Raw genomic sequence first — 286,829 nt, forward strand, 5'->3', positions numbered from 1 at the left:
AAGGAAAAAGAAGAACAATCTCTGCAGCTAGACTTCTTCCTGGGTTCAAATCCCAGCTTCACCACTAACCAGCTAGGTGACCCTTTGGCAAGAGACTTTACCTACCCGTGCCTCAGTTTCCTAATCTAACTGACTGGAATAATATTAGTAGCTACCTCTTAGAATTGTGAGGATTAAAAGTAAAATCTTTAGAACATATCAAGCCTTTTGAATAGTGCTTGGTGCATAACAAGTGCTCTGTAAATGTTAGTCATTACTACTGCAGAGGCAGGACAGCCTGCTGGTTAGGGATATAGCTTCCTCCTAACTGTGTGACCTTGGACCAATTACCTGACCTCTCTGAATCCCATGGGTGCAGGGGTTAAATGTAGTCATGCCTTGCATAAAACAACTACTCAATAAAAAATTGTTATTTTTCCATGCCAGGCACTATGATGATCTCATTGAATACTCACAACACCTCATGGGGTAGGTAATACCATTGAACCCATTTTATAGATGAGAAAACTGAGGCTTAGAAAAAAAAGGTCTAATACAGGGCAGAATTCGAATTCAGTTTCAGGCCATCTGGGTCCATGCCCTTAACAGCTATACTACATCACCAGCCTAACATGCTCTGAGCTTTGAAAAACCTGTATCCAAGGTGGTTAGAACTCGGTGAACATATTGAACAAATTGGCACCGAGAGAGGACTTAAAACACGTCTCACCTACATCATGCATGAGGACCTGTGGAGTTCCGAGGCCGTGATCCGTGGCCCGAGCCAAAGTCTAGAAGCCTGAGGTTGCGGTAATTGTGAGCTCCTGATGAGTGAGGAGTTTCTGGTTGGGCTGTGATTGCTGCACGGAGAATCTAGGGGCCGAAGCACAGGGCCATCCCCTCACCACCAACTTCTGCGTGAAGGGAGGGGTCTGCGGGGGGGACGTTGATCGGGACAGAGAACAAAGCCAACGGGAAGGCCTGGGAATGCCCAGGGAGGGCGCATACCCTTGGAGCCATGGCTGGGCCACTGTCAGAGGACCAAGCTGTGGGGCAATGGCTGTGTTCCTTGACATCAAGTGCAGAGCCACCTGGGGACAGGGGATACACCGAAGGCACATCAGGCACAGCAGGGGCTTCGGACCCCCCATCCCCCACTCGCCTCTAGCCTGAGCCCTGCACCATGGCCCATGAAAATGGACCATCCAGCCAGGATGCCCTGGACAGTGTCCGGGATGCCCAGGTGCCCAGGGGCACCAGCACTAAGGGCAAGAGTGGGTGGGAAGGGCAGGGAGGGACGAGTCACAAGCCCATCCCACAGCTGGACCCCCAGGGCCTCTCCTTAGACACCACTTAGCGGGCAAGGCCCAGAGAAAAGCAGGCAGGATATGCCCCACCACAGTCACAGCAACCGTCTGGCCGACCATTCTGGTTTGCCCAGGACTCGGGGGTGTCCAGGATGTGGGACCTTACGTTTGAAAACCAGGACAGTTCCAAGCAAACCAGGACAAGCTGGTCACCATCTACAACAGGAAATAAGGGCTAGTGACACAAGTAGGCTGACTGGTTTCCTGGTTTTGATGTGGTTTAAAGAAAAAGTACGAAAACCCCTTATCAGGCTGTAGCTCACCTAACTTCCAACCAGTCAGCAGCCAAAGACACAGGAAGCTATTAACCACGAGTCTCTGCTTTAGCCGGCTAGGGACTTCCCTGGGGCTCCGCATGTGCAGTTAGACTTAACTTCTTCATTTAATGCTGCAAATCATACACAAGGGTGGAGATTAAAAATGCTGATGTTACATGCAATGTTTGAAAAAACGTGTTGAGCCACTGTGCAAATGCTAGAGAAACCCCTCCTCCTGTCCATGCCCTGGCGAAACCCTTCCCTATAGAAAGGCCCTAGAAATCTAACTCACACACTCCCCTGGGGAGCAGCCCGCCCTTTTCCTTTCACGTTGCTGACTTCCCTCGTGCACAAGCTAAACAAAGCTCTTTCTCTTTGCTGCTATGTCTGGTGATTGCTCTTGATTTCTATCCTGGCAGATTACAAGAACCCAGGGCGCCGATAACACTAGAACCTTGGGATGCCTGAGAGGAGAGAGAATAAGGGTGAGAAGCAGCGCCTGAGAGAGCAGAGAGGTGGAGACAGAGAAAACACAAGGCCAAAGACAGGAGGCAGTGAGACTGAAGCAGAAGGAGAATGGACGGAGAAACAGGAAGACACAGTCACAGCTAGAGACACAGAGACGGGGGAAAGAGAGGCAGGAAGTGGAATGGGACAGGGAGATGGCGTTCATGGTGGAGGGTGTCCAGGTTCTTGGCATCTTGAACAAAGAATTGGACAAAACACACAAACAAAGCAAGGAAGGAATGAAGAGATTTATTGAAAATCAAAGTACCCTTCACAGTGTGGGAGGAGCCCGAGCATAGGGGCTCAAGGGCCCCGTTACAGAATTTTTGGGAGTTTAAATACCCTCTAGAGCATTCCATTGGTTACCTGAGGTACACCCTATGTAAACGGAGAGGATGAAGTAAAATTACAAAGCTATTTACTTGGCCTACACCCCATGGAGAGGATATTTCCTGTCCTAGCTGAAGTGGAAATTGGCCTTATGTTCTCTGCCTCCAGACCCTATTTTCCTGCTCACTGGGGGCAATCCAAAGACCCTGTGACTGCCTCCCTGTCCCAGCTGAACCCTCAGCCCCCCACCTCCCGCCCTGGGCCCCCCACCTTGCCTCCCACCCCCACCCCATGCTCATGTTGGTTCACGGTTGAGCACAGAGGCCCCGCCTGCCGGTACCCCATCTAGGGAGACAGGTTCAGGGAGGGAAGAGCCTCACAGGGGTCCCACAGCACCTCAAAGCGGGAGCTGGAGCCCACAGCTGGGCCCACTCCGTGCTGCCCATGGCACTGGGAGGAAGGGAAAGCACCTCACAGCCCTTCCCCAGCAGCTGCTGTGTGCCAGGTGGCATGCCCGGGCATAATGGCCTCTCCCCAGCAGCTGCTGTGTGCCAGGCAGCGTGCCCAGGCATAACAGGCATGAGACAGGCAGTATTGTCACCCTGGTTTTGCAGATGAGGCTCAGCAAGGAGCTATCTCTGACCTGAGGTCACACAACCAGGACTGGAACCCAGCCTTTCTAGCCCCAGATCCCAAGCTCTTTCCCCAAGACTGACAAGAAAACCAGAGAGTGGAAAGGGGCTTGGTGTCCCCTGGACCCTGCGGCTCAGCACTTTAGCCCCACCCAGACCAAGACAAGCCCACTGTGGAAGAGGAATCCCACCCCTAAGCCTCCCCAACCCAGCCTCAAGCCAGGGGCTCAGGAGGCCGGAGACAGGGCTGGGGTCTGAAGGAGGGAGCCAGGATGGGGCTGAGACCCGGACCCGGCCCTGCAATTGATTCGTTGTGTGGCCCCTGCCTGGTCCCATTCCATCTCTGGGCCACTGCCCTGACCTGCAGTGTTGCTGTGAACTCTGAGGAAACGGGGTTAGGGTGCTAGGCCACGCCACCAACACAAAGCGCAGCTCTCTTCCCACCTGAGAATCGGGCAAGTGAGCAAGAGTTGTGCCTACGTCCCTGGGCCCCTGGGTCTGCTCAGCTTCCCTACTTTCCAAAATATCCATGTCCCAAGACCACCTGGTCCTCATCACCTCCTGAGCCTCAGTTTCCTCATCTGAATAATAGGTGCAGCTCAGCCTATTGCATTATTCTCCTCCTTCCTTGCAGTATTCTGGGGGACTGAGCACAGCCTCTGGGTGCCTTGAGCAGTTTCTGGGTCCTGGGATGTTTCTCTTCCCACAAGCGGCACCACCAGCCGGGGCAAAGTAGGAGTGTGTCCCTGGTCATGGTGGCCTGCTGGACACTCTCCAGTGTGCTCTATGACTCCTGGCCATGGCTCAGCCTTTCCGGGCTCAAGGGGAATGAGTGGAATTGCAAGGGCCCCAGGGCTCACCAGGCAGGATCGCGGCTCCCGCATGCTTTTGGAGACCAGGATTTGGACATGTGTGGCCAGGAAACTGCCGTGAGACGGCATAGGCTGAGTCAGCCGGCCGCCCCCTGCCTTGCCACTGCTTTCTGTGGGTTACAGGCAATGCCAGGCTTCTAGCTGACCTATCCCATGGACTGTCGGCAACTGGTGAGAACTTCCTGTGTGCCCAGGCACCTTCATGAGCCACCTTCCCTCCCCCACCCCCATCCTCCCTAAAGTCAGGGCTTATCAGAGGATAAAGTAGGCCAGGGGTGACAGGGTATCTGAGGGGTATCCAAGCAGAGCCTGAGGGAGAGGCCATTCCATCTGGGGGAAGGCCTTTTCAGGCAGAGAATAGGGTCCTGTTCTCCAAACACAAAGGTCCTGATTGGCCCTGGGCTTATAGACCCCCTCCTCCAGGAAGCCGTCTTGGATTGCTTCTCCCACGTCTGTCCACTCTCCCGTGAGATTTGCCCGGCCGGCACAGAAGACTGGGCTTGCGTTCAGGACAGATAATCTGCTGGATAAGCTAACAAGAAGCTGCATCCATGCTGTAGAGGAATAATCCGTGTCCCAACAGGAAAGGGCGGGGTCTTCCTCACTCTGGTGTCCCCAGTGCCCCGCACACAGTAGATGCTTAACAAGAGTTGAGCACATGTGAAATTTGGAAGTGGTACCAGAAAATGAGGTCAAGGGTGGCTTCTTTCTGAGGACAAAGCTGTCCTCACACACTTCTCAGTGCCCTCATGTCCCATGTCCTGATGGAGGGACTCCCGTCCTTGGGCTTCCAGCCTGTGGTCATGACCCCTCAGCCCAGCTGGGCCCGGGGAAACAGTTCTGCTCCAGTGCAGGGAGATGGCTGCGCATTCCTTTGTCTGGTGGCAGAAGTACATTGTTAGGGGCAGGCAGGATGCCCTCATGCATGTCTTCCTGCTCCTTTCAAGAGTAGCTGGGCAGTGGCTCTAGATCCTGGAGAAGGTTCAGCCCCCAAGGAGCAGCCATCGTGGGCGAGGCCTCCAGGAATTGCAGCACTGAGGCATTTACTCATCACATGAAGAATGATGTGTTTGAAGATTATGAGTCGTGCATGTGTGTATCTTAGTGAGTGAATGAGTGTGTGTGAGTCTGAGTGTGCGTGTGTGTGAGTGTAAGGGTATGCATGGGTGTGTATGTGGGTGTGTGCACAAATTCACATAAAAACAGAAAAGTCTCTGTACACAGACAGGGAGAGTTCCAGGGACAATAGGAATTTCATGATCAACTTGGCCTTCAACCTGTTGGACAGCCTCCCCACTCCGCAGCCTATGTCCTCCTAAACCCTCTGTGGGACCGGGTGTGGTGGCTCATTCCTGTCATCTCAGCACTTTGGGAGGCCGAGGTGGGTGGATCACCCAAGATCAGGAGTTCGAGACCAACGTGGCCAACATGGTGAAACCCCATCTCTAACAAAAATTAGCCAGGCGTGGTGACTTACGCCTGTAGTCCCAGCTACTCAGGAGGCTGAGGCAGGAGAATCGCTTGGACCCAGGAGGCAGAGGTTGCAGTGAGCCGAGATCATGCCATTGCACTTCAGCCTGGGTGACAAGAGCGAGACTCTATCTCTAAAAAAAAAAAAAAAAAAAAAAAACCCTATGTGGGATGCAGTCGCCTAGGTGCTTAAAACGGACACCACACAGACACCGGCAACTTACAGATGGACCCCAGTGAACTTTCTCACGACCGTGCTGAAGGCTCCTGCCCGGAAGGAGCTGTAGCCTCATCACCAGCATGTGAGACCTGTGTGCCGCATGATGACTCACTGTGTCTGTGCCACTGGGACCGCTCCTCTATGTGCTGTGGCGCACCCTCTCCCCTCTCCATCACCCAGAATCCCCCCGTCACTTTCCCTCGGGGAGACCATGCTTTGGAGAATACACCCAGCACCCTCCTTACTTGTGCCAAGGAATGAAGCCCTACTGACCAAAGCCCGAGCGCTCGCAGAGAGCTGTTTATGGCTCGCCAGGCAAATGAACCCTGGTTTTTTTTTTGCGGGGGTAAGAAATCTGGAAGAAAATTGCACCAAAATGATCTCTGGGTGATAGAGTCCAGACGGTTTTTATTGACGTTGATGCTTTTCTCTGTTTTTCTAAAGTTCTATACCCAGTCTGTGCTACTTTTAGAATCAGAAAAGAGCTAAATCCAAGTGGGGTTTACGCCATTGGTCCAAAAAGCAGAGAGCAGGCGAGGAGGGCTAGGGCACTCGAGGAGGCACCGGGGTGACCAGCGACCAGGAGGCAGGGCCTCAATCCAGCTTCCTCGTGCCGGCTCCTGGAGGACGTTGGCTTCGTTTCCCCATCTGGGTTCTAAGCTCCTTCTGACTCTAGCGTTCTGGAATGATCTAACTGGCATCCCAGGTAGGGCCTGGGTGGCAGAGGCTGGGTGTGGGCAGCAGGGCAGACACGGCTGCTCACTGGCTATTGGAGCTCAACCCTGCCTGTGATGCCCGGCCTGTGACGGCTGCATCTTGGACACCTGCTGCAGGGAGGGACGGTCTGTGGGCTCTGGTACCTGAGGCAAATCTCCAGGGTTGGCTGAAGTCAGGGTAGGAGATGAGACTCAGACCTTATAATTATTTAAGTGCCTACAACTCACGAGATCTAGAGTGTGTGAGAAACATAGTGAAAGTGTCACAGCAGCATGGTCTTAATTCCTTCAGAAAGCCCCACAGCCCGCAAAATTAACCTGTGCTCGCAGCTGTGCTTGCAGAAGCGAAGGCTGGAAGCCAGTAACCACAAACCAGCCACAGGATGAGCTGAACCGAGCAGTGCTGCCTTGACTGAATCTTGCCTCGTTACCCTGCGAAAATCTCCACCCAGGGGGAGCAATGCACCTTGCTAGGCACAAAAAGTGCTGGGTGCAAAAGACAAGACTGTGCAGGGTCCAGCCCCCGCTGGAAGAACCCACCTTTCTCCAGGAATCCCTGGCCCAGTCTCCACTTACCTGCCCTAAAAGGCCTTAAAATCCCCCTTTTCCCTATGCCTTAGGGAGAAGGTGCTTTGAGCAGGAGCTCCCCTTCCCCATTCCTTGATCAACAAATAAAGTTTGACTCTGCTTTGCCCAACCTGGTTTTGTCCTCATGGCGCAAATAGCACCGGGCAGGGATAGGATGTATTAGGGTCAACTGACCCCTTCAAGGGTGGGTCACAGAATGTTATTGTAATGGGCCTGGGTGCACTGAGGGGAGGTTTGAGGAGTCCCAGAATCGGGGGACTGGGGACAGGTTGGCCTATCCTGGTCCAAGCTGTCCAGCCAGGTGGCTCCATGTCAGGATCATGGGTCTCTGAAGGAAACCCTGAATCACCCTCCAGGTCAGGGTTATGCAGAGGCCTCTAAGAAAATTCCCCGAAGCCTGGTAGCTATCACCCCTGTCTCCCCGACTCCCCAGCCCCAGTGTCCTTCCCCCGTGTCCTTCCTCTGGGCAGAGGAGGGGCCAGCCCTAGGCCTGGTCTCAGGCCTTTTCACCAGTTTATCCACACACCTCCCCACTTCCTGAGTTCTCCACCTGAGATGCTGTGCAGAGCACGATGTAATGGAAGGATCGAGGGCTTTAGCTCAGAAAACCCTGGGTTCGAATCCTAGCTCTACCAGTTTCTAGTTGTGAAACCTTACTGCTCATTGAGCCTCAGTTTGCCCTGTTGTCAAATGGGGCAAACGCCTAAGAAGACTGTTGTCCAGCTCAAGTGAGCTCATGGGCAGGAGAGGGTTTTGGAAATAGAGTCTGGACTGGTGAGAAGCATCTCACTTATCCCCCTCGAGAGAGCCCACGGCCACCCCAGGCCCTGCCTGTCCTGCCTTTCCTTTCCAATCCCAGCTGCACCCCTGCCCGGGCCCACAACTCACTTTCCAAACCTGCACAGACTACACCAGGGCTCTGCAACGGAGGGGCAGGACCCTGAGGCGCTGGCAACTAGGCCTGGGCACATCAGCTGGGCACCTTGGTAAAATGAGGCTGATTTCTGGGATCAGCCAATGAGACTTTGGCAGGGACACTCCCCTCCCACCTCGAGTGGTGGTGAAGGTCACCAAGCCCTTCGCAGGCTGGGCTAAACTGGACAGACACCAGGACAGGACAGTCAGGAGGGACCAGGGGTCCTTCCTTCCCAGGGAGCAAGGCCAGAGCCTAGGACAGGCCCCAAAGCCAACTCCACTGGACATAGCTTTTTGGGGGCTGAGTTATCTGGGACAGCCCAGCAGTTACACTCAAAGCAGCTGAGCCTGGCCAGCGTTCAAACACCGATTCCCCCACTTCCTGGCGTGATCGTGGGCAAGCGACTTCACCTCTCTGAGCCTCTGTTTCTTTCTCTGCAAAATGAGGTAATATCAGCACCCACCTCATGGAATGCTGTGAGGATTAAATGCACTTTTAGTATCTGATTCGGGGCCTGACACTTGGAACGTGTCTAATAAAGGTTATCTCTCACTTCCTTCAACTTTGGGAAAGAAGGAATGCTGGAAATTCCATCCTTTTGCAGAAGGGAAAAAGAGTTCAAGCCCACTCCTTCTGGGATAAGTCAACGAGGGAAATCCGGTGAGGGTGGAAGAGAGGGATCGAGCACAGCCACCCCATTCCGTGCCTGGCTCGGAAACGCCAGTCCCTGGGTCAGTGTGGAGGTGGCAGGTAACTTAGAGTTCATCATTGGTTTGCGGGACTCTAGCTGAAATTTTCTGGGAGAACAACTGGGATTTAAGAGGACAGCATCAGTTACAAAGCTGAAAGAAAGTTCTAGAAACTAGGAAAATCGTCCGGGCCTGGTGGCTCATGCCTATAATCCCAGCCCCTTGGGAGGCCAAGGTGGGTGGGTCACCAGAGGTCAGGGGTTCAACACCAGCCTGGCCCACATGGTGAAACCCCATCTCTACTAAAAATACAAAAATTAGCCTGGCATGGTGCTGCATGCCTGTAATCCCAGTTACTTGGGAGGCTGAAGCAGGAGAATCACTTGAACATGGGAGGCGGAGGTTGCAGTGAGCCGAGATCGCACCACTGCCCTCCAGCCTGGGCAAGAGTGAGACTCTATCTCAAAAGTAAAAAAAAGAAAAAAGAAACTGGGAAAATCTTCAGTGTAGCCACACTCTCTTCCGCTCCCCAACCTCGGGGGCTGTTATGGGTTGACCTATGTCCTCCAAAAAGATACGTTGAAGCCCTCAGGCCCAGTAACCCAGAATGTGGCCTGATTTGGAAATAGGGTCGTTGCAGAAGTCATCAGTTAAGATGAAGTCATACTAGAGTAGGGCAGGCCCTTAATCCTATATGCCTGGTGTCCTTATGAGACGACATTGTGGTCGGGCGCAGTGGCTCATGCCTGTAATCCCAGCACTTTGGGAGTCTGAGGCAGGAGGATCCCTTGAGCCCAGGAGTTTGAGACCAGCCGGGGCAACACAGCAAGATCTAGTATCTACAAAAATATTCATTTATTTTTTTTATTTTTTTGAGACAGAGTCTTGCTCTGTTGCCCAGGCTGGAGTGCAGTGGCACAACCTAGGCTCACTGCAACCTCTGCCTCCCAGATTCAAGCAATTCTCCTGTCTCAGCCTTCCGAGTGACTGGGATTACAGGCGTGCACTACCACGCCCAACTAATTATTGTATTTTTAGTAGAGACGGGGTTTCGCCATGTTGGCCAGGCTGGTCTCAAACTCCTGACCTCAGGTGATCCACCCACCTCGGCCTCCCAAAGTGCTGGGATTACAGGCATGAGCCACTGCGCTCGGCCTCTACAAAAAATTCTAGAAAGTAGCCAGGCATAGTGGTGTGCACCTGTGATCTCAGCTATTTGGGAGGCTGAGGTGGAAGGATCTCTAGAGCCTGGGGGGTTGAGGCTGCAGTAAGCTATGATCATCATACCACTCTACTCCACCTTGGTGACAGAGTGAGACCCTGGCTCAAAGGAAAAAGAGAAGAAGAGGAGGGAGGAAAGAAGAAGAAGAAAGAAGAAAGAAGAAGGGGAGGAGGAGGGGAAGGGGGAGGAGGAGGAAAAGGGGGAGGAGCAGGGGAAGGGGAAGAAGGAGGGGGTAGGAGGGGGGAGAAGAAGGAGAAGAGGAAGAAGAGGAAGAAGAAGAAGAAGGAGGAGGAGAAGGGGGGGAGAAGGAAGGAAGGGAAGAAGGGAGGGAGGGAGGGAGGGTGGGAGGAAGGGAGGGAGGGCGGGAAAGAGAGAAAGAGGGAGGGAGGGATCATGGAGACCCATGACAGAGATGGCCGTGTGACAATGGAGGCAGAGTGAGGAGGGGGATGGGGAATGCATCTCTAAGCCAAGTAACACCAAGCAGGGATTACCAGCAAACACCAGAAGCTGGAAGAGGCAAGGAAGGGTCCTCCCCCACCAGGTTTAAGGTGCCCTGTTGACACCTTGATTTTGGGCTTCTGGCCTCCAGAACTGTGAAAAAATTAATGTCTGGTGCTTGAAGGCCCCTGTGTGTGGTGCTCTGTTACCAACTTCCAGGGGCATCCAGGAGCCCTAGGATGCAAAGGCAGAGGTCTAAAATGAGAAGCCCCTTCCCAGGGGAGGTGGTATGAGGGGAAGGCCACGGCAGGCACTGCGTGGGGTCTGCGTGGCCTGGGTAGGGCCCCTTAACCTGTGCTCCCAACCCTGAGTGCAAAGGTGTCTGATCCCCAGCACCTCCTCCTAGGGACACAGGCCATGATCCTCTGTGGCCCAGACAGCAGCCTCTCCTCAGCCCCAGACAGACGCCTTTTTCAGCTCTGCCGTAAGGAAGAGTTTTCTAGATTAGAAGGCACTTAATAGGTGTTTGCTGTGAAAATGAAAATCAACAAGGGCTGCTGGGCGGGTTTACTGGGAAGCTACTGACACGTAAGCTGCAGCCTCTTCCAAGCCGGCACCTTGACCTCCAGCCTCCAGAGCTGAGACAATAAGTTTCTGTTGTTTTAAGACATCAAGTATGGTACTTTTGTTCCAGCAGCACTAGGAAATGGATAGACAGTAATTGGGATACAACCTGCAGATGGATTTTGGCCTCAAAAATGCCTGGCTCCTGGGTGCCCCTGACTCCTTAATGCAAGAAACAAGCGGGGAGGGCTCAGATCATAGTTTCTTCACACAGGAGAGGATGCAGTGATCCCAGGAAGGAGGCACAGGTGACCCAGAAACTCTCAGCAGACAGGGCGCGGTGGCTCACGCCTGTAATTCCAGCACTTTGGGAGGCCAAAGTGGGCGGATGATTTGGGATCAGGAGTTCAAGACCAGCCTGGCCAACATGGCCAAACCCTGTCTCTACTGAAAATACAAAAATCAGCTGGGTGTGGTGGCGCATGCCTGTAATCCCAGCTACTCGAGAGGCTGAGACAGGAGAATCACTCGAACCTGGGAGGCAGAGGTTGCAGTGAGCCGAGATCGCGCCACTGCACTCCAGCCTGGGTGACAGAGTGAGACTCCTTCTCAGAAACAACGAAAAGAACCAAAACACCTCCCAGCAGAGTGGCGGCGGGCAGCCCGTGTTTCCACCGCTGTGAAGTGTAAAGGGAGATGGAAGGAGAAAGAGAGAGATGAGAAAGGACACAGGTGCCCCTCAGGGCTGAGCCTCGGACTGGGCAGGAGGGTCTGTGGGGACACTGGGACAGACAGATCCCCCAAGAACCCCAAGCCTATAGCCCACCTCCTCCTTGCTCAGCAGCAGCGGGCAGCCCCGGCTCCCTTCAGGCCGCAGGTGACGTGTCCAGAAGACCCCACATGCCCCAGAATGGGGTCTCCAGCTGCCGAGAGGGCTGACGGCCCAGCAGAGGTCTGGACAGGTGACTCTGGGCCAGAGGGGAAGGACATATGGGACTCCACAGCCAGACAGCGGCAGAGCCACGAGGGGTGCTGCCCACCGTGCTTCCAGCCCTCTCTGCACACAGGACAGAAAAGGGTGCTTGGGATGGAGTGTTTGATGATGAGGGAAGACTGACAGACAGCAGGGGCAGAAGACAAACAGCCATGACCCTCACCAGATGGCTGCCAGGGCTCACTCTTGCAATGAGGCTGAACCAAGTTTCCAAGGCAACCAGCCACGCCCAGGTGTCCTTGGAGAGGGACTCTCCTCTCTGCCTCTGCCAGGGCCAGGGGATGTGAACGGTCTCAGATAAGGAGGGACCTAAGGGGGTAAGGAACACACAGCCCGACGTCATCGCCTGTGGACGCCCACAGCTGAGAACATTTATTTTCTGCCCCAGGGCTCTGTGCGGGGCCAGAGAGAAGATAAGATTAGGAGACAGGTGGACTTCCCCAGAGAGGCAAGTGGGGCGGCCGGGGGAAGGGCCACATCCTCTGGGTCTGGTAGGGAATAAGCCAGGGACATGCAGGCCCGCCATGGGCCTGGTGGCCCTGCTGCTGGACTAGAGAAGATGGCAGAGCACCTCAGAACCTGACGTGGGAGCCCTCCTTCACAGAGGACATGAAGGTGGCCTTCAGAGGCCTTGGGGACCGCTCGAGGGAGGAGACAATGTGCTTGGGGGTTGCTGACCTCTGCAGGGTGGACTTGGACACCGGGGATGGGACTGAGGGGGTGGAATGGGCTGTGGAGGCCGACTGGGGCCGCAGCAAGAAAGAGAACTGGGGCCTCAGGAAGGCAGGCAAGCTGGAGTCCAGCAGCCTGGAGGCTGAGGCGGTGACAGATAACAAGGAAGATGGGGAGGAGGTGGCTGCAGGCGTGCTGTCCATGGTATCCAGCACAGCCTGCTCCCTGCTGGGCACCAGGTCCTTCTGGACATCGTGGGCTACCAGGCGGATGTGCTGGTCCTGCTGGTCTGGGCCCCTGCTGGTCAGGAAGTCGGGCTGCTGGGTGGGCATCAGATCATTGAAGTGCAGGCTTTGGTAGACCTGAGGCGAGATCTGCAGGGAACAGAGTGGGGAGCGGGAACGGGGCACCAGGTGGAGCCAGGGACACCCAGGATCAGGTGCCCTGAGGTCTTCCCATGCCAAGAAGGCATGTCCAGAGGACCGTGGTTGCCACTAACCACCATTGTCTGCAGACCTATGCATCCATCCTGCACCAGGCCAGGCACCCAGCCCTGCTCTCCACCCAATTATAGTGCTTCTGACGACCCTGTGAGCTGGCGAGGAGACTGTCCGCTTCTGCGAATGAGGCCTCGAGCTGGACGCTGGGTGAGGCCCAGGTGCAAAGAGCTCCTTGGAACAATCCATCTCACACCAGCCTCTCCCCAGCCCGGGACAGGGGGGCCCTGCAGAGACATGGCCTTCAGTGTTATCTCCCATGGCAGATAAGGACAGGGAGGCTGGGAGAGGCTGGGATCTCAAATCTGGAGCTCTAATCTGCTCTTTCGAACATCCCCTGCTCCTTTCTGTCCCCAATGGAGAGCCACTCCTTCCATTTACCCTGTCTCTTACTACGGGCCTGGCACGACACCCTGGTCTGCTGTTTGAGCACCACGGTAGTGGGGACACAGGTGGGAAATATGCTAACCAGCAAATGGACAGCCACAGACCATAGGAAATGCTTGGAGGCTATAGACAGGGGCCCTGCCCAAGGGGGACCTTGTCCCACAGGCCCTTGAGGCTTGTTCTCAAGGACAAAAGCTGCGCCAGTGACCTCAGCCAGGGCATTGGCAAACAAACCAGACACATCAGTCTCATCCCAGAACTGTCTATGGCCCAGAATCCTGTTAAAGGACAAATGCTCCCGTCTACCCCCACTGAAGGGCTGTGTGGGCACAAGGGTGGCTGCCGGTGGACATGGGATTCCCTGGCCCCTGACCCAGCCTCCTGGGGAGCCGCCCCATCCCGCCTCACCTGCTGCTTCATCCAGCCGTACGGCACCCTCATGGACAGGAACCTGGTATTCCGCAAGCGTTCCTTGGGCTTATACGCCGCTCCCAAGACTTTGCTCACCTGCAGGAGCCACGCCCAAGAGTGAAGCCTGAGAGTTGGGGGTCCCCGCACCCCTCCCTGTGCTCCCCTCCCAGCCTTACCTGCTTGTCCCTGGACTCCCACTTGCTCCAGCTGTCCTCAATGTCTTCCAGGGGGCGCTCTCCGGCCCATGGGGACATCAGGGCCATCTTCTGCAGCCTGGCCCAAGCTTCTGTCTCCTTATCTGCCTTCCCATGCAGGAGGGCCATCAGCGCCGCCTGCTCTCGCCGCTGGTATATCAGGGCCTCAGCCAGATCCCGCTGCTCCCTAGTGTGGGAGGCTTTTCTTCACAAGATGTCCCCCCACCACAAGGCAGGGTGACCCTTCCAGAAACCCTGAAAGGCTCTCCCTTCCTGGGCCTGATCCTTTCCAAACTTCCATCCCTCCCCCAGGGCAAATTCCCAGAGCCCACCACTGAGCAAGTATGGAATTTGCAAATCCTGGATCGATGCAGCTGGCCCAGCAAGTCCTGCCACTCTCCCACCACTCTGTCCTCTCCACCATGCAGACCTGACACCCCGTCTGGCTTTATCTGGACCTCCCCTTGTGGACTATTCAAACATGTCTGCCCCCTGCCCCAGGGAAACCCTGCCTTTGCCTTGTTTGATGTCCCTCCACAGCACTGTGAAGATGTATGCCTTGATGGCAGCACTGGAGCCACAAAGATTCTGTGGGTACCTGACAGACTCCTACTTAAATGTCAAAACCCAACTCCAAAATCACCTCTCCTATGCAGCCTTCCTTACTTGATCCACTCAATCACGTAGATTGTCCTCCGAGCCATCCCTGTTCCTAATACTCTCATTACTTATCACATAAAACTGCAGCCATGAGTCTGCATGTCCACCTCCCCGAGTAAACTGTGAGTTCTCTGAAGCAGGACTGTGTCTGGTGTCTTGTATCTCTAGAACCTAGCACAAGGTCTGGCAGTCAGTAGGATCTCAATACACATTTTCTTGAATGAACCAGAATTACTGAAGACTTGGTCAGGAATAAGGATGGAGTGGATGGAGTGGGTTGGAGATGAAACTGCAGGGGGAGGAACAAGTAGCCAGCAGCCTGATGTTCCCTGCAAATCAGGGAAATAACACAAATGTCCACTCAGGATCAGAGCCTTGGGCCTGAGCACTCCTCTGCCAGGGACCTCTGGCCATGCAGCAATGACCTCTGCAGGGAAGTCAGCTCTAGCAAATCTGGGCCTGGCTGGGGGACAGGGCCCCATCCAAGCACTTGGGTTTTTGTATTTTCCCCTTTCACCGCTCAACCTTTCAGCTGAGCTGGGCTAAAACAGGGCCTGGGCTCTCCAGCCATAGCTGCCACTGTGGACTAGAGTTGCCTGCAACTCTCAAACCTCTGGCCTTCTGAGGGTCCTCCTCACCCATGTCTAGCTCTACCCAACCCAGGCAGAGGCTTCCTGGGACCTGGGAAGACTCACAGCCTCTCCCTCCTCAGGCCAGAGAAGATCAAGCAGGCTGTGCTCACTCACTGCAGTTCCAGATGGAAGGCCTTCTGGGTGGTGCCAGTGGAGCTGCCCTCTTCCTCTAAGCTTGCTCTGTTTTCATGAGGACCATCACGGGCATCCTGTAGTCTTTTCCACACACTCAGGCCAAATGTTCCTGTGATTTGATCAGACACTGCTCAGAACCACAACTGGCATACTCCCCTCCTCCAAGCCCTCTGCCCCTTATCCTCTACCTTCAGGGGTCAGCTAGTAACCCCTACCCTCAGCCCCCACACCCACTCAAATGTTGAGTGCCCACCATACGCCAAGCATATGTACTCCACAAATATGTGGATGAGCCAGACAGAAGCCCTAGGACACACTCGGAGCTCAGGCCTAAAGCATCCTGCCCCACATGTGAACTGAGATGGGGAGAGTACTATGGCAGTGACTGAATGATCCTCAGTTGGGCTTCAGGTAGCTTGTGTGTAAAATGGCAATGGCATAAAATGGTCAGACACCCATCAGATATGAGATTGGGGATGGTGGGGGAAGGAATGGGGCTGGAGTAAAAAGTAGATAGTGAAAACAGAATTAAGTCCTGCTCCTGGGCAGAGAATAGTGAGTAGCAGGCCATTCTCCTGCTGCAGGATTTTTAAAGTTAAGAAAAATAAAACAGATAGGTACAAAATCATTAAAAACAAAAAAAAAAAAAATCACTGGAGAGCAATAGAAGCAGAGGGCCAGGTGAACTAAAATGACAGAAAGGGACAAGTTTTTCCAAGAAAAGCTCGGAGTGGGAGCTGCTTTCTTGTCTCGGGGGCGCTCCTGAGTCTACACACAGGCTTAATGAGAATCAGACTTGGCTTAGAGAGACAGAGACCAGCAGAGCTTCTGACATCCACTGTGGCTGGCATGATTAATAAATCTCGCCTGAATGCACAGCTGTTTTTCTTGTTAGGACATTTGCCGAGCACCAGGGAGGCTGGGGTTGTAGGTGCTGGTATAGAAAAGCAGAATGAGATCATTGGGAAACAGAGTCCCACTGAAGGAGGAGCCTGAAACAGACACAGATTTCATCTTTGAGACAACTGAACACAGAGGCAAACTGAGTCCTCCTAAAGCTGCTACTCAGCCCCAACCCAGTTCAATCCCCAACTTGATGGAGATGCTCAGCCCTATACAGAGGAAAGAGCAAATGCTCTGGGGGAAATAATATCAACTAAAGTCTTTACAGTCCATTTATACAAGCCCAGAAAAGTTTTGGATTTTTTTTATTTTATTTTATTTTGTATATATGACATTTGAAAAGGCAAATAAAACCAATAATCAAGAGAAGAAATAGGCATTAGAAGTGGACCCTCCAGAAGATTCAGACATTGGAGTTAGCAGATTAAAACTTTAAATAACTGTTACAAATAATGTTAAATAAAATTAAAGAAAATTGAATAAAATGGTGGAAAAGAAGAATTGCAATCTATAGAAAAGAATCAAACGGACATTCTAAAACTAAAAAAAAAATCTAGCCAGGTGCGGTGGCTCAAGCCTGTAATCCTAGCACTTTGGGAGGCCGAGACGGGCGGATCACGAGGTCAGGAGATTGAGACCATCCTGGCTAACACGGTGAAACCCCGTCTCTACTAAAAAATACAAAAAACTAGCCAGGCGAGGTGGCGGGCGCCTGTAGTCCCAGCTACTCGGGAGGCTGAGGCAGGAGAATGGCGTAAACCCGGGAGGCGGAGCTTGCAGTGAGCTGAGATCCAGCCACTGCACTCCAGCCTCGGCGACAGAGCGAGACTCTGTCTCAAAAAACAAAACAAAACAAAACAAAACCAAAAAAATCTAAAATTAAGAACTAATTCAATAGATTTAATAGCAAGCTGCATACAGAAGAGGATAGGGTTCGTGAACTGGAAGGCAGGTCAGCAAAAAAACAGTGTGGAATTCAGAGCTTGAAAAAAAAATGAAAAAAAAAAAAAAAAGGCATGAGAGACCTACGAGACAAAGTCAAATAGTCTAGCACACATATAGTTAGTACCCCCACAATGAGAGGAGAGAGAATAATGCAGAAGTAATAGTGAAGAGATAATATCTGAATGCTTTTCAAAACTGATGAAAGACATCAACCTCTAGATTTAAAAGATCAGTGAACTCCAAGCAGAATAAATACAAACACTACCACACTTAGGCATATCATAGTCAAACTGCTGAAAACCAAAAGCAGCCAGAGGAAAAAAAGACAAATTACCTTCAAAGAAGCAACTTGCAACTGACTTTTCAACAGAAAATATGAACACCAGAAGACCATTGAATGAGTATGTTAAATGCTGAAAGAAAAGAAACTGCCAGCTGAGAATTCTATACCCAGTAAAATAGTCTTAAATTTTATGGCAAAATAAAGATATTTTCATTGATTGGAAAATTTGATCTGAAAATTATCAATCTGAGAATTTATTAGTGGCCGATAACACTATAAGAAATAGGAAGTTCTTCAGACTAAAGGAAAACAATTGCAGACAGAATCCTAGAATTTCAAGATTGAAGAGCACCAGAAATGGTAAATATGTCAGTAACCATAAAAGGAAATTGACTGCTGAAAGAAATAATAATAACAATGTCTTATAGGAAGACACAACATATGTAGAAATAAAATATATAATAATAACATAAACATGGGGGGGATGTAAGATTCTTGCACAGGGAGTAGCACTAGGTCAAGAATACATATAATGTCTAAGGTAATCACTAAAAGAACAGTACAAAAGATACCATTTAAAGAGCAAACAGAGCACACAAAACAACAATTTTTAAAATATTTGATTAACCCAAAAGAAATAAGAAAAGGAAGAAAAAAGAAACCAAGGATAGGATAAACAGAAAAAATAAATAGCAAGATGATACACTTCAAACCAACTATGTAAGTAATTGCTGATATTTAAATGAACTAAATATTCAATTAAAAGGTAAAGATTTTCAGGATGAAAAAAATAAGACTCAATTATACACTGTTTAAAAGAGGCACACAAATATAAGAACAGAGATGGGCTGAAAGGGTTCTTTTTAACGAAAAACAGAGAAACAGCATTTTCTCTCCCTTACATGGGCAGGCAGCATTTGCACATGTGAGGCAGGGCCTTTATTCCAGTTGGGTTGGAGGCCACCTATACCTTCGCTCAGGACATGGAACAGAAGATATATGCTTGCTGTTTGGAGGTGGGGAAGGCTCCCAGCCCCCTTCTCAAGCCCTTCTTGGGGTTTCCTCAAGAATAGAACATTTGCAGCCGGGCGCGGTGGCTCAAGCCTGTAATCCCAGCACTTTGGGAGGCCGAGGCGGGCGGATCACGAGGTCAGGAGATCGAGACCATCCTGGCTAACACAATGAAACCCCGTCTCCACTAAAAATACAAAAAAAATTAGCCGGGCGTGGTGGCGGCGCCTGTAGTCCCAGCTACTCGGGAGGCTGAGGCAGGAGAATGGCGGGAACCCGGGAGGCGGAGCTTGAAGTGAGCCGAGATCGCGCCACTGCACTCCAGCCTGGGCGACAGAGCGAGACTCCGCCTCAAAAAAAAAAAAAAAAAAAAAAGAATAGAACATTTGCTAATCCAAACAGGATGGACTCTCGAATACTGAGAGAGCATGTTTTTTACATCATTTGTTTTATTTTATTTTTTTTATTTTTATTTTTTGAGACAGGGTCTTGTTCTATTCCCCAGGCTGGAGTACAGCAGCACAGTCATAACTCACTGCAGCCTCGAACTCCTGGGCTCTGGCGATCCTCCTGCCTCAGCCTCCTGAGTCACCGGGACTACAGGTGCGCACTTCCATGCCCAGCTAAGTTTTAAATTTTTTGTAGAGACAGGGTCTCACGTTGTTGCCCATGCTGGTCTCAAACTCCTGTGCTTATGTGATCTTCCCACCTTGGTCTCCCAGAGTACTGGGATTACAGGTGTGAGCCACTGAGCCCAGCAGGGATCACTTGTTATAAATGCATTTGGAGGAGCCATTCTGTTTTTCACTTGTGTTCTTGTCTCTAATGGCCCGCTAGGGTAAGATCCGGGTTTGGCTTTAGGGAAAGGGAGGGGCCTGCCTTAGGCAAAATCATATGGCTCTATCTCCACTTACCAGAAAAATGCTGCATTTTTGAGGCAAAACCAAGAAAACCAAAGTAAAATGGTATTTTGAATTCCCATTGGCCACTCTACTCATGGGAGGATAGATGTCCAGGACCAAGAAGGTTTTAGGCACTCAAGGGTTCCTGGCCATAACACAATAAAGTTCCATTAAGGAGTAAAATAGAATTCAACAATATATTAAAAGAATAATACATCTTGACTAAGTGGGGTTTACTCCAGGAATGCAGGTTTGAATTCAAAATTCAAAAAATGTAATTTACCACATCAACAGGATAAAGGACAAAAGCTATATGATTATCACAGTAGAAGCAGAAAAAGCATTTGACAGAATTCAACACCTATTTATGATTTTTTTTTTAACTCTCTTGGCTAACTGGAAATAGACAAAACATCCTCTCTATACAACAATCAATTGAAGATAGATCATAGACCTAAATTAAAAGCCAAAATCTCTAGTTTCTAGAGGGAAATCTAAGAGAATATCTTTGTAATTTTAATGTAAGCAAAAATTTCTTAGAGAACAAAAACATCTACTTTCTGATTTTAAAATATATTACAAAGCTACAGTAATCAAGACAGTGTGGTACCGGCATAAAAACAGACATATAAACCAATGGAATAGAATACAAAGCCTCGGCCAGGTGCAGTGGCTCAAGCCTCTAATCCCAGCACTTTGGGAGGCCAAGGCAGGCAGATCATGAGGTCAGGAGATCGAGACCATCCTGGCTAACACGGTGAAACCTTGTCTCTACTACAAATAAAAATAAAAAAAATAGCCAGGTGTGGTGGCAGGCACCTGTAGTCCCAGCTACTCGGGAGGCTGAGGCAGGAGAATGGTGTGAACCTGTGAGACGGAGCTTGCAGTGAACCAAGATCGCCACTGCACTCTAGCCTGGATGACAGAGCAAGACTCTGTCTCAAAAAAAATAAAATTAAATTAAAAAATAAAGCCTCACATATGTAGCCAAATGATATTCAACAAAAGTGCCAAGACCACTCAATTGGGAAAGACAGTCTCTACAACAAATGGTGCTGGGAAAACCAAATTGCCACATGCAAAAGAGTAAAACTGGACCCTTTTTACACCATATACAAAAATGAACTCAAAATGAATTAAATACCTAAACATAATACCCAAAATTGTAAAAACTCCTAGAAAAAAATATGGAAGGAAAGCTTCATAACATTGGATTAGGCCAATGATATGACACTAAAAAACAGGCAATGAAAGCAAAAATAGACATTAAACGTGAAAACTTCTGTGTTTCAAAAAACATAATCAGGCTGGGTGTGGTGGCTCACACCTATAATCCCAGCACTTTGAAAGGTCAAGGCAGGTCGATCACCTAAGGTCAGCAGTTCGAGACCAGCCTGGACAAAATGATGAAACCCCGTCTCTACTAAAAATATAAAATTAGATGGGTGTGGTGGTGGGTGCCTGTAATCCCAGCTACTCGGGAGGCTGAGGCAGGAGAATCGCTTGAACCAGGGAAGTGAAGGTTGCAGTGAGCTGAGATCGCACCATTGCACTCCAGCCTGGGTAACAACAGCGAACCTCCATTTCAAAACAAACAAACAAACAAATAAAAACCACAATCAACAACGAACCCAATGAAAAAGAAGCTTACAGGATGGGAGAAAGTATTTGAAAATCATATCCCTGATAAGAGGTTAATATCCATAATATATAAATAACTCCTACAACTTAAAAACAACACCCAATTTTAAAATGGGCAAAAACTTTAATAAGTGCAAGAAAATATTTCAACATCATTAGTCACTAGAGGAATGCAAATTAAAATCATTAATAAGATACCACTATAAACCTAGTAGGATGACTATTTTTAACAGTTTCATTGAAGTATAACTGACATGCAATAACCGGTTTCTATTTAATGTGTACATATCCATCACCTGCAAAAGTTTCTTCCTGCTTCTTTGAGCTCTCACCCTTCCAACCCTCATCAGCCCCTAATCCCCAAACAACCAGTTATCTGCTGTCACACTATAAATTTGTTCGCATTTCCTAAAATTTTATATAAATAGATGCAGATGTAAATGGTTGGGAAAAAATAAATCATACAATATGTACAGGTTTTTGTTTGGCTTCTCTCACTAAGCATAATTATTTTGAAATCCAACCACATTATATAACATATCAATTCTTCATTCTGTTTTATTGCTGAGTGATATTCCATAAACCATAGTTTATAACTCAACTATTGATGGACATTTGAATTGTTTCTAGTTTGGGGCTGTTACAAAAAAATACTGCTGGCCGGGCGCGGTGGCTCACACCTGTAATCCCAGCACTGTGGGAGGCCGAGACGGGCAGATCATCAGGTCAGGAGATCGAGACCATCCTGGCTAACACAGTGAAATCCCGTCTCTACTAAAAAATACAAAAAACTAGCCGGGCGAGGTGGCGGGCGCCTGTAGCCCAGCTACTTGGGAGGCTGAGGCAGGAGAATGGTGTAAACTCAGGAGGCGGAGCTTGCAGTGAGCTGAGATCCGGCCACTGTACTCCAGCCTGGGCGACAGAGCGAGACTCCGTCTCAAAAATAAATAAATAAATAAAATAAAAAATACTGCTGTGAACATTTATGTATGTAGTCTTTACCCGGGCATATGCTTTCATAGAAGTGGAACAGCTGACTCATATCATAGGGGCACATTTAACTTTATTAAGAAACTGCCAAAACGCTTTCCAAAGCAGTTGTACCATTATACGTTCCCATTAGCCATGCAGGAGAGTTTCAGCTCCTTCATATACCATCTTAGTATGATCAATATTGTTTAATTTCAGCCATTCTAATAAGATAAATGGTATCTTTAGCGGTTTTAATTAGTATGTCTCTTCTAATGAATAAATATTGAGCATTGCTTTCCATGCTTCTATATATTTTCTTTGGTGAATGACAGAGCAGGAGCACCGTCATCGCGGACAAACACCACCACTTTAAGTTCCAGCTCCCTTTCTAGCCTCATGCATTTCAAGGAAATCACTTCTAACTACAAGCAGACAGAAAGAGCAGACAGTAAAACACTGATAAGACAGCTCTGGCACAGAGAGAGGTCAGGGGAAAGTCTCTTGGGTAACTGCTAAACTTCACCCTCATACAATGGGCCCCAGTAAAACAGTAGGCCTTAATAAGCACATTCCTTTCCCTTCAGGTGCACTAAGATAGGGAAGCTAAAAGCAGAGGGGATATGCCTGCAGCTGCAGAAAGATGTATGGGAACAGACACACAACTCTCCCTCCCAGATAAGCACAACAAAAAGACACAGAAGCAGTCCAAGCCTCTGATAAACTCTCCCACCCTGAATCCTTAAAAACTCTTAGTCTGTAAGAGAGTGTGGCTCTAACCTAACTCAGCCAGCTGCCCCTCTCAGGTTTATTTAAAATAAACCTGTCCCTGCTGACTGTCGAGCTGTCCTTCGTGTTTCCTCTTTAATTATTACAGTGAAGTTTCTTCAAATTTGTGGTCTATCCAAACCTTTTTCTAATGTTTTTATTGTATTATTTGTTTCCTTATTGAGTTCTGAGAGTTCATATATTCTAAATAGGAGCTTTATCAGATATAGGATTTGCAAATATCTTCTCCCAGTCTGTGGTTTATCTTTCTGTTCTCTTAACAATGTCTTTTGAAGAGCAGAAGTTTTTAAGTTTGATAAACTGTTACTAACTTGATATTTTATTAATTGTGCTCTACTGGTGTTGCATCCAAACAATCTCTGCCTAAACCAAGGTCACAAAGGTTTTCTCCCATGATTTCTTCTAGAAGTTTTAGTTTTAACTTTTGCCTTTAGTTCTATGATCCATTTTGAATTGTTTTTGTTTGTTTTGTTTTTTTGAGATAGAGTCTTGCTTTGTCGCCCAGGCTGTAGTGCAGTGGTGTGATCTTGGCTCACTGCAGCCTCCACCTCCCAGGTTCAAGCAATTCTCATGCTTCAGCCTCCTGGGTAGCTGGGATTGCAGGCCGGCACCACCATGCCTGGCTAATTTTTTGTATGTTTAGCAGATGGGGTCTTCCCATGTTGGTCAGGCTGGTCTCGAACTCCTGGCCTCAAGTGATCTTCCCACCTCAGCCTCCCAAAGTGCTTGGATTACAGGCATGAACCACCATGCACAGCCCATTTTGAGCTGCTTTTTGTATGTGGTGTGAAGTGTGGATCCAAGTTCGTTGCTTTAAGTCTGTCTTTTCTCCACTGAATTGCCTTTGCACCTTTGTTGGAAACAGATGTCCGTATATGTATGGGTGTATCTCTGGACTTTCTGTGCCATTCCATTGATCTATTTGTCTGTCTCTATGCCATTACCACACTGTCTTGATTACCATGGCTTCACAATAAGTCTTGAAATCAGGCAATGTTAGCGCTTCATCTTAGTTTCCTTTGCCAAAGCTATTTTGACTGGTTTATATAAATTTTAGAATCACTGTGTCAATTTCTACAAAAATTCTTCTGGGATATTGATTGGTATTTCAGTTAACCTACAAATTAATTTGGAGATAATTTTATTCTTAATCAGAGAGTCTTCTACCCATTAACAGTAAATCTTCTACACTTTGTCTCAGCAATGTTTTGTAGTACTTTTCTGTGTACTTACATATCTTGGTATTTCATGTTTTATGTTATCGTAAATGTATCTTTTACTTCCATTTCTGACTGTTCATTGCTAGTATATAGAAATACAATTGATTTTTTATACTGATTTTGTATCCTGCAACCTTGTTAAACTCCTTACTAACTCTTTTTAGTAAAATCCACTGGATTTTCTACATAGACAATTAGTCAACTACAAATAAAAAGTTTTATTTCTTCCTTTCCAATCTGAATGCCTTTTTTTTTTCCTTCTCTAACTGCCCTCTACACTTCTAGTCTAACTTTGAATCGAAGTGGCGTGTCTTATTCCTGGTCAGGGCAAAGTACTCAGCCTTTCACCATTAGGTGTGAAGTTAGTTTTAGGTTTTTTCACAGATGCACTTCCTCAGGTTGAGGAAGTTTTTTTCTATTTTGCTAAATGTTTTTATCAGAAATGGATGTTGAATTTTGTCAAATGACTTTATTATAACAAGATAATCACATAGTTTTTCACTTTAAGTTTATTAATATAATAAATTATATTGATTTTCAAATATTAAACCAACCTTGTATATCTGGGGTAAACCCTATTTGATTATGATATATTACCCTTCTTATATATTGCTGGATTTTATCTGCAAAAGTTTTGTTAAGATATTTTGCATTTATGCTTATGAGGGATATTAATCAATTGTTTGTTTGTTTCTTTCTTTCTTTCCTTTTCTTTTTCACTCTCTTCTTATAATGTCTTAGTCAGGTTTTGGTACCAAGTTGCCTCATGAGTTGGGAAGTATTGTATCCTTTTCAACTTTCTGGAACAGTTTCTGTAGAACTTATATTATTTCTCCTTCAAATATTTGGTAAAATTCACCAGGGAAGCCATTTAGGCCTGGAGATATCTTTGTGAAGAGCGTTTTAAACTACAAATTTAATTTCTTTGATATAAGGATATTTGGGTTATCTGCTTCTTCTTGTGTAAGCTTTAGTAGTTTGTGTCTTTCAAGGAGTTTATTTCATGTAAGTTGCCAAATTTATTGTATAAAGTTGTTTATAGTATTTCATTGTTATCCTTTTAACATCTGTAGAATCAGCAGTGATGTCATCCCACTTATTCCTGATATTGGTAATTTGTGTCTTCTGTCTCTTTTTCCTGCGCAGTCTAGCTGGAGGTTTATCAATTTAATTGATCTTTTCAAAGAACCAGCTTCTGGCTTCATTGATTTTCCCTATTATTTTTTACTTTTCTGTTTCATCGATTTCCATTCTAATCTTTATTATTTCCTTTCTTCTATTTACTTTGGGTTCGACTTGCTCTTTCTTTCTTTCCTTCTTCTTTCCTTCTTTCTTTCTTTCTTTTCTTTCTTTCATTGAGATGGGGTCTCGTTATGTTGCCCAGGCTGGTCTCGAACTCCTGGGTTCAAATGATCCCCCCACCTGCCTCCCAAAGTCGTGAGCCACTGCACCAGGCCTCTTTCTAGTTTCTTAATGTGGAAGTTGAGGCTAGTGATTTGAACTTTTTTCCTTCTAGTATAGGAATTTAGTGTTATAAATTTCCCCCTTACTACTGTTTTTTGTGGCATCTCATAAATTTTGAAATGTTATATTTTCATTTTCATTCAGTTCAAAATGTTTTCTAATTTCCCTCTGGATTTCTTTTTTGGCCCATGGGTTATTTAGAAGTGTGTCATTTATCTTCCAAATATTTAGGGATATTTCAAAGATATTTCTGTTTTTGATTTATAATTCAGTTTCATTGGGATCAGAGAACATACTCTGTATGGCATAAATCCTTTTGAAATTATTGAGATTTGTTTTGTGGCCCAGAATATGGTCTGTTTGAATTAATGTTCTGTGTGCACTTAAAAATAATGTTGGCCAGGCGCGGTGGCTCACACCTGTAATCCCAGCACTTTGGGAGGCCGAGGCGGGCGGATCATGAGGTCAAGAGATCAAGACCATTCTGGCCAACATGGTGAAATCCTATCTCTACTAAAATTCCAAAAAAAAAATTTATCTGGGTGTGGTGGCGCTCACCTGTAGTCCTAGCAACTCAGGCGGCTGAGGCAAGAGAATGGCGTGAACCTGGGAGGCGGAGGTTGCAGTGAGCCGAGATTGCGCCACTGCACTCCAGCCTGGCGACAGAGCGAGACTCCACCTCAAAATAATAATAATAATAATAATAATGTTTATTTTGTTTATGAATGGAGTGATCTATAAATGTCAATTAAGTAAAATTGTTTGATAGTGTTATTCAAGTATTCTATATCATTAATGATTTTCTGTAGAGTTGTCTTATAAATTATTGAGAGAAGAGTATTGAAATATCATGCTATAAGTATAGATTATTAAAATTTAAAATAATAACAGATCAAACACCAAATGTTGATGAAGACGCAGAGGTAGAAATGCAAAACAGTTTGGTCGTTTCTCATAAAGTTTCAATACACTTAACCATACAACCCAGTCGTTCTGCTTCTAAATACTTACCCAACAGAAATGAAAACAATGTTTAAAACAGCTTCATTCATAATCACCCAAAACTGACAATGACCCAAATGTCCTATAACTGGTGAATGGGTTAACAAACTATGACAGAGCCATACAGTGGAATAATACTCAGCAATAAAAAGAACAAACTACTGAAACATTCAACGACACAGATGAATCTAAAATTGATTATGCTAAGTGAAAGTTAGAATTTCACTCAGCTACATGTGTATGTTTCCATTTATGATAATCTGGAAAAGGCAAAACTATAGAGACAAAACAGATCAATGGCTGCCAGGGGTTAGGAGAAGGAAATAGAGTTTATTATGAGGAGACATGAGGTCGCTTTTTGGGGTAATGTCTATATCTTGATTGTGATACCAATTACACAATTCTATGCATTCATGAAACCTCATAGAACTATATACTTTTAAAACGTGCTTTTATTGGATGTAAATTACACTTCAAAAATCTGATTTTTAAAACAATCAAGCTTCTAAAAAAAACACTAGATATTATATTTAGGGGATAGTCAAAGACGTCTTTGAAAGATACAAAAAATGGGTGACATCAGCAAGATGGTAGAATAGGAAGATCCAGCACCTCCTTCCCCTTATGGAGACACTGACTGAACAACAGTACATGGACCAGAAACCAGGACCATTCATCCCAGATGAATGCAAAACAAACAAACAAACACACACACACACACACCAGCTGCACTGAAGCCAGTAGGAAAATTCATGGTGCTCACTTGTAATCCCTCCTCCTGGCTCAGTGAAGCAGATTGGGAAGGAACCCCCAGCTTCCAGCTTCTCCCTGGGAGGGAAAGACTGAGAGGTACATCTAACATGCAGACTTTTCAGAGGGCTGCATGATGAACCAGTTTCTGTCTTGCCTGAATCTAAGCACTGACAGGAAGGGGCACCAGACTGGGCTACTAAGAACAAAGGTGACAATTTAGACTAGCATACACTCACTATCAGAGTCCCTCCTGCCGCTCTGAGGAATGAGTAGGGAAAATAACCCAACTTCCAGCTTCTCCCTGAGGAAGCAGATTTGGAGCATATATATCCAGTGTTAGCCTTTGTTAGCCTTTGAGGGGTACCCAAGAGACTGGTTTCTGTCTTGCCTCTCTCAGACTATTGAAAGACCTAGCATATTCGAGAGGCCTGGGGGAAGCTTGTAGCAGCTCTAGAGAACTTGCAGTACTCCAAACAGACACCAGAGGGAGCAAGAGATAATGGACTCCTAAAAAAAACTTATGCACGTAAATTGCAAATTTACTGCCGCTAAAGAAATTGAGGTATATGAATTATTTGACAAAGAATTCTAAGTAACCATGATAAAAATGCTCAACAAGCTCAGAAACAATATATGAACAAAATGAGAATACTAGTGAGGACCCAGAAAATATAGAAAAGAACCAAACAGAGGCCAGCCATGGTGGCCCACAACTATAATCCCAACACTTTGGGAAGCTTAGGCGGGCGGATCACTTGAGCTCAGGAATTCAAGGCCAGCCTGGGCAACATGGTGAAACCCTGTCTCTACAAACAATAAAAAAAATTAGCCAGGCGTGATGGCATGCACCTGTAGTCCCAGCTACTCAGGAGGCTGAGGTGGGAAGATCACTTGAGGCTGGGAGGTCAAGGCTTCAGTGAGCTGAATTCGTGCCACTGCACTCAAGCCTGGGTGGCAGAGCAAGACCCCATCTCGAAGAAAGAAAAAAAAAAATTCCAGAGCCAAAGATGAAAAATAAAATAATTGAATTCAAAGGTCATCTACAGTAGACTTGATCAAGCAGAAGGAAAAATCAGCAGACTTGAAGATATCCAGTCAAAGAAGCAAAAAGAAAAAAGAATTTTAAAGAGTAAAGAAAGCCTAAGGGATTTATGAGACATCGTCAAATGGACAATATATGCATTATGTAGTACCAGAAGGAGGAGAGAGAGAGAGAGAAAGGGACAAAAAGCTTATTTTAGTAAATAATGGCTGAAAATGTTTCAAATCTTAAAAAGGAAAAGAAACCTATATTTAAGAAGCTCAAGGGATTCCAACTAGGATAAAGTCAAAGTAATCCACAAGGAGACACATTATAAAAAGAACAAAAACTCGGCCAGGTGCAGTGCTGTAATCCCAGCACTTTGGGAGGCTGAGGCAGGCAGATCACGAGATCAGGAGAGCGAGACCATCCTGGCGAACACGGTGAAACCCCATCTCTACTACAAATACAAAAAATTAGCCGGGCGTGGTGGTGGGCGCCTGTAGGCCCAGCTAGTCAGGAGGCTGAGGCAGGAGAATGGCATGAATCCAGGGGGTAGAGCTTGCAGTAAGCCGAGATCACACCACTGCATTCCAGCCTAGGTGACACAGTGAGACTCTGTCACAAAAAAATAAATAAATAAATAATAAAAATAAAAAATAACAAAAACAAAAAAATCTCATCCAAAAATACTATATCCAGGAAAGTTGTCCTTTAAAAATGAAGGAAATATAAAACTTTTCCCAGATAAATAAAAACAAGAGGAGTTCATCACCATTAGACCTGCCTTTAAATAAATGCTAAAGGGACCCCTTCAAGTTGAAACAAAAGAATGCTAGGCAGGAACACGAAAGCATATGAAAATACAAAACTTTCTGATAAATGTACTTAGAAAAATACAGAATGCTGTAATACTATAATGGTGGTACATAAGTCACCTTTAATTCTTTTTTTTTTTTTCTTTTTTTAGACGGAGTCTCACTCTGTTGCCCAAGCTGGAGTGCAGTGGCATGATCTCGGCTCACTGCAACCTCTGCCTACCAGGTTCAAATGATTCTCCTGCCTCAGCCTCTCAAGTAGCTGGGATTACAGGAATGCACCACCATGCCCGGCTAATTTTTGTATTTTTAGTAGAGACAGGGCACTACAAAAAAAAAAAAAAAGGAAGACAGCACAGGAGGAAAAGGGGACAAAAAAGTGTTGGGATTAGAGGAGTGAGTCATCACACCTGGCCCTAATTGTTTCTTGACATGAACGGTGGCTATGTGGGGATGTGTTTACTTTGTCAAAATTCACCAAGCTGAACCCTTTGGGTTTGTATGGTGTTTTTTTTATATATACAATGCAACAATTAAGTTTATTTTTTAAAAGAGAAAGGAATATGCCTTATCAGATATATGATTTGCAAAATATACATAGGTGAATAATATTGGGTGAATGGGTGAATAGATGGAAGGACCATTTGCTGAACGGACAATTGGGCAGACTGTAATATTATTTAAGCAAAGGCATTTGCTGTGGCCTGAGAGTCCCTCCCCACAGAGTACAAAGTTCATACCAGCTTATGTTCAGACAGGGACAGAGAAAAGAAGGGCCATGGGCATGGCTGAGCTTCAGCAGGACCCATACCAATGTCATCACCGGAGAGTTTCCAAGCCTTGACGTCCCGGTCCTGGCCAGCGCTGATAACCAACTGGAAGTTGTCCACATACAGGATGTCTGCCACACTATCCAAATGGCCCTTCCAGGTAATCAGGAGCGTGGGGGGAACCAGGGAAATGGTATGGCCAGCCACAACCTATAGGGGACAGTACAGGAGAAACACTTACACCAAGACCACTACACAGGCTAATCAGAAGGCACCTAAGACTGCAGGCTGCAGAGCCCAGCTGGAAGGGCCCTGGGACACTGGCTAGGGTTCTAGTTTTAGATGTGTTCCACATGAACTTACTTGTGACCTTACATAGGTCCCAACACTTCTCTGGCCCTCAGTGGCCCCTTAGGTAAAACCATAAAAAGCACTTGCATATGACCACATTGTTTACCAAGTGCCTGTATACATATTATTCCATTTGAACCTCACAACCTTATAGGAAATATATAATTCTCACTGACTTACAGAGGAGAAAAGTGAGAGTCAGACATGTTCAATGACTAGACCAAGCCCACATAGCTAGAAAGTGATGGGGCCAGGGCAAGAGCCTCAGTCTTCTGAAGCTTTTTAGTTGGGCATTGGGAGATGAATAGAATGAGCAATGGGGTGATAAATCACATTACACTGAGTGAATAAAACTACTGAACTGGAAAATTAGTGAAAATGACCATTTTTAAATAAAACAAGATTAATAAAGGGGGACTTATTCGACCATATTCAAGTATGGAAAGTCAGAAAAATAACTTTAAATTTTAAACAAAGCAATGGAAGACAATAGAAAGCTCAGAAACCAACCTGAATGTACGTAAAACTTTGGTATATAGTAAGAGTGGTAACAGAAAACATGACTCAATAAACAGTAGTGGGATACCTGATGAACTATAAGAGAAACCTATGTTGTTATCTTTTATCCTACAACAAAATAAATACTAGATGCATTGAAGATTTTATTTTCAATGAAATCATAAAACACCTACAAAAGAATGAATCAATGTTTATCTTTTCTCTAAGAAAGTGACAGGCAAATGAAAATATCACAATGGGAACAAAAACAGACTTGAACACCAAAAAATATATTGTAATTTTTAAATCATCATAAATAAAATTAACAAGCAAGTGACAAATTTGGGGGGATATTTATAATCCATATAATAGACAATGAGTTAATCTTTTCAAATATTTTTATTGCTTTTTTTTTTTTAGAGATGGGGTCTCACTATGTTGCCCAGGCTGGTCTCGAACTCTTAGGCTCAAGCGATCCGTCCACCTTGGCCTCCCAGAGAGCTGGGATTACAGGCATGATCCACCATGCCCAGCCTAATATATTTTTAACTAATTATACAACATTTATAAAAGATAGTTACCACAATGGAAAAGTAGGCAAAGGACATGAAGAGACAATTCACAAAGTTATACAAAGCCGATAGAATAAGAAAAGATGTCAATATCACTAATAAACAAAGGCATCTTAATTAAAATCAAAAGAAACCATTTGCACCTAAAAATCAACTAAAAATGTTTTGCTCACTTAGGACATTTATTTATTGAATGTCTTCTATAAGAAAGACACTCTGATAGATCTAGAGGATCCTCAGACGAATACTACTAATAAATTCTTTAGGTTGTCAAAGATAAAACAAAACAGGCTAATGAAATGCAAAACTGTATAAACCTTCTGGAGTGCAATTTTGTAGCATACATGAAAGGCCTTAAAATGGCTTATGTTCTTTTACATACTCTTTCCTTGGGACAAATTACTAGATGTGCAAATAAACTATAAACAACAACAAAAAAGGTTTGTGAAAAAGAATATTTGCACCATCATTTTTACAGATATCTAAACACAACTATATTGAATATAATTCACATATAATTTACCAATTTAAAGTGCTCATTCAATGGTTTTTGGTATATTCAGAGTTGTGCAACCACCACCACATTCTATTTTAGACCATTTCATCACCCCATTAAAGAAATTCTTTACCCAGTAGTCACCAGCCAATTCCCCCAACTCCCTCCCCCAGCCTCAGGAAACCACTAATCTACTTTCTAACTCTATAGAAAGTATAATGTGGACATTCTGGACATGTCATTTAAGCGGAATCACACAATATGTGGTATTTTGTGGTTGGCTTCTTTCACTTAGCATAGTATTTTCAAGGTTCATCCATGTTGTTGCATGCATCAGTACTTTATTCTTTATTATTAAATAACATTCCATTGTATCACTATACCACACTTTATCCATTTGGAAGTTGACATTTGGGTTGTTTCCACTTCTGTATTATTATAAATAATGCTACTATAAACATTCAAGTACAAGATTTTATGTGAACATGTTTTCATCTCTCTTGGATATACACTTGGGAGTGGAACTATTTGATCATATGGTAACTCTACACTTAATTTTTGAGGAACTGCCAGACTGTTCTCCAAAGTGACTGCAGCGTTCTACTTTTTTTTTTTTTTTTAATGGAATTTGGAGTTTTGCTCTTGTTGCCCAGACTGGAGTGCAATGGTGTGATCTCTGCTCACTGCAACCTCCACCTCCCAGGTTCAAGCGATTCTCCTGCCTCAGCCTCCCAAGTAGCTGGGATTACAGGCACCTGTCACCATGCCCTACTAATTTTTGTATTGTTAGTAGAGACGGGGTTCCACCATGTTGGCTAGGCTGGTCTCAAACTCCTGACCTCATGATCCACCCGCCTCAGCCTCCCAAAGTGCTGGGATTACAGGCGTGAGCCACCGTGCCTGGCCAGCTTTCTACATTCTATCCAGCAATGTGTAAGAGTCCCAGTTTGTCCACATCCCAGCCAACCATTGCTATTATCTATAGTTATCCTGGCAAGTGTAAAGTGGGATCCCATTATAGTTTTGATATGCATTTCCCTGATAGCTAATGATGTTTAGCACCATTTAATATACTTATTAGCCATTTGTACATCTTCTTTGAAGAAATGTTTATTTAGATCCTTTACCCATATTTTAATTCGGTTATTTATCTTTTTTATCAAGTTGCAAGAGTTCTTTATATATTCTGGACACTAGTCCCTTATCAGATACATGATTTGCAAGTATTTTCTCTAAGGTTATCTTTTCACTTTCTTGATGGTATCCTTTGCACTCCAAAAGTTTTTAATTTTGACAAAGTCCAATTTATCTATTTTTGTCTTTTGTAGCTTGTTTTTGCTGTCATATCTAAGATACACTGTCTAAGGTCACAAATACTTTGCACTTATTTTTTATTTTCTTCTAAAAGTCTTACAATTTCAGCTCTTACATTTAGGTCTATGATCCATTTGGAGTTATTTTTTTTGTGTGTTATGAAGTAGGAGTCTAACTTCATTCTTCTAATACAGATAAAGTTATCCCTATTGTCCCAGCAGGACATTTTTTAAAAAATATATTATTTCTCCCCATTTGATTGTCTCAGCATTCTTGTCAAAAATCAATTGATCATAAACGTGAGAATTTATTTTTTAACTCTAAATTCTATTCCATTTATTTATACGTCTTTCTTTATGCCAGTATCACATTGTCTTCATTACTTAACTTCATATTCAGTTTTGAACTTGGGAATTGTGAATCCTTCAACTCTGTTCTTTCTTAAGATTTTTTTTATTACTAACTAGATCCTACTATCTCCAAAAAAGAAGGAAGGAAGGAAGGAAGGAAGGAAGGAAGGAAGGAAGGAAGGAAGGAAGGAAGGAAGGAAGGAAGGAAGGAAGGGAGGGAGGGAGGAAGGAAGGGAGGGAAGGAGGAAGGCAGGCAGGCACAGTGGCTCATACCTGTAATCCTAGCACTTTGGGAGGCTGAGGCGAGTGGATCACCTGAGGTCAGGAGTTCAAGACCAGCCTGGCCAACATGGCAAAACCCCATCTCTACTGAAAATACAAAAATTAGCCAGGCATGGTGGCAGGCACCTGTAATCCCAGCTACTCGGGAGGTTGAGGCAGGAGAATCGCTTGAATCTGGGAGGTGGAGGTTGCAGTGAACCAAGATGGTGCCACTGCACTCCAGCCTGGGTACCACAGCAAGACTTTGTCAAAGAAAAGAAAGAGAGAGAGAGAAGGAAAGAAGGAAGGAGAGAAAGAAAAAGAGAGAGAGAGAGAGAAGGAAGGGAGGGAGGAAAGGAAGGGGGTAAGGAGGGAGGGAGGGAGAGAGGGAAGGAAGGAAGAAAAAAAGAAAAGAAAGCCAGCCGGCCGGGCGAGGTGGCTCATGCCTGCAATTCAAGCACTTTGAGAGGCCAAGGTGGGTGGACCACGAGGTCAGGAGTTCCAGAGCAGCCTGATCAATACAGTGAAACCCATCTCTACTAAAAATACAAAAAAATTAGTCAGGCACGGTGGCACACGCCTGTAGTCCCAGCTACTCCGGAGGCTGAGGCAGAAGAATCATTTGAACCTGGGAGGCGGAGGTTGCAGTGAGCTGAGATTGCGCCACTGCACTCCAGCTTGGGCAACAGAGTGAGACTGTCAAAAAGAAAGGAAGAGAGAGAGAGAGGAAGGAAGGAAGGAAGGAAGGAAGGAAGGAAGGAAGGAAGGAAGGAAGGAAGGAAGGAAGGAAGGAAGGAAGGAAGGGAGGGAGGGAGGGAGGGAGGGAGGGAGGGAGGGAGGGAGGGAGGGAGGGAGGGAAGAGAGAGAAAGAAAAAAGAAAAGAAAGGAAAAGAAGGAAGGGAGAGAGAGAAAAGAAAGAAGGGAGAGAGAGAAAGAAGAAAAGAAAGAAAGAGAAAGAAAGAGAAAGAAAGAAAAGAAAGAAAAGAAAGAAAGAAAGAAAGAAAGAAAGAAAGAAAGAAAGAAAGAAAGAAAGAAAGAAAGAGAAAGAGAAAGAAAGAGAGGAAGAGGAAAAGGAAAAGAAAAGAAGAGAAAGTAGCTGGGATTTTGATATAAATTGCATTAAATCAATTTGGGGAATATGCTATGTTAACAACATCCAGTCTTCCAATCAATGAACATGAGATATATTTCCATTTATTTGGGTATTCTTTCATGTCTTTCAATAATGTTATACAATTTTTAGGGATCAAGTTTTGCACTACTTTTCCAAATTTATTCCTAAATTTTTTTGATGCGATTATAAGTGAAATTTTTATTCATTTTCAGATTGTTTATTGCTAGTGTATATAAATATATTGATTTTGTATATTTACCATATCAAGCAACCCTACTGAATTTATTAGTTTTAATAGTTTTTAATAAATTCTTTAGGATTTCTAGATAAAAGATCATATCATCTGCAGATAGAGATAGTTAATTTCTTCCTCCCCAATATAGATATCTTTTATTTCATTTCCTTGCCTAATTGACTTCCCAGTAAAATGTTAAATTGGGGTGGCAAGAGTAAGCATTCTTGTTTTATTTCCGATTTTACAGGAAAGTATTTAATATTTCAATATGAAGTTTTATGCTACCTGTGAGTTTTCATAGATGGCTTTTATCAGGTTGAAGGAGTTTCTATTTCTAGTTTATTGGGTGTTTTAATCAGAAAACGGTGTTCAATTTTGTTAAATGCTCTTTCTGCATCTATTGGCATAATCATATGGCTTTTGTTTTTTATTCAGTAAATATGGTGTATTACATTAATTTGTTTCAGATATTAAGCCAACTTTGCATTCCTGGGATAAATCTTACTTGGTCATGGTGTATAATCATTTTCATATGTTGCTGGCTTCAATTTGCTAGTATTTTGAAGATTTTTGTATCTATATTCATAAAAATATTAGGTCTGTAGTTTTATTTTCCTGTGATACCTTTATCTGGTTTTGGTGTCAAGGTAATACTGGCCTCATAGAGAACTCTTTTGGAAGAGTTTGTGAGCAATTGACATTAATTCTTTAGCCAGGCACAGTGGCTCACGCCTGTAATCCCAGCACTTTGGGAGGCCGAGGTGGACAGATCACGAGGTTGGGAGTTCAAGACCAGGCTAGCCAACATAGTGAAACGCTGTCTCTACTAAAAATACAAAAATTAGCCAGGCATGGTGGTGCATGCCTGTAATCCCAGCTACTCAGGAGGCCGAGGCAGGAGAATCACTTGAACCTGGGAGGCAGAGGTTGCAGTGAGCCGAGATCACACCATTGTACTCCAACCTGGGCAATAGAGTGAGACTCTGTCTCAAAAAAAAAAAAAAAAAAAAAAAAAAATTATTTAAATATTTGGTAGAATTTACCAGTGAAACCATCTGAATGTGGACTTCTCTTCGTGGGAAATTTTATTACTAATCCAATCTCCTTACTTATTACATTCAGATTTTTTATATCTTCAGATTTTCTATTTCTTCTTAAGTCAACTTTAGTAGTTTGTGTCTTTCTATGGTTTTGTCCATTTTCTTTTTTGATAATGAAAAGTTAGAAACCATATTAATGTACAAAAATAAGATAACAAGCTAAATAAGTGATAACCTCATAAAATGAAAATTTGTAATTCCATGAGATGAAATATTATTTAATCAATAGAAAGTGTGGTTTTCAGCTGGGTGCAGTGGCTCATGCCTACAATACCAGCAGTTTGGGAGTCCAAGGTAGGCGGATCACCTGAGGTCTGGAGTTCGAGACCAGCCTGACTAACATGGAGAAACCCTGTCTCTACTAAAAATACAAAATTAGCCAGGCATGTGGTAGTAACTAAAATAAAATAAAATACTTAAGGGTAAATTTAACCAAGGAGTTAAAAGATCTGTACACAGGAAACTAAAACATTTTTAAAAACTAAGAAAACACAAATAAATGGAAAGCTATCTTGTGTTGATAAATTAGAAGAATATTATTAAAATATTCATAGTACCCAAAGCAATCTGCAGATTCAGTGCCATCCCTATCAAAATTCCAATGTCATTTCTTATAGAAATAAAATAATCCTTAAATTCACATGCAACCATAAAAGGCCCTGGCTAGCCAATACAATTTTGAGCAAAAAGAACAAAGCTAAAGACATCCAGGCCGGGCGCGGTGGCTCAAGCCTGTAATCCCAGCACTTTGGGAGGCCGAGACGGGCGGATCACAAGGTCAGGAGATTGAGACCATCCTGGCTAACACGGTGAAACCCTGTCTCTACTTAAAAAAATACAAAAAACTAGCCGGGCGAGGTGGCGGGCGCCTGTAGTCCCAGCTACTCGGGAGGCTGAGGCAGGAGAATGGCGTGAACCCGGGAGGCGGAGCTTGCAGTGAGCTGAGATCCGGCCACTGCACTCCAGCCTGGGTGACAGAGCGAGACTCCGTCTCAAAAAAAAAAAAAAAAAAAAAAATGATTTCAAAATATATTATAAAGCTAATATAATCAGAACAATATGGTGCTGACATAAAAATAGACACATCAACTAATGTAACAGGATAGAAAACCCAGAAATAAACCCATGCATTAATAGTCAATTGATTTTTGACAGAGTTGTTAATAATACATAATGAGGAAAAGACAGTCTTTTCAATAAACTGTACTAGGAAAATTGGATCCTTATCTCACACAGTATAAAAAATCAACTTAAAATGGATTAAAGTCTTAAATATAAGATCTGAGACTGTAAAACAACTACAAGAATACCTAGAGGAAAAGCTCCATGACATTGATCTAAGCAATGGTTATTTAGCTATGACCCCAAAAGCACAGGTAATAAAAGCAAAAATAGGGGCGACGGCTCACACCTGTAATCCCAGCACTTTGGGAGGCTGAGGCAGGTGGATTGCCTGAGGTCAAGAGTTCAACACCAGCCTGGTCAACATGGTGAAATCCTGTCTCTAGCAAAAAAATACAAAAATAGCTAGGCATGGTGGCACACGCCTATAATCCCAGCTACTTAGGTGGTTGAGGTAGGAGACTTGCTTGAACTTGGGAGACAGAGATTGCAGTGAGCTGAGATTGCACCACTGCACTCCAGCCTGAGTGACAGAGCAAGACTCCATCTCACAAAAATAAAAAATAAAAATATAAATAAATAAATAAATGCAAAAATAGACAAATGGGATTTTAGACAAAATACAAAGCTTTTGGACAGAAAGGAAACAATGAACAAAGTGAAGACATAACCCATAGAGTGACAGAAAATGTATGTAAATCATACATCTGATAAGGGAGTAACATCTACAATAAATAAGAAACTCAAACAACTCAATAGCCAGAAAATGAATAACCCAATTAGGAAATGGACAAAGTGGGCCGGGCACACTCACTCTTGTAATCCCAGCACTTTGGGAGGCCAAGGTGGGCAGATCATCTGAGGTCAGGAGTTCAAGACCAGCCTGACCAACATGGAGAAACCCCATCTCTACTAAAAATACAAAATTAGCTGGGAGTGGTGGCACATGCCTGTAATTCCAGCTACTTGGGAAGGCTAAGATAGGAGAATCGCTTGAACCTGGGAGGCGGAGGTTGTGATGAGCCAAGATCGCGCCATTGCACTCCAGTCTGGGCAATAAGAGCAAAACTCCATCTCAAAATAAAATAACATAAAATAGGCAAAGTGGCCAGGCGCAGTGGCTCACGCCTGTAATCCCAGCAGTTTGGGAGGCCGAGGCAGGCGGATCACTTGAGGTCAGGAGTTCGGGACCAGCCTGACCAACAAGGTGACACCTCATCTCTATCGAAAAATACAAAATTAGCCGGGTGTGGTAGCTTGTGCCTGTAAAGGAAAAAGGAAAGGAAAAGAAAGGCAAGTAAAGGAAGGAAAGGGGCAAAGCATCCGAAGAGACATTTCTCAAAAGAAGACATTCAAATGGCCAACAGGTTCAAGAAAAAAAATGCTGAGTACCACTAATCATTAGGAAAAACAAATTAAACCACAATGAGATATCATCTTACATCTGTTAGATTAGATGTTATCAAAAAGACAAGAAATAAGTGTTGGTGAGGATGCAGAAAGAAGAAAACCCTTGTACAATGCTGGAGGGAATGTAAATTAGTACAACCACTGTATTGGTCTGTTCTCATGCTGCTAATAAAGACATACCTGAGACTAGGTAATTTATAAAGTAAAGAGGTTTAATGGACTCACAGTTCCACATGGCTGGAGAGGCCTCACAATCATGGCAGAAGGTGAAAGAGGAGCAAAGGCACCTCTTACATGGCAGTAGGCAAGAGAGCATGAGCAGGGGAACTGCCCTTTATAAAACCATCTTTTCTTATGAGACTTATTCACTACCATGAGAATGGCATAGGGTGGCCCACAATTCAATTACCTCCCACCAGGTCCCTCCCACAAAACATGGGGATTATGAGAGCTGCAATTCAAGATGAGATTTGTGTGGGGATACAACAAAGCCAAATCAACCACTATGATAAATAGTATGGGGTTTCCTTAAAAAACTAAAATTAGAACTAAACGACTATATCATCTAGCAATTCCACTTCTGGGTATATATCCAAAAGAGATCAATATGTCATATCAGTATGTCAAAAAAATGCCTGCACTCCCGTGTTCATTGCAGCACTTTTCACAATAGCCAAGATATGGAATCAACCTAAGGGGCCATCAATGGATGAACGGATAATGAAAATGTGGTGTATATATTTAACGGAATACTATTCAGCCTTAAAAGAGAAAAAAATCCTGCCATTTGGAACAACATAGATAAATCTGGAAGATATTATACTAAGTGAAATAAGCCAGGCATGAAAGAAAAATACTGCATGATCGTATTTATATATGGAATCATAAAAAGTCAAACTCATGGAAGTAGAAAGGGCCGGGCGTGGTGGCTCACACCTGTAATCCCAGCACTTTGGGACGCCAAGGCAGGAGGATTCCTTGAGCCCAGGAGTTCAAGACCAGCCTGGGCAACATAGTGAGACCTCATCTCTACCAAAAAAAAAAAAAAAAAAAGTTTTTTATTTGATTTGGTTTGATTGATTTTTTGAGACAGACTCACTTTGTTGCCCAGGCTGGAGTGCAGTGGCACAACCTCAGCTCACTGCAACCTCCGCCTGTCAGGTTCAAGAGATTTCATGCCTCAGCCTCTGGAGTAGCTGGGATTATAGGCACGCACCACCACGCCCGGCTAATTTTGTATTTTCAGTAGAGACAGGATTTCACCATGTGGGCCAGGGTGGTCTTGAACTCCTGACCTTAGATGATCCTCCCGCCTCGGCCTCCCAAAGTACTGGGATTACAGGCATGAGCCACTGCGTCTGGCCAAAAAGAGGTCTTTAAAAAGAAGTAGAAAGGAGAATGATGGTTACCAGAGGCTTAGAGGGTGGGGTGGGGAATGAGGGAGAGAGAAGGGGAAGTTATTGGTCAAAGGGGTTCCAAGTTTCAGTCAGACAAGAGGAGTAAGTTTTGAGATCTACTGCACAGCACAGTGACTATAGCCAATAATATATTGCATACTTCAACATAACTAAAAGGGTAAATTTTAAATCTCTCACCATAAAAATTGTAAGTGAGGTGGTAGATATGTTAACTGGCTTGATTTAATCATTCCACATGTGTACACAGATCAAAACAGCACACTGCACCTCAGAAATGTACACAATTATGATGTATCTATTTGAAACAATATTAATAAAATTTTCAAAGAAAAAAGATTATTTGATGGCATAGGAAATTCCAGTTACATACAACATAATCCCAATTGTTTAAAATATATCATTATAAAGCTAAGAGCAGATGATAAGGAACACAGATTCTGCAGTCAGACAGACTTAGGTTTAGTCTCAGGTCTACACTGGTTGCTACTGGAGCTTAGATGAGCCTCTCAGCTCTTCAGTTTCATTACTTCCTCATCTGAAAAATATCATCTTCCTCATGAGTCATTATGGAGATTAATGAATGCATACATAACCTACCTATCACCATCCCTGGAACATTGCAAGCAGTAAATAAGTATTATTATTATAATGATTGTATCCACATTATAAATTCTTCACATACTGATGCTGTGGGTAATCAGTTCCCAAGAGATCTGAATATAATGACATTCTCTTCATACTAAAATGAACTGGCCATAACACACTCATGCAAAGATTCAGGTAAGAATAGTCTTACCTGCCTTTAAGAGGGCTACCAAAATTGCAAATGCATGTAACCCTTTTACTTAGCAATCCCACTTGCAAGAACATCTCTTACAGAAATGCCTTCACATATGTGAAATAACATTCACTATTCACTTTTGTGTAAGATTTTTTTAAAGACAAATGTACCTTAAAATGGGATAGTGTGCTGCTATGCAAAGATCTCCAAGATACATCATACAGCAAGAAAAGCAAGATGAGTACCAGTATAAGTGAGATGATACCTTCAGTGGAAAATAACTTTACACATTGTGTTTGCATAAGTAAATACTGGAGGAATAACAAAAATCAACACGTGGTTACTTCAGGGAGCATGAACTGTTTGGGGGAACAGGAATGGGACTTAGACTCTTCGCTGTAAGTCTTTTTATGTTACCTGACTTTTTAAAACTTTCATTGATGTATAATATACACATAGAAAATTGTATATAAGTATAGCACTGAATTTTTTTTTTTTGAAACAGATTCTCACTCTGTCGCCCAGGCTGGAAGGCAATAGAACAATCTTGGCTCACTGCAACTTCTGCCTCCCGGGTTCAAGCAATTCTTGTGCCTCAGCCTCCCAAGTAGCTGGGATTACAGGCATGCACCACTACACCCAGTTGATTTTTGTATTTTTAGTAGAGATGGGGTTTCAACATGTTAGCCAGGCTGGTCTTGAACTCCTGACCTCAGATGATCCACCAGCCTTGGCCTCCCAAAGTGCTGGGATTACAGGAGCAAGCCACCGCGCCTGGCCCACCACTGAATAAATTTTTAGAAACTGAACACAACTGCATGATCAGGCCTGTTAATGAAGCAGAACATTGCCAACCTCCCCAGAAGTCCCCTTCATGATTACTTCCAGCCTCTCCACTTCCCCAACAAAAACAATCATTTCTAATACGTATTCTTCTGTGTCTGACTTCTTTTGCCTAAATCGTTTGAAGAGTTCTCCATTTTGTAGTGAGTAAATTCATTTCTGGTGCCAGATATTACACTGTAATTTATTTGTAATTTACTTTCCAGTCTACGGTGATGGGCATTTGGGTTGTTTCTAATGTGGCACTATTACAAATACTAACCCTTTTTTTTTTTTTTGAGATGAAGTCTTGCTGTGTTGCCGAGGCCGGAGTGCAATGGTGCAATCTCAGCTCACTACAACCTCTGCCTTCTGGGTTCAAGCGATTCTCCTGCCTCAGCCTCCTGACAAGCTGGGATTAAGGCGCGCACCACCACACCTGGCTAATTTTTATATTTTCACCATGTTGGTCAGGCTGGTCTCAAATTCCTGACCTGGTGATCCACCTGCCTTGGCCTCCCAAAGTGCTGGGGTTACAGGTGTGGGCCACTGTTCCTGGCCACGAATACTAATTCTATCAATATTTTTGCTCTTATCTTTTAGTAAGCGTATTTTTCTTGGGTTTGAGTTAGTCTATGGTCCTAGCTCATTTGTGGGGCTCAAAGGCACTTTCCTGAGCAACCCTCCAGTAATAATCCTCCTACCTCTTTATCCTCCAAGGGAATGTAGTGCGGGAAGCTGGTCCCAAGCTGCTGAGGAATTAATAACCGGAACTTGTTGTATGCTTCAGAGACAACCTTGGCCACATTGGATTGGAATGGCTGTTTATCAATCAACATGCAGTAATCTTTGATGTCCCAGATCTAGACACAACATGTGGGTTAGTGGCCTCACACCCCTTGACCCAGAACCCAACTCACTCTGTGGGCTCCTCCCAGAACATTCCTCTTCATTTGGTGGGGGTGGGGGGTAGTTCTTACATCTCTGAGATGCCTCACCACTAGGGCCAGAAAGGGCCTTAGGGATCTTCTAGGCCAGACTCATGGATTAGCAGGCAGGAAGGGTGTGATCAGCTCAAGGACAGCACACCCCTGCCTCATGTCTTGCCACAAGGCACAAAATCAGCTCCTGAGACAGCTGATCCTAGATTAGCCACATGACTGGGGGATGAGGGAGTTGGAGAAGACAGTGATGGAGCATGGAATTCTCCGGGGAAGGCTTTTTGAACCAAGTCCCTGTCACTGAGCTTAGCAGAGCAGGAGAGGACTCCTAAGGTAACCCACCCTCCTCCCTGCATTGTTTTACAAATGGAACCAGTACCCAGAGGGAGTAGGAACTAGGCAAGGGCCACGTGCAGCGAAGAGGTGGTTGGACACTTGGCTGGCACCAGCTCCTCAATCTTCCTGCCAGTTCTTCCTCACCTTGATGTATCCTTTACAATCCCCCGTGATGAGGATCCAGTCATTTTTATCAGTGGCCATGGCACCCACAACAACATTTTCATTGTCTAGGTCCACAGGGAACTTCCCCAGCAGGCCTCCGCTCCCGTGGAGGGACCAGGCATAGATGTAGCCGTCCATGCAGCTGCTCAGCAGGGCAGCCGTGTATGGCAGGCGAGGCCTGGTCTGCAGGAAGATTATCTGAGGAAGACAGGAGGGCCCAGCTCAGCAGGGCTGTAAGCAAGTGTCACATGGTGCTGAGGGATCCCAGCGAGTCACCACACCCACCTGGTCCCCCCAATTTCCTAGATGCCCAGTGAAAGTGGTGATGATGGTCCCACCCTTCCTACCCGGCTGGTGACAAGGAACATCATACTGGACTATGAACTACTAGAGGGCAGGGATTTTGTGTCTTTTTTGTTCACTACTTTGTCCTTAGTAACCACAATGGTGCCTGACACATAATACATGATCAATAAATGTTTATCAAATGAAGGCTTACAAGTTTGATTCAACATAGGCTCAGACAAGATTTTCACAACCTGTAACTCAATTCAAAGTGATTTGGGGAAGGAACTCATTCCCCTTCATGTACATCTATAGTGAAATACCCATATTTTCCAGCCAATCATCAAGAAAGCATTTTAAACAAATTCTTGTTCAAGACTTGTTTTGATCATATGCCTTTTGCTAATTCCCCACTCTGCTCACTTTTCCCTTACATGTCACTCCTGTGGCTCATGTGGGGGCCACAGTGGGAAGTTAGTCTGCATGGCAACCATGAGAAGAAAGTTTCTTGCCTGGCACCCAGTAGGAGGCTGAGAGCATAGCCAGGGTGGTAGAGTGAATCAGGCCAGAAAGGGGAAATTGGAAGCTTCCTCACTCCTGCTAACTCAGAACTTTACAGTGTAATAGCTTATGTGTCCCCAAAGCATGTCACCACCAACAACAAAAATCTGGATTATCAAAAATCTCATTGTGGCTCATGCCTGTAATCCTAGCACTGCAGGAGGCTGAGGCGGTTGAATCACTTGAGCACAGGAGATCGAGACAGCCCGGGCAATATAGTGAGACCCTGTCTCTATTTAAAAAAAAAAAAAAAAGAAGAAGAAGGGGAGGGGTGGGGAGGGAGAAAAAAAAAAGAAAAGAAAAAAATCTCAATTATCCTTATTGTCATAGAAATCCGAAACTAGCTGTTCAAACTGCTTCCCACTAGCCCCGATGCCAGGGTCAAAAACCAGAAGTCACTTGTACCCAAAGCTTGATGGCTTCACTGGTGAATTCTACCAAACATTTAAGGAAGAATGAATACCAATCCTTCTCAAACTTTTCCAGAATACTAAAGAGGAGATAACACTTCCTAACTCATTCTATGAGGCCAGCATTACCCTGATATCAAAGTCAGACAAAGACACTATAAGAAAAAAAAAAAAGGCCGGGCGCGGTGGCTCACGCCTGTAATCCCAGCACTTTGGGAGGCCGAGACGGGCGGATCACAAGGTCAGGAGATCGAGACCACGGTGAAACCCTGTCTCTACTAAAAATACAAAAAATTAGCCGGGCGCGGTGGCGGGCGCCGGTAGTCCCAGCTACTCAGGAGGCTGAGGCAGGAGAATGGCGTAAACCCAGGAGGCGGAGCTTGCAGTGAGCCGAGATCGCGCCACTGCACTCCAGCCTGGGCGACAGAGCGAGACTCCGTCTCAAAAAAAAAAAAAAAAAAAAAAAAGAAAAAAAAAAAACTACAGAGAAATATCCCTTATGAACACTGATATTTAAAAATTCTCAAAAAAAAATTAGCAAACTGAATTCAGTAGCATATTAAAAGGATTATATACCATAATCAAGTGATATTTATTCCTGGAATGCAAGGATGATTCAACATACAAAACTCAATAAATATAATATACCACTTCACAGAAAAAAGAAAAAACCCACACGATCTTAATTAATGCAGAAAACGATTTGACAAAATTAAAAAAATATATGAATAGAAGGAAATTACCTCAACATAATAAAAGCCATATATGAAAAACCCACAATGAACATCATACTCAGTAGTGAAAGACTGAAAGCTCTTCCTCTGGAATTAGGAACACGGCAAGAATGTCCACTTTTGCCGCTTTTATTCAGCAGAGTACTGGAAGCTCTGCCAGAGCAATTAGGTAAAAAAAGAAATAAAAGGCACCCAAACTGGAAAGAAAGAAGTAAAATTATAAGTTTGCAGATGATATTATATGTAGAAAACGCTAAAGCTCCCACACCAAAAAAAAGGGGGCTAATAAATGAATTCAGCAAAATGGCAGGATACAAAGTCAACACATAAAAATCAGTTGCATTGGCCGGGCATGGTGGCTCACGCCTGTAATCTCAGCACTTTGGGAGGCTGAGGTGGGTGGATCACTTGAAGTCAGGAGTTCGAGACCAGCCTGGCCAACATGGTGAAAGCCCATCTCTACCAAAAAATACAAATATTAGCCAGGTGTGGTGGCAGGCGCCTGTAATCCCAGCTACTTGGGAGGCTGAGGCAGGAGAATCGTTTGAACCTGGGAGGCGGAGGTTGCAGTGAGCCGAGATCGTGCCATTGTACTCCAGCCTGGGCGACAGAGCAAGACTATCTAAAAAAAAAAAAAAAAAAAAATCTGTTGCATTTCCGTATACTAACAATGAACAATCTGAAAAGGAAATTACAAAAACAATTCCATTTACAATAGTGTCAAAAAAGAGTAAAATACTTGGAAATTAACCAAAAAGGACATTATGCTAAGTGACATAAGCCAGACAAACATATGATTCCACTTACATGAGGTAGTCAAAATCATAAAGACAGAAAGTAGAAAGGGGGTTTCCAGGGGTTGGAGGGAGAGGGGAGTGGAAGTTACTGTTTAATGGGTATAGTTTCAATTTTACAAGATGAAATGAGTTCTGAGAATGGATGGTGGTGATGGTTGCACATTATGAATATATTTACTACCACTGAACCATACACTTAAAAATGGCTTCGATGGTAAATTTTATGTTATGTGCATTTTACTACAAGAAAAATTTTTCGAAAAAAAGAAAAATAGGAATCCCTGAACCAAAAACAAAGGGCAAGTATTTCCCCCATTTTACGCAAGTGCTCACTGTACAAAATGTGGGCAGCAAAGACATATGAAAGGAAATTAAAATCACCCACAAAATCCCAGTACCCAGAAATAATCACCATTAAGATTTTAATGTATTTTGGCCAGGCATGGTGGCTCTCGCCTCTAATCCCATCACTTTCGGAGGCCAAGGTGGGTGGATCACCTGAAGTCAGGAGTTCGAGACTAGCCTGGCCAACATGGTGAAACCCTGTCTCTGCTAAAAATACAAACATCAGCTGGGCATGGTGGCGGGTGCCTGTAATCCCAGCTACTCGGGAGGCCGAGGAAGGAGAATCGCTGGAACTTGGGAGGTGGAGGTTGCAGTGAACCAAGATCGCGTCACTGCCCTCCAGCCTGGGCGATGGAGCGAGACTGTCTCCAAAAAAATTTAAATTACATAAATAAAAAAATATATCTTGGTGAATCCAAAGAAATACACTGCAGCCAGTGGCAGATTTACTGGTGAAGTTCATGAAGCTCAAGGCTAAGTTCAAGTTTAAGTTCAAGGTTCTAGGAAGAATAGAAAGTTCTAGTGACTTTTGTAATTGTCAGATTTGTAAGTTTTGAAATTTGTTTTCACTTTTTTCTCATTCTAAATAAATATTCACTTTTGTACCTAATTTTTTATAATTTTGTGCATTTTTCTTGCAAAAGTTTCAGGCTCCAAAAAACCTAGATAGGCCCCCATATAAAACTATTAAACAGAATGAAGTGGATAGATTATTACATGCTGAGAGGAAACGTTGTCCACCATGAATTGTGAGGTCTGAAAAAAAAAAAGCAAACAGCTAAACAATAGTTTCAAATGTTCTGTTTTGTTTGAAAAATCAAAACCATAAAAAAAAAAATTTAAGGTGCACACAACTTTCACAGTAGTCATTAACTGTCATTTTAAAGGATATGTTTTACATTTTGTCATAAGCACATTCCAATGATTAAGTATTTTTCTAAAATGTGGTTCCTCATAACTGCACAGAATTCACCAAAGTGAAGCACCACAAAGGCTTCCCATGTCTGAACTGGGGAAGAGCTGAGGCATCCTTCCTAGCCATTCCTTTGCCAGCCCTGGGACGGTGAGAGCAGGTAGGGTGAAGGTGAATGAGTGCCCAAGACTTCGGCAGGAATAGAGAGGGGCGGCCTGCCGAGAGCACAGGGTCAACTGCATGGCCAGCATCCAGCGCTCACAGTGAGGAAAAGTGCAGTCAGAATGGTGGCCCTAGGCAGGACAGAGCCGTGTGGCTGCAAGGGACAGGTAACCAACACTATTCCTTTTGCATTCTGCATCCAGCTCCCTCCAATACATTGCGCTGCTCATTTTGGAAAGAGCTGCTGGACTAAAGGTGAGCATTTCAGTCTCACTCAGCCCAGGAATCCCAGATAGTTTCTCGACCACAGGGGGTTAACAGCCTCCCTGAGGTTCCCTTCAGAAGAAGCCATGGCAGCTACTCACGGGCTAAACTTCATATAACTTGGAGCAATCTTCTGCTGCCTGCCATCTGGTCCTTCCCTACTAGGGAGATGGCCAGGGGCAAGTGCTTCATCTAAAGACTGTCAGGGGCTGGTCGCCATCACTCACGCCTGTAATCCCAACACTTTGGGAGGCCGAGGCAGGAGGATCACTTGAGGCCAGGAGTTCGAGACCAGCCTGGACAACATGGCAAAACCCCGTCTCCACTACAAACACAAAATTAGCTAGGTGCGGTGGCTCACGCCTGTAATCCCAGCACTTTGGAAGGCTGAGGCAGGAGGATCACTTAAGGTCAGGAGTTCAAGACCAGCCTGGACAACATGGTGAAACCCTGTCTCCATTAAAAACACAAAATTAGAGGCTGGGCGCGGTGGCTCAAGCCTGTAATCCCAGCACTTTGGGAGGCCGAGACGGGCGGATCACGAGGTCAGGAGATTGAGACCATCCTGGCTGACACGGTGAAACCCCGTCTCTACTAAAAAATACAAAAAACTAGCCGGGTGAGGTGGCGGGCGCCTGTAATCCCAGCTACTCGGGAGGCTGAGGCAGGAGAATGGCGTGAACCCGGGAGGCGGAGCTTGCAGTGAGCTGAGATCCGGCCACTGCACTCCAGCCTGGGCGGCAGAGCGAGACTCCGTCTCAAAAAAAAAAAAAAAAAAAAAAACGGCCGGGCGCGGTGGCTCAAGCCTGTAATCCTAGCACTTTGGGAGGCCGAGACGGGTGGATCACGAGGTCAGGAGATCGAGACTATCCTGGCTAACATGGTGAAACCCCGTCTCTACTAAAAATACAAAAAACTAGCCGGGCGTGGTGGCGGGCGCCTGTAGTCTCAGCTACTTGGGAGGCTGAGGCGGGAGAATGGCGTGAACCCGGGAGGCAGAGCTTGCAGTGAGCCGAGATCACGCCACTGCACTCCAGCCTGGGAGACACAGCGAGACTCCGTCTCAAAAAAAATAAAAATAAAAAATAAAAAATAAAACAAAACAAACAAACAAAAAAACCCCACAAAATTAGCCAGGTGTGGTGGCACACGCCTGTAATGCCAGCTACTCAGGAGGTTGAGGCACAAGAATCACTTGAACCCAGGAGATGGAGGTGGCAGTGAGCTGAGATCACACCACTGCACTCCAGCCTGGGCAACAGAGTGAGACTCCATCTCAAAAATAAATAAATAAGTAAAATTAAAAATAAAAACTGTCAGGGACACAGCTGGGCCTGGATCTGCATCCTGGACTCCTTCCTAGTGCTCTTTCTGCCATGCCTCACAGTCTTCCAGGATGGCCAGACAGAAAAAATGGGAAGGAAGACCCAACAGGTAAGATCCCCGCCCACTCCCCGTCAGGTGTCCTTACCCCAGCCCACCCAAGCCTCTCTTCCACTAAGGAAAGGCTGAGATCAGAGGTGACCCAAGCACTCTGGACCCTCTCCAGGGCACCACGCTAAAATGCTTCACTCTGCCCACAAGTGCCCCAGACAGAAGGGACCCTGCTGCTCAAGGAGTGGTGCGGGTGGAAGACTGTACACCTTGAAGCCAGGGGTGAGGGTCAGCGTCCAGAGGGGGCACACACACCACACACACACACACACACACAGCCCTGCCAGCCACAGTGCCTCAAATTTCACCAACAGACGTTCGATCCTTTGCATGTAATTATCTGGCCAAAAATTCAATCAAGATTCATGATACAAATCCTTATTACATGCAGATCACCAAGCCACATAAAAAAACCCAAGGAATTCCCAACAGTGGCAGCACAAAGAGTTAAAAGAACTTGAACTTCAAAAACAAATAGACCTAGAATCAGGCCCTGGCTCTGTCATTTTCTGGCCACAAGAATCTTGGGCAAGTCACTTCACCTCACTGGGCCTATTTCTTCAGCCATAAAATGGGAATAATAATAATAGTACATTCTTTTCAGATGTATTAAACATTCCTTTCACATTCATTCTTTTCAGATGTATTAAACAAACAAAAATCCCTCATAAATAAATAAATAATAATAGTACATACTTCCCAAGGCTGTTTGATGGACAAAATAAAAACAACACATATAGCTGGGCATGGTGGCTTACGACTGTAATCCCAGCACTTTGGGAGGCCAAGGCAGGAGGACTGCTTGAGCCCAGAAGGTCAAGACCAGCCTGGGCAACATAAGGAGACTCCATCTCTGTGAATAATTTTTTTTTTAACCAGTCAGGCACAGTAGCACACACCTGTGGTCCCAGCTATTAATACTCAAAAGGTTCAGATGGGAGAATTGCTTGAGCCTGGGAAGTGGAGGCCACAGTGAGCCGTGATTGTGCCACCGCACTCCAGCCTTGGCAAGAGAGCTGAGACTCTGTCTCGAAAAACAAAAATAACACATGTAAACCGTTAAGTTCATTGTCTGACAGATATTGAGCGCTCAATAAATACTAGTTATCACTGAAACATAATGCAACACAGCAAAAGCTTTCCAGGACTGTGTTTCTAATCCTAGGGCTTTATATCTGGAAATAGACAAGAGGTCCAAAATTTATGTACAAGGATGTTCATTGCAATGATTTCTATAGAGGCAAAACCCGGTCACCTAGCCATCCACCAGTGGCAGCGGATGGCTAGACAGACTCTGTGCAGTGTACCCAGAACATGATGTGACTAGTAAAAGGAATGCCATGGCTCTGTAAACCCCATCATGAAGAGATGCCCATGAGGAGTCAGGTGAAAAACAGCAAGTCCTGGAATAATATATGCAATATGATATTATTTGGTGAAGAATATCTATATTTACATATATACATTCATACATGTATGTACTTGTATATGCACAGAAAAATTCTAGAAGGCTACAACACGTCTTAACGCAATTACCTCTGAAGGCTAAGAAGGGAGCAGCCATTCTTTTACTTTATACACTCGTATAAAGTTTGAATTTTTTTCGTAGGTGGTGGTGGTGGTGGTGGTGGTTGTGGTGGTGGTGGTGGTGTTTTGGAGTCAAGTCTCACTGTGTCACCCAGGCTGGAGTGCAGTGGCACAATATCAGCTCACTGCAACCTCCGCCTCCTGGGTTCAATCAATTCTCCTGCCTCTGCCTCCTGACTAGCTGGGGCTACAGGAGCATGCCGCCACCCCTGGCTAATTTTTTGTATTTTAGTAGAGATGGGGCTTCACTGTGTTGCCCAGGCTGGTTTTGAACTCCTGAGCTCAGGCAATCCGCCCACCTCTGCCTTCCAAAGGGCTAGAATTGCAGGCGTGAGCCATCGCACCCGGTCAGGTTTGTTTGTTTAAGAGACAAGGTCTAGCTGTGTTGCCCAGGCTGGAGTGCAGTGGCACAATTACGGCTCACTGCAGTCTTGACCTCGCAGGCTCAAGTGATTCTCCCAACTCAGCCTCCCAAGGAGCTGGGAGCACTGTGCACACTATCAAACCTGGCTCATTTTTTAAATTTTTTGTAGAGATGAGTTCTCATGTTGCCCAGGCTGGTCTAGAACTCCTGGGCTCAAGCAATCCTCCCACCTTGGCCTCCCAAAGGGCTGGGATTACAGGTGTGAGCCACTGCTCTCTGCCTGAATTTTTTTAGTTTTAATTAAGGACATGTATCACTTTCTAATTAGAGGAAGAAAGTATGAGAGACAGACAGACACAGAGAGAGAGAGAAGTGCTCATTCTCGAACATTCCATGCCAGCTCTCCCATAAGGGCCTTTGCACCTGCTACCTTCTCTGCCTGCATCACCCTCCTTCCAGATAACTGCAGGCCATGTTTCCTCACTTCCTTCAGGCTCTTTGCAGATGCCACCTCCTCTGTGAAGCCCTCCCTGACTAGCCTATTCATAAAACAGCAATGCCATCTCCTCCCATGTCCGTTCTCCCTGCCCTCTTCCCGGCTTTCTTGCCCTCCATTGTCCTCACTCACTCTGTGACATGCCCTTTATTCTATTTGCTGGTTAATTGTCTATCTCGCCCCAACTATAATGACAGCTCCAGAGGTCAGGGGCTTGATGTCTTTCATTCACTGCTCCTTCCCCAGTGCCTGGCATGTAGCGAATGCTAGTGTCCAGACAGCACTAGGTCACCAGCCTGAAAGATCAAGCTTTGAGCCATCTATCTTGACTTCGCAGATTTAAAGGGATGGGACTGTTGGCAATTCTGCTTCCAAGAATCCATCCTCTCGATATACTCACACTAGTGCCCAGAAATGTACATGCAAGAATGTTCAGTGCAGTCCTGCTCCTAAAAGCTAAAAACTGGAACTAACCCACAGACCTATTCATAGAGGACCAGCTTCATAGTTCCTGATACATCCAAGTTATGCAGCAGCGGGCAGTTGTTAAAAAGAATAAGATGGCCGGGTGCAGTGGCTCAAGCCTGTAATCCCAGCACTTTGGGAAACGGAGGCGGGTGGATCACCTGAGGTCAGGAGTTTGAGACCAGCCTGGCCAACATGGTGAAACCCCGTCTCTACTAAAAATACAAAAAGTAGCTGGCATGGTGGCATGTGCCTGTGGTCCCAGCTACTCCGGAGGCTGAGGCAGGAGAATCACTTGAACTCAGGACACGGAGATGCAGTGAGCTGATATTGCACTCCAGCCTGGGTGACAGAGCAAAACTCCATCTTAAAAAAAGAGTAAGGTAACAAAAGAATAAGATGAATCTAAATCCCTCTCATGAAAGTATATCCATGCTATAGACTTATAGAAAAAAACAAATGGCAGGACGTAGCTATCATTTTATATTACTAGTCAAAAAAAAAAAAAAAAAAAAAAAGAACAAAGCTAAAGCCAATCTGCTAGCAGCGACTGCTGCTGTTGAGAGTGAGATGGGATAGGGTGAGTGAGACACAGGAGACTTTTATTTTTATTTTTTCATTTACACACACTTCTTTTTTTATTATAAACTAGTATTATTACTTTTAAAAGTTATTTAAAGTATTTTTTTTTAAAGAGAAGGAAGAGGCGGGGTATAATGGTTCACATCTGTAATCCCAACACTTTGGGAGGCTGAGCCAGGAGGATCACTTGAGCCCAGGAGTTCAAGACCAGCATGGGTAGCATAGTGAGACCCCATCTCTACAAAAAAATACAAAAAAAAAATAGCTTGGCATAATGGTGCATGCCTATAGTCCCAGCTACTCACAAGGCTGAGGTGGGAGGATCACTTCAGCCCAGGAGGTTGAGGCTGTAATGAGCTGTGATCACACCATGGCACTCCAGCCTGGGTGACAGTGAGACCCTGTCTCAAGAAAACAAAAAAAAAAAGGAGGAGAGAGAAATAATCAGAACCTGGAGGAGAGTGTGTAGCCACTCCTGCTCTCCCTGCCAACACTGCAAAACCCAGCTCTCAGGGCACTGCCCCCTTGTTCTCAAGTCCTGGTCCCTGGAGCTAGATGATGGGGCAGGCCTCCCACACCCTAGCTCAACTATGATTTGTGTCTTCAGGACGGGGAGTCAGTATCACAGTGAGGGGTGTCCAGGGTCAGAAAGGGGAAGGTACAAGAGGAAGAACAAAGATGAATCCATACCCAACTCTTGTTAGGTATAAAACACTCTCCCAGTTAACAGGAGGGCATTCTAACTAGAGTCTGGAGATGTCACTTCTCCTACCTCTCTTCCCTGCCCAGAGAGGACACTGCTACCCCCAGTCCAGAGGGAACACTGCTCACCTCCCTAGGTACCCCAACTCCACCTCCTGGGGAACTGATATGGTTTGGCTGTGTCTGCACTCAAATCTCAACTTGAACTGTGTCTCCCAGAATTCCCCCGTGTTGTGGGAGGGAACAAGAGGGAGGGAACTGAATCATGGGGGCTGGTCTTTCCCATGCCATTCTCATGAGAGTGAGTAAGTCTCACGAGATCTGATGGGTTTATCAGGGGTTTCTGCTTTTGCGTCTTCTCGTTTTCTCTTGCTTCTGCCATCTAAGAAGCACCTTTCGCCTCCCGCCATCATTGTGAGGTCTCCCTAGCCATGTGGAACTGTAAGTCCAGTTAAACCTCTTTTTCTTCCCAGTCTTGGGTATGTCTTTATCAGCTGCATGAAAACAAATTAATACAGGAGCTCTCCCCAGACACTGCAGCCCTGGCTCCAGTATCCCAAGCGGCTCCATCCTCTCCAAGACGCCTTCTGGGCACTGGGGAGAATCAGGCCAGGCCCAGAGCCCAGGCCCCCGAGCCCCATCTTAATGGCCCACTCCCCGGCTCATATCCCACTCCCTGGCTGATCACGGCCAACCTTCTCCACCGAGGCACTGGATTGAAACAACATATTCTTCTGCAATTCTGCTTTTCTTGTTTCATCCTCTTTGTAAATGGACTGTTTGCTGTGGATCTTGCCTGGCTGCATGGATGTGCCAGCAGCACTGGAAGGTTTCTGGAAAGAAAGATGGGCACCCAAGTCACCATGAGGGCGTTTCCCTTCCCCATGGGGGACCAGAGACCAGAGGAAGATGACAAAAGAGCGGCCCTCCCGAGGCCCCGCAGTAGGCACACTGCCCTGGAAAAAGCAGCACTCAGTGGATCCCGGGAAACCTCCACTTTAAGTTCCCAGCAGTTCTGCTAGAGCAAAATTGGGGCAGAGACTTGAGTTTGCCTTTGGGGAAGACCCTTCCTTTGTCCTGGAAGAGACCATCCTGGTTAAAAATGAGGATAAAGGTCGGGCATGGTGGTTCACACCTGTAATCCCACCACTTTGGGAGGCCGAGGCGGGCAGATAATTTCAGGCCAGGAGTTTGAGACCAGCCTGGCCAACATGGCGAACCCTGTCTCCAATCAAAATACAAAAAATTTAGCCAGGCATGGTTGTGCACACCTGTAATCCCAGCTACTAGGGAGACTGAGGCAGGATAATCGCTTGAACCTGGGAGACAGAGGTTGCGCTGAGCAAAGATCACACCACTGTACTCCAGCCTGGGCGACAGGGTGAGACTCCATCTCAAAAATAAAAAATAAAAATAAAAATAAGGATAGAGGGGCAAATATACCTATACACCCATTTCCCTAGAAGATTTGAAAGCAGTGGTCTAACCTCTGATAACTCAAAGATGGTATGAGTATCTTATGGTCAAGTGTACACATCTTACGGCAAAATTATATCCCAGCAGACCATGTTGGATCTAGGTCTAGACTGCCTTATGCCTAGCAATTATTGTGTGTTTGGGGAAGGTGGTGTTTCTCACTCAAGCCTCAGCTCCTAGGAATGGAAATCAGACTTTGACTGCAAGAACAATCTCACTGGTTCCTCCTGCCCCATACAAGAGATTATTGCACTGATTGTTGGAATGCTGTACTCACTGCTGAAAGTTCAAAGGCGAGCCATCCCCTACAAGTAGGGAAAGAGTAACTCCTCCTTCTCTTTCTCCCTATTCGCCGCAAAATAGAACTGTCAGTCATTCTTGGAAGGGCTGGTCCTGGGGCAGAGATGAGGCTCAGAGGAGGAGGAAAGTGGTTTGTCTGTATCTGGGTCTCAGACTCTTGCAGCCTGGTCTCCGAGCAGGTGAGGCCCCCATGGCTCCCTCTGCACCTGGGCCAAGGTCAGGTGACTTGCGCTTGAGGACTGAGAATGCAGTCCAGGATCTAACTTCCAATTTTAGGTTTCCAGGGTTGCGTTCTCTTTGGGTTCTGCCTTTCAGCTTTCAGACTTTTAGGCCTGGTATTAGCCATGCCCTGGAAAGGGACCTAGCCCCAGCTCCGGGTTAGACACAGTGGGACTAAAACCAGAGGGTGCCCTGCCCAGGCCCACAATGTTCGAAACAAGTGAGTTTAGGGACCTAAAGGCACTCTGGAAAAAGTACATCCCAATAAGAAAATACACACACAGCAGGTGTGTGAATGCCAGCAGCTGGAAAGTGAGGGTAGCCTTCTGGTTGGGCTCTTGCTCCCACCTTCTGGGACTCAGGCCTGACTGGCTCCTTGTCTCTCCAGCGCCTCATCACTGGGGGAGCCGACACCAGGCTCCGCCTCAGGTTGGTATTGGCCGCAGACTTGGGGCTGAGACTGGAGAGCTTCCTGGGGGTCTTGTATGCCCACTTCTCCCGCTCCACACAGGGTCTGATGGGCCCGTGGCTCTCAGGCAGGCAGTTGTTCACATCTTTCACCTGTACCAAGGAGAAAGCAGCCCCTAAGGCATTGCAATGTCCTAGAGGTAAATTCTGGGCTGCCCCAGATCAATGCCAACACCACAGGGCCCTCCAGTCCCCCAGGGCTTGCTTCCCAGAAACCTAGCCCCCTTAAAAGCATCAGACCAGAGCTTCTAACCCCATTCCTGGCCAGCTGCAATGCCCTGAGTACCCACAGGCAAGACACTGCTCCCATGAGGAACTCAGTCTCCTCATCTGTAAAATGGACAGTAGTTTCCAAATATTTTTGAGGCTTTCTTTAATCTCAAGGGAAGCTCCTCCGAAGCATAAAATAGACAAAAAGCTGACCTATTCTGGGGGAAACCCCAACAACCAGAGCCCCCCTGCAGTAGCTCCGAAGCATCTCTCTCCAACACATTTGGAAAACCACTGGATGAGGCGGCCCCTAAGGTCCCTTCCTGCTTTGATCTGCTGAGATATGGGAATTTGGAGACTGTATAGGTTTCCTAAGTCCCTACTGGGGAGCCCAGAGTGGTAATGTGTAGTAGCAATGGGAAAGGAGTGAGTAATCTACTAAAGATGGCAGGACCAGCACTGCCAGCCTCTGAAGTCAGACTGCCTGGGTTTGGATCTACTCCTTGGCTGTGTGACCTTAGGCAAGGTGCTTAACCTCCCTGTGCCTCCACTTTCTCATCTGTCCAATGAGGATAATTACAGAAACTAACCACCTACGTAACCAAGCTCCCCACCCCCTCCAGAACAAGTTGCCGTTATTCCTCCTGCTTCCCAGGGTGCTCCCCACCTTCCCTGCCCCACAGGATTCTGGTTCACAGCTGAGAGAAGGGTGGGAGGAGAGTGTGCTTCTGTTAACATACCCTCTTGGGCTGCAAGGGCAAGGGACTCCTAGAGGCATTGAAGTTGAAGATGGGCTTGAGTGTGCCGGTGTTCCAGAAGAGGATGTCCCCACTGTAGGAGGAGGTCCCGAGGAACTGGTTCTGGTACTTGGCCATGCTCAGGATGTCCTCCGTGTGGTAGGTCTGCCAGTGGTAGCATAAGAGCACCGGCTTGGTCTTGTGGAACCTGTGCACATGGCCAGAGGCAGGAGGGCTGAGAGCTCAGCCTTTAATGCTCCATCCACTGGGGAAGCACTGGAGCCTTGAGGATTCTGGGAGCCGACTCAGAGGAGGATACTCCTAGGTGTCAGGGCTAGGCTGAGGCCATGCCCCATTGACCTCATTTACTAAGCGCTTACTACGTGCCTTCTGCAAAGGCCCTGTCGTAGGGGCTTTACATAAACTAATCCTACGGATAATGAATGCGTAACACACCCCCAGTCAGACAACTAGGTAAGGATTAAGGTTTAAAGGGGGGGGAACAGTGGCCTTACAGAGGTCTCTAAAAAGAAAGGGATCTTGAACATAGTGTTCCTTCTGCCTGGAATACTCATCCTATCCTAAAGACTTCACAGAGACCCTTCCTTCTCACGCTTCAGATTGCACTCCAGCCACCACACCTTCACCGAGACTTTCCTGACCACCGCCCCCAAGAAGAAATCAGGTTTCCACTCATTCAACCCTCATAGAAACTCCTACTTTTCCATGGCACTTAATATACTTTATAATTATAAATGAAAGTATTAATATTTGATTAGTACCTGCCTTCTTGATATAGACTGAACATTCATATTCTCCAAAAATTTATGTTAAAACCTAATCCTCAATGTGAGAATATTCACAGGTGTGGCCTTTGGAAGGTTATTAGGATAGATGGGCAAAACCCTCACAAATGGAATCAGTGCCTTTATAAAAGAGGTCCTAAGCTAGGCATGGCGGCTCATGCCTATAATCCCAGCACTTTGAGGGGCCAAGGAAGGAGAATTGTTTGAGGCCAGGAGTTCAAGACCAGCCTGGGCAACAGAGCAAGACCACATCTCTACAAAAAAAAATTTTAATTAGCCAGGCATAGTGACACACACTTGTAGTCCTAGCTATTCAGGAGGCTGAGGCAGAAGGATCACTTGAGCCCAGGAGTTCAAGGCTGCAGTGAGCTGTAATTATGCCACTGCACTCCAGCCTGGGCAATAGAGCAAGATCCTGTCTCTCAAAAAAATAAAGCAAAAATAAGAGGCTCAAAGAGATCCCTTGTCCTCTTTACCATGTAAGAAAATGGCCTTCTATGAACCAGGAAGTGGCCCTCAGCAGTCACTGAATTTGCCAGTGCTTTGATCTAAGAATTTCCTTCAGAACTGTAAGAAATAATTTTCTGTTGTTATACGCCACCTACTCTATGGTATTCTGTTAAAACAGCCTGAGTGAATGAAGACAGAAATTGGTACCAGGGGTGGGGTGCTATGGTAACAAATACCTAAAAATGTCAGAAGTGGTTTTAGAACCAGGTAATGTCAGCTAGGCAGGGTGGCTCACGCCTGTAATACCAGCACTTTGGGAACTGAGACAGGTGGATCACTTGAGGCCAGGAGTTCAAGACCAGCTTGGCCAACATGACGAAACCCTGTCTCTACTAAAAATACAAAAAATTAGCCAGCTGTGGTGGCACACACTTATAATCCCAGCTACCTGGGAGGCTGAAGCACGAGAATCACTTGAACCTGGGAGGTGGAGGTTGTAATGAGCCAAGACTGCACTACTGCACTCCAGCCTGGGCCATAAAGCAAGACTCTGTCTTAAAAAAAAAAAAAAAAAAAAAAAGTAGGTAATAGGTAGAGGATGGAAGGTCCATGCTAGAAAAAGCCTGCATTGCTATGCATAGACCATTAAGGGTGATTTCAGTGAGGGCCTAGAAAGAAAAGAGGACAGATGCAGAGAAAGCCTCAGTATTCTTAAGAGAATACCTAAGTAATCCTGAACAGAATTTTGGTAGAAATATGGATGTTAAAGACCATTCTGGTGAAGTCTTGACAGAAATGAGAAACATGTTATTGGAAACTAGAGGAAAGGTCCTACTTGTTACAAAATGGCAAAGAACTTGGCTGAATCATATTTGTGTTCTAGTGTTTTGAGGCAGGTAGAACTTGCAAGATAAGAAATTGGATATTTCACTGAGGAAATTTCTATGTAACATAATGAAGGAGTTGCCTGGTTCCTCCTGACAACTTATAATAAAATGCAACAAGACAGAAATGGTTTAAAAACCAAACTGTTAATCAAAAAGGAAGCAGAATCCAGGAGCACATGCCTGTAACCCAGTACTTTGGGAGGCCAAGACAGGAGGATTGCTTGAAGCCAGGAGTTTAAGACCAGCTTGGGTAACATAGCAAGACCCCATATCTATAAAAATTTTTTTTTTAATTAGCCAGGCATGGTGGTATGTGCCTGTAGTCCTAGCTACCCTGGAGGCTGGGGTGGGAGGAGCTGAGGCTGCTGTGAGCTATAACTGCATGACTACACTCCAGCCTGGGTGACAGGGTGAGACCCCGTGTCTTTAAAAAAAAAAAAAAAAAAAAAAAAGGAAGCAGAACTTAAAAGATTCATCCTATCCATATAGAAAGGAATGAGAAAGCCTGTTCAGGATAGAACATTGATATGGTTTGGCTCTGTGTCCCCACCCAAACCTCATCTTGAATTGTAATCCCTGTATGTCGAGGGAGGGACCTGGTAGGAGGTGAATGGATCATGGGGGCAGTTTCCCTCATGCTGTTCTCATGATAGTGAGTGAGTTCTCACAAGATCTGATGGTTTAAAAGTGGCAGTTTCCCTTGCAGTCTCTCCTGCCACCATGTAAGATGTGTCTTGCTTCCCCTTCACTATGATTGTAAGTCTCCTGAGGCCCCCTCCTAGCCATGCAGAACTGTGAGTCGATTAAACCTTTTTTCTTCATAAATTACCCAGTCTCAGGCATTCTTTATAGCAGTGTGAAAACAAACTAATACAATCATTAAAGACATAGCCAAGCACTGTTTGATGAGATTAGTATGGATCAGCCAACCCAACAGAAGCCAGTGCTGTTCTCCAAGACAATGAAAGAATGACCCTGAAGGCAATTCAGAAATCGTTAGGACTGTCCCTCCCATCACCAGAGAGTACAAGGGCCCTGGGGGCAGAATGGTTTCAAGGGAATGGCCACCAGTGCCCATGGGACCACAGTACACTTTACCATCATCGCCTAACTTCACAGGCTCCATTCTTCATGCTCCTTGACCACTCTAGGTGTGGCTCCTGTGGACCATGGTACAGCATGGGTTGCACTCAGCAGAGCTGGGAGGACATGGCTGCCTCCACTACCTAGATTTCAAAGGACAGGGCCTCCCAGCAGAGCCACAGCCTTGGAATTGCAGCCCCACAGAGCCAGGGGGCTCAGGCGGGGAAGTGCCACAGGGGCAGGGCCCAGGCATAGAGCCACCAGGGGGGCAAGGCTCCCCAAATCTGTAGGTGTAGGGCTGCCCAGAGTCTTAGGGTTCTGATCACCTGCCTGGCAAAGCTGCAGTGGCAGAACTGCCACCCCAGCAGTCCTGAAGGGCAGGGCAGCAAGCCGAAGAGGATTATCTTTGAGATTTAAGGTCTACTAGTATTTGCCCCGATGGATTTTTGACTTGCTCAGGACCTGTCCCTCCTTTCTCCTTTCCTATCTCTCCCTTGTATCTATCCTATGCCTGTCCCACCATTCTATTTTGGAAGTACGTAACATGTTAGTATCACAGGTTCACAGCTAGAGGGGAATCCGCTTCAGAATGAATTGTACCTTGAGACTCACCCATATTTTATTTAGGTGATATTTAGATGATATTTTGGACTTAGACGTTAAAGTTGATACTGGAACAAGTTAAGACTTTGGGGCTACTGGGATGAAATGAATATATTTTGCATGAGAGAAGGACATGAATTTTGGGAAGTCAGGGATGGAATGCCAGAGATTGAATTTTGGTCCCAAAATTCATATATTGAAACCTAATCCCCAAGGCGAGCATATTTGGAGGTGGGGCCTTGGGAGGTGATGAGGTCATGAAAATGGAGCCCTCATGAATGGGATTAGTGCCCTTATAAAGGGCGCCCCAGAGAGATTTCTTACCCCTTCCACCATGTAAGCTTACAGTAAGAAGACAGCTGTCTATGAATCAGGAAGTGGGCCCTCACCAGGCAGCAAATCTGCTGGCACCTTGTCTGGAACTTCCCCATCTCCAGAACTCTGATAAATAAATTTATGTTGTTTATAAGCAACTCAGTCTATGATATTCTGTTACAGCAGCCCGAATGGACTAAGACATTCCCGCACTGAACTAGATACTCCAAGAGGATAAAGACTCCAACATTCTTGTTTATACCCATCCCAGGCACCTAGCAAAAGGCCAAGAATATATTAGCCTCAATGAATAATGAATGAATGGATGGATGAGCAGATGAAGCAACAGTCATTAACCACCACTAACTTCCTGCATGGTGTTCCAACCACCAGGAAAGCTCGGAATGGAGGAACCCATCTGAAGAGAGAACACGCAGCTACTGGGACCTACTCACCATGCATGCTTTCTACTCACAGAAAATGCGTGATTCTCTTACTCCATCCTGTCACATAGAACACTTTGTTCATATGGATAATCCCACTAATCTGTTGAAAATGAAAGAAAACAGAATTAGAAAACTTCTCAGAGAAAATGGCTCTGGGCCCTAAATGCCTTCCTAAAGGTGCCAGCAAGAAGTCAAACCTCTCAACGATGATGAGAATCGCCTACAGTTGATACCACCATGTATTTTTCATCATGCGCTCACATCCTATTCCCTCATTTGATGGACTTAGGGTAGGCAGATAGGATAGGCATCCACGTCCATTTTTCAGAGAGAATAGCTGGGAAATGGGCAAGTGACCTGGCTAAGGTCAAGTCATTACTGAGTGATAGGATCTGGAGCAGTACTCAACCCCTGGCGTCTTGGCTAAGTACACTTTCTTTTCTTTTCTTTTCTTTTCTTTTTTTTTAAGATGGAGTTTCACTCTTGCAGCCCAGGCTGGAGTGCAATGGCGCGATCTCGGCTCACTGCAGCCTCCACCTCCCAGTTTGTCCTGCCGCAGCTTCCTGAGTAGCTGGGATTACAGGCAGCCACCACCACGCCTGGCTAATTTTTTTTTTTTTTGTATTTTTAGTAGAGATGGGGGTTTCACCATATTAGCCAGGCTGGTCTCGAACTCCTGGCTTCAGGTGATCCCCCTGCCTCGACCTCCCAAAGTGCTGAGATTACAGGCATGAGCCACTGCCTGGCCAGCTAAGTACACATTCTGAGTTGGTTAAAGGTCTGTGTCACAAAAGTTAGGGTGGAACTGCTGGCTTTGTCCTATGCCACTCCCATGGACTGGCCCTATAATAATACTGTCAGGCATTCCCAAATAGGGGTGACCATGGGTGGCTGTGAATTAACTGATGCCACTGCTAGAAATGCAATCCAAAGCTCCAGTATGAGGAATGAGAAGTGCTAGCAAATTTAAAGAGCAACAGTAGCTAACCTTAGTGGAAACCCATTAGTACAGGCACTGTTAGCTGTCTTCATTTCATGCCTGAGACACAGAGGCTCCGGGAGGTTTGAAGCCAGGCCACCTGACTATGATGAACACCCTTTCAGAGAGGTCCAAAAATAGTGCATCCCAGGGTCACAAGAGCTGTGCTTTGCTTCCCAAGAGGCTGTCCCTGGCTCTAGTTAACAAGCAAGACTGACCTCCAGCTGGTCCGGATTGGGAAAGGTCAACAGGCATTTGCCAATGTTGTAGTTCCACATCTTCATTGTGCCATCCCGCAAACCTGTGAGCAGGCACCGCTCTGACTCATCCAGGGCCATGGCGGTCAGCTCCACGTGCTGGCCCCCAGACACAGAGAACTCCATCGTCTTCCTGCCCGTCACGACCTCCCACACACTCACGATGCCGCGCAGGCAGCCACTCACCACCTGTGGAGAGCACACAGCTGGGGGCTGCTGGAGAGGCCGGGGACTCCACTCCCAAGGGTGGTCTCTAGCCTGCCTTGGCCCCTCCCCTCCACCCACTGAAAAAACGGACGTTCAGGGCCCCCTGCTATAGCATAAGCCACTCTTGACAACAGGACCTCCTCTGCCCTGTATCACAGGGCAGTGCAAACTGGAACATTTGGTGAAGACCTGTTAACTCAGAAATGGCACTTACCAGGATCTAGCCAAAGAAAATAATCCCTATGTGGAAAAGACATTACTGAAGCAACATTAATCGTGACCACCCCGTCAAAAAAATAAGAAATAAACTAACTGCTCCTAAGTAGGGAAATGTTGAGAATAAGGATGGTCATGCCACTCAATGAAACATTTTGCCACCATGACCATTGTTATAATGCAAGAATAGCAGGTGAGGCCGGGTGCAGTGGCTCATGCCTGTAATCCTAAAACTTTGGGAGGCCGAGGTGGGTGGATCACTTGAGGTCAGAAGTTTGAGACCAGCCTGGCCAACATGCTGAAACCCTGTCTCTACTAAAAATACAAAAATTAGCCGGGGGTGGTGGTGCATGCCTGTAAGCCCAGCTACTTGGGGGGCTGAGGCAGGAGAATCACTTGAACCCAGGAGGCAGAGGTTGCAGTGAGCCGAGATCCCACTGCACTCCAGCCTGGGCAACAGAGCAAGACCCTGGCAAAATAAAAAATAAAAAAGTAGCCGGTGAGGTGGTTTTGGACCAACCCTCCCTAATGAGAACATCTAGAAAAGCTGAGAAATTTTTTTTTTTTTTTTGAGACGGAGTCTCGCTCTGTCGCCCAGGCTGGAGTGCAGTGGCCGGATCTCAGCTCACTGCAAGCTCCGCCTCCCGGGTTTACGCCATTCTCCTGCCTCAGCCTCCCAAGTAGCTGGGACTACAGGCGCCCGCCACCTCGTCCGGCTAGTTTTTTGTATTTTTTTTTAGTAGAGATAGGGTTTCACCGTGTTAGCCAGGGTGGGTTTCACCATGTTAGCCAGGGTGGTCTTGATCCCCTGACCTTGTGATCTGCCCGTCTTGGCCTCCCAAAGTGCTGGGATTACAGGCTTGAGCCACCGTGCCTGGCCTTTTTTTTTAATTCTAAAGAAACTTTTTTAAGGTACTGAAGAGCCTAAGCCCTAAGGCAGTGAGAGATGGTGGTGGCAGGAGCCAGGATGGGAGAGAAGCCCAGAATGGGGGGCTCCAAGCTTGTACACCCAATGCAGCGCCCCTGTCCAGAGCCTGGGCCAGACAAGAGGCCCCAGTGGGTGGGAGTGAGCAGAGGGCCTCAGGCAGCAGCCCCTCCTGTCCTCACACCTCAGAAGCAACTCCTCATGCCCAGCTGCCCTGTCCAACCCAGAGACTCCACGCAGGACCAAGGTGCTGCCTGCGCCTGGGCCTCCCTCCCTTCCTACAATGAACAAAGCCAAGTTATGGCTTCCCTGGAAAGAGATGCCCAAGAACAGCACCCACTCTGGGAACCTAGGAAAGCGCCCCACAACTAGCCCTCCGTCTCACACTCCATGGAAAGAAGGCCCGGTCCAGAGCCGACCCAAGGCGCTCTGCCAAGGGCATGAGGCTCAGGAGAGTTAGGCGAGCCCATGGCTAATGGATGGAGCTCCGAGCTGATCCCACGCCAGCCCATCTGCAGAGCTGCTTTCTGTGTCTATCCCACCGCCACAGCACCACCATCAAGGCTGTAAGAGTTCCCAGTGTGCCATGCGAGCTGACTACAGACCCAGGCACACAGGGAGGTCTGGTCCTCTCCTGTGTCACCTGGTGTTCCTACCAGCCTCAGAGGTGAGCCCTGGGCCACTCACCTGCTTAAAGATCTTGCTGTAGAGGACAGCACACAGGGGTGAGCAATGAGTGGTCCTCTTCCTTGCTTTGATAGGCCCCTGGGCCTCTAAGTACCCTTTTAGGATCCCAATCTGTAGGTGAGGAAAGGGCAGAGAGCTCGTCTGTCAGAAGGGCCCTGCTCACAATGATGGGCCACCGGGAAAACCTTCCAATAAATCACAACATCAAGACATCCTGACCACACGCAGGCCTGATTCCAGCAGACTCCAGGTTCCTCAGCAGGCCTGCGGATACCCCCACCCTACTCCGTGGCTCCCGCTCCCCGGGACTGAGCCTCCCAAACCCTAGTGTTCCTAGAACCCCAAATTCCAAGTCCAAGGTCCCTTTCACCTTATAACTTCTGAGAAGCTGAAGCCTCGATCAGATGTTCCCTCCGGGAAGCCCTCCCTGCCTCCCCGTTGCTAAGGATTCCTCTGTGTTCCAGAAAGCACTTAGCACACAACTCTACCATAACACACAGCACTTTCTACTGAAATTATCTGTTTTTTTTCTACCCTGTGGGTTCCTAGAGAGATGGGACAGTATCTTTGTCATATATTCTCAGTTCACGACAAAAGGCAGGGGGTTGATAAGGTTTGGTGATCTGAAATGAACTTCAAAGGCCTATTTAATTCAACAAATGCTGACCACCTGTCTGGCACTCAGCAAGGAGATAAAGGAACCCATGACCTTCCTTCTCAAGAAAACTGCCGTCTACGGGAGAGCTAGCCAGGTGCATAAGGATGACAAATGTATCACCAGCCAGGGTGGTTCAGCCCACAGAGCATGGGAGGCCTTCGTGGAGCTCAAGCACCGTGGCCCCCACGTCTCCTTTCTGGACTTCTGCTCCCATTTATGGGCTGTGGCTCAGCCTTGCAGCTCCCCAAGCCTCCATCTTATTGTGGGCGCCCTTACCCCCATCCTCCACAGGAAGCCCCTCGTGCTTGTCCCAATCTTTCCTGTCCTCCAGGGTCAGTACAGACCTCGCAGGGGTTCCAGCTGAGTCCTGAGTCACAGATGGCCTGCCTCTCTGTGACTCAGTTTCCCCCAGGGTCTCTCCTGCAGAGACACTGCTCAGATGCGGCCCCTGTTTCCCAGAGTTCATGACTTAGCAGGAAAAACAGTCACGTAATAGTGACAGGACAGAGTTATGAGGCTCGTGACTGAGAGAAGGAACGGGGCCAAGAAAACATGGAAGAAGGGCTCCTAACAGGCCTGAGGTTCAGGGTGGCTCCCAGAGGAAGAAGCTGAGTGGGGACAGAGCAGACAGCAGCAGCAGCTGCAGAGACAGTGACAGGCTGGAGGCCTAGAAACAGGATTTCAGGAAATCCCAAGACACGGCCCCTCACAGGCCAGGCCACAGAGTCCAGCCACTTCAGCAGTCCCAGGAGGGACAGGACGCGGCCACCCCTTGGGTGTCCCATGGGATTCAGACCCTGGCCCTCTACCTGCGGCCTCGACCCCACTCCCTCCTGGGACAGCACTCACTGAGTAGGTGCTGCAGATGAGGGTATTGTCCTTCTCGAAGAAGTAGGCACTGGTGATGGGGCAGTTTCCCAGGGCAAAAAACTTCCCGCAGAAGGACTGGAGGCATATGTAGTCCAGCATGTCCCACACGCGAATATTCTGGGGGATGGGAAATAGGCAAGAGGCTGAGCATGGGTGCTCGGGGATGTAGCTGGCTCCTGAAGCCTTGGGGGTGCCTCCGGCGGACAAGCCCAGGGCACATCGTCCGTCCAAGCACTTCCAACACACACACATGGTGTTGGCACCGTCACACCCAGCAGCAGAGAGGCTACTCTTGTGCTCAGATAACCCAAGCACACAGTGAGTGAGGGCCGGGCACAGCTCCACCCCCCAGCCTGCCCCCAGGCCTCCACCCTGCTGGAGCAGCTGAATTCACTGGCTGGGCACAAAAGCCAAGCCAGGCAGCACATGCTGGCCCCAGGCCCTCCCTTGCTGCCACTCCAGCCTGGGACACAGTCCGACAGTGGCTACCAACATAGTTGCCACAGTGACCTGCCTGTCCCCAGAGGAGCCCCTCCCATTCCTCCCAGGTGAAGGAACCTTCCCTAGAGGGCCCCACAGAAGTCCTTCCAAGACCCTCACTTCTTGGAGGCATCCTCTGCCCGTGGCTGACTGGGGACCTCAGGGAGCCCGTCCCTGTCCCCATGCCCCCAGACTCAGACCCTTCATCGGAGGCGATGATCCCAGCTCCCAGGGCTTCTGGGAAAATTCCAGACAGGAGGGTGTGTGGATATGTTGGAGAGGGTGGTCTGGGTGACCCTGAGGGCCCTGACAATTCATCTCCAGAGTCCCAGAAAACATAACCTGTCCCCTAAAGGAGGGCCCCAAGCACTGCAGGACCACAGCCCAGCAGACTGGGCAGTATCCTGAGCCTACAGCTGCAGAGGAGCACAGTGGCAGGTCCCGAGTGGGAGCCCTGGCATGTGGGAAAGGCCAAGCCCTGCCCTGATGACCAGGCAGCTGAGGAGGGGTCACTAGAGCAGCTGAGAGGTGAAGATCGAGGGCAGGGCAGCACAGGCAAACGGCTGCCATGCATTGCACAACTCCCCTGCGCCGGATGCTGCACTGCTGTTTTGCTGCTGGTTCTCTAAACTACTCAACAGCCCATTCTTTGGATGGGGAGACTGAGGCTCAGAAAAGGGAAGGACTTGCCAGGGTCACAAAGTAAGAAGCCAGGCTGTGCTACCTGGGAACCCAGCTCTGGGGACATGCTCAGAGGCTCATGGCCACCCTCGTCTTCCTTCCACCTGAGGCCCCCTCCTAGGCCTTTGGCCAGATGTGGGGCCGTGGGCAGGGAGGTCATGCCATTCCTCTGGCTAATGTGTTTCCCTGAGGAACAGAAGGAGTCGGGCGGACTGTCGGGGCAGACCTTGTCCTTGGAGACACTGATGAGGATGCTGCTGTTCCTGCTGTCCACGAGGATGTGTGTCACTGAGGTCTGGTGTCCCTTCATCAGCCACACGGGCCTCTTTGAGACAAAGGGGTTCCACAGGCGGATGAAGGCATCGTAGCCACCAGTCACTGGGGTCAAGACGTGGGTGTCAATCCCAGGGGCCTCCACTGGGGACCTTCACCCACTGGTGAAGGTGGTGCCCAGAAGTGGGGACAAGAGCAGCAGGACCAGAAGCTGTGCAGCCCTCTCCTGAGCTCTGGTGGTCCCCCCATCCCCAGCAGCCCTCCCTCCAGCAGCTTCTGGGTGACATGAAGATGACTTACCCAGGAAGTTCCTCTCTGGGCAGTAATCAAAGCAAAGAATCCCTTTCCTTACATGCAGCACTGACAACCTACAATATCAAAGGAGTGAGGGCTGCAGGGCCGGGAGCAGTGGCCCTAAGAGAGCCTCTGAGACTGACCCTGGGGTGGGAGGAGCTGGAGGCAGAGCCTCCCAGGAGGTCTAGGGAGGAGTCACTACCTCTCCATTCTAGGAGAGGAGCAGCCCCAGAGACCACCCAGCATTCCCTCTGCCGCCAAGTCAGGGCTCAGCACCACAGGAAAAGCAGCAGCCTGGTCCCGACCCCAAACCAACAGCCCACAGGGCAGATGCCACTTTCCAGGTATAGACGGCTCCCAGGCAGGAGCTACTCCTGACATTTGTGAAGCATCTGGCATCATGCCAAGGGCAAGTTTGATTTTCACATCAACTGTACTGGGACAGGCATCTTCCCATCCATGATACAAATCAAGAAAAAAGCCGGGGAGGGCCACACTTGCCTTCCCCTAGCCTTCTCTCTGAAGCAGGCCATAGAACACTGATTCCACTGGTGCCCACTCTATACCTATACCTGGGGGAAAGGAATGTCCCTTTTTTTTTTTTTTTTTTGAGACAGAGTCTCATTCTGTCGCCCAGGCTGGAGTGCAGTGGTGCAATCTTGGCTCACTGCAACCTCCGCCTCCCAGGTTCAAGTGATTCTCCTGCCTCAGCCTCCCGAGTGGCTGGGATTACAGGTATCTGCCAGCACGCCTGGCTAATTTTTGTATTTTTAGTAGAGACGGGCTTTCACCATGTTGGCCAGGCGGGTCTGGAACTCCTGATCTCAGGTGAGCCGCCCACCATGGCCTCCCAAAGTGCTGGGATTACAGGCGCGAGCCACTGAACCCAGCCAGAATGTCCTTATTTCTGAAGACACAGGGACACAGAGAGGGATCTGGACAAAGAGTTTACTGCCATCAGATGGTACTAGTCCAATCATCCTGCATGACTGTCCATTCTTCACCAAACTTCGCATAAAAATACACAGGCGTCCCTGTCTCTTTGTTTTTTTTCCCGGAAGGCTCCCATGTCACATGAAACATAAATGTGCATGCTTTTCTCTTGTTCATCTGCCTTTTGTTATCAGGGTCTCAGCCATAAACCTTGCAATGGGTGAAGAAAAAATATTACTCCACCCACACAGGGGTCAGGATTCAGACCTAGGGTGGACACGGCAGGAGGTGACAGGAAGTTCAGTAAGCAGTGATCCAGGAGAGGAGAGGCTCATCAGGGCCAGGTGAGGCTCAGAGGGCCAGAGAGGCCCAGACAGGAGTTCCAGGAAGCCCAGGGCCCCGCAGCCCTCACAGGCCTGAGAGCCCCAGATGCTCTGTGCCTACGCCCATGCCCATGCCTCTCATCCACAACATCCTGCCCCGCCCCCTCCTTCTTCTACACTCTTCAAAACCCCATTCTGGCCGGGCACAGTGGCTCACACCTATAATCCCAGCACTTTGGGAGGCCAAGGCGGCCGGATCACCTGAGGTCAGAAGTTCCAGACCAGCCTGACCAACATGGTAAAACCTCATCTCTACTAAAAATACAAAAATTAGCCAGGCATGCTGGTATGTGCCTGTAATCCCAGCTACTCGGGAGGCTGAGGCAGGAGAATCACTTGGACCTGGGAGGTGGAGATTGCAGTGAGCCAAGATTGCACCACTGCACTCCAGCCTGGGCGACAGAGAAAGACTCAGTACCCCCTGCCCCCACCCCGCAAAAAAAAACAAAAACAAAAAACAAAACAAAACAAAACAAAACTCTATTCAGGTGTGGTGGCTCACACCTGTAATTCCAGCACTTTAGGAGGCCGAGGGAGGAGGACTGCTTGAGCCCAGGAGTTCAAGACCAGCCTGAGCAACATAGTAAGCGCACGCCTCTACAAAAAATAAATTAGCTGGGCTTGGTGGCACACACCTGTAGTCCCAAACACTTGCAAGGCTGAGGTGGGAGGATTGCTAGAACCCAGGAGGTTGAGGCTGCAGTAAGCTGTGATCATGCCACTGCACTCCAACCTGGGGGACAGGGCAAGAACCTGTCCACGAAAAATACAAAAAGACTCCATTCAGGCCAGACACGGTGGCTCATGCCTGTAATCCCAGCACTTTGGCAGGCCGAGGCAGGAGCATCCCTTGAGGTCAGGAGTTCAAGACCAGCCTGGGCAACACAGCCAGATCCCAACTATACAAAAAAATTAAAAATTAGCTGGGCGTGATGGTACACCTGCAGTCCCAGCTACTTATGAAGGTGAGGCAGGAGGATCGCTTGAGCCTGGGAGTTTGAGGTTACAGTGAGCTCCAGCCTGGGTGACAAAACAAGACCCTGCCTCAGGGAAAAAAAAAAACCCAAAAACTCCATTCAAAGGCATCTGTAATAGGGCCCCCGGCCCCCCGACACAGCATGCCCTCCACTGAACTGACCCCTCACCCGGCTCCTCCACCACTCCCGGGGGACCTAAGCCAGGTGCCTGGGCGTCAACCTGGACATCATGGCTCCCATTATCCAGCCTGGCCCCAAGTCCTCCTTACCCATTTCCCTCCGCTCCCATGACCGCTGCTAGCCCAGGCCCCTGACTTTGCCGTATCAGCCTCCCAGCCAGTTCCTTCATCTCCAGCCTTGCTCCCCTTTAAATCATCTCTCCAGAGCCACAAGGATTCCTCTAAAAATCAAAGCTTCAAAGAGAACAGATGGCAGTACACACATTTCATTTATTGCCAAACAAGATATTCCTCCCTCCACAAGTAAATGTGCTGCCGAAAAATGTTCTGGAAGAATGGTCACTAGAATGTTAGTAGAAATTATTTCAGGCCGGGCGCGGTGGCTCAAGCCTGTAATCCCAGCACTTTGGGAGGCCGAGGCGGGCGGATCACGAGGTCAGGAGATCGAGACCATCCTGGCTGACACGGTGAAACCCCGTCTCTACTAAAAAATACAAAAAAAACTAGCCGGGCGAGGTGGCGGGCGCCTGTAGTCCCAGCTACTGGGGAGGCTGAGGCAGGAGAATTGCGTGAACCTGGGAGGCGGAGCCTGCAGTGAGCTGAGATCCGGCCACTGCACTCCAGCCTGGGCGGCAGAGCGAGACTCCGTCTCAAAAAAAAAAAAAAAAAAAAAAAAAAGAAATTATTTCAGGCCGATTCACATATTCATCAACAAAGATTTCCTGGCTCCTACTCCCGCCAGGATTACCAGGGGCACAGACATGAGGCTTCTGCCACAGGGGGTTTTCCTTCTAGAGGGAAACAGCAGGAGTAAGTGGACACACCAAAGGGAGACGGACATTTACAAATCATGGCAAGTCCTGCAAGGGACATAAGCACATGGCTTTGACGGAGGACAACAGAAGGAGGCTCACTTCTGCCGGCCTCTCTGAGTAGGGTCCAGGGCTGCGGAGACCTGAAGGGTGAGAAGGAGTCAGCCCCAGGGAGCCCAGGGGAGGGGTGAGGCTTCAGTTGGAGGGAGCAGCCTGTGCAAGGCTGGTGTGGTGGGCACCAGGTGGGCCAGGAGGAGAGGGCATGAGAGGACATGGGAGAGGCGGGCAGGGCTGGATCCACAGCCCTGGCCAGGAGCCACTGAAGGCTCCATACAGGGCCCTGGCTGGATCAGATCTGTCGATGGCTGCGGGTCAGGGAACGTGGCCTGAGGGGACGCAGCGAGGCTGCTAAGAGGGCCACGGCAAGCAGTTCAGGTGGGATATGATGGTGGCTTCAACTAGGTGGTGGTGGCAGAAGTGAAGGAAGAGGGGACAGTGGGGGAGACTTCGGGGGTCAGTCCACACACTCAGCACCAGCTCCTGCCACCACACCCACTCCATCAGATTTGCTCCTGGCTTGAACCATCTGAGAACTTAGGTGAGGCTGGCTGCAGGGAAGCCAGACCCTCAGGCCCACGCTGCCTTGGAGGCTGAGGCTGACTCCATAGGCAGAGGTTGGGGTGCCAATGCCAGGCCCCACCCGCAGAGGCTATGCCCTAAGATGGCATTGCCAAAACGGGAGACCAGCAAGTGGTCAATGGTGCCACCTGCCAGCCTGTACATTGCACTGCATGCAGCCAAGAATGCATGGGTGTGCCACCACTCTCAGCTAATTTTTAAATTTTTTGTATAGATGGGACCTTGCTGTGTTGCCCAGGCCGGTCTTGAACTCCTGGCCTCAAGGGATCCTCCTGCCTTGGCCTCCCTAAGTGCTAGGATTACAGGCGTGAGCCACCGTGTCTGGCCCAAATGGAGTCTTTTGTCTTTTCTGAAGACAGGGTCTTAAGAGCTCTATCACCCAGGCTGAAGGAAGGGAGCATGTGTCTCTGTGTTTGTGTAAATATATTCTCTACCCTACCCCAAAAATACATCCCCAATCCCTTCATCCTATAACACAGCCCAGCTCCAGACCACCATCCTATACAGCCTCAACTATTGCAGTGGCCTCTTCACTGGCGTCCCCACTGCCACCTCTGCCCATGGACACTCTACCTGCAACATACAAGTCAGACCACACTAGTTCTCTGCCCAAAACCATCCCAGAACCGCGCTTATATCTACTTCTGAATATTGTAAGAAGATACTCTGAGGTACTTAGGGAAATATTAATGTGGACTAACTACTAAGTGATATGAAAGAATTAATACTATTTTATCTCTTTTTGTGTGTGTTTGAAACTTTTTATAATGAAAATATTAATTTAAAATTAATTAATTTAAAAAACAAGGCTGGGCGCAGTGGCTCACGCCTGTAATCCCAGCACTTTGGGAGGCCAAGGCGGGTGAATCACAAGATCAAGAGATCAAGACCACCCCAAATGGTGAAACCCCGTCTCTACTAAATATACAAATATTAGCCGGGCATGATGGCATGTGCTTGTAATCCCAGCTACTCAGGAGGCTGAGGCAGGAGAATCTCTTGAACCCGGGAGGTGGAGATTGCAGTGAGCTGAGATCACACCACCGCACTGCAGCCTGGGTGTCGCAGCAAGACTCTGTCTCAATCTGTCAATCAATTACAAGAGCATACCACAGACAGCAGAGCTGTGCAAAGGCCCTGGGGCAGGAGCATGCCTGAGCCTGAAGGAGGCCAGTGGAGCTGAGTGGGCAGGTGGAGGCAGTGAGGTCAGGAAGGCAGCAGGCCCAGCCCACGGAAGCTCTCCTGGCCCTGGTGAGGTGACCCCCTGATATCCTCCTGCCACTGGGACTCAATAAAACAAGATCTGAATGAAACACATATCCACCAAGCTTGTCCAGCTCACGGCCCACGGGCCTCATGCAACCCAGGACAGCTCTGAATGTGGCCCAACACAAATTCATACACTTTCTTATAACATTATGAGATTTTTTTGTGATTTTTATTTAGCTCATCAGCTATTGTTAGTGTTAGTGTATTTTATGTGTGACTCAAGACAATTCTTCTTCCAGTGTGACCCAGGGAAGCCAAAAGATTGGCCACCCCTGCTATACACTAAGTGATATCACCACCAGTGCAGACAGATAGCCTCAGCAAACAACTCCAAGCAAACTCCCACCACAAGGCCCCATTCAAAGCACTGAACCCAAGACTGAAACTTCCCCTTCACATCAGACATTCCCGGAGGCCCCCTTTTCCGGCCTGCAGGGAGGTCCAGGACTTGTCTAGAAATGCACGCAGTGCACTATTTGGTTAAAAAGGCCAGGCGCGGTGGCTCACGCCTGTAATCCCAGCACTTTGGGAAGCCGAGGTGGGCAAATCACAAAGTCAAGAGATTGAGACCATCCTGGCCAACATGGTGAAACCCCGTATCTACCAAAAATACAAAAATTAGCTGGGCATGGGGGCACACGCCTGTAGTCCCAGCTACTAAGGAGGCTGAGGCAGGAGAATCGCTTGAACCCAGGAGGCGGAGGTTACAGTGAGCTGAGATTGTGCCACTGCACTCCAGCCTGGTGACAGAGCAAGACTCCGTCTCAAAAACAAAAGAAAAAAAGGCACTGGACATATAATGAGGCCCAAGATAAAACTCCAGCTCAAGTGTCTGCTCTAAGACAGTCACTTCCCCTCCCTAAGCTTCGGGTTTCCCATCTGTAAAATGAGGAGTTGGACTAAATTAGCTTTATCATCTCAGGATTGAAATTTCCCCTGAAAAACAACCAGGACAGAAAGGGACAGACAGGGGTCTAAATGGCCCTCGGTCTCTGCCCCAACCCAACCCTGGCCTCACCCAGTCTTTCCCCAATACAGGCCTCAAATCTCCTGCTGTTCCCCAAAAAAGACTCTCCTGGGGCTCATTCTTCAGACTGTGCAGGAGCAAAATGTCACAGCCCCAAAGGCTCAAGGAAAAATCTAGGGGCTGGAGGAAAACTATAGGGGCAAGAGCAACCCAGCAGGAAGACTCCACCAGAGAACATACCTGCCAGTTGATCTACCATAAACTGCACAGTAGAAGCCACACAGTAAAAGAACAGAAGTAGGCCAGGCGCAGTGGCTCACGCCTGTAATCCCAGCACTTTGGGAGGCCGAGGTAGGCCTATCACCTGAGGTCAGGAGTTCGAGACCAGCCTGACCAACATAGAGAAACCCTGTCTCAGGCCGGGTGCAGTGGCTCAAGCCTGTAATCCCAGCACTTTGGGAGGCCGAGACGGGTGGATCACGAGGTCAGGAGATCGAGACCATCCTGCCTAACACGGTGAAACCCCGTCTCTACTAAAAAAATACAAAAAAGTAGCCGGGCGAGGTGGCGGGCGTCTGTAGTCCCAGCTACTTAAGAGGCTGAGGCAGGAGAATGGCGTAAACCCGGGAGGCAGAGCTTGCAGTGAGCTGAGATCCGGCCACTGCACTCCAGCCTGGGCGACAGAGCGGACTCCGTCTCAAAAAAAAAAAAAAAAAAAAAGAGAAACCCATCTCTACTAAAAATGCAAAATTAGCCAGGCATGGTGGTGCATGCCTGTAATCCCAGCTACTTGGGAGGCTGAGGCAGGAGAATCGCTTGAACCCGGGAGGCGGAGGTTGTGGCAAGCCGAGATCGCACCATTGCACTCTAGCCTGGGCAACAAGAGCGAAACTCCATCACAAACAAACAAACAAACAAAACAAAACAGAAGTGGTAGCTTCTGATAACTGTGTCAAGGAATGGGGATTGAATAAAGAGGGGGCCCCTCAGGACTCCAACCTTCTTTATAATGTTTTCATTTTTTACATGGACAATGCATTTAATACATTCTTGTGTGATTAACCGGTTTTTCTTTTGTTTTTTTTTTTGAGACGGAGTCTTGCTCTGTCGCCCAAGCTGGAGTGCAGTGGCGTAATCTCGGCTCACTGCAAGCTCCGCCTCCTGGGTTCGCGCCATTCTCCTGCCTCAGCCTCCAGAGTCGCTGGGACTACAGGTGCCCACCACCACGCCCAGCTAAATTTTTTTTTTTTTTTTTTTTTTTGTATTTTTAGTAGAGATGGGGTTTCACCATGTTAGCCAGGATGGTCTCCATCTCCTGACCTTGTGATCCGCCCGCCTCAGCCTCCCAAAGTGCTGGGATTACAGGCGTGAGCCATCACACCTGGTGATTAACTGGTTTTTCAAAAGAAAAGAAAAAACCGCACTCTGGGGTAGAGGAATCTAGACTGAAGGAAACAGATTGGAACCATCTGCAAAGAACCAACGCTGCCAGTTACTGAACACATACCACAGAGGATTCCCTCACACAACCCTTGAAGAAGTGAGGTACACGCTTTCATACCCTTTCACAGATGAGGGAACTGAGGGTCACAGAGGAGGAAGTAACTCACAGTCATCCCTTCATTCAGAAAACATTTCACTGACTGCCACTCACTCTGTGCTGGCTTCTATGTTGAGCTTTGCATATAGATCGAGAGATAAAAGAGACTACTGTGTTCTCACTGTGCTGCTGGTGGCGATGCTGGAAAAACTAAACTCCAGAGTCCATACACCAACCACCATCTGCCACTGTCAGCCCCCACAGTCCACTCACCACCCCCCTTCCTTCCAACCCCACTGCCTTAGCCAGGAGAGAAGCACTTCTTACTTGGGTTTCTCAGAGGCTTTGGCTGGCAATACTGTCAGCACCAGAGAGGACTTCTCGACAGCTGAACAGGAGACCACCAGGTTCATCTGGGGGATGAACTTGACCTGCTGACACCAGTTGGGATGGAGAGCCTGGGAAGACAGTAGCAATGGTGAGAGACTCCACCCAAGGACAACTTTCCAGGCCCAGCCCCCAGAACACGACCAGGTGTTGGGACTGGAGGCGCCCAGATATCACGGAGTCTAATGCCCTTCTCCTCGCGATCACAAAGTGATGTGGCCCCGCAGTCCTGGCCCAGTTCCTAGGACCAGCACTGGCCATCACTTGTCACTGAAAATGTTTAAGAGCACACAAGCGTAGCTTCATTTTAAATCCTGTCAGTTAGAGGATGGGGAGGGTCAGGCCCATACTAATCATCTCCCGCGAGGGGAGAAAGGATGAATTCGAGTCTGTCCAGGCCACAGTCGAGTTATCCACATGGAGCCACCTCTACAGATGGGCTGTGCTCCTGGCCCACTGCCACCCTCCATGTTTGTCATACAGTGGACTGCTCACGGAAGCACAGAAGGCAGGAGAATGTTCATTTCACTGCAACTTGAGCCACAAAAGATGACACGCAGTCGAAGGGGCTGGCTGGGCTCTGAATTCTCTGGCCCCAGCTCTGTGACTTGGACCAGCGCTTGGCCTCCCAATCTAGAGATTTTCCTCTCCGGGACAAGATTGGAAAAGGCAGGTTGGAGACATTGGTTCATCAAATATTTCTTCAGTGCTTTCTACATGCAAGACCCTGAGCTGGGTTTTACACACACTGTCACCAAGCGTCTGTCACAATGAAGGCACTGAATTTAAGACACTTTGGGAGGCCAAGGTAGCTAGACCAGCCTGGGCAACATAGTGAGGCCCCGTCTCAAAAAAAGAATAAAAAGATTAGCTGAGTGTGGTACTTGTATTCCCAGCTACTCGGGGGCTGAGGTGGGAGGATCAGCCCGGGAGGTCAAGGCAGCAGTGAGCCATGATCGCACCACTGCATGCCAGCCAGGGCAACAGAGTAAGGCCCTGACTCAAAAAAAAAAAAAAAAAAAAATAGTGCAGGCCTGTTGGACCACCCAGACCGCCCGGAGTGCGTCATTCATTCATTCATTTGTGCAGCAAACGTATTAGGAGCCCACCAAGTGCAGGGTACTATTTTAGGCACTGGAGACAACCGAGAGCACAAAGTCCCTGCCCTCGAGGAGCCATCAATCTCGTGAAGGTGACAGCATGAGGAATCAATGGTCGGACCACACAAAGCTGGGAGCTGGGAAACACTGCGGTGAAGGGATGAAAGCAGAGGCGGGCACAGGGCTGTCCTAGGATGGCTGGTTGGGACCACAAGAAGTAGATAGGGGGAATACAGGTACCTTCGGGGAGAGCCCTGCAGCCTGAAGGCGCAGCACATGCCGAGGCACAGAGGCGGGAAGGGGCTGAGCGCATTCAGGGAACAGCAGAGGAGCCTGTGCCTCTGCAGGAGAGCAAATGGGGAGAAAGAAGGTTGAAAACAAGCCCAGAGCTTGCAAGCAGGGGCCAGATCACCTCATGTCCTGACAGCCGTGGTAAGGACTTGAGATTATGTTCCAAATGTGATGAGAAGCTACCAGGGTGACTCAACTGTATTTCTAACTCATCATTCCTCTGGCCCTGAATGGAGACAGTGCTGCATGAAGAAAGGAAGTGGGGAACCCAGCTAGAGGCCACTGCAGCCATCCAGGAGCGAGGCAGTGTTGGCCAGGACCAGGGCTTAGCCATGGCGGTGGTGAGAGGGGCATGGCCACACTGAGATGTGGTCTGCAGATGCAGCTGGCAGGATCCAACAGCTGCCACAATCTGTTTCCAGAGACCAAACCCCAAGGGCTAAGACTGAACCCAGGGAGTAAATCTACTTTTTGTATTTATTTTGAGTGGTGTGTGTGTACAGATAATTACCATTGTAACAGGCCAAGGAAAGAAACAACTCACCTTCAGCCGGTAGCTTCTATACAAAGAAGACTTCTCATTTAAGAGTTTCCGCATGGAAACTTTGATCCAGTGATCTGACAGGGGAAAAAATCAAGGTCCAAATCAGCAGCTTTCCCCCTTTGCTCGGCAAGCAAAGCCTCAAAAACGTCTTAAGTTGGCTTGCAACTCCAGTGCTTCTCAAAAGGCTTTTCCACCCAAACCCTCACTGGCGCCTCACTGTGTCCTGGTGAGCTCAGCGGAGTGCCCCCGCCCCAGGAAAAAGACTCAGGCAGATCAATGCTGCCTCCTAGAGTACCCCTGCCAGTGCATGGCAGAACTAGAACCAGACTTCAGGGCACCTCATGCTTCCTAGGTGCTGCAATCTAAACAAGCTGATTCTTTATTAAGGAGCTCCATCTTTGCTGGAGTGGAAAAGGAATTGAGACTCTAGGCTTTTTTTATTCTGACAAGTCATCACTTGGGAGTTCGCCATCATGCCTCAAACTACATGCACTCCTTGTCCAGAAAGCACAGGTTCCAAAAAGTAGAAGTTCCAGGTATGCATCATAAAATAAGCATGTCTGGGCCAAGCGCAGTGGCTCACACTTGTAATCCCAGCCCTTTAGGAGGCCAAGGTGGGAAGGTCACTTGAGGCCAGGAGTTAAGACACCAGCCTGGCCAGCATAGTGAAACCCTGTCTCTACAAAAATACAAAAATTAGCTGGGCATGGTGGCATGCACCTGTAATCCCAGCTACTTAGGAGGCTGAGGTGGGAGAATCACTTGAACTCGAAAGGCGAAGGTGGCAGTGAGCCGAGATCGCATCATTGCACTCCAGCCTGGGCGACAGAGCAAGACTCTGCAAAAAAACAAAACAAAACAAAACAAAAACCAGCCTGGACAACACAGTGAGAACCCATCTCTACAAAAAAATCAAAAAAAATAAAAATTAGCCAGAAGTGGTGGTGGCGTGCTTGTGGTCCCAGCTACTTGGGAGGCTGAGGTGGGAGGATCACTTGAGCCCAAGAGATTAAAGCTGTAGTGAGCTATGATCATATCACTACACTCCAGCAACAGAGTATGACCTTGTCTCAAAATTTAAAAAAAACAAAAACAAAACACACACACACACTTAAATAAAACAAGCCTGTCTAGAGGAATTCAGACATGTCAGGTGCACCCCTCATGGAGCTTAGCACCTCCCGGCCGCTGAAACCATTCAAGGCCAGCAGTTGATGGATCCTCAGGGAAAGCAAAGCCAATCTGACACAGACGAGTGGAGCCAGCACTGTTAGGGACAAACATGGGTCCTCTGTCAGAGTAGTTTAAGGAGGCAGGTCGCAAATGCTGGAGCAGTCTAGGCTCAGGTTCCCTCCCAGGGATGGAGGAGGGAAGAGGCAGCAAGGATGGATCTGGGGGCTCATGCCAAGCATTGTACTGCTGCAAAGTCACCAGCCCTATCTTGCAAGGGCAGGAGGAAGCTTGCAAAGTAAGTCCCAGGGAGGGGTAGAAAGTTGCCCAAGACTGCCAGAGTGGGGCTGGTCGTGCATGGGCACAGGCAGGAGTCAGCTTTATGATGCGCTGTGGTTTAATCATCAGTTTACCTGCCTGTCTCTCCTACTAGGGCTGTGAAGGAGGGCAGGGAAGAAGTCATAGTCACTGTGCACTTACTAGGTGCCTAACGTTCCACGTTTCTTATACCAAAGCTATCAATGAAGTAGGGCCATCCCTATTTGAATAAGGGAACTGAGGCCAGAGAGGTTAAGCAATTGGCTCCAGGTCACACAGAGCTGGGGTGCATACCTGGGTCTGTCCATCTCCTCCCAAGTTCACATACTGGGCCCACCTCATCTTCATGTTTGTCCCCAGCCTTCAATCAGAACTTGGCATGGAAGGACTCCTGCCTAACATTCCAGTGTCATCTGCCTCCCTCGATATCCCATTCACCATGTGGCTCAAAGACCACCACAACCTCCCATGCCAGTTCCCAGGGTAGTACAGAGTGACTAGGCTCAAGCAGCTAAGTGGGCGGCTCAGGGCAGGGCAGGCCCCCGAGGCTGATGAGGCAAGCAGGGTGCCAGCCCACTGCTGTGTCCAGGACAGGATCTGGACACTGCCCCAACAAGCCTGCCAGGGGCCTGTTACCAAGGCCTGGGAACCCCTGGAGTGTCCTGCTTAGTAACTCTGGCTGGAAGAGGGGTCAGTGTCCCTGTATGGGGTCCCTGGTGGCCTGGGCCTCCTGGTGGATGTGAGGCAACCTGGAGAGGCAGCACTGTGCGTGCAAGGCTGGATTCTAGAGGCGCTCCAGTTCAGATGAGTTTCCTAGGCAGCCCTGAGCCGTGTCCTCTGAGGATCTAGCGACCTGGGCAGAACAGCTCCAGTGACTTCCTCCTGCGTTTAATCAGTGTGGGATGCAGCCCAGCAAAAGGCTAAAAGCACAGACTCCAAGGCAGGCGGCCGGACTTCAGATCTCAGCCCCCGCTCACCGGGCAGGGGTGTGTGCAGGTGACCTCACCCTTTCTGCCTCTTATTATGGGCTGCAGCAGCGGCTCCTCCCTCCTGACAGTAGGGGCAGCTATGGGAGATGATGCACGCAAAGCGCTCAGCAAGGGGTGCTCTAGACTCTAGCAGCTGTGCCCACTCACCCACGCCAGCCAGCCAGTGCCCAGGCTCCACAGAGCCCACATCCAGGACAGCCCCTGCCCACCAAAGGCAGCACTAGAGCCAAGGAGAGCACATGCCTCCTCACCACCATCCGAGGAAGTTAGCATCAGCGCTGTCAACCAGGATCAGAGTGGATGAGGGACTTCCCCAGGGTCCCACCACTGGCATTGTGCTGGAGTGAGAAGCGTCCTGCACCCCCAGACCACACCCGCACAGCCTCCCATCCTCAGAGAGGCCGACCCCTCCCCAGCCCCCGTGGTCTTCTGCTGTCCGCCATCGCCTCTTCCTTTGTGCTGAGCTGCATGCATCCTGCGCTCAGAAGCAGATGCCTTCCCAGAGGCTCCAGAGCAGAGGCAGGGAGTGGGGGGCTCAGGGACCAGGATGGGCTCAGCACCCACGTCTAGGCCATGCCCAGGCCTCCGCCCCCTTCCCCAGCATCTTAGCTACCCCACTTGGAGGCCCTGGGGAGAATACGGGGGTTGAACAGCCCACTGGTCACGTTTTCGGAGGTGAAGACAATGACATTGCCTTTGGCGTCCCCATAGCAGAATACACCTCTGTGATAGTCAGACCTGCAGAAAGATGGAGAGAAGAGGCTGTGTGGGCCGGGCGCGGTGGCTCACACCTGTAATCCCAGCACTCTGGGAGGCCAAGGCAGCTTAATCACCTGAGGTCAGAAGTTCGAGACCAGCCTGGCCAACATAGTGAAACCTCATCTCTACTAAAAATACAAAAATTAGCCAAACATGGTGGCAGGCACCTGCAATCCCAGCTACTCGGGAGGTAGAGGCTGTAGTGAGCTGAGATGGTGCCACTGCACTCCAGCCTGGGAGACAGAGCAAGACTCTGAGTCAAAAAAAAAAAAAGAAAAAAAAAAAAAGAGGCTGTGGAGCCTCCACTCCCTCCCTTGCCCCCCAGTAGCCTCCCTTCTCCTTGGAAGCAAGGGCAGTTCCAACAAGACTTTCTGGCCTTGCCCAGACACCTGAGGAGCCAACAAACACAGGCAGACCAGGTCCAGCCCATCACTGAACCAGAATTCAATTTTTTTTTTCAACCAAAATAAATGAATCCCTAGTCCTCCAGCTGCCCTTTGTTAAGTCACCCCTCCCGATAGACTGTGATGTCCCCGGACTCCTCAGCCACAGCCAGACAAGCCTCTGCTGGGATTTGATGGCTGTCTTGAGTGGAGAAGTGACAATGACTCCAAGCTCTGAGTGACCATGAGAGTTGACTCTGAGAGAGAAGCAGCCTGGAGGGAGGAAGACACAGGGGCCTTGGAGCCAGAGGGGAGATCTTTCCAGATCTTTCCAAGGAGGCTTTCTGGGGGCCCCAACCCTAGTCAGTGATGTGGCTGCTGCAGGAGGCCTGGGCCTCCTGGTTCATGTGGGGAACACCCAGTGGAGACTCACCAGTAGTCCATGACCAGGGCACAGCTGTCCAGATCAATAAAAGTGAAGGCCGGGACACATTTGCGGTCACTAATATCAAAGAAATCTGGGGGAAAGACAGAAGGCCACATGAAGCCCACAGCCGTGCCTGAGAGGTCTTCAGTCACGGTGAGCAGCCTCATTGCTCTCCCAAGGAATCTCTGGCCCCTTCAGCCCTTTTTCCCCCATGGTAACCACAGACAGCTATTTACAGAGTAAACCCACCCACTGGGAACCCCACTGAAAACCCCTAAAGGCTTCCAACTGCAGCTGGAATAAAATCCCAGGCTGGGTATGGTGGCTCACACCTGTGATCCCAGCACTCAGGGAGGCTAAGGCAAGAGAATTGCTTGAGCCCAGGAGTTTGAAACTGCAGTGAGCAGTGATTGTACCACTGCACTAAAGCCTGGGTGACAGAGCAAGACCCTGTCTCAATTTAAAAAAAAAAAAAAAAAATCTGACTCCTTCCAACAGATCAAGCCTCATTTTCAGCCTCTGATGAGCAACAGCCTCGCCATCGTGCTGTCTCCTGCATCTGAATGGCAGCCTGTCGCCCTCCTCTGCCTCTCTATATGGCCGGCCACCCCAGAGGGCTGTGGGTCACAAGAGGAGCGCTGGCTGGACTGGGCTGGGGCCACAAAGGCCAGGGATCACACTGGTGGCACTTCCACCCCTGCTTCTGGCCTTGTCTGAGTGCCTCCGAGCAGGTGACAGCTGCTCCATCAGGACAGCAGTGATGACATAATTATCTCTAAAATGGGGTTCTAGGCTGGGTGCAATGGCTTACACCTGTAATGCCAGCACTGTGGGAGGCTGAGGCGGGTGAACCACCTGAGGTCAGGAGACGGAGACCAGCCTGGCCAACATGGTGAAACCCTGTCTCTACTAAAAATACAAAAATCAGCCAGGTGTGGTGGTGTGCGCCTGTATACCCAGACACCTGATGAGCCCACAAACACAGGCCCAGCAGACCAGGTCCAGCCCATCATCAAACCAGAATTCAATATTTTTTTTTCAACCAAAATAAATGAATCCCTAGTCCAGCTACTCAGGAGGCTGAGGCAGGAGAATCACTTGAACCCAGCAGGCAGAGGTTGCAGTGAGCCGAGATTGCACCACTGCACTCCAGCCTGGGCGACAGAGTGAGACCGTCTCAAAAAAATAAAAAATAAATGGGGTTCTAATGCCAAATTCTCAGGGTTGTCTGAGGATAAAGGGTGAGAATGTCTGGGACAGCACCGGGTCCCCAGGAAACAGGTGTTGCAATGGAAAGCCCAGGCAGGTCACAGATAGATTAATCTAGCCCTTGCTGATGGCTGACCACTTTCTCTGTATCACACAATTTAGCCTCATAATGATGTCAGTGTTAATTAACTGCCCACTATGTGCCAGGCACTATGCCCACAGCTTCACACACCTAACTACTAAGCCACACTCACCCTCGAGTCATGTATCATTGGCCCCATTTTACCTCTGGGTAAAGTGAGGCACTGGGAGGTCAAGTAATTGCTCAAAGGCAGACATCTACAGAGCAGTGGGACCAGGCTCTGAACCCAGGTCCTTTTTATTCCAAAGTCCCTGTTTATTCCAGAACAGCCACGCTCTCTCCTCCCATTCAGCCTCGCATTGCCAGCTGTCATTTCATGTATTAATTTCTCTTCCTGACCACCTTACGGGTCTGCTCAGTCAGAGGCCTCATTCGTCATCCATCCATTCAATAGTCATCGAGCATCCAGAAGGTACCAGGCACTGAGACACTGAGTTGAGCAGAACAGATGCAGTCCCTGACCTCATGGAGCTTCCAGTTTGGAGGAGGAGACATGCACTAAACAGAAGCACACTAATACATGTGAGATGACACTGAAAGGAGGACCTTGAAGGGAAGAGGTACAATCTCACGCAGTCTTTTTAAGACGATCTTGGAATAGAGAGTCAGGGAGGGATTCCTGGAGGAAGTAACTTCTAAGATGAGAACCAAAAGAAAAGCAGAGGCTGTCGGGGCAGAGAGAGGGGCAGGAGGGATGGCAGGGCACAGAGACCGAGGATCCCGCCTCCATCCTAAGAACACTGGGGTAGGGTGAAGACTTTCTGCAGAGGGTACTGTAAATGCACATCCTGCCTTTGGGGGCATGAGGGAAGCACGGCATGCAGTAGAGGCTTTTTTTTTTTTTTTAACTGAGTCTCTCTCTGTCGCCCACACTGGAGTGCAGTGGTGTGATCTCAGCTTACTGCAACCTCCACCTCCCAGGTTCAAGCGATTCTCCTGCCTCAGCCTCCCGAGTAGCTGGGATTACAGGCGTGTGCCACCACACCCAGGTAACTTTTGTATTTTCTGTTTTGTTTTCTTCTGTTTTTGAGACAGAGTCTCACTCTGTCACCCAGGCTGGAGTGCAGTGGCAGGATCTCAGCACACTGCAAGCTCCGCCTCCTGGTTTCACGCCATTCTCCTACCTCAGCCTCCCGAGTAGCTGGGACTATAGGTGCCCACCACCAAGCCCGGCTAATTTTTTGTACTTTTGGTAGGGACAGGGTTTCACCACGTTGGCCAGGCTGGTCTTGAACTCCTGACCTCAGGTGATCCGCCTCCCAAAGTGCTGGTATTACAGGAGTGAACCACCACACCTAACCAGGAGAGGCTATTTAAGTGAGAGTGAAGGGGGCCTGGACTAGGAGTGGCAAGAGGCAGGAGGTAGAATCAGGACCGGAGCTAGACCAGTTATGGCCTCTGGCTTGTAAATTTCGGTCTGTTCAACATCACTGTATTCATTCGAGCATTCACAGACCACCCCCTGCCTACTTGGCACTAAGGCCTCTCCACCTGGCAATCCTCCTATGGGGCTCTGATTCATGTTCACAGTTGCTCAGCTAACAGACTTCTCCCAGGCACAAATGCATGGCTCCCAGTGGCTGAGAGCAGGGCTGGGGAGCCCCCAGGGGGACTCACCTATCTTTTGCTTGGTAGACGCCACTGCAATGAGGTTCATATTGTGCAGACATACCATGTCGACGACCCACATCGGCTGGTTGTAGAGCTGCTGGGTCTGGTTAAGCTGGCCAGAGGAAGAGCAGAGGAGATGGGCTGGGAAGCATACTCAGTCCAGCACAGCTCCCCGTGAACCTCTCCTGCTACACGAGGCCCTGGAGCCACCACAGACCTAGCAGGGAGCCCAGCACTACCACTAAGACTAGTGGTGGGGGCCTTGGATAAACAGATAAACTCCCTGGCCTCCCTGGGTCTCAGTTTCCATATCTGTAAAACGGGCTTGAAGAACACCTTCTTTACAACCCCTTTCTGGAGCAGTCTCACAGTTCTATAAAAGTCTTGGCAGCAGTGAGCCGTGAACACACCACTGCACTCAAGCCTAGGCAAGAGTGAGACCTTGTCCCCCCACCCCAAAAAAAACCAAAGTCTTGAATATGCATAGAACATGATCCACGGATCTGTTTCCAAGATATTTCTATGAGTGTGTTTGCATCTACTCAAAGGGGACGCTGCAGCTGCTGTTAGAGCAACAGGCCAGAAGCCACTTGGAAAGCACAGCTGATATCAACCCATACCATGGACACCACCCAGACATTAAGAACAAGGGAGCTGTGCACATGCCAATAAAGAGCTGCCAAGAGATATGATTAAGTAATAAATCAAGGTAAAAAGCAACATTATAATATGCCTCCATTATCACATTTAAAAAGAAAAGGGCACAGTGGCTCATGCCTGTAATCTCAGTACTTTCAGAGGCCAAGGCGGGAGGATCACTTGAGCCCAGGAGTTCAAGACCAGCCTGGGCAACATAGGAAGACCCCATCTCTACAAAATTAACAAAAAAGGCTGGGCGCAGTGGCTCACACCTGTAATCTCAGCACTTTGGGAGGCCGGGGTGGGCAGATCACTAGGTCAGGAGTTCGAGACCAGCCTGGCCAATGTTGAAACCCTGTCTCTACTAAAAATACAAAAATTAGTTGGCCGTGGTGGTGCTCGCCTGTAATCCCAGCTACTTGGGAGGCTGAGGCAGAAGAATCACTTGAACCTGGGAGGCAGAGGCTGCAGTGAGCCGAGATCACGCCACTGCACTCCAGTCTGGGTGACAGAGCAAAACTCCGTCTCAAAAAAAAAAAAAAAGAAAGAAAGAACAAGAAAAAATTAGCTGGGCATGGTGGTGCATGCCTGTAGTCCCAGCTACTTGGGAGGCTGAGGTGGGAAGATCCCTTGACCCCAGGAGGTTAAGGTTGCAGTGAGCCATGATTGCACCACTACACTCCAGCCTGGGTGACAGAGCAAGACCCAGTCTCAAAAAAAAAAAAAAAGAAAAGAAAGAAAAGAAAAGGCGGGTATGCAGAGAGGATAGCCATGGAAGAGCACTCCAAAACTGGTCATAGCATTTGCCTGCAGGGAGAGGAAGTAGGAACTGAGGGAAGGAAGACTGACTTCCCCTGTCTGCCCCTCCATAGGTATGAATCCTGTTTTCCATCTGCAGGTGTCACCTGGTCAAAGTGGCTTATGAACCAAGGATTTGTTCTGCAAAGTTGCGAAGAATGAATGGAATAATTAAAGCATTGAGGGTGGTGCCCAGCACTCAGTAGGCGCTCAGCACCGGTGCCTCCTGCACTCGTGTGGCATGTACACAGAGACAATGTGAGCTGGCACTCCGGGCAGGGAAAGCCACGAGCAGAGTCAGGTCAGCAGAAATGAGCTGCTGTGTCCTGGGGAAGGGGGAGGCCAGCCCACTCAGTTTAGAGCTGGAGAGGAACCAGAGATGAGGTAGGTGTGGCCACCTAAGGAATCTGTATTTTACTCTCTTTTTCTCTTTTTTTTTTTTGAGACAGAGTCTTGCTCTGTCGCCCAGGCTGGAGTGCAGTGGCGCCATCTCCGCTCACTGGAACCTCTGCCTCCCAGGTTCAAGCGATTCCCATGTCTCAGCCTCCCGAGTAGCTGAGTTTACAGGTGTGTGCCACTATGTCTGGCTAATTTTTGTATTTTTAGCAAAGACAGGGTTTCACCATGGTGGCCAGGCTGGTCTCGAGCTCCTGACCTCAAGTGATCTGCCTGCCTTGGCCTCCCAAAGTGCTGGGATTACAGGCATGAGCCTCCGTGTGTGGTGCTGTATTTTACTCTTTGAATGACACCACAGACTCTGAACTGAAGAAAGCAGAAAGAAGTATGATCTGAAAAGCTGGAAGGAAGGAGCAGGGAGGAGCATAAACCAATTCCTCTACATGGATAATCAGAAGGAATAGGGAAGGCAGGGGCAGAGAGGAGCCTGTCCCATCAGAACTCAGAGAGCACCAAGGCTCCCCAGGTGGTTCTGGTAGTGAAGACAGTGGACAAGAACCCTCCTGAGCCCCTCTCTCCTGCCCAGGGCTGGGGTCTAACTCACACACACCCGTAGCTTGGTAACTCCCACCCCTGCCCCGCAGTGTTCAGCGAAACCAAAAGCCCTAGGGAATTTCAGTGACCTGTGCCCAAGATCACACAGCTCTTGAGGGGAGCTCAGGCCCCGCCTCCAACTTGAGGTCTTTCCATCTTCATGACAGTGGGTGTGTGGTCCTGAGAGGCCTACTCCTGCCAGAGCAGCCCCTCCAGGAAGAATCCAGGTCTGCTGGGCCTTCCCAGAGAGCCTTCCTCTGTCCCCTTCAGCCTCTGGAGGTGCTTCGGTGACCATGTAGCAGTCACAAGCAGGAGCTCTGGCTGCAACACACCCTGCCCCAGTCCACACACAGAAAGGGAAGGTGGAGGGCTATGGAAGCCACAGCCTCAGGATGGTAATCGTGACTCCCGCTTGGTGCACCCAGGAGAGCCACGGGTCCCCCACGGACCTTAGTTTCACCCAGGTCTCTTCTTCCCCAAAGGATGAGCCCTGATGCAACTGTGAATCACTCTGCAGTTACACAGGCTCAGAAAGCCCTTCATCTGGGGGCTGTGTTCTCAATCAACCTTTCTGTAAAGCCCTGGAGAACAATGTTTTCTTCGTCTGCTGGACGATTCTGGACTGGCCTGGTAACCAAGTACACAGCGGGTTCTCCTGAGTGTCTTCTCATTTACTACTCTCAGCCAGCAGCTGGCAGTACAAAGACAATATATCCAGCGGGGACTTGCAGTGTGCCCTGCCCTGCCCCAAGCACTACACATGTATTATGTCATCGCGTGTTCCCAAAAGCACTGTGAAGAAGCACTGTAACTAGCCCCATTTGACAGATGGGGAAACTGAGGCATGGGGCATCTATAGTACCTTGTCCAGGTCACAGAGCTGGCAGGTGGTACAGTCAGGACTCTAACCCTGGGAGTTGGGCTCCAGAGCCCATGCTCACAACCACTATGATTTCCCGCCTGGTCTAGGCAAAAGGCCTGAACTGGTAGGACGTGGTGACAGCATGGGAGCGGCTGACCCGTAGCACAGGAGTCTTGGGGGTGACGATGCCATTCACTGAGATGGGGATGCAAGAGAAGGAAACCTGGTGGGCCGGGCTAGCAAAAGGGACATGCTGTTTGGGCTAATGGGTTTGAGGGGTCTGTGAGACACCACATGGAATGGACATCCAGGTGGAATCCCGCTTAGCAGAAGGGAAATGTGTGGCTCCCACAGGACCCAGGTGCTGTGACTGCGAGTCCAGGCTGCTTAGACCATGAATCTGCCTGGCTCCAGGTCACCTTCACCATGGGGGTGCTAAGGCAGAGGCTCTCCAATGACCCATGTGTGTACCATGTATACGGGCCCCACTCACCCTAAAGGAGCTGATCAGCGAGAAGGCCTCAGACCAGAACTGCAGGATGCCGTCTTTGGTGACAGTCAGGAAACACCCGATCTTCTTGAACCGGTGGATTAAAAACACCACCTTCACCACCTCACAGCCATGGTTCCTGTGGAAGGCAATGAGAGAGAGAAGAGCCCAAGAAAAAACAGCTCAGGGAGGGGGCACCTGCGGCAGAACAGAGAGCCACCGAGGAGGAGGGGCAAAAGCTGGCGGAGCGTCACGCACACGCACGCACACATGCGCACATGCACGCACGCACACGCACGCACGCACACGCGCACGCCAGAAAACCAGAGCTGGCTCCTCCAAGCGGGTTTCTACTGGATCATCAGCAGTGGCCAAAAGAAAAAGGGCCTCATGTAGAAGCTGATATGAGGCGGGGCTCCAGAAGCGAGAAGCAGCAGGCTTATCCTGCGAGTAGCCAGCCAGCCTCCTTGCGACGTGATGGGACAGAGGAGACAGAACGGAGGTTGTTCGCAAAGCTCTTTTCATAGGAAAAGCTGGCCAGAGGGTGAGCAGAGTGGAGCCTGAGGCTGAAAACTGAGCAAAAGCACTTTCTTGCAACTGCTCTAGTGCTCTGGGGTAGAGGGGGGAACAGAACCGAAGGATAAAATCAAAGTGGACAAGGAGCAGTGGGGAATTAGGGCCCCACGCACCAAACCCTACAGCCAACAGCTCCTGGGGCAGGCCTGGCCTCGCAGGAGGCCACCCTTGAGCCTTCGCACAGGCTTTGATGCTCCCCTCTGGGGGTTGCTCCCCTGCACCCAAGTGGGCTAAGCCAGCTATCTGGCCATCAAGAGTCCCTGCCATTTCAGCTTCCCAACATGGCATGGCACACACTCTCCTACTTGATCTGCCCAATCTTTGGGCCCTGGCAGAGCAGGTGATATTACCTTCTCCTACAGAGGCCCAGGGGATAATCATTTGCCTGGAGTTATGTTCTATTTACCAGTAGGGCTGGAACTAGAACCCAGGCACTGTGACCCCTCCTCCAGGGCCCTTTCCAAATCCAGTGGGCCTGGTCTGACCCTGGCTTAAGGATAACCCACGCCACTGTGAAAATTCAACTGCCATTACCATCTCTGCAGAAGAGCAAGGGAAACGTGTCTGGACACGGTTCTCCTCTCTCCTGTCCTCAGCCCATGGCTCTGGGCAGATTGTGATGAATATTCTCAGTTGCCCTCTCGTCTCTTCCAACCCTGACACTTGTCAGGGCCAAAGACAGTGCAGAATGGGATAGGTGACAGCTAGGAAAAGGGAAGACAGCCCTACGGGCATCTCAGGGAGGACTTGGTTTCCTCACCTGCATGACGACAGTACCTGCACCTCCTAGGGCTGGGATCAGATGGGAGGCTGCATTTGGTGCACCCGACCCAGGCTCAGTAAAGGTAAGCCAACTGTTTAAAGTTACTCTTTCATGAAGGTAATTAAATATTACTCCTTTATTTTCCCCACCAAGTTGGAAAGCTCTCTGGGTTTGCAGGTTGAACAAACAAATAGGAGAAAATAGGAACAAGCCTCTTGATATTTTGTTTCAGGACTTTTAAACACCCTTGAGATCTAAATGGCCCAAAGAAATAGAAAGACCTGGCCGGGCAGGGGGTCTCACGCCTGTAATCCCTGCACTTTGGAAGGCTGAGGCTAGTGGATCACTTGAGGTCAGGGCTTCAAGATCAGCCTGGCCAACATGGTGACATCCCGTCTCTACTAAAAATACAAAAACTAGGACAGCACAGTGGCTTACGCCTGTAATCACAGCACTTTGGGAGGCTGAGGCGGGCAGATCATGAGGTCAGGAGATTGAGACCATCCTGGCTAACACAGTGAAACCCCATCTCTACTCTACTGAAAATACAAAAAATTATTTTTGTATTTTTTGTATTTTGTGGTGGCGGGCACCTGTAGTCCCAGCTACTCAGGAGCCTGAGACAGGAGAATGGTATGAACCCGGGAGGCGGAGCTTGCAGTGAGCCGAGATCAAGCCACTGCACTCCAGCCTGGGCAACAGAGCAAGATTCCGTTTCCAAAAACAACAACAACAAATTAGCCAGGTGTGGTGGCGGCCACCTGTAGTCCCAGTTACTCGGGAGGCTGAGGCAAGAGAAGTACTTGAACCCAGGAAGCAGAGGTTGCAGTGACCGGAGATGATGCCACTGCACTCTAGCCTGGGCCACAGAGCAAGACCTTGTCTCAAAAAAAAAAAAAAAAAAAAAATCCCAAAAAAATAAATACAATAAAATGGAAATGGTTTACACAGCATCTTGCTACCTGGGGAATGCAAGCAAGAGATACTCACAAGCCGGGAGCCTCTTTACCCCAGGACTGATTCTGGAACTGTGTGAGGTGCTGCTGGGTTCTATCAACACTTGGACAGTTGCTATGAACAGCTATCAAGTGTCCAACAAGGAAATGCTGGCTTTCCAGTTTCAAAGTGAATGAACAATATTCTGTCTGGAGGGCTGCTACTTGGAGCAAAGAAGGTAGAAACTGATCAGCCTCAGTGGGCTGAATTGCATTTGCATGCTGTTTTTCTTCTTCTTCTTTTTTTTTTTTTTTTTTGAGACAGAGTTTTCACTCTTGTTGCCCAGGCTGGAGTGCGTTGGTACAACCTCGGCTCACTGCAACCTCTGCCTCCCAAGTAGCTGGGTTCAAGCGATTCTCCTGTCTCAGCCTCGCGAGTAGCTGGGATTACAGGCACATGCCACCACGCCTGGCTAATTTTTGTCTTTTTAGTAGAGACAGGGTTTCATCACATTGGTCAGGCTGGTCTCAAATTCCTGACCTCAGGTGATCCGCCCACCTTGGCCTCCCAAAGTGCTGGGATTGCAGGCGTGAGCCACCGCACCCAGCCTTGCGTGCTGTTTTTCTAACAGTGATGGAAGAATTGAATAGTGGTGGAAGCTCCTGTGTTTGGGATTTTACTGACTCACAGGCAGTGACCAATGGCCCTCAGGCAAGAGGGCCAGGGAAACCTGGCCTGTTGAAGGGATGCCCCATGGAGCACGGCCCTGTGGAGATTTGAGGGGTGCATTAAAGCTGAACAAGTCAATGCCCCTCAGAAGAACTCCCAGGTTCAGAAGCTGACTAGAATTGACAAGCAGAGATCCCCATGTGCTCCCATGAGGTGGCCACCTGGTTCCATAAAAAGAGTAACTAGCGGGAAGCTGCAGAGTGTGGAGATGGGCTGAATCTAGACATGTTCCTCTTGCACTCCGTCAGGCAGATAATGCCAGGAAGAAGACAGAGACTGCCAATGACCATGAGACACGGTCCCTCTGGGAAGGTCCTGAAACACAGCAGACAGCTGAGACTGATGCTGGTAGCCCTGGAGGGCTACAAATGGGTCTGGACAGGAAGAGACACTAACTCTGGAGTGGGCTTTGCTCAGAGCGCCATAAAAACACAGAGCAGAAGATGTCAGATGGGTTTGAGGGCCGACCGTCATTTCTTCAGACCAAGAAACAAACTCTTGAGCTCTTAATGTCCAACAATGGCAGAGAACCCCATTGCTGGTAGAAAGCACAACAGGCAATCGAAACACTGGTTGCCTAAAACGGAGGGGACGGATGCATGAAGGCGCTGGCTTACCCACCCTCAAGAGTGTGCGCTCACCTTCAGCAGGAGTGGGATCAAAGGGGTGTCCTCACTAGATTTTCTGTTTTTTTGGTTGATGTGGGAAGAAAACTGGGGAGGATGCTGGTATGACTATGCAGTTGTGCCAAGGGAGGAATATACTTGTAAAATGACTACTTTTTTCTTTCCTGCCCAAATTGTCAGAGGCAATTCCATCTGAATGCCAAAGCAACTCCATCTTGAATAATAGCTGGTTAAAATAAGGCTGAGACCTACAGGGCTGCATTCCTAGGAAGTCAGGCATTCTAGGTCACAGGATAAGATGGGAGGTTGGCACAAGGTACAGATCATAAAGACCTGGCTGATAAAACAGCATGCGTTATTAAAGAAACCAGTCAAAACCCACCAAAACCAAGATGCCAATGAAAGTGACCTCGGGTCATCCTCACTGCTCATTATATGCTAATTATAATTCATTTGCATGCTAAAAGACACTCCCACCAGCACTATGATAATTTACAAACGCCATGGCAACATCAGTAAGTTACTGCTACATGGTCTAAAAAAGGGAGAAACCCTCAGTTCTGGAAATTGTCCACCCCTTTCCCAAAATCTCATGAATAATCCACCCCTTGTTTAGCATATAATCAAGAAGTAACCATAAAAATAGCCAACCAGTAGTCCTTGGGGCTGCTCTGCCTATGGAGTAGCCACTCTTTTATTCCTTTACTTTCTTAATAAACTTGCTTTCACTTTACGGACTCGCCTTGAATTCTTTCATGCATGAGGCCCAAGAATCCTCTCTTGGGGTCTGGATCGGAACCCCTTTCCAGTAACATTTTTTTTCTCCCCTACCTGTTGGTCCAGTGGTCCTAGGGTCCAATTACAAGTGTTGGAAGCAGGGATAATTTCTTTTTTTTTTTTTTTTGAGTCTCGCTCTGTCACCCAGGCTGGAGTGCAGTGGTACCATCTCAGCTCACTGCACCTCTGCCTCCCGGGTTTAAGCGATTCTTCTGCCTCAGCCTCCTGAGTAGCTGGGATTACAGGCTTGTGCCACCACACCCGGCTAATTTTTGTATTTTTAGTAGAGACAGGGTTTCACCATGTTGGCCAGGATGGTCTCAAACTCCTGACCTCAGGTGACCCACTGACCTCGGCCTCGCAAAGTGCTAGGATTACAGGTGTGAGCCACCATGCTTCGGCAGGGATAATTTCTAAGCAAGAAACAGTCACCATGTTTTAAAATGTTGTGAGAATTCCCTAAAGGCCTGATGGGGGTGGATTGTGCCTTCATCCCATCTGGCAAAATGGGGGTTAAAAATAAATACAGCTATATTGCCTCGTGGTAAAAATGGCTCATGAGTTTGCAACTCGTGTAACCATATTCTCTATAAATGGGAATGGACTGAGGGGAGGCACTTGCTAGACTAGCATTGCTACCAGCGATCCAGATGGGCAGTGGCTGAACCTGATATCCCTTGCAAAGGTGGAAACGTTTGGGTAAAAATAAATGACAAATGGAGAAAAGGAGGAATACTAGCTGAGGGTAAAGATGAACAAATGGATTAAATAGAGAGAAATCCAGTATTACACCAACAACTCGAAGGAGTTCTCAGAGCAAGAGATGACTGGCTGGGTGCAGTGGCTCACACCTTTAATCCCAGCACTTTGGGAGACCTGAGGTCAGGAGTTTGATATCAGCCTGGTCAACATGGTGAAACCCCGTCTCTACTAAAAATATAGAAATTAGCCAGGTATAGTGGCAGGTGCCTGTAATCCCAGCTACTCGGGAGGCTGAGGCAGGAGAATCACTTGAAACCGGGAGGCAGAAGTTGCCGTGAGCTGAGACCATGCCACTGCATTCCATCCTGAGCAACAAGAGCAAAACTGTCTCAAAAAAAAAAAAGAAAAAAGAAAAGAAAAGAGAGATGGCATTGATTCCATATGCCTTAGAGGTTTATTTGCCAAGCAACTCCAGCTTTTGGAACCTGACAAGATTGAAAGGAAGCCTGCAAACCTGAGTGGCCTCAGCTTGGGAGCCATATAGTATAACGGACGGGATGAATTATTAATGACTGAATGGGACTCTAGTAATGTGGCAGTATCTTTTGAGTTGTGTATTCTTTTGCTATAAGGGAGCTGTGTTCTCTGTGTTCAAAAACCAGGAGTGGGGGCCTGTGGTATTTTATATATATATGTTTTTGTCGATAGTTCCTGGCTCATAACTCCCACAGCCCCAGAGAGAGTCCTGCCCTATGCCCTGGGGGAAGGAATGCTGATGTCATGAAGCTTCCACTAAAAACCCCCGAGGACTGGGTTCCGAGAGCTTCCCTTGGCTGAACACACGGAGAGTCCTGAAGCTTGTGCATCCCTCTCTCCATATCTCGCCCTACACATCTGTTCATCAGTATTCTTCGCAATATTCTTTATAATAAACCAGTAAATGTTAAAAAAAAATACAGTTATGAAATCTCTCATCATTCATATTTATTGGTTATTTCTCAATTAAATCCCAACCAAAATTTTAAGTTATTGCTGGGTTCAGTGGCTCACACCTATCATCCTCGCAGTTTGGGAGGCCAAGGTAGGCAGATTACTTGAGGTCACAAGTTCGCAACCAGCCCGGCCAACACGGTGAAATCCCGTCTCTACTAAAAATACAAAAAAATTAGCCAGGCATGGTGGTGGGCGCTTGTAATCCCAGCTACTTAGGAGGCTGAGGTGGGAGAATCGCTTGAACCCGGGAGGCGGAGGTTGCAGTGAGCCAAGATCGCGCCATTGCACTCCAGCCTGGGTGACAGAGCAAGACTCTGTCTCAAAAAAAAAAAAAAAAAGTTACCCTGTGGTGACTTTCATTCAAGCCGCCTTCTCTATTAAATCCCAGGCTGCCTGAGGGCCGGGGCTGCCTTCCAGCTCTTGGTCTTCCCTGTGGCCTGGTCTAGGTCTGGTCCTCTTAGCACAGACCCACCCACAGCTCCCTCCTGACCTGGTCACAAATGTAGGCTGCCACACCTTGTACCTCAGGACCCAGCTCCCCACCCGGCCACCTGCCCCAGGCAGCAGTGCTCCAGGTCAGACTGTAGGAAGGGAGCCAGTGACCTGGGCGGCCCGGACCCAGCAGGTCAGAGCCCCCACAGTGCTCCTCATGCTTAGGGAGTCCGGGGGAGGAACACACAGTGGGGCAGATTGAGCCCTGGCACAGACAGAAGAGGTTGAGGGGGTTTTAGACATGCTACCCCTAAATAGGGCACCGCAGCATACTGAGTCTGTTAAACTGAAGGAATTTGAGAAGCAGTATGTTCAGGAAGGACCGTTTGACCTTCCCCTGAAGCCGGTCATAAGACTCATGTGAGGGGTACCCAAAGACACAGGGACAGGGACAAGAATCTGAACTAACTGCCTTGCTGTTTCCGCCATGTATTATCCTTGGCTCATGGCCCCTCTGTCCTATCTTATTTTTTCACAGCTTTCCACCCTCCATTGAACCTAGCATGAAAAGCCTCAGGTTATCTATTTCTTAGGGTCTTCATTTCCTATGGAGTTTCCCAAGTCATGTAAAACTTATATTAAATAAACTTGTATGCTCATCCTTGTGACTCTATCTTCTCTTACAGAGGTCCCTGCCAATGAACCTCAGATGGGTAGAAGGAAAAGACAGTTTTCCTCCCCTGCAAAGCCAGGGTGCAGTGGGCACAGTGGGTGGAGGAGCCACGAGGAGGAGGAGTCAGCAGGGGGGTCAGGCAGAAGCCAAGGCAGGGCAGTGCCACCAGCTCCAGGAGTAACAGAGGGACCTGCTCCCACAGCCAGCCACACTGAGGCCTCCAGGGCCTGACTGGGGGCTTGAGGAGCAATTCCCTCCCTGTCGCCTGGGAAGAGACTCCTATTCCTCCCTGTGCTGGCCAACTGTGCCACCTGTGCCCCTATGATGAAACTGCCGGACCCACTCCGCACTGACCAGCATAGGAAGCAGGTGAAGCAATGCTGTATACTGGAGAATGGGGGCTGAGAGGGCCAAACACAGCAGCCCCGCCACTTTCTACCTATTGGCCTGGGGCCAGCCATTTGACCTCTCCAGACCTCAGTGGCCTCATCTATAAAATGTGGACAAATCACCTACCTTAGTCCTAACACTTACAGGGCTGTGAGGTTGAAATGAGCCAAAGGACATCAGGCAGCAGGCTGATGCCAATCCCTGGTCAGCACCAGCGAGGTCATGGATTGAGGGAGGGGCTTGCTGCAGGCTGGCACCAGCACTTGTCCAGTCACCCCACCCACCAAGGCCCAGGAAGAGGCTCCTTACAGGGGGACGACCCTCATGGGAAGGTAGAAGTGCAGGCGGTACTGGCTCTTTTGCATGTCCTCTTTTCCCTGGAACTCACGCATCATGTAATCCACATACTTTTGCTGCCTCAGAAAGAAAGCACAAGGGAGGCAGGGTGTTGGCAAAATGGTCTCGGCCTTCGGTTTCAAGAACCCAAGCCTGATTCCCAGGGTCCCCCCTGCCACCTCATCTCTCCCAGGCCCTTCCAACGGGGAGCTTTCTGGTGGCTGCTTCCTAAGTACTGGCCAATGCAGGTGGCCAAGCAAGAGACCTGCTCTTTCTGTTAGTTTGTCACTCAGGCTGGAGTGCAGTGGTGTGATCACAGTTCACTACTCAGCCTCCCAAAGTGCTGGGATTATAAGCATGAGCCACCATACCTGGCCCTTTTTTTTTCTCTCTCTCTCTTTTGGGACAGGGTCTTGCTCTGTCACCCAGGCTGGAGTGCAATGGTGTGATCACAGCCTACTGCAGCCTCAATCTCCCAGGCTCAAGTGATCCTCCCACCTCAGCCTCCTGAGTAGCTGGGACCACAGATGCATGCCACAATTCCCAGCTAATTATTGTATTTTTTGTAGAGACGGGGTTTCACCATGTTGCCCAGGCTGGTCTTGAACTCCTGGGCTCAAGTGCTCTGCCAAAGTTCTGGGATTAAAGGTGTGAGCCACCACGCCTGGACAGCAGACCTGTTCTTGAATCCTGAGTATGGGAAGAGCCTACTCGCAGCATTCATGGAAAGAGCACAACAGCGCCTCCCTAGCCATCCTGAAGCGCTAAGTGCATCCTCAGATCACCTCCACAACTGCCATTGCCCTGGGAGCTCTTAATTCACTCTCCCCTATGGGTAATAAGACTCAGGCCCCTGTAAGGATATGCGATGCTCATGCTCAAACATCAAGTTAACAGCAGGGAGCACCCACAACCAGGGCCACTGGCGCAACTCCAGACTCCATTCCGCTGCCCAGCTGCTGGAAAACATGGCCAAGGCCCAAAGCAGCCACCATATGAAGCTATAATGAGAAATGGGGGGTTGTAGAGAAGGACAACTGGGTAAAGCCCTGAGAATGCCGGGAATGTGAGGGGGTTAAATTACTTTTTATTCTTTTTCTTTTAGTTGGTCTCACTAGTTCTAAAGGAAATGTTTATTACAGAACATTAAGAGAAATAAAAACAGCCAAGTGTGGTGGCTCACACTGGTAATCCCAACACTTTGGGAGGCCAAGGAGGGTGGATTACCTGAGGTCAGGAGTTCGAGACCAGCTTGGCCAACATGGTGAAACCCTGTCTCTACTAAAAATACAAAAATTAGCCGGGCATGGTGGCGGGCACCTGTAATCCCAACTACTCGGGAGGCCAAGGCAGGAGAATTGCTTGAACCCAGGAGGCAGAAGTTGCAGTGAGCCAAGGTCGTGCCATTGCACTCCAGCCTGGGCGACAGAGCAAGATTCTGTCTCCAAAAAAAAAAAAAAAGAGAGAGAGAGAGAGAAATAAAAACAAGAAAATTAAGAAGAATAAAAACTATAATGTATACCTACGCTGAGGAGAGCTATGAGACGGCAATTAACACCAGGACTCTCAAGGCACGCTCCCTGGTTTGAACACTGGCTCCAGTGCTGATGAGTCTGAAACCTTGGGCAAACTCTTAACTTTCCCATACCTCAATTTCCCAATCTGTCAAATGGAGGTAAGTTTTTTTTTTTTTTCCTGAGACATGGTCTCACTTTGTCACCCAGGCTGGAGTATAGTGGTGCAATCTCAGCTTACTGCAACCTCAATCTCCCAGGCTCAAACGATCCTCCCAGCTCAGCTCCCCAAGTAGCTGGGACTATAGGCGTGCACCACGACACCCGGCTAATTTTTGGTATTTTTTGTAGAGACAGGGTTTTACCATGTTACCCAGGCTGGTCATGAACTCCTGAGCTCAAGCGATCCACCCACCTCGGCCTCCCAAAGTGCTGGGATTACAGGTATGAGCCACTGCGCCCGGCCAAAATAGAGGTAAGTAATAGCTCCTATGAGGTTTCAGTAAAATAATACATAGGGAGTTTAGCACAGTGCTTGGTGTAAATGCTAGTTATCATTGCCATCTTTGCTACATCAATTTGTCAGACTATCCTTGGTACTTTCCTGTATGCTTAAAAAGCTATATAGGCCGGGCGCGCTGGCTCACGCCTGTAATCCCAGCACTTTGGGAGGCCAAGGCGGGCGGATCACAAGGTCAGAAGATCGAGACCACAGTGAAACCCCGTCTCTACTAAAAATACAAAAAATTAGCCGGACGCGGTTGCCGGCGCCTATAGTCCCAGCTACTCAGGAGGCTGAGGCAGGAGAATGGTGAGCGAGACTCCATCTCAAAAAAAAAAAGCTATATGTTCCCATTGTCGAACGTTTAGAACCAAAAAAACATGAAAGCATTATTATTACGCTGCTGTAAAAGCCTGACATTTTTGGATGTAACAGCCACAAGTTGGCCTCTTCCTGAGTGACAGTGAAGGGTCATGAGATGGTCGTGGTACCAGCTTGAATCCCTCAAGTCAAATGGGAGGCTGGTGGGCAGCACAGCCGCGTGGCAGGTAGGGTCACTGCTGCAACTCAGTAGGTCTCACATAGGGGCCAATGACACTTGTCCCTGGGGAATGAGCTGCCAGGAACTCAGCTCACACAGGTCTTAGGAGGGACCTCTCCACTGGGCAAGTCCCCCAGCTGGGGCCGGAATCCACAGGGAGGCTTTCCTACATCATGATGGCCTCCCATCTTCAGCCCACCAACTGGTCAAGGACTGGACCCTCCAGCCTCCCTCCAGCACCTGAGGAAGCAGGGGCACCCTTCTCACCCAGGTGACAAAGCCTTCACAGTCTGAGTCCACCTTCAAAAACAGCTCCTTTAGCATCTCATTCGACACACTGCTTAGAACCTTCTTCATGGCCTTGATGAAGGCGTCCATGCCCAGGGCTTCAAAGAGAGAAGAGAGAGCATCATCCCCTTCCTCACAAGTCCCTCAGCCCACCACTGCCACGGAGTTCTCGAGTGTCTCAGTGCTGAGAGGCACACACTGAAGACCAAATTTACAGCCAGGCATGGTGGCTCACGCTTATAATTCCAGCACTTTGGGAGACTGAGGCGGGTAGATCACTTGAGGTCAGGAGTTCAAGACCAGCCTGACCAATATGGTGAAAACCTGTCTCTACTAAAAATACAAAAATAAATTGGCTGGGCATGGTGGCGGGTGCCTGTAATCCCAGCTGCTCGGGAGGCTGAGGCAGGAGAATCCCTTGAACTCGGGAGGCAGAGGTTGCAGTGAGCTAGGTTCGCGCCACTGCACTCCAGCTTGGGCAACAAGAGCGAAAACTCTGTCTCCAAAAAAGAAAAAAAAAACACCATGTTTACCAGGTGCGCTCGGTTGAAGGCAGTCTTGGTGCTGCCACCCCTACCGTCCTCAGCTGGGCCACTGCAGGGGGCACAGAAGGGAGATGGCTCCAGCCAGATACGGGGCCCTTAGAAGGCTGCCTCCTCTAGCCCCTCAAAACTCAAATCCAGCCCCTCTCTTGGACCTGTCTCCCTTCCTCACATCTCAGCATCCACCCCAGCCACCCCAGCCTAGGCCAATTCCGGAAGCTTCTGTCCTCACATGGTTATCTTTTGCATCTTATCTGCTCAACATTCAACCACCCCACAAATCCTGGCTGAACATGCACCATATGGGAGCACTGTGCTGGTCCCACAGCAGTGCAGGGAAGGGAGGCACTAAAAAAGATCAATTCCCATTTCCATACAATTAACAAAGACGAAGGATTGAGACAAAGATAACTCTGCAAAGAAAAGGAGAACCAGGCCAGGCACGGTGGCTCATGCCTGTAATCCCAGCACTTTGGGAGGCAGAGGTGGGAAGATACCTGAGGCTAGGAGTTCAAGACCAGCCTGGCCAACATGGCAAAATCCTGTCTCTACTAAAAAATACAAAAAAAAAAAAAAAATTAGCCAGGCATGGTGGCACACGCCTATAATCCCAGCTACTTGGGAGGCTGAGGCAGGAGCATCACTTGAATCCAGGAGGCAGAGGTTACAGTGAGCCAAGATCGCACCAATGCACTCCAGCCTGGACAACAGAGCCAGATTCTGTCTCAAAAAAAAAGAAACAAAATAAATAAATAAATATCTAAATATTTTAAAAAACAAAAACAAAAATTAGCCAGGTTTGGTGGCATGTGCCTGTAATCCCAGCTACTCGGGAGGCTGAGGCACAAGAATCACTTGAACACAGGAGGCAGAGGTTGCAGTAAGCCGAGATTGCTCCACTGCACTCCAGCCTGAGCGACGGAGTGGGACTGTCTCAAAAAAAGAAAAAGGAAAGAAAAGAAAAGTAGAAGCAAGGCCAGGCACAGTGGTTCATGTCTATAATCCCAGTGCTTTGGGAGGCTGAGGTACGAGGATCACTTGAGATCAGGAGTTTGAGACCAGGCTGGGAAACATAAGGAGACCCAATCTACAAAAAATTTTTTTTAACTAGCCAGGTGTAGTGGCGTGAGCCTGTAGACCCAGCTGGTCGGGAGACTGAGGTGGGAGGATGGCTTGAACCTAGGAGACAGAGGCTGAAGTTGGCCATGATCTCGCCACTGTACTCCAGCCTAGGTAATGGAGACAGACCCTGTCTCTAAAAAGTAAATAAAATAAAGGCCGGATGCAAGGGTTCACACCTATAATCCCAATACTTTGGGAGGCTGAAGTGGGCAGAAGGCTTGAGCCCAGGAGTTTGAGACCAGACTGGGCAACACGGTGAAACCCCATCTTCACAAAAAATACAAAAATTAGCCAGGCATGGTGGCACATGCCAGTAGTCCCAACTACTGGGGAGGTTGAGCTGGGAGGATTGCTTGAGCCTGGGAGGTGGAGGTTGCAGTGAGCAGAGATTTCACCACTGCACTCCAGCCTGGATAATAGAGTGAGACCCAGTCTCAATAAATAAATAAATTAAATAAAAATGAAGAAAAGCAGCAGAATGAAAGTATATAATGGCAACAAATAGACATTAATAAATTCAGACATCTAGGAGAGAGGTGAACTGCATTTTTTTTTTTTTTTTTTTTTTTTGACAGAGTCTCACTCTGTTGCCCAAGTTGGAGTACAGTGGCACAATCTCAGCTCATTGCAACCTCTGCCTCCTGGGTTCAAGCGATTTCTGGCTAATTTTTGTATTTTTAGTAGAGATGAGGTTTCACCATGTTGGCCAGGCTGCTCTCAAACTCCTGACCTCAAGTGATCCACCCTCTTTAGCCTCCCAAAGTGCTGGGATTACAGGCGTGAGCCCACCACGCCTGGCCAAACTGTATCTTTTAAAAGTAATTATCAAAATATAAACTTTGACTGAAGGAAAAGATGGGGAGAAGAAAGGAGGAGCAGGCAAGGATAGAAAATTCTCCACATGCTGGGTCTATAAGAGGATCTGTCTGCAAATGGGTCAATAACCCCGTCTACAACTTTTTTTTTTTAAATAATCACGGTCTTTAAAAAGTGCTTCTGGGCTGGGCACAGTGGCTCACACCTGTAATCCCAGCACTTTGGGAGGCCGAGGCAGGCAGATCACGAGGTCAAGAGATTGAGACCATCCTGGCCAACATCCTCAGAATTCAGGGGACTCCTTCCATAGGGAAGCCTTCCTAGGGTCTATCTAAGGAGGCCACCCCCACCATTGCCCAGCTCCATGGTTCTTGCTGACATTCTTTATCAGCTGACACACTCGCTTTCATTGTTTTGTGTTTTGTTTTTGTTTTTAGTGGTGTTTTTTTGTTTTGTTTTGCTTTGTTTTGTTTTGTTTTTTGAGATGGAGTTTTACTCTTGTTGCCAAGGCTGGAGTGCAATGGCATGATCCCGGCTCACTGCAACCTCCACCTCCTGGGTTCAAGCAATTCTCCCTGCCTTGGCCTGCTGAGTAGCTGGGACTCCAGGTGTGCACCACCACACCCAGCTAATTTTTGTATTTTTAGTAGAGATGGGGTTTCGCCATGTTGGCCAGGCTGGTCTCGAACTCCTGACCACAGACGATCCGCCCACCTTGGCCTCCCAAAGTGCTGGGATTACAGGCATGAGCCACTGCGCCCGGCCTTGTTTTTGTTTTTGAGACGGAGTCTCGCTCTGTTGCCCAGGCTGGAATGCAGTGGCACGATCTTGGCTTACTACAACCTCCACCTCCTGGGTTCAAGCGATTCTCCTGCCTCAGCCTACCAAGTAAGTAGAACTATGGGCATCCGCCACCATGCCCAGCTAATTTATGTATTTTTAGTAGATACAGGGTTTCGCCATGTTGGCCAGGCTGGTCTTGAACCCCTGACCTCTCGATCCACCCGCCTCAGCTCTCTGGGATCCCAAAGTGCTGGGATTACAGGTGTGAGCCACCGCGCTCAGCTTGCTTTCATTGTTGTCTGTCTGTCTTCTATCTCCCACTCCAGCCTGAGAGCTCTGGGATGGCAGAGATGATGAGCCTGTTTCCCCAGGGCTGGGTCCTGGCTTCAACAAACACTGGTCCCCTGAGGGTTTCTGTGGGCACTGCACTAAGATGTGCTAGCGATGGCACTTCATGCCAGGCATTGTTCTCTGTGCCTTATGCACACGGACTACCTATATAAGGAAGTAAATGTGTCACAGAGAGGTGTGGTCGCTTGCCCAAGGTCACACAGCTGGTAAGTGGTAGCACCAGATACTAACCCCAGCAATCTGACTCCAGAACTCATGCTCTTAACCCCATTCTATGCTCCTTATAAAACACCCAGCACAATGATACAACAGTAATTATTATTATCTTTGTTGCTGGATCAAGGAGTAAATGGAAAGCCTGACGAAATCATGCCTTGCTAAAAGAGGGACCCATCTTGCTTATCTGGAGTTACAGCCAAGGTGCTTAAGCACTTAGTGGTCCTTCCAGGTAGAAGACAGATGTCAGGGGACAGGCCATGAGCCCTGCAGCCTCCTTCCAGACAGAGCTGGGAGTCAAACTGCCTCTATGTGCTTTCAAAACCTTCTGGGGAGACTGAAAGGCACTCCTTCCTCTTTAAGAACCACTGACTTCCCTCAAAGATCTGGATTCAACCTGGACTGAAGCTAGGAAAAGGGAACTTACAGAACAGGAAGAAGGACACTAGCGTGTCCCCTCTTCCCTCCAAGGCACACACTGACAGTTGGGGTGCCTAAGACACGGTATGGAGCCCGTGCTCATAATCCACCTCCTTAAAAGACTTTTGAAAGAGAAAAATTATCCTATTTTCCTTTATCCTACATCAACAAAAGGTGAATTTTCCTTTCTCCCATTTAAAGTCACAGTTGTTTTTTTAAAATGAGAAAGGGTTTTTTACATTGATATGAAAATATCTGCAAGATACATTCAGTAAAAAGCAAGAGGTAAAACTTGTTAAAATTAATTTTTTAAAAAAGCAAGGAATACAGCATAGCAAGACACCATCTCTACAAAAAATAAAAATGAAAAAAGTAGCTGGATGTGGTAGCATGCACCTGTAGTCCTAGCTACTCTGGAGGCTGAGTCAGGAGGATTGCTTGAGCCCAGGAGGTCGAGGCTTCAGTGAACTATCATCACACCACTACACGCCAGCCTGGGCCACAAAGCAAAAGCCTATCTCTAAAAGAAATTTAAAAGAATAAAAATGTAGCTCTTTCCCTGCCGCCGCAGAGTCGTGCAGAGGCGGAGGCTTCGGTGCGTTCAACATTCCGCTTCACCCGTAACCCACCGCCATGGCCGAGGAAGGCATTGCTGCTGGAGGTGTAATAGACATTAATACTGCCTTACAAGAGGTGCTGAAGACCGCCCTCATCCACGATGGCCTAGCACGTGGAATTCGCGAAGCTGCCAAAGCCTTAGACAAGTACGTGTATCAGTCTCAATACTGTGGGTTCTTGCAACCGGAACAAAACTGCCACCCAAGGGAAGAAGGCGTGGAGTTCATGGTGTTAGCGCAAAAGTTCTGAATGGCATCCATCCTACAGGAAACCTAGGAAAAGGCGCCAAGCCCATCTTTGTGTGCTTGCAACCAACTGTGATGAGCCTATGTATGTCAAGTTGGTGGAGGCCCTTTGTGCTGAACACCAGATCAACCTAATTAAGGTTGATGACAATAAGAAACTAGGAGAATGGGGAGGCCTCTGTAAAACTGACAGAGAGGGGAAACCCCGTAAAGTGGTTGGTTGCAGTTGTGTAGTAGTTAAGGACTATGGAAAGGAGTCTCAGGCCAAGGATGTTATCGAAGAGTACTTCAAATGCAAGGAATGAATAAATAAATCTTTGGCTCACAAAAAAAGAAAAAAAAAAAAACAATAAAAATTTTAAAAAATAAAAAGCAAAGAGTAGAACAGTGTGAACAGTAGGGTGCCACTTCATATAAAAAAGGGAGGAAACTGACGACTGGACACTAACATTTAAAAGAAGTAGAGAGGGCTGGGCGTGATGGCTCACACCTGTAATCCCAGCACTCTGGGAGGCCGAGACAGGTGGATCACCTGAGGTCAGGAGTTCAAGACCAGCCTGACCAACACGGTGAAACCCTGTCTCTACTGAAAATACAAAAATTAGCCGGTGGTGCGTGCCTGTAGTCCCTGCTACTCAGGAGGCTGAGACAGGAGAATCACTTGAACCTGGGAGGTAGAGGCTGCAGTAAGCCGAGATCGTGCCACTGTACTCTAGCCTTGGTGACACAATGAGACTCCATTTCAGGAAAAAAAAAAAAAAAGAAGTAGAGAGAAATGACTAAAGGTACTTCTGTATTTCTAAAGGTCACTGGAGGCTGGGTGCATTGGCTCACGCTTGTAATCCCAACACTTTGGGAGGCAGAGGCAGAAGGATTGATTGAAGCCAAGAGTTTAAGACCAGCCTGGGCAACATAGCAAGACCCCATCTCTACCAAAAAGTTTTTTAAAATTACCCAGGCATTGTGGCACATGCCTCTAATCCCAGTTACTCCAGAGTCTGAGGCAGGAGGGTCACTTGAGCCCAGGAGTTCAAGGCTGCAGTGAGTTATGATCACACCACTCCACTCCAGCCTGGGCAACCAAGCGAGACACTGTCCCTAAAAAATTAAAAATAAAGATCACAGGAAACAGAAAACAGTAATCACTTAAAGGGATATACCTGGGCACATGGGTGGTGGGGGAGAAAGACATTTTCTCTGTGTATCTAAAAGGTACCATGAAAAAAAGTACCTTTTGGATCTTGAACCGTTTGGGTACATTGAACTATGTGGATATATTACCTATTCAAAACAAACACAAACACAATAAAAACAATGGCCAAAGTCAGTACCAGCGGGGTCCTCCCAGACACAGTGGTGGCAATTCCTGGCTGCAAACAATGATATTGAAGACCACCGCCCAGGAACCCCCCTATCTTCAGACCAGACACAAATTGTCCCTCCTAGGTCTCACTCTACTTATTTGTAAACTGAGATTTCTTATCTTTTCCTGCCCACATCACAGTGTGGTTGTAAATCTAAAAAAAAAATTCACAGGGCAGGTAAATAGGACCCTGGCATGGTCTAGTGGATATGAGGAAAGATGCCTTTAAGTATTCCTATTATTTGACTTACAGGAGTATTATCTCAGGGGAAAAATCAAGCTCTAAACAGAAAAAAGGCTTGATGCACAAAGGATATCTTTACAACATTAAACTCAATAAAACCTACATGTCTGAAAATAGAGGAATAGCTTAGCCAGTGAAACAACTGCCTCCATTAGTAATGATGACTTGGAAGATTATGTAGCAATATGGAAAATTCCTTAGGATATTAGCATTAAGTGAAAAATAGTCTGAAATTACACATATAGTATGATTAAAGACATATGAAACACGCAGAGCCATCTGTGGTAGAGAGACTTAAGCAGCCCCCATACTGTGTGCCTCCTGGTGCTCAATCCCTCCTTTGATCCCCTCCCCTGAAGTGTAATGGGACCTGTGACTTGCTTCTAACCAACAGAATATGGCACAGGTGACAGGGTGTGCAGGACTATGTGCATGTGATTACATGATTTGTTATATAAGATTACAACACCCGGCCGGGTGCAGCGGCTCACGCCTATAATCCTAGCACTTTGGGAGGCTGAGGCGGGCGGATCACCTGAGGTCGGGAGTTCGAGACCAGCCTGACCAACATGGAGAAACCCTGTCTTTACCAAAAATACAAAACATAGCTGGGCGTGGTGGCACATACCAGTAATCCCAGCTACTTGGGAGGCTGAGGCAGGAGAATCGTTTGAACCAGAGGCGGAGGTTGCGGTGAGCCAAGACCGTGCCATTGTACTCCAGCTTGGGCAACAAGAACGAAACACCATCTCAAAAAAAAAAAAAAGAGAGATTGCAACACCCATCTTGCTGGAGTTTTTCTCCCTGTTGTTGGCTTGAGCCTTGCAAGCAGCTCTGCTGGCGAATCCTGCATGGCCAGGAACTGTGGGCAGCCTCTAGAAGCTGAAGGTAGCCTCCTGCCAACAGTCAGGAAGAAACAGAAGCCCTCAGTCATACAGCGGCAAGGAATTGAATTCTGCCAACAACCTGAGTGAGTTTGGAAGTGGTTCCTTCCCCAGTCAAGCCTGAGATGATTCCACAGCCCCAGCCGACAACTTTTTTTTTTTTTTTTAGATGGAGTCTCACTCTGTGGTCTAGACTGGAGTATAGTGGCGTGATCTTGGCTCACTGCAACCTCTGCTTCCCAGGTTCAAGCAATTCTCTTGCCTCAGCCTCCCAAGTAGCTGGAATTAGAGGCCCGTGCCACCACGCCCAGCTAATTTTTGTATTTTTAGTAGAGACAGGGTTTCACCATGTTGGCCAGGCTGCTCTTGAACTTCTGACCTTAAGTGATCTGCCCACCTTGGCCTCTCAAAAGTGCTGGGATTAGAGGCGTGAGCCATTGTACCCGGCCCCAGCCAACAACTTGATTGCAGCCTTATGAGAGCCTGAACAGAGAAGCCAGCTAAGCCATGCCCAGACTCCTGCCCCAACAGAACTGTGAAGTGATAAACGTGCATTGGTTTAAGCCACTAAGATTTTGGTACTGTCACACAGCAATAGACAATAAACCATACATATGAAACTGGAAGAAAATATATACCTCGCAATGCTAACAGTGGTTACATTTGGGTATTTGGACTAGGGATAGTTTTTAAAATTTTCTAGATCCCAAATAGCCTCCAATATGCTTGCAATACTTACATAATGCTTGAAAGTTTTACAGGAGAAACTAGATGCAAAGATGCTGATCAGGGCTGGGCATGGTGGCTCACACCTGTAATCCCAGCACTTTGGGAGGCCAAGGCAGGAGGCACTGCTTGAGTCCAGGAGTTTGAGACCAGCCTGGGCAACGTAGCAAGACCTTGTCTCTACAATTATTATTTTTTTAATTAGCCAGACATGGTGGCATGTGCCTGTAGTTTCAGCTACTCCAGGGGCCAAGGTAGGAGGATCACTTGAGCCCAGTAGTTCCAGACGAGCCTGGACCACTTATTAGGTTGGTGCAAAAGCAATTGCGATTTCTGCCATTACTTTTAATAGCAAAACTGCAATTACTTTTCACCAACCTAACAGCAAGCCCTTGTTTCTAAAAAAAAAAAAAAAATTTAATTAGCCAGGAGTGGTGGCATGTGCCTGTAGTCCCAGCTACTCTGGGAGCTGAGACGGAAGAATCGCTTGAGCATGGGAGATGGAGGCTGCTGTGGTGATCATAACACTGCACTCCAGCCTGGGCGACAGAGCAATATCCTATCTCAAAAACAAAAACAAAATGCTTATCATGTCTGAACCCTCCACATACCCCAGGTACTGGGTCCTGCCCTGTTGCAGAACTCACACAAAAACCGAGCCTACAGAGAGGCCTTACCTCCAGTCGAGTTGATGTCCTCCTCAAACATTTTCTCTATCTTGGCCAGGTGTACCTCAGTAAACAGCTGGGACCCAGGCTGGAGGTCGGGCACCTGGCTAAGGGTGATGGATGGTGTTGGGGAGCTAACAGCCTCCTTGTTCTGGAAGCCATGTGGGACAGACAGCTGGAACGAATATAACAAGAACCAGGGACTGAATGTTTCAATTTCCTGAGCCAAACATTTTCAGCACATGATTTAAATAGAGACTCTTTGAGAAAGAACAAGGTAAGTAGTGTTATGATGTTACTGACAGAAACACATAATTCTTTTTTATTATTATTATACTTTAAGTTCTAGGGTATATGTGCACAACATGCAGGTTTGTTACATAGGTATACATGTGCCATGTTGGTGTGCTGCACCCATTAACTCATCATTTAGATTAGGTATATATCCTAATGCTATCCCTCCCCCTTCCCCCCACCTCACGACAGGCCCTGGTGTGTGATGTTCCCCACCCTGTGTCCAAGTGTTCTCATTGTTCAATTCCCACCTATGAGTGAGAACATGCGGTGTTTGGTTTTCTGTCCTTGCGGTAGTTTGCTCAGAATGATGGTTTCCGGCTTCATCCATGTCCCTACAAAGGACATGAACTTATCCTTTTTCATGGCTGCATAGTATTCCATGGAGAAACACATAATTCTTAACCATTTTTAGACCTAAGAAGATAAAGAAAAATCTAGACTCTCCTGACTTTGGAGAGGGAACCATTGCTCCCCTTTTACAGATGCCACACGTGAGGCTCAAGGAGGATACAGCCAAGTCCTACCTTACACATAACGGTGTTCATTTATAAGGGACCTCAGTTCAGTAACTATATCACTTCAAATCTTCAGTGGTCAGAATTCAGGACCCCAGGGGGCTGGGCGCGGTGGCTCACGCCTGTAATCCCAGCACTTCGGGAAGCCGAGGAGGGCGGATCATTTGAGGTCAGGAGTTTGAGACCAGCCTGACCAACATGGTAGAAACCCCGTCTCTACTAAAAATACAAAAACATTAGCCGGGTGTGGTGGCGTGTGCCTGTAGTCCCCGCTACTCAGGAGGCTGAGGCAGGAGAATCACTTGAACCCAGGAGATGGAGGTTGCAGTGAGCTGAGATTGTGCCACTGCATTCCAGCCTGGGCAACAGAGCAAGACTCCTTCTCAAAAAAAAAAAAGACCCCAAGGAATCCAGCTCCATCTTCCTTAATTTGACCTGGTCCTGACCAGTCCAGATGTCCCATCTGGGTCAGATAAGCTCACCTGCCCCAGCCCTGGCCTTGCTACCAACACACCAATGCTCAAACAGACCCCTCCACTGGGGGTTCTCCCTTACTTCCCCCTTCTACTCATCCTTCTCAGATCCCCCTCAAAAGCCTTCCCCACCCCTCTAGGCCTCATGATGCTTCCTCTCATCACCCCTCTGTGAGACTCATACAGATACTTAGCATAATGTGTCAGGTCACCAAAGCTCAGGCCATCAAAGGCTGCCTCCCCTAAGGCTCCAAACGTGGACAATTAGATGGCCTGAGTGGCAGGCAGGCAGTGCTGCTCACTGAGACACATTGCTTTGGGCCCTGGGAAGTTGAGAAGACTTTAGTTCAAAAAGACAAGAGACAAGAGATTGAATTGCTCACTCTCCCCACCTTAGCCCCAACTAAAGAGCAAATGTGCTCGTCCTCCTGTGACCTTTCATTCATTTGCCAAGGGTCTACACACATTGACTGAGTGCCAGGCACTGTGGATACAGCACTGTGGATACACTGTGAACACCCTGAGGGTCCCTGCCTCCATGGAGCCCAACACAGGAGCATGTGAAAGCTCTCACCACCCACCCAGGTCCCAAATTAGAAATCTCAGTACCACCTTCAGCTCTTCCCTCTTCCTCCTATGCATTCTACTGTCCCTCCAGTTAATTATTCCTGGGATCCATCACCTACATATAAGCCTCCTCTCCCACACCCCTGCTCGCCTCGAACTCTAGTCTTTTGCTGGGACAAGTACAATGACCACCACTAACTGAGACCAGAGTTCGGCCTTCTCTTCCCATCCACCTCCCAACACTGGCACCAATCATTTTTCTAGGCAGCAATTTTTTTTTTTTTGAGACGGAGTCTTGCTCTGTCACCCAGGCTGGAGCGCGGTGGTGCAATCTCCACTCACTGCAAGCTCCGCCTCCCGGGTTCACACCATTCTCCTGCCTCAGCCTCCCCAGCAGCTGGGACTACAGGCACCCGCCACCGCGCCCGGCTAATTTTTGTATTTTTAGTAGAGACAGGGTTTCACCGTGTTAGCCAGGATGGTCTCGATCTCCTGACCTCGTGATCCGCCCATCTCGGCCTCCCAAAGTGCTGGGATTATAGGCGTGAGCCACCGCGCCCGGCTTTTTTTTTTTTTTTTAACAGAGTCTCACTCTGTCACCCAGCTAGAGTATGGCATGATCTCGGCTCACTGCAACCTCTGCCTCCTGGGTTCAAGTGATTCTCCTGTCTCAGCCTCTCAAGTAGCTGGGACTACAGGCATAAGCCACCACACCCAGCTAATTTCTTGTATTTTTAGTAGAGTCAGGGTTTCGCCATGTTGACCAGGCTGGCCTCGAACTCCTGACCTCAGGTGATCCTCCAGCCTCAGCCTCCCAAAGTGCTGGGATTACAGGCATGGGCCACCACACCTGGCTTCTAGGCAGCAAATCTGATCAATGATTTTACCCTGACTCTGACACTCTTCACCCCAACTCCTGAGTGTAGCATTCAAAACACTTCCTAACCAGCTCTGATCTATCTTTCTAGTTTCAAGCATGTACCATGTTCCAGGCACACCACCTGCTCCCACCATCCCCAAGCCCAGTAAGCATTCCGTGCTTACTCACATTGTCTCCCATATACAATCCAGCCCGTCTCCCTCAGAGGTGAACCCCTACCCACTCTTCAGACTCTCGATCAAATAGAACCTCCCCACCAGGAGCTCTTCCATAACTTTCAGATGACGGTCATCACTGCCACCTCCATATTCCCAGGTCTTTGTTCATATCTGCCCCTCAAGGCATAGTAAGTGTGCATGTCTGTCCATACATGTAGGCAGCAAGCCAGGAGGGGAAGCACACGGCTACAGAGCCCCAGAGCTCTGGGTTGGAATTCTGTCTGGCTCCCCCACTTACAGGCTATTTTAACTTAGGCATATCACGTCATTCTCTGAGCCACAGGTTTCCTCATCTGCAAAACAGAGAGCCACAGTCCCTACCTTGCAGGGTTGTGGTTGAGACCTAAATGACACCTGAATACATGTGAAGCCCTAGTAAACTGTAATTACACAATAAATGACAGCTCTTGTTATTACTCCTTATCTCATAGTGAGCTCTTCAAAGGCAAGGGCATGTTTAACTTAATCTTAATCTAATTTGTATTAATTATCTCTATATTCCCCAGCCCCAAGCACATAACAGACAATACAAACCTGGCTTGATAAAAACTCTTACAGCCCATCCCACCATTATCACAACCTGCTGGACAAAATTAAGTAGAGAAGTGGAGTCCATGTACAGACCATACATCAGGGGGCTCGGGTGTGTTGCATTTGACTCATGTAGCTTTTTTGTTTTGCTTTTTTAGAGACAGGGTCTCACTTTGTTGCCCAGGATAAGTGCAATGGCGAGATCATAGCTGACTGCAGCCTTGACCTCCCAGGCTCAAGCAATCCTCCCACCTCAGCCTCTGGAGTAGCTGGGACCACAGGCATGTGCCACTATGTAATTTTTTACTTTTTGTAGAGATGGGGGTTTTACTATGTTGCCCAGGCAGGTCTAAACTCCTGGGCTCAGCGATCCTCCTGCTTTCGGCCCACAAAGTACTGGGATTACAGGTGTTAGCCACCATACCCAGTTTCAGGCAGCCCTTTAAAAGTACACTTAGGTCAGGTGTAGTGGCTCATGCCTGTAATCCTAGCACTTTGGAAGGCCAAGGCAGACGGTTCATGAGGTCAGAAGTTTGAGACCAGCCTGGCCAACATCGTGAAACCCTGTCTCTGCTAAAAATACAAAAATTACACCTGTAATCCTAGCTACTCAGGAGGCTGAGGCAGGAGAATTGCTTGAACCCGGGAAGCAGAGGTTGCAGTGAGCCGAGATGGTGCAACTGCACTCTAGCCTGGGCGACAGAGCAAGACTCTGTCTCAAAAAAACAACAAAAAAAGTACACTTAAGTTACCTGCCCAGTAAACGTCTGAGTATGCAACCCCCTCCCCAATGCAGAAACCACTGTACTTCCATGCTGGTAAGTGAGGTTTTGGGTGACTCTGGAATGCCCCACCCTTTATTAGTTCAGATAATTGTCTTACCTTTTGGAGTTGAGGGATCTCTGCTAAGTCTTCAGAAGACATTAGTCTTGACCTAGAATAGGGAATCATAGTCAACTTAACTGCAGTCGTTGTAAGGACCCCGTGGAAGGTTGACTTAGCCAGGTCACAAAAAGGTGGAAAAGAAGTCAAGATCAAGGGAGAGGGTGGCTGCCCCTTGCCCATGGACACTCCCAGCAAGCATTTGATGAGCATCCCTTTTCCCAGAGATTTCTCCAGCAAAAAGCTTTTGCCAAGCTTGCATCTGAGCCTTTCTTCCCCTGATAAAGAGGAGTTGTCCTGCAGAAGCCATGGGGTTTCACAAGTTTCTTTACTCCTGACTTAATGCCAGAGGCTTTCTAAAGGGGATCACACTTTCTACAGAAGTAGAAGAATCTTAGGAGGCCATGTGGTAGTACAAGTACAATAAACAGATTAGAAAAATGAGGGCCCCTCATTTCCGCTGCATATACCCTCCCCACCCGCCTTCCAGTGCCCTTGCAAGTCAGGACTTCGGGAGAGCAGACAGAACAGAGCTCTTCTCTGGGAATATAAAGGGAACGTTTCTATTGGGTCAGCAAGGCCTCCATATGAGACAGATGACAGAGTTTTGTTAGGGTCATTGGAGCACCAATCCACCTTGTCAGCAAGTCCCACCAGGCAAGAGTCCAGAAGGCACTCTAGGATGGCAGGGGGACAGCCAAGAAATAGTTAAGCCCAGGACATGCACAGGAGACAGACCAAGTGAGCCAGCTTGGCTTGACCTGAAGGGCCCTGGGGGCAGAAGGAAGGGAGAAATCATGGGAGAGAAGAAAAAAAAAAAATTGGCAGCAGAAAGTAGAATCTTGAATACCTGGCCAGTCTGAATAAAATGAAGGGCAACTATGAAAGTTCACCAGCAGCCAGGTGCAGTGACTCACAGCTGTACTCCCAGCACTTTGGGAGGCCAAGGCAGAAGGATCACCTGAGGTCAGGAGTTCAAATGAGACCAGCCTGTCCAACATGGTGAAACCCTGTCTCTACTAAAAATACAAAAAATTAGCCAGGTGTGGTGGCAGGTTCCTGTAATCCCAGCTACTTGGGAGGCTGAGGCAGGAGGATTGCTTGAACCTGGGAGGCAGAGGTTGCAGCGAGCCAAGATCAAGCCATTGTACTCCAGCATGGGCGACAAGAGTAAGACTCTGTCTCAAAAAAATAAAATTCATCAGCACAAGCTGGAGGGAGAAGACTGAACGGTACCCAAGAATGCTCTAATCTAGCAGTGTCTTGGCACCAGCTCACACCTAAGGACCAAAGGAGAGAGGACAGCCTAAAGGAAGGAGATTTGGAAGCCAAGAACCAAGTTAACAGAAATGCCAGAACCACTTCCAAAAAAAAGGAGCAAGGAGGGAAAGTGGTTTAATGCATGTGATACTAGGCTGTCCAGTTAGGAATTAAAAAACAGGCCAAGGCAGGAGGATCACTTGCATCCAGGAGTTTGAGACCAGACTGGGCAACACTGAGACCCCATTTCTACAAAAAATCCAAAATTAGCCAGGTGTGGTGGCACACACCTACATGCCCAGCTACTCAGGAGGCTGAGGTGGGAGAACTGCTTAAGCCCAGGAGGTTGAGGCTGCAGAGAGCTGAGATCGTACCACTACACTCCAGCCTAGATGACAGAGTGAGACCCTGTCTCAAAAAAAAAAAAAAAGAAAAAGAAATAATAAAAACGAATACCTGGAAATCTGGGGACTGAAACTTGAGGAGTGGCTACAGAAAGAGGGAGAAACACACAAGACAGCTAGGAGCATGGGATGCTACAAAGTGAGCTAAGGTGATAAGGGAAAGAAACGGCCATTGAAAAAGGCAATTAAGAGGTTACCAGTGAAAAAGCTGAAGTGTATGTAAAGTCCATTTCTGTTAAGAATATATGCATGTACATGTTGGCACATGCATAAAAAAAGAGCCTGGAGACATATACTCCAAAATTAATGGCAGTCATCTCTGGCAGGTGAGATTATGGAAGATGTTTATAGCCTAAATCATGCAATTGATTTTTATTTTAATTAAAAAAGGGTTCATGGCAATCTTTTGAGATGGGGTCTTGCTATGTTGCCCAAGCTGGTTTTACACTCCTGGGCTCAGCTGATCGTCCCACCTCAGCCTCCCAAGTAGCTGAGACAACAGGCACGTGCCACCACACCAGGCTCATGGCAATCTTTAAAATGTGTTTCAATGGCTGGGCGCAGTGGCTCATACCTGTAATCCTAGCACTTTGGGAGGCTGAGGTGGGCAGATCACCTGAGATTGAGAGTTCAAGAACCAGCCTGACCAACATGGAGAAACCCCATCTCTACTAAACATACAAAATTAGCTGGGTGTGGTGGTGGATGCCTGTAATCCCAGCTACTTGGGAGGCTGAGGCAGGAGAACCGCTTGAACCAGGAGGCAGAGGTTGCGGTGAGATCGCACCATCGCACTCCAGCCTGGGCAACAAGAACACAACTCCGTCTCAAAAAAATAAAATAAAATGTGTTTCAGTGGAGTGAGTAGGGGTAGTAATTTAAATGACTCCTTTGTGAAAGGCCACTGTTGAAGAGTGATTGCTGCAGCATCATTCATAGGAGCAAAAACCAAAAGTGAACCATTATAGAGAAGTGAATGAATCAGTGCACCTGCACCTAGGACATCACCCAAACATCAGAAGGATGAATCTGACCTCCAGCAGCTAAGAGATTTCCATGAAGTACTAATAAGAAAAGCAAGATGCAGGCCAGGCACAGTGGCTCACATCTATGCCAACACTTTGGGAGGCCAAGGCAGGAAGATCGCTTGAGTCCAGGAGTTTGGGACCAGCATGGGCAACATGGTGAAACCCCACCTGTACAAAACATACAAAAAATTAGCTGGGTACGGTGGCACTCACCTGTAGTCCCAGCTACCCAAGACAGTGAGGTGGGAGGATTACCTGCATCCAGGAGTTCGAGGCTGCAGTGGACTGTAATCACAACACTGCACTCTGGGGCCTGGGTGACAGAATGAGACCTTGTCTCAAAAAAAAAAAAAAAAAAAAAAAGATGCAGAAAAGGTGCATAGTATGATGCCAATTTTTATAGAATGAAAAAATAGGCCGGGCACAATGGCTTACGTCTGTAATCCCAGCTACTTGGGAGACTGAGGCACAAGAATCACTTGAACCCAGGAGGTGGAGGTTGCAGTGAGTTAAGATTGTGCCATTATGCTCCAGCCTATGCGAAAGAGTAAGACTCCATCTCAAAAAAAAAAAAAAGTTACCACCATCAGCGATGGGGCCACTCTGATCCAATACATGGAGGGCACATTGCTTCAGTAGTATTACTGCCAAAAAAATACATCTGAATCTAATCATAAGGAAACAGACAAACCCAAATTACAGGATATTCTACAAAATAACTTTTTTTTTTTTTTTTTTTGAGTCTCTGTCACACGGGCTAGAGTGCAGTAGCTCAATCTTGGCTCACTGCAACCTCCACTTCCCAGGTTCTGATGATTCTTATGCTTCAGCCTCCTCAGTAGCTGGGATTATAGGCGCCCGTCACCACACCCAGCTAACTTTTGTATTTTTAGTAGAGACAGGGTTTCTCCATGTTGGCCAGGCTGGTCTCGAACTCCTTGGCCTCAAGTGCTTTCCGCCCGCCTTAGCTTCCCAAAGTGCTGGGATTACAGGTGTGAGTCACCACACCTGGCCAAAATAAAATGCCATGTAAACCAAAGAAAGGCTAAGGAACTGTTAGAGATGAAAGGTGACTCGAGACCCAACAACTGGCTGGGCGCGGTGGCTCCCGCCTGTAATCCCAGCACTTTGGGAGGCCGAGGCGGGTGGATCACGAGGTCAGGAGATCGAGACCATCCTGGCTAACAGGTGAAACCCCGTCTCTACTAAAAATACAAAAAATTAGCCGGGCGTGGTGATGGGCACCTGTAGTCCCAGCTACTCAGGAGGCCGAGGCAGGAGAATGGTGTGAACCTGGGAGGCGCAGCTTGCAGTGAGCCGAGATCGCGCCACTGCACTCCAGCCTGGGCAACAGAGTGAGACTCCATCTCAAAAAAATAAAATAAAAAATAAAATAAAACAAAAGAGAGACCCAACAACTAAAGGCAATGCACTATTCTGAATTGAATCCCAGATTGGGAAAAAACAAAAATGCTGCAAGGACTGTTATTCTCGGTGAAATTATGTAAAATTTGAACGTGGACTCTACATTATATTAATGTTTTCTGCTTTTGATAACAGTATTGTGGTTATGAGAATGTCCTTGTTCTCAGGAAATGTACACTTAAAAGTATTTAGGAGTAAAAGGGCATGATGTCTGTAATTCTCAAATGGTTTAACAAATACATAGGCCGGGCACGGTGGCTCAAGCCTATAATCCCAGCACTTTGGGAGGCTGAGACGGGCGGATCACGAGGTCAGAATATCGAGACCATCCTGGCTAATACGGTGAAACCCCGTCTCTACTAAAAAAAAAAAAAAATACAAAAAACTAGCCAGGCGAGGTGGCGGGCGCCTGTAGTCCCAGCTACTCGGGAGGCTGAAGCAGGAGAAGGGCGTGAACCCAGGAGGCGGAGCTTGCAGTGAGCTGAGATCCAGCCACTGCACTCCAGCCTGGGCGACAGAGGAAGACTGTCTCAAAAAACAAAAACAAAAACAAAAAACACAAATACATGTATAATAACACAAATGCAGCACAATGTTCAGTTAGTCTAGACAAAGGGAAGTTCTTTGTAGTAGTCTTACAACTATTTTTATATGTGTGTATATATATATATATATTTTTTTTTTTTTTTTTTGAGACGGAGTCTCGCTCTGTCGCCCAGGCTGGAGTGCAATGACGCGATCTCGGCTCACTGCAAGCTCCGCCTCCCAGGTTCACGCCATTCTCCTGCCTCAGCCTCCTGAGTAGCTGGGACTACAGGCGCCTGCCACCGTGCCCGGCTAATTTTTTGTATTTTTAGTAGAGACGGGGTTTCACCGTGTTAGCCAGATGGTCTCGATCTCCTGACCTTGTGATCTGCCCGCCTCAACCTCCCAAAGTGCTGGGATTACAGGCGTGAGCCACCGCGCCCGGCCCCACTATTTATATATTTTTAATTATTTCAAAACTAAACGTTTTGTAAGAGAAATGTCTTTCACCAGGAGAAAGTGGTTCTATGTATGTTCATGAACAGAGGTAAAATGCCAAGTGGAAAAAAAAAATGCTGGTTGCTGGCAAGAGAGACCACCCAAAGAAAAGGGCAGGAGTAAGAGGGGAGAGGCCAAGACAAGTACCATTCCTCCAACTCGGAAGGGAAGGCTGAGATATAAAACTCGGTTGATATTCAGAATTGGAGAACAGGTCAGATCAGAAGTCACACCCATCTGCCTTAATCTGTTCCCTAAAGTTGACCTGTCCGGAGCTTATGGAAGAGGGGCAGGGCAAGGCAAGTGGGGAGAGTACCATCTGGAACAGGGGTGAGAATTCAGAGCAGCCACTAGGGGAACATGCTATGGATTAAAGGGGAATGAGTGGTTTGTAGGAATTTGTAGAGGCAGATGACTTAAGGATACGCGCATTGAAAGCCAGTCAGGACACAGGTAAGAGCTGCTCTCCAGCCTTGGAGCTCAGGCAGAGGTCTTCAGCAGAGGTATCCAATCTTTTGGAGTGCAACTTTGACCCAACACCCTCACTCACCCTGACTCAATTTGATCTCCCCGGTTAATCTTGCTGGCAAAGTGCTATCACTTTCCAACTCCCATCTCAACAAAGACATCGGCAGCTGTTCCCAGTCCAAGACAGCTCCTTTATGAAGTCGAGATGGAACTCTGGGTCTGCTGGTCACATTTAGAACCAGGGAAATGAGACAGAATTCCATATGAAGAACATAAATGAAGCATCAGAACCCAGCCCACAAACCATAATCACAGAACCATTTTTCATCCAATTTCTTTTATTGAAGAAGTTGAACTTACAGGAGACAGTGAAAGGAGCTACAGCACAAACAGGACAAACACAGATACAAAATAATACATAAAACAAGTAGCAGGAAACTGGAAGATGCCAGGGAGTCCTCTTAAAAAGCAGGGTTCACCAAAACCAAAAGACCAACTGGCTCCAGGACAGTGAAAGGCACAGTGCCTCCTCTGCCCTCTGCGTAAGCTTCAATTCTTTGAAAATAAGAAGGAGACAAGAGCGTTATGTGTGAAATGGGGGACTTACAAATCCAGACTTCAGGGCAGGCCAAGACTTGATGCAGCCACTGCAATCTTGATCCATGGCGCAATTCAGCAGAGAAGTTGGTGAAAGGTAATTGTCTCCAGAGATTTCAACCAGGGATGTGGATTCCAGATGTTAAAAGACACCCAGCTAAGTCACATTTCACGTGGAAGTGGACGTTTTCAAATGCTACATGACCACCAAACAAAACATTCTCCCTGGGCCTTCACCTCTCAGAGAACACCAACATACAAAAACAAAAGTCTGTTCTCATTTCATCAATAATGGAGACAAAGGATTTTGTCAAGAGTAGAATTTTAAGAGTGGATGAATTAAAAAGTCAAAAAAAGGTGCAAAGGTCCTATAAATCAGGGTTTATTAGACTAGATATTAATAAATTAGAAGGGATTTTTTTTAAAAAAAAAAAGGCTGATGGCCCTAAATATGAGTTTCCCATTGTTTCTTAGCTTAGTATATTCATTTTCCAATACAATGTTAGCAATTCTTACAGCAGTTCCTGCCATTTTTCTAATAACACACATTAATCAAATGGTATATATTTTTCACTATAACCAATCTTCACTGATTAATACATTTATCAGTATTTTAATATGGCCTAAAATATGCTAAATTCTGTCACAATAAATGTTTTTCCCTCCCTGGTGAGAAATATGAGTAAAAAAAGGAAAATACAAAGATGCATTCCACTTTTTAGTTAAGGAAAAGTTCAGAAAACTCCCACCTTTTTACAAAAGAATGAAAATATGATCCTAAGTAACTCAGGTTAGAAAAACAGTAACAGGGCCAGGCACAAATGCCTATAATCCCAGCACTTTCGGAGGCTGAGGCAGGATGATCACTTGAGCCCAGGAGTTTGAGATCAGTCTGGGCAACATAGTGAGACCATGTCACTATTAAAAAAAAAAAAAATTAAAAAGAGAAAAAAGCAGTAACAATAAAATAAGTGGGAAGGAGGACATTTAGAAGAAAAATCTCCTCGATAAACCTCTGCACAAAAATAATTTGGAAAAAAGTTAGAAGTCCTACCTGAGATTACTTCAGGCATCACTTGCTAATGCTAAAGAAATTCTGACTGGAAAGGAGCAACTCAGGGGGCCAAGAGCCACACTAACAGATGCAATCACCTGCCCTAGAGAAGGTGCTTCCTCACACTCCCACTTAGCTGCAATGCCAATACTGTCCTTTCAAGCCTCAATCCTACGATTTTAAGATATCAAAACTTGTATCCTTCTTCAGCTCTATGTAATTAGTCAAAAATTTAAGATGCAACTCTATAGCCAAAAAGAGAGCCTTTTTCTTTTTCAAACAAAAATAAACACGAGAGAAGTCACTGACTGCTAAAACTAGCAGGGACCCTCAAGATTGGTATCACAGGATCACACCTTCACCTGGCAGTAGGTTGAGGTCAGTAACTCAGCTCACATGACATTTAAAACCACACAACACTACCCGACAGAATTACAGGTTCAGATGCCAATGGTTTCAAAAAAACATGATTCAGGCTGGGCGCGGTGGTTCATGCCTGTAATCCCAGCACTTTGGGAGGCCGAGGCAGGTGGATCACGAGGTAGGAGTTTGAGACCAGCCTGACCAACATGGTGAAACCCCGTTTCTACTAAAAATACAAAAATTAGCCGGGCATGGTGGTGGCGTGCGCCTGTAATCCCAGTTACTCAGGAGGCTGAGGCAGGAGAGTCACTTGAACTTGGGAGACGGAGGCTGCAGTAAGCCGAGATAGCACCACTGCACTCCAGCCTGGGCGACAACAGCAACACTCCGTCTCAAAAAGAAAAAGAAAAAAAAAAGATTCAACAAAAAGGCAGATTCTCATGTGTTCAGCACCTACTTTAAAAAAAAAAAAAAAAAAAAAAAAAAAAAAAAAAAGGCACTTCTTGGCCAGGAACGGTGGAGGACTGCTTGAGTCCAGGAGTTTGAGACCAGCCTAGGGAACATAGCCAGACCTTGTCTCTACAAAAATAAAAAAAATAGCTGAGCAGTTCCAGCTGCTTGGGAGGCTGAGGTGGGAGAATCACTTGAGCCCGGGAAGTCGAGGCTGCAGTGAGCCGTGATCATGCCACTGCACTCCAGCCTGGATGACAGAGCGAGACCCTGCCTGGAAAACAACAACAAAAAGCAATTCTTAATGATTGGGGAAAATATTAAATATTAGGTTAGAGAGTTAAAGACTCTTAGAAATTTTAAAGAATAAATGTATTTCACTCAACACTGAATCTTAAAATTATTACTTCTTCGGACCAGGAACGGTGGCTCAGGCCTGTAATCCCAGCACTTTGGGAGGCCAAGGAGGGCAGATCACTTGAGCTCTGGAGTTGGAGACCAGCCTGGACAGCATAGTGAAACCCCATCCCCACCAAAAAAAAAGAAATTACTTCCTCTCTCAGCCTTCAAAATTGAGGAGGGAGGGACAAATTGGGGTATCCCATAGCTGCCTGCAAAAAATACAATAGCTTATTCCATTCTCCCAAGCAGGATTTAAAATTTCAAAGTGAAAACAGCAGTCATATATAATTATACATGCTTAACTCTCTCACATTTTGTAGAAAAACACACAAAATACCCAAAAACAAAAACAAAAAAAAGAATGTATCAGGTTAGAAAACTTAAGTAGAATGCCAAAATCCAGATGACCTTGAAGTTTTGCTGGATCTTAAAATCACTAGAACTACTTCAAAATATATAAACAGGCCCCATTATGAAAAATATGAATATGAACACGATAAATAAGCGAGAGGAAAGGAAAACTCGTCACTGAGATAAACCATGACAGGTCCTGGGTATAATACATTTAGATGATTCGGGGATGGAGGTACTAGAATTAGCAAGGCCCTCCCTGCAGCTTGCAACCTGTGGGGAAAAAGCCAGACAGGTGGTAGGCCACTTGTATTATCCCTCCGGTCAAAGCCTCCTCTTTCAGAGTCAAAACCAAAAGTAGTTGAGACACTGTCCTTTTCTATCAAAATCGCCCTTCACTGGTGAAAATTAGCTTCCACTGGCAACATTTGCTGGGAACTAGGCACTCTCCCACTCTTTCTTGTTCCAGTATCCTACTGATTTTTACAGACCTCAGTAACTTTTTCTGAACCAGGACTCAACTCTTCACTGAGCCAATGAAAAGCCATGCTCTGCAGACTTCAGACGCAGGGCCTAGCAGAGGACTCTGGTCTTAACTCCTGGTCTATGGCATTCCACTTACAGCACTGTCTCCCTCATTTATTTCAGTAAAGGTCAGAGGTGGGTGCCAACCCCACACCCCCTTCATATGTTCAGTCTACCCACTTGTATGCTTGACCTTGGACTTCACTTCAATACTCTGCATTGCAATTTGTGAATCACCCATTAAGGCTAAATCTTAAAAACTAATCTCTGTCTCCACTGGAGACATAGTAAGTAGTAAGAGCCACAAATCCAGCTTTTTAAGATTTACCCTGATAGACCGACTCTCACCCAACAAAAGCTTCCCACATCCCACTCTACCACCAAAACAGAAAGTAAATGAAAGGCTCAGTAGATGGAATAAATTACTCTTCCTCCTCTGCCTCATACCTACACCCAGCCTCACCAACAATCTCCTCAGACTGCAAAAAGACACTCAAAGTAAACCAGGAAAAACCTAAGGTAGAAATTTTTAAAAAGTAAATAAGGCAAGACAAATAGAATTCCAAACTGCCTTTATATATATATATATATATATATATATATATTTTATCTTTTAAATACAGACAGGGTCTCTTGCTATGTTGCCCAGGCTAGTTTTAAACTCCTGGGCTCAAGCAGTCCTCCTGCACTGGCCTCCCAAAGTGCTGGGATTACAGGCATGAGCCCCGACACCCAGCCCCAAACTGCTGATAGGTCATTTTACAATTATAAATTATCTCTTGATGCCACTTACAAAGTTCTAGGCATTGGTGGGTAACCTGGTTTGCTTTCAAATGGTCACAAGACAAAGAACTGCCTCTCCTCACACTCAGAAACATGTCTATGAAGGCTATTTCCATTTCACATTTCAGAACCTGAGAGCCTCTAATACAAGGAAACGAGAGTTAAATTTTGATACACACACACACACACACCCCTCTCAAGATTTAAGGTTCTAGATTGAGGAGCCTAGAAATTTGACTCTAAGGCTTGACCTGCTCACCTAGATAACCAAATTAATGAAGCTGCCGGATACAACCTCAGTAGAGCAGAGAAAGCTTCTGTACTCCAGGGACTAAGGTAACATTACTTTCCAAATCAGATTAAGCCAAAGGGGAAACAGACCTTCACAAGTTACAGCTACATAACAATTTGAGCCAGGCACAGTGACTCACACCTGTAATCCCAGCATTTTAGGAGGCAGAGATGGATGAATTGTTTGAGCCCGAGGTTCAAGACCAGCCTGCAATATAGCAAACCCCGTCTTTACAAAAAAATACAAAAATACTGGCCAGGCGTGGTGGCTCACGCCTGTAATCCCAGCACTTTGGGAGGCCGAGGCAGGTGGATCACCTGAGGTCAGGAGTTCCAGACCAGCCTGGCTAACATGGCAAAACCCCGTCTCTACTAAAAATACAAAAATTAGCTGGGCGTGGTGGTGGGCACCTGTAATCCCAGCTACTCTCAGGGCTGAGGCAGGAGACTCGCTTGAACCCAGGAGGCGGAGGTTGCAGTGAGCCAAAATGGCGCCACTGTACTCCAACCCTGGCAACAAGAACGAAACTCTATGTCTCAAAAAAAAAAAAATACAAAAACACAAAAAAATTAGACAGCCAGGCATGGTGTGCACTACAGTCTCAGCTACTAGGGAGGCTGGGGTGGGAGGATAGCTTGAGCCCAGGAAGTTGAGGCTGCCATGAGCCATGACTGTGCCACTGCACTCCAGCCTTGGTGACAGGAGACCCTGTCTCAAAAAACAAAACAAAAAAAAGATACATAATTTGGCTGAAGTCATCTAGGTTAATGGTTCTAACTAAAGTCAAGTTCAATGTAAAAGTACAGAATCCCTTCAGGCTTTTAGAGAAAACTGAACATTCTGTTATACCCTTGCATGTGAAAATGAAGAGAAAAAAAGCAGCAAGCGTCATGAAGATACAGAAATAAATATGAATTCATCTGGTTTTGACATTTTACAAACTAAACGTGTGAATTCAAAAGTATGATATCAAGCCAGGAGTGGTGGCTCACACCTGTAATCCCAGCAAAGTGCTGGGAGGCCAAGACAGGTGGATCACTTGAGGCCAAGAGTTCGAGACTAGCTTGGCAAAACCTCACCTCTACTGAAAATACAAGAATTAGTCAGATGTGGTGGCACAGGCCTGTAATTCCAGCTACTCGGGAGGCTGAGGCATGGGAACTGCTTCATCCCGGGAGGTGGAGGTTGCAGTGAGCCAAGATCATGCCACTGCACTCCAGCCTGGGTGACAGAGCAAGATTCTGTCTCAAAAAAAAAAAAAAAAAGACATATTACAACGGTGCCAGACCAGAAAAATGACGGGTGGTTCATAACCCTGATCACAGACTGAGGTTCAGCTTGTTTCAAAGCAATGTTCTCTGTTGTCAAAAGTCATATTTGGGTCACCCACATGCTTGCAAGCTAATCTGATTAGGCTGATCAGGCCTAAAGCTTGGATTTTTATTTGTGGACTTTGCAATGAACTATGGTCAACGTCGCAAAAGGAGTCCTTTATACTCAATCTTCTGAAACAATCCTTAAAAGAAAAACTATAGAGGATCACCTTGGCTAGAGCAAAAGAAAAATGTTTCCTTTTCAAAACCCTTCACATTCTAGAGAGCAAACCTTGAAGAAAATATGGGTTTTTTAATCAATGAATCTGAGACATTGAATCTTCATTTAAAAGAAAACAAAAACAGGATAAATGTAACCGCCTGAAGACAGAAGAGAGTTCTACTTGTCCATACTACCATGCTGAAAAGGAAATACTAAAAGAACATGTTACTTATTTTACAAAATACCCAAAACCTGTCTGAAGGAATGCCCTTCCGAATTCTCAGGATACAAAAGCCCTGTCCTAAGCTTTTTCTAATCTATAAACAGAATTTCAGACTGGATCCGAAGAACTTGTGCCATAAATAATGTCTCTTGTCTGTACAGAGCTTTCTAGCTTTGTAGTTGTTTTTTCTTTTTTTTCTTCTTCTGTCCATCAGCTCCTTCTAATTCCAACAAGTACCCAGTGAGGGAGGCGCTTCAGCCAAAATCATCATCTCTGTCTTGTAGGTAAGAACAAGAGAAGTCAAATAGCTCAACACTCACAAAGCAGGAGAGACCTGCAAGAGGACTCAAGTCTGATGTTCCCCTTGCCAGAATTATTATTTAAAATTGGAGACATATAGATAAGGCCCAAATTAAAATGCAGGTTTTCTTTTTTTTTTTTTTGAGATGGAGTCTCGCTCTGTCACCCAGGCTGGAGTGCAGTGGCATGATCTCGGCTCACTGCAAGCTCCGCCTCCCGGGTTCACGCCATTCTCCCGCCTCAGCCTCCCAAGTAGCTGAGACTACAGGCGCCCGCCACCACGCCCGGCTAGTTTTTTGTATTTTTAGTAGAGACGGGGTTTCACCATGTTAGCCAGGATAGTCTCGATCTCCTGACCTCGTGATCCACCCGCCTCGGCCTCCCAAAGTGCTGGGATTACAGGCTTGAGCCACCGCGCCCGGCCTTAAAATGCAGGTTTTCAACCTCCCAACTAAGAATCTAAGGTGATGAACTTTTATAAATACATTATGTCAAACAAGTTCCCCATGTGATTCTGAAGCCCATCAGTTTGAGAATCACCAGAACGAACAATGATCCAAATCCAGCCAGAGAACCCATGTGTTTACCTATCCTTCATGAAACACAGAACCTGCCCAGCAAACCAAGCAGCAAAGACTGTATGTGCTTCAAATTCAAGAGCCAGGTCAATGCACTTGGTCAGATACCCACAGTATCGGCTTCTCTCCTTACCAAGGTAACTTCTCAGTTGACAGTAGCCAACAGTATCTTCACAAACTCCTTGCACTCCTGGAAGGTATCTTCTTGTAGATGACCAATACATATGGTGTCAAATTCCTTCTGAAGGTACTTAACACTTTAAGGAAGGTATCACACCATTAACTATGGGTGCAGCCCTTGTCAAGATCAGCAGGTTAGGTTTATAGAGCATCCATAACCATGACTCTACATATCCTACAACACACTACCTCTGCCCATTTAACTTTATTTCTGACTGAAAATGGCAAGTCTCCTTTTGAACTCATTTCTAATGGCACAGAATTTTACAGGGAGAAAAAAATAGTGACAATTTTAGATTATTTTATAGATTGAGATCATGTTAACTGCCTTTGAAACAATTTCAGGGCTGGGTGCAATGGCTCACACCTGTAATCCCAGCACTTTAGGAGGCCAAAGTGGGAGGATCACTTGAGCCCAGGAGTTGAAGACCAGCTTGGGCAACATAAGGGGACCCCATCCTACAAAAAACACAAAGTTTAGCTGGGCATGGTGGTGCGCGCCTCTGGTCCCCACTACTCACAAGGCTGAGGTGGGAGAATTGCTTGAACCCAAGAGGTCAAGGCTGCAGTGAGCCAAGATCATGCCACTGTACTCCAGACTGGGCAACAGAGGAAGACCCTGTCTCAAAAAAGAAAGGAAGAAAGAACCACACCTTCAGAAAAAACACACACAAAAAAATCACCCCACAGTCATCTGCCAAGCACTGTCCTGCTATATTTCTTAGGAGGAAATGCCCTGAAAAGGCTTCACAGCAGATAGGCCAGGCCTTGGACTTCCGAGAGGAAAAACCTCTTATAGCAATGGGAATTTAAAAAGCAGGAGGCTCTGCAACATAATGTAAATGAAGAGAAAATAAGTCAGCTTAGAAATAAGCACATCTGGCCAAGCACAATGGCTTACGCCTGTAATCCCAGCACTTTGGGAGGCCAAGGTGGGTGGATCATGAGGTCAGGAGTTCAAGACCAGCCTGGCCAAGATGGTGAAACCCCGTCTCTACTAAAAATACAAAAAAATTAGCCGGGCATGGTGGCGGGTGCCTATAAAATCCCAGCTACTTGGGAGGCTGAGGCAGAGAACTGTTTGAACCCAGGAGGTGGAGGCTGCAATGAGCCGAGATCATGCCACTGCACTCCAGCCTGGGTGACAGAGCAAGACTCCATCTCAAAAAAAAAAAAAAAGAAGAAGAAATAAGCACATCTGAAAAATCAGTAAAGGATGTGAAAAGATCAGTCCTCACTGAAGAAAGAAGCACTAGTTTCTCATGACTTGAACCTAACAGCATATACCCAGGGCAAGACAAATTTCAGAAGACATGATACTCTTGAAATACAGAATTTTATTTAGAAACTGTTTAAAGTAGAAAAAAACCCTGTCAAGAAAGACCAGGTGGAAAATGGGTTCCTAATAAAATGGAATTTTAGGGCAACAAAAGTCTAAAAGGCCACAAAAGAGAAACAGCACCACTGCCATCTGAACCATGGCTAGTTACTCGCATTTTTTGGCATTGTTAATCACTGAATCTGGGTTTCCTCTGAACTCCACACAGCATGCACTACACAACAATTTTATCAGAACATACTTGCTTTCTACACACATTTCAGGACAAGCTACCACCAGAAACAAATCAATACAAATACATCAGGGGCTGAACAATCTCAGTAGTGGGTGAGACACATTTTGCAGAATCCTGCCAAACAAAGGAACTGAGTAGGCTGTGGGCAAATGAGGGAGAGTTAAGGAATGAAATATTTTAAATATTAATAATTAATTCAGACACGGTACTGTACTTTCTGCAAAAGAAAATTAACATTTAGTAACACACTAATGAATTTTATCTCCAAAGAGATTAGTGCACTGGCAAAGCATTCGGATTACAGTGGAGAGCTGTGGACAGCAGATACCGAAAACACCCCAGCCTGGCAGATCCCAAGGTAACGAGATGGCCTTCACTGACCACTCCCTTTGCCAGAGGTCCAGAAAGAACTTGCAGCATGATCACCTGCCTGCTGCACTTCCAACTCTAAGCAGCAAACTTTAAGGAGCCAAAGAGGAGTCCCCAGTGGACAAGGGGAGCAGAGAAGAGAAATGTGGTAAATGTAAACCTAAAAGACAGTAAAATGGGATACAATCCCCATTCAAATCCCAGAGATGTGGGTAAGTCCCCAAAAGTAGTTGTTAGATTAAAAAACTGGGCACACCTCACTTCCCCAAAAACATAATACATAGAAATTTCGGGGATAACTGGAAAAATAGATAAATTCTCAATGAAAACCGAGCTCTTCAACTCGAACATCTCAGGGTTGAAACACATCCTCTATTATCCAGGCAACGATGCCTCTTGCTTTTTAGCAGGGATGCAATTGGTCAATGACACCAAATAACTTTACAGGGCAACTTTTTAAATGTTCCTTTTAGACCAAAGCCTAGGCCTATGAGGATTCAAGCAGCCCTGTAAGACCTGTGACAGCAGGTTCCAAAGGTTCCAAGGTCTGGCCCTTCCTTCCCAGACACAATGTCAAACGCAAAGTCTCCTGTCGTGTTACATTTTATATTTTGAAATATGGAAGCATATTTTAAATACTCTTAAGGCATTTATTTATTACAACATTCTCTGATTTCACATTAGCTTAAAATTCAATTCAGTCTTTCCATTTCTCCACTGAGGTCACCGCCTCAGCATATTACACAACACCTTCTCCCGCACTCAGTGTGACACGCATCCACACGGTCAGCCCCATGGTCAGCCTCTTTGTTTCCCAGGTGAACCAACTAGATGTTAATACTGCTCTGCTACAAGGTAAAAGCTCCTAACTCAAACTTATTGGAAAAGGAGTGAAACGTCTGCAAAGTGCACTTTAAGAAGAGGTACTTTTTGCTTATGAAAAGAAACCAGTGAGTCCTCTAAGGATAACAAAAGGGAGTATTTTACAGTTAAGCACATGATTTGGAGTGAAGAATTCTGATGTTGCTCTGCTGGTCCAGGCTGTTAATACTCTTCTTGCTCCTCCTGTGGGCCCCCTTCATCAGGTATCACAAAGCCTTCCTGAAATAGGAAAATGAGAGGGGAAAGCCACTGAAAGATCCATTTCTACTGTGAGTTCACTTTCCTCATACTTAAAGCCTCTCAAAGACAATGGTTCTTCCTGGTTCTACACAGGCCAGGTGACTGCTATTTTATTTCTTGAGTAGTAGAATTGCATCTCACCAAAGACAAAAACTGAGCACCATCAAATTTACCCTCAAACTGTTGAAAGTGATGGATATGTACATTGTCTTCATTATGGTGGTAATTTTACCTATGTCATCAAAGGTACATTTTAAATATGTGCAATTTATTATGTCAGTTATACTTCAATAGAACTGTTTTTTGTCGGGCACGGTGGCTCACGCCTATAATCCCAGCACTTTGGGAGGCCGAGGCGGGCGGATCACGAGGTCAGGAGATCGAGACCATCCTGGCTAACACGGTGAAACCCCATCTCTACTAAAAATACAAAAAATTAGCCAGGCATGGTGGCCGGCCCCTGTAGTCCCAGCTACTCCGGAGGCTGAGACAGGAGGAGATAGGAGAATGACGTGAACCCAGGAGGCAGAGCTTGCAGTGAGCCGAGATCGCGTCACTGCACTCCAGCCTGGGCAACAGAACAAGACTCCGTCTCAAAAACAAACAAACAAACAAACAGTTTTTTAAAAAAGAAGGCCAGGTGTGATGGCTCATGCCTGTAATCCCAGCACTTTGGAAGGCCAAGGCTTGAGCCCAGGAGTTCAAGACCAGCCTGGGTAACACAGTGAGACAATGTCTCAAAAAAAAAAAAAAAAAAAAAAAAAACTAGCCAGGCCTGGTGGGCCATGCCTGTAGTCCCAGCTACGCAGGTGGCCAAGGCAAAAGGATTGCTTGACCCAGGTCAAAGCTGTACTGAGCCATGATCGCACCACCAGGCACTCCAGCCTGGGCAATAAAGTGAGACCTCCATTTCTAAAAAAAAAAATAAAATTTACCCTCAAATATCCCTGAAGTCCCCTGTAAAGTTCAGTACTCTAACATCTTCTCTCAATACACTGTCTATACAGCCAGCTTTCCTTTTATGCCTTCCTTTTGTTGTACTTAGGAGTCATGCTTTACCCAAAATATTCACAACAGCAAGACTGACTCAACATCAGTGGCAGAAAAATTGAGTGCACAAGGAAAGAGGAGATTCATGGCTCCCACCTCATTCTCACTCCAGGGCATTCTGGCATGGACTCAGAGCAGGAAATTACTATACTATTCTGCTGTAAAATCAGACTTCTCTTTCAACCATTACCTTATTTCTATTAACTAAATCTCTATAGCTGAACTTACTTAAGATGTGGCTCCACTAAAGTAATACTCAGACTAAACCAAGGACCCCTATATCTTCATTGTCTTTTTTTCATTACATAGCACAGAGCAAGCTCTAAATTAAAGATTTATTCAGCAGATTATCAACTTTTCAGTCATCTGTCTTAATCCCCTGAAATTTCACAAGATACGTCTCAAGGACAGTGATAGTAACAGCATTATTACCACCTTGTATTTGCATAGTGCTACACATACTACCAATAGTTTGTAGTTTGATCCTACAGACCTTGCCAGGCACACAGAATTACAAACATGACCACTAAACAGTGGACACAGCCAGATAACAAATCCTAAATCTAGAAAAAAAAAAGAGTCTTCCCTGATCAACTAACATGTCGTGATTAATATCAACAGATTTGACTGTGCAATAAACATGGATCCAAAGAAACTTGATCATAGAGTACTTTGAGGGAGTGGGAACCAGGCAAATTCCTAGGAGGGAGGACAAAGGCATGCCCAGACATGATGTGATATGAGGGCACGCTGTGAAAAAGGGAGCATGTGCCTGCTTCTCCGGGCATGCCCCAGGCGCTGATAAAATGGAGGCAGCACCTGAAGCTGAAGGATCCAAGCAATATGAGGTGGGGTGGGGTGGGGACAGGGGTTGCTTCTGGCTAAGAGCAGTTTGTGGCACTCATCACCTATCAGTGGCCACATACTACAGAGGCTGGACAAGCCAGCCACCTCCTTGCCCTATTCCTTCTTCAAGAGCTCATAGATCTCACGCAGAAGCTAAAGCTGGGTAGAGGTGCCCTCTGGCTGACTTTAAGGGGTCAAAGATGAAGTCTTTTGATGACTGCAACACTGGAATACGACAAGCGTCAGCACAGAGTTCACCAACCCAACTATGTAAAATGGAAAGAAAATATCCTCATGTCAACACATACATCTGTGGCATACAGAATGTCTACAATCCTCTGCAATACAGGGTCGTTTTCCCCCTCATTCTCCTGGCAAATCAATTCAATGTTCCGTAGCTTTCCGAAGTAGAAATCCCTCTCTTTCTCCAAGTCTTCAACAGTAAGTTTCAATACGTTGACCTGCACAAGACATTAAAAAAGGGTGAGATGCCTGGCATTAGTATGGCAATAAAATATCAGGCAGACTTCTAACCCAAAAGGAGATGTGGTCTTTGATCAAACCCCAACATTGACAAAAACCACATCAGTTTAATGTCAATTTTCTTCAGCCTCAGATAAACAACATGGATTTGTTTATGGCAACCTTGACAATAACAGCTCCCAGAAAGGGCAGACTACACCCTGAAACATGCAGAAGCTTCTCAGGGACTAAAAAAGGATTAAGGAGAAAGAACTAGGGAAGTCTGAGACAATTACAGCCTGGCAAGGTAGCTGACAATCATAAACTGAGTCCTTACAAAAGGACTGGACAATCGAGTCCAGGTCTGACTGCACAAGGGGATCAATAGAAAGGACCCTGGAAAGGGCTCAATGGAACTCTTTGGAAGCCCAATGGAAAGTGCTCTGACCCTCCATTAGCCCCACTGAGGGTCTCTGATTCCCATTAAGAGGCTATGAAGAAATCAGTCTCAGTGCTTAGGCCAGGACTCTATATAGTCAAGACTAATAAAAGTTATAACACTCACAGTCCCGTGTGTACTTTAACCATGGTGCATCTTCATTCCAGTGTACTGTATTCACATCTATGACAAATGAATTCCATTTAACTCTCAACGAATGCAAGTTGCCTGGCATATCCTGCAGCATAAAACCCTCATAAAGGCTGGGCGCAGTGGCTCAAGCCTGTAATCCCAGCACTTCGGGAGGCCAAGACGGGCAGATCACGAGGTCAGGAGATCGAGACCATCCTGGCTAACACGGTGAAACCCCGTCTCTACTAAAAAATACAAAAAAAAACTAGCCAGGCGAGGTGGCAGGCGCCTGTGGTCCCAGCTACTCGGGAGGCTGAGGCAGGAGAATGGTGTAAACTCAGGAGGCGGAGCTTGCAGTGAGCTGAGATCCGGCCACTGTACTCCAGCCTGGGCAACGTAGCGAGACTCCGTTTCAAAAAAAAACAAAAAAACAAAAAAAAAAACCCTCATAAAAACCTGTATTTACAGGTCATGGCCACAGAGCAGCATGGAAAGTAAAGCAATGAAATCAAAGGTACAGCTACTAAGAACAACCTCGGTAGAAGGGAATTCTACAAGCCAGAAGGGACCAGAGAAGTCATCTAGTCCAGCCTTCCGAACTTACAGCAACAAAAATAGAAGCATGTCAGGTGGAGTGGTGCACACCTAGTCTCAGCTACTCTGGAGGCTGATTCAAGAGGATTGCTTGAGTTAAAAGCCAGTTGTGACAACATAGCAAGACTCCATCTTTTTAAAAAATAAATAATAAAAATTTAAAAACAGAAATAAACAGCTTATCTAGCTTCCCCACAGCCTGATGAAGACACCAAACACAACAGAGGAGATCAAGTCTCAACCCAGGAAGACAGGACCCTCTTTATAACCTACAGTCAAAAGGCATCCAGAGATGAGGAGCAGGCGACACCACCAGGACAATTTTATCAAAGCGAACTTCAAAGTTCATCATCAAAGTCTTGTCAGACCAAACCAGAATCACAGTTCTAGACAGCCTTTCACGATTCCTTTACCAGCCACAGAAATCAAAAATAACTGAAAGTTTCAATAAAGTACTAGAGGGGCCAGGTGCAGTGGCTCACATCTGTAATCTCAAAGCTTTGGGAGGTCGAGGTGAGAGGATCCCTTGAGGCCAGGAACTTGAGACCAGCCTGGGCAACATGGCAAAACCTGTCTCTACAAAAAAAAATCTAAAAAATTAGCCAGGTAGGGTGGTGTATGCCAATAGTACCAGCTATTTAAGAGGTTGAGGTGGGAAAATCATTTGAGCCCAGGAGTTCAAGGCTGCAGTGAGCTATAAATGCACCATTACGCTCTAGTCTGGGAGACACAGCAAGACCCTGTCTCATTCATTCATTCATTCACTCACTCATTCATACATACATACATACATACATACATACAGTACAGCTACTGCCTGGTGGCCAGCAAAGCGAAATCATCCATTTTCCCTCACTGTCCCCGCCTCTGCTTTTGCTGCAGTTTGTTGCCTTTCCTGAAACCAACAGTCCCAAAGAGCAGTTGATCAGCCCCAGCAGGAAGCAGACTCAGAGCTACAGCTCCACAATCCAAAAGGCAGGGAAGGGGTCTTCTATAATCACATGCCTGGTGGCATTAATGACCAAGGAGGAAAGGAAGTCAAAAGAGCTTATGAAAAGGAATGCTGGCCAAGCACAGTGGCTCACGCCTGTAATCTCAGCACTTTAGGAGGCCAAGGCAGGCGGATCAGGAGGTCAAGAGATTGAGACCATCCTGGCCAACATGGTGAATCCCCATCTCTATAAAAATATAAAAATTAGCTGGGCGTGGTGGCGCGCACCTGTAGGCCCAGCTACTCAGGAGGTTGAGGCAGGGGAATCACTTGAACCTGGGAGGCGGAGGTTGCAGTGAGCCCAGATCACACCACGAAAAAAAAAAAAAAAAAAAGGAATGCTAGCTTGGTAACCACCTATACACCAACGTTTCACTAGTGCTACCCTCTCAAACCCTTTAAAACCTTCTCTGTCCAACAAATTATCAAGGCCAAACCAGATACCCAGCCTTCTGGGTCCCACCTATAAAGGCCAAAGTAGCATTTGTCCATGATATTGCTCATAACTATACACACATAATAAACACTAAATCACTCAAAAATATATACTAAGACACTGGCTTTCATGTGGCACTCCTTTTAAGTTTGTATTAATGAGGTTATTAAAAATCTGTGGCTTGGCCAGGTGCAGTGGCTCCCATCTGTAATCCCAGCACCTTGGGAGGCCAACAAGGGCATATCACCTGAGGTCAGAAGCTCGAGACCGGCCTGGCCAACATGGTGAAACCCTGTCTCTATTAAGAATACAAAAATTAGGCCGGGCGCGGTGGCGCAAGCCTGTAATCCCAGCACTTTGGGAGGCCGAGACGGGCGGATCACGAGGTCAGGAGATCGAGACCATCCTGGCTAACACGGTGAAACCCTGTCTCTACTAAAAAATACAAAAAAACTAGCCGGGTGAGGTGGCGGGCGCCTGTAGTCCCAGCTACTCAGGAGGCTGAGGCAGGAGAATGGCGTGAACCCAGGAGGCGGAGCTTGCAGTGAGCTGAGATCCGGCCACAGCACTCCAGCCTGGGTGACAGAGCGAGACTCCGTCTCAAAAAAAAAAAAAAAAAAAAAAAAGAATACAAAAATTAGCTGGGCGTGGAGGCAAGCACCTGTAATCCTAGCTACTTGGGAGGCTGGGACGGGAGTATCGCTTGAACCTGAGAGGCAGAGGTTGCAGTGAGCCGAGCTCACACCACTGCACTCCAGTCTGTGTGACAGAGCAAGACTCCATCTCCGAAAGACAAAAAAAAAAAAAAAAAAATCTGTGGCTAGTAATTAAGGTCACTCTTAGAACCTTATCTTGAAGTAAAGCAACAGTTATAACCTAAGAAGCCCAAGTCAGTGTTTCAGGCCTGCACTGGCCACAGTAGCCATCAACCACATGTGTCTATATAAACACTTAAACTTGACCAGTGCCACTGAGATGAGCTAAAAGTATCACACACACACCTGATTTCAAAGATGTAACAGAGTCTTGAAATGTACAACAGCTCATTGATAATCATTTATATTTGATTATATGCTAGAGTATTATTTTTTACATATTAGATGATGTATTGATAAAATTAATTTTACCTGTTTCTTTTATATTCATTTTAGTGTAGCTACTAGACAGTGTAAATCAGGTAGCTCACACTTCTGACTCACCTTTTACTTTTTCATTGGACAGCACTGCTTTGGACTAAAATCAATTAAATTTCTCCAGGACGACTTAAGAATGTAGAATCTTTGCAGATCTCCCAAGGATACGAATACCACAAGGTAGTCTGTGCAGATACACTGTTTTTCCCATAGCCTGATAAACCCATGTGGCTCCAGTTTTCGTATTTACAAAGGGCTCCAAATGCAAACACTTTCAGGGAGGCCTGATAATGTCAATGAGCCAAGAGGGTTGGTAACAGGCATGGGAAGGACTCTGACAACCTGGAGACAAATCCTTTATATTTAAACAATAAATAAATAAATAAACAAACAAACAAATAAAACTCTGTGCAGGCCAAACACAGTACTTCTATGTCAGGGTTGAACCACCTGGGTATGAGCATTTGATCCCAGCCTTCCAGGATCAACAAAGCACCTGGTTAGTGACCTTCAGCCTCTGCAACCTTAGCCTCTCAACGTTCCCCAGCACCGACAGACATACAACAGAGTTACAAGTCACTTCAAGACCACAACCCCTCCCAACAACAACTGTTAAAGTTCTACAACACCAACCATCCAAAGCAGCTAATTCTGGTCACCCTCTCAGGGAAGGAAGCCTCCTCAGACCCCAGTCACACTCTCCCCCGTAAGAGCTGTGGTTTTTGCCTTCTGTAACCCTCATCTGGGACTTGACCACAGGCAGGCACCAAGTCCATCTTCTCCAACTGTATTAAACCTGTCTAGGTCTAGGTCAGATCTCCCATGCCTTGGTATTCTCATCAACGCTTAGCAGCAATTTGCCCAGAGTAATTACCTGGTGAGTACTTACAGTTTCCAAAGGTGGGTGCAAGGAAGAGAAACATCTATATACCTTTGATAAATCAAATAACCTCTTCCTCAATTCCCCATTCAGCACAGACTGACGGATCTAGGTTCTGGAGACAGGTATACCTGGGTTCAAATCCTAGCTCAGGTTATTTAACCTCTCTGAGCCTCACTATCCTTATGTGTAAAACCTCACAGGGTTGCTGCGAAAGTGAAATTAAGTGCTTACACTGTGCATGACGAAAGCACTTTTAAAATGTTAGCTACAGCCAGGCACTGTGGCTCAGGCTCACGCCTGTAATCCTGGCACTTTGGGAGGCCAAGGTGGGTGGATCACGAGGCCAGGAGATCAAGACCATCCCGGCTAAGACAGTGAAACGCTGTCTCTACTAAAAATACAAAAAATTAGCCAGGCGCGGTGGCGCACGCCTGTAGTCCCAGCTACTCGGGAGGCTGAGGCAGAAGAATCCCTTGAACCTGGGAGGCGGAGGTTGCAGTTAGCTGAGATCGCGCCACTGCACTCCAGCCCGGGCAACACAGCTAGACTCCGTCTCAATAAAAGAAAAGAAAAAATAAAAAAGTGAAACATAATCTTTGGGCAGGTTCTCACTGTCCTGATCTCTTAGGAGCTCAAGTGTGCGTCATGAGAGGTTCTGCATTAGAGATCAATTCCCTCAAGTTTTAGGACTTGGCTTTTAGAAAAGTAAAAGGATTCAGGCCGGGCGCGGTGGCTCAAGCCTGTAATCCCAGCACTTTGGGAGGCCGAGACGGGCGGATCACGAGGTCGGGAGATCGAGACCATCCTGGTTAACACGGTGAAACCCCGTCTCTACTAAAAAATACAAAAAACTAGCCGGGCGAGGTGGCGGGCGCCTGTAGTCCCAGCTACTCGGGAGGCTGAGGCAGGAGAATGGCATGAACCCGGGAGGCGGAGCTTGCAGTGAGCTGAGATCCGGCCACTGCACTCCAGCCTGGGTGACAGAGCGAGACTCTGTCTCAAAAAAAAAAAAAAAAAAAAAAAAAAAAAGAAAAGTAAAAGGATTCAATCCCAAACTCACTGGAATCACAGAGCACTCCAGATTTTTTCAATGGAGCCAGGCGTGGTGACTCACACCTGTAACTCCAGCACTTTGGGAGGCTGAGGCAGGAGGATTACTTGAGATCAGGAGTTAGAGACCAGCCTTGGCAACAATAGTGAGACCCTATCTCTATTTTATTAAAACAAAACTTTTTTAATAAAATAAAATTTAAAAAATAGAATAAAAAGAATCATCTGAAAGCAAGCAAACAAAGCAACTACAAGGATTAGTGGGAAAATGTCTAAAAGTCTAAAACTTGTTTTGATCCACAGAGACCTCTGACAGGTGGCTTAAGGACATTTACTCCTGAAGAAGACATTTCAAATCACCCAGTTACTAAGAATAGAACTAGAAGAGCAACAGGCATTTCATACCAGTTCCACTCTCAATTCCAATCTCCAGTGACCCCAGTCCAGGACTCAGCAGAGAGACTGCAGAATTCTTTTTACTAAATTATTCAAAAAGGAGACCTCCTTTATCTTTCATTCTCCGAATCCCAGGTCCCCGGCAGCATTCCAGAAACATTCAACGGGATTCTATTCTAAGCACTGGTTTCCGAGCACAGGCTTCTGCCACACTAAGAGAGCCCAGGCATGCCTGATCCCTCCCTTACATCTCCACACTCATGCTCCCCACACACAGCACCTAAGGCTCACATGTGTCACATGCTCTGGCAAGCAAACAAGGCAGCTGTTCATCTAAGAACACGGACAAGGCACCCCAGCCACTGCAAGGATCCTATCCCCCGAGGTGACTCACGTGCTAAACACAGGGGTGCCCACCTGCTGCATCAACTCAGCTGCCTCGTCATCCCCGTTGCCCACACCAGGGTTCTTTCGCACCACACCAGGGCCAGCCTTAGGAGCCGCAGCAGTTCTCTGTGTTGACATGGGCCTCTGGGGAGCTGAAAAAGAGAGCACAGGTTTTTGAAAAGGAGTAATTTCAGACCAAACAAACAAAAAATCCACAAGACAACATGGAGAAGCTGTGACCAACTGCCTTCCACAGGTGTTCAGTGAAGGGAACCAATGCTAGCGAGACCCAGCATGCAAGACCACACTCCCACATTTGCCTGAGTGGTTTCTATCCTGGCAGCAGAGTTAAGTACCAATTTCAGTCATGATGTTTCATGCCGGGAATAAGTCCTTCAGTGAGGTCTTTTCTCCACTGCGGTGAACAGGACTAGCATCTGAAAGGGGTACAGTCATTCCGGTGCATAGAGATGATCCACCTTAACCCAGCTCTGACCAAATCCACAAACAGGTTGTTTCATGTTGGTTACAACAGCTAAGATTTAGTTAACACATCTACAAACCAAATCCAGCTTCGTAGAGCAAAGGCAAACTTCACGCCAGGCATGAGCACACAGTCCTGGCTGCTGCCAGGTGCCCACTGCTCCCCATCTGGAAAGTTAGGTCCCTCCTAACTCCTCACCTCCAACTCCTTGGACTGGAAGAGGGAGGGAATCCATAAGAGCAGGAGAGCCTGCTCTTCCCATGAATTGCTTTAAAATCTTTCTCTCTGCTTACCTTTTAGAAGGAGTTTAGGAAGGTGAGGAGAGAAAAGCATCACACTGACTAGTATTTACAGACGTCTCTCAGTATTTACAGCCAAAAGCAGACAAAGACAAGAAAAAAGGAGTAAAGCAGCCAACCTATCTACAAGTAAAAATCAAGAATGGGCTAAACCTCAAGGTATAGATATCACTGATGATTCACTTACTTAGCAATTATTTTGTAAAGTCTGCATATTACATGCCAGGTTTGGAAATATCTCATCTTCCTAACACCCCAAACTATAATCACAAGGCCTTTCACCCACAGTAACAGGCATTTCCTCTGGATGACTCTCTCTAGCACGTTTATCCCAAAGACTAAATGCTTAATGCACGTCTCCACTCAACTGGTAGCAGCATCTGAAATATGAAATGCACAGGGTTATCTATGCAGTTTCCCATTCTAAACAGCTAAAGAATAAAAAGTACTCAATATCTAGAGAAATGGGAACCCTCATATACTACTGATGGGAATGGAAACAGCTCAGCCACTTTGGAAAACAGGTAGTTCCGCAAAAGGTTAAATACAGAGTTGGGCCGGGCGCGGTGGCTCAAGCCTGTAATCCCAGCACTTTGGGAGGCCGAGACGGGCGGATCACGAGGTCGGGAGATCGAGACCATCCTGGCTAACATGGTGAAACCCCGTCTCTACTAAAAAATACAAAAAAAAACTAGCCGGGTGAGCTGGCGGGCGCCTGTAGTCCCAGCTACTGGGGAGGCTGAGGCAGGAGAATGGCGGGAACCCGGGGGGCGGAGCTTGCAGTGAGCTGAGATCCGGCCACTGCACTCCAACCTGGGCGGCAGAGCGAGACTCCGTCTCAAAAAAAAAAAAAAAAAAAAAAAAAAAAGGTTAAATACAGAGTTAACACATGGCACAGCAATTCTGCTCCCAGAGTATATACCTTTGAGTCTGTAACTGAGAGAACTCAAAACGTATGTCCACACAGAAGCTGCACATAAACATTCATAGCAGCATTATTCCCATTTGCCATAAAGTGGGAAACAACGCAAATGACCATGAACTGCTGAATAAAATGAGGTACAGGCATGCAATGGAATTCCACAATAGAAAACAATGAAGGAATGATACATGCTAGGTCATGGATGAACCTTGAAAACAGCAGGCTGAGCAAAAGAAGCCATACACAAAAGACCACATACTCTATGATTCTATGTATAGCAGAACTTCAGAATTTGCAAATCCAGAGACAGAAAGCAAGTGGTTGCTTAGGGCTGGAGGGCGGGCAAAAAGCTGGGGAAAGTGGGAAGTGACAACTATAAAAAGGAACAACGTTCCTTTTTTTTAATTTTTTTTTCTTAAGACAGAGTCTCTCTCTCTCTCGCCCAGGCTGCGATGTAGTGGTGCGATCTTGGCTCACTGCAACCTCCACCACTGGGGTTCAAGCGATTCTCCTGCCTCAGCCTCCTGAGTAGCTGGGATTACAGACATGCGCCACCATGCCCAGCTAATATTTGTATTTTAGTAGAGACGGGTTTTCACCATGTTGGCCAGACTGGTCTTGAAACTCCTGACCTCAAGTGATCTGCCTGCCTCAGCCTCCCAAAGCGCTGGGATTACAGGCATGAGCCACTGCGCCCAGCACGAGGTTTCTTTTTGGAGTGATGAAAATGTTCTAAAATTGATTGTGGTGATAGTTACACAACTCTTTAGATATATTAAAAACCGTTTAACTTTATACTCTAAATATAAAAGTGTAATTATATGGCATGCGAACTGTCTCTCCATAAAGCTATTTAGAAAGCACTCAGCCTACCCTCTCTATCAGATGAACCAGCCTCTCTCAAGGTATTATGAAACCTTAATTATCTACCCTGTCCCACAATATACACATTCTATACTACTGTAAACACATCCTGGGAAAGCTATCAAGCCCATACCCTTCTGAGAAGGTATGTAAAATCAGCCTCTCCCTACCCCCTCGACTCTGCTAGCACCATGGCAAGCCAAAGTCACCTAACAGCTATAGTTCTAGGGCAGGTAGGGAAGCCGTGAGTATACATAGGAAGCTGGTCTACAGACAGAATAACAAAGACAGCCAAGAGCAGTCCCTGAGAGACCTACACAGCTCCTTCAAGGAGTTCAGCTCTGGTATAACTTCCCATCCTAGGGCTCTGTGAAAATGCCCTTGTTTTGGAATGAACAAATGCTCTCTTACATGAGCTGGCCTGATGGATTTCTAGAGCTTTGGCAAAACTGCATACAGTAACTTGTTCAAGTTTCAAAAACCCTCTGGGGCAAGTATTAAAATTCCCATTTTACAGAGGAAGAAACTGTGGGGCAGAGTTGAAGTTGCTTACACAGGGCTACAGATACCTAAGGACAAACACAGTTATCTGCCTGATGCCAGAATCCATGCCCGGGCCACATACCTGGGATTATACTTCTTAAGATCCTTAAGCCTACGGCTACTGAAAAAATTCTAGTTGAATGCTGAATGAATATCTAGAACGCTATCTTTTGGAAACGTTTTGGGGTTGTTTTTTTTACCTGCACTGCTAGAACTGAGAGGTTTCTTCGGTTTATTCAGAGCTGGAGCAACAAGGGAAGGAGCCACCGCAGTTTCTTGACCTTGTCTGGCAGCCACAGGGTCATAGTCTTTTCCATCATAGTTTGCATCAAAAAACTTCTTGAACCACTGAACGAATTCAAAATTGTCCTGAAACTTTCCTTTTACTAATTTGTCCACAGGAATTATCTGCAGAGAAAAACAACTGTTTAGCCCAAAAGAAGAGGCTTTTGGCAAGCATCAAACTAGTCCATGCATCAATTCATTATAAAGCTCTGCCAAAAGGAGAAAAAAATATTTTAGAGACCTTAGGGCTAAGTAAGCCCCTAAATTTATAAAGCAAGTTTCATGCAGTTTGCCTTCAAGAGTACCTACACTTACCAACCCCTCCCCACTCTCTCAAATTTATGAAAAGGAATCAGAAACAAAAAAGGAACAAGTATCATATAAGTCACATATACACATCCAAGCACATCCTAAGACATGATACAAGTGTCATCATGCTATAAAGAGTAGGTCTGCCATATAACTTGCATGGCCACAGTGCCTATCACAAAGCATGAAATCCACTGCATAGGCCAGGCACAGTGGCTCATGCCTGTAATCCCAGCACTTTGGGAGGCCAAAGCAGGCAGATTGCTTAAGCCCAGGAGTTTGAGACCAGCCTAGGCAACATGGTGACACCTCAACTCTACCAAAAATACAAAAAAATTAGCCAGGTGTGGTGGCATGCGCTTATGGTCCCAGCTCCTTGGGAGGCTGAAACTGGACTGCTTGAGCCCAGGAGACAGAGACTGCAGTGAGCCGAGACTGTGCCACTGCACTCCAGCCTGGGTGACAGAGACAGAGAGAGACCCCATTGAAAAAAAAGGGAAGACCTCTCTTTCCCTAAGCGGCCTAAGGTAATCTGTGAAAATGGTTCGCTATTCACTTGACCCGGAGAAACCTATGAAATCATGCAAATCAAGAGGTTCCAATCTTCGTGTTCACTTTAAGAACACTCGTGAAACTGCCCAGGCCATCAAGGGTATGCATATTCAAAAAGCCACGAAGTATCTGAAAGATGTCACTTTACAGAAACAGTGCGTACCATTCCAACGTTACAATGGTGGAGTTGGCAGGTGTGCCCAGGCCAAGCAGTGGGGCTGGACACAAGGTCGGTGGCCCAAAGAGTGCTGAATTTTTGCTGCACATGCTTAAAAACGCAGAGAGTAATACTGAACTTAAGGGTATAGATGTAGATTCTCTGGTCATCGAGCATATCCAAGTGAACAAAGCACCTAAGATGCACCGACGGACCTACAGAGCTCATGGTCAGATTAACCCATACATGAGCTCTCCCTGCCACACTGAGATGATCCTTACTGAAAAGGAATAGATTGTTCCTAAACCAGAAGAGGACGTTGCCCAGAAGAAAAAGATATCCCAGAAGAAACTGAAGAAACAAAAACTTACGGCACGGGAGTAAATTCAGCATTAAAATAAATGTAATTAAAAGGAAGAAAAATCCATTGCACAAATCAACCAAAGGCATCTACAATGAACCGTGTTCAAGAAAACTCTGGGCTGGGCGTGGTGGCTCACACCTGTAATCTCAACACTATGGGAGGCCAAGGCGGGTGGATCACTTGAAGTCAGGAGTTCGAGACCAGCCTGGCCAATACGGTGAAACCCTGTCTCTACTAAAAATACAAAAATTAGCCAAGTGTGGTGGTGGGTGCCTGTAATCCCAGGTACTCAAGAGGATGAGGCACGAGAATTGCTTGAACCCGGGAAGTGGAGGCTGCAGTGAGCTGAGATTGTGCCACTGCACTCCAGCCTGGGCAATAGAGTGAGACTGTCTCAAAAAAAGAAAATAAAAGAAAAAACAATAATTCTAACCTGAAAATAGATCAAGATGCAGAATCAGTCTCAGGATAAATTTTTACAAAATGATATGATTTCCAAGTTAATTCCAAATCCTATTAAAACATGCTTGCTGGGTGCAGGGCTATGTACCTACAATCCTAGCTATCTTGAGGGCTGTTTGAGTCCAGGAATTTAGACCAGCACTGGCAACACAACAAGACCTCATCTCAAAAAACAAAAACACCAAAAAAAAAACCCACAAAAAACAATAATAATAAATATACATAAGGACCCTGTAAGTATTTTTACTATACAAGAATACTGTGTTTTCAAGTATTCAAATCACTGAAGTGTTGGCTACAGCTTAACTTTTTAATCTTTTTTAGAGATGGGGTCTTGCTCTGTTGCCCAGGCTGGAGTCTCGTGGTGCAATCATAGCTCACTGCTGCCTCAAACTCCTGAGTCCAAGTGATGCTCCTGCCTCAACCTCCAGAGTAGCTAGGACTACAGGCATAAGCCACCATGCCTGGCTTTTAACTATCTTTTAATCTCCAAAGATTCCAGTTGCAATGTATTATAAAAAGAATATATGCAATTATATATACACCCCCCCTGACAAATATAATTTTTAAAAATTACTTTGCATGATACTGAAGCATTCACAAATAATACCTCTGTACTCATTTCAATAACCCAGAAATACATAGCATGGGACAGAATTAGATATAAAACAAAACTGGCCATGCTAACCGTTGAGGTACACGAGGGATCATTACACTATTTACTATTTATTATTTATACACTATTATTACTTTTATATACTTTAGACATTTTCCATATTCAAAAAATAAAATACAATTCCATAAAAATGAATGCAAAATTACTGTATATAAGCTATATCTATTTAAACTATGCCTGGAAACTAAGTGATATTCTTATACTATAAATGCCTATTTTATATATTGTAGAGACAGAACTAAAATTTAAAAAAAAAACCTGATTTCAAAATACATAAAAACCAGACACACCAGCAATATCTGGGGGTGTTACTACCTTTGCCAAAGGAAAAAAAAAAAGTTATCCCCCCAAAAATGACTTAAAAGGATAAACCCTTCACAAGGGTGGGGGAAGGGACAAACTACTTAATCTATTATCTACTAAAACAGAGGTAATGTTTGTGCTAAACCATGCCCGGTGGACCATGTTTCTGTTACCCTCAAAAAACTTTGGGGGCAGAAAGGAGTTTTCCAGCACCCACCACAGAGCCTCCTTGTATCCTTCTGTAAAAAGCAAGTATTTCTAGAATCTTCTCCACCTCAGCCTCCAAAGTGGTGGGATTACGGGTGTGAGCCACCGCGGCTGGCCTTCTCTATTGGAACTATTCTACATACAGTATGCTTTTACAGAAGTAAATCCAGATTAAGAGTTAGATTTCAGACTACTAGAGATTACACAGTAATTTTTTTTAAATAAAAATCACTGTACAAATTTACAGGCTGATTCCTCTAAACAGTTACTAACTTCACAGACGATGAAGAAAGAAACAAGAAAGGGGCATAGGGGCAAGAAGGTAGAGGGAAACTGCTCCCAGTAAATTCTACGTTAACTGAGAAAAGTTAACTAGATAAATTAAGAATAAAAAGAAAATGTCCAAAGTCATAAGCTAGCATCTATATCCTTAGTAATGATCATTAATTAAGGAACATTAACCACAGTAAAAGATAACATTTACTTACTTTGTCAACACCCATTCTCTTAAAACCCGCTTGTAGTATTTTGAAGTTCTGGATGTACTCGTGTTCTAGCTTAGCCTGGAATTTCACTTTCTTCAAGGCAATGGAGCCAGGGAACAGCATGTCCATAAACTGACAATAGGCAGCCCCTGAATGAACAGCAGCAACAGAAAAATACAATTAAAGAAGCAGGGTGAACTTCTTCCCAGACCCACTTAAACCAAATACAATTTTAAAAGCTGTGAAGTAGATCTACAAAAACCAAAAGCTTCACTGATTTCATGTGAAGTCAATTTTTAAAATCTATAACAAGACTGTGGTTTTCACCCCATATATTCTACAACGTACTTGCAACCCAGACGTCTGTAACAAGGAGAAAAGGAATGTTTCTACAAAATTTTAAAACTCCTGTTCTTTATTGGTAATCATCATGACAATAAAATGACCACTAGAAAGATAAATGAATGCCCAAAATACAGAAAAGATAACAGAAGTGACATTTTCTGATTTTTCACAAAGATATACCCTCCTCTTCATGAGGGGATTTCCAAGATCCATCCTTGATCTAGTTTAAAAAACTTTTTTTTCCCCTAAGATGTCTGTCTCCCTGGGCTTTTTACATCTCTAAATACATTTAACCTATCATTTCTTTTCTTCTTTTTTGTTGAAACAGGGTCTCACTGTCGCCCAGGCTGGAGTGCAGTGGTACAATCTCAGCTCACTGCAACTTCTGCCTCCAAGGCTCAAGTGATCCTCCCACCTCAGCCTCTGGAGTAGCTGGGACTATAGGCTCGTGTGACAAACGCTCAATTAGTTTTTTATTCTTTTTGTAGAGCACCCGGCCAACCCGTCATTTAAATAACAAAGCTGAATAGAAGACTTTTTGTGTTCCTCTATTAAATTTTTTGGTTTTGTTTTGTTTTTTTTGAGACAGAGTCTTGCTCCGTCACCAAACTGGGGTGCAGTGGCACAATCTCGGCTCACCGCAACCTCCACCTCCTGAGTTCAAGCAATTCTCCCGCCTCAGCCTCCCGAGTAGCTAGGATTACAGGCATCCGCCACTACACCCAGCTAATTTTTTGTATTTTCAGTAAAGACAGAGTTTCACCATGTTGGCCAGGCTGGTCTCGAACTCCTGATCTTGTGATTCACCTGCCTCAGCCTCCCAAAGTGCTGGGATTACAGACGTGAGCCACCGCGCCCAATTTTTTTTTTTTTTTTTTTTTTTGTTAAGACTTACCATGGCCAAGCGCAGTGGCTCACACCTGTAATCCCAGTACTTTGGGAGGCCACAGCGGGCATATCACCTGAGGTCAGAAGTTCGAGACCAGCCTGACCAACATGGTGAAACCCTGTCTCTAGTAAAAATACAAAATTAGCCGGCTGTGGTGGCGCATGCCTGTGCCCGTAATCCCAGCTACTCGGACGGCTGTGGAAGGAGAATCGCTTGAACCTGGGAGGTGGAGGTTGCGGTGAGCCGAGATCATGCCATTGCACTTCAGCCTGGGCAACAAGAGTGAAACTCTGGGCCAGGCGCGGTGGCTCACACCTGTAATCCCAGCACCTTGGGAGGCCGAGGCGGGCAGATCACCTAAGGTCAGGAGTTCGAGACCAGCCTGACCAACATGGAGAAACTCCGTCTCTACTAAAAATATAAAATTAGCCAGGCATGGTAGTGCATGCCTATAATCCCAGCTACTCGGGAGGCTGAGACAGGAGAATCGCTTGAACCTGGGAGGTGGAAGTCGTGGTGAGCCGAGATTGCACCATTGCACTCCAACCTGGGCAACAAGAACAAAACTCTGTCTCTGGAAAAAAAAAAGAAAGAAAGAAAGAAAAACAAAAATTATCCAGGCATGGTGGTGGCGCATGCCTATAGTCCTAGCTACTCAGAAAGCTGAGGTGGAAGGATCACCTGAGCCTGAGAGGTTGAGGCTGCAGTAAGCCATGATCAGGCCACTACACTGTCTCAAAAAAAAGAAAAAAGAGCAAAACTCAGGCTCAAAAGTAAATAAAGACTATGATAAGGCCAGGCACAGTGGCTTATGCCTGTAATCTCAGCACTTTGGAAGCAGGTGGATCGCTTGAGTCCAGGAGTTTGAGACCAGCCTGGGCAACATGGTGAAACCCTGTCTCTACAAAAAATACCAAAATTAGCTTGGGGTGTTGGCATGCCCTTTTCATTCCAGTTACTCAGGAGGCTGAGGTGGGAGGATCCCTTGAGCCCAGGAGGTTGAGACTGCAGTGAGCCATGATCGCATCACTGCACTCTGGCCTGGGGGACAGAGAGAGACCTCGTCCCAAAAAAAAAAAAAGAGACTGCTATAATAAATTATTGTAGTATTTCATCCCATTTCATTCCTTCCCCCATTTGCCCATTTTTTTTTTCCAAAAAGTGTTTTATTAGTGCTTAAACTTTTTGGAAGATTATTTCTCTAATGCCTACAAACTGAACTCTCCTAAATCAGAGCAGGCTTCACTGTGTACTTTACTGCCCTTCCAAAGTTAATTTGCCAACGGAACAAGCTTGGGAAGCTAAACCAGTGGCTAAACAGTAAGTGATCTGCAGAATTCAAGACTGCCATAAAATGCATATTCAACTTACTTGAGGTCAGGCCAAACCAGTTCTCTGCTGGTTCCAGCATTCAGTTACCATTATTTTCGGAAATTCAACATAAAGACAGCAGGGGTACTTCAGTGACCAGAGTGACATTTTTAGTAGAAAGGATCTTCAGAAGGTTAAGGCCTTGATTTTTGAGGTGACTGATTTATTTACTCATCCAACAAAAGTAAACTGAGGGCATTTTTTTGCTTTCTTATTTTTTTTGAAATGGAATTTTGCTCTTGTTGCCCAGGCTGGGGTGCAATGTTACGATCTTGGCTCACTGCAACCTCCACCTCCCAGGTTCAAGCAATTCTCCTGCCTCAGCCTCCCGAGTAGCTGCGATGCAGGCATGCGCCACCCTGCCTGGCTAATTTTGTATTTTTAGTAGAGATGGGGCTTCTCCATGTTCGACAGGCTGGTCTCAAACTTCCGACCTTGGGTGGTCTGAGTGCCTCGGCCTCCCAAAGTGCTGGGATAACAGGCGTGAGCTACCGCGCCCGGACAAACCAACTTTTTTTTTAAAACCCAAACAGAAGACAATCTATTAAGCAACTATATCCACAGTGCTATTTTACCCAGTACTATTTTATGCAATTAAAAAAAAAAAAATTGGCCAAGTACAGTGGCTCACACCTGTAATTCCAACACTTTGGAAGGCCAGGGTGGGCAGATCACCTGACGTAAGGAGATTGAGACCAGCCTGACCAACATGGTGAAACCCCACCTCTATTAAAAATACAAAAAAATTGGCCAGGCGTGGTGGCATATGCCTGTAGTCCCAGCTGCTCGGGAACCTGAGGCAGGAGAATCACTTGAACCCGGGAGGTGGAGGTTGCAGTGAGCCAAGATCGCACCATTCATTGCACTCCAGTCTGGGAGACAGAGCAAGACTCCACCTCAAAAAAAAAAAAAAAAAAAAAAAAAAAAAAAAAAAAGGGTAACGATTTATACATGAAACTGGCTACCAAAACTGCACAGGAGTTTAAAAAAAAAAAAAAAGCTCAACGACTTATGAATGAAATTGGTTACCAAAATTGTACAGGAATAAAAAAAAACAAAAATTCCCCTATTTCTAAAAAGAGAATCAATTACATCAATATTGGCATCCAGTCCTCCTGACAGACTTTTATGCGAGTATGATTCTCTTCATATTTCTTTTTCTCTTTTAGAGACAGGGTTTTGTCATGTTGCCCAGGCTGGTCTCAAACTCCTGGGCTCAGGTGATTCTCTCATTTCGGCCTCCCAAAGTGCTGGATTACAGACGTGAGCTACCACAAGACCTAACTATTCATAACCAGAAGAAAATGAGCTTCCTATCTTCTGTTTTGTTTTGCTTTAAGTAAAGCAAGGGAAAAATCAAGGAGGTGCTTGAAGACTTAGGCAAAAATGTTTGAAGAGGCCAGGTGCGGTGGCTCACACCTGTAATCCCAGCATTTTGGGAGGCCGAGGCAGGCGGATCACAAGGTCAGGAGATCGAGACCATCCTGGCTAACACGGTGAAACCCCATCTCTACTAAAAATACAAAAAAATTAGCCAGGTGTGGTGGTTGGTGCCTGCAGTCCCAGCTACTCCGGAGGCTGATGCAGGAGAATGGTATGAAACCGGGGGGCAGAGCTTGTAGTGAGCGGAGATCTCGCCACTGCACTCCAGCCTGGGTGACAGAGCGAGACTCTGCCTCAAAAAAAAAAAGTTTGAAGAAATACTTCCTTGGTCAGAAGTGTGACTTGATAAAACTAGTACCTCAGAAAGGCTCCAGACTTACTCAATATAAAAGGGAAGGTGGGGGCTGGGAACTTAGAGGGAACTTAGTGTTCGTTCCTTCAGTAAGGAGGCCACTGCCAGCAGCGGTGAGCAATCTGAAAAGGGGCTGGATCTAGAAGATCCTTCAGAAGACAAATAAAACTGTGAATTAGCCTCAAAAGATGCTTCTCAGGCCTGGGACACTGGAAGAAAAGGTGGAATCATTGCTCCAAATGGAGTACCTGGAAAAAGGAGCAAGCCTGAGAAGAAAACAAAGCTGGGATTTTAAGTAATGACAGGCAGGGCAAAAGTATCCCATAAACAGAAACATCAGACCAGATCTGAGCTGAGGGAGGCCTGGTTAGGGGTGTGATAACACACTCTCAGAGCAGGAGGACCATGGCATTAGCAGTGCAGCAGAAACAAGATCGCCAAGCTGTCTTACATGAACTCAAGGGCTGTCAGGGCCCCACATTAAGCTGAGGAGAAAGGAACCTCCCATTTGCCTGGGAACATCAACACCTTTGCTGCGAAGGAACCCATAAAGGAGGCCAGGCTGGAGGGAGAAGACAAAGAGAAGGGGAAAGCCAAATACATGCAGTGAGGCCCTCTACATGTGCAGAGGACCAAGCTGTGCCCTTGAGAAAATGCAGAGGGGCTTGAATATGGAATGCAACACACGAACAATTCACAAAAGCAACCTGTACTCCTTTTCTGACAAAAGCAAGCTCTCATAAAAATCATTCTCTTTGACCAGGATTTTCCTCATGATGACTATCTTTCCAAAATACTTGATAACTACCTCTCCAAACTACGGAGACTACAGAATGTATTAATGAATCTTGAAACAACCTGCCAACTCTTCACTGAAAGCTATCCTTGCCTAATCTCCCTCTACCATATCCAAGCAAAGGCTCAGCTCACTGTTGGGGGTACGGGAGCCCATTGTCAACAAAATTTGGCCACTTCAAGGCAGCGGGCTGATTAACACAGGACCTCAGCACTTTGCCCTCTCAAGGAAGAAACTTATTCCTACTTTGTAAAGCTGTGTTTGGTGGAGAACTCTGGTCCGCCAGATCCTCTGCGCAACAGAGCTAGGAGGGATCTGGCACCAGCGTCAAAAGCACCTGGAATTCTCCTGGGCCTCAGTAAGCACAAGGAGTTGAGGAGCCTCACTTTCTCTGACTCCAATCCCCTGGCAGCGGGCCTTCTTCAGAGAGACAACGTTTGTGTCTCATCCTGTCTGCTCTCGTACTGGAAGCAAGACCTCATTTTCTAAACACCAACGTGAAACACAATGCAACCAACTACATACTCCAAGAGACATCCTATACAGCTTTCTTTTTTTTTTCTTTTGAGATGGAGTCTTGCTTTTTCACCCAGGTTGGAGTGCAGTGGCACAATCTTGGCTCACTGCAACCTCCATCTCCTGGGTTTATGTAATTCTCCTGCCTCAGCCTCCCAAGTAGCTGGGATTACAGGCATGCGCCACCACGCCTAGCTAATTTTTGTATTTTTGTAGAGATAGAGTTTCACCATATTGGTCAGGCTGGTCTTGAACTCCCAACCTCAAGTGATCCACCCACCTCAGCCTCCCAAAGTGCTGGGATTACAGGCGTGAGCCACCACGCCCGGCCTCTATATGGCTTTCAAGAAGACTAGTTAAGAACGAGCAAGTTTGTTTACAAATCACAGTTAAGTGTCCTGCACTTACCCTTGCCTACTGGGAAAAAGCACTTTATCTGGGAAAAGTAGCAGACATCAGCCAAAACTGACATACCACCCAGAGGCAGTGGCTCACACCTGTCTAGGACTTTGAGAGGCCGAGGTGGGCGGATTACAACGTCAGGAGTTTGAGACCAGCCTGACCAACATGGTGAAGCCCCGTCTCCACTGAAAATACAAAAATTACAGGTGGTGGGCACCCGTAATCCCAGCCACTCAGGAGGCTGAGGCAGAAGAATCCCTTGAACCTGGGAGGCGGAAATTGCAGTCAGCCAAGATCACTCCACTGTACAGCAGCCTGGGTGACAAAGCGAGACTCAGTCTCCAAAAGAAAAAAAAGTAACTGACAAACCTCACAGATTTTATAGTGAAACAGAATCACTGTAACTATATGTAATTTACATTTGTAATTTACATTTGTTTAATCCCCTCCAAATGTTTCTCTAAAAGATATAACATATATGCACCAGGATGTATGTGGGCTGTGTGCTCAGAAAGATCTGGTTCAAAACCAGGTTCTGTAATACATAAGCTGTGCCATATATTACAGGGTCAGTCTCCTCATCTGTAAAAGGAGGATGTGCCCCCACCAAATGACCTGCACTCATTTGCAGGGTCTGGCACACAATCAGTATCTGAGAGCTGTTATTATAGGTGATTCTCACACTGGCCAACAAGTAGGCCAGGTATCGCTGCCCCAGTTCACAGATGAAGAACTAAAACATTAAGGGTCTTGTCAAAAGTCACATGGCTCAGAGCAGACTGAAGCCTCTTTATGCCCAGTCCTGTCTGCAACAGCTCCCTGCCTGAATGAGATAAACCTAGAGCCCGATCAGCACATACACAACTTATCTAAACATTCAAGATCACATTTTTCAATTAACTAAGTGAAAGAGACTTTGGAATATATTTACAGAAAGAGGTAAATTTTAGACAGAATTGCTGGTGAAAAAGTTGGCTCCAGTGAAAACTAGAATGACCTCATACCCACATTAGTCACAGATCACAGGTCAAACAAGTGCTTTAAAAGCCTCACACAAATGGGGATAGGGAAATAAATAATGAGGAAACCAATAGAAAATGGTGGGGGGGACACAGCACAGATCTAAGGCTAACAACCTGTTGTCTATGATCAACAAAGTAATTAATGCTGAATAAACACAACTCTTGGGCACCATGTGTTACTCTACAGCTTCACACGTAGTCTCCATCTGACCATCTGTAAAATCAAGATTAAATACACCTCACCAAGGAAATAACAAGACAAGTCAATGAAACTAAGACCGAGACCAGGACCCCAGCTATAAAATAAGGGCAGAAGCTGAACTCAAAAAAATAAATAAATAAAAAATTCTATAAGCAATGGCAATTTTTTTTTTTTTTTTTAGATGGAGTCTCACTCTGTCACCCAGGCTGGAGTGCAGTGGCGCCATCTCGGCTCACTGCAACCTCCGCCTCCCAGGTTCAAGTGATTCTCCTGCCTCAGCCTCCCAGGTAGCTGGACTACAGGTATGTGCCACCACACCCGGCTAATTTTTTGTATTTTTAGTAGAGACGGTGTCTCACTATGTTGATCAGGCTAGTCTCAAACTCCTGACCTCATGATCCACCCACCTTGGCCTCCCAACGTGCTGAGATTACAGGCGTGAGCCACCGCACCCAGCCAAGCAAAGGCAATAATTTAAGATCGATCCAGGGCAGGCACAGTGGCTCAGGAATAGTGAGTGAATAGTAGCCGGCTTGAATAGTGGAATTATAAGTTGTTTTTTTTTTGTTTTTTTTTGGATACAGAGTTTCACTCTTGTTGCCCAGGCTGGAGTGCAATGGTGTGATCTCGGCTCATCGCAACCTCTGCCTCCCGGGTCCCGGTTCAAGCAGTTCTCCTGCCTCAGCCTCCTGAGTAGCTGGGATTACAGGCATGCGCCACCACACCCAGCTAATTTTTGTATTTTTAGTAGAGATGGGGTTTCACCATGTTGGCCAGGATGGTCTCAATCTCCTGACCTCGTGATCCGCCCGCCTCGGCCTCCCAAAGTACTGGGATTACAGGCGTGAGCCACCGCACCGGCATAAGGCATTTTTTATTTTCTTCTTTCTAGTTTCCCACGTCATACAATTAGCATATATAGAAAGAGACCATATTTTTGCTCTTGCTTTAAATCATTACTTCTTTCTTGTTTTTTTGAGACAGTCTCGTTCTTATCACCCAGGATGGAGTACAGTGGCATGATCTTTGCTCACTGTAATCTCCGCCGCCCGGGTTCAAGCGATTCTCCTGCCTCAGCCTCCAGAGTAGCTGGGATTACAGGCGCCTGCCACCATCCCTGGCTAATTTTTTTTGTAGTTTTAGTAGAGACAGGGTTTCACCATGTTGACCAGGTTGGTCTTGAACTCCTGACCTCAGGTGATCTGCCTGCCTCGGCCTTCCAAAATGCTAGGATTACAAGTGTGAGCCACCACACCCAGTCTTTAAATCATTACATCTTTGTCAAATTGTTGTTAAACAGTAGTTCCATAAAATTGTGGCTGAAATGACACTTGCCTGACTTTGATCTTGTGCTTCTTGGGAATAAGAAATGCCACTGATGAACTAACATAAAACTAGAACAGTTTTACGTTAGTAGTTAGTACAGACAGTAGTTAGTACAATTACTGTCCTCAAATAAAACATGAAATCTGGATGCACAATAATAGACACCAAGAAGTCGGGGCTGAGCTCCAGGCCTCAGAATGCAGTCTCTAGAGCAGAAGATGGTGGATCTGCAAGCGAGAGCATACTCTTTATTTAAGTTTAGTTCTGGCCAGGCACGGTGGCTCATGCCTGTAATCCCAGCACTTTGGGAGACTGAGGCAGGCAGATCATTTGAGGTCAGGAGTTCGACCTCATGGTGAAACCCCGTCTCCACCAAAAATACAAAAAAATTAGCAGGGTGTGGTGGTGCGCAACTGTAGTCCCAGGTACTCGGGAGGCTAAAGTAGAAGAATCGCTTGAACTTGGGAGGCGAAGGTTGCAGTGAGCCAAGATTGCACCACTGCACTCCAGCCTGGGTAACAGAGCCAGACCCCATCTCAAAAATAAAATAATAAACAATAAAAAAAGGCAGGGCACGGCGGTTCATGCCTGTAATCCCAGCACTTTGGGAGGCTGAGGCGGGTGGATCACGAGGTCAGGAGATCGAGACCATCCTGACTAACATGGTGAAACCCCATCTCTACTAAAAAAAAAAACACAAAAAAATTAGCCAGGTGTGGTGGCGGGCGCCTGTAGTACCAGCTACTTGGGAGACTGAGGCAGGAGAATGGCGAGAACCTGGGAACCGGAGCTTGCAGTGAGCCAAGATCACGCCACTGCACTCCAGCCTGGGCAACAGAGCAAGACTCCGTATCAAAAAAAAAAAAAAAAAAAAGTATAGTTTCTTTTTGAAGCAGAAGCAAAGACAGAGCTGAGAGGAAGAAACAGGGTGGCCCTAACAAAGACCCTGAACCTCTCTGTGTGGCTTTGCAGTCAGATACAGGCCTTCACATTCCTGAAAAACCTACAGGCTTTCCTAGAAAAATGATCTAGATGATTTGTCTTACCTGAGCACAACTGCTCGATCTTTGTCAGATTCAACTGCAGAGACTCATTGATCCAAGCCAGCATGTCATGTCGACTTAGGTTATCACTGGTCACTGACGTTGAGTATACGTTCACTGCCATCTTCTAAAGCATGGGAGGAAAAAAGAAGGGCCCATGTTACAGTAGGCATGCCAGTAAGGGCAAGTGTTTCCTAGAGAGTCACCAAGAGCAAACCTGCAGGAACACTCAATTTTACTTTTATTTTTATTTTTTTTGAGACAGAATCACACTCTTTTGTTGCCCAGGCTGGAGCACAGTGGCGCGATCTCGGCTCACTGTAACCTCCTGAGTTCAAGTGATTTTCCTGCCTCAGCCTCCCGAGTAGCTGGGATTACAGGTGTGCACCACCACACCCAGCTAATCTTTGTATTTTTAGTAGGGATGGTGTTTCTCCATGTTAGCCAGGCTGGTCTTGAACTACTGGCCTCAGATGATCCGCTCACCTTGGCCTCCCAAAGTTCTGGGATTACAGGTGTGAGCCACCACGCCCAACCTAGGAACACTGAATTTTTCAGCCTCACCTTCTTCCCCAAGAGGCCAAACGAAACCTGGCCACAGAACCTGGATTTCCGCATACAAACACGACCTGAAATGAACTGTGCAACACTAGTCGGCCTAAAATTGAGGCCCCATTTTAATGTGATTAATATACAATTCTAAACTACAAGAGGCATTAAATAAGGGGATGAGTAAGTGCTTTTTTTTTTTTTTTTTGAGATGGAGTCTCGCTCTGTCGCCCAGGCTGGAGTGCAGTGGCGCGATCTCGGCTCACTGCAAGCTCCGCCTCCTGGGTTTACGCCATTCTCCTGCCTCAGCCTCCTGAGTAGCTGGGACTACAGGCGCCCGCCACCGCGCCCGGCTAATTTTTTGTATTTTTAGTAGAGACGGGGTTTCACCGTGGTCTCGATCTCCTGACCTTGTGATCCGCCCGCCTCGGCCTCCCAAAGTGCTGGGATTACAGGCGTGAGCCACCGCGCCCGGCCTGAGTAAGTGCTTTATGATGGGAGGCAGATGCACAAACGAGAATGCTTTCCGTTTAGAAAACATCAACCCAAGCTTATCTATTAAGCTATCAAAATGGGCCGGGCACGGTGGCTCACCCCTGTAATCCCAGCACTTTTGGACGCTGAGGCGGGTGGATCACGAGGTCAGGAGATCAAGACCATCCTGGCTAACACGGTGAAAGTCCATCTCTACTAAAAATACAAAAAACTAGCCAGGTGTGGTGGCAGGGGCCTGTAGTCCCAGCTACTCTGGAGGCTAAGGCAGGAGAATGGCATGAACTCGGGAGGCGGAGATTGCGGTGAGCTGAGATTGCGCCACTGCACTCCAGCCTGGGCGACAGAGTGAGACTCCATCTCAAAAAAAAAAAAAAGATATCAAAATGTTTACAATTTTCTTCAGATTTTGTTTTTGCTTGTTTTTGAGATGGAGTCTTGCTCTGTTGCCCAGATTGGAGTGCAATGGCACAATCTCAGCTCACTGCAACCTCCGCCTCCCAGGTTCAAGTGATTCTCCTGCCTCAGCCTCTCAAGTACCTAGGATTACAAGCGCATGCCACCACGCCCGGCTAATTTTTTGTATTTTTAGTAGAGACAGGATTCCAGCATGTTGGCCACGCTGGTCTCGAACTCCTGACCTCAGGTGATCCACCCACCTCGGTCTCCCAAAGCACTGAGATTACAGGCATGAGCCACCACGCCTGGCCCAATTTTTATTAATTCCTGTTTATAGTTTTCACTACTTCCCAAATTTTCCTTAAAGACTATACTAGGCCAGGCACACTGGCACATACATGCTTGTAATCCCAGCACTTTGGGACGCTGAGGTAGGAGGATCACCTGAGTCCAAGAGGTTGAGGCTGCAGTGAGCCATGTTCACAGGACTGCACTGCAGCCTGGGCGACACAGTGAGATCCTATCTCAAAAAAATAAATAAATAAAATAAATAATTTCATAATTGAAAAAGCAAATCAGCTTTTCAACACCTAGATATAAAAAAAGCAGTATCAAATGACCTTACAAGTGAAGAATCCTTGTAGTTAATTCTCTGCAGAGCTACCTGGGGATGGTAGGGCATCTGAGGGCCTAAGTGCCAGAAGCTTCACAGACACTTGTTTAACCCTGACAGCCCTCTGCAAGGTTCACTTCATGTTCCTCATTTTACAGGTGAGGACAAGAGAGGCCCTCGGGGTTGGCAGGCAAGCCTGCCCAGCCCCAGCCTCCACATTCTCTTCCCTCCCTTTCCTGCTAGGCTTTCAAATTCAAAACAATAAACACACAGCAATGAGTCTAATTTTCAAATGCTAGTAAACGTGGGTGTTATTGTCTATGAACACCAGTTTAGTCAACCCTCACTCATTCTACAAATGTCTACCAGCTCTACCACGTGCTAGGCACTGTTCTAGGGATCAGGAAACAGAGAAGCAAGAGACAAGGTGCCTGTCCACAGGGAGTTCACATTCTAGTGGTGCAAAGTCTGATACTGACCAAATACACCAACAAACATCATTTCATACCAACCACTTATGCAACGGGGTTTAGGGAATGTGGTCAGAGGAAGCCTCTCTGAGGTGAACAGGTGAGCTTAAGGATCAGAAGGAAGTAGCTACATGAAGCTGTAGAGATAGGGCATTCCAGCCCAGCCAGCAACAGGAAGAGCAGAACCTGAGGTGGGAACAGAAGTCAAGAGGCCAGACCATGAACGGGCTCTGCAGACTATGGGAAGGAATTAGGATTTTATTCTATTAAGAAATCCACTGTCGGGTTTGTTTTTGAGGTAGGGTGTCACTCTGTCATCCAGGCTGGAGTGCAATGGCACAATCACGGCTCACCGCAGCCCTGACTTCCCAGGCTCAAGCCATCCTCCTGACTCAGCTTCCCAAGTAGCTGGGACTACAGATGGTCACCACCAAGCCCAGCTAATTTTTCAATTTTTTTGTAGAGACCAGGTCTCATTTTGTGGCCCAGGCTCAAGCGATCCTCCGCCTCAGCCTCCCAAGGTGCTGGGATTACAGGCATGAGCCACCACACTCAGGCACTTTCAGGTTTTAAGTGGGGTAGAATCTTCTCTCATTACAGTTTGAAAAAGATCACACTGACTGCTAGTAGAGAACAGACAGCAGGGAGGGAAGACTCAAGATAAAAGCAGGCTAATCCAGATTTAAATCAAATCCCTGGGCAGTCACCATGAGGACACACAATAAAATACGAGATATTTCATAGTGACCTAGACACTTACAATTTTCTTCATTTCATAAGACAGCAACATTACCAGTGGGGAGGGGCAGGGGAAAGATGCAGAGCAATTTGGAACAACCCTGAGATCCTAGCCCTTTGCTCTCTTCTGGTACTTCGTTCCCTCCACCTAGTGACTAGTATAGAGTTGGTCTTTCCACATCGGTCTCCTGCACTAAGCTGCTGCAAGGCCTCCTGAGTCACCAAGCTACAGAATGTGACAGCCAGAAGAGGCAAATCCATCCATCCAGTCCCCTTTTAATGGGGTGACTGAGGTCTGTAGAGGTCAATAACTTGTCAGGTCTGCGTCCCCTCACATCCCCCAGGCACTTCATAGTTAGTGTCTCGCACATAGCAAGCACTCACTACTTGCTTTCAGGTTGGCAGAACAGTGTCAAAGAAAAATGTATCTATATAAACTTGTCAGAAAGCAAATCATCAACAGTCTTACACTCCCCAAATCAGCTGATAAAACCATGTTATGCAAGACACCAACACAATTTAGTTACTGACTCCACTGGGAAATTAATCCCTATGTTTCCAGAGCAACTCATTCGAACCTTTATGACAGGAATTGCCACAATGAATTGTTACTATCTTGTTATTTCTGAACCATTCTGGAACCAGATTTGGGCCAGGAGGCAATCCACTCGATGCAAATAGCTGAGGATTTCAAGCCAGGAGGACATGGGTTTGAATGTGAGGCAGTCACTCATTAGTTGTGTGATCTTAGGCAAGTTAAACTTAAACTCAATGTACCTCAGTTACAAGTTAAAGCCACCTATCTGAAAAGGGTCAAAGAAGGGTTTAAATTAGATAAGGTACATAAAATATTTGGCATGGCATCTAATTTAAGAGGCATTAAACAAACAAGATGTAGGGTAGGGACCTTGTCTCATTCATCCTCCTATCTCCAGTGCCAAAAACAGTGCGCCTGAGACCTGCCAGCACTATCTCGCATGGAGATGCACTGCAACAGTCTTCAAATGTGTCTGTGTCAATCTGTTCTTACACAGCAAACCAGAGAGAATGTTCTGAATCACAAATCAGAGCAAGAGTCTCCCTTGTTTAAAAATCCCTGAATGAACAAAATACCGTGTGCAAAATCAGGTACCAAGCAGAGACATTCAAACAAAAAAACATGGTCCCAGCTGAGCACTTGTAATCTATTAAAGCAACATTCCTATATATACTGTACTGAGTGCATCATGCTGCCATAAACTCTAAGCAGCTGGTAAAGCCACGTCTGTCTCCTGACCACACCCCAGCTCAAAAAACGTTAATGGCCTTTCATCATATAATTTAAAACTTTCATTAGCAGTACATTAATACCTGGTCCCACGTGCTCCACCAACGCTGTAACCACTAAATACATGGATTAGGCACGATGTGGATGTGCAATAAACATCCACGGACTCAATCAATTAATTGGCTCCTCCTGACAGTCAAAACAGAGCTCCAGCTCATCCTTCCTTCACAATTCCATCACTGGCAGCCACGGAAGACCCATGACTACCACGCAAATCTCACCCTTACAAGGCTTCCTGATCCAGGTTTCCACCACCATGAAAAAGCTCCCTCAAGCCTACCCAGGGATCTCTCTTCCTTCAGCCGCTCTCCTAGCAAGATCCCAAATCTACACGAATTCAACGCTGGCTCTACAGCACTCTATTACTTTCAAGGCACCACACTGAGCCCTATGCAAAGACAGGGAAGAGATGCCACCAGAAAGGAGCCATGTGACCCTGGGCAAGTCACTTAATCTTCCTGCACCACAAACGGCTCATCCTGTAAAATGGGTAAAACAGCACCTCTGCACAAAGTGGTGGTGAGGATTAAACGAGAATCTACATGAAAACACTTAAGCAAAAGGTGCATCACGTCCTAAGCTTCCCTATGTGCCTAAAACTGTGCTTGGCACTTTGACACACCACCACAAAGGGCACATCTGGATCTGTAGCTCTGGACCTTAGGAAGAAAGTGTAATAAAGACGTTAAGAGCCTAGACACTTAAGTCTCAGGCGTGGGTTCAGCCACTTGCTGGGCTGCATAAGACACCCCACCTCTCAGTCTCAGACCCCTCATTTGTAAAATGAAAGTAATTTCTCTTGCCGGGGGCGGTGGCTCACGCCTGTAATCCCAACACTGTAGAGGCCGAAGCGGGCAGATCACTTGAGGTCAGGAGTTCGAGAACAGCCTGGCCAACATGGTGAAACCTCGTCTCTACTAAAAATACAAAAATTAGCCGGACGTGGTGGCGCACGCCTGTAATCCCAACTACTCCGGAGGCTGAGACACCAGAATCGCTTGAACCCGGTAGGCGGAGGTTGCACTGAGCCGAGATGGCGCCACTGCACGCCCGGGCGACAGAATAAAACTCCGCTTCAAAAAAAAAAAAAAAAAAAAGAGGAAGAAAATAATCTCTCTTAAAGACAGTATTAAAAGACACAAAGCCACATGGAGTACTTAACATAGTGCCTGACACAGAACAAGTGCCCAACTAACAAAGAGCCGCTATTATCATTACTACTGTTAGTGACATGCCATCAGAGAAGTAGATGCCCGGCCTAGCATAACCTCCCTCAATGAGCCTCAGGATCCTCATCCCCAAAATGGGGCAGAGGTCAAGCTCTGCCCTGCAGCATCCGAGGACAACTGTGAAGCAGGGACTGAACTAGCACTGTTGATACCATCCTGTTATACTGTCCTCCTGTTCATCACAATGTGGATTCCTGGAGAGCAAATCTTTGCTCCCGGGAAAACAGCCAGGGTTTATTTAGCTCGGTGCCCAACACCTAGTGGGCACTCAATAAACACACTGAAGAAAGCAGGGAGTCCAAGAGCTGGCTTACTTTTTGCCATACATCGCGCTAAGAGTTTAATGTGGATAGTATTACTGTCCTCGTTTTACAGATGAGGAAGCTGAGGTCCAGAGCGGTTAAAGCACCTGTCCAAAGTCACACCGCAAGGAACCCAACCCAGGTCTGAATCCACCACCCGATCTTCCGGTCCTCAAGCGACACGGCCTCCTACAATGTGGGTCCCAAGAGCTCCCAGGACGGCCCACCACGCCCACACCCTCCCAGGGCCCAACCACCCCAGGACCTCCAGCCGCGGCAGCGCAGGGACCACACCTCAGCGGCGGCCCAGAACCCCCACACCACGGAGCAGCAGCCCCCACTTCCGGCCCGAGACCCCGCCCCCCTGAGCACAGCGCAGAGCGCGCCCCCAGGCCCAGCCCGCGCGCGCCGGGTCACGGCCCCGCCCTTCCCCCACCCGGCTCGCAAAGCACCGCCGTGTGGAACTGGCCAGGCGCCGCCCGTAGGGCCTGCCCGCGCACGCCCGGCTTTGGCCCACGCGGGCGCCCCCACAGCCGCACTCCCCCGGGCCCGCTGGCCGGCTCACCGGCTCTCAGAAGAACCGCGTCCACTACCCGCAACCGGCTCCGGTTCCGTCTTCGTCTCGTTCAAACCGCCAGACCCCGCCCGCCCGCCCGCGCGATGACCTCACACGCACCCCCCTCCCGTTACGCGCCGACGTAAAGGCTCGTCATCCTCCGCCGGCTCCTTTTATAGAGAGAGACTCAGCCGCGCGCCGGGGGCGGAGCTCGGCCTCTGATCGACAGAACGGGAGCCGAGAAGCGGGGCCCCGACCGCCGGGGCGACTGCGGCACGTGGTCGGCCGCAGCCAATGAGATCCCGCCTCGGCCCGGTGTGACTCTTTCGGTGACAAAATCCCTATGGCAGTAGCCAAAAAGAAAATTGCTTTTACAATGAATTTTTTTTTCTTAGAGATGTATGGAGGTCTCGCTCTGGTGCCCAGGGTGGTCTCGAACTCTTGGCCTCAAGCGATCCTCCTGCCTTAGCCTCCCAAAGCGCTGGGATAACAGGCGTGAGCCACCGCGCCCAGCCTTACAATTAATTTCTGTAAGAATGGGTTACTGAATAATAACGATACCTGACAGACACTTTGGGGAAAGGCTTAGAAGTCAACGTTCTGGGCCGGATGCGGTGGCTCACGCCTTTAATCCTAGCACTTTTGGGGGCCCAGGTGGGAGAATCACCTGAGGTCAGGAGTTCGAGACCAGCCTGGCCAACATGGTGAACCCCCATCTCTACTAAAAATCAAAATTTAGGCCGGGCGCGGTGGCTCAAGCCTGTAATCCCAGCACTTTGGGAGGCCGAGACGGGCGGATCACGTGGTCAGGAGATTGAGCCCATCCTGGCTAACACGGTGAAACCCCATCTCTACTAAAAAATACATTAAACTAGCTGGGCGAGGTGGCGGGCGCCTGTAGTCCCAGCTACTCGAGAGGCTGAGGCAGGAGAATGGCGTAAACCCGGGAGGCGGAGCTTGCAGTGAGCTGAGATCCAGCCACTGCACCCCAGCCTGGGCAACAGAGCAAGACTCCATCTCAAAAAAAAAAAAAAAAATCTAAACTTAGCCAGGCGTGGTGGCACGCGCCTGTAATCCCAGCTACTTGGGAAGCTAAGGCAGGAGAATCACTTGAACCTGGGAGACAGAGGTGGCAGTGAGGTGAGACTGTACCACCGCACTCCAGCCTGGGCGACAGAGCAAGACTCTGTCCCAAAAAAAAAAAAAAAAAGTCAACGTTCTGTGATGCCCCCCTCAACATCTGTAATATCATGTGGCATATTTTCTTAGTACCATAAGAAGGCATCTTGTACCTTTACTGTCTGTCTTCTGTGAAGTCCACAGAAGCAAGAGCCTCCTCAGTCCTGTTCCAGGTTGTTTCCCAGTTCCTATACATACATTCTCTCTTGCCCGTTCCTTTTTTTTTTTTTTAAGAGATGGGGTCTTGCCATGTTGCCCAGGCTGGACTGGTCTCTTGGGCTCAAGAGATCCACTTGCATCGGCCTCTCAAAGTGCCGCGATAACAGGCGTGAGCTACCACACCTGGCCCTTACATTCTCAAGAGAGCCTTGGCTGAAGGAGGAACTGGGCCAGGCGTGGTGGCTCACGCCTGTAATCCCAACACTTTGGGAGGCCAAGGCAGATGAATTACCCGAGGTCAGGAGTTGGAGACCAGCCTGGCCAACATGGCGAAACCCCATCTCTACTAAAAATGCAAAGCTTAGCTGGGCATGGTGGTGGACACCTGTAATCCCAGCTACTTGGGAGGCTGAGGCAGGAGAATCACTTGAACCTGGGAGGCGGAGGTTGCAGTGAGACTTTGTCTAAAAAAAAAAAAAAAGAAGAAAAAAAAGAGGAACTGCACCACTTTACAGCAGAAAGAAACTGAGGAACAAAGAGGCTAATTGACTCGCCCAGTGTCAGAGGTAGATCCCGATTTCAAGCTGATTTTTTTTTTGGTCTGGGTATCATTTATTCAAGTATTCAACAAATATTTTCTCTAACCAATCAGGCCCTGATGAAAAAAAACAGACACAATCTGATCATGGTAGTGTGTGCCTATAGTTCCAGTTACTGGGAAGGCTGGGGCGGGAGGATTGCTTGAGCCCAGGACTTCAAGGCTGCAGTGAGCAAAGATCACGCCACTGCACTCCAACCTGGAAAACAGAGTGAAACTCCGTCTCTAAAAGATAAAAACGAAAACTAGACACAACTTCTGACCTCTTAAAGTTTCCAGACTGGCAGGGGAGGCAAAGGGGACACAATTAATGACACAAATCCCTGCTAAATTAGAAATCAGGCTCAATGCTAGGCAGGGACATTATGTGGTGGGCTGATGGTACTTCCACTGTGTGGAGCAGGAGCCTAGAGGTCCCTCTATACCAAATCTCACCCAGTTAGTTGCTGAAGCCCAGGAAGACATTCAGGGAAGAATGGGTAGGGAAGCTGGGGCAGGAGCTGTTTATCAACAGGTCTAGAGGCATTTCAATACTTCGGTCACGAGTACTGCTCCAAGAGCACATCACAAGAGACATGACCTCTCCTAGGTAGTGTGGAAAGGCTTCCCAGAAATGACACTTACCATGAAAGATGAGGAGTTACTCTGGCAAAAGAGTTTGAGCAAAAAAAAAGACAAGAAAGGCCAGGCACGGTGGCTCACACCTGTAATTCCAGCACTTTGGAAGGCCGAGGCGGGCGGATCACGAGGTCAGGAGTTTGATACCAGCCTGGCCAACATGGCGAAACCCCATCTCTACTAAAAATACAAAAATTAGCTGGGCATGGTGGCGGACCAGCGACTCGGGAGGCTCAGGCAGAACTACTTGAACCCAGAAAGCGGAAGTTGCAGTGAGCCAAGATGGTACCATTGCACTCCAGCCTGGGTGAGAGAGTGAGACTCAAAAAAAAAAAAAAAAGAAGAAGAAGAAGAAAGAAAGAGGCAACAATAAAGAGCCATGTAACAAATGATTATGGCAACAGTAGTAATATGAACATTATGGTAAGCTGGTATCAAGCATAGATAATCAACTAAAGATATTTATAAGTGCTTTGATGCAACATCTGTTACCTGTATTTTATTTATATTCTTTTTTTGTTTTTTTGTTTTTTTTTTGAGACAGAGACACTCTGTCACCCAGGCTGGAGTGGAATTGTGTGATCTCGGCTCACTGCAAGCTCCGCCTCCTGGGTTTAAGCCATTCTCCTGCTTCAGCCTCCTGAGTAGCTGGAATTATGCCCAGCTAATTTTTGTATTTTTAGTAGAGACAGGGTTTCACCATGTTGGCCAGGCTGGTCTCGAGCTCCTGACCTCGTGATCCACCCGCCTCAGCCTCCCAAAGTGCTGGGATTACAGGCGTGAGCCACCGCGCCCAGCCGACATTAACTTTTCATTAGGCTAAATAATAAATAGCAAAGCCAGTATGTCTGGGTTCAAATTCTGACTCTGCTGAACGTTAGAATTAAATGGGATATGTATAAAGTTCTCAGACTGCCCTTAGCACATAGCATGTGCTCAATAAATGCGATTTCTGAGTCCTTTCGCCTAATGTCAGTTATTAAATTATGTCAATTAATGGGTATCAGCATTACCTGCAGGTCATTTTGGTCTAAAGTGAGGACATTACTATGGGGGATGAGATCAGTGTAGAAAACCCAATCAGGAAAAGCCTCTAGGCCGGGCACAGTGGCACTGTGGCTCTGTAATCCCAACACTTTGGGAGGCCAAGGTGGGCGGATCACTTGAGGTCAAGAGTTCGAGACCAGCCTGGCCAATATGGTGAAACCCCATCTCCACTAAAAATACAAAAATTAGCAGGGCATGGTGGCATGCGCCTGTAATCCCAGCTACTCAGGAGGCTAAGCAGGAGAATTGCTTGAACCAGGGAGGCAGAGGTTGCAGTGAGCTGAGATCACACCACTGCACTCCAGCCTGGGCGACAGAGTGCCACCCTGTCTCCGGGGATGGGGGTGGGTGGGAAGCCAGTCTAGAAAGTTTGAACCTAATTCTAGAGACACAGGAAGTTACAGGAGGTAACTCTGTATTTTAGAGGAGCAAGGCCCTCTAAAGTACAACTCGTCTACCCTCCCAAGACAGCTCCCAAAAAAAATGACATCGGGCCAGGTAACCTGCTAGCATCCACTCTCCTCACTGAGGAAAAAGCTGGCCAGGGTTATCTGGGTCAGATTAAGCCTTGACAGCAAAAGGTGAGAGGTTAAAAAGAAAAAAGAATCTTCATTCTGTAAGAGAAATGGCTCTGAAGATGTAATATGTATCTTAAAACAACTGTTTTAATTAATATGTGAAGCAATCTCATTATCACAGATAGAAATTATGACTCTCCTCTCCAAAAACAAAACAAACAAAATAATTGTACTTCAAGGCCTGAGTTTTACAAATGTATGACAACTTTATTGAACTAAATAATGATGTTGGGAGATCACAGCTGCTTTGAGAATCTCACAAACTCATGGAGGAGAAGACTACAAAAATAAGAAGTTACAGGCTAGGTGTGGTGGCTCATGCCTGTAATCCCAGCACTTTGGGAGGCCAAGGAGAGACAGCATGGCAAGATTCAACCTCTGCAAAAGAATGTTAAAATTAGCCAAGCGTGGTGACATGTACCTGCAGTCCCAGCTACTCTGGAGGCTCAGGTGGGAGGATCAATGGATCCTGGGAGGTCGAGGCTGCAGTGAGCCTGTGATCACCACACTGCATTCCAGCCTAGGCAACAGAGCAAGACCCTGTCTAAAAGAAAAAAAATAAATAGAAATTATCATACAGAGTGCTCTGTGGTGAGATAGATTCTTCTTGTTTTTTGTTTTGTTTTGTTTTGTTTTGTTTTTGAGACAGTGTTTTTCGCTCTGTTGCCCAGGCTGGAGTGCAATGGTGTGATCTCGGCTCACTGCAACCTCTGCCTCCTGAGTTCAAGCAATTCTCCTGCTTCAGCCTCCCAAGTAGCTGGGATTACAGGCCTACACCACCATGCCTGGCTAATTTTTGTATTTTCAGTAGAGACAGGTAGTAGTAGCCTGTTGGCCAGGCTAGTCTCAAACTCCTGACTTCAAATGATCTGCCCACCTCAGCCTCCCAAAGTGCTGAGATTATAGGTGTGAGCCACAGTGCCCAGCCAATTCTTCTTCTTCTTTTTTTTTTTTTTTTGAGATGGAGTTTCACTCTTGTTGCCCAGGCTGGAGTGCAATGGTGTGATCCCGGCTCACTGCAACCTCTGCCTTCCAGGTTCAAGCAATTCTCTTGCCTCAGCCTCCCAAGTAGCTGGGATCACAGGCATGTGCCAGCACAACCGGCTAATTTTGTATTTTTAGTAGAGATGAGTTTTCATCATGTTGGCCAGGCTGGTCTTGTACTCCTGACCTCAGGTGATCTGCCCACCTCAGCCTCGCAAAGTGCTGGGATTACAGGTGTGAGCCACTGCACCCGGCCCAATTATTATATCTATACATAGGGAAGAAGGATTCAGATTAGAGAAGAGCTCCTAATTCTGCTCAGAATAGGTGCAAGGAAATTTTCATGGAAGAGGCAAGAACTGGAGGACCAGCCTGGAAAGGGCAGAAGGCTGTTCCAGGCAGAGAACAGCATGTGCACTGTTCTGTTTGCATATTTCACAATTAATTAGGAGCCTTAAAAATAAAAACAGGCCGGGCATGGTGGCTCACGCCTGTAATCCTAGCACTTTGGGAGGCTGAGGTGGGCAGATCACCTGAGATCAGGAGTTCGAGACCAGCCTGACCAACATGGAGACACCCCGTCTCTACTAAAAGTACATTAGCTGGGTGCGGTGGCTCACGCCTGTAATCCCAGCACTTTGGGAGGCCAAGGCGGGTGAATCACTCGAGGTCAGTAGTTCCAGACCAGCCTGGCTAACATGGTGAAACCCCATCTCTACTAAAAATAGAAAAATTAGCCAGGCATGGTGGCAGTCACCTGTAATCCCAGCTAATTGGGAGGCTGAGGCAGGAGAATCACTTGAACCCAGGAGGCAGAGGTTGCAGTGAGCCGAGATCAGAAAAATGGTATTAATATATAGAGAAGATAACAAAGGAAATGTGGCAATATGTTAATATCTGGGGAATTTGGGTGATGAGTATTTAGGAATTCTTTCTACTATTCTTGCAAGTTTTCCGTAAGTCCAAAACTACCTATTTTTAGTAATTTTTTTAGAGACAGAGTCTTGCTCTGTCACCCAGGCTGGAGTCAATGGCAGGAACACAGCTCGCTGCAACCTCAAACTCATAAGCTCAAGCAATCCTCCCACCTCAGCCTCCCAAGTAGCCAGGACTACAGGTGTGTGTCATCACACCTGGCCTAAATATTTTTTAATTAAAAGTTGGCTTTTTGTTGTTGTTGTTGCTTTTTTTTTTTTTTTTTTTTTTGAGACAGAGTCTCACTCTGTCACCCAGGCTGGAGTGCAGTGGCGAGATCTTGGCTCACTGCAAGCTCTGCCTCCTGGGTTCACGCCATTCTCCTGCCTCAGCCTCACCAGTAGCTGGGACTATAGGCACCCGCTACCACGCCCGGCTAATTTTCTGTATTTTTAGTACAGAAGGGGTTTCACCGTGTTAGCCGGGATGGTCTCGATCTCCTGACCTCGTGATCCGCCCGTCTCGGCCTCCCAAAGTGCTGGGATTACAGGAGTGAGCCACCGCACCTGGACAACTTTATTGATTTTTAAAAACTTTTAATTATGCCAGGCACGGTGGCTCACGCCTGTAATCCCAGCACTTTGGGAGGCCGAGACGGGCGGATCACGAGGTCAGGAGATCGAGACCATCCTGGCTAACACGGTGAAACCCCGTCTCTACTAAAAAAAAATACAAAAAACTAGCCGGGCGAGGTGGCGGGCGCCTGTAGTCTCAGCTACTCGGGAGGTCGAGGCAGGAGAATGGCATAAACCCGGGAGGCGGAGCTTGCAGTGAGCTGAGATCCGGCCACTGCACTCCAGCCTGGGCGACAGAGCGAGATTCCGTCTCAAAAAAAAAAAAAGAAAAAAAAAAATCAATAAAGTTACACAAAAAGAAGAAAGAAAGGGGGGAAGTAGGCAGGATAAAAGGAAGGGAAGGAAGCTAGGAAGGAAGGCAAAACGCTACAAAGGGCAGCAGGTAATTTCAAGCTCCAGCAAAACAACAAACAAGAACAAAGATGCCTGTGGGACCGAAGAGAAAAAGTAGACTGGCTTCCCAGAGCAGATTCCAATGCACAACTCCTTTTGCTACTAGCTGGGTGACCTTGGGTATGTGATGAGACCTCTTTGGAGTCAGTTCTCTTACAATCATGGTAATCAGGCCTCACAGGGTTGCCAGAATTCTCTAACAGTAATAAAAAAGCATTTTTGGGTCATTTGTCACTGTCATTTACTCAGCATTTACTCAGTCCCCTTCCCATGTGCCTCACATGTACTGAATTGTTTGATCCACACATCAGTTCTGTGAGGTTGATATTATCCATTTTATAGTTGGGTAAACAAGCCCCAAGGAGACTCTGGAACACACCCAAGGTCACAAAATAGCAGGGAAGTGGAGACAGGATGGGAACCCTAGCAAGGAGCATTGGGATCCCAACAGGATGTGGGGGGCGGTGAGGGGCACAAGTTCCACACCCGATGCCACTGTTGCTACAGTTGACACCCGTCAGCCTAGCTGCTGACAACATCTGGGGAAATATTACTCTACCTTTTAAAAAAGTATGACTATTATTATTGTTTGAGGCAGGGTCTCACTGTTGCCCAGACAGGAATGCAGAGGCACAATCTCCGCTCACTGCAACCTCCACCTCCTGAGGTCAAGTGGTCCTCCCACCTCAGTCTCCCGAGTAGCTGGACTACAGGGGCGCGCCACCATACCTGGCTAATTTTTCAATTTTTTTGTAGAAAGGGGGTGTGAAACTCTGTCCATGCTGCCCAGGCTGGTCTCAAATCCTGAACTCTGCTTACTTCAGCCTCCCAAAGTGCTGGGATTGCAAGGTGTGAGCCGTAATGCCTGGCCTAAGGCTATTACTACTGATAAGCATTGCATGTTACTATCACTACCTGCATCCAGTCTTCATTGTCATTAGCACTGCATTAATTAATGGGTCCCATTTTACAATAATGTCATCTCATATATGTGGAGAGTTTATTGCCTGCCAGGTGTCAGGCAAAGCATTTTACCTAGATCTGGCCTTTGAACTTCGGTCACCCTATGAAGCAGGTAGGATTTATTATTTCCACTTTATTTGTTGTTGTTGAGATAGGGCCTCTGTTGCCCAAGCTGGCGTGCAGTGGTGCGATCTCAGCTCACAGCAACAACCTCCATTTCCCGGGTTCAAGAGATTCTCCCACCTCAGCCACACGGAGTAGCTGGGACTACAAGTGCATGCCACCACGCCCAGCTAATTTTTGTATTTTTTGGTAGAGATGGGGTTTCACCATGTTGACCAGGCTGGTATCTCCACCTTTTAGGTGAGAGATGAAAAACCCCAAGAGGTTAAGTCATCTGCTTGCTCCAAGTGACACGGTGACATGCCAGACCCCAGACACAAATCCAGGCAAACCCAAAGACTGCTTCAGCAAAGGCCTACGTGGGATTCAAACTCCAACCTCTTTCCCCAGATCAGAACATTCACTGCCTTCTCCCCTTGCCTCGGAACCTGGGATCACCAGCCTAACCCCATCTTGAGAAAACACAAGAATTACCCCCACACTCCCTCTGAGCCCCTCCCCCACCTTGACAAGCAGGCCAGGATGCCAAGGACTCCTCACCTGGAGGGCTCGCCCATCTTTCTTGGGGTTTCGAGGCCGGGGCTGTTTATCTGGCTTCATCCTGTCCTGGTATTTGGTGCAGCACTGCACACAAGATGGCTTAATTGGGTGGCCCAGGTCTCTGGGGTCTCAACACCTGGGGAGGCAGGGGAGGTTGTGTGGGCCTAGCTTGCTAATTGCCATCTCACCATGGCAACCTGCATGTGGGCTGTTGTAGTCCTGAAGCTCCTTTCTAATAACATGTTCATCCTTCCACTCTGGAAGCTTCTTCCATCCCCAAACGCTGGGCCAGGCCCTTTAGAAACCTGACCTTATTTAAGAGATGGTCGTGATTATAGCCCAACTCACACATGGCCTGGGAGGCTCAGAGGTGCTAGGTCTGACATGTTCAGTGGATGAACCCCAGGTGCATCATGCTATTCTGTCTCTAATATGATAATTAACCAGTATTAATCCTTTTCCCTGACCAAAGGCTGGAGATGAGTGTGGCCCGATGAGCTCTGGGCTTGGGACTCCTGCCTAGGGAAGTAAATCCCAGTAAAATGGGATTACTGGAGTCACAATATTAGGCTTAGAAGGGCAACCGACATCGTGAGTGCTCATTGAAGGGCAGGATTTTAGTTGGGGGCACGCTGAGAATCACTCCACCCAAAAGGCAGAGGACACGGGCTAGACTGGGACCACAGGGCTACTCCCAGTTAGCCCCCTTACGGAAGGTTGTTGACCTGCAGCACGGCAACTTGGGAGCCGTGGAATAAGGTATAGAATCCCACGGAAGCATATGAACTGTGAGAATCATTAGGATCTTTTGCTAGAGGTGATAATCACCTTGATCAGTTCCCCAAGATCTGGGGCAGACTCCAGCCCTTGTATTTAGGCAAGGGGAATGTGCCGGGGAAAAGACATATACAACATTTTCTCTTCCACTTGCCCTGGGAAAAAACGATCCTGGGCCCTTAAAAATGTCCTGTAGCTACATGCCTACAACTGCACACGTCTGGAAACAGGTGTCCCACACATGGAGCTTTTAAACGAATTCAGACACTCAAGCCACATTTGGGAACCGTGACTTAGATGCCCATTCACTGGTCTGGTGTGGTCCCTTGATAGCAGCATCAAATTCCTAGGGTCAGGCTGGGTGTGGTGGTGCTCGCCTGTGGTCCCAGCTACTTGGAGGCTGGCAGAGGAGGATCACTTGAGCCTGGGGAGTCCAGGCTGCAATAAGCAGTAATTGTGCCACTGCGCGACTGAAAATTCCTATGGTCCACTCATAGAGTCAGAAACTCTGGAGGTTGGGCCAGCAATCACAGCCCTGACAAGCCCTCCAGGGGATGCAGATGTGCTGGATTCTTTTTTTTTTTTTTTGGAGACGGAGTCTTGCTCTGTTGCCCAGGCTGAAGTGCAGTGGTACTATCTCAGCTCACTGCAAGCTCCGCCTCCTGGGTTCAGAGCTTAGCTGGGACTACAAGGTGCCTGCCACCACGCCTGGCTAATTTTGTGTATTTTTAGTAGAGACAGGGTTTCCAGGGTTAGCCAGAATGGTCTCGATCTCCTGACCTTGTGATCTGCCTGCCTAGGCCTCCCAAAGTGCTGAGATTACAGGCATGAGCCACCACGCCTGGCCTGTATTCTTGGGGTTTTTTTGTACAGATGGGGTTTTGCCATGTTGCCAAGGCTGGTCTTGAACTCCTGGGCTCAAAAGATCTGCCCACCCTGGCTAGGATTACAGGTGAGCCAATGCTGCAGAACCAGTGCACCACACTGTAAGCTCGCTCCAGTCAGCTTGCGGTCACATTGCGTTTGAATAAATGAATGAATGAATCACCTACTTCCAAACTCTCACCCTTACATGTTAGCCAGGCCCTCCCCCATGTCCCATCCATCTGACCTGCAGAAGAAAAGGGACATCAGACAGTTATAGACAAATACTGATTTTAATTAAACATAAGGTAAACTCTAGGCATCCGTCATCTTTCAGCCTAAAAATTAGCAAAAACTGTTGAAACAAGGCACAGTTTTTTTCCCCATATTTGTTATGTCGTGGCTCCAGTTACAAAAAAAGTTTTAATGAAAATGTTAAACATAAAAATAGAAGTTTGAGATTTTAAAAAAAGTGTATAAAAAGCCCCACAAAACTTGTCAACGTTGTTCCTTATTCTACAAAATAGCACCAGTAAGAAGAGTAAGAGGTGTTAAAAACCATTACGACAGCATTTCTGAAATGCAGCTTGTCTGAACTCCCATTCTCCCTAAAAATGACTTATCATGGAATAAAAAAGGATTTAAAAATCTCCAGAGGGAGCACCGAGCTTTGACTGCAGTTTTCTCTGTCATCTCTTAAGATGAGGGGAAGGTGTGAGAAATGTACGTCTGTCCCTGACTGCTGTCACTGCTTCTGAGTTTAGTAAAAAGATGAGAAATGAGGGTAGCAGACTTCTCATCTGGGGACCTGTGCCTGTGGGGGGTAGGTCTCTTGGAGAGGGAATGGGTTTGAGGGGGTGTCTTATCTGAGCTCCTTCCTTCACACTCCTCTCCTAAGGAAGAGGGAGACACGGAGGAGCCATACTTGTCTACAAAATATATGGCAGCTTATGTTATAGAACTCAGCACACCCCTTCCTGAGCTCCCCAGAGGGTTCTATTGCAGTCACTGGGAGGGATTGAGCTAAGAGTGGCCCCTGCCCTTGGGTTTGTGGGGGGAAAAGATAGCCCTGAATGTGATGATGATGTCATCCCTGCTGAAATCATCATCATTGTGGAAAATACTCTAATAGGTCCCGTGCAGACTCCAGCCCTTGTATTTAGGCAAGGGGAATGTGCCGGGGAAAAGACATATACAACATTTTCTCTTTTGCTTGCCCTGGGAAAAAGCGATCCTGGGCCCTTAAAAATGTCCCGTAGCTACATGCCTACAACTGCACACGTCTGTAAACACAGAGCAGCAGCCAGTTTTCAAAAATTAAACTCTTGCAATAACTGTCTTGGATGATTTTTCAGCATTAACCTGAGTATTGGAGAGCTGTCGGCACTGTGGTTTTGGTATCATAGCCATTGTTTCTCTGAGTGGTAGACCCAGGAAGGAAAAAAAAAAAGCCACGTTGCTACCTACTTCAAGTTTTAAAGTTTTAGGAGAAGAAAAAATGAGCACCATGTTAGGCTGCTCCAAGCAGCCAGGTCTGAATTGTGCACAAGGAGGCGGCACCTCGGCCTCCCCCTGCAAGAGAGTCAGGTGGCTCTGCCCCCACTGAGCAGGAGGGAACTGAGGTACACGGTATGCCCCACACAGCTAAGGAAGAGCAGGGCCTGGGGATGCCTTCAGGAATCACACCTCCTGGGTCCTGGCTCTGCCACACACCCCAGTGGGCTTGGGGCCTGGCTGGAACTATTCACATGCAAAGTAGTCCTTCAGAGGGGCGAAGAGGTGTCGGATGACAGGCACGCTCCAGGACCTTCCCAGCAGCTTCTGGCGGGCACCGCGGCCCATGTTGGACACGTCTGTGTAGTGCACAGGAAAGCCAAAGATCCTGGGGGTACCGGAGTAAAAAGACAGCGAGTCAGAAGTGCCTCCAGGATGCTGACAGCCTCAACCAGCCAGGTCTCACTCCTTCTGCCCTCACCATCCCTCAGTCCCATCAGTAAGGTCCCCAGGACCTAAATTCAGAGCCCTTAATTCAGAACACTTGCTCACAAATTGCTCACAAATCAAAGTCCCCCGTTTTGTGCAGGCCTAACACCATACTCTTGGCATAGAGTTGGTGCTCAGAGGACCTTCCTTGAATAAATGCATGCATACCAAATTAGCCAGCCAGCAATGTCTCCATCTTCAAAACACTATGATGGGAGAAGTTAAGCAACTTCCTTAATAAGGAACAAGGTCACTGAAAAACAGCCTAGATTTTCAGTCATCACAGGCTCAGGCAATTTACAGCTCAGCAACCACAGTTTTCCTTCCCTATTCAAACCCAGCTGCTGGATGAAGGACTGAGCTAGACGACTTCAGGCAGATGGCATCAAATATACCAAAAGCTTCCTCTATAGGATTCTACCAGGCCTGGAAAGAGGGCACAGAGGCTGAACCTCAGTATTACTCAGGTACACAATCCAATACTAAGAGTCATCCCAACAGACCAATGGTTGCGTGGGTTATTCAGAAACATGCCAAAGATGTGATACCTCAGGCCTGTGTCTTGCTTGGCTTTAGCGTCTACACAATGTCAGCCATCTGCACCAACCATTTTAGGTATGGGTCCATACAGAATAATCTACAGCATAAATACTAATCAGAAGTTACTTTTATACTCTGTTATATAACTGTTGGTAAGTCAAAGAAGAAAGTAAACGAGTTGTAGAAGTGAAATATTTGGAATGAAAACACTCTGTATCAAAGCCTTCAGAATACAGAACACATGTAAAGAGGAATGTTCAAAACCTTAATTACATCACTATAGCAAATAATGATTTTTAAAAAATAGGAGAAGCAAAATGAACAAACAGAGGAGTGAAAGAAAAAACAGAACTGAAATCCAAGAGATGGTTATTTGCATCAAAACAGACAAACTTAGCCCAAAGAAAGGGAAGGAGAGGATAAACTGTGGCTAAGAAGGAATCATTTATAGAATGAGCAAACTGAAGTCTTCAAGAATGGCATGTCTGTGGAGTTTTCTTTCACTGGCTTCTCATACATCGTAGTGTCCCAGCGTGTTGGGACAGGCAGATGTCAGGGCAGTGCAGCCAACAGACAGATGGTGCGGCCTAATGACCTCATGTCTCAGATTCCTCACCACCACCACACCCCCTCCACCATTTTTGTCAGGAAATAAGGGCGAACTATGAAAAGGTATTATTACTCCTCGCCCCAGTAACACCAAAGGGCAGTGAGGCCATCAAGAATGAAGGTAAGCACCTGCCCATGTCTGCCCATTTGTGTTTTGATCTGCACAGTTTCCCTCTCCAAGTGCAGCCTTGCTCACCTTTCGAGCTCAGTGCACCACAAAACATCTTCTTTGCCATTCATGACAACAGGGAAAAGTTGGTTTTTCCCCTGTTTGATCGAGTTCGACTTGGTGGTTATTGTCTGTACTTTCTTTAACTGGAGAACAAAACGACATCATGGAGTGAGCACAGAATGAAGGGACCTGGGTGGGGTCGAGGCTAAAAAGTACCTGGGAAAGATGGAGGGGAGAGTGCAGGCGCGGCAGAAGAGTGGCAGGGCTGGGAGAAAAAAGTACCTGGGAAAGATGGAAGGGAGAGGGCAGGCGCGGGAGAGGAATGGCAGGGCTGGGAGCGGAAAGCAGAGTTGGAGAGACAAGAACATTTTGTGCTTCCCACAAATGCCAAGACGTTAACAGGAAGGACCAGCCTCAGAGAAAATGAGATAAACAAAAAAGTGACCATGAATGAGATCACGTGGGGGGGCCAAGAAGACACCAGAGTTCCTGATCAAGCAAGATTAAGTAAAAAGTAAAAACCACCCAGATACAGAGAATGCTCAACTGGAGTTTAGAAAATGGATCTTAGCTTGATGCAAACATTGAGATTTAGGTTTATGGAGGTCTTCATATTCTATGACTTGACAGCAAATTCATTTTTTGGCAAAAGGATTAATGATTCCTTTCTCCCTGAGGGCCAGCTGAAATTCTCTGTGTCTTTATGCATCCAGTACTAAAATTAGAAAGATTAGTTGCCTTTCCTCGTAGTGATTACTTATCACGAATGTCTCCTGGTCTCTGTATTTGAGGATGGCACAGAACAATTGTGTGGGAGAAAGAAGCCCAACACCAGGAAGTCACGTGGGGGGAGGTGTAGGAACCAATCAGACACCAAGGTCATCTCCCAAGTCCCCACTTGGAGGTCACCAAGTGCATTTTTCCAGAGGGCCACAGCTCGTCTTACCTTGGCTATCCTATTGTATTCCAAGCAGTCCTGCAGCTCGAGTTTATCATTCTTTGATGCTATCACGGGCCTGGGAACAGCCAAAACCCATTACTTTTTACTAGCTGTAGAGGGTCCTCTGCTAGGCACAAGGTGGGAGTGAGGGCATATGTTGCAGAGATGTGCCCTAGCGGTGAACTTGCTACAAATAAATGATGAAAACGATCCTGGCATGAGCACAAGTCTGTGTGCCAAAGCCAAGGATGGGCTACCCCAAAGGGGACAGCCCAGCATCCAGGAGGTAATGTTCCCCTGCCTGGACTTCAAAGTTAGGTTCCCATTGAGCAGGAACACTGCACGGGAGTGGGGCAGGAGAAACCTCAGGTCCCAGCTCCACCGCTCACTGAGTGAGCTTGAGCAAGTCACACTACCCCTTTGGGCTTCCTGTCTATTTTAAAGTGAGGAGCTTGGAATAGATTTTTGTGGGTCTACCTGATGCAATTATCACATCACACCCACAGTTTGGTGGCTCACTGCTGGGGATACAGCCTCAGGAGGCTTTAAAAGTGAATAGCAACTGGCTGCAGTGGTCCCTACCCTTAATCCCAGCAATTTGGGAGTTCAAAGCAGGAGGATCGCTTAAGCCTAGGAGTTGGAGGCTGCGGTGAGTCACGATGACAACACTGCACTCCAGCCTGGGAGACAGACCCTATCTCTTAAGGTTAAAAAAAAAAAAAAAGACTAAGCACCGCTTTAAATTTCACCCTTGAAAAGTATTTTGCAAATGCAGAGAGAGGCAAACAGATGACTAAGAAGGGTGAGGGCCAGAACTGAAAGTAGCTGAGCAGCTCCAGAGCAGAAACCGGGGCAAGAGGACTGGACGCAGGGACGGCCATAGTAACCTGTGTTAGGAATGTCAAGGCCAAACAACTCAGATATGAGAATGGGAACCGTGCCTACAAGAGGGGCTAAGGAAATCACAACACATACTTCCCCTAGACTGATAGATTTCCTTGACCTCACCTGCCAGGCTTCAAATACCACCTCTATCCCCACTCCTACCTCCGCCATGGACCCAAGGGAGCTGAGGGCCCAGAAGAAAAGGACACTGCACAGCCCCACCTTGTGCTGACTGTAAGATTAAGCTCTAAACAAGCCACATGACTTGGGTCTGTCCCCTAAATGATGCTTGGTGTGCCACCCATCGTATCAGCTTGCAGAGCTTAGTCACAGCGTTAGATCTGCGTCAGGCCTCACTGATCCTTCCACCTCACAGCCTACACATCCAATACATCAGCAAATGTCCTACCCTCCAGATATGCTGAATCTGACCCCTCCTTGCTAAGTCACAGGATTGCTGTGCTGCAAACTCCAGGGGCCACCACTCACACTGTGTTCTTTATGGATGGCACCTCCTGGGGCACAACATCATCATCAGTGATCTCTCCTTCTTTGAGCAGTCTGGTCACCTCGCTCTCTCCCCATTCCCGACTACATCCTGCTGTTGTCTACAATCCACCCAGAAACTACCGTGTACTTAAGACACAATTCATCTCATCTGGAACTTCCCATGTCAAAGTGATTTCAGCGGTACCACATTAAGGCCCAAGTTACTTGGCCCTTCTCTCCCAGGCACCCCACGTAGGGTGCTCTGAGCTGGTCTGGGGATGTTTCCCATCATCCCAGACCCTCTTCCTTCCACCTGCAGTACTCTAATAACTGCATGGGTCCATCCCTTCACTTAGGGCCCTCGCTAGAATGAGAAGCCTTCCCTTCCAATGCCCATCCACCAGCAATAAACCCCAAATCATTGTCTTCTCTCCCTCCCCCTTCAGCATGTCACTATCATGAAAGCGGAGATAGACATGATGTATTTAACCATGAAAATGGCAACAGTGTAACAGTGCCGGCCTACTGGGAGCTCAAATGTTGAAGGCATTAACCCATTTAATTCCAGACACAGAAATGGTATCCTAAGATTGGCTGCCTAACCAAGTACACGGGCAAGGTGGTCAACAAAAATCCTCCAAGCTACCCCAGGACCCTAACCTCTGTCCACACTTCACTAAGTGGCAGAAGGTTATTATGTTTCCATGCCTCCTTCTACAGGAGAATGTTTTAAGCTCAACTCATTTGCAAGTCTGGGATGTCACATTACCATCACATTTTACATCTCAATTAGCAAGTTCTTCTCCTTGAAACCACATATAGAGGAGATAATTAATCCTCAGCAAAGCTGCTTTGTGGCTTTCAGCGTGTCTGAAGAAGACTGCTGTTTTTAGTATATAACAAAATATGAAATGCTCCTGGTAATGAGAATGTGAGGGACATAGTCTTCAGGCTTTTGTTTGTCATAGCAGCTCTGCCACCTGGTTGGTCACCATGAGCCTGGCCAAGATCGCTTCATCTCCGGGGCAGGAGGAAAGGCACCGCTAACAACAATCTACTTCCATTTCCAGTCGGCTGTCCCTACAGCAATGGGGAGGAGAAGTGAAGGGCAGGAGCATCAACAAGCTCAAGTCTTGAGAGATCCCTGGCAGGAAGGAGGTACACAGTCTGGCTACAGCACATGGGACTTTTATTTTTCTTTATATTTTTGTAGAGACGGGGTCTCACTTTGTTGCCCACGCTAGTCTAGAACTCCTGGGCTCAAGCGATCCTCCAGCCTCGGCCTCCCAAAGTGCTGGGATTACAGGCGTGAGCCACCGCGCCCAGCCACCTGGGACTTTGAAGGTCGGGTCCATCGGCAGCTTACAACAGGTAAGAGTGGAACTCCTAAGGAGATTCCCAGGTACTTGCTGAACATCTTAACAGGGATCAACCCGGAAGACCACAGGTGGTCTGAAACCCTAACTGTTTCTCAGCAGAGCCAGATCTTTCTAGGAAGGCTTGAACGTCAGAGCTTGTTATCACATATTTAACTTGGATGTTACCTGTCCCACTAAGAGCCCTTTGTTACCTGTTCATCCCAGGTAGGTTGCCCCAAAAGTATCGGGCCCTGTGAGCAGCAGAAACTTTGATGGCATCAATCATCACTGGATTACACTGCAGGGACAAAGAAGGTTGCTGTTAGGAGCCCATTATTAGAGTTCCAGTGTCAACCAGACCTTTGCAGGTGACAGGGCTATTCCCTGACTACGGAAGAGGCACAGATCCTTCAAAACAAAGAAAAGACCAACTGCCATCAGGAGGCTGGCTAGAGGACATGGTGAACGCCCTCATACTATGCTAATGGTAGGTAAAGAGATAAGGTCAAACCTGTAGATTCTGAGATGGCATCCCCTGGGACACGCCAGATTATTACAAAATATGATACACAGGCTCAAGTGATCCTCCAACTTCAGCCTCCTGAAATGCTAGGAGTGCAGACATGAGCCACCGTGCCTGGTCTAAAGCAGTTTTCATATCAAAAATGAGTAGAAAATTGAGTCAAATCTCATGAGTCCTTAACAGCAGATGATGGTTTCATCATTTCTGACTGCAAAGAGTTGAGCTGAGATTAGAGATCAATTATTTTCCTTGTACTGGCCGGGCATGGTGGCTCACAGCTCTATCTCTAATTCCAACACGTTGGGAGGTGGGCGGATCGCTTGAGTCCAGGAGTTCAAGACTAGGGTGTGCAACATACCAAGACCCCGTCTCTACCAAAAATACAAAAACTGCTGGGCATGGTGGTATGCTCCTGTAGTCCCAGCTACTTGGGAGGCTGAGGTAGGAGGATTGCCTGAGCCCAGCTGTTTGAGGCTACAGTGAGCTGTAATCATGCTACTGTACTTCAGCCTGGGTGACAGAGCAAGACCCCGTCTCAAAAAAAAATATTTTCCATGTACTAAGAGAACCCACTGAATCCCTCACTATTGGATCTAGCCAGACCAAGGACAGGAAAGTCATTCCCAACGTTGGCAACACCCACCAATCATCACTGCCAGCAGCGCTTTCCCTGCCCAGGCTGTGTGTGACAATCAGGTCCCCAGATTCCCTCACCTCCAGGAACCGTGAGATGTCCCTCTTGTCGCCAACCTTCATGGCTACAACATTCTCAAACATCCAGAAGAACGGCCGGTCATCACCCTCCTTGGGGCGTGAGTAATTCAGCAGGTGGTAAAATTCAAAGAAGAGCCGGCCTGTACCCTCTGTGCTCAGAAAAGATGACAGTGCAGGGTTCATTTGAAACCTCCAGCCCAACCTACCGCATCCCCTGAGACCAACAGGTTCCCAATGGCCTCCTGAGTTAAGGCCGATGCCTACCAGTCTATGTCCACCTGAATGACAGCAGGGACACAGGCAGCGGCAGGGCACTATTTACTAGGGTATTTCCCTTGTGGGCTGAGGATTTACTACGGAGCGTAGGCAGCACCAACAGTCCCCTGACGCTGCCAGTAACTTGGCCAGAAGCAAAGGGCTCCTTCTCAGGCCACTCCACCTGGGCCAGTGGTCAGGGGTCAGGTGACATAGGCTCTCCAGGGACTGCCAGAGAGAAGGATGCTCACCATACAGGCCTTTCCTGGCTGGATTCACATTTGAGAGATCGTTGCATGGGCTTCCGCCAATCACCAAGTCAAATGGGCCCCATTCTTCAATCTGAGAGAGACAGAGTCAGGATGAGGGTGTGGACAGAGAGAAAGAGAGCTGGTCCCACTTCTAGAATCTTGCTTGGGGCTGGACAAAGTGGCTCACACCTGTAATCCCAGGGAGGCTGAAGTGGGGGGGTGGATCACCTGAAGTCAGGAGTTTGAGACCAGCCTGGCCAACATGGAGAAACCCCATCTCTACTAGAAATATAAAAATTAGCCCAGCATGGTGGCAGGTGCCTGTAATCCCAGCACTTTGGGAGGCTGAGGCAGGAGAATCGCTTAAACCCAGGAGGCAGAGGTTACAGTGAGCTGAGATCATGCCACTGCACTCCAGAGTGAGACTGTCTCCAGAAAAAAATAGAATCTTGCTTGGTCACCAACTCCACTTCCGACCCTAACCTAAGGCTTAAGATTCCCACAAGATTTCAATTATTTTTTCTAGGGTCTCAGGGATGGGGCCTACATGCAGGTTTCAGGATGTGGAGGACTGGGGGAAACAGAAAGAGACAAGGCCCACAAGGTACAGACTGCCCTCACATTTTTCTTTGTGATGTTCCTCACGTCGTTCACGTATTTGATATTCCCCTCGTGCTTCACGGTTCCAACAGCGATGGACTCTTCACACACTTCAGAGGCGACGTACTTTCCTACCTTTATGCCCAGCTCTTTGAGGACTAGGTAGCCTGTGGGGGCCAGGGAGACACAGAAGCATAAATGATGCTGAGCACATCATTTCCTCCGCTCCCTGCTATGGTAAAACGAACAATTCCTCATGACTGCGTCACATGCGTTCAATCCAGCAAAGGCTGTAAATGCACCACACGTATTGGCTGTGCAAACTCAGTATAGCAAGAAAAGAAGAGAACCAAAACCAGAGATAGCAGTACTTGTTGCCTAATTTATCTCCAATTATACTTATGCATGTGGAATGAAAATCAATTTCAAGATAACTGCACATAAAAAATAGTGTAACAGCTAAGATGTATGTCCTTTTAAAATGACCAAGACTGCCTGGGCACGGTGGCTCATGCCTCTAATCCCAGCGGTTTGGGATGCCAAGGTGGGCAGATCACTTGAGGTCAGGAATTCGAAACCAACCTGACCAACAAGGAGAAACCCCGTCTCTACTAAAAATATAAAAATTAGCTGGGCGTGGTGGCAGGCACCTGTAATCCCAGCTCCTCTGGCAGCTGAGGCAAGAGAATCACTTGAACCTGGGAGGTGGAGGCTGCAGTGAGCACAGATCATGTCATTGCACTCCAATCTGGGTGACAAAGGGAGACTCTATCTCAAAAAAATAAATAAATGAAATAAAATTCAATGACCAAGACTGCAAGGTGGCTGAGAAGGTGGAGAGAAACAAGGAGACAGGGATTTTTTCAGAGCTGGTGACCCCCAGGGATATTTCTTGCCACTGATGTCAGACACCCTAACCATGCCTTCTGACTCCCTGGCTACCCCCTTGTGACAGGACAGCAGAGCATCTCCAGGAATACCCCAAACTCACCTGTTGCGATGCCATCAAACAATGACAGGACTCGAATGGGCCGCCTTCGGGCTGCGGGAATGGCAGGGTACAGCTTGGGGGCTTCCTGCCAGGTAAGGAAGGAGGTCATGCTGGTGAAGGCACAGGGGAAAGACTCAAGCTCTAAGGGAGGGGCAGGCTGACTCTGCTCAGAGGGCTTCAAACCTTGCCGTAGGCACTGCAAAAAGCCCACTGAAGCCTTGATGGGGATTGGGGAGACAGTGTGTACCACGGGAGCCTGCATTTGGCAAGGAATGGTAAATTTATCCTTGGACATGAGCCAGATATATATGCACAGATGCACACATGAAAAGGTATCACCCCAGATAGGAAAGACCTAGGGCCTGCCTCTAAGAACTAGAAAATTCATTTCTACTATTTCCTTCCCTCTCAGCTCTGCTAACTCAGAAGGCTACAACCATTTCTTCATCGGGTCCCTGAAAATCCATATACTGAGAAGCCGGCAAGGAGGGAGTGAACCCTGGCACGGGTGAAAACCGTGCAGAGGAGCTGTCAATTTGCCAGGTCTGTCAGCCGTTGAGGCTCCGAGAGGTTCCACTTGTACAATGTGTGTTTACTTCTATTACTCTCTCTCTGAGAATTCCAGAGCGTTCCAACACCCTGTGCCCCTGGGATCTGTGGTGGTAGAGGCGGGAGCCTGTGGCTTACGTATTCAAGCCCCGTGTCACTGGTGAAGAAGGCCTGCAGGCGCACGTTCCAGTCCTTCCGGCGCCGCAGGACGCCGTGACAGCGCTGCGGGAGACACATGTAGCAGCTCCAGGGCTCCTGAAGCTTGGCCTCGGCCGCTGTGCCTGTGCCCACCAGCACCTCCAGGCACTCCACACAGAAGCACCTGGACCCAGTGGCAGGGAGAAGGCATGCCTTTGTCATCGAGTTGGTCTCCTGTGCCACCCCCTTACCACTTCCACAGGGAAATGCCCACCCCCTCCTGAAAGCTTACCTAGGATCGGCTGCTTAACAGCATAGCCTGCAGGGCCCTGTGCAGTACGGGCTTCCCTGACGTCTTCCTTGGATACCCCAACCCCCTTAATCAGAAATGCTCTCCCAACAACCTACTTCATTCCATGGACACTTTGGATTACAGGCCAACTGGCAAACCAGGGAGTTAGCCTTCCCTGATGCCCTTCTCATCCCCTTCCCTCATGCTTTTGGCCTATTAAGAGCACTTCTAGCTGGGTGCGGTGGCTCACACCTATAACCCTGGGGCTTTGGGAGGCTGAGGCAGGAGAATGGCTTGAGCCCAGGGATTTGAGACCAGCCTAGGCAGCATTTACTACACTTTTTATTTATTACAAAAAAATAGGCCAAGCATGGTGGATCACGCCTGTAATCCCAGAACCTTGGGAGTGCTGGGATTTGAGAGGCTGAGGCAGGTGGATTACCTGAAGTCAGGAGTTCAAGACAAGCCTGGTCAACATGGTGAAACCCTGTTCCTACTAAAAACACAAAAATTACCTGGGCGTGGTGTTGCACACTTAAAATTCCAGCTACTTGGGAGGCTGAGGCATGAGAATTGCTTGTACCCTGGAGGCAGAGGTTGCAGTGAGCCAAGATTGTACCACTGCACTCCAGCCTGGGTGACAGAGCAAGACTCCACCACAAAAAAAAAAAAAAAAGAAGAACAACTAGCTGGGTGTGGTGGCATGTGCCTATAATCAAGCTGCTCAGGAGGCTGAGGTGGGAGGACTGCTTGAGCACAGGAATTGGAGGCTGCAGTGAACTATGATCACGTCACTGTACACCCTGGGCAACAGAGCGAGACCCTGTCTCAAAAAAAAGAGCCCTTTCCTACACACGAGCTCTACCCCAATTAAGCTACAACCACGGCCACCACAAAACATAAACCCTGTATGCTGCTTCCAGGGCAAATTAGCTCCCTCTTCCCATGCCTAGGATTCCATTCAACAGGCAGCTGTCTGCAGACTGCAGGAACCTAGGAGCCTTGGGGGCCCACCCACATCCTGCCCACAGGGCCCAGTGCTCACCGGCAGCAGCTCGTGTTGCTACAAAGCAGCAGCTCTCGGCCCTCGCAGCACACGGTGCAGTAAGACTGATAGCCATCGTCGTCATACATGTAAAACAGCTCAAGGAAGCGATCCTGGCAGCCAGAGAGAAACACCAGTGAAATCGGAGACCAGAGAAGGCCAGGCCCTGCCAGCTTGCTGGTGGAGGCCCTACGATACAGCCGCAGAACACACTGCTGGTGGCTTGGTGTCCTTTAAAAGGACAACTAGCTGTGACCTGTGTGCCTCTGGCCTCTACGACAGCTCTCCCCCGTCCCGCCCCAGAGGCAGAGTGCAAGGCAGCTAGGATGAGTGGGCTTCACTGAGGCTCCACACAGGTGCTGCTCGGAAGGACAGGGGAGCTGGAGGAGGCGAGGGCAGGAAGGTCCGGAGCAGCAGGAGGACTTACCCGGCATGTCTGACAGAGGCCCCCCTCAAACAGAGGGTGGAAGGACACGGGGTTTTTCCTGCCACAAGACAAACAGCCGTCTGTAAGAAAAACAGGGTTGGGGCTTGTGGCAATTGAGGCCCTGACACCAGTTGCTGAAGCCTGGGTCTCTCAGTTCCTAAGATTTTCCTCCAGGCCAGCTGCTTGCCAAGGACTCTTCGTGCCTCAGGCCATGCCTCACAGCTTCTACCTTTCAGCAATGCTTCCAGGTGGCATCCCTACTTCACAGATGGGGAACATCAAGATGGGCAAGGGGCTGCCCCAGGAGGATGATGTCAGGCAGAACGCTGAGCAGAGGGACCTCTCTGGTGTGACAGTCCTTGAGAAGCTTTAATTACTGGGACATCGAGGATTTTGTGGTGACTCCAATTGGCTTGTTGTCTCATGATAGGACTTGCCCACGCCCACACCCTAAAAACAGCAAATGGCTGTAATCTCAGAATCCGGGTCCTTTAACCAGTAGACAACCCTGCCTTCCCTTCATATCACCAGACCAGCAAGGAGTTGCATCCCTGGCTGGGTAGATAGGACCTTTATAAAACCCATGACCAAGCATCGCTACCTAGCCAGATGGGTGAGTGAGTCTTGGGGAATAGGATTTCTAAACCGAAGCTCTTCCCCGGGTTCTCTGGGTCAGGGATGTGGTGTTTTCCTATTCAACACGGAGTAACTGGGGGTTAAGGAAGCAAGGGAGACTTCATCCTCACACATTCTGTATTCCATGAGGTATATTCTGGCCAGAGTATCCAATCCAGTGGCAATCCCCAGCCAGGACAAGCAGACTATTTAACCTGACAGTAGGCAAGTGAGTAAAAGCTAGTTAGTTGCCGTTCTTTGGGAAGTTCATGATACCACTAACCTTGGTTTTAGGTTATGGTTCTCCCGGCCAAAAGGGCCTGGCTTCCCTTCTTCCTCACCATACCCTTCCTGTCCCTTTCTCTTAAGGGGCACAAGTGGGCAATTCATTCCATAAACTAGCAACTAAGATGCAGGGACTAGAAATAGGCCTTGGCCTGAGGTCAAGGAACAGAGCTCTGGGTTAAACCCTGACAGGGCGGATGAGCCAGGACGAGGAAGGCATAGAGCCCTAGCCAGGGTGTGAAGGGGATGACTGGGAGGGAGAGAGCATTACCTTCCAGGCTGCTTTTGTTGTTGGCAACATCTGAAGCCATTTGTTCTATTGAGAAAAGAATAAGAAGGCATGGGATGAGGTCAGGGAGCCGGGTACGGAATTCCTGGTCTGCAGCATCCTCCTCCCATCTGCCCCATGATCCCAGGTAGCAGGTCCCCAACAATCACCTCGGCTCTGATCTTCATCCCCTCGGTCTTTGCCGTTGTTATAGCAATTTGTCTTGAGGCGCTTGGGTGCGGGGCAGTAGTCAGAGGTGGCTGAGTCGTCAGCTGTGCGTCTTCGAGTCTTGTTCTCTGTGAAAGGTAATTAGACTGCAGCCGTGGCTTGGTAGGAGGGTCCAGAGAGAATGTGGGCCCAGGACAAGACCATGCTATGCCTGGGTACCAGCTGCAATTGGGGCATGACAGGGGGTCCACACTGAATGTATATGGCCCCTTGATGGGCAACTCACAACAGGAGCTCATTCAAAACCCCTTGCACCCAGGATTCTTAACACATGCTTACAAGGTTTTAAATGGCCACAACTAGGAGGTAAAGATGACTCAGCTCAGAGAGCAAAGCTCAATTCAAAGCTAAAAGCCTGACACACCTATGTCTGTGATATCTGACATGCTGGGCAGTAGGCATAGGGGTGGCTACTGAGAACTTGAAACTGGTGAGGAAATGAATTCTGTATATAATGTTAATTAAAACACTGACAAGCAAGTCAACTAGGACTAGCCTAGACCTATGAGTCTACTTTCTCAAATGCGTGTTTTATGAATTTAGTTAATGTGTTTAAACATCTACATCTGTATTTAGTTATCAATCTGTATATACTTAATACGGATCAAGTATTTTCATTGCAAATTTAGCATCAAAATTGAGATCTGTAAAATATGTACTATGTAAAATATATAACATAAGTGAAATTTTGAAAACAGCACTATAAATGTAGACTATCTCAGTTTTTATAATAGCTGTTAACATTTTGGAAATTTAGTGCTAAAAAAATCATGATTTGTATTAATTTTACTTGCTCCTTTCTTGTTGCCCAGGCTGGAGTGCAATGGTGTAGATCTTGGCTCACTGCAACCTCCGCCTCCTGGGTTCAAGCAATTCTCCTGCCTCAGCCTCTTACAGGCATGCAGCACCACATCTGGCTAATTTTTGTATATTAATAGAGATAGGGTTTTGCCACGTTGGCCAGGCTGGTGAACTCCCGACCTCAAGGGATCTGCCTGCCTCAGCCTCCCAAAGTGCTGGAATTACAGGCATGAGCCACTGCACCAGCCTCCTTTTTTCTTTCTTTTTTTTTTTTTTTTCTTTTTTGAGACAGGTTCTCAGTGTGTCACCTAGGCTGGAATGCACTGGCATGATCTTAGCAAACTGCAGCCTCAACCTCCTGGGCTCAAGTGATCTTCCCACCCCAGCCTCCACAGGCACACACTATCTCACACAGCTAATTTTGTATTTCTTGTAGAAACAGGGTTTCACCATGTTGCCCAGGCTGGTCTTGGAACTCCTGAGCTTAAGCAATCTGCCCACCTCAGCGTCCCAAAATGCTGGGAAATCCAAGAGATGGTTATTTGCATCCCAAAGTGCTGGGATTACAGGCATGAGCCACCAAGCCCAGTACCTCTTAATTTTCAGTGAGGCTACTAGAAAAAATTTTAATTACATAATATGGCTCCCATTCTATAAATGAGATTTTGTAAAACCCATTTGTCTTTCTATACGGAAAATCTTAATGAACGTGGTTAAATTTGACTCTGACCCTAGGAAAGAAAATTGTACAGCCATTAAAAATCATAAGGACCCTTTCGTGACAAAATGACAGACAGTGCTTACAGTATTAATATTAATAAAGGGGAAAGCAGGAATCCAACTAGTGTTCAGAAAAATCTGGAAGGATGTGCAACCCAATATTAACCCGGAGGGTATTTGTGAGGGTGGGATGTGAAGGGAGAGTGGGGAGTTCAGATAGACTCTTCAAGAAATTTGATTCTTTTCCAGTGACCATTTTATATGCAAAGAAATCAGAAGAAAGTGCATAGAAAACAGGGAACAGTCAAAAGACGGGAAGGAAATACCGTATTTCCTTGATTCTAATTTCCTACTGCCTGCACGACGCACCTTCGACTTATTAACCACTTTTGAGGCGGAAACAAAACAAAACAGAAAAAACATTACATTAAATGTATGGACTGTTTTCTTTCTTGAGACAAGGTCTTGCTCTGTCGCCCAGGCTTGAATGCAGTGGTGCAATCTCGGTGCACTGCAACCTCTGCCTCCTGGACTCAAGACAATTCTCCCACCTCAGCCTCCCGGGTAGCTGTGACCACAGGCACATGCCAAGCACACCAGGCTAATTTTTCTATTTTTCACCATGTTGTCCTGGCTGGTCTCGATCTACTCGCCTCAAGCGATCTGCCCGCCTCAGCCTCCCAAAGTGCTGGGATTACAGGCGTGAGCCACTATGCCTGGCCTTTAAATGTATAGGTTGTAAGACAAGTCCTGGATTTCTAGAAACCAGAGTTATCTTATAATGGGAGAAATATGGTACTGGTCAAAATGTTAGCAGGTGGCATATGGTTCTTCTTTAACACTTTCCAATTTTCTCGAATGAGCATAGCTTAACTATATTTTTCCTTTAATAAAAAAGGTGCTAGTCAACACTGCATCCTGACTTCAAGACAGATGTCAGATTCAATACAAATTATATGCACATGACCATCAGCAAGAAAGTGGCCAGGGAAGCCAGATAGGGCTGACACAGCCTTCGTATGCCTGCAATTTTTCCAACATTCAGAGTTGAGCCCAGCTGCTAGAAAGCTGGGTGGGCGTGGGGCAGCAGGGGTGGCTGACTCTCCCAAGAAGTGGTCCCACCAGCAGAGGCAGCAGGTGCTGCCATGGGGACTCATTCCCACCTGGTTGCGTGTTGTTGGGTTTGAGGCCCTCGATCCCAGTGGGCTTGAAGCCCCCGTGGGCCCACTCCAACATGGGCTTCAGCTGGTCCTCCAATGAGTCTCCAGGGCTGCTGGGGAAGGTCTTGCCAGCTCGCACCCTAGCTTTCTGCAAAGGCAGAGTCTGTGATGAATGGCGGGTGGGGAGGGGGTGCTCACCAGGCCACACCCAGAGAGTCCCCCAGCCAGGGCCTACATTCCCCTTCACACTAGGCCCTTTCATAGCCAGACAGCTGTCCTGGGCTGCGGTATGTGTCAGAGGAAGGAGGGGCCTGTGCAGGGAGAGGCCTCGGAAGGGGGGTTGTGGTTAAATCTTTTCATGCAGGCACCAAATAGGATCTCTTCCCCCTAGAGAATGTGAGTGGTCACCTCCCTCTCAAAAGGCAGATAGATCAGAATTAACTCTACCACCAAGATACAGAAACCCCAGTCAGCACTACCTCATCTCCTCTGTATCTTATATAAGAAAGCACTAGATTTCTTGTTTCATCTCCCTAATGATGGGGACGTTAACTTGTGTCCAACATGAAGGACCATGAGGATTTCAGTGTCTAATGAAGCCTTTGGCAATGAGAAGAGGCTGGCTCTTAAATGCTGAACAAAGGTGGGCAAAAAAAATCAACGTGAAGGGAGAAACAGGGTGTAATGGTTCGTAGGGGATAAGAGCCCACAGATAGAAGGCAGCCGGCCTCCACTGCCATCTTGCCGTGAACTCTACCCCTCATAAGGTGGCTCTGAGGTCTCTGGAAAAGCACATTCACTGATATGAATATTGCACCCCTAACTGCCCGTGCTCTTTCCTTCTGATTCAGTTAGTGGTCCCAATAAATGGCAGCTGGGATGTCTCAGATTCCTTTGTTGGATGGCCCAATCCGGTGGCCATCATGTTATGTTGGCATTTACCTCCTCCCTGGCCAACCTGTCCCCTCCAAACCACCCTTGGCAACACTGAGCTAGGTTTCCGTGGGTCTCTTCCTTCATCCCTGCTCTCAGGGCCTAGCCCTCATTCCCTCATCCCATGTTACCTCCAGAGCATGGTACATGGCTTTTCGATAGGAGACGAGCTTATTGAAGGTGGCCAAATTAAAGTGCTGGCTGAACAGCCCCAGTGCCACCAGTTTGTCTGCAGAGACCTAAAAGAGAAAGACATCATCAACATCCACCTACAGGTGTGTCCCAGGTGCCATGTCTATCACAATGTTGTCCATCAGATGCAGAAGATTTTCATACACTTTAACCAAGAACCCATTCCTGGGGATCAAGTCCACAGATATCCATTTAAAAGGAAGGAAAGGAAAAAGCAGAAAACTAGAAATGACAGAGTCTCAACACACAGATACCCAGAAACTTGTTAGTTACGACACTCCCACTGTGGAAAAGGAGGATACTCTGAATGAAGGCAATGAGGCGAACCCTGTGTTTGTATCCATTTTACAAGCAAGTGTCCCTGGTGTGGAACCCTGAGGCTCAGTCCTAATATTCTCTGTGGATGCTCCGGCATCAGGGGTTTGTACATATTCCTTCTTTCCTAAGCATAGTAATTGTTTACTCTTTACCCTTTTATTAAAATGAGTTCAAAAGCTGGGCGCGGTGGCTCAAGCCTGTAATCCCAGCACTTTGGGAGGCCAAGATGGGCGGATCACGAGGTCAGGAGATGGAGACCATCCTGGCTAATACGGTGAAACTCCGTCTCTACTAAAAAAAAAAAAAAAAATACAAAAAACTAGCCAGGCGAGGTGGCGGGCGCCTGTAGTCCCAGCTACTCAGGAGGCTGAGGCAGGAGAATGGTGTAAACCCGGGAGGCGGAGCTTGCATGAGCTGAGATCCGGCCACTGCACTCCAGCCTGGGCGACAGAGCGAGACTCCGTCTCAAAAAAAATAAAAAAATAAATAAAATAAAATGAGTTCACCTAATGAATGTGTTTAGAAAACAGTGCTTGACACAGTTAGCACCTTTCACTTATTGTGATTATTTAACTTTAGTTCTTGTGATTTAATCCATATTCCACAAGTCTCCTGATGTACCAAGTCCCCAGACCAAGCATGAAATGACTGAGTTGCCAGTGAGAGAGAAAATGGCTATTCAGGGATGCTAATCAGAACTGAAAGGCCAGACGTAGTGGCTCAGGCCTATATTCCCAGCACTCTGGGAGTGGGAGTTGGAAGGATCGCTTGAGCCCAGGAGTTCAACTAGCCTGGACAACAGAGCAAGACCCCATCTTTACAAAAAATTTTAAGAACCACAGTGGTGTGCACCTGCAGTCTCAGCTGCTCTAAGGAAGGATTGCTTGAGCCCAGGTGACTGAGGCTGCAATGAGCCATGACAGTGCCACTGCACTGCAGCCTGAGTGACAGTGAGGACCTCATGTCTTAAAAAAAAAAGAACTGAAAGACACAGGGAATGTTCTATTCTCCACAGAGAGTGCTCACACTCATGCAAACCTCCATTTTATGTGGGCGTGTGACCACCACCCGGGAGAAAATACCCGGGGGCTCTGGTAGGGTTAAAAAAAACCGCTCCAACACAAGTGCTGGTTCCAGCGCCCAATGGCTCCAATGCAACCCAAACAGCGCACGCATGCTGAGCAGGCACTCGCCCAGGCCAGAGCCAGGTCCCATATTGTCATCTCATCCCCTAATGCTGACAGCCCCACACTGCATTGTATTAGCCTCAGACTCTGTCTTGCAAAGTGCGTTTTATGTCTCAATGGGGCAAAGCAATTGCAAACAATCCATCTTCCTTCACTTGACAGAAGTTACTGCTCTCCCATCCCTGGAAGTAGCTGCCTCACTGCCAGCATGGGCCCAGGACTTGTCCTTCTGCTCCCTCTGCTGGTCACAGCAGCCAACTGCATGCAGAGTCTCTTCTACAAGGGAGACTCCAGACCCAATATATTATTGTAACCCTTGGGAAACTTGAATTCACTCATGGCAAATGGCCCCTGGTCGCTCAATTTGTGGGAAAAACAGAATCTCTGCTTGAGGCTATACATGCACTCTGATGAACAGAATCACAATATGTATTACATATGCAGTTGCAGTCCTCATATAAATGTCATGTTGAAAAACATCACAATATTCACGTGGTAAATAGTGGCATTTGACTTATGTCTGGGAGAGGATTAAGGTACAGTCCTTCCTTCAATCCTGCCTGGCTTGCTGGTGCTGCAACTCCAACTTGCCCAATGACCTTAGGCACCTAACTTAGCCTCTCTCAGGGCTCTGAGGGTGGGACTAATATTTACTTCTAAGAGACCATCACAGGAAAGTTCTGTCTGATTAAAATCTTTGTTGAGGCCAGGCGTGGTGGCTTCCGCCTGTAATCCCAGCACAGGAGGCTGAGGCGGATGGATCATCTGAGGTCAGGAGTTGGAGACCACCCTGGCCAACATGGTGAAACCCAGTCTCTACTAAAAATGTAAATATTAGCAGGGCATGGTGGCGGGTGCCTGTAACCCCAGCTACTCAGGAGGCTGAGGTAGGAGAATTGTTTGAACCTGGGAGGCGGAGGTTGCAATGAGCCAAGATCACACCACTGCACTCCAGCCTGGGCAACGGAGCAAGACTCCATCCCCCCAAAAAAAAAAAAAATCTTTGTTGAAAGAGTGTAAAAATCAAAACAGCCTAGTTATGCCCAACATAGTTCTTCCCCAGATAAATTTAATTACCAAGAAAGATTTTAAATGGCTAATATCAATCATGAAGAGACTCTGAAATAACCAATTCTACTAAAAACCCTTTTCATAACTGACACCAGGTGACCCTAAACCCAACTGCAGGCCACCTAAGGATGCCTTTCTCTCCCCATGGCTAAATGACAAGAGGCCATGGCCATGCCTCTGGTCTCTTCCAGGCTTCTCCACTGAACACTTTCGGGTACCTGCTCACATGGCCACTCCTGGCCCCTCGGAGTCCGCACTGGTGGTTCTGCCCCCAAAAGGTAAATGTAAGAAATAACATAAAATCAACTGCCCATGGATCCAGAACTTTCTAGCACTTTTGTCCCCTGTATAAGTAGACCCATAAGACACTAAAAATCTGCTGTAGCTGGTTAACACAGGAAGTTTTGTCCTTCCTCCCAGACAGTGTGAAGACACAGGCTCGTGCATCTGCAGAAGGCAATCCCAGGCCTTTGTCTTCAAAGGAAGGAAGGAAGGCACAGCCTCAGGCCTGCAAAGCCCCTTGCCCTTCCCCGGACTCACCTCGGAAAACTTGCCATCGCCAAACCACTGGACCCACCGCATGCCAGACATAGCCTGTCGCTTAGAGGTGGCCTTCCAAGACACCACCATGGCAGGCCACCAGGAGAAGCCCTTGATCTTTCCCCACACGAGGTCCCCTATTCCAAACTCCTTCCCATCCTGGAATAAAAGCCACATGAAGAAATCCCAGTGAGGAGAGGCCATCCTGTCCACTCCACTGTCTCTGAGGGCAACAAAAAGCTTGCCATAAAATACAAGATGTAGCCAGACACTGTGGCTCATGCCTGTAATTCTCAGTACTTTGGGAGACCGAGGCGGGAGGATCGCTTGAGGCCAGGAGTTGGAGACTAGCCCAGGCAACATAGCAAGACTCCATTTCCACAAAAGAATTTATAAAGTAACTGGGCTTTGTGGTGCATGCCTGTAGTCCTAGCTACTAAGGAGGCTGAGATAGGAGGATCGCTTGAGGCCAGGAGTTTGAGAGTAGCCTGGGCCCCATAGTGAGATCCCTTCTATACAAGGTAAAATGTAGGAATGGACATAGAAAAAAGGGATCCTAACACATAAATACATACATGTGTAAGTAGTCTTCATGTAGCAATGCTTGAATAAAAGCATAAACAACCTCAATTGGTTAATTAAGCTATGATCCAGACCACTGGATTTATTATACAGACATGAACCTCAGGCAACTGTAGTTCTTAATAGAAGAAAAAGGTATAATATGTACAATATATACAGTATGTACAATCTGATGAACAGAATCACAATATGTATTACGCATGCAGTTGCAGTCCTTATATAAATGTCATGTTGAGAAAAATCACAGTATTCACGTGGTAAATACTGGCATTTGACTTATGTCTGGGAGAGGATTAAGGTAAAGAAAGGACTGTGGTGCATATGGAAGATATTCAGAATTCAAACATGTCAATTATTACAATTACAAAAATTCTAACAACTATTGTCACTCTATGTTACCAACAGTAGCAGGTAACTGGTTTTTCCCCATGTTCAGTCACCCTGGGCAAGAGCCCCTCTCGGCCATACCTGATACTCTGAACTGTCTCCATCTCCACTGTCTGCCTCCACCTGCGGGGACTCCATGCCCTCCTGCTGGCTGTCATGGGCTAGGCGGGCATAGGGGGTACTGCTGCTCTGGGGCATCACACGTGTGTCCTCTGTGTCATCTGTGAGGTCGATGGTAAGGTAAGAGCTGGCAGGGGACGGCCATGGCGTTCCTGCCGATGCTGTTGCCCGCCGTCTCAGGGACTGTGGACAGAAGGACACATAGTTTGGGCCACAGCAAAGGATGTTGGGGACCAACGGCACCCCCATATGCCTCCTAGGCAAAAAGAAAGAGGAAAGACCGAAGTTAAAGAGAACAGAGACTGCTGCAGAAACTTTTCCAGGAACATGTATCCCTTAAGAGGTGGGAGAAGGTCATTATAACTGTCCCAGCGACAGAGACAGAAAGATGACGAAGGCACAAATGATGGGTAATGACGAGGGACTCTTAGAGCCAAGCTCGGAGCAGGTCACTGGCTTCTTTGAGTGTTTACTGTGCATGTGACTATTCTTACAACGAGAGTGAAGTGTTGCCATACCCCCTAGGGTTGCCTCAAGACAGGTGAAGACATTAGGGAGAAGACAGTCCTGGAAGTCAGTGGTTTCTACCTTGTTTCCAAGTTAGAGAAAGAATCAAGTCAACAGGGAAAACTTCCATTCCCAACAGAGGGTCATCTGAGATCAGATCAGGAGAGAAGCCAACAGGCTTACAGGAAGCTTACCCAGGAAAGAAAAGAAAAAGCAAGAACCTGAAAAGCAGTGTGAAAAAAGGACACAGATTATCCACCAGTCACAGACAGTAGTGCAGTAAGTGAGGTCAGTGCATCTGAGATCAGACCAGGAGAGAAGCCAACAGGCTTACGGGAAGCTTACCCAGGAGAGAAAAGAAAAAGCAAGAACCTGAAAAGCAGTGCAAAAAAAGGACACAGATTATCCACCAGCCACAGACAGTAGTGCAGTGAGTGAGGCATATCTCCCAGTTAGAGACTGGGGGCAGGGGTCTGGGCATCTGGGGAACCAACCCTGGTAGCCGGGAACTCCACGGGAGACTCGTCCACATGGTTGCGGCCCTGCCGGCCTCGGGTGGAACGTGGGGAAGGCCTGTGCCTCTCCCGGCTGGAGACACTGTTGTTATTTCGAGTTCGGACCTGGAAGCAAGAGAGGACATGCACTGGGCCTTAGGTGACTGGAGGCTTGGGGTCTGGTGGGGCCAGGAGGATTAGGCCTTGAGGTGGCCAAGGAGACCTGGTAGCCAGCTTCAGGACAACTGGAAATGAAAAGGTGATAAGGAGGGACTCTGGACTGAGTCCAGCCAGAATTCCCCAGTTCTTAGAATAGAGGTGGTAGGGTGGCCAGCTAGGCTGCCTGACAATTCCCAACAGGTCCTGCTCTGCCTGTCACAGCAGACAGACTTGGCCACCTGAAATGGCACCTGCCAATTGGGATTGAAAAATAAAAATCTGGCCAAGCGCAGTGGCTCACGCCTGTAATCCCAGCACTTTGGGAGGCCAAGGCAGGCAGATCACTTGAGGTCAGAAATTGGAGATCATCCTGGATAAAATGGTGAAACCTCATCTCTACTGAAAATACAAAAATTAGCCAGGCGTGGTTGTGAGTGCCTGTAGTCACAGTTACTCAGGAGACTGAGGCAGGAGAATCACTTGGACCAGGGAGGTGGAGGCTGCAGTGAGCTGATATCATATCACTGCACTCCAGCCTGGGTAATAGTGAGACTGCAGCTCAAAAAAAGAAAAAAAAGAAAAAAACAGAAAGAAAGAAAAATTCATGTTCACTCTAAAACTTTTATGTCAAAGAAGCATAAAGCCAATTACTGGGTTCAGGAAGGCACCAGATCATCAAGATGGAAGAGAATTCCTTAGGCACTATGTTCATTGTCAAAAATGGCATGAATTTGGTTGTTGCAGAACCTGTGTTCAAATTCTGCATAGAAGAGTTGATGTTTAACCTCGAGTTAGTTGCTGGAATCTTCTCTCATCTCCACAAAGGGGATGATACAGCCCATATCCTGGGAAGGAAGACTGTAACCCACACCTGGGATGGTAACTGTCAGTCTGGTCTCTAAAGGGTTAGGTGACCATAAGCAATAACTGCCTTCCCATTGCCAGACCTCAAAACTTTGAGCCACAAAATCCACCCACAAAAGTGGTGGACTCCCTAGGTCATTAGCAGCTGAGCTGTCCACCCTGAAAACTCTTATCACTCTTGGGCACCTCCAAGAGTGTTACAAGAAAGAACTTAAAAACCACCTGAAAGAAATGGCACATACTGAAAACCTTCCGGCTGGGCACAGTGGCTCATGCTCGAAATCTCAGCACTTTGGGAGGCCAAGGTGGGTGGATCACCTGAGGTCAAGAGTTCGAGACTAGCCTGGCCAACATGGTGAAACTTCATCTCTACTAAAAATAGAAAAATCAGCCAGGCACGGTGGTAGGTGCCTGTAATCCCAGCTACTTGGGAGACTGAGGCAGGAGAATCGCTTGAACCCAGGAGGCAGAGGTTGCAGTGAGCTAAGATCACGCCATCTCACTCCAGCCTGAGCAACAGAGCGAGACTCTATCTTAAAAAAAAGAAGAAAAAAAAAAAAGAAAAAGAAAAAAGAAAACTTTCCAACAACAGTCCCAGAGCCTTGCCTATATTTTCTAGTTTCTTTTTTTTTTTTTTCCTCAGCTCACTACAAGCTCCGCCTCCCAGTTTCCTGGGACTATACAGGCGCCTGCCACCATGCTCGGCTGATTTTTTATGTTTTTAGTAGAGCCAGGATGGTCTTGATCTTCTGACCTCGTGATCCGCCCGCCTTGGCCTCCCAAAGTGCTGGGATTACAGGCACGCCTGGCTATATTTTCTAGTTTCAAAACATTTGGTTGCCACTTTCTCTCTTAAAAGCTCCCTTAAGGAGATGGAAGATACTTTTGTTATGCTATGTCAACTGGTGGCTACGAGAGTTTGGCTCAGGGTGTGACTACTTACAGCTGGGCTTTCTGACCGAGTCCTGGTTTCCCGGAAGAGCTTTGGCATCACTGGGGTGTCAGAGCCATCCCCATCTTCCCCGTCGCCATCGCCTGTCAAGTCCTGTATAAGGAAACACGATGAACATGAAGAAGGCCCCAGGGTATCAGCAAGTCAAAGAAACAAGGCAACTGCAATATGCAAGACTGACCGCCTGTGTCTCGCAGGGAGACCGGGTCACTTATCACAACACACCGCATATGGGTGCAGACACAGGCCAACCACGAGAGATGCCCCGGAAGCAATGCCATGAAACCTGCACCATGCCATCAAGGCTTCCTCGTGTAGGTCTCACACCTCACACCAAAACCCAACATAAGCCAAACACAAACGCTGAAGCAGTGAGCAGCTAGGTCTGGCTGGAGTGCTAAGCACTTGCCTTCCCTCACCAACTATGTGGCTTTGAGTCCATTTCTCTCATTTTAAAATTGGAATAACAGTACTTCCCTCACAGCACAACAGGGTTACATCAAGATTCAAATAATATGCCAAGTGTGGTGGCTCATACCTATAATCCCAACACTTTGGGAGGCTGGGGCAGACTGAGGTCACCTGAGGTCAGAAGTTTGAGACCAGTCTGGCCAAGATGGTGAAACCCCGTCTCTACTAAGAACACAAAAATTAGGCCGGGCGTGTAATCCCAGCACTTTGGGAGGCCGAGACGGGTGGATCACCTGAGGTCAGGAGTTCAAGACCAGCCTGGCCAATATAGCGAAACCCTGTCTCCACTAAAGATAGAAAAATTAGCAGGGCATGGTGGCGTGTGCCTGTAATTCCAGCTGCTCATACTACTCATACTCAGGAGGCTGAGGCAGGAGAATCGCTTAAACCTGGGAGGTGGAGGTTGCAGCGAGCCAAGATCGTGACATTGCACTCCAGTGAGACTCTGTCTCAAAACAAAACAAAACAAACAAACAAAAAGAAATGTGTGGCCAAGAGATTTCCCTACTGTTACTGGTAACTAGCTATCAGAAACAAAACAGCAGTGCTGAGCCTCTGATCCTGCAGCTGCCCTAACTCCTCCCAGGGCTTGGATTCCTCACCTTCTCAGTCCCCTCAGTAGGTTGGCCACCACTGAGAATGGAAGCTGAGGGTGAGTTTTCATTGCTCAGGACTTTTTTGACTGACACTGGCTCTGAGCAAAACCAACCCAACTGATAAACTCTACTACGAATAATTAGGAAACAGACGGTGTCAGTAAAGGAAGGAACACAAAACATGATGGGAAAGATCCAATCTTGAAAAAGTAAATGAAGTAGAAAGCTTGATAATGTAGCAAGTCTTAAAAGATATAATTGTTTGAAATTCATTAAAATAAGCTTAGACAAGTTTTTTTCCAGCTTGTAAAAAAATTCCTAGAGCCCACATAATCCTGACATCAAAACTACAGATAGATTTAAAGAAATAAAATCGGCCGGGTGCGGTGGCTCACACTTGTAATCCCAGCACTTTGGGAGGTAGGGACAGGTGGATCACTTGAGGCCAGGAGTTCGAGACCAACCTGGTCAACATGGTGAAACCCCGTCTCTACTAAAAATAGAAAAAAATTGGCTGGGTATGGTGGTACACTGCCTGTAGTCCCAGCTACTCAGAAGCCTGAGGCAGGGGAATCCCTTGAGCCTGGGAGGCGGGAGGTTGCAGTGAGCAGAGATCATGCCACTGCACTCCAGCCCGGGCAACAGACTGGAGTGCAACAAAAATAAATGAATAAAAAAAAAATCCTATACCCATTTCATTCATGAATACACGAATAAAATCAACTTCAAAATGCACCATGACCAAGTTGGACTCATTCCAGGAATAAAAAGACAGTTTGCTGGCCAGGCGCGGTGGCTCAAGCCTGTAATCCCAGCACTTTGGGAGGCCGAGACGGGTGGATCACGAGGTCAGGAGATCGAGACCATCCTGACTAACACGGTGAAACCCCGTTTCTACTAAAAAATACAAAAAACTAGCCGGGCGAAGTGGTGGGCGCCTGTAGTCTCAGCTACTTGGGAGGCTGAGGCAGGAGAATGGCGTGAACCCGGGAGGCGGAGCTTGCAGTGAGCTGAGATCCGGCCACTGCACTCCAGCTTGGGCGACAGAGCGAGACTCTGTCTCAAAAAAAAAAAAAAAAAAAAAAAGGACAGTTTGCTATACAGTAGTCTCCCCTTATCCAGGGAGGATACATTCAAGACCCCCCCATGGCTGCCTGACACCTTGGAACATGGAACCCTATATGTGCTGTGTTTTTGTCTATATCTACATACCTAGGATAAAGTTTAATTTATTTATTTATTTAATTTTTTTTTTTTTTTTTTTTTTTTTTGAGACGGAGTCTCGCTCTGCCGCCCAGGCTGGAGTGCAGTGGCCGGATCTCAGCTCACTGCAAGCTCCGCCTCCCGGGTTTACGCCATTCTCCGGCCTCAGCCTCCCGAGTAGCTGGGACTACAGGCACCCGCCACCTCGCCCGGCTAGATTTTTTTGTATTTTTAGTAGAGACGGGGTTTCACTGTGTTAGCCAGGATGGTCTCGATCTCCTGACCTCGTGATCCGCCCGTCTCGGCCTCCCAAAGTGCTGGGATTACAGGCTTGAGCCACCGCGCCCGGCCAAGTTTAATTTATAAATTAGGCACAGATTAACAATAATAAAATAGAGCAATTACAATATACTGTTAATAAAAGCCATATGAATGTGGTTTCTCTCTCGTACTCTATTCAGGGTTTATCTGTCCTTCCACGGTTTATGACCTGGTGTCTTCCCTCCTCTGCACTTTTATGAATGTAGGTTATATCAGACATCATCTTCTGGAGGCGTCTGGTTTCACTGCAGTTTTGGATGGTTTCCTTTCTCAATCAACTTCAACTCTTCTGAAAATGTAGCAGCAGCTTTTTCATTGGCAAATGCAGCCTCCCCAGTCATTTTTATAGTTTTCAGTAGAAACCTATTCTTGAATCTATGTAACCATCCCTTACTTGAAGTAAATGGTTTGGTGTCAGGAGATGCCTTGCTATCTATCAGCTCAATGCTTCCTGGCACAAAGCACTGCTGTCAATCAGAACACATTTCTGTTCATGTCTTCCACCTACAAACTTAATGCCTTTCCCATCTTAGCTACACACTTATCACACAACATGGCTCTAACTTTTGCAGTTTGAGGTGCAACAGTAAAACTAGCATGAATTTATTTTTCCTTCTTCTTCATTTCACGGCTGGAAGATTTGTTCTTACCATGATCTAACAACTTCAGCATATGACGTCTTTCCTTATTGAGAACTTTCACTTTTTCACTGAAAGGAAACACTTCGTGGCTTCTCTTTGGCATAACTGAATTGCCAGCATCATCACTCCTGCACTTTGGGGCCATTATTGAGTAAAACAAGCATTACTTGAACACAAGCACTGTGATACTGCCACTGATCTGATCACGGAGATGGCTACTAGTGACTAACGGGCAGGTGGCACCTAAGCATCATGATGTTGGACAAAGACAGGACTGATCCTGGGCAGGACAGAGCAGGACAGTGCGAGATTCCATCATGCTACCAGAATGGCACTCAATTTAAAATGTATAAATTGCTTATTTCTGGGATTTACCATTTAATATTTTCCATTTAAGACTTTCCGACGGCAGCTGACTGCAAGCAACTGAAATCGTGGAAAGTAAAATGACAAATAAGAGGGGACTACCATATGAGAGATTTCTCAATGTAACTGATAGTCCAGATTGAAAAAACAATGCCAAATATATGCAGAAAGCATCTAGCTCGACAACCCTCCATGCATTTGCAGATGCCAGTTTTTATGGGCCTCAGGTTGCCCATGTGATGAAAGCCAACGACAACGTCACTGAGCCCTGAAAAAGGGAGAGCGGAGACCATACCTGCGTGTAGCTTAGCAGACTGGACACCTCCCTCTTGGAGAGTCGCGAGCTTGATCTTCGGCCTGTAGAGGAAACAGCCAGGAGTCTGTTTTGAGGGGGCAGGCACCAGCCCAGGGAACGGCCTTGCTGATACGGGCTGCTCTCCGTGGCGTGGCCTGGGATCTCCCCTACACTATTGTCAGCCACAGGGGTTTGCTCTCAGTCCCTCAGTATCGTTCATCTTCTCCACTGATTTTATTCCTAAGACAACAGAGCCCTGGGCCAGGCACGTGACAGGACCCAAAACAACACTGAAGTTACCAAGAAGGGGAGCCCTCCGATTCCTTCCAGCAGGGTGCTGCCCATCCAGGGACCACTAACTACATTTCCAGGAACAATTCACTGCCTGCCGTGTCAGCCACTTCTCAAGTGCTCCCATGTCGAGTGTGGCTATTGTGGGGAACAATGCAGAAATAGAACCCTTTCACGCCCGCAGGAAGTTCCATGGGATGGCACAGCTGAGAGGACAATGCAGGGCTTTCCAGCCCAGCTGGGGCGGAATCCCAAGTGAGCTGGCTGGAGCTGCTCAGGGCAGGGTGGAAAGGAAGCACACTCCAGACCTCCCCTCCCAACCCCAGCCCACCTCTGAGTGGGGAGAGGGTCCCACTGCAGAAGAGCTCTCCGAGGGCCCATGCTGTCATGACTGGCGGAGAACAGGGAACCATCAACCCTGTGTCACGCTCAGAGTCCCAGTTGAGATGACAGTCTCAAAGGAGAGGCCAAGGGCTGCGGGCAGGCGTGAAGGGCTCAGCCCTGCATCCCTCCTTGCTGGAGCTCTCTTCCCTCCCAGGGAATTGTGGTGGAGGTTGTCAGAGACTCTCCCCAAAGCCTCCAGTGGTCTGCAGTGACCGCTCAATGTGTCAGCGCCTGACACCACCCCAGTCCCCACTGCCCAGCCACCTCTGATCTCCGGGGTGCGGATGGCCTCCAGGATCGGGGGCGAGTCGGAGGACTGGTCGCTGCAGGCCCCATTGACGAGGATCGAGTCTTCCCTCCCGCCGGCGTCCTCCTCTCCGTTGAGATGCCTGGTGTCTCCCTTCATGCTTTCCTGTGGGAGAAGCCAGAACGGGTGGGGTGGAAGGGAAGCAGGGACACGAGAGGGGCAGTGTTCCCCCAGACGCCCCACCATGGGCTCTATGTTCCCAGGCCAAGGCCCCAGGATGCATTCTTAGGGTGATGCTCTTCCCCAAGCACCCCACCCAGGCTGCCCCCCATAGCCTCCCCCTCACCAAGCTCGGAGGCTCAGGACTTGGTTCCATGTGGACAGGTTGTCCCGAAGGCTCAGACGCCAGCACCCAGGACAGAGGCGGGGGCCAGGGCTGGGGTCTTAGGCTCAGACTGCTCTGTGCAATTAGCCAGCCCCTTCAAACAATGCCATTTAGGACCTGCCTGCCCCGGCCTGTCTGCCGCCAGCCTCTGTCCCCTCTGGCCCTGGCCCCCTCTCCCTGCTCAGCCTCTGCAGGGGCTCAGGAAGCCAGTGCATTATTTTCCCTCCTGACCCCTTTGTTTGCTCTCTCCCTTCCCCTCAATCTCCAGGTCCTCTTCCCACCCACCCCCTCCTCCCCCACAGAACCGCTTCTCTCCTCTCCATGGCAGCACAAGCCCCGCCTCACCCCATCCTCCAGGGCCCATTGGTCTGCCGGCCTGTCGCTCACTCCCTTACTCCCTCACCAGCTGGGGCTCAGAGTCCCAAGTTCCCAAGGAGGGAAGGATGAAGGAGGCACAGGCAGAAAGCCTGGGGGGAGTTAACTGGAGGGGGACTCCCCAGATCCGTTGCAGGTTCACCCTCACCTCTGGGACTCGGCCTCCCCACTGCTGCCCCTCCTGGTCAGGTAAATCAGCTAACACATAGGGCCAGGGCCACACTGATGGGTTGGCAGGGTGTGTGACCTCTGGGCTGGCCCATTGCCTGCAACGTTGTGGGCACACAGATTTTGTTGGATGCAAGAACCTGTATGTATCTCCCTCTAGGGAGACTGGGGAGCTCACCTTCTAGAAAAAGAAAACTGACACACAGACTAGGTTATTCTCCAAGGTCATATAGCCCATCTAAGAGGTGGGGCCAGGATAGAGAACAAGTAAAAAACTCCAGTGCACAAATGCCATCTGAAACCGAGTTTTCCAAGTCACTTGCCTTTGCTGTTTGTTCCATCTTTGGTTGGCAAAAATATTACAAAAGCCTAGGGACAATATGAGACCTCCAGGCCCCCATCCCTGAGCCACAAACAGCTCCAGGACACTCACACCACACCCTTGTGTCCTGGAACCGTGCCTGGGAAAAGCTTCCCCAAAAAGCTGCTGCCCATATGCACGGGGTCTCCCAGCCTCTGGGCTCCATCGTGGAGACATACCAGCGCCTGCCAGACAACCCGTGCTAGCCTCGCAGTTTATCTTCTATCCATCCATCCATCCATCCATCCATCCATCCATCCATCTTAGAGACAGGGTCTCACTCAGTCACCCAGGCTGGAGTGCAGTGGTGTGATCACGGCTCCCTGCAGGCTAGAACTCCCAGGGCTTGAGTGATCCTCCAGCTGGGCCCACAGGTGTGTGCCACCATGTGCGGCTAATTTTCTGTAGAAACAGAGCCTGGCTACATTGCCCAGGCTGGCCTCAAACTCCTGGCCTCATGGGATCCTCCTACCTCGGCATCTCAAACCAGGGTACCTTCTAGAAGCCACACCTTGTATTGCTGGCTCCGAGCTGCACTGGCGCCACTGGCACTGCCCACCAGGGGGCGCCGTGGAGCCCAGTCTGATGTGCCCAGTGGCGGCAGAGGTGCAATTTGTGGTGGGTGCACCTGCCCATTGCATGGGGCAACTGGACCTCCGCTGCTACTCCCCATGTGGCCCAGAAGCCACACAGGCTACAGTACCATCACCTGAGAGCTGGTCGGAATAACTGTTGGAACTGGGAGCTGCTGAAGAAATCTCAGGCACTAAGCTAGATGTCCTGAAGCAGGATTTTCTTTTTTTTTTTTTTTGAGACGGAGTCTCCCTGTCGCCAGGCTGGAGTGCAGTGGTGCAATCTCGGCTCACTGCAACCTCTGTTGAGAGTTCAAGCGATTCTCCTGCCTCAGCCTCCTGAGTAGCTGGGATTACAGGCATGAGCCACCACACCCAGCTAATTTTTGTATTTTTAGTAGAGACGGGGTTTCACCATGTTGGCCAGGATGGTCTCGATCTCTTGTCCTCGCGATCTGCCCACCTCAGCCTCCCAAAGTGCTGGGATTACGGGCATGAGCCACTGCGCCCAGCCTGAAGCAGGATTTTCACAAGACATTTTAACACACACAAGTCATGCCTGGGTGATTAATATGCATATTAAAGCAGCATTGTTCAGATTATAAACATGTGTGCTGAAACACAGCACATAGGCTTTCTGTGTCTCACATGATCCAGGATGTGTGCCAGCACATGTCAAGGAATTTCCCCCAACCCCCAAGGACAGGGGATATGCCTGAGTCAGACCAATCAGCTGCTTCTCAGCCCTTTTTCTCCCAAGCCCTGACCCGGAAGAACAGGCTGGCTGACCTATGGCCAGTTCCTACGAGATGAAGCGACCAGAATCCCAGGGAAGCTGCTGGAGTATCCTTTCAGAATAATCATTACTTTCAAGCATTTCACCTCAGGCCAAACCAGCCAACTAAGTAACCTAGTGGGCCTGGCATAGAGTAGGAGGTGGGGCTCCCTGGTGTACCTGGTGTCTCCAGGAGGGTCCACCACCCCAAAGTGCTCTGGGGGGAAGACACACAGGGTTTGTTTGTGGCCAGGAGCTGGTGGCAAACCAGAGGCCTGGACTAAAGGATGTGACCTCCTTCGCCTTCATCCAGGACCCAGGGTTCTAATGTGTGCTGGGTTTCACAGGCAACATTGAAACCCAGTCCTCAGACAGCCCCTAACTGGGTCAACAAGAAGCCAGACAGGAGTCTCACCTCCTAGACAGACCCAGGTTGACAATGATTAACCACCCTGGGACTTCCCCCAGGGCCTCAGCAGTGCCAACTAGTCACCAGCCTACCCGACGTGTGGGCAGCACGCCTTCTAAAACCCGTATCTCAACATTCAGGAAAAGTCTCAAGCCCCTAGAACAAGACCTGTGGGTACTGGAGAGAGAGTCCAGGAAGAAAACCCACAATAAATGGCACCAGCTACCTGGGTGCCCCCCAGGAGCAAGCTGAGCACTTAAATACACTTTCTTCTCGTTGCATAATTCAATGTGATTTCATTTAAAATTCCTTCTGTTTTTATCACGACCCTACGTTTGTAGTGAAATTAACTACCCTCATTGCCTTATAGCCACAGCTGTGTAGACAGCATACACCAACTTCAGAACCTGCACCCGTGACTAAAAGATGCCCAGCTCAGCCGGGCACGGTGGCTCAAGCCTGTAATCCCAGCACTTTGGGAAGCCGAGACAGGCGGATCACGAGGTCAGGAGATCGAGACCATCCTGGCTAACACGGTGAAACCCTGTCTCTACTAAAAAATACAAAAAACTAGCCAGGCGAGGTGGCGGGCGCCTGTAGTCCCAGCTACTCGGGAGGCTGAGGCAGGAGAATGGCGTAAACCCGGGAGGCCAAGCTTGCAGTGAGCTGAGATCTGGCCACTGCACTCCAGCCCTCCAGCCCCGGCAACAGACTCCGTCTCAAAAAAAAAAAAAAAAAAAAAAAAAAAAAAGATGCCCAGCTCAGTTCCTCCCCCACCCCGTGTTAGTCTACACGCAGGCCAAGACAATCTAGCCTTGAGGCATGTGCTGCTGTGTTCTCTTAGCCTGGAAGCCCTCCCGACTCCCTACACCTCCTGCTTCCTTTCTCAGACCTCAACACCCACAGCTCAAAATCCAGGAATAAAAGCTTCTCTCCCAGGCCTTTCCTCCCACATACATAAATACATAAGAATCCCCCCTAATAATAAGGTCATCTTTTTTTCAGTGCTTACTATTTGTCAGGCACTGTTTTGGCTTTACCCATCTTAACTCATTTAATCTTTAAATGTGGTGAGTACTGTTATTCCTGTTTTGCAGACGGAGAAACCCGAGACAAAGACTGACATACTACCTCCTTGATCAATATACAGGGAAGGTAAATAACATACAAATTTAACTACATGTTCTTAGAATCAGGACAAGAGAAATTAAATTAGCATCAGGTGTGTACTGGTGGATACGAATCTCTCCCACCTCTTTCTATGTATCTCACTGACTTCATGATTCAAGGCTGGCATTTCCAGATAACATGGCCCCCATCACAAGCCAACTGCTTTATCTAACATGACCTATCCAGAGTGGCGGACATGCTGGATTTAGAACTGCGCCATCCCACTCTGCCACTGTAACATCAAGTAGCTAACAGTTCCCAGGGCCCTACTCACTATAGGCTGAACACTGTCTCTACCACCATGGATTTTTATTTCTTTTCTTTTTTAAGATCAAGTCTCACTCTGTCACCTGGGCTGGAGTGCAGTGGGGTGATCTCAGCTCACTGCAACCTCCACCTCCCCGGTTCAAGCAATTCTCCCGCCTCAGCCTCCTGAGTAGCTGGGATTACAGGCTTGCACCACTATGCCTGGCTAATTTTTGTATTTTCAGTAGAGACGGGGTTTCGCCATGTTGGCCAGGCTGGTCTCAAACTCCTGACCTCAGGTGATCCACCCGCCTTACCCTGGGATTACAGGTGTAAGCTGCCGCACCGAGCCTGTCTGCCACCTCTTTTAACCCCCACCCCATCCTGGGGCAGGTCTTATTATCCCCCTGCCTTCAACAGGCTCGGATGAGTTAAGTCACACAGAGAAGAGGCAGTGCCAAATCTCATGCCCAGGCAGTCCAAGGCACGTGCCTGGAACTGTCATAACCGAGACAGACAAGAATTACAGAAGTTAGGAACAATGCATCACCCATTCCAGGGATGAAGGGAGCTTCGTGGCTGGGACATGATACACCAGCTGAGAGTTTCCCTTCACAGGAGGTGGCTGCCTAACCTTGTGATGAGAGGTGAACTCTGACCCTTTCCCAGAGGCTGGGGTCCAGCGTGTGATTCGGGGTGGGCAGCAGCACTGGGTGGGCCCACCCACAAGGTTCTCCCCCAGGGGCCTTCCTCATTAGTGCAGCAGGGTGCCTGTGCCCCGACTGAACCAGGTCAGATGTACTCAAATGCAATGTGGCAGACAGAGGGGTAGGTGGCACCCCCAATTAGACTCAAGAGGAGGCTCAGGGACTCGCCCCAACCCAGCAATAATGCTGAGAACTGATGTCACTCATTTCCTCCAGGCTGACACCAGCAGCAGAGCTGTTTCACAGCACTTCGTAAATGTTAATTGCATTAATTAAACCTCACAATGCAGGAAGGGGGGTCACTTTGGTATCTGCCCCAACCCCGGGGTGCAGTAAAAAATTAAAAACTAAAATCCTTCATTCAGTGGAGAGTATCAATTTAAAGAAAAAATAAATAAAAATTCCACCTCCACAGCCTATGTTAGAGAAATCTAGGGCCAGGTGTGGTAGCTCAAGCCTGTAATCCCAGCACTTTGGGAGGCTGAGGCGGGTGGATCACCTGAGGTCAGGAGTTCAACACCAGCCTGGCCAACATGGTGAAATCCCATCTCTACTAAAAATAAAAAAATTAGGCCGGGCGCGGTGGCTCATGCTTGTAATCCCAGCACTTTGGGAGGCCGAGGCAGGCAGATCACGAGGTCAGGAAACCGAGACCACGATGAAAACCTGTCTCTACTAAAAATATAAAAAATTAGCCGGGCGTGATGGCGGGCACCTGTAGTCCCAGCTACTTGGAGAGGCTGAGGCAGGAGAATGGCCTGTAATCCCAGCACTTTGGGAGGCCGAGGCGGGCAGATCACTTGAGGCCAGGAGTTCAAGACCAGCCTGATTAACATGGTGAAACCCCGTCTCTACTAAAAACACACACAAAAAATTAGCTGGGCGTGGTGGCAGGCGCGTGTAATCCCAGCTACTCAGGAGGCTGGGCAGAAGAATCACTTGAACCCGGGAGGTGGAGATTGCAGTGAGCAGGTTGCAGTGACGTTGAGATCGTGCCACTATACTCCAGCCTGGGCAACAAGGGGGAGACTCCATTTCAAAAAAGAAAAGAAAAAAGCAAAGAAAACAAAAAAGACAAGACAAGACATGGGAGACCCCAAAAAGACGGGAGGATGGGAAGCAGCAAGGGTTGAAAAACCACCTATCAGGTACAACGTTCAGTATTTGGGTAATGGATATACCAGAAGCCCAGTCCCCACCAGTAAGTAATATACCCATGCAACAAACAAGCACATGTACTCCTTGAATCTAAAAAAGAAAAAAAAAGGCCGGGTGCAGTGGCTCAGGCCCGTAATCCCAGCACTTTGGGAGGCCAAGGTGGGCGGATCACAGGGTCAGGAGATTGAGACCATCCCTGCTAACACAGTGAAACCCCATCTCTACTAAAAATACAAAAAATTGGCCGGGCGCGGTGGCTCAAGCCTGTAATCCCAGCACTTTGGGAGGCCGAGACGGGCAGATCATGAGGTCAGGAGATCGAGACCATCCTGGCTAACACGGTGAAACCCTGTCTCTACTAAAAATACATAAAAAACTAGCCGGGCGAGGTGGCGGGAAAAAAAAAAAAAAATACAAAAAATTAGCTGGGTGTGGTGGCACACACCTGTAGTCCCAGCTACTCGGGAGGCTGAGGCAGGAGAATGGCGTGAACCCAGGAGGCAGAGCTTGCAGTAAGCGAGATCATGCCACTGCACTCCAGCCTGAGTGACACAGCGAGACTCCATCTCAAAAAAAAAAAAAAGAAAAAAAAGACACCATAAAACAATGCAGTAAGTAGGCTGTAAAAGTTAAGCCGAGGGAGGGACACCACACCTAGGTGAAGTAGAGAGGGGGAAGGATCCAGGCAGCAGGGACAGCACATCCAAAGGAAAGGGGGCCAGACACAGGCTGTCCACACCGGTGGCAGCAGAACACATGACAGAACACAAGGTCCCAGTACTGTGTTTTTGTCTGATAAGGAACTTACCCTAAATTCCAGAAAACATCAGATTTACAGGAAAGCAGTAAAAAAAAAAAACGCTGTTGGGCACAGTGGCTCATGCCTGTAATCCCACCACTTTAGAAGGTCGAGGCTTCAGCTTGGGCTCAGGAGTTGAACGCCAGCCTGGGCAACACAGCAAGACCTCTTCTCTATTAAAATATTTTTTTAAATTAGCTGAATGTGTTGGCATGCCCCTGTCGTCCTAGCTACTGGCCTGTAGTCCCAGGTCTTCAGAAGGTGATGGGGAACGATCACCTAAGCCTCGGAGGTTGAGGGTGCGGTAAGCTATCGTCACGCCATGCACTCTAGGCCCTGTTCTCAAAAAAAAAAAAAAAACCCAATATTTTTCTCAAACCCCAGTTTTATAATCTGTGAAATAAAGTAACCCACCTGATTCACTGGGAAGTTGGTACCAAGGACACCTACATAGATGACACCTGAAGTCACTTATTCTCAGGTGCCATCTTGCTGCCCACCCCAGCACCACCCCACAAGGCCAATCAAGAAGTATCCACCCCATCACCCTCCACAATTCGGGATGCATTTGGGGAATTGCTCAATGCCTCTAGGTCATGAGTACATGTACCATTGTCATCCTACAGTAGAAGCTGGGCCCTTGGCAGAGTAAGCAGAATTATCAGAAGAGTGTGTACATACAAAAAAATTAACCAGGCGTAGTGGCACACACCTATAGTCCCAGTTACTCGGGAGGCTGAGGCAGGAGAATCGCTTGAACCCGGGAAGCGGAGGTCGCAGTGAGTCACTGCTCTCCAGCCTGGGCAACAGTACAGGCTCCATCTCAAAAAAAAAAAAGTGTGTGTCCAAACAGGGAAAAACCAGACAAGTGGCTATCTGCAGGCTGTTCATGACACCAAAATACACTCAGATGTTTGTCAGTGCATTGGAATAAAATCATGTCATTACCTTTTAGATAAGTAACAGGAAAAAAAAAACCTGGGACCATAAAGATCTGAAAAGATATGACAGTAACTTTAGAGTCTAAAAAACACAAGCACCCAGCCCCTTCCCCTATATCCACTTCAAGAACCCCTTGAAGGGTGTGGCAGCCCCAGGGAGTGGTCAATGGTAATTCAGAGAATGAGGGGCAGCATAGGAGCAGAATCCTAGGCACTGCCATGCCCAATACCTGTGGCCACCTACCCCTTGGCAAAATCAGAGCCTAGGACCCTCTGTCCCCTCCCAAGAGGGCAAAGGAGGTCAATGTTCTGGAAAGAGACCCCCTCAACCTTAGCCCGTCCCTCACAGTGGGCTGCACCTGTGGCTTCAACTAAGAACGTCTTAAATCTTGAGTCTACATATCTACACAGTATTTAGTCATCTTAAGCCTAAACACCCACACAGCAGGGATACTGGTTCAGTCTTTGGGATAGTAATCTTGACTGTGTCATCTAAAATGCCTAACATCTATATCCTGCTACACAGGATTCTACTGCTCAGAAACCACCCAGTTCAAAGCTCTCGAGCAGGCCTCTGTGCAAGGGGGTCGCTGCAGTCCTCTTTGTCACAGCAAACACTGCAATCAAATCAGTCAAGAGGACTGGTTAACTAAATTACCTACTTCCACAATAGGGGGCAAAGAGTGCAGTACTTATTGTTAGACAAAGTTATGTAAAGTGAAAACAAAAAACCTGCATAATACAATATCAATTATTAATGTTTAAGCCATTTACCTCCAGCATTTCTTCTCTAACTCTAAAAATTCATACTCAGAAGGAAGGTTTGGGGTAACTACCTTAAGCCCATGTAACTTTTTTCTTTTTTGAGACAGGTTCGCTCTTGTTTCCCAGGCTGGAGTGCAATGGCGCAATCTCGACTCACTGCAACCTCCACCTCCCGGGTTCAAGCGATTCTCCTGCCTCAACCTCCATAGTAGCTGGGATTACAGGAATGAGCCACCACACCTGGTTAATTTTGCATTTTTAGTAGAGACGGGGTTTCTCCATGTTAGTCAGGCTGGTCTTGAATTCCCGACCTCAGGTGATCCACCCGCCTCAGCCTCCCAAAGTGCTAGGATTACAGGCACGAGCCACCATGCCCGGCAAGCCTATGTAACTTTTATAATCAGAAAACACGTAACTCGCCTAAGAAACACTTATTTGAATTAGTCCATTCAGGTTTCATCAACATAATTATTTGATTATTTGTATATGGTATGAGGTAAGGACCTAATTATTTTTGCCCACAAGTAGAGCCAGACACCTATGAATACATCCCAACTCTACCTCTTATTTGAACTTCCAATATATATGTAGTATGTTTGGAGGCTCAGTTTTCTGTTTGGTATTTATCCTTTGCCATTCTTTTTTTTTTTTTTTTTTTTTTTGTTTTGTTTTGAGATGGAGTCTTGTTCTGTTGCCCAGGCTGGAGTGCAATGGCATGACCTCGGGTCACTGCAACCTCCACCTCCTGGGTTCAAGCGATTCTCCTGCCTCAGCTTCCTTGGGATTACAGGCGCATGCCACCACGCCCGGCTAATTTTTATATCTTTAGTAGAGATGGGGTTTCACCACGCTGGCCAGGCTGGTCTTGAACTCCCGACCTCAGGCAATCCGCCCGCCTCAGCCTCCCAAAGTGCGGGGATTACAAGTGTGAGCCACTGCTCTAGGCCATTGCTACTATTTTTAATCACTAAGACTGCTAGAGCAAGCCTGCAAGCCTTATTGAAAAGTTCTTTTTCTCCCTTTAGTTTGTGGTCTCTCATTTCCTGTTCTCTTCTGCTCTCTAGATTTCTTTAAGGGAGCTTAGTTCTTCTACCCACAGATAAAGGCACAGCATTTTTAGTTGTTTCAACATGGACAGACTTTCAAATAAATTATTTCTATCATAACCAGAAAATAAGTCCTTGTACATTATGTATTGAAAAGATAAAAATTTAAAAAAAAAAAAAAAAGAAAAGAAAAGATAAAAATCACAACACAAAGAAAAGCTAGGCATGTTATATTCATATCAAAAAAAAAAAAGATGCCAGGTACAGTGGCTTATGCCTGTAATCCCAGCAATGTCGGGAAGCCTAGGCAGGAGGATTGCTTGAGCCCAGGAGTTCAAGATCAGCCTAGGCAACAAAGTGAGACCCCAACACTACAAAAAAAAAAAAAAAAAAATTTAGGCTGGGCACAGTGGTTCATGCCTGTAATCCCAGCACTTTGGGAGGCCTAGGTGGGCGGATCACCTGAAGTCAGGAGTTCGAGACCAGCCTGACCAACATGGAGAAACCCCCGTCTCCACTAAAAATACAAAATTAGCCGGGCGTGGTGGCACATGCCTGTAATCCCAGCTACTTGGGAGGCTGAGGTAGGAACATCACTTGAACCCAGGAGGCGGAGGTTGCAGTGAGCCAAGATTACACCATTGCACTCCAGCCTGGGCAACAAAGAGCGAAACTCCGTCTCAAAAAAAAAAAAAAAAATGTAAGGCCAAGTACGGTGTCTCAAGCCTGTAATTCCAGCACTTTGTGAGGCCGAGGTGGGCAGATCGTTTGAGGTCAGGAGTTCGAGACCAGCCTGGCCAACGTGGTGAAACCCCATCTCTATTAAAATAAAAAATACGAAAACTAGGCCGGGCATGGTGGCTTACGCCTATAATCCCATCACTTTGGGAGACCGAGGTAGGCAAATCACCTGAGGTCGGGAGTTGAAGACCAGCCTGATCGACATGGAGAAACCCCGTCTCTACTAAAAAAAATTAGCCGGGCATGGTGGCACATGCCTGTAATCCCAGCTACTTGGGAGACTGAGGCAGGAGAATCACTTGAACCTGGGAGGCAGAGGTTGCAGTAAGCTGAGATCACGCCATTGCACTTCAGCCTGGGCAGCAAGAGCGAAAAACTGTCTCAGAAGAAAAAAGAAAAAAAAAAAAAATCACAAAAAACTAGCCTGATGAGGTGGCGGGCACCTGTAATTCCAGCTACGCAGGAGGCTGATGCAGAAGAATCGTTTGAACCCAGGAGTTGGAGGTTGCAGTGAGCTGAGATCACACCATTGCACTCTAGCCTGAGTGACAAAGCAAGACTGTCTCAAAAAAAAAATTTTTTTTTAATTAACTAGGTATAGTGGTGCACAAGTGCCTGTAGTTGAAGCTACTGGGAAGTGAGGGCTGCGGTGGGAGGACCACTGGAGCATTGGAGTTGAGGTTACAGTGAGCTGTGACTGCAGTACTGAACTCCAGGGACCCTGTCTCAAAAAAATTTTTTAAAAGTAAGAAATAACTGCTAGTGCATGTCACAACACAAATAAGTCTCAAATATCTCACACTAAGTAAAACAACCCAGACTCAAAGGGCTATATAATGTATGGCTCCCACTTGAATCCAGGAGGCGGAAGTTCCAGCGTGCCAGATCATGCCACTGTACTCCAGCCTGGGCGACAGTGAGATGCTGTCTCAAAAATAATAATAATAATAATAATGTATGATTCCATTTATATGACATTCTGGAAAAAGCAGTACTGCAAGGACAGAAAACAAATCTCAAAAAGGAAAAAAGAAATATCAAAATAAGGCCTACAGATAAGGGAACTGCATATATACAAATGGCTTTAAAAGAAGCCCATGATCTAACATAAAAACCACTTTTCAAAAACTGTCCACAATTACCTCGTGGGGGCTCAGATCTGCCCGCCTCAACAGTCAAGAAGCAGGCCTGCAAAACAGTCAGCTGCACCCACAGAAAGCACCAGAGCGTCTTAACCCAGCACATCTTGTGTGTCCTGCCAGTTCTGTGGACTCAGTCAGGTGCCGGCAGAGGTTTTGGAAAATAAATCTGCAACAGTTCTACTCCTTGCTAGTTGTGTGGTCATAGTAACAGTCATATTTAGTACTGAGCAGTTCCCCTAATTCAGCATCCTGCTTACAGCTCAGCATGTAACATCCTAGGGCAACATGAGGACAGATGAGGTTTGCAAATTCACCCAAAGACTTGGGAAAGCCAGTGCCTAAGCTTGAGGCTCTTCCTCAAGTGCCATCGTCAGGTTAGGGCTTCCTTACCCATGGTGCCGAACAACTCCGAGTCAGAGAAAATGGCTTGCCTGGAATATAATGAACACTTAAGTCTTCATCACAACCACCTTTTCACAAAAGAGGGGGTGCCTGTAGCTGGCTCAGTGGGACCCTAGTTAGTGCCTCCCCATTCCCATCTCCAGAGCCTCCTGTATCCATTCAGATATGAGTTCTACTAGGCTTCAGGAAGCCTGATAGTAATTAGGAATCAAAGGCAGACAAGGGACCAGGCACGGTGGCTCACACCTATAATCCCAGCACTTGGGGATTACACTTGAGCCTAGGAATTTGAGACCAGCCTGGGCAACACAGCAAGAGACTCTCCATTAAAAATCACTTTAAAATTAGCTGGGCACAGTGGCTCACACCTGTAATCCCAGCACTTTGAGAAGCTGAGGTGGGTGGATCACCTGAGGTGGGGAATTCGAGACCAGTCTGACCAACATGGAGAAACACCATCTCTACTAAAAAAAAACAAAATTAGCCAGGAATGGTGGTACATGCCTGTAATCCCAGCTACTCAGGATGCCGAGGCAGGAGAATCACTTGAACCTGGCAGGCGGGGGTTGCGGTGAACTGAGATCCCGCCATTGCACTCTAGCCTGGACAACAAGAGCGAAACTCCATCTCCAAAAAAAAAAAAAATTTAAATTAGCCAAGCCTGGTGGCTCTCACCTATAGCTACTCAGGAGGTGACTGAGGTGGGAGGATGGCTCGACCCAGGAGTTCAAGGCTGCAGTGAGCTGTGATTGCACAACTGCACTCCAGCCTAAGCAACACAGTGAGCCATGTTGCCATGCTGCCAGGGCCCATCACTGTACTGGCTGCAGGGAACACCCTACAAACGCATCAGTACTTCTGCAGGAGAGTTAGACCCTTGACTCCCAAGTCCCCTCCCTCAGCCTGCTGCTCCGGAGACAACCACTCTTCTTCAGCCACACAGGCTGAGGCTCTGGACAAGAACACAAGACAGCTGGGCGCAGAGGCTCACACCTGTAGTCCCAGCACTTTGGGAGACCGAGGCAGGACTGCTTGAGCCCAGGGGTTTGAGACCAGCTGGGGCAACATAGTGAGACTTTAATGTTTCTACAAAAAAATTTTAAAATTAGATGGGCATGGGCTGGGTGCCGTGGCTCACGCCTGTAATCCCAGCACTTTGGGAGGCCGAGGGTGGATAACGAGGTCAGGAGATTGAGACCATCCTGGCTACGGTGAAACCCTATCTCTACTAAAAACACAAAAAGTTAGCTGGGCATGGTGGCAGGGGCCTGTAGTCCCAGCTACTCAGTAGGCTGAGGCAGGAGAATGGCGTGAACCCAGGAGGTGAAGCTTGCAGTGAGCTGAGATCGTGACACTATACTCCAGCCTGGGCAACAGACTCTGTCTCAAAAAAAAAAAAAAAAAAATTAGATGGGCATGGTGGCACGTGGCTAAGGTCCCAGCTACTCAGGAGACTGAAGTGGGAGGATCCTGGAATAAGCCCAGGGGTTCAAGGCTGCAGTGAGCTATGATCGCACCACTGCACTCCAGCCTGGGTGACAATGCAAGAATTGTCTCAAAAGAAATAATTAAAAAAAAAAAAAAAAAACACAAGAGGTTACAGACTGGGACAAGTGGAGGAACAGATGCCAGACTGAGACCTCGCCAGTCCCCTGGCCCTGTAGCCAGACCTCCAGGGCAAGGTACTGGAAAACAGAGTATCCCTTAATATTGGAGGGAACACGAGGGAACACTAAACCCTGCAATATTCTCAGGCAGATAAATGATGTTGTAGCCATAAAACAAGACAAAGACACCATTAAAAATTGAATTTGGGCCAGGCACGGTGGCTCACGCCTACAATCCCAGCTCTATGGGAGGGAGGCTGAGGTGGGCAGTTCACCTGAGGTCAGGAGTTCGAGACCAGCCTGACCAACATGGAGAAACCCCGTCTCTACTAAAAAAAATAAAAAATTAGCCGGGCGTGGTGGCGCACGCCTATAGTCCCAGTTACTTGGGAGGCTGATGCAGGAGTATCACTTGAACCCAGGAGGTGGAAGTTGCAGTGAGCCAAGATCACGCCATTGCACTCCAGCCTGGGCGACAAGAGTGAAACTCCATCTCAAAAAATAAAAATAATAAAATAAAAATTGAATTTGGGTGTGTTGGCTCATGTCCATAATCCCAGCACTTTGGGAGGCTGAGGAAGATTGATTGCTTGAGCCCAGGAGACTAGCTTGGGCAATGAGGTGAAACCCCATCTTTACAAAACATACAAAAATTGGCCAGGCATGGTGGCACATGCCTGTAGTCCCAGCTACTCGGGAGGTTGAAGCATAAGAATTGCTTGAACCCAGGAGACAGAGGTTGCAGTGAGCCGAAATCGTGCCACTGTGCTCCAGCCTGGGCAACAGAGCGAGTCTGTCTCAAAATATAAATAAATAAGTAAATAAAAAATAAACTAGAGCAGAGGTCATACCTGTACTATTTTGTTTGAAAGAATGAAAATATCTGAGTGAAAAGTGACTTAGAGGCCATATATGGTAGCTCACACCTGTAATCCCAAGCCTTCGGAAGGCTGAGACAGAAGGATCCTAGAACACAGGCTTTCAAGGCTAGCCTTGGCAACATAACAAGACCACGTCCTTATAAAAAAAAAATGTAAGCATATCTATATATGTGTGTGTGTGTGTGTATATACATATACATATACATATACACACACACACACACACAATTTTTTTTTTGCTTTTTTTTTTTTTTTTTTTTTGAGACAGGGTCTTGCTCTGTCACCCAGGCTGGAGAACAGTGGCAGGATCTCGGCTCACTGCAACCTCCGCCTCCTAGGTTCAAGCAATTCTCGTGCCTCAGCCTCCGAGTAGCAAGGATTACAGGCACGCACAACCACGCCTGGCTACTTTTTGTATTTTTTGTAGAGTCACGGTTTCGCCATGTTGGCCAGGCTGGTCTTGAACTCCTGGCCTTAAGTGATCCGCCAGCCTCAGTCTCCCAGTGTGCTGGGATTATGGGTGAGGCACCACACCCTGCCTAAATATATATATATATTTTAAAAGCATGGCTGGGCCCAGTGGCTCACGCCTGTAATCTACGTGGCGACCATCCTGGTGAACACAGTGAAACCCTGTGTCAAAAAAAAAAAAAAAAAAAAAAAAAAAAAACCTGTGTCTACTTAAAATACAAAAAAAATAGCCAGGCGTGGTGGCAGGCACCTGTAGTCCCAGGACTCGGGAGGCTGAGGCAGGAGAATGGCGTAAACCCGGGAGGCGGAGCTTGCAGTGAGTGGAGTTCGTGCCACTGCACTCCAGTCTGGGCGACAGAGTAAGGCTCGTATCAAAAAAAAAAAAAAAATTAAAAAATGTAAATAAGTAAATAAATAAAAAGCAGCCGGGTGTAACAGCTCACACCTGTAATCCCAACATTTTGGGAAGCCGAAAAGGGTGAATCACTTGAGGTCAGGAGTTTGAGACCAGCCTTGCCTACATGATGAAACCCCATTTCAACTGAAAATACAAAAACTAGCCAGGCGTGGTGGTGTGCGCCTGTAATTCCAGCTACTCGGAAGATTGAGGCAGGAGAATGGCTTGAACCCGGGAGGCGGAGGTTGCAGTGGGCCAAGATCATAACACTGTACTCCAGCCTAGGTGGCAACGTGAGACTGGCTCAAAAATAAAAAGAGAGAAAGAAAATGCTCACCACCAAGATGTAATCTTCCTGTATCTTCCAGAGCCTCAGTTCTATCACCTGTAAAAGGGTCCCAGTGAGAATATGAGCCCCCCCAACAAAAGGGGAGATATGTCTGCTCAGTCTCTGTTTACAAAGAGAGTGGCCTGCACATGAAATGAAATCCACACTTCACCAGTCCTGGTCCACCATGAAACTGGAAATCATTCTGAAAATTCATGATTTAAAAGAAAAAAACTCCACTCAATTAGTAGTATGTGCCTGAGCTAAGGACTGGTGCTTGGGGGAGACAGCACAACCTTGTACTTCTGAAAAATTTCACATTTAGCTGAAACTGGAAAAGGCGTCTGAGTCTGGAGGTGAGGCAGCTGGCATGACTTGGTCTAGGAAAAGGAATCCCAAGGTAAGTTTTCCCTTTAGAACTCGCCCAAGCCCCACTGGAAGCAGGTCCATGGGGCTGCAATAATGAGGGAGGACAGGCGCCTCTGGATCACAGGCCCCACGTGGCTGGAGGAAGGGAAGGAAGCAGCCTCCCCAACCCCACCTCCCTTGCTCCTCCCTTAGACCCCTGCAGCTCCCAGATACCGTCTTCCCCTCCCCCCATCCTCTGCAAGGGGTGGGGGTTATGTCTACAACTTTAAGAGCAGGATGCCACTGGCCCCGGCCCTTGTCCCTTTGTCTCAGCACTCTCCACCCCAATGGCAAAAGGTAAAGGATCTCACTTAGTTCTGCAATTACACCTTTGCAGTAGGCCCCCATGCTTGGCCGGGAGGGCTTTAAAAACGGCCCCAACCCATAAAACAAAACTAAGACTCCCTTCAAAAGGGAACAAAGGCGGTTCTTCCTGCCAACTCCTTAATCGTGGACAATGATTGGGAAAAGCTTTCAGAGTTGAGAAAGAAACTGACCACCTTCGTGAAGCCAGGAAAAGGAGAGGCTGGCAGGGGTGCCTTTCTCCATCCCCAAATCTCAGGAATGGCCACCCTAAAACGAGAGGCTATTGGTTATTAAGTACAGACATCAACACTCATCATGTGCTGACCCTACACAGGCACTATCCCACTGTGTCTTTACCCAGGCCCAATGTGGTAGAGGCTATTACACATAAACATCTGAGGAAGATCAAGGGCTGAAAAGGTTAATTCACGCATAAGACTGGTTTCATCCTTACACAACCCTATCAGTAGGACTGTTGCTAATTCAGATGTAATAATGAAGGCACGGAGAGCAATGAACTTGGTGAGACAGAGTTTAAACACATGCTGAAGAACTAAGACTTATGCTTCCCTAGGGAAGGAAGCTTGCTTAGCCTGTGTGCTAGCTAGTGATTCCAACAATGGCAAACATGTATTGAGTGCTTACTGTATACCAACCCTATAAACTAAGTACCATCATCTCAACTCTGGAAAAATCAAGTCCGCACCTGGCGTTTCCAAAGTGGGTTAACAAGAAGTCCCAGCAGGCCTGGTAGAGGAGATAATAGCTGTCTCCCAAAAACTGCCCCCCATTCGCCAAAACCCACCGCATCCAGAACTCAGGAGGCAGCTCAAAGTTCATACTCTGTCCTTAATTCCCTTTAAACACTTCCCAGCTTCGGGGGAGGGTGGAAACACGGGGGCCCAGCGAGCCTCTCTCCTAGACCAGGGAGAAAAAGGGAGCAGGGAAGGCTGGAGGCTCTGGCAAGAACTAGGCTCAGAACTCCATCCACAGGTGAGATCCTCCAGCGGGGAGCCAGGGCCCAAGGGCAGCGCAGTCTTACAGCTTGTTAGGTCTTTCTCTGCTTCCACTTGCTCCCCGGTAAAGTGGGGCTCAATAACCCCTCCCCATGCAACCACGAGCCGGGAAGCTTATCTTCCAGGAGCTTGTGCTAGAGGTTTTGTGGCCTCAGTGTGCGAGTCTGGGAAGTGGGGCCAGCCGCACCCAGGAGATAGGCTAAGAATGGAATGTAAGACCCCAGGGTAGGCGGCGTGGCCGGGGCAGGGAGGTGCAGTCCCTCCGGCCGGCTCCTCCCGAGCCAGATGTGCACAGGGAGAGGGCGCCCCGCTGCGCCCCGCGCTTGGTGGCTCAGCTCGGGAGCACCCCGGGAGGTCGCCCTCTGCCTCCATCCCCTACACGCGTGCACACCCCAGCCCGCCCGAGTCTAAGCCCACACTCACGAGCTCTTTCCTAAAGCTGGGGTCGGGGGAAGGGACAGCGCCTCGCCTGAAGCCCCACATCCCAGTTGCAAGGGGCGGACGCCCACCTGCATGGCAGAAACCCCTCCTCACCACCTCCGCTCCTTAACTTATCCCAAGGCCGAGGCCAAGTGAGTACACCCCCTGCCCATGAGCAAAGCCCCTGTTCATGCTCTCGACGGACACCTCCTCCCCCTCGAGTCTGGACCCCGGGAAGCCAGCGTGTCCCCCTCCCTGAAAGCAAGCTTCTCTCCTCTTCGGGCTCCTGGAGGCAGCAGACGCGTCCCTTCCTCTCGTATCTCCGGTCCCGTCAGATGTATGTCCCCCGCGTCCCACCCGCGGACCCCGTTCCACCCCAAGCAGGGTCCGTGGGCGTTTCCTCACCCCGCCAACCCAGCCCGGCGGGAGCCCCTCCTCGGGAGGTCCTGGAGAGGTTCTCTCCCCGGCAGCTTAGGAAGCCCCCCGCCGTCCCCTCCCCTAGCAGCCCTCGAAGCCGGCGGCTGCCGAGCCTCCCCGGGGCCCCGGGGCGCTCACCTGCCGCAGGGCTGGCTCGGGCGCGGCTGGGCGGCGGAGCCGCGGGTCGGGGCTAGCTGGCGGGAGGCCGGCGGGCGGCCGTGCAGGGCGCTGGGCTAGCGAATCTCCGGCGCCGATCGCCGAGCTAGGTTTACTTGGGCCACTTAACCCCAGCGCTGCCGGCCGGGCGCGGCCGCCCGCTCGCCCGACCGCCAGGTAGCCGGTCCTGTCCGTCGGGGGGCGCTCGGAGCGTCCACGCGGGCTGCGGCCGCGGAGCCGGGAGCGGCTGTTGCGAGGAAGCGGCGCGGGCCGGACGGGGCAGCGGGAGTGGGTGGGGAGGGGGCGGTGCCGACTCCCCTTGTAGCCCCGGCCCGGCCCTCGCCCCGCCCCCGCCCAGGGGCGCCCCCGCCGCAGCCACTCAGATCTCGGCCCGGGCGCGGGGGGACCGGGGGGCGGGGACGAGGGAAATTTGAAATCGCTCGGAGCCTCCCCTCCGCCCCTCTCTGCGGGCTCCGCCCCCTGGCCCCCTGCCCCCGCCAACCCCGGGCCAGTAAAATCACCCTGGGGGACCCTAAGCGGGAGGGGTGGGGTCAGACGTCCAAAACCAGACTCCTTCTGGAGCCTCTTTTCCCGGGCTCCCTTCAACCCGAAAGGAGACACGCACAGGCCTGGAGGCGGGGGCTCAGAGAGGGCAGGGCCCCCACTTCGTCACACAGCACCAGAGTCTCCGCTTTAACCCCCACCTCCAGCCGCAGTGCCACCGGGGCGCCGCGGTGCCCCTGCCTGTCATCCTGCTTTGGACCCTCTGCCTCGCCCTTCCTCCCTTCCTTCCACCCAGCCCGGCCTCTGTCAGCCATCTTGAAGGGAGGGGAGGACAGGGGAGGGGAAAGAAGACCAGCGGGTCTCTGGCTACCTGGGTTCCAGACCCTGCAGGCATGGACAGACTGAGGGAGAAGCAGCCTTCAGCAGGTCTCCCCACCTCTGCCCTGAGATGACCGTTGAACCACTGGAAAACAGCGCTTCCTAAAATTTATCTGACCTGGGACTTACATATTTGCTTGTTTACCTTCTTGTGGTCTGTCTTCACGCAGTAAACTAAGGACAGGATCTCAGTAGATGCTCAATAAATATGTGTTGAATGAATGAATGAACAAATGAATGATCTATATCGCCTACAAGCCCCCATAGGAGCCTCCCCTGCCTACCCTTCAAGGAATCTACTACCTTAACCCCTCTCTGTCTTCACTCCAACTTCTCTGCTGCTCCTCAATACACCAAGCGTTTCCTTGTGATGGTAGCTTTGACCTCACTGTTCCCTACAACTGGACATTCCTTGCCCAGATCGTTGCAGGACCAGATTCTCACCCCTCAGTTTTCTCCCACAAGGTCACTTTCTGGAGAGGCTTTTACCGATTACTCCACATGAAGTCTTCCCTGTCCATCACTCCTATCCTATTTCATTCTGTTCCTAGCACTTACCGCGATCTGAAACATGAAGTCTTCCCTGTCCATCACTCCTATCCTATTTCATTCTGTTCCTAGCACTTACCGCGATCTGAAATTGTTTTACATATCTGTTTTCCTGTTTACATCCCCCTACACACACACACACACACACACACACACACACACACACACACACACAGACACCATGGGAGCAGAAACCACATCTGTGTGCTATAGTGGATGGGGGATGCATTAGAAAGGAGCTCAATACAAGTTTGTTGAATGAATGGGCATGGGTTTCCTGCCTTCTGGGCTCTGGCTGCCTTACTCCACAGCTTTCTCCCTGTATCTCTTACCAGGTGAGTAAATGAGTGAAGGGTTAATTCTTTGGATGCTGCAAAAGTGTCTATACTTACTGGATCTCATTCTACCTAAGAGCTTGGGGAGAGGCTAGGGAGATACCAGAGAGAAATGGGCTCAGTTCAGCGCCCTGCCTGGCCCCCAGCAGGGCCTCTTGTGAATGAACAGCAGGACTCCTTGGCTTTCTGGCACAAACATACAAATTGGTGTCCAGTCCATTGGTGCAGGAAGAACGGGGTCTCTGGAGAGAGGGCCTGTAGCTTGCCTCCACCATCTGGGGCATATCTTTTTTTTTTTTTTTTGAGACAGAGTCTCGATCTATCACCCAGGCTGGAGTGCAATGGTGAAATGGCACGATCTCCACTCACTGAAACCTCTGCCTCCCGGGTTCAATCTCCTGCCTCAGCCTCCCAAGTAGCTTGGATTACAGGTGCCCGCCACTACGCCTGGCTAACTTTTTGTATTTTTAGTAGAGACGGGGTTTCACCATGTTGGCCAGGCTGGTCTTGAACTCCTGACCTTGTGATTCGCCTGCCTCAGGCTCCCGAAGTGCTGGGATTACAGGCGTGAGCCACCATGCCCAGCCTGGGGCATATCATTATGGGAAAGAAAACATCATACATAAACTGGTCTGAAGCTGGGCATGGTGGCTCACGCCTGTAATCCCAGCACTTCAGGAGGCTGAGGCAGGCGAATCACAACGTCAGGAGTTCGAGACCAGCCTGGCCAACATGGTGAAACCCCGTCTCTACTAAAAATACAAAAAATTAGCAGGGCCTAGTGGCGGGCGCCTGTAATCTCAGCTACTTGGGAGGCTGAGGCAGGAGAATAGCTTGAACCTGGGATGCAGAGGTTGCAGTGAGCCGAATCACTCCACTGCACTCCAGCCTGGGCAACAGAGCAAGACTCCATTTCAAAAAAATAAAAATTAAAATTAAAATTAAAAATTAAAAAAAGGTCTATGGGGAGGGTTCCTGGGCCTTTGTGTCTGAACCCTAACCTAGGAACCCACAGCTAAACTCTGTGTCCTGAATTCTGGCAGAGGATGCCTGTGCCACCACCAGGAACCCCGGGGAGGCCTGGTTCAGATGCCAAAGGGCTGGATTTTCTTTTTTTTTTTTTTTTTTTGAGACGGAGTCTCGCTCTGTCGCCCAGGCTGGAGTACAGTGGCCGGATCTCAGCTCACTGCAAGCTCCGCCTCCCAGGTTCACGCCATTCTCCTGCCTCAGCCTCCCGAGTAGCTGGGACTACAGGCGCCCGCCACCTCGCCCGGCTAATTTTTTTGTATTTTTTAGTAGAGACGGGGTTTCACTGTGCTAGCCAGGATGGTCTCGATCTCCTGACCTCGTGATCCGCCCGTCTCGGCCTCCCAAAGTGCTGGGATTACAGGCGTGAGCCACCGCACCCAGCCAAAGGGCTGGATTTTCTTGGACCACCTAAACCCAGGAAGAAAAAGTAGAAGGTTGGGTGAGCAGGTGGTCTCAGTCATTTGGGAAGAAGCACGAATGTTGGGAGAATGGGTAGAAAAATGGCCTGATATCTCCCCAGGGCACAGAACTTCTTTACAATTTTTTAATTTTTTTTTTGATACAGAGTCTGCCACCCAGGCTGGACTGCAGTGGTGTTATCTCAGCTCACTGCAACTTCCGCCTCCCAGGTTCAAGCAATTCTCCTGCCTCAGCCTCCTGAGTAGCTGGGATTACAGGCATGTGCCACCACACCTGGCTAATTTTCATGTGTGTTTTTGTTTGTTTTTTGTTTTTAACTAGAGACAGGTTTTCATCATGTTGGCCAGGCTGGTCTGGAACTCCTGACCTCATGATCCACCTGCCTTTATCTCCCAAAGTGATGGGATTACAGGCCACTGCCATCCAGCCTTTCTTTACAGTTTTTAAAGTGCATTGATCAAATTCACCATCTCATCTAAGCCTCGCTGCCACCCATGAGGATGTGAGGCAAGGAGAACTGGGGGCCCATTTCAGATGAGACTGAGGCCCAGAGAAGGAAGGGATTACACAGAGTGAGTCAGCTGTGTGATCAAACCTTGACTGAGCACCTACTGTGTGGTCACCTTGCAGTGTTTACTTAAAATTGTATTTTAGCAGATCATAATTATTATAATCATGAAGGTGAGGAATATTCATTAAGGGGATACAAATTCTGTGATTACAGACCATTTGTTTCATCACCTAAAGCAACAACACATAGATAAGAGAGTGTCCTTGCTCTTAGGAAATGAACACTGAATTATTTAGAAGAGGCAGCTGGGCATGGTGACTCATGCCTCTAATTCCAGAACTTTGAGAGGCCAAGGCAGGAGGACCCTTTGAGTTAAGTTCAAAAGCAGCCTGGGCAACAAAGTGTTGCCCATCTTTACTAAAGATCAAAAAAATTAGCCAGGCATGGTAGCCTGTGCCTGTAGTCCCAGCTACTCGGGAGACTAAGGTGGGAGGATCCCTTGAGCCTGGAAGATCAAGGCTACAACTGAGCCATGATCCTGCCACTGCACTACAGCCTGGGCGACAGAGCAAGACCCTGTCTCGAAGAAAAACAAAAACAAAAACAAAAAAGGCACAATGTCACCAATTGACCCTTAAATAATTCAGAAAAATAATATATATATGTATCAGTCAGGGAGATTGTTAAAGCAAAGAGGACAAAATATGAACCAAATAGGGAATATGGTTTAAAAGACATTCAGGAGTTCCTTGAACTAGTCTTACAACTCTTCTATAAATTAGAGATTATATTAAATAAAAATTTATTCTTCAAAAAATTAAGGGTCAGGCACAGTGACTCCTGCCTGGAATCCTAGCACTTTGAGAGGCCAAGGTGGGAGTATCACTTGAGCCCAAAAGTTTGAGACCAGCCTGGACAACACAGTGTGACCCCATCTCTAAAATAAAATAACATTGTAAAGAAAAGCCACGTGTACATATCTACATCCTAGACACTCTTTTTTTTTTTTTTTTTGAGACGGAGTCTCACGCTGTTGCCCAGGCTGGAGTGCAGTGGCGCGATCTCGGCTCACTGCAAGCTCCGCCTCCCGGGTTCCCGCCATTCTCCTGCCTCAGCCTCCTGAGTAGCTGGGACTACAGGCGCCTGCCACCGCGCCCGGCTAATTTTTTGTATTTTTAGTAGAGACGGGGTTTCACTGTGGTCTCGATCTCCTGACCTTGTGATCCGCCCGCCTCGGCCTCCCAAAGTGCTGGGATTACAGGCTTGAGCCACCGTGCCCGGCCTCATCCTAGACACTCTTATGCTAATAAATCAACACACTGATGGGCTGACACCCATGTTATAGTTAACTTACATTTCTGTTAAATTATACTATCACCTTTCAGTTCTTAGAGCAGCTACAGGTTTTTAATAACAAATATAGAGTGCTTAGCACAGTGCCTGCTGCATAATAGACACTTACTGTATGGTAGAAATTTTTGTGAGCATGCGTTATTACCTATTTATGCCACAATTTCTTCATCTTTATTTTTATTTTATTTTATTTTATTTTTTTGAGAAGAAGTATCACTCTGTTGCCCAGGCTGGAATGTAGTGGTGCGATCTTGGCTCACTGCAACCTCTGCCTCCCAGGTTCAAGCGATTCTTCCTCCTCAGCCTCCCATGTAGCTAGAATTGCAGGCGCCAGCCATCATACCGGACTAATTTTCGTCTTTTTAGTGGAGACGGGGTTTCACCATGTTGGCCAGGCTGGTCTCGAACTCCTGACCCTAAATGATCCTCCCGCCTCAGACTACCTCAGCACATCTTTAAATGGAGATAATTTTACCTACTTCCTAGGATTGTCCTGAGAATTATGAGTTAATACATGTAAGGCATTTTGAACAGTGCCTACCACATGGGAAATACCATAAAAATGCTTGTTAAATAATATATATAATAATTATTATTTTTTTTTTTTTTGAGATGGAGTTTTGCTCTTGTTGCCCAGGCTGGAGTGCAATGGTGCAATCTCAGTTCGCTGCAACCTCTGCCTCCCGGGTTCAAGCGATTCTCCTGCCTCAGCCTCTTGAGCAGCTGGGATTACCGGCATGTGCCACCATGCCTGGCTAATTTTACATTATTATTATTATTTTTTTTAGTAGAGGTGGGATTTCTCCATGTTGGCCAGGCTAGTCTCAGACTCCCGATTTCAGGTGATCTGCCTGCTTCGGCCTCCCAAAGTGTTGGGATTATAAGCGTGGGCCACCGCACCTGGCCTATATTATTATTATTAATGAGTATATGCTGCACTGCTTTCCTGGCTGCCTCAGCTCTTGGCAGGTGCAGGGATAAATGTTCTCCTTCCATCCTCAGTGTCTGCCAAATAGTCCTGTCTGTCCCTGGGTCTCCCAGCCTCTCAGGCAAGCCCAGTCCACCTCTAGTGTCTAGTATCTACTGCCCCTCCTTACAGTCAAGGAAAATGAGGTTCAGAAAAGTGAAGTGGTTTGCCTGAGGGCTACAGCTGGCAGAGCTAGGACTAGATCCTCCACCCCCATCTCCCTGTGACCCCCACTCTGTGTGTGCTATGCTAAGGAGTTCGAGCCTCAAGCATCTCCCTTGTCTAATTGGAATAATAATAATAATAATAGCCATGCCTACTTCCCAGAATGACTGTGGGGATTCGCACAGCCCATGTATGTGAAAGAACCCCATTGTAAGGTATTCAGTCCTAATGGTAGTGCCATTAGAGGCCACGTTCATTTGCAAAGTGGGTTCCTCACCTTTCATTTTCAACAGGAACAGCCAGACTCCTTTTCTCCTTTTTTTAAACCCCAAAATGGGTCATTGAAATATTTTCCTTAAATGTACCTGGCTAGACAAGTACACAGAGCCTGGCCAGGTCATATTCATTATTTATTAGTATTATTATTATTGAGAGTGTTGCTCTGTCACCCAGGCTGGCCTGCAGTGGCGCAATCTCAGCTCACTGCAACTCCGCCTCCCAGGTTCAAGCGATTCTCCTGCCTCAGCCTCCCAAGTAGCTAGGACTACAGGCACCTGCCACCATTCCCGGCTAATTTTTGTATTTTTCAGTAGAGACGAGATTTCCCCATGTTGGCCCTGGCTGGATCCACGCACCTCGGCCTCCCAAAGTGCTGGGATTAGAGGCGTGAGCCACCGCACCCAGCCATTCATTAGTTATTATTAAATAAGCAATTTCATAATAGCTACTGACAGCCTACCATGTGCTCAGGCACTTGAGCTAAACATTTTATGTGTATTACACTTTGACTCTCACAGCACCCTTATGAAGTAAGAAGGAGTCTAATCTCCATTTCACACACGGGAAAAACAAGGCCCAAAGGGGATTGGGATGGAGGGAGGTCATCCATCTCTCTCTATCCCCTGCAGAACCAGCACGGAATTTCCTTCCCTGTTTCTGTCATTGGTGGAGGAGGGGTGTGCATATTTCTTTAATTTTTTTTGAGATGGAGTTACGCTTTTGTTGCCCAGACTGGAGTGCAATGGCATGATCTCAGCTCACCTCAACCTCCACCTCCCAGGTTCAAGTGATTCTCCTGCCTCAGTCTCCCAAGTAGCTGGGATTACAGGCATGCACCACCAAGCCCGGCTAATTTTGAATTTTTAGCAGAGACAGCATTTCTCTATGTTGGTCTGGCTGGTCTCAAACTCCCGACCTCAGGTGATCCGCCCGCCTTGGCCTCCCAAAGTGTTGGGATTTTAGGCGTGAGCCACCGCACCTGGCCAGTCTGTGCACATTTATTGAATTATTGAATTCACTGAGCTCTGTGCCAGGCACTGTGGTAAGGAATAAAGCTGAGAAGAAAAACACAAAGTCCTTTTACTGCCCTCCCAGAGCTTACAACTAGGTAGGGGAAACAGACATTCATCAAATTTATCTCACAAATAGTTGTAAGATTACAGTTGTACTTTTTTTTCTGAGACAGAATCTCATTCTGTCCCCTAGGCTGGAGTGCAGTGGTTTGGTCTTGGCTCACCGTAACCTCTGCCTCCCGGGTTCAAGTGATTCTCCTGCCTCAGCCTCCCGAGTAGCTGGGATTGCAGACATGTCACCACTCCTGGCTAATTTTCTATTTTTAGTAGAGATGGGGTTTCTCCATGTTGATCAGGCTGGGCCAAACTCCTGACCTTGTGATCCTCCCGCCTCGGCCTCCCAAAGTGCTGGGATTACAGGCGTGAGCCACCACGCCCGGCCTACAATGGTATTAAATGCTATGATGAGAACAGGGTATTATAAAATGAAAATTAATTAGGTCATGGGGCCTGAGAAAACTTTACTGAAGAAGTAAGTCACGTTTTGGGAGGCCGAGGCGGCAGATCACTTGAGGTCAGGAGTTCAAGACAAGCCTAGCCAACATGGTGAAACCCTGTCTCTACAAAAATACAAAAATTAGCTGGGCATGACAGTGGGTGCCTGTAATCCTAGTTACTTGGGAGGCTGAAGTGGGAGAATTGCTTGAACTTGGGAAGCAGAGGTTGCAGTGAGCCAAGATTGTGCCACTGCACTCCAGCCTGGGCGACAGCAAAATGCCATCTCAAAAAAAAAAAAAAAAAATTAGCAGGACATGGTGGCATGCTCCTGTAATCCCCGCTGAGGCAGGAGAATCACTTGAACCTGGGAGGCAGAGTTTGCAGTGAGCCAAGATCCTGCCACTGCACTCCAGCCTGGGTGACAGAGTGAGACAGTCTCAAAAAAAAAAAAAAAGAAAGAAAGAAAAGAAAAAGAAAAGAAGTAATGCTCATGCAGAGATATGACGGGATGCAGTGGTTAAGTAAGCAGCAGGCTAAGGGGTGAGGGAAATGTGTTCTGGGATTTGGGAACAGCACTTGCTCTGGTCCTGAGGCACAAGGAGCATGGCTTGGACAAGGAATGGAGGGGAGGCCTATGTGACTAGAGCACACCGCTGGAGAGGAAGGCAGACTCTGGTGAAGAAGACAGGAATCAGAGCATCCACACCTTCAGCAATTGGAGTCTTTGCAGGGTTTTCAGTGACATGATCAGGTCAGAGTAAAATGATCAGGCCAGAGCCACCATGCCTGGCACAGTGGTAGTTAGTAGAAGACCAGATGCCAGGCATGGTGGCTCAGGCCTGTAATCCTAGAACTCTGGGAAGCCGAGCGGGAATATAATTTGAGCCCAGGAGTTCAAGAACAGCCTGAGCAACATAGTGAGACCTCATCAGAAAAAAAGAAGAAGAAGAAGAAAACAGGAAATCCCTCCTTCATTCTGCAACAGTCTCTATGTCTGTGGATACTGTTTTATCCCCGTTTCTCCAGACAAGACATCAAATGAATGAAAGCTTGTTAGTTATCATAGTAGTAGCTATTATTATTGGATGCTGCACAGTGGCCCTCGTGAGAAGAGGATTCACTGCAAATCAAAGTCTGTGATTTGTCTTTGTGGCTTTTGACGTGGGGTCCAGAACTGAATCCACTGATTTCTTTTTCCATCCTGGCCCTTGAAAGAGATGCCATGCCTCACTCTGTTGAACATCACCTGTTTTTGCCCCTTGGAGAATACCCCATAGCCCGCTCCGAATTTGATGTTGTTCATGAAATGAAGTAACATTGACTTTATTTTGTTGTTGTTGTGTGTATTTTATTTATTTATTTATTTATTTATTTATTTATTTATTTATTTTTGAGACGAAGTCTCACTGTATAGCCCAGGCTGGAGTGCAGTGGCGCGATCTCGGCTCACTGCAACCTCCACCTCCTGGGTTCAAGCGATTCTCCTGCCTCAGCCTCCTGAGTAGCTGGGATTACAGGTGCCCACCACCACACCTCGCTAATTTTTGTATTTTTTAGTAGAGACGGGGTTTCACCATGTTGACCAGGCTGGTCTTGAACTCCTGACCTCAGGTGATCTGCCTGCCTCAGCCTCCCAAAGTGCTGGGAATATAGGCATGAGCCACTGCGCTTGGTCACATTGACTTTAATTCATTCACACTTTGAGCTTCCTGAGAGCAGGGACCACATCTACCCCCACATTAGGTAATAAGTAAATGTTTGTTTCCCTGAAACCCTGACTCATCATTATCTCACCCCTCACCCTCAGACAAAACAGCAAGTTTTCCTGGACCTGGGTTCCTTTATTTTTGGAAGCTCAGGCTTGACTTCTGAGGAGGATAAGATGGTTAAGGTGAAAAGATCAGCGGCCTAGGTTCTGTTCTCATTCTCCTATTAACCTGCTGTGTGACCTCAGACAGGTGTCTTCCCTTCTCTGGGCATCTGCTTCCTTCACTGTCAAATGGGGCAGATAGTATAGCATGGAATGAAGCCCAAAACCTTAGTGTCATTCTTGACTCATCTCTCTGCTTCCTGGATTCTACTTCCTGGATTTGCTCTGGGTCCAGACTCAGCCTGCTCTATCGTTTTGAGATAAACATAGAGGGGATGGGTTCTTCTTGTCCAAACCTGTTCTTATCTCCTCTGGTCAGGGCCCTCAGCCTCCAAGCTTCACGAAGTCCATATACACAGCATGCTGATAACCCTGGCTGCAGGCCAGGAAATGATTACCGAGTTATGCTGACCTGCAGAGTAGAGGGAGAAGGTAGGGGTGACATGCCCAAGACCCCAGGGCTTCCCCCTCAATCGCTCCTTTCCTAAGGCCGGACAGAGGCTAACTACTCAGTCGGCTTACCTTCCCTCCACCAGATGGGTTTATCTGCATTACACTTGTTGACAGCCCCCTACTCTCCTTCCTAGCATTTTTCTCCTTTGCAATGTCTTTCAGTGACTCTTCATATAAGGTAAGCCTCCCTCATTAGATTCTGAGCAACGTAAATGCAGACCAGTCATCTATCTTATTCACTGCTGTGTCCCTGACACCAAACACAGGGCCTGGCACATAGTAGATGCTCAAAAAATACCTACTACTGGAATGAAAGAAGAGACTCCTCCATCTTTCAGATGATGAAAATAGTCCAGAAAAGAAAGTTCTAGAGGTCATTCCCCCAAGATTACACCCCAGATTGTGTTCTCAGCACCCAGCAGTGATATGCATTGCTGGCCTAAAGCAGGGCAGGCCAGGCATTCACTTTATAATGGTTCTGCAGAGAAAAACAAAGCGGGACAATAGAGATCCAGGCCTCATTTTCTCAGGCAAAGTGATTCCTACCATGAATTTGAAATGAGGGGTGAGATTCCCAAAAGGTAGAGACATTATCACCCACACCCTCAAAGTAGGAACTGCCAAAGAGCTCTTTAAAAAGCAAATTTCTGGAGGGGCAGCTTAAATGTCCACTGGAGCTTAGGCCAGAGGGTCTTAAAAAGGCTTAAACTCTACCCCAGAAATCCTGCTATTGGAAGGAAGATTTTTGAACTGGTAAACAAGTTCATCACCATGTCCTAGATAGAAATTGGAGAACTGGAACTGTCCTGTAAGTCCAACAAGAGAAATTGATCTACATTAATTTACTGTGTAAGGATGAAAAACTAGAAGTGAAATTAACTCATCTCCCTCTGGTTTCCAGCATGCTCAGAGCCAATTTAGAAATTAATCAGTAATCTCTACATTACCACATGCGTTGGCTCATTTTTTCCCTGAACCATTTTATCCACTTTTACCTTGAGTACTTTGAACATGTATTTAAGAACAAAGACATTTTCTCATAACCAAATTACATTTATCAAGTTCAGGAAATTGAACATTGATACAATATTATTATCTAATCTACAGTGGGTGTTCGGACTTCAATTGTCACAATAATGTATTTTTTTTTAAATTGTGGCTTTAATAAAATTTACCTTTTTAACTATTTCTTCTTATTTCTTTGAGGACAAGGTCTCACTATGTTGCCCAGGCCTAGAACTCCTAGACTCGAGGGATCCTCCTGCTTCAGCCTATCAGATAGCTGGGACTGCAGGCAAGAGCCACCATGCCTACCTCCCATCTTAACTATTTCTAAGTGCAGAGTTCAGTAGTGTTAAGTAGGTTTATTTTGTGCCAATGATGTCTTTTGTAGCAATTGTTGACCTCCATCCAGAATTACACATTGCATTGTTATCTTGTCTTTTTTAGTTTATTTTAATCTAGGGCAATTCTCCAGCCTTCCTTTGTCAATGACTTTCATGACATGGATGTCAAGAGTCTAGGTCAACTGTATTTTTACATTTTTGTTATGTGTGTTTTTTTTTTTTTTTTTTTTGAGACGGAATTTCACTCTTGTTGCCCAGGCTGGAGTGCAATGGCATGATCTCAGCTCACTGCCACCTCTGCCTCCCGGGTTCAAGAGATTCTCCTTCCTTAGCCTCCCCAGTAGGTGGGATTACAGGCGCCCGCCACCACGACAGGATAATATTTGTACTTTTAGTACAGATGGGGTTTCACTGTGTGGCCAGGCTGGTCTTTAACTCCTGACCTCAGAAGATCTGCCAACCTCAGCCTCCCAAAGTGCTGAGATTACAGGCGTGTACCACTGTGCCCGGCCCAATTTTTCTCTCTCTTTTTTTTAACCTCAAAATGTTCCTAGTATTTTCTTCTAGTTTTTGGTAGAAAGAGGATCTAGAGCTTGTCCTTTCTGTTAAAATTGTCCCTTGGGCAACATGGGCGATCCTTGCTGCCATGGAAATGTTCTGCATCTTGACTGTATCAATGACAATATCCTGGTGATGACACTGTGGGATCTGTGCATCGAGGGAAACCGGGTAAAGGCTACAAGGAATGTCTCTGTATTATTTCTTAAAACTGTATGTGAATCTACGATGATCTCAAAATTAAAAGTTTAATTTTTAAAAAAATGCCCTTTGGCATTTCAGAGTGCGAAGGGTTAGACCTTTTTCCTAGGGAAAACCTGGCCCCTTGGTGAAACTCCCAGCAGGAATCCTCCCCGCCTGAGAAACTACTTCTTAATGAACTTCTTTCACTTGCAGGGGCGGGGGAGGGGAAAGGGAGTGAGTACTTCGTCGCCCTCCACAGGGACATTTTAAAGTGAATGAAGGGAGCAGGGTCCCTCATTAACGCTGAAATGGGGGCAGGTGGTTCTCTAGAAGAGCGGCCTGGCTCTGGCCTGCATTTCCTGCTACAAAGTTATCGCATTAAAGGTAATCACTGCTCCTTCCTTCCTCTAAGATTGGATTGTGAAGGAGAACATTGGAAAGACTTTTTTATCTATTGCCTTTGTTAGCTACAAAGTTCTTAATGAGAAAGAAAAGTCAGAAAAATCTAAATAGGCAACCACAAGGATTAGTTACGGGCATTTTATTCTTGCTCTGTAGAATATTATGCAGCATTTTTGGATGATGTTTAGGTAGCATTTTATCATTGAAGGCAAAAATGAGATTTGAGATCTGGAGGCTACTTCTAGAGGACTTGGATGTCTCCTCCTTGGGATGTAGGGGATATGGGTTGGAAGATGGGCAGGGCCCGGACCCGGAGCCTCATCAGGGAACTTCACCAGGTGCCTATTCAGGCAGAAATGCTAATTTCTGGGTGTTTTCAGAGAGATGGTTCATGGTTAATGGTTTTGTTTCTGCTTACCTTGAAAAGTCATCCGTCCTTGTTATATTAAAAAAAAAATTGATACATAATATTTGTACATAGTTATGGGGTACACAGGATATTTTGTTACTTTCATAGAACGTGTAATAATCAAGTCAGGAAATTTAGGGTATCCATCACCTGAAGTATTTATCATTTCTTTTCTTCCTCTTTTGTTTTTTTACTGAGACGGAGTCTCACTCTGTCACCCAGGCTGGAGTGCAGTGGCGCAATCTCAGCTGACAGGAACCCCTGCCTCCTGGGTTCAAGCAATTCTCCTGCCTCAGCCTCCTGAGTAGCTAGGATTACAGGTGCCCGCCAGCACGCCTGGCTAATTTTTGTATTTTTAGTAAAGACGGTTTTTCACCATGTTGACCAGGCTGGTCTTGAACTCCTGACCTCAGGTGGCCTCCCAAAGTGCTGGGATTACAGGCATGAGCCACCGCACCCGGCCTTTTTTTTTTTTTTTTTTTTTTTTTGAGACGGAGTCTCGCTGTGTCTCCCAGGCTGGAGTGCAGTGGTGTGATCTCGGCTCACTGCAAGCTCCGCCTCCTGGGTTCACGCCATTCTCCCGCCTCAGCCTCCCAAGTAGCTGAGACTACAGGCGCCCGCCACCACGCCCGGCTAGTTTTTTGTATTTTTAGTAGAGACGGGGTTTCACCATGTTAGCCAGGATAGTCTCGATCTCCTGACCTCGTGATCCACCCGCCTCGGCCTCCCAAAGTGCTGGGATTACAGGCTTGAGCCATCGCGCCCGGCCCTTTTTTTTTTTTTTTTTTCTTGAGATGAAGTCTTGCTCTGTCACCCAGGCTGGAGTGCAACGGCGCAATCTTGGCTCACTGTAACACCCTTCTCCTGGGTTCAAGCTATTTTCCTGCCTCAACCTCCTGAGTAGCTGGGATTACAGGTGCCTGCCACCATGCCTGGCTTATTTTTGTATTTTTAGTTGAGATGGGGTTTCAGCATTTTGGCCAGGCTGGTCTCGAACTCCTGACCTCAGGTGATCCACTAGCCTAGGCCTCCCAAAGTTCTAGGATTACAGGTGTGAGCCACCGCCCCTGGCCCTTGTTCATTCTCTCTTTTTTTTTTTTTTTTTTTTTTTTGAGATGGAGTTTTGCTCATGTTGCCCAGGCTGGAGTGCAATGGCACGATCTCAGATCACTGCAACCTCTGGCTCCCGGGTTCAAGCAACTCTCCTACCTCAGTCTCCCGAGTAACTGGGATTACAGGCATGCACCACCAGGCCTGGCTAATTTTTTGTGTTTTTAGTGTAGACAGTGTTTTTCCATATAGGTCAGGCTGGTCTAGAACTTCTGACCTCAGGTGATCTGCCCGCCTTGGCCTCCCAAAGTGCTGGGATTATAAGCGTGAGCCACCATGCCCAGCCTATTCATTCTTTATAACTACTTTTTGTAGTATCCGTTAGACCTCCTCACCTCCACTCCATCCCCATGATATTTAGAGCCCAGAAAGACTGAACATAGTATCCCTTGCCTTCCTAGAAATTTTTCCTAAAGAAATAATCAGATGTAGAAAAGGATTGTGTACAGGAATGTTTACTGTCATATTCTTTTTATAAGATTGAAAACCTGAAATATTAATAACACCAAGCAGTTACTGAGCTGTTACCATGGTCCAGTTGCTGTGCTAAATGCTTTCTAAGCATTGTCTTGTTTCATCTTTTCGAGAAGGTTATATTATCATCTCCATTTTATAAATAAATAAAGAAATAGAAGCACTAAAAGGTTAGTCATTTGCCTGAGACAAAATAATTAGTAAGTAGAGGAGACAGATGTGTAAATGACAGCAATAACACATTATGGTAAACATTAAAATAGAAATAATGGTTCATTCCTGGTTTTCAGCACACACAAAAAAGAAAAAATAATATGAGCAACAATCAGTAGACAATGCAAAGTACTATTATCATTATACACAGTGTGTATTCAAGTGCTTAAAATAAAGCACTGCACAAAGTGAGCACTTAAAATGGTTGTCATTATTTCCACCTCAAACTTTTTTTTTCTTTTCCCAGACGGAGTCTCCCTCTGTCGCCCAGGCTGGAGTGCAGTGGCTCGATCTCAGCTCACTTCAAGCTCCGCCTCCCGGGTTCAGGCCATTCTCCTGCCTCAGCCTCCCGATTAGCTGGGACTACAGGGGCCTGTCACCACGCCTGGCTAAATTTTTGTATTTTTTTTTTATTAGAGATGGAGTTTCACTGTGTTAACCAGGATGGTCTCAATCCCCTGACCTCGTGATCCGCCCACCTCGACCTCCCAATGTACTGCGATTACAGGTATGAGCCACCGTGCCCAGCCTATTTGCACTTCAAATTTTAATGCGCCCACATATAACTTAGGAATCTTGTTAAAATTCAGATCCTGAATCAGTAGGTCTAGTAGACCTGAGATTCGGTATTTTATTTTATTTATTTATTTATTTATTTTGAGACAAAGCCTCACTGTCACCCAGGCTTGTGTGCACTGGAGTGATCTCAGTTCACTGCAACCTCCGCCTCCCAAGTTCAAGTGATTCTCCTGCCTCAGCCTCTGGAATAGCTGGGATTACAGGCATGTACCACTGCCGGGCTAATTTTTTCATTTTTAGTAGAGACAGGATTTCTCCACGTTGGCCAGGTTGGTCTTGAACTCCCGACCTCAGGTGATCTGCCTGCCTTAGCCTCCCAAAGTGCTGGAATGAGATTCAGCATTTCTTTTTTCTTTTCTTTCTTTCTTTCTTTCTTTTTTTTTTTTTTTTTGAGATATAGTCTCACTCTGTCACCAGGCTGGAGTGCAGTAGCCCGATCTTGGCTCACTGCAACTTCCCCCTCCCGGGTTCAAGCTATTCTCCTGCCTCAGCCTCCCTAGTAGCTGGGACTACAGGTACCCGCTACCACTCCCAGCTAATTTTTGTATTTTTAGTAGAGATGGGGTTTCACCATGTTGGCCAGGATGGTCTCAATCTCTTGACCTCATGATCCGCCAGCCTCAAGCCTTCCAAAGTGCTGGGATTACAGCACTTTTGTTTTTTTTACTGAGACGGAGTCTCACTCGGGCTGGGTGCGGTGGCTCTCTCTAAGGTGAGAGCCACCGCAACCAGCCCGAGTTTCAGCATTTCTAACAAGCTTCCAGGTAAAGCCTGCACTGCTGGTCCAAGGACCACACGTGGAGTACAAGGGATTATTAAATAACTTGGTGAAATGGGAGAGTCCTGTGTATGTAAAACGAAAACAAATCACACGCCAGGCGTGGTGGCTCACGCCTGTAATCCCAGCACTTTGGGAGGCTGAGGCGGGCAGATCACGAGGTCAGGAGATCGAGACCATCCTGGCTAACATGGTGAAACCCATCTCTACTAAAAATACAAAAAATTAGCCGGGCGTAGCGGTGGGCGCCTGTAGTCCCAGCTACTCGGGAGGCTGAGGCAGGAGAATGGCGTGAACTGACAGGCGGAGCTTGCAGTGAGCTGAGATCGCTCCACTGCAGTCCAGCCTGGGCGACTGAGCGAGACTCCATCTCGGAAAAAAAAAAAAAAGAGAGTCTCACTCTGTTGCTCAGGCTGGAGTGCAGTGGTGCAATTTTGGCTCACTGCAATCTCTGCCTACTGGGTTCAATAGATTTTCCTGCCTCAGCCTCCAGAGTAGCTCGGATTACAGGCATGAACCACCATGCCTGGCTAATTTTTGTATTTTCAGTAGAACCCGGGTTTCACTATGTTGGCCAGGCTTGTCTTGAACTCCTGACCTCAGGTGATCCACCCACCTCAGCCTCCCAAAGTGCTAGGATTACAGGCGTGAGCCACTGCACCCAGCCCAGATCTTCTTTTTTAACAAGGTTAAAAATGTTTAAAAATAAAAATTCCAGGCCAGGTGCAGTGGTTCATGCCTGTAATGCCAACACTCTGGGAGGCTGACATAGGTGGATCACTTGAGGTCAGGAGTTTGAGACCAGCCTGGCCAACGTGGTGAAAACCCATCTTTAGTAAAAAGACAAAAGTTGAGCCAGGTGCAGTGGCTCACGTCTGTAATCCTAGCACTTTGGGAGGCTGAGGCGGGCAGATCAGCTGAGGTGGGGAGTTCGAGACCAGCCTGACCAATATGGAGAAACCCCGTCTTTCCTAAAAATACAAAATTAGCTGGGCGTGGTGGCGCATGCCTATAACCCCAGCTACTCGGGAGGCTGAGGCAGGAGAATCGCTTGAACCCGGGAGGCAGAAGTTGCAGTGAGCCGAGATCACGCCATTGCACTCCAGCCTGGGCAAAAAGTGTGAAACTCTGTCTCAAAAAAAAAAAAAAAAAAAAGACAAAAGTTAGCTGGGGGTGGTGGTAGCCACCTGTATTCCCAGCTATTCGGGAGACTGAGGCAGGAGAATCACTAGAACCCGGGAAGCAGAAGTTGCAGTGAGCTGAGATTGTGCCACTGCATTCCAGCCTGGGTGATAGAGCCAGAATCTATCTAAATATATATATATATAAATTATATATATATAATATATATAAAATATATAATATATATATTAATATATATAATTATTAATATATATATTAATATATATAATATATAAATATATAATATATATTAATGATATATATTATTAATATATATTATATATTTATATATTATATATATAATATATATTAATAATATATATCATTAATATATATAATATATATTATATTAATATAATAATATAATATATAATATATAATAAATTATATATATATAAAAATATATATAAATATATATATATGTGACTATATATATATATATGTATATTCTTGCACAGTGAGTAGGGCCTCTGAGTTCACTCCCTGTCTGTTTGTAACCCAAAGGTTTATTATCTTCCAGGTACTCCAAACTCTGACTGTGTCCTGTACACATTCTTAAAGCTCCTTCTACTTTTTGGCATCCCTTAATGCTTTCACACACACGGGCGTCTGCCTCCCTGGGTCAATTCTGACTTCTCAGAGGCCAGGCACTGCATCTGGTTCATCTGGTTGTGTCACTGTGGGATCCCAACCGCCTATCACGTCATGGTATCTGCCTCACAGCCGACTTTTTTTTGCGGGGTCGGGTAGTGGGGAGATGTGGTCTTGCTCTGTCGCCCAGGCTGGAGTGCAGTGGCGCCATCTGGGCTCACTGCAGCCTCAATCTCAAGATCTCAAGTGATCCTCTTGCCTCAGCCTCCAAATAGCTGGGACCACAGCCATGTGCCACTCAATATTTGTTGAATGATATAATGACTGAAGGGGATGGGCTTGGCCTTTGGGTAGAACACATTTTGTTTATACTTTTACAGAAGGGATTTTCAGGAAAGGGTAGAGGAGAGGAGGAGGGCTGGTGAGGAGGGCCAGCCAAACCTCCCACATTTCCCTGCTCCAGGTTTCTCCGCATTACCTCCTTACCCTCAAGGCTGGACTTACCGGCTAGGTGAAGCCTGTAGGCTTGGCGTTCAGTTCCTAGATTCTGGGTAGCATGTCTCTATTTTCTCATGTTTCCAATGGGGATCAGGCTAATATTCACCTGGGAACTGTGAGGAGCCCCTGGGAAGAGAGGGCAAGGGGGTTAAAGTGTTTGAGGGGCTGCAGTGATGATCATGGTCTCAATAACCTCCCCTCACCCACCTGACCACTACCCTCCTTGCCCTGCACAGTCAAAGCCCTCGCACTATTTTGAGTAAACTTTGGTGACTCCGTTTTTCCACTCCACAGGGTCTCAAAGTGTGGTCCCTGGGTGCTTGTTGGAAGTGCAAATTCTCAGGCTCCACCCTGGCCTTTCGAATCAGATCCTCTGGGGGCGGGGCCCGGCAATACCAGGTGATGCTAGGGGTGATGCTGATGCCCATCCAAGGTTGAGACCTACTGTTCTACTCTGATGTCAGCTCTCCGAGGGACACCGTGGCCTGCTTTGTTCCCTTCCCTGTCTCCAGTGTCTGGCATCGTGTAGGCGTGTCATAAATATCTGTGGAGTGCATAATAACAGTGATGATAATAGCAGCTGGTCATTGATTGAAGACCTCTTGTGCGACGGTCTCTGCGTTAAACATTTCTGGAGGCTTAACTCATTTAAGGAGCTACCCCAGCCATCATTTTCACAGATGGTGAAACTGAGGTCCAGGGAGGCCAAGCGCCGTACCCAAAGGTCACTCAGCGGGAGAGCTGGCAGGAAACCTCGCGTCTGCCCGCGCCGCCCCCGCCCTTCCCCAGAGCCCGGCGGCCGCGTGTGTCCGCGGCCCTGCGAGGGCGCCCCGGCTCCGGACCTCCCCCCGCGGCCGGGGGAGGAGCGCGCGGCGGCGGCCGTGGCGAAAGTGCGGTTGTGGATGCGCCGAGAGGCCGGCGGCGGCGGCGGCGGAGGAGGAAGCTGAGCAGGGCGGCGGCGGCGGAACCTGCGGGACTGGGGCGCGCGCCATGGGTCGCCTGCACTGCACTGAGGACCCAGTGCCCGAGGCCGTGGGCGGCGACATGCAGCAGCTGAACCAGTTGGGCGCGCAGGTGGGCTCAGCGGCCGGGCGTGGGGCACGCGGCCCAGGTGATTCCGGGAGCGGGGCCTGGGGGCAGGGGAAGTCCGGGGGTGCGCCGGAGTTGGGAGAGACTAGACACAGCGGCGTCTGGTGGGCGTTTGGGTTGTGTGAGGTGGGTTCGAGGCGAGGCTAAGGGGAGCTGGGGTCTGAGGAGAGTGTGGGGAGCCGAGGGATCTCCGGGGGCCTTAGGCCCAGCGGAGGGTTCCGAAAGTCCTTGTGGGGTCTCAGATATGGAACTACGGAACTTTTGCGGGGTCCTGGGGCCGAGGAGAGCTTTTGGGGTCCTAGAAGAGGGACGGAGGGAAGTCTAGATGAGGCTGAAGGAGTTTGGGGAACTGAAGAAACAGACTAAGGGCGTGAGGAGTAGTTTTGGGGAGCAGTGGGGTCCAAAGGGAGATAGATGTTTGGCAGGGAGTCCAAGGAAGCCTAGGGGGAGTGGGAGCGCCCGAGAATCCGAGGGGGCCCGGGGAAGCTCGGCCTGGGCTGCCGTCTTACATCTCAGTGTGACATGAGTGTCAGTAATAGCCAGGCCCCACTGGGGCTCTGTGGGCCTGAGGGGCTGGGGCTGGGTCTGGGGCAAGGCTGATGGCACCTTAACCACCCAGTTAAGGAGAGTCCCTGGGATTCACATGGAAAGAAACCCTATACACTGTGTACAGTGGGGGTCCCCATCCTTGATAGTAGGGGAGCTAGCAAAGGGCTAGCAAAGCCCTTTTCTCCGCATTCAGGCTGCAGGTCCCAACCAAGGCAGCCTCGGACGTCCTGCTTCTGTGCTGGTTGGCATGCCCTTTCATACCACCAAGGCTGCTGAAATACATAGGTGAAAATGACACTTCTCACCCCCACTGGGAAGATACATCTATTTCCCCACTAGGTTGTCACTTCCCAGGAGGTAGGGCCCCTCTCTTTCATCTCCATACCCCCCACAACTTCCCACACAGTCGTGCTGTTTGCGAGATAAAAACCAAATTTACAACTTATAATGACAGGAAGGTTCTAAGCTTGAGCTATGCAATAGAAAAAAATTGCAAGCCACATTTCTAACTTTGCATTTTGTAGTAGCCACATTTAAAAATTAAATAGAAATGGAAATTAATTTTTGTTTGTTTGTTTGAGACAGAGTCTCATTCTGTTGCCCAGGCTGGAGTGCAGTGGCATGATCTCGGCTCACTGCAACCTCTGCCTCCCAGGTTCAACAGTTACCTGTCTCAGCCTCCAGAGTAACTGGGACTACAGACACACGCCACCATGCCCGGCTAATTTTTGTATTTTTAGTAGAGATGGGGTTTCACCATGTTGACCAGGCTGGTCTTGAACACCTGACCTCAGGTGATCTGCCCACCTCAGCCTCCCAAGGGTGTTGGGATTACAGGCGTGAGCCACCATGGCCGACCCTGATTTCATCCTGTGCAAGCATCCTAGAGTTTATTTACATAAACGTACTACACACTAGGATATATGATATAGCCCAGTGCTCCTAGGCTACAAACCTATATAGCATGTAACTGCGAGCCGAGATTGCACCACTGCATTCCAGTCTGGGCAATGGAGCAAGACTCACTCTCAAAAAAAAAAAACTTTCTAGTTGGGTGTGGTGGCGAGCTACCACAGTAGTCCCAACTACTTGGGAAGCTGAGACAGGAGGATTACTTGAGCCCAGGATTTCAAGGCTGTAGTACACGATGATTCCACCTGTGACTAGCCTTTGCACTCCAGCCTGGGCAGCATAGTGAGACCCCATTTCTAAAAAATTTTTTTTTCTTTTTTTGATAAGTTTACTTTAGCTTACTGTCACTTTTTTTTTTTTTTGTAGACGGAGTCTTCCTCTGTCACCCAGGCTGGAGTGCAGTGGCATGATCTTGGCTCACTGCAACCTTCACCTCCCGGGTGACTCAGACTCCCAAGTAGCTGGTACTAGAGGTGTGCACCACCTTGCCTGGCTAATTTTTGTAGTTTTAGTAGAGACAGGGTTTCACCACGTTGGCCAGGCTGGTCACAAACTCCTGATCTCAAGTGATCTGCCTGCCTCAACCTCCCAAAGTGCTGGGATTACAGGCGTGAGCCACTGCAACTGGCCAACTGTAACTTTTTTTTTTTTTTTTGAGACGGAGTCTTGCTCTGTCGCCCAGGCTGGGGTGCAGTGGCGCAATCTCTGCTCACTGCAAGCTCTGCCTCCTGGGTTAACGCTATTCTCCTGCCTCAGCCTCCCGAGTAGCTGGGACTACAGGTGCCCGCCACCAGGACCAGATAATTTTTTGTATTTTTAGTAGAGACAGGGTTTCACTGTGTTAGCCAGGATGGTCTCAATCTCCTGACCTCGAGATCCACCCGCCTCGACCTCCCAAAGTGCTGGGATTACAGGCATGAGCTACCGCACCTGGCCCCAACTGTAACTTTTTACTTCATGAACAATTACTTTTTTTTTTTTTTTTTTTGAGGTAGGGTCTTGCTCTGTCACCCATGCTCACTGCAGCCTCGACCTCCTGGGCTCAAGCAATCTTCCCACCTCAGCCTCCCAAATTGCTGGGACTATAGGTACATGCCACCGCACCTGGCTAATTTTTGTATTTTTTGTAGAGACAGAGTTTTGCCATGTTGCCCAGGCTGGTTTTGTTAAACTTTTTGGAACTTTTGTAGTAACACATAGCTTTTTTTTTTTTTTTTTTTTTTTTTTTGAGAGTTTCACCATGTTGGTCAGGCTGGTCTTGAACTCCTAACCTTGAATGATCCACCAGCCTTGGCCCCCCAAAGTGCTGGGATTACAGGAGTGAGTCACTGGGCCTGGCCTGAAAATGTTTTTGTGGTTTTTTTTGTTTTTTTTTTTTTGAGACGGAGTCTCGCTCTGTCACCCAGGCTGGAGTGCAGTGGCCGGATCTCAGCTCACTGCAAGCTCCGCCTCCTGGGTTCACGCCATTCTCCTGCCTCAGCCTCCCGAGTAGCTGGGACTACAGGCGCCCGCCACCTCGCCCGGCTAGTTTTTTGTATTTTTTAGTAGAGATGGGGTTTCATCGTGTAAGTCAGGATGGTCTCGATCTCCTGACCTCGTGATCCGCCTGTCTCGGCCTCCCAAAGTGCTGGGATTACAGGCTTGAGCCACTGTGCCTGGCCTTAATACATAGCTTAAAACACAAACATGGCTGGACGCAGATTGCTGTGACAATCACTAGGTAACAGGGATCTTTCAGCTCCATTATAATGTTATGAGACCATCATTTTATATGTGGTTCATCGTTGATCAAAATGCCATGCTTTAATCCACAATATCAAAATATTTTTCAATATCTAACCCGTATATAAATATCAATGACATATTTTACTTTTTGGTACGAAGTTTTCTAAATCTGGTGTTTTACACTTACAGCACACCTTAAAGTATATTAGCCCTTTTCTTTTTAAAGACAGTCTCGCTTTGTCACCCAGCCTAGAGTGCAGGAGTGTGATCTCGGCTCACTGAAACCTCCGCCTACGGGGTTCAAGTGATTGTCATGCCTCAGCCACTCAAGGAGCTGAGATTACAGGCATGCACCACCATGCCCGGCTAATTTTTTCTTGTATTTTTAGTAGAGATGGTGTTTCACCATGTTGGTCAGGGTAGTCTCGAACTTCTGACCTCGAGTGATCCACCCGCCTTGGCCCCCCAAAGTGCTGGGATTACAGGAGTGAGCCACCACCCCTGGCCAGATTAGCCCTTTTTAAATGCTTATGTGGCAAGTGGCCACTGGACAATAGGGATCTATTGCTTTTATGTATGTTAACTCATTGAGTCCTTGCAATCACTCTTATAGGTAGTTGCTATTATTATTATTTTAAATTGAGACAAGGTCTCCCTATGTTGTCTAGGCTTGTCTTGAACTCATGGTCTCTGGTGATCCATCTTGGCCTCCCAAAGTGATGGAATTACAGGCATGAGCCACTGCACCCAGCCACTTATTATTATTCACATTTTACAGATGAAGAAACTGAATCACAGAGCAGTTACATGAACATAGCTATTACATGATATTAATATATTGAGCATGCATCATGTGTCCAGGCACCATTTTAAATGTTTTATACATAACAACAAAAAGGAAGGCACTATTATTATTCCCATTTTACAGTTAAGAAAGATGGTTCAGAGAAATAAATTGATCTGTTTAAAGTCATGTAGACAGGAGTTCAAGACTAGCTTAGGCAACATAGCAAGACTCCATCTCTACAATAAGATAAAAAATTAGCCAGGCATGGTGGCACACACCTGTACTCCCAGCTACTCCAGAGGCATAGGTGGGAGGATCACTTGAGTCAGAAATTGGAGGCTGCAGTTAGCTATGATTATGCCACTGCACTCCAGCCCAGAGAACAGACCAGACCATGTCTCAAATAAATAAATAAATAAAATCATGCAGAAAGTCAGGCAAGATGGCTCATGCGTATAATCTCAGCACTTTGGGAGGCAGAGGTGGGGGGATCACTTGAGGCCAGGAGTTCAAGACTAGCCTGGGCAACATAACAAGACCCCATTTCTACAAAAACATTTTTCTTTCTTTGAGACGACGTCTCACTATTGCCCAGGCTGTAGTGCAGTGGTGCAATCTCGGTTCACTGCAACCTCTGCCTCCCAAGTTCAAGTGATTCTCCTGCCTCAGCCTCCCACGTAGCTGGGACTACAGGCATGCACCACCATGCCCGGCCCATTTTTCTATTTTTAGTAGAGATGGGGTTTCACCATGTTGCCTAGGCTGGTCTCGAACTCCTGACCTCGTAACCCGCCCACCTTGGCCTCCCAAAGTGCTGGGATTACAGGCGTGAGCCACTGTGCCTGGCCAGCGGTTTTGAAAATTAGCTGAGTGGTGGTGTGTGCCTGTAGTTCTAGCTACTTAAGTGATTAAGGCAGGAGAATCCTTTAAGCCCGAAAGTTTGAGGCTGCAGTGAGCTATGACCATGGCATTGCACTCCAGCCTGGGTGAGAAAATGAGACCCTGTCTCAAGAAAATAAATAAATACTGTCAGGCAGCCAGGAAGTGATGGAGCCAGGAATTTAGGATCACGTGTTTGGCTTCAAAGCCTATGGAGGTAGCTTAGCTTTTCCTTGTTAATGTATCAGTATTCTCTGGAAGATATCCATTTGGAGAATAAAAAAAGATTCTGCTACTAACAAGGTTTTTTGTTTTTTTTTTTAAGATACTGGATTGTATGATCTGTAAAATTACCTCCAGCTTGGTATTCATAGAAAATACAACCACTTCCTTTGAGATCAGCACTTGACTCATTTTCTTTTTCTTTTTTTTTTTTTTTTAAAGACAGGCTCTCACTCTGTCTCAAGGCTGGAGAGCAGTGGCACAATAATGGCTCACTGCAGTCTTGAACTCCTGGGCTCAAGCAGTCCTCCTGCCTCAGCCTGTTGAGTAGCTGGAACCACAGGCATGTGCCACCACACCAGGCTGATTTTTTATTTTTTTAATTTTTTATAGCAACGGGATCGCTGTATGTTGCCTAGGTTGATCTGGGCCTCCTGGCCTTAAGGGATCCTCCCACCTCATCCTCCCAAAGTGCTGGGGTTATAGGTGTGAGCTATAGTCAACACCCAGAGTTGACTTCTTTTCTTTTCTTTCTTTCTTTTTTTTAAATTTGAGACAGGGTCTCATTCTGTCACCCAGGCTGGAGTGCAGCCTCGACCTCCCAGGCTCAAGTGATCCTCCTACCTTGGCCTTTCTACTAGCTGGGACTATAGGCATGTGCCACCATGTCTGGCTAATTTTCTTTTTTTTTTTTTGAGACGGAATCTTGCTCTGTTGCCCAGGCTAGAGTGCAATGGCACAATCTCGGCTCACTGCAACCTCTTTCTCCCAGGTTCAAGCAGTTCTCCTGCCTCAGCCTCCTGAGTAGGAGATTACAGGCGCCTGCCCCCGTGCCTGGCTAATTTTTTTTGTATTTTTAGTAGAGACAGGGTTTCACCGTGTTGGTCAGGCTGGTCTCAAACTCCTGACCTTAGGTAATCCACCTGTCTCAGCCTCCCAAAGTGCTGGGATTACAGGCATGAGCCATGGCGCCCAGCTCTGGCTAATTTTTGTATTTTTTGAAGAAATGGGATTTTGCCATGTTGCCCAGACTGGTCTAGAACTTCCAGGCTCAAGCGATATACCCACTTTGGCTTCCCAAAGTGCTGGGATTACAGGTGTGAGTCATCATCCCCAGGAATTGACTCATTTTCTAACCTTGAAACATACTCTAAACCTTTACCTTTACTGTTTTTGTTTTTGTTTTTGTTTTTGAGTCAGAGTCTCACTCTGTCGCCCATGCTGGAGTGTAGTGGCGCAACCTCAGCTCACTGCAACCTCCACCTCCCGGGTTCAAGCAATTCTCCTGCCTCAGCCTCCCGAGTAGCTGGGATTACAGGCATGTGCCACTATGCCTGGCTGATTTTCTTGTATTTTTAGTAGAGACAGAGTTTCACTATGTTAGCCAGGATGGTCTCGATCTCCTGACCTCATGATCTGCCCGCCTCAGCCTCCCAAAGTGGCTGGGATTACAGGCGTGAGCCACTGCGCCCTGCTACCTTTATTGTTAGTACAGAAACCTTTCTCCTGATAAGCTATTTACTTGAGTCATTTGGGCCATTTCTCTGTCTTTTGTTGGATAATCGGACTTCGCCAAGTACCCACTCTATTAGCTGAATTCGTTTTGAATTCTGAAGTGTAGGCCTCAAGGAGTGAAGGAATCGTTGTGTGAACCTCCTCATTACCATTTATTGCTCATTAAGTGGGTGTTTACCTGAATGCCTACCATAAACCAAATAGCCACTAAACCTGGTGGGACTTAGGAATATTTGATGGTCAAGGCCTTTTGTCCTGGGGAAGTTGTGATCTTCTACAACAGGTCATAAGATGAAGAAACAGATAGTACCAAAATGCACATGATAGATGTGCCCTCTGATGCCCGTGGCCAGTCCTAGGTAATGTGGAGTCTGATAATGGGCAGGATTTTAAGTTAATCATTTTAGAACGAGAGTAAACTCAGAAAAGTATAAAAGAGAAGACAAGCAAGTGGCCCACAATCCTCTCACCAAGCTGGAAATGAAAGTAATAGACAGGAAATTCAAACAGTATACAAAGACATCAAAGTGAAATAAGCTGGATATGGTGCAGCATGTCTGTAATCCCAGAGCAACCCAGGAGGCTGAGGCAGGAGCCTAGGAGTTGGAAGCTGCAGTGAGCTATGATGATCACCCCACTGTACTCCAGCCTGAGTGAAAGAGTGAGACCCCCATCTCTTAAAAATCAAATGTTTATTTTTCTTATCTCTAGAAATCATTTTAATAGTTTCTTACCGCCGGGCGCAGTGGCTCACGCCTGTAATCCAACCACTTTGGAAAGCCGAGGCAGGTGAATCACTTGAGGCCAGCAGTCTAAGACCAGCCTGGCCAAATGGTGAAACCCTGTCTCCACTAAAAATACAAAAATTAGCTGGGCATTGTGGTGCATGCTTATAATCCCAGCTACTCAGGAGGCTGAGGCAGGATAATCACTTGTACTCAGGAGGTAGAGGTTGCAGTGAGCCATGATCGCACCACTGCACTCCACCCTGGGTGACACAGAAAGACTGTGTCTCAAAAAACAAACAAAAAATAGTTTCTTACTGATTTTTATAGAAAAAAGTCTTAATTTGCCAGCATATTTATGGGTATCCTTTAAATTTTTTTTTTTTTTTTTTGAGATAGCGTCTTGCTCTTTGCCCAGGCTAGAGTACAATGGCGCAATCTTGGCTCACTGCAACCTCTGCCTCCCAGGTTCAAGCAGTTCTCCTGCCTCAGCCTCCCAAGTAGCTGGGATTACAGGCACCTACCACCATGCCCAGCTAATTTTTTGTATTTTTAGTAGAATGGGGTTTCACCATGTTTGCCAGGCTGGTCTTGAACTCCTGACCTCAGGTGATCCACCTTCCTCAGACTCCCAAAGTGCTAGGATTACAGGCATAAGCCTCCATGCCTGGCCATGTTTTCTTATTTTTCTTTTTTTTTTTTGAGATGGAGTCTCATTCTGTTGCCCAAACTGGACTGCAATGGCGCAATCTCGGCTCACTGCAAACTTTGCCTCCTGGGTTCAAGCGATTCTCCTGCCTCAGCCTCCCGAGTAGCTGGGACTACAGGTGCCTGCCACCACACCTGGCTAATTTTTGTATTTTTAGTAGACATGGGGTTTCACTATGTTGGCCAGGATGGTCTTGAATTCCTGACCTCAGGTGATCTGCCATCCTCGGCCTCCCAAAGTGCTGGGATTACAGGCATGAGCCACTGTGCCTGGTCTTATTTTTATTTTTTAGACATGAGGTCTCACTATGTTGTCTGTGGTGACCTTGAACATCTGGGCTCAAGTGGTCCTCCGACATCTGGCTTTGAATTTGTGTGTGTGTATGTGTGTGTATATATATATATATATATATATACTGACCTCAGGTGATCTGCCATCCTCGGCCTCCCAAAGTGCTGGGATTACAAGCGTAAGCCACGGCGCTTGTTTTTTTTTTTTTGTGAGACGGAGTGTTGCTCTGTTGCCCAGGCTGGAGTGCAGTGGCCGGATCTCAGCTCACTGCAAGCTCCGCCTCCCGGGTTCCCGCCATTCTCCTGCCTCAGCCTCCCGAGTAGCTGGGACTACAGGCGCCTGCCACCTCCCCCGGCTAGTTTTTTGTATTTTTTAGTAGAGACAGGGTTTCACCGTGTTAGCCAGGATGGTCTCAATCTCCTGACCTCGTGATCCGCCCGTCTCGGCCCCCCAAAGTGCTGGGATTACAGGCTTGAGCCACTGCGCCCGGCCTTTTTTGTTTTGTTTTATTTTATTTATTTATTTATTTTTTGAGAAGGAGTTTAACTCGTCACCCAGGCTGGAGTGCAATGGTGCAATCTCGGGTCACTGCAACCTCTGCCTCCCAGGTTCAAGCAATTCTCCTGCCTCAGCCTCCTGAGTAGCTGGGATTACAAACACACACCACCACACCCGGCTAATTTTTTTTTTTTTTTTTGAGATGGAGTCTTGCCCTGTCGCGCAGGCTGGAGTGCAATGGTGCAGTCTCGACTCAATTCAACCTCCACCTCCCAGGTTCAAGCAATTCTCCTGCCTCAGCCTCCCAAGTGGCTGGGATTGTAGGCGCGTGCCACCACACTTGGCTAATTTTTTGTATCTTTAGTCGAGATGGGGTTTCACCATGTTAGTCAGGCTGGTCTCAAACTCCTGACCTCAGGTGATCTGCCTGCCTCGGCCTCCCAAAGTGCTGGGATTACAGGTGTGAGCCACCGGGCCAGGCCAATTTTTTTTTTTTTTTTTTTTGAGATGGAGTCTCGTTATGTGGCCCAGGCTGGAGTGCAGTGGCACGATCTCGGCTAACTGCACAGGCATCCGCCATTACGCCCGGCTAATATTTTGTATTTTTTAGTAGAGACGGGGTTTCACTGTGTTAGCCAGGAGGGTCTCGATCTCCTGACCTCGTGACGCACCCGCCTTGGCCTCCCAGAGTGCTGGGATTACAGGCGTGAGCCACCGCGCCCAGCCTATTTTTGAATTTTTACTAGAGATGGGGTTTTGCCAAGTTTTCCAGGCTGTTCTCAAACTCATGACCTTGGGTAATCCCCCCCTCCCCTCAACCTCCCAAAGTACTGGGATTACAGGCGTGAGCCACATTGCTTGGCCTGTTTTATTGTTTGTTTGTTTGTTTTTTTAAACTGAACAATGTATCTTATTTTCCCCCTTGAATACAAACAGGTCTGCATTCTTTTGGTTTTTTTTTTTTTTTGAGATGAAGTCTCACTCTCTTGCCCAGGCTGAAGTGCAGTGGTGCAGTCTCAGCTCACTGTAGCCTCCACCTCCCAGGTTCAAGTAATTCTGCTGGGACTATAGGCGCCTGCCACCATGCCCAGCTAATTTTTGTATTTTTAGTAGAGACGGGGTTTCACCGTGTTGGCCAGGCTGGTCTCAAACTCCTGACCTCAGGTGACCCGCCTGCCTCAGCGTCACAGAGTTCTGGGATTACAGGCGTGAGCCACTGCATCTGGCCTTCTTTTTTCTTTTTTAATTTAAATGCATTATGATTTGTAGAGATGGGCTCTCACTATGTTGCCTGAACATAATGCTTGTCTCCTGCGCTCAAGCGATCCTCCTGTCTCAGCCTCCCAAAGTGTTGGCATTACAGGCATGAGCCACTGTGACTTGCCAAAACATTTACGTTTTGGAACATACCTGAAGGATATACTTTATGGAATGGAATTACTAGGTCCAGGGGTATAATCATTTAAAAATTAGATGCCGGTTGGGTGTGGTCGGTCATACCTATAATCCCAGTTCTTAGGGAGGGTGAGGCAGGAGGATTGCTTGAGTTCAGGAGCTCCCGATGAGCTGGGACAACATTGTGAGACCCTGTCTCTACAAAATATAAAAAAGTTAGCCCAGTGTGGATGTGGTGGCATGTGCCTGTAATCTCAGCTACTCAGGAGACTGAGGTGGGAGGATTGCTTTCAGCCCAAGAGGTTGGAGGCTCCAGTGAGCCATGATTGCGCCACTGTACTCCAGTCTGGGTGACAGAGCCACACTCTGCCTCAAAAAAATACAACTTAGATGCACGTTGCGAAATTGCCCTCTAGAAAGGTCACCCCAGTGTATCCTTTCATCAGTCATGCAGGAGCCTGTCTGCTTTCTTGTACTTTCACCAGCACTGGTGTCCTAGTCAAACTTTTGGGTTTGCAGATCTGATAAGTGAAAAATAGCATCTTCTGGTTTTACTGATTTGCATTTCTCTAATCTGGAATGACCTTGTGCATCTCTTCCTAAGTTTACTGGGGAGAATCCTTAAGATTTTGAGACGCATGCATAGATAGTCATGGGTGGGTGAGCATTCCAGAGGGAGGCACCTATACAATTGCAAAGGCAAAGCATGGGGGGAGTGTTTAGGAAAGATTTATTCAGCAAATACTTACTGTGCAGTTACAATATTTAAGTTGCTGTGAAGCTGCAATGCCGTATAAGGAACCTTCTCTTCTAAGACATGTTTGTGTTCCTTATCAGGGTTGAAAATTCTAGGTGGCCCCAGGTGAGTTTTTAGAGAGCAGCCTCAGAAGTTGAGAATCTGGGTAGCTCCCTTTCTTGTTGGGAGTGTCATGGTTTCTTGGCAGGGCTTTGGAGGATAAGGAGGGTTTGGGAAGGAAGAGATAGGGATGAGGGATCAATAACACATTCTTGCACTGTCGCTCAGGCTGGATTGTAGTGGCGCAATCATAGTTCGCTGCAGCCTCAAGCTCCTGGGCTCAAGCAATCCTTCCACCTTAGCCTCCAGAGTAGCTAGAACTGCAGGTGCATACCACCACACCTGGCTGCTATATTTTTTATTTTTATTTTTTGAACTAGGATCTTGTTCTGTCACCCAGGCTGGAGTTCAGTGGTATGATCATAACTCACTGCAGCTTGGAACTCCAGGGCTCGAGCAATCCTCCTGCCTCAGCCTCCTGAGTAGCTAGGACTACAGGAGCATGCCACCTTGTCTGGCTAATTTTTAAATTTTTTTTGTGCAGACAGGTTCTCGCTATATTGCCCAAGCTATTCTCTTTTTTTTTTTTTTTTTTTTGAGACGGAGTCTCGCTGTGTGGCCCAGGGTGGAGTGCAGTGGCCGGATCTCAGCTCACTGCAAGCTCTGCCTCCCGGGTTTTTACGCCATTCTCCTGCCTCAGCCTCCCGAGTAGCTGGGACTACAGGCGCCCACCACCTCGCCCGGCTAGTTTTTTGTATTTTTTAGTAGAGACGGGGTTTCACCGTGTTAGCCAGGATGGTCTCGAACTCCTGACCTCGTGATCCGCCCGTCTCGGCCTCCCAAAGTGCTGGGATTACAGGCTTGAGCCACCGCGCCCGGCCACGCCCAAGCTATTCTCAAACTCCTGGCCTCAAGTGATCCTCTCACCTTGGCTTCCCAGAGTGCTGCGATTGTAGGCATGAGCCAGCACACCCAGTTTCATTTTCTTTTAAAATAGAATACATTTTCAAATAAAATAATGCAGAGCCCTGACAGATGTGTAGAGTTTAATGTGTCACAGCAGAAGGGACAGGTGCATTTAACATACTACACATACAACTTTGGGGGTTTTAAGCTGAAGTATCTGCCTGTAATCTTTTTTTATATATTGCTTCTAGAAGGTGGATCAAATGGTATAGTGACTCTAATTATGGCTCTAATTGTAGCTATCATTTGTTTAGCTTCCAGCCTGGCTCTGTGCTAGAGGCTCTGCAGGTGTCACTGTTAGTATTGGAAGCTGTATATTACTACCTTTGTTTTCCTCATGAGGACTGGGACACAGAGTCTAAATGACTTGACCAAATTCACAAGAGTAGTCAATGGAGAACACTGATTCAACTGGGTCTTTTAAACCCTGGCATCCAGGTTTTCCCCACTATGCCATACACACTGGGTTTGTTGATGTTGTTTGAAACGGAGTCTCGCTCTGTCACCCAGGCTGGAGTGCAATGGCACGATCTCAGCTCACTGCAGCCTACGCCTCCCAGGTTCAAGCCATTCTTCTGCCTCAGCCTCCTGAGTAGCTGGGATTACAGGCGCGCACTACCATGACTAGCTAATTTTTGTATTCTTAATAGAGACGGGGTTTTACATTTTGGCCAGGCTGGTCTTGAACTCCCAACCTCAAATGATCCACCCACCTTGGCCTCTCAAAGTGCTGGGATTACATGCGTGAGCCACCATGCCCAGCCTGTACACACTGTTCACAGGGAGGGACATGAGAAGGTAATGATCTGTGTCTCAGTCAGCTCAGGCTGCCATAACAAAATACCTGGGCAGCTGGTATTTTGTTAAGGCAAAATACCATAGACTGGTTGGCTCCAACAACAGACTTTCTTTTCTTTTCTTTCTTTCTTTCTTTTTTTTTTTTTTTGAGACGGAGTCTCGATCTGTCATCCAGGCTGGTGTGCGGTGGCATGATCATGGCTCACTGCAACCTCTGCCTCCTGGGTTCAAGTGATTTTCCTGTCGCAGCCTCCCGAGTAGCTGGGATTACAGGTACACACCACCACATCCAGCTAATTTTTTTTGTTTGTTTTGGTTTTTCTTAGTGGAGATGGGGCTTCACCATGCTGTCCAGGCTGGTCTCAAACTCCTGACCTTGTGATCTGCTTGCTTCAGCCTCCCAAAGTGCTAGGATTACAGGCATGAGCCACTATACCCAGCCCAGACATTTATTTCTAACAGTTTTGCTTGTGCAGAAGTACAAGATCAAGTGCCAGCCAATGTGATTCCTGGCTTGTAGATAGCTGTCTCCTTCCTTTTTTTTTTTTTTTTTTTTAAAGAGATGGGGTCTTTGGGCGGGCGTAGTGGGTCATGCCTGTAATCCCAGCACTTTGGAAGGCCGAGGCGGGCGGATCAGGAGGTCGGGAGATCGAGACCATCCTGCCTAACATGGTGAAACCCCGTCTCTACTAAAAATACGAAAAATTAGCCGGGCGCGGTGGCGGGTGCCTGTAGTCCCAGCTACTTGGGAGGCTGAGGCAGGAGAATGGTGTGAACCTGGTAGGTGGAGCTTGCAGTGAGCCAAGATTGTGCCACTGCACTCCAGCATGGGCGACAGAGCAAGACTCTGTCTCAAAAAAAAAAAAAGGAAAAGAAAAGAGATGGGGTTTTGCTATGTTGCCCAGGCAGATCTCAAACTCACAGCCTCAAGCAATCCTCCCATCTTGGCCTCCCAAAATGCTGGGATTACAGGCGTGAGCCACTACACCTGGCCTCTTCCTCTTGTAAGGCCCCAGCCCTAGGCTGGGCACGGTGGGTCATGCCTATAATCCCAGCACTTTGCGGGGATGAGGCAGGTGGATCACTTGAGGTGAGGAGTTCGAGACCAGCCTGGCCAATATGGTGAAACCTGTCTCTACTAAAAGTACAAAAATTATCTAGGTGTGGTGGCAGGCACCTGTAGTCCCAGCTGCTCGGGAGGCTGAGGCAGGAGAATTGCTTGAACTTGGGAGGTGGAGGTTGCAGTGAGCCGACATCACACCACTGCACTCCAGCCTGGGCAACAGAGTGAGACTCTATCTAAAAAATAAAATAAAATCAAAATAAGGGGCCCCAGCCCTATGGGGTGATGGTCTCTATGACCTCATTTAACCGTTATCATCTCATCTAAAAGGCCCTGTCTTCAAATATTGTCACAACAGAAGTTAGGGCTTCAATATATGAATTTGGTGAAGACACAAACATTCAGTTCCTAACAGCACAGTACCAGTAAAGAGAAAAGATTAAGACACACAAAACTGTAAGAGTCTGTTCTAGGTGCATAATAAAGTGTTACAATTTATTGTTGTCTTACACAAGTAATGAGATGTTTATGGGTGGGGGGAACCCAAGAAAATATGAGGCCAGGTGCATGGCTTATGCCTGTAATTCCAGCACTTTGGGAGGCTCAGGTGGGTAGATTGCTTGAGCCCAGGAGTTGGAGACAATCCTGGGCAACAAAGTGAGATCCTGTCTTTATATTAAAAAAAAGTAATTAGCCAGGTGTGGTGGCATATGCCTGTAGTCCCAGCTACTCTGGAGGCTGAGGTGGGAGGATCGCTTGAGCCCAGGAGGCAGAGGTTGCCGTGAGCCGAGATTGCATCACTGCACTCCAACCTGGGAAACAGAGAGACCCTATCTCAGGGAAAAAAAAAAAAAAAAAAGAAAAGAAAAGAAAATATGGATAGGTAAAACAGAAGAAAACAAAAATCATCCAAAGTGGTAACCGCTTTTAATTTTCTGGTGATTTTCCCTTTGTGCATGCGTGTGTGTATGTCTGTCTGTGTGTGTCTGTGTCCTAGAGATATATGTGTGCTTCTGAGTGCGTATGCTCACGGTCTCTCAATACATGTTTCCCAAGTATCCCAATAAACGTGTTTTTCAGATGATGTAGTGACACACGTATATTGACACGGTGGTGGGATTGTGAACATTTGTAACTAGGATGATCAGAACAGGCATAACACCTGGCTGTTACTGTTCTTCCCTCTCAAGTCTCTGCAGTTGCCTGGGGTGGGGCATGCTGACCCAGCAGTAGAAATTGTACTGATGTTCTGTCTTGTTTCCTTCACAGCAGTTCTCAGCCCTGACAGAGGTGCTTTTCCACTTCCTAACTGAGCCAAAAGAGGTAAATAGAACATTCCATGTTAGGAAGAGTGGGTCCGTGGTCCCGGAGATGCTTAAAAAGTGAAGGCCCAAGTTTTCACTGTTCCCTCACTGCAGGTGGAAAGGTTTCTGGCTCAGCTCTCTGAATTTGCCACCACCAATCGTATCAGTCTCAGCTCCCTCAGAAGCATTGTGAAAAGCCTCCTCCTGGTTCCAAATGGTGAGTAACCTCTCTTAGCAGCTGTGGCCAGAGACATTAACTTGACATTCCTTTAGTCCATGGAGTCATTGAAGCATGCTCTGTGGACTGAGCCAGAGTGTTCGGTAATGAGCCAGATGTGTGTGGGACTCAGTCTCTCGAGGGAGCCCGTGTAACAGGTGAACATAGTATAGTGGAATAGCAGTGCCCTGTGGCGCAGCGCAACTCAAAAGTTCAGTCTGTATCCTGGGTTCCATTCCGAGAATGTCCTCTTGTCCTGTCTCTGATAAGGACAGAAATTGAGAATAAGCACTTGGAAACTTTTATAGCAGCTCAACAACGTCCCTTGAATCTAGTATTTTTATTTTTATTTTTTTTTGATATGGAGTCTCTCTCTGTCACCAGGCTGAAGTGCAGTGGTGCAATCTTGGCTCACTGCAAACTCTGCCATCCAGGTTCAAGTGATTCTCCTACCTCAGCCTCCCAAGTAGATGGGATTACAGGCACGCGCCACCACGCCCAGCTAATTTTTGTATTTTTAGTAGAGACCATGTTGGCCGGGATGGTCGTGATCTCTTGACCTTGTGATCTGCTCGCCTCAGCCTCCCAAAGTGCTGGAATTACAGGCGTGAACCACTGCGCCCAGCCTGAATCTAATAATTTTTTTAAATGGAGCATTTTTTCTGTGTTTGATAGGGTCTTGCTCTGTTGCCCAAGCTGGAATACAATGGTGCAGTCATAGCTCACTTCAGCCTCAAACTCCTAGGTTCAAGTGATCCTCCTGCCTCAACCCCCCAAGTAGCTGGGATCACAGGTGGACACCACCCTTCCTGGCTAATGATTTTTGTGTATAGAGATAGAGTCTCTCTATGTAACTCAGGCTAGTCTCAAACTCCTAGGTCAAGTTGTCCTCCTGCCTTATGGATTCCCAAAGTGCTGGGATTACAGGTATAAGCCACCATGCCCAGCTTCAGTTCAAGTGTATTAGAAGTTGGGGGTTTAATTTGTTTGCTTCTGTTCGGCACCTTCCTATGTCTTAGTGAAGTTTCTTCCTTTTGCCCTGTATTGTGCTCCTGAGGTTCAGGGGGCTTGAACCAGAACATTCCAGAGATTTTCAACTGTGAAATTTTCTGAGCCTCGTTTTTATGTGATTCTTGCCTTCTTTTTTTTTTTTTTTTTTTTTTTTTGAGATGGAATTTCAATCTTGTTGCCCAGGCTGCGGTGCAATGGCACGGTCTTGGCTCACCGCAACCTCCGCTTCCTGGGTTCAAGTGGTTCTCCTGCCTCAGCCTCCCAAGTAGCTGGGATTACAGGTACCCACCACCACACCCAGCTAATTTTTTGTATTTTTAGTAGAGACGAGGTTTCACCATGTTGGACAGGCTGGTCTCGAACTCCTGACCTTAGGTGATCCACCCACCTCGGCCTCCCAAAGTGGTAGGATTACAGGAGTGAGTCACTGCACCTGGCCATGAGGTCTTTTTTTTGTTTGTTTTTTTGAGATGGAGTCTTGCTCTGTCGCCTAGGCTGGAGTGCAGTGGCGGAATCTTTACTCACTGCAACCTCCACCTCCCGGGTTCAAGTGCTTCTCCTGCCTGAGCCTCCCGAGTAGCTGGGATTTACAGGTACAGGCAAGTGCCACCAAGCCTGGCTAATTTTTGTATTTTTAGTAGAGATGGGGTTTCACTATGTTGGCCAGGCTGGTCTTGAACTCCTGACCTCGTGATCTGCCCGCCTTGGCTTCCCAAAGTGCTGGGATTACAGACGTGAGCCATTGCACTCAGCCAAAGTCTTTTTATATAGGAATACTTTTTTTATTTTATTTATTTTTTTTTTTTGAGACAGGCTTTTGCTCTGTTGCCCACACTGGAATGCAGTGGCATGATCTCAGCTTACTGCAACCTGCGCCTCCCAAGCTTAAGTGATCCTCCCATGTCAGCCTCCAGAGTAGCTGGGACTACAGGCGTGCACCACCACACCCGGCTATTTTTGGTAGTATTATTATTATTATTTGTAGAGATGGGGTTTTGCCATGCTGGCCAGGCTGGTTTCAAATTCCTGAGCTCAAGTGATCTGCCCGCCTCAGTCTCCCAAAGTGTTAGAATTACAGGTGTGAGCCATTGCACCAGGAGGAATAAATTTTCATTTTAAACTTTCAAAAACAGTACAGAGCTATAGAGAGTGAAAAGTAAAAATCCCCTTTTACTCTCTTCCTACTCTCGTCCCTAGAAATAATCACAATATAATTTTGGACTATAGCCTTTTATATTTTTATGTACACTAATGAACATATACATTTATGTAGCTTTGTTTTCATAAATGGTAGCAAACCGTAAAACGTGTCCTGGAACTCACATTTTTTTCATTATACCTGGTGACATCACCTTCATTCTTTAGGTGGCTGTAATATCCCATAGACTGAATATATCTCCTTTTAATCTATTTCCTGTTGTTGGATATTTCCATTGTTCTCACATCTCACCCTTACAAACAACGCCACAGTGAACATCGTTACAACCTCTTCTTACTCACAAATGTGAGTATTTCGAGACCAGCCTGACCAACACGGTACCTAAAGTGCAGAACCACAAGCCTTTTTTTTTTTTTTTTTTTCCTGAGACAGTCTCATTCTGTCACCCAGGCTGGAATGCAGTGGTGCGATCTCGGCTCGCTGCAACCTCCACCTCCCGGGTTCAAGTGATTCTTCTACCTCAGCCTTCTGAGTAGCTAGGATTACAGGTGCCTACCACCATGCCTGGCTAATTTTTGTAGTTTTAGTAGAGACCAAGTTTCACCATGTTGGCCAGGTTGGTCTTGAACTCCTGACCTCAGGTGATCTGCCGGCCACGCCTTCCAAAGCGCTGGGATTACAGGCATGAGCCACCATGCCCATCCAGAACCATAAGTCATTATTCTCATTCTCTAGCCTTCATCTTTGGAAATGGGTTTATCTAAGGGCTGAGACCTGTCTACCAAATACCTGCTATGGGCACTAATTTTTCGGGAGACCTCTGTCTAGTGTCCCTGTCCCCAGTCTTTCCTGTCTTCCTCATCTATGCTCCCCACCACACTGTACACTGTATCCTTTTTTTTGTTGTTTGTTTTTTGGAGACAGAGTTTTGCTCTTGTCACTCAGACTGGAGTACAGTGGCAAGATCTCGAATCTTGTCTCACTGCAACCTCCATCTCCCAGGTTCAAACAATTCTTCTGCCTCAGTCTCCTGAGTAGCTGGAACTACAGGCATGCACCACCACGCCTGGCTAATTTTTCGTATTTGTATTTGTATTATTTATTATTTCTTTTCTTTTTTTTTTTTTTTGAGACAGAGTCTCGCTCTGTCGCCCAGGCTGGAGTGCAGTGGCCGGATCTCACCTCACTGCAAGCTCCGCCTCCCGGGTTCACGCCATTCTCCTGCCTCAGCCTCCCGAGTAGCTGGGACTACAGGCACCCGCCACCTCGCCCGGCTAGTTTTTTATGTATTTTTAGTAGAGACAGGGTTTCACCGTGTTAGCCAGGATGGTCTCGATCTCTTGACCTTGTGATCCGCCCATCTCGGCCTCCCAAAGTGCTGGGATTACAGGCTTGAGCCACCGTGCCCGGCCTATTTTCTTTTTTTTGAGATGGATTCTCACTCTCTCACCCAGGCTGGAGTGCAGTAGTGTGATCTTGGCTCACTGCAACCTCCACCTCCTGGGTTCAAGCGATTTTCCTGCCTCAGCCTCCCAAATAGCTGGGAGTACAGATGCGCACCACCACACTCAGCTAATTTTTTTTTTTTTTTTTTGAGACAAAGTCTTGCTCTGTCGCCCAGGCTGGAGTGCAGTGGCATGATTTCGGCTCACTGCAAACCTCCGTTTCCTGGGTTCAAGCAATTCTCTTGCCTCAGCCTCCTGAGTAGCTGGCATTACAGGCGCCCACCAACAGGCCTGGCTTTTTTTTTTTTTTTGTATTTTTAGTAGAGACGACGTTTCTCCATGTTGGCCAGGCTGGTCTCGAACTCCTGACCTCAGGTAATCCGCCCGCCTTGGCCTCCCAAAGTGCTGGGATTACAGGCGTGAGCCACCCTGCCCAGCAATTTTTTGTACTTTTAGTAGAGTTGGGGTTTCACCATGTTGGCCTGGCTGGTCTCGAACTCCTGACCTGAGGTGATCCACCTGCCTTGGCCTCCCAAAGTCCTGAGATTATAGGTGTGAGCCACCGTGCCCTGCCTATTAAAAATAAATAGAGTCAGGGTCTTCCTGTGTTGCCCAGTCTGATCTCCATCTATCCTAGGCTCAAGCGATCCTCCCGCCTCGGATTCTAAAAGTGCTGGGATTACAGGCATGAGCCACCACACCTGGCCCCCCACTGGATCCTGTTAGATTGCCTTCAGCTGTTCCCAGTCCTTGAGCTCCACCCCTGTGCTGTCTCAGAAAGCCTTCCCAAATCGCTTGAGTTCACAGTGACCTCCCCTTCCAGCATCTGAGATATGCTTTTTATCTGTAGCTATCATTTTGGTCAGTACTCATTTACAGGTTTCTGTTGTTCCTGCTGTTTTGTTTGTATCTGATGTATCTGTCTCATGGCTCTAATAGATAGTTCCTCAAAGTCAGGGGCTAGTCTTGTTCTTTCCTAAGCCATGGTTAGAAGCAAGGTAATGGCATAAAGCAGGTGCTCAGTACATGCAGAGCGAATTGAATATGATTTAGGAGATGCTGTGACTGTCACAGGGGACGTTGAGTCTATATTTTCCTTCTTTTTTTGCAAGGGGACAAGGTCTCACGCGGACTGATCAGCATAACTCACTGCAACCTCCACCTCCAGGGCTTAAGTGATTCTTCTACTTCAGCCTCCTGAGTAGCTGGGACTACAGATGCCCCAACACACCTGGCTAATTTTTGTATTTTTTGTAGAGACGAGGTTTTACCATGTTGCCCTGGCTGGTCTTGATTCTTGAGCTCAAGCAGTCTGCCTGCTTTGGCCTCCCAAAACGCTGGTATTACAGGCATGAACCACCATGCCTGGCCTAGTTTATATTTTTCTCTTTTTCTGAGATGGAGTTTCGCTCTTGTCTCCCAGGCTGGAGTGCAGTGGCTCAGTCTCGGCTCACTGCAACCTCTGCCTCTCGAGTTCAAGCGATTTTCCTGCCTCAGCCTCCTGAGTAGCTGGGATTACAGGCATGTGCCACCATGCCCGGCTAATTTTTGTATTTTTAGTACAGACGGGGTTTCACCATGTTGGCCAGGCTGGTCTCAAACTCCTGATCTCAGGTGATCTGCCCACCTCAGCCTCCCAAAGTGCTGGGATTGCAGGTGTGAGCCACTGTGCCTGGCCTATAGTAGGTCATTTTCTATAGATATAGAGGAAATTGAGGAACTCAGCATACCAATGAAGAGATGGGCTTTTCAGGCTCACTCTGATTTGAGTTTTGGTCCCATCACTGAATGTAGCCATTTGGTCCTGGACAATTCAGCCTTGTAGAACCTCAGTTTCTTATCTGAAAAGTAGAATAATAATAGCAGCTTATTGTGGTGTTAGGAATGAATGGACGAATGCCTGTAAAGTACTTAACACAGTGTTTGCTCAACTGTAACCTTTGTTTTGTTGGGACTTTTGTTGAGCCAGGGTCTTGCTCTGTTGCCCAGGCTGGTCTTGAAGTCCTTGGCTGAAATGATTCTCCTGTCTTAACCTCCCAAGTAGCTGGGATTATAGGCGTGTTACTGTGCCCAGCTGTTATGGCCTTTATTTATTGATAGAGCAGCTAGTGATCAGTCCTATTCCTTTATGTTAAATTATGGGATAAAACTTTTACCTAATAATGAGGATGTGAATGTATGTCTGGGCTAGTTAATGTCCCAAAGCCTTCTAAGTTTTATTTTATTTTATTTTATTGTATTTTATTTTTTTGAGATGGAGTTTTGCTCTTGTTGCCCACACTGGAGTGCAGTGGCACCATCTTGGCTCACTACAACCTCCGCCTCACAGGTTCAAGCGATTCTCCTGTCTTAGCCTCCTGAGTAGCTGGGATTACAGGCACTCGCTACCATGCCTGGCTAATTTTTTATATTTTTATTAGAGATGGGGTTTCACCTTGTTGACCAAGCTGGTCTCGAACTCCTGACCTCAGGTGATCCACCCCGCCTTGTCCTCCCAAAGTGCTGGGATTACAGGTGTAAGCCACTGCCCCCGGCCTTCCTGGCCCCTTCTTATCGTTTGTCCTTGTGCATTCCTTCTTTCTAGTCCCAAAGGCTGCCATCCCAGAACAGTTTCTTAGCCCTGCATGTCTAGTTGTGGCAGTTACATCTCCACCTCCATTCTCCCATCCAGACTCCAGTTTGCCCTGGAGCACACTTACTACAGCACAGCTTGGATCATGCTGCTCCTCTCAACTGTTTACCTTGCGTAATGAAGTCTGTAGGCCTCAGTTTGGTATTCAAGGCCTTTCCTAATCTAATCTGCAATGTAAGAGCCTCCAGGCCCTCATCACTGTCCTTTCCCTTTAGCCTGGTCCTGCCTGTGCAACAAGCTGTTATTGTAGAAGTACAGTTTGTTAGAGCTGAAGTGGCCCCAAGAAACCACCAGATCAGTCTTCCTCAAATTGGTGTGTCCAGAGTCCGAAATACTCTCCCCCCAACCCCAGCCTTGGAACCCTGGAGATTCAAGCACACATTGACACATCTCAGGTTCTGAAAAGTCTTGCAGTAAAGAAACCTGCTTAACCAGTATCTGTGAAGCATAGTTAATGATGGAACTTTTTGGTTTCTTTTTTTCTTTTTGGCAGGTGGAGAGTCAAGTAAAAACTTTGTAAAGTACTGATCTTTTTTTGGCATTTTGTTTTATTTTATTTTATTTATTTATTTGAGACAGAGTCTCGCTTGTTGCCCAGGCTGGAATGCAGTGGCACAGTCTCTGCTCACTGCAACCTCTGCCTCCTGAGTTTAAGCGATTCTCCTGTCTCAGCCTCCCAAGTAGCTGGGATCACAGGCCCATGCCGTCACGCCCAGCTAATTTTTTGTATTTTAGTAGAGACGGAGTTTCACTGTGTTGCCCAGGCTGGTCCCGAAATCCTGAGCTCAGGCAGTCCATCCACCTTGGCCTCTCAAAGTGCTGTGATTACAGGCGTGAGCCACCGCGTCTGGCCCCTTTTTATTTTATTTATTTTATTTATTTATTTATTTATTTATTTTTTGAGACGGAGTCTCCCTCTGTCGCCCAGGCTGAAGGGCAGTGGCCGGATCTCAGCTCACTACAAGCTCCTCCTTCCGGGTTTACACCATTCTCCTGCCTCAGCCTCCTGAGTAGCTGGGACTACAGGCGCCCGCCACCTTACCTGGCTAGTTTTTTGTATTTTTTAGTACAAAAAACCGTGTTAGCCAGGATGGTCTTGATCTCCTGACCTCGTGATCCGCCTGTCTCGGCCTCCCAAAGTGCTGGGATTACAGGCTTGAGCCACCGCGCCCGGCCTATTGATTTATTTTTTTGAGACAGTCTTGCTCTGTCACCGAGGCTCGAGTGCAGTGGTACAATCTTAGCTCTCTGCAACCTCCACCTCCTGGGTTCAAGCGATTCTCCTGCCACAGCCTCCTGAGTAGCTGGGATTACAAGCACAACACTACACCAGGCTAATTTTTTTTTTTTTTTTTTTTTTTTGGTAGAGAGGAGGTTTTACTATATCGGCCGGGGTGGTCTCAAACTCCTGACCTCAGGTGATCCACTTACCTCAGCCTCCCAAAGTGCTGAGGTTACAAGCATGAGTTACTGCGCCTGGCCTTTTTTGCCTTTTTTAAGAAATGTTTTTCTTGTACTATTTAGTATATAATTCTTTAAAACACCTGACTTCAGCCAGGCACAATGACTCATGCCTGTAATACCAGCACTGTGGGAAGTCAAAGGGGGAGAATCTCTTGAGGCCAGTAGTTGGAGAACAGCCTGGGCAACGTAGTGAGACCCTGCCTCTACAAAAAATGGAAAAACAATGGCCAGGTATGGTGACTCATGCCTGTAATCCCAGCACTTTGGGAGGCTGAGGCAGGCGGATCACTTGAGGTCAGAAGTTTGAGACCAGCCTGGCCAACATGACAAAACCCTATCTCTACTAAAAATACAAAAATGAGCCAGGCGTGATGGCACATGCCTGTAACCCCAGCTACTTGGGAGGATGAGGCATGAAAATTGCTTGAACCTGGGAGGCAGAGGTTGCAGTGAGCCAAGATTACACCATGCACTCCTACCTGGGTGACGGTGAGACTCTGTCTAATAAAAAAAATATTAACTGGGCATGGTGGTGCGCACCTGCAGTCCCAACTACTTGCCTGTAGTCTCAGCTACTTCAGACGCTGAGACAGGAAGATCCCTTGAGCCCAGGAGTCCAGGCTGCAGTGAGCCATGATTGCACCACTGCCCTCCAGTTTGCACAACAGAGGAAGACCCTGTCTCTAAAAAACAAACCAAAGAAAACCCTTCAAAAGTGACTAACCCATGGCCAGATTGATTCATGTGGACCCCACCCATGGCTTCTCACTGCTCTCTGAACTGGATTACTTTAGTTTAGTTTAGTTTTAGAGATGTGGGGGTCTTGCTGTGTTGGTTGGGCTGGTCTCAACTCCTGGCCTCAAGCAATCCTCCCACTTCAGCCTGCTGAGTAGCTGGGATTACAGGTGTGGGCAACATGCCCAGTGCAAACTGGATTATGTTAAAGGCAGTATCAGACATATCATTTTATTCCTGAATACTTAGTTATCTATCTCTAAAAAAAAAAGGAATTTCCCCCTTATCAAACTACAATGCCATTATCATATCTAAAAGGAAAATACAAGGTCAGTATTAATTTCCCCATTGTCTCCTGTATTTTGTTTGTTTGGAGTGAGTTCCCATCAGGATCTCGATAGGATTCCAGTCCAGCACGTGGCTGCTGGGTGGCCCTCCTGTGCTTGCTTACTCACCAAGGATTTAATAGCTCGGAGACCTAATGGTACCTGAGAACTAATAGTAGACTTATACTTTTATTACAAGGATAAAGATAATAAATGTAACAAGGCGCTCACTTCTCTAAGTGGTAGCGCACTGCTGCTAATGTTATGATTGTCATTTTTATTAGGTGTTATCTCCTAGCTGAGATTACAGATAACTTGGCAGTAGGGTCACTATTTAAGCCTGTTTTTAATTAATTAATTTATTTATTTTTGATTAATTTTTTTTGAGACAGAGTCTCGCTCTGTCACCCAGGTTGGAGTACAGTGGCGTGATCACAGCTCACTGCAGCCTTGACTCCCTAAGCTCCATCGAGCCTCCGACCTAAGCCTCCCAAGTAGCTGGGACCACAGGTGCGTGCCATCACTCCTGGCTGATTTTTGTATTTTTGGTAGAGACAGGGTTTTGCCATGTTTCCTAGGCTGGTCTTGAACTCCTGAGTTCAAGCAGTCACCTGCCTCAGCCTCCCAAAGTGCTGGGATATAGGCATGAGCCACCACGCCTGGCCGCCTGTTTTTTAATTTTATTTTATTCTTTTTGTTTGTTTGTTTTTTTAAGACTGGGTCTGGCTGTGTTGCCCAGGTTGGATCGCAGTGGCACAGTCTCTGCTAACTGTAGCCTTGACTTCCTGAGTTTCAGTGAGCCTCCCACCTCAGCCTCCCACGCAGCTGGGACCACAAGTGCATGCCACCGCTCCCAGCTAATTTTTGTATTTTTGATAGGGTTTTGCCGTGTTTCCTAGGCTGGTCTTGAACTCCTGAGTTCAAGCAGTCCACCTGCCTCAGCCTCCCAAAGTGCTGGGATATAGGCATGAGCCACCATGCCTGGCTGCCTGTTTTTTTATTATTTATGTTTTGTTTTGTTTTGTTTTGAGACTGGGTCTGGCTGTGTTGCCCAGGCTGGAGTGCAGTGGCACAATCTCTGCTTACTGTAACCTCAACCTCCCCACCCTGCTTGGCTGCCTATTTTTATTTCATTTATTTATTTATTTTTATTTACTTATTTTTTTGAGATGGAGTCCCACTCTGTTGCCCGGGCTGTAGTGCAGTGGCGTGATCTCGGCTCACTGCAACCTCTGCCTCTCGGATTCAAGAGATTCTGCCGCCTCGGCCTCCTGAGTAGCTGAGATTACAGGCATGTGCCACCACACCTGGCTAATTCTTTTTGTTGTTGTTTTGTGTTTTTTTTGAGATGGAATCTCGCTCTATTGCCTAGGCTGGAGTACAGTGGTGCGATCTCGGCTCACTGCAACCTCCACCTGCCGGGTTCAAGCGATTATTCTACTTCAGCCGCCTAAGTAGCTGGGACTACAGCCATGCACCACCATGCCTGGCTAATTTTTGTATTTTTAGTAGAGACGAGGTTTCACCATATTGGCCAGGCTGGCCTCAAACTCCTGACCTCATGATCACCCACCTTAGCCTCCCAAAGTGCTGGGACTACGTGAGCCACCATGCCTGGCCTTAATTTTTTGTATTATTAGCAGAGACGGAGTTTCACCATATTGGCCAGGCTGATCTCGAACTCCTCACCTTGGGTGATCCACTTGCCTTGGCCTCCCAAAGTGCTGAGATTACAACCACCATGCCTGGCCCTATTTTTATTTTGATACTTAGCAAGATATCTGGCCCCTGTGGGTGATCCATAACTGATTTTTATTTTATTTTATTTTATTTTTATAAAAAGGAGGTAACTCCCCTTCCCCACTTCCCAGTGAGTTCTTTGTAGCCACACACACAAAAAAGAATAATCAGCAATGAAGTGTAGTCATAAGTGGTATTTAATCAAACGTTGAACTAAATTCCCCAGGACTGCCAGCCCCATGCGCCACCCTACTATTTTTCTCCATGACACTTTCCCCCTTCTTTCTTTTTTTGTTTTGGCGGGAGGGCAGTTTTATTATTATTTCTTTTTTGAGACAGAGTCATACTGTATTGCCCAGGCTAGAGTGCAATGGCATGATCTCGGCTCACTGCAACCTCTGCCTCCTGGGTTCAAGCGATTCTCCTGCCTCGGCCTCCCGAGTAGCTGGGATTACATGCGCTCACCACCATGCTTGGCTAATTTTTGTATTTTAGTAGAGATGGGGTTTCACCATGTTGGCCAGGCTGGTCTTGAACTCCTGACCTTGAGATCTACCTGCCTTGGCCTCCGAAAGTGCTGGGATTACAGGCATGAGCCACTGTGCCTAGCCTCCCCCTTCTCATACCCTGTGTGGCTTATGTGTTACGTTATTGCTGTGGTCTTTCTCCTGCCAGTAGAATGGAAGCCTCATAAGGGCAGAGATTGTTGTCTGTTCAGTTCATTGATGTTTCCCAGCATCTCTGTGAGCCTTACAGGGTGGCTTCAGCTGGACAGCCTTCGGGGTCAGTAATGACTGGATGAAAGCAGCTCTCCATCCTCTCCCATCTGCTTCCTTCTCTGGGAGTTTTCACCAAGCCTGTGTCCATTCCTTGGGCTCCCATTTGTACACTGAATAAGAACAATGTTTGCTGTTTTTCCACCTGTCTTGGCAAAGCTGAAATCCTCGCCCTCACTTCCATTTGTTTTGTCCTTCATATTGTTTGACAGCTTTGAGGGTTTAGCTAAGGCAACAGTTCTGGTAAAAATTGGTGCCTGTTGCTGGGTGCATTGGCGCACGCCTGCAGTCCCAGCACTTTAGGAGGCCGAGGTGAGTGGATCACCTGAGGTCAGGAGTTCACAAAGAGGCCGGGCATGGTGGCTCACACCTTAATCCTAGCACTTTGGGAGGCTGAGGTGGGCGGATCTGAGGTCAGGAGATCAAGACCATCCTAGTCTCTACGAAAAATGCAAAAAATTAGCTGGGCGTGGTGGCATGCACCTATAGTCCCAACTCCTTGGGAGGGTGAGGCAGGAGAATCACTTGAATCTGGGAGGCATAGGTTGCAGTGAGCCAAGATCGCGCCACTGCACTCTGGTCGGGGGGAAAAGAGTAAGACTCCATGTCTCAAAAAAAAAAAAGAAAAAAAGGACCATCTCAAAGTTATCTGTGTTTGAAGAAGAATTTTTTTTTTTTTTTTTTTTTTTGAGACGGAGTCTTGCTCTGTCTCCCAGGCTGGAGTGCAGTGGCCGGATCTCAGCTCACTGCAAGCTCCTCCTCCCGGGTTCACGCCATTCTCCTGCCTCAGCCTCCCGAGTAGCTGGGACTACAGGCACCCGCCACCTCGCCCGGCTAGTTTTTTTTGTATTTTTTTAGTAGAGACGATGTTTCACGGTGTTAGCCAGGATGGTCTCAATCTCCTGACCTCGTGATCCGCCCGTCTCGGCCTCCCAAAGTGCTGGGATTACAGGCGTGAGCCACCGCGCCCGGCCCTTTTTTTTTTTTTTTTGAGACAGAATCTTGCTCTGCCGCCCAGGCTGGAGTGCAGCAGTGGCACAATCTCGGCTCACTGCAAGCTCCGCCTCCCGGGTTCACGCCATTCTCCTGCCTCAGCCTCCCGAGTAGCTGGGACGATAGGTGCCCACCACCACACCCGGCTAATTTTTTGTGTTTTCAGTAGAGTCGGGGTTTCACCGTGCTAGCCAGGATGGTCTCGATCTCCTGACCTCGTGATCCACTTGCCTCGGCCTCCCAAAGTGCTGGGATTATAGGTGTGAGCCACCGTGCCCGGCCCAGAAGGATGTTCTTAAATTTCCCCATGTATCATGTTCTGCTGACTGCAGTGTTGGAGTTTACACAATTTTCTTTTTTTTTTTTTTTTAAGCTCTGGGGTACACATGCAGGGTGTGCAGGTTTGTTACATAGTATGCCATGGTGGTTTGCTGCACCCGTCAACCCATCACCTAGGGTTTCTTTTCTTTTTTTTTTTTTTGAGATGGAATCTCGCTCTGTCACCAGGCTGGAGTGCAGTGGCGAGATCTCGGCTCACTTAAACCTCTGCCTCCTGGGTTCAAGCGATTCTCCTACCTCAGCCTCGCTAGTAGCTGGGACTACAGACACGTGCCACCATGCCCAGCTAATTTTTATACTTTTTGGTAGATATGGAGTTTCACCACGTTTTCCAGGATGGTCTCGATCTCTTGACCTCGTGTTCCACCTGTCTCGGCCTCCCAAAGTGCTGGGATTACAGGTGTGAGCCACCTTGCCCGGCCCATCACCTAGGTATTAAGCCCATCATGGATTAACTACTTTTCCTAATCCTATCCCTCCCCCCACCCCATCCTCCAAGAGGCCCCAACACAGTTTTCATTCTGTCTGGCATAGGGTCAAAGGTTGAAGGTCTGTCTTGTGGCTGGTATTTGCCTAGGACAAAGGAATCACCAAAGGAAAAAGCTGAAAAAGAGGTTAAGCACTTGAGACCTAGCATGATGCCAATCCATGTTTCAGGTCTGGCCTCTGCCCTCCCGAGGTAACTTCAGGATGGAGAGCTTGCTCTTCGGTCCCTGCAGCTTTGTTGCCTTCGTTGTCAACAACTGTCAAGGCATTGCCTGGTACCGCAGCACCAAGATAGCTTCTGAGAATGGCCTGGTGTTAGAAAGAACTTGGTGTGGGGACCCTCTGGCCTATAAGCCACTTGGCTTTGTTTCCTTTTTTTTTTTTAGACAGAGTCTCACTCTGTCGCCCAGGCTGGAGTGCAGTGGTGTGATCTCGGCTCACTGTAACCTTTGCCTCCCGGGTTCAAGTGATTCTCCTGCCTCAGCCTCCCAAGTAGCTGGGACTACAGGTGTGTGCCACCATGCCCAGCTAATTTTTGTATTTTTAGTGGAGACAGGGTTTCACCGTGTTGACGAGGCTGGTCTCAAACTCCTGACCTCATGTGATCCACCTGCCTCAGCCTCCCAAAGTGCTGGGATTACAGGCGTGAGCCACCATGCCCGGCCAAAGTAACACTTATTTTTATTTATTTATTTTTAGAGATAGAGTCTTGCTCTGTCACCCAGGCTGGAGTGCAGTGGTGCCATCATGGCTCACTGTAGCCTCAAACTCCTGGGCTCAAGCGATCATCCTATCTTAGCCTCCTGAGCAGCTGGATTACAGGTGTGCACCACCACACCCAAGTAATTTTTTATTATTTTTTTGTGGAGGCAGGGTTTTGCTATGATGCCCAGGCTAGTCTCAAATTCCTAGCCTCAAGCAGTCCTCTCATCTCAGCTTCCCAAAGTGCTGGGATTATAGGTGCCTTTCCTTTTTTTCTTGACATTATATTATACAGATTGGTCCATCAAGAGCTACTGAGCTACCTCTTTTTTTTTTTTTTTTTTAAATGAGGTCTCACTCTGTTGCATAGGCTGGAGTGCAGTGATGCAATTATGGTTTACTATAGCCTCAACCTCCTGGGCTCAAGCCATCCTTCCACCTCAGCCTCCTGAGTAGCTGGGACCACAGGTCCATGCCACTATACCTTGCTAATTTTTTTTATTTTGTAGAATAGGGTCTTCCTGTGTTGCCCAGACTGGTCTTGAACCCCTGGGCTCAAGTATCCTCCCACCTCAGCCTCCCAAAGTGCTGGAATGACAGCACTTGGCCTTACATAATTTTTTAAAAGCCTGGATAGCATTCCATTGTAAGGATTCTTGCATTCAACATGTTTTTATTGAGTGCCAACCAATAAACTTTGCCAGGCATTTCTCTCGGAGCTTGGGACACAGCAGTAGGCAAAATGAGCCTAGTCTTTGTTCTTATCAAGCTGATGTTCTAGTGGAAAACTTGATAATAAATATATAACATAAAGTTGGGTAGTTATAAATGCAATGCAGAATATTCCACAGCATTATAGGAGTATGAGTAAAGGGCAGTGCTATTTAAAATAGAATGAAGCTGGGCTTGGCAGCTCATGCCTATAATCCCAGCATTTAGAGAGGCTGAGGTAGGAGTATTGCTTCAGTGCAGGAGTTCGAGGCTGGCAAGATAGTGAGACTCTATCTCTAGAAAAAAATTTTTTTTTTTTTTTTTTTGAGACGGAGTCTTGCTCTGTCGCCCAGGCTGGAGTGCAGTGGCCGGATCTCGGCTCACTGCAAGCTCCGCCTCCCGGGTTCACGCCATTCTCCTGCCTCAGCCTCCCGAGTAGCTGGGACTACAGGCGCCCGCCACCTCGCCCGGCTAGTTTTTTGTATTTTTTTTTTTTTGAGATGGAGTCTCGCTCTGTAGCCCAGGCTGGAGTGCAGTGGCCGGATCTCAGCTCACTGCAAGCTCCGCCTCCCGGGTTCACGCCATTCTCCGGCCTCAGCCTCCCGAGTAGCTGGGACTACAGGCACCCGCCACCTCGCCCGGCTAGTTTTTTGTATTTCTTAGTAGAGACGGGGTTTCACCGTGTTATCCAGGATGGTCTCGATCTCCTGACCTCGTGATCCACCCGTCTCGGCCTCCCAAAGTACTGGGATTACAGGCTTGAGCCACCGCGCCCGGCCAGTTTTTTGTATTTTTTAGTAGAGACGGGGTTTCACCGTGTTAGCCAGGATGGTCTTGATCTCCTGACCTCGTGATCCGCCCGTCTCGGCCTCCCAAAGTGCTGGGATTACAGGCTTGAGCCACCGCGCCCGGCGCCCTAGAAAAAATATTAAAAATTAGGCAAGCATGGTGGGGCGTGCCTCTAGTCCCAGCTACTTAGGAGCCTGAGGTGGGAGGATCCATTAAGCCCAGGAGGTCAAGGCTGTAGTGAGCCGTAATTACACCACTGCAGTCCAGCCTGGGTAAAATCTTATTTTAAATAAGATTAAAAAAAAAAAAAAAAGAAAAAATGTAAAATAGAATGGTCAGGGATCCTTTCTGAGGAGGTAAGAGTCAGGCACAACCCTGAATGAAGCGAAGGGATGAGCTGTGTGCAGAGAACAGCAAGGGCAAATGGCGGGGGGTAGAAAGCTGCTTGGCATATTCTAAAAATAGCAGAGTAAGCAAGGGAGAGAGCCTAGGGGTTCTAAGAGGAGGCCAGAGCATGCAGGGTATTGTACAACCTTTGGATTTTACTGTGAGTGAAATAGGAGATAGTAGAGGGCTTTGAGCAGAAAAAAAGACATGGTCTGACCTGAGTTTTTGTTTGTTGTTTTTGTTGTTGTTTGCTTGTTTGTTTTTGAGACGGAGTCTCGCTCTGTTGCCCAGGCTTGAGTGCAGTGGCAAGATCTCGGCTCACAGCAACCTCTACCTCCCGGGCTCAGATGATTCTCCTGCCTCAGCCTCCCAGCTAATTGTGTAACAGGTACCCAGCCTGTTTTTTTGTTTTGTTTTGTTTTGTTTTTTCTATTTTTTTTTTTTTGGGGACAGAGTCTTGCTCTGTCGCCAGGCTGTGATGCAGTGGCGCCATCTCGGCTCACTGCAACCTCTGCCTCCTGGGTTCAAGCGATTCTCCTGCCTCAGCCTCCCAAGTAGCTGGGAATACAGGCATGTGCCACCATGCCCGGCTAATTTTTGTATTTTTAGTAGAGATGGGGTTTTGCCATGTTGGCCAGGCTAGTCTCGAACTACTGACCTCAAGTGATCCACCTACCTCGGCCTTCCAAAGTGCTGGGATTATAGGCGTGAGCCACTGTGCCTGGTCTCTCCATGACCTTTCGTCCCTACTATCCACATTGCTAAAGAGCTTCCCTTGTATATCTCAGTGTGCTTTTGGGTGCAGCTTGGTTGGGTGAATTCTTGGCAGTACAATTCTTGACTATCTGGATTTGACAGATTTTCTCCCAAAAATGCTTAATCGTTCGTGGTAAATAAAGTTAAAATAATAGCTGAGCATGGTGGCTCCTGTCTGTAATCCCAGCACTTTGGGAGGCCAAGGTGGGTGGATTGCTTGAGTTCAGGAGTTTGAGACCAGTTTCGGCAACTTGGCAAGACCCTGTCCCTACAAAAATTAAAAAAATTAGCTGGGCGTCGTAATCCCAGCTGTGTGGGAGGCTGAGGTGGGAGGATTGCTTGAGCACCCCGCCGGGCAGGGGGAGGTGAGCTGAGATTGCCCAACTGTACTTCAGCCTGGGCGATAGAGTGAAACCCCATCTCACTGTCTCAAAAAAAAAAAAAAAAAAAAAAAAATTACAATAATAAAGCCCAGTGTTTTGGGATTGTCAAATAAAGTATTGGATTTGAATTCAGTATAAACCAAGAAGCTATATTCATGGTAGTTATGAGTTAATTGGATTGGCTGGGAAGTAGCCACCTTCTCAGAGGGCCTTTATGGCTACGGTTTCCTGGGGTCTTGCCTTTTTTATTCTGTGTGGCTTCCTTGCTCACTCTGATTTTGGAGATAAAAGATTTCCTCCCTTTGTTTATATGGTTGATTTTACCGGTACAACAGCCTTTAGGATTGTTTTTCTGGAGTGAGGTGGGGGTGGGGACTTGGGTTTAGGGTATAGGTTCAGGGCCTTCCCTTGATGGTGGTGGGCATCTTCCTATTCTTTAATTAGTCATTTTCTGGTGAACTAAAAAGTGGAAAATTTGAGAGTGGTTGCCAAATTCTGACTGGAGATGTAGCCTGCAGGTTAAACATTGAGAAGCCCAGATTGCTGGCTTTGTTTTCAGGAATTGGAGCCTAGCAAAACAAGGTGGCCACCACAGGGGAGTGTTCCTAGGGCTTCTGAGAAGTTTTGACAGCCCCTCTAGAAGTGACTTGTGAATTTTAGAGGTTAGTCTGTTTGGTCAATCTTGGTGTACTGCTTGAAAGCTAATTTCCTAGGATAACGCCATCCGATAGAACTTTCTCTGCAGATGTAAATGGTCTGTAATCTTCAGTGTTCAATACAATGGTCCCTGGCCTTGTGTGATCGTTTGACACAGGAAATAGCTAGTGAGACTGAGGAATGGAATTTTAAATTTTATTTAATTAAAATTTGCCGCCGGGCGCGGTGGCTCAAGCCTGTAATCCCAGCACTTTGGGAGGCTGAGACGGGCGGATCACAAGATCAGGAGATCAAGACCATCCTGGCTAACACGGTGAAACCCCGTCTTTACTAAAAAATACAAAAAACTAGCCAGGCGAGGTGGCGGGCGCCTGTAGTCCCAGCTACTCGGGAGGCTGAGGCAGGAGAATGGCATAAACCCGGGAGGCGGAGCTTGCAGTGAGCTGAGATCCGGCCACTGCACCCCAGTCTGGGCGACAGAGCGAGACTCCGTCTCAAAAAAAAAAAAAAAAAAAAAAAAACTTTGCATAACCACATGCAATAGTGGCTACATAATGCATTGTGGGGCTCTAGGTGGTTGCCCCCTGTGCCCAACCTGACATTACGCTCCCCTACCTTTTGCTCCAGGAATTCATAGCCTTACTCATTGCTCAGACCAGTTGTTCCAACCCCAAGACCGTGAAGTCTTTTCTGTTGTCTCTGACTTCTCTCACACTTGCAGGAGGGATAAATAATTGTGTTGTACAATTAAAAAAAAAAAAAAGCGCCGGGCATGGTGGCTCTCACCCCTTTAATCCTAGCATTTTGGGAGGCCGAGGTGGGCAGATCACTTGAGGTTAGTAGTTCGAGACCAGCCTGGTCAACATGGTAAAACCCAGTCTCTACTAAAGATACAAAAATTGGTTGGGTGTGGTGGTGCACGCCTGTAGTCCCAGCTGTTCAGGAGGCTGAGGCATGAAAATCACTTGAACCCAGGAGGTACAGGTTGCAGTGAGCCAAGATTGCACCACTGCACTCCAGCCTGGGCGACAGAGCGAGACTTCATTTCAAAAAAAATATATATTTTTAAAATAAATAAATTTAAAAATGTACTGTCTTTCTTGTTTTCTGGTCATTTCGGATGCTCTTTCCCAGTGGCTGGATTGAGATCTTCTTGGAGCTGGCCAGTCTTTGAGTGTTCCTTTTGTCCTTTAGGTCACATACGTTGTGCCCATTAAATACTTGTTGCTGACTAATTCACTGGTCTGCCTTTCTAACTGATTTCTCCCCTGTCTCCCAGGTGCTTTGAAGAAGAGCCTCACAGCCAAGCAGGTCCAGGCGGATTTTATAACTCTGGGTAGGTCATTGGCCAAGGTTGCTCAGGGTGACTGGCTTCTGAGGCTTTTTATTATGTTAATATCTCCTTCTGTTCTCTTGTAGGCCTTAGTGAGGAGAAAGCCACTTACTTTTCTGAAAAGGTATAATTCCTCTTAATCAAGGTTAATTAAGATCCCCTGCTTTTTTTTTTTTTTTTTTTTTTTAAAGTTAGTCGCTTTCTGTCCAGGCTGGAGTGCAGTGGCGTGATCTCGGCTCACCACAACCTCTGCCTCTCGAGTTCAAGTGATTCTCCTGCCTCAGCCTCCTGAGTAGCTGGGACTACAGGCACATGCCACCATGCCCGGCTAATTTTTTGTATTTTTAGTAGAGATGAGGTTTCACTGTGTGTTAGTCAGGATGGTCTCTAACTCTTGACCTCGTGATCCACTCACCTCTGCCTCCCAAAGTGCTGGGATTACAGGCGTGAGCCACCGTGCTTGGCCTCTTTTCTTTTTTCTTTTCTTTTCTTCTTTTCGAGACAGAGTTTCGCTCTTGTTGTCCAGGCTGGAGTGCAATGGCACAATCTCGGCTCACTGCAACCTCCACCTCCTGGGTTCAAGCAGTTCTCCTGCCCCAGCCTCCCAAGTAGCTGGGATTACAGGCATGTGCCACCATGCCTGGCTAATTTTGTATTTTTTTTTTTTTTTTTTTAGAGACAGAGTCTCACTCTGTCGCCCAGGCTGGAGTACAGTGGCGCGATCTGGGCTCACTGCAAGCTCTGCCTCTGGGTTCACACCATTCTCCTGCCTCAGCCTCCCGAGTAGCTGGGACTACAGGTGCCTGCCACCACACCCAGCTAATTTTTTGTATTTTTAGTGGAGACGGGGTTTCACCGTGTTAGCCAGGATGGTCTCTATCTCCTGACGTTGTGATCCACCCGCCTCAGCCTCCCAAAGTGCTGGGATTATAGGCATGAGCCACCGCGCCCAGCCAAATTGTGTATTTTTAGTAGAGACGGGGTTTCACCATGTTGGCCAGGCTATCCTTGAACTTCCAACCTCAGGTGATCCACCCTCCTCGGCCTCCCAAAGTGCTGGGATTACAGGTGTGAACCACCACGCCCAGCCCCTTGCTTTTATATCACGAAGAGAGAAAACAACGGAAAATGCCAAGTAAGCCGAAACCATCCATCAGTATTATCATTTCCCCAGCCTAAGGTTTTCATTTGGCTTCAAGCGAGTGTCATACACACAGCATTAACCAAAGCTATTCAGTGCATCTCTAATCATTTTTCCTGATTTGACCTAGTCAAAAATCTGCCCATTTTCACGGATCAGGAGAAGACTTACTTGTAAAAATATACCTCCTACTTTCTCCAGTTTACCGCTCTCAGATGTCACTGTGACAAAAAGAAAAATAACAAGTGACTGATTGAGAACTTACCCTGAAGACCCCAATTTTGCAATTGTCTAGTAGAAGCCATGTGGGGGCCAGTATGATGGCAGCACAGTTTTTATTCCAAGATGGATTAAATCTTGGAATGAAAAATACAACATTAATGTTGTGGTCTGCCACTCTGTACCCTCCCCCATCCCTAGGTATGTGCATATAGGTTGAGCCCTTGGTTCTGCACCCTCCCCACTATCTGTGTCAATGCTAAATATTGCAGTGTTGGGGCAGGATGGAGAAGGGGAGGTTCTTCCTCTTGTAATTGACTTTGGCTTTTGCTTTTGTTCCAGTGGAAGCAGAATGCTCCCACCCTTGCTCAGTGGGCCATTGGTCAGACTCTGATGATTAACCAGCTCATAGATATGGAGTGGAAATTTGGAGGTAACTAGTTACAACCAGTCCTGGGTTATTTGGGTGGTACAGGGTCGGGGTGCAGAGGCTGTGACACAGCCACTGTGGGGAAGGCACTGTTGAGGCAGCACCTGCTGTTTTGTATTCTGCCCACATTCAGTAGCTGTTTCAATTCATGGCTCTGGATAAGTTGACTTTCCAGAAGTACACCTTGCTGCCCTCATACTTGCCCCCACATGGCTTCTGCTGGACAACTGCAAAACTGGGGTCTTCAGGGTCAGTCCTCAATCAGTCACTTGTTATTTTCTCTCTCTCTCTTTTTTTTTTTTTTTTTGTCACAGTGACATCTGGGAGCAGCGAATTGGAGAAAGTGGGAAGTATATTTTTACAAGTAAGTCTTCTCCTGATCCTTGAAAATGGGTAGATTTTTGACTTGGTTAAAAATTATCAAGTCTACATTGGGTTAAATATCCATCCATTTAAATATCCATTTAAATGGATGTTTTACTGAAGTACCTTACATATCTATCTCAGAGCAGTGTGGCCAGCTACATATGTGGTCACTAACATGCCTACTTTCAGATGAATAGATCCTAGTATGATTCATTGACATGTGATTGTTCCTGTAATCATGGGAATTGTTAGAATTTTCAGTGGTGGATGATCCATACTGCTCCTGTAGGACTCTCAGGTTGGAAGCTTAATTAAGTCAAAGGGTTTTAATTTATTTGCCCAGTTGTCATTTTAATTTAAATTATTTCTTTTTCTTTCATCAGCTAAAGTTGGTGGTTAAGAAAGGAAATCAAACCGAAAATGTGTATATAGGTGAGTCTGAATTCCCTCTTGAACCTCTTCACCTTTTCCATGTTCTCTGCAGTCAGGGGCTGGTGACACTCACCACAAATCATGTCTTCTATAAAACAGTCATTGCCAGCTGTGGAGTAGCTGTTCCACTGCCTTTCCTCTCCTAAAAGATGGCACAAGGAGTGTTAGAAAGCCATTGGCAGGTTGGAGCCCCCACAGTTGAAGAGCCGTTTTGAAAAAGGGAAAGGGAGGGAACAGAATGTCTGGGATTGAAGAAGAAGGTTGATGAGCAAGAAGCTCTTGCCGTAGAAGTCCCATTGAACATCCCGAATGATACCCTTTCATCTCTTTGTGCTGTGGAGCTGTGCCATTTGAACACTCACTCCCTTTTTTTTTCCTATGGAGCAGAGAACCTTCTGCATTCAAGTCTCTCAGTTCTTTATTATGATCAATTACCCATCAAGAACTGCTTAGAGGTACTAAGCCAAAAAAGAAAAAAAAAATCCTCTGCGTGGAAATTAATTTTCTTGGATGATTCTGTGGATTTATCTGAAGCTGAATTTTCTCTCCCCAGAATTAACCTTGCCTCAGTTCTACAGCTTCCTGCACGAGATGGAGCGAGTCAGAACCAGCATGGAGTGTTTCTGCTGATTTCTGTCCCTGCATCTCCCCTGGCCCCGTTCCCTGCCCTCCTCCCTTCCCTGGGTGACTGCTCTGAGAGGCACTTCACTCACAGGCCTGTGGGATGCTCCATGGGGCCCTGCTGGCTTCTTAGGAGCCCAGGTGCAAAGGGTTTCTGAAAAACAACAGGATTAAGTACTTAAAGAGCCCAACACAATTACCCCGTAAACTGTGTGTTAGGGCAACCTCCACCACCTATCTGTCTTCCAGGACACATTTTAGATACTGTGACAGGCCACTGCATCTCAGATTCAGGGGAGAAAGTAAATTGTCACCTCCCCTTCAAAGTTCCAGAGTAAACAAATGGTGCCATCATTCAAGATAACATGCTAATCACCCTCCTCCCAAAAAGCAAGAGCTTGTTTATGGCTGAGGAATCGGTGGATTGTCTGAATGACGTGTACAGAGCCCCCACGGATTTCTGCACACTCTGGGTCTGTGCTGGTGGAACATTGCCAGTCAGTTTTTAATGAGGCACCTGTGTGTAAATACATGCTTGGTTTTCTCTGCAGAGAACTGAGGCTAAACTCTGTCCCCACTTCTGGTTTTGCCCTGTCTTGTTGTAACGAGGCAGGCCTTTTGAGGCCATTTTAGTTTGAGCTCAAGCCAACCACCTCTGTTGGTTAGATGATGAATAAAAAGGTTCTGAAGCAAAGGTCTGGATCCAGTTGTCTTTCTACTGCATGGATTAAAGAGTGGTGTACCTTGCAGAGAGCTAGTGCTTGCTCTTGTCTTTAAAAATTATCTCCCTGATTTTGTGAAGATCCTGGGTCTCCAGTGAAATTGTGTCTGTTCCAGTGCTGGAATTCGTAAGAACAATTCCGGGGAAAACTCAGGTTAAAAGCCCCAGGAAAAAGCATAACATGTGAAATTGAAATGCTTTGTGTACAGATGGCTTTAGCCCCCACCCTAGCATGTGACTTTTCCTGCTCCTCCTCCTCCAATACGTCTCCTTCTCAGAATTTGTTTGTTTGTTTGTTTGTTTGAGACAGACTCGCTCTGTCGCCCAGGCTGGAGTGCAGTTGTGTGATCTCAGCTCACTGCAAGCTCCGCCTCCCAGGTCCACACCATTCTCCTGCCTCAGCCGGCGCCTGCCACCACACCCAGTTAATTTTTTATATTTTTAGTAGAGAGAGGGTTTCACCATGTTAGCCAGGATGATCTTGATCTGACCTCGTGATCGGCCCACCTCAGCCTCCCAAAGTGCTGGGATTACAGGCATGAGCCACCGCTCCCGGCAAATACCTTCTCAGAAATTTTATAAAGTTTTGAATAGATAAAACATGCCCATGATTCAAAAAGTATAGTGTAAGGTAATAACCCGTCCCCACCACTGTTTCCCAGTTACCCAGTTCTCCTCCCCAGAAGCAGCCACTGTTATTAGTTTATTCTGTGTTCTGGAGACATTAACTGCATTTGCAAACGGATATGCATATAGTTTCACTTTTCTTCCCACACAAATGGTAGCATTATGTACACACCGTCCTGCACCTTTCTTTTTTCCATTCAACTTGGAAATCGTTCCATATCAGAACACAGAGAATTGCGTCATTCTTAGTAACAAATGTACCGTTTTATTTCAAATGGATGATTTATTTAATCAGTTTCCTGCTGATGGGTGTCTAGGTTGTTTCCATTCTTTTTCTCCTACAAATAATGCCACAACAGAATATCCTTGTATATGTGTTGTTTTGCACATATGGAGGTGTATTTATAAGGTAATTACATGGGCATGGAACTGCTGGGTCATAGAATATGTACATTTATCAGAGTATAAAAAAAGAGTAAAACAAGCCAGGTGCGGTAGCTTACACCTGTAATCCCAGCACTTTGGGAGGCCAAGGTGGGTGGATCACCTGAGGTCGGCAGTTCGAGACCAACCTGACCAACATGGAGAAACCCTGTCTCTACTAAAAATACAAAACTAGCCGGGCAAGGTGGTGTATTCCTGTGATCCCAGCTACTCGGGAGGCTGAGGCAGGGGAATCACTTGAACCTGGAACGCAGAGGTTGCAGTGAGCCTGGATCGTGCCACTGTACTCCAGCCTGGACAACAAGAGTGAAACTCCATCGCAAGAAAAAAAAAAAAAAAGTCTAAAACAAAAGGTCTCTTCTCTCTTGTCTCCCATTTACTTAATTCCCCCACTAGTCTATTCCAATAGGTAACCTCTGTTGTTAGATTCTTAGGTACCCTTCCAGAGGTTCCCCCCCAAACCACCACATAGAAAGAATAGGGCCAGTCACGGTGGCTCACGCCTGTAATCCCAGCATTTGTGGAGGCCAAGGCAGGAGGATTGCTTGAGGCCCGGAGTTTGAAACCAGCCTGGGCAACATGGGGAAACCCTGTCTCTACAAAAAATTTAAAAGTTTGCCGAATGTGGCCAGGCACAGTGGTTCATGCCTGTAATCCCAGCACTTTGGGAGGCTGAGGCAAGTGGATCACGAGGTCAGGAGTTCAAGACCAGCCTGGCCAACATGGTGAAACTGCATCTCTACTAAAAATACAAAAATTAGCCAGTCGTGGTGGCAGGCGCCTGTAATCCCACCTACTCAGGAGTCTGAGGCAGGAGAATTGCTTGAATCCGGGAGGCAGAAGTTGCAGTGAGCCGAGATAGTACCACTGCACTCTAGCCTGGGCAACAGAGCAAAACTCTCTATTGGGAAAAGAAAAAAAATTGCTGAACTTGGTGGCATATGTCTGCTGTCCCAGGCACTTGAGAGGCTGGGGCAGGAGGATTAGTTGGACCTACGAGTTAGAGGCTGCAGTGAGCTGTGATCAGTCACACCACTGCACTCCAGCCTGGGTGACAGAGTGAGACCCTGTGTCAAAAACTAAAAAATAAACAATGGGAGGCCGGGTGCGGTGGCTCACACCTGTAATCCCTGCACTTTGGGAGGCAGAGGCGGGCGGATCACGAGGTCAGGAGATCGAGATCATCCTGGCTAACACGGTGAAACCCAGTCTCTACTAAAATTACAAAAAATTAGCCAGGCGCGGTGACAGTCCCCTGTAGTCCCAGCTACTCGGGAAGCTGAGGTAGGAGAATTGCTTGAACAGGGAGGCGGAGGTTGCAGTGAGCCGAGATCGCGCCACTGCACTCCAGCCTGGGTGACAGAGTGAGACTCCGTCTCAAATAAATAAATAAATAAATAAATAAATAAATAAATAAAATAATATAAACAGGGCTGGGCGTGGTGGCTCACGCCTGTAATCCCAGCACTTTGGGAGGCTAAGACAGGCGGATCACGAGGTCAGGAGATCAAGACCATCCTGGCTAACATGGTGAAACCCCGTCTCTACTAAAAATACAAAAAATTAGCCGGGTGCAGTGGTGGGCACCTGTAGTCCCAGCTACTCAGGAGGCTGAGGCAGGAGAATGGCGTGAACCCGGGAGGCGGAGCTTGCAGTGAGCCGAGATCACGCCACCGCACTCCAGCCTGGGCGACAGAGCAATACTCTGTCTCAAAAAATAAATAAATAAATAAAAAATAATAATATAAACAATGGGAATTTTTATTTTTATACCTTTTTTTGTTTACACAGATAATTGCACACTCTACATACTTTTGTTAATACATCTTGGAGATCTTTCCATATCATTACATAAAGAGTCTGCATCCTTCCCTGTGGGTGTAGCATATTCTGTTTTGTGGATGGATCATAACCAGCATGAGCAGTTTTTTGTTGTTGTTGTTTTGTTTTGTTTTGTTTTGTTTTTGAGATGGAGTCTCGCTCTGTCACCCAGGCTGGAGTGAAGTGGCACAACCTTGGCGCACTGCAGCCTCTGCCTCTTGGGTTCAGGCGATTCTCCTGCTTCAGCCTTCGGAGTAACTAGGATTACAGGCACATGCCACGACACCCGGCTAATTTTTTTGTATTTTTAGTAGAGACGGGGTTTCACAGTGTTGGCCAGGCTGGTCTCGAACTCCTGATCTCAGGTGATCCACCCGCCTCGGACTCCCAAAGTGCTGGGATTACAGGCGTGAGCCACTGCGCCTGGTCCAGTATAAGCAGTTTTGATAAATGGTGCCAGTGTTAATCAGAGTTCTCAGAGAACAGAATCAACAGGATGTGTGTGCACATATCTAGATGTATATGTGTATGTATGTGGGAAGAGAGATTTTTATTTTAAAAGATTGGCTCACATGATCAGTCTTCAGAGTAGACCAGCAGGCAAGAGATGCAGGAAGAGTTGCAGTTCAAAGGGTATCTGCTAGCCAGGCACTGTGGCACACACCTGTACTCCCAACTTCTTGGAAGGCCAAGGCCGCAGGATCACTTGAGCCCGGGAGTTCAAGACCAGCCTGAGCAATGGCGTGAGACCTTGTCTCTAAAAAAAATAGGAAAATAAAAACTGTCTGCTGTCAGAATTCCTCACTAGGGAGAAAGAGATAGGATGCCAGCCTTTTTTTTTTTTTTTTAGGCTTTAACTGATTCGATGAGGCCCACCTACACTACGGAGAGGAATTTGCAATACAATAGGTCCCCCCGTATCCATGTTTTTGTTTTCCCTGGTTTCATTTACTCACAGTCTGAAAATATTAAGTGGAAAATTCCAGAAATAATTTATAAGCTTTAAATTGCATACCATCCTGAGTAGCATGATGAAATCTCATGCTGGCCCACTCCATCCTGGACATGAATTCATGTTCTGGGTTGAGAATCGATCCTTTCTCCAGGGTACCCACACTATGTACGCTGTTAATCACTTAGTAGCAGGCACTGTTGTCAGATTGAGAAAAACATATGTATAGGGCTCGGGACTATGTGGGTTTAGGAATCTGCTAGGAGTCTTGGAACATATCCCACATGGATAAGGGGGGCCGCTGCTGCACTTAAAAGTCCACTGATTTAAACGTTAGTGTCGGCCGGGCACAGTGGCTCACATCTGTAATCCTAGCCCTTTGGGAAGCTGAGACAGGTAGATCACGAGGTCAGGAGTTCAAGACAAGCCTGGCCAAGATGGTGAAAACCCGTCTCTACTAAAAATACAAAAATTAGCCGGGCACAGTGGCAGGCGCCTATAATCCCAGCTACTTGGGAGGCTGAGGCGAGAGAATCTAATTGTTTGAACCCAGGAGGCGGAGGTTGCAGTGAGCTTGAGATCGTGCCACTGCCCTCCAGCGTGGGTGACAGAGTGAGACTCCATATCAAAAAAAAAAAAAAAAAATTAGTGTCATCCATAAACACCTTAACAAAAACATCTAGAATAATGTTTGACCAACTCTCTAAGCACTGTGGTCCAGCCAAGCTGACACAAAATTAATCCTCACAGTGCCAAATTGACCTCTACATTCTTTCAATTTATGCTTCCACCAGCAAGTTTACTGTCCAGAAGTTCCAGAAAAGAACAGATGAGTGCCTTTGAACAGTGTCCAGATGTGATCATGAATTTTCAGAGAGCCTCATGTGCTTGAGACCATGATAATCTAATGTATTAATAAAAAGAATTCACCAAAAAAGAAGTAAAAATAAAAAATCAGAAAAAAAAAGTTCACAGAAAGAACGGGAAGGTACCTAAAATACAATCTATTTATTTATTATTATTATTTTTTGAGATGGAGTCTTGCTCTGTCGCCCAGGCTGGAGTGCAGTGGCGTGATCTTGGCTCACTGCAACCTCTGCCTCCTGGGTTCAAGCAATTTTCCTTCCTCAGCCTCCTGAGTAGCTGGGACTACAGGCGCATGCCACCATGCCCGGCTAGATTTGTATTTTTAGTAGAGACAGGGTTTCTCTGTGTTGGCCAGGCTGGTCTTGAACTCCTGACCACAGGTGATCCTGCCTCAGCCTCCCAAAGTGCTGGGATTACAGGCGTGAGCCACTATGCCCAGCCAATACAATCTATTTAAAACTCACTCATATTACAGATGGGGAAACTGAGGCCTGGAGACTGAAACTGTGATCACTGGCCAGGGGTCAGACAGTGCTGTCCTGTGATCCATGGGGTCCTGCTTGATTCAGAAATGGGCTCCTGAGACTAGAAGGGCCTCCAGCACGCCAAGCCATCTGGTGCAGGTCCAAGTCTGGGTGCTGTGTAAGAGTTGCACCGAGCTGGCCACCGGACAGATTCTGACCAGGGAGCTCCTTGCCCCACCCAATTCAGCCGCTGCTGCCCCACCTGGATCACAACGTTGCCTTCCTGATGGCCCCACTAGAGTCTTCAGCCTCACAGCTTCCACAGTCCAGCCCATTTCCTGTGTGACTATTCTTACACACAAGTCTCATGTCACCCAACAGATCCACTGCTCAGGGTTCTGCCAGGTGTCCAAAGCAAAGTCTGAACTCTAGAACACCCAGCCCTGACAGCCTGGCCCTGCCGACCTCCTCCAATGCGCCATCTCCACTGCCTGCTGGCAGGCATCCTACTGGAGCATCTATACCAGGCTGCTTACAGCCGCCGAGCCATGATGCCATCTGCCTCTTCTCCCCTTGGGCTTACAGTGCTGCCCCACATTTCTAAAGGCCTCTCCTGATAGTTCTTGGCCATAATAAACACCCCTTGGGCCTTCATTCCTCTGCTTCAGGGGTTAGGAGTGCAAGCTCTGAAGTCAGACTGCCTGGGGTTTCTTTTTTTTTTTCTTTGTAGAGAGTAGGGCACAGGGGATGTCTCACTGTATTGCCCAGGCTGGTCTTGAGCTCCTGGACTCAAGTGATTCTCCCGCCTTGGGCCTCCCAAAGCGTCAGGATTACAGGTGTGAGCCACTACACCCAGCCCTCAAGCCCTGCTTGAGTTTCAACACTGGCCTTTCTGCTTATTAACTGTGTGACCTTGAGCAAACTCCTTAACATCTGAGAACCTTAGTTTCCCCGTTTGTAAAAGGGTTATAATTCTCACCTCACAAGGTTATTGGGGTAGATCACTTCACACAGAGCGTGCTTAACTAACCAGTGAGCTACTTATTATCAATCGTTGTAATTATTTGTTCCCAGGATTCTCTTTGCCACTAGCCCCTGAATTTCGTGTGTGTGTGTGTGTGTGTGTGTGCACACGTATATGTTTTGTTTTGTTTTTGAGATAGAGTCTTGCTCTGTTGCCCAGGCTGGAGTCCAGTGGAGCCATCTTGGCTCACTGCAACCCCTACCTCCAGGGTTCAAGCGATTCTTGTGCCTCAGCCACCTAAGTAGCTGAGATTACAGGCGCCTGCCACCACACCCAGCTAATTTTTGTATTTTTAGTAGACAAGGGTTTTGCCGTGTTGGCTAGGCTGTTCTCAAACTCCTGTGCTCGAGTGATCTGCCTTCCTCGGCCTCCCAAAATGCTAGAATTACAGGCATTAGCCACCATGCCCATCCCATGAGCTTCTTGATAGGAGACTTGCTTTTTAGTTGAATCACCCCTACATTCAGCATCATTCAGCCCCACTCCTCCTCCCCAAGCCAGCCTCATAACAGTTCCTTCCCTTTGTTGAAATGAAATGAGGCTGAGTATAGAGCCTCCATGGAAGCAATGTTAACAAACGTCCCTGGCTTTAGAAGAAATCCAGGCTGGGTGTGGTGGCTCACACCTGTAATCCCTGCACTTTGGGAGGCCGAGGCAGGTGGATCACCTGAGGTCAGGAGATCGAGACCAGCCTGGCCAACATGGTGAAACCCATCTCTACTAAAAATACAAAAAATTAGCCAGGTGTGGTGGCTCGTGCCTGTAGTCCCAGCTGCTCGGGAGGCTGAGACATGAGAATTGCTTGAATCTGGGAGGTGGAGGTTGCAGTGAATTGAGATCACGCCATTGCACTCCAGCCTGGGTGACAGAGTGAGGCTCTGTCTCAAAAAAAAAAAAAAAAAGAAGTCCAGGGAAGTTGTTTTGATTGTGGGTCAGTTTTAACATAGATCCATAGATCACAGATAGCTCCACAGTGTAAGGGGCCCTCTTCCCAGAGCAGTTGACTGTCCCCCTGCCTGACTCCACCAACATTTTTGGAGCACCTCCTATGGGCAAAGGCTTTACTAGGCCCTGGGGGAGGGAGTGATAAGCCCTGAACACAGATAACTGACAAGTTGTTTTTTCTTTTTTTTTCCTTTCTTTCTTTCTTTTCTTTTCTTTTTTTTTTTTTTTTTTTTTTGAGACGGAGTCTTGCTCTGTAGCCAGGCTGGAATGCTGTGGCACGATCTCGGCTCACTGCAACCTCCGACTCCCTGATTCAAGCAATTCTCCTGCCTTGGCCTCCCAAGTAGCTGGGACTACAGGCACGCGTCCCCACACCCAGCTAATTTTTGTATTTTTAGTAGAGATGGGTTTCACCATGTTGGCCAGGATGGGCTCAATCTCCTGAACTTGTGACCCACCCGCGTAGACCTCCCAAAGTACTGGGATTACAGGCGTGAGCCACCACACCTGGCCAAGTTGTTTTTTCTTTTTTTTTTTTTTTTTTGAGACGGAGTCTAGCTCTGTTGCCCAGGCTGGAGTGCAGTGGCCAGATCTCAGCTCACTGCAAGCTCCGCCTCCTGGGTTTTACGCCATTCTCCTGGCTCAGCCTCCTGAGTAGCTGGGACTACAGGCGCCTGCCACCTCGCCCGGCTAGTTTTTTGTATTTTTTAGTAGAGACGGGGTTTCACCGTGTTAACCAGGATGGTCTCGATCTCCTGACCTTGTGATCCGCCCGTCTCGGCCTCCCAAAGTGCTGGGATTACAGGCTTGAGCCACCGCGCCCGGCCCCAAGTTGTTTTTTCTATGTAAAAGTAGATTATATCCTCACTCCCATTTACAATAGTTCAGAGCCCATTATGAACTCCAGAAGTACTCCAGTTCCTTTGTTGGATTGGAATTTTGTTACGAATATACTCTGTTGAATTAGGAGCATTGATCAGGCTCTGCAGACTGTCAAGCGGGATTTTGCTGCAATGCTGGGGGATTTGGGCAGGATTTTTCTTACTGTTAGCACTGCACCTTTGCATCGATTCACTCTTGTTCCAATTCTGTTTAGAAATCTGCTGTCTGGTAATCTCACTTTTGATTGTAGTTTATTTTGTTTGCTTTTGGAGTATAGTGTTCGTTAGGATGGTAATGGTCTGGCCCAAGAGGAGATGAGCCAGAAATACCTGTATTCTTTCCCTGGAGGGAAGAGGACTGGCTTGGCTGGGATGGGAAGATCAAGCGGGGGAGGGGGTGTTGACTGTTCAGCTCCTTTTTTTTTCTTTCATTTTTCCATATTTTGACCTATCATGCTTGTTTCCGATCACTGTTCAGTTCTGACACTATTGTTTATTTTTACTATAGTGGCATTAAAAAAAGAAGCTGGGCCTGGCACAGTGACTCACATCTGTAATCTCAGCCCTTTAGGAGGCCAAGGCAGGAGGATCATGGGAGGCCGGGAGTTCCAGACCAGCCTGGTCAACATAGCAAAACCCTGTCTCTACGAAAAACTTAAAAATTAGAGCTGGGTGTGGTGGCTCACGCCTGTAATCCCAGCACTTTGGGAGCCCGAGGCAGGCGGATCGTGAGGTCAGGAGATCGAAACCATCCTGGCTAACACGGTGAAACCCCGTCTCTACTAAAAATACAGAAAATTAGCCTTGTGTGGTGGTGGGTGCCTGTAGTCCCAGCTACTCAGGAGGCTGAGGCAGGAGAATGGCGTGAACCCGGGAGGTGGAGCTTGCAGTGAGCTGAGATCGCACCACTGCACTCCAGCCTGGGCAACAGAGCGAGACTCCGTCTCAAAAAAAAAAAAAAAAAAAAAAATTAGCGAGGTGTGGTGGCATGTGACTGTAGTCCTAGCTGCTCTGGAGG

At 47.5% G+C, this 286,829-nt stretch overlaps 4 protein-coding genes across 18 annotated transcripts; 1 reads left to right on the forward strand and 3 right to left on the reverse strand.

Moving 5' to 3' along the window:
- Positions 1-12,103: 12,103 nt before the first annotated feature.
- Positions 12,104-119,221, reverse strand: LOC105496196 (EF-hand calcium binding domain 8). 3 transcript variants are annotated; one of them, XM_011766378.3, is made up of 27 exons: positions 118,395-119,221; positions 112,705-112,756; positions 108,351-108,516; positions 99,323-99,441; positions 96,472-96,575; positions 88,569-88,704; positions 84,793-84,898; positions 81,831-81,915; positions 80,869-80,993; positions 77,779-77,852; positions 75,784-75,914; positions 67,764-67,831; positions 67,417-67,568; positions 66,009-66,146; positions 64,502-64,612; positions 62,428-62,655; positions 61,260-61,330; positions 56,644-56,848; positions 55,574-55,786; positions 53,926-54,063; positions 43,109-43,327; positions 42,392-42,550; positions 29,885-30,053; positions 15,332-15,461; positions 13,908-14,112; positions 13,729-13,827; positions 12,104-12,810 (listed from the first exon to the last, which is right to left on the reverse strand). In XM_011766378.3, the coding sequence occupies exons 2-27, from the start codon at positions 112,744-112,746 to the stop codon at positions 12,337-12,339; spliced, it is 3,867 nt and encodes a 1,288-aa protein (XP_011764680.2). In that variant the 5' UTR covers positions 112,747-112,756; positions 118,395-119,221; the 3' UTR covers positions 12,104-12,336. The 3 variants fall into 3 exon arrangements, with proteins under 3 accessions (XP_011764680.2, XP_011764681.2, XP_024653190.2); XM_011766379.3 differs by lacking the exons at positions 42,392-42,550; positions 43,109-43,327; XM_024797422.2 differs by lacking the exons at positions 96,472-96,575; positions 99,323-99,441; positions 112,705-112,756; positions 118,395-119,221 and having other exon boundaries at positions 108,351-108,467.
- Positions 119,222-119,336: 115 nt separating this feature from the next.
- Positions 119,337-161,159, reverse strand: LOC105496195 (microtubule associated protein RP/EB family member 1). Its single transcript, XM_011766377.3, has 7 exons — positions 161,054-161,159; positions 154,373-154,496; positions 144,726-144,871; positions 141,123-141,330; positions 137,841-137,962; positions 131,216-131,368; positions 119,337-128,990 (listed from the first exon to the last, which is right to left on the reverse strand). Exons 2-7 carry the CDS (start codon positions 154,491-154,493, stop codon positions 128,934-128,936), a joined length of 807 nt encoding a protein of 268 aa, XP_011764679.1. The 5' UTR covers positions 154,494-154,496; positions 161,054-161,159; the 3' UTR covers positions 119,337-128,933.
- Positions 161,160-171,694: 10,535 nt separating this feature from the next.
- Positions 171,695-220,574, reverse strand: LOC105496193 (DNA methyltransferase 3 beta). Of its 7 annotated transcripts, XM_011766367.2 has the most exons (22): positions 219,928-220,572; positions 201,394-201,541; positions 200,455-200,516; positions 196,553-196,654; positions 194,587-194,712; positions 193,547-193,768; positions 192,497-192,655; positions 189,320-189,427; positions 188,259-188,403; positions 185,517-185,642; positions 185,350-185,394; positions 184,179-184,258; positions 183,752-183,864; positions 182,415-182,598; positions 181,728-181,812; positions 180,758-180,903; positions 180,137-180,227; positions 179,631-179,779; positions 178,606-178,691; positions 175,668-175,737; positions 174,746-174,864; positions 171,695-173,299 (listed from the first exon to the last, which is right to left on the reverse strand). In XM_011766367.2, the coding sequence occupies exons 2-22, from the start codon at positions 201,533-201,535 to the stop codon at positions 173,158-173,160; spliced, it is 2,502 nt and encodes an 833-aa protein (XP_011764669.2). In that variant the 5' UTR covers positions 201,536-201,541; positions 219,928-220,572; the 3' UTR covers positions 171,695-173,157. The 7 variants fall into 7 exon arrangements, with proteins under 7 accessions (XP_011764669.2, XP_011764672.2, XP_011764674.2 ...); XM_011766370.3 differs by lacking the exon at positions 194,587-194,712 and having other exon boundaries at positions 219,928-220,573; XM_071079511.1 differs by lacking the exon at positions 174,746-174,864 and having other exon boundaries at positions 171,698-173,299; positions 219,928-220,573.
- An 18,921-nt stretch (positions 220,575-239,495) lies between these two features.
- LOC105496519 (COMM domain containing 7) lies at positions 239,496-277,759 on the forward strand. 7 transcript variants are annotated; one of them, XM_071079515.1, is made up of 10 exons: positions 239,496-239,666; positions 254,781-254,834; positions 254,900-255,032; positions 273,803-273,859; positions 273,943-273,980; positions 275,559-275,649; positions 275,961-276,010; positions 276,396-276,444; positions 276,832-276,899; positions 276,998-277,759. In XM_071079515.1, exons 1-10 carry the CDS (start codon positions 239,583-239,585, stop codon positions 277,001-277,003), a joined length of 630 nt encoding a protein of 209 aa, XP_070935616.1. In that variant the 5' UTR covers positions 239,496-239,582; the 3' UTR covers positions 277,004-277,759. The 7 variants fall into 7 exon arrangements, with proteins under 7 accessions (XP_070935616.1, XP_070935614.1, XP_070935617.1 ...); XM_071079513.1 differs by lacking the exon at positions 276,832-276,899 and having other exon boundaries at positions 239,502-239,666; XM_071079516.1 differs by lacking the exon at positions 276,832-276,899 and having other exon boundaries at positions 239,502-239,666; positions 254,906-255,032.
- The last annotated feature ends 9,070 nt before the right edge of the window (positions 277,760-286,829 follow it).

Source organism: Macaca nemestrina, chromosome 15 (genome assembly GCF_043159975.1).
Source record: "Macaca nemestrina isolate mMacNem1 chromosome 15, mMacNem.hap1, whole genome shotgun sequence".
Classification (NCBI taxonomy): domain Eukaryota; kingdom Metazoa; phylum Chordata; class Mammalia; order Primates; family Cercopithecidae; genus Macaca; species Macaca nemestrina.

Coding starts and splice junctions, on each gene's coding strand:
- LOC105496195 (XM_011766377.3), bottom strand. CDS start 154,493: ATGGCAGTGAACGTATACTCAACGTCAGTGACCAGTGATAACCTAAGT. Junction 137,963..141,122: donor TCTCAGTTCTAGCAGTGCAG/GTAAAAAAAACA, acceptor TCTCTTTTTCAG/CTCCCCAGAGGCCCATGTCA. Junction 128,991..131,215: donor ACATTCTGTATGCCACAGAT/GTATGTGTTGAC, acceptor TTCCTATTTCAG/GAAGGCTTTGTGATACCTGA.
- LOC105496196 (XM_011766378.3), bottom strand. CDS start 112,746: ATGTCTTCTGAAGACTTAGCAGAGATCCCTCAACTCCAAAAG. Junction 96,576..99,322: donor GTGAAGGCTTTGTCACCTGG/GTGAGAAGGGTG, acceptor TTTCTGAGGCAG/CAAAAGTATGTGGATTACAT. Junction 75,915..77,778: donor ATAGAAGCTACCGGCTGAAG/GTGAGTTGTTTC, acceptor CTGTCTTCCCAG/GCTCTCCATCCCAACTGGTG.
- LOC105496519 (XM_071079513.1), top strand. CDS start 239,583: ATGGGTCGCCTGCACTGCACTGAGGACCCAGTGCCCGAGGCCGTGGGC. Junction 255,033..273,802: donor CCTCCTCCTGGTTCCAAATG/GTGAGTAACCTC, acceptor CCTGTCTCCCAG/GTGCTTTGAAGAAGAGCCTC. Junction 276,445..276,997: donor AACCGAAAATGTGTATATAG/GTGAGTCTGAAT, acceptor TTCTCTCCCCAG/AATTAACCTTGCCTCAGTTC.
- LOC105496193 (XM_011766367.2), bottom strand. CDS start 201,535: ATGAAGGGAGACACCAGGCATCTCAACGGAGAGGAGGACGCCGGCGGG. Junction 188,404..189,319: donor CCATGTACCATGCTCTGGAG/GTAACATGGGAT, acceptor CTGCCTTTGCAG/AAAGCTAGGGTGCGAGCTGG. Junction 174,865..175,667: donor AATACAATAGGATAGCCAAG/GTAAGACGAGCT, acceptor TTTGTTCTCCAG/TTAAAGAAAGTACAGACAAT.